Genomic DNA, 279,265 nt, shown 5'->3' with positions numbered 1-279,265 from the left:
TCTCTCCTAGGACCAGGCTAGATGCCCAAGCTAAGTCCCCTGGCAGCCTGGCCCTGGCACCCAAGGACGCATCCTAGAGGTGCAGCCTGCAAGGGCTGCTGGTGGGTGAGGGTTTTCAGTTGTGTGCTGGCCGCCTACCCCTACCCACCCTCCCAGCCTTGAGTATGGTCTCCAGGAGGGAGGGTGTGCCTGGCCCCAGGGGCCTAGCTGCTCAGGACACTCCTAGCTCTGAGCCTGACACAGTCCTCCTCTAGTGGACAGACGCTGGAAGCATTTCCATTCCACCCTGCAGGGGTAGGAAGGGATCCACAGCCTTGGATTTCTTCTGATGAACTGAAGAGTCACCTCCACTCCTGCCACTGTTCCTAAGGGCTGGGGCCTGTAGCTTGTGACATCACTCCAGGAACACAGCCATAGAGGGTGGGGAGGCAGGCCCTTCTCGGGGGCATGCAGGCCAAGTTCAAGCGGGGACCTCCCTGGAAGCCACCTGACAGCCCACTTACCCAAGCGTGGACAGAGGTACTGCCTACTCCTTCCTGCCCTCAGCTTGGACACCTCCCTGCCCAGCAGGCAGAAGAGGCCAGGCGTTGCCTACCTTCCCTGGTGTGGGTGGCCTTTCCCACCTTCTGGAAGATCCAGCCATGTGGAGTCGGGTTGGAGATGACCCAGCTCTGGCCTGCCCTGAGCCCACCAGCCTCAACCCCACTACCATCCTCTCTGAGTCCAGAGCTGTCTTAGGCAACTCCTGCTTCCATGGTTTCTTACAACAATGATTCCCAAATCCCTCTTTGCCCAGGGGGCAGTCCTGGGCAGTGCTCCCTGCTGGGGAGCCGTGGTGACAAAGAACAACCTCTCATTTTTGGCTGAGGAGGGGGAGTAGCAAGGGCCAGGGCCCTCTTAGGAAATTGGGTGCCGAATCCTCATGCCAGCCCCTGGGTTTGCACAGTTGAACATCTCAGTCCTCCACACCCAAGAGTTGCAAAGGCTGAATCCAGCCTTGGGACGCCTGGCCACTGAACACAGGTGCCAGCAGCATCCACCGAGCAGGCAGCTGCTGGTCAGGTGTCTGGATGCTACCAGCATGTCCACCACCACCGACAACTGTCAGGGCCTGCACTCACCTGGGGGTTCCTTGCAGGTAGTGCCAGCCTTGCCCATCCTGGGATGGGGATGCTGACTCTCCCTTCTTTTGGAGAAGTGGGGTCCAATGCCAACAAACCAGGCAGGGCCTTCTAGAGCTGACAGAGAGGGGAAACGTGTATGGCGCCACACTTCGCGAGACTTCAGATCACAGGCCGAGCTACTGGGATGCCACTCCAGTGGAGGTGGTCCTGGTATGCTGCCCATGTTCCTGCTTGTTACCCGAAGTTCAAAAGGCAGCTGGGAAGAGGAAAATGGAAAAGAAACACAAATGCTGGTGGTGCTGCTGGCTGACATCTGTCCACCTGGAACGGTTAGGCCAGCCTTCTGTCCTGTCTCCCTCCGTGGTCACTCCGTTAGAGTGAGGCCCAGCCCTGAGAGGCCCTGCTCACAATGACTGCACTGGCCTAGAAAGGCTACCACTGGGTGGCCCCATGACTTCTAGCCATGAGGGACCATGCTGAGGGCATGTTCCAACAAGCCACTAACAGCCAGCGCGGAAGTCCTCCCCACAGATCCTTGGGGGCCCCTGGATGGAACCTGGGATGTGGTCTTTTGGGGAGCCCTGCCACACCCTCCCAGTCCAGAGAGTAAATGGCTTCTCATTGGTTGGCGAGGAGATAGACACCAGCCAATCAGAGAGCAGTCTTCCTCCTTGCCAGCTCCCTGGTCATCAGGAAGGGAAAGTAGCCTCTGCAGACCCCTGTGTGACAACAGGGACCAGGGTGCTCAGAGACCTGTGTGCTCAGTGACCGCGTGTGGGCAGCCCATGAGTGTTTAGGCAGTAACTAGGCTGCAATTCAGATGATTAAAATGTTTGTTTTGGGGCCCAGCATGGTAGCCTAGTGGCTAAAGTCCTCACCTTGCATGCCTAGGATCCCATATGGTTCTTATCCCGGCTGTTCCACTTCCCATCCAGCTCCCTGCTTGTGGCCTGGGAAGGCAGTTCAAGGATGGCTCAAAGCCTTGGGACCCTGCACCCGTGTGTGAGACCCGGAAGAGGCTCCTGACTTTGGATCGGCTCAGCTCCAGAGTCGTCAGACAGAAGATCTTCCTCTCTGTCTCTCCTTCTGTCTATATCTGACTTTGCAATAACAATAAATCAATCTTTAAAAAAGAGAAAGATCTTCCATCCAATGATTCACTCCCCAAGTAGCTGCAATGGTTGGAGCTCAGCCCATCTAAAGCCAGGAGCTTCTTCCAGATCTCCCACGTGGGTACAGGGTCCCAAGGATTTGGGCCATCTGCTGCTGCTTTCCCAGGCCACAGGCAGGGAGCTGGATGGTGAGGAGCCTCAGTGTTTTCTGCCTTGTTTGCTTGGCTGGGGGGCTGTGTGAACTCCAGGCCTGACAGCCTATGTGACACGTCGTGACACCTGACAGGTCACATAGACAGCACTCCTCAGGATGGAAGCCCCTGGAGTGTTTTTTAGATAAGACTTGCTCACTACCCACCAGTTTGTGCTATTTGAAAGTTGGTTGCTTCAAATCCACCAATAGAAGCCTGCCAACTTGCTCTTTGTAAAAGTCAACAGTTAAACTGATCAATCATGACTGTGGAATTGGCCTGAAGTGTATGAAAATCCTGTGCTGTTCAAACCTGGCCCTTCTGATGCTGTGGCAGCAGTCACGGTGGTGGCTGGGTGATGGCTGAGAGCCTAGGCTAGTCTGAATAAACCACCTTTATGCATTTGCATCAGCTTGAGACTGCTGATAATTTTTTGGGATCTCAAAGTCTGGGTACAACAATGGGAAGCAGGGTTGCCAGGATTAGAACCAGCAGCCTTATGGGATCTGCATGCAAGGCAAGGACTTTAGCCCCTAGGTTACTGCGCCAGGCCCAGAAATTTTTTCTCTTTCTCTCTCCTCTGTATCTGCCTTACCAATAAAAATAAATAAATCTTAAACAAGCAAAAAAGCCCAAAGATAAAATGTTTGGGGCCAGCACTGTGGTGCAGCACACTGACCTTCCACGTGCAGCACCAACTTCCCATAGGGATGTTTGTCTCACTGCTCCACTTCCCATCCAGCTCCCTGCTAGTGGCCTGAGAAACCAGTCGAGGAGGGCTTAAAGCCTTGGGCACCTGCACCCATGTGGGAGACCCAAAATAGATTCCTAGCTCAGCTCCAGCCATTTTGCCATTTTAGGAGTAAACCAGCAGATGGAAGATCTTTCCCTCTCTCTCTCCTCCTTCTATAACTCTGCCATTCAAATAAAAACAAATAGATCTTCAAAAAAAATAAGGAGTTTGTCTTAACAATGAGTATGGTATGGGGCCCGGCGGCGTGGCCTAGCGGCTAAAGTCCTCGCCTTGAACGCGCCGGGATCCCATATGGGCACCGGTTCTAATCCCGGCAGCTCCGCTTCCCATCCAGCTCCCTGCTTGTGGCCTGGGAAAGCAGTTGAGGACGGCCCAAAGCTTTGGGACCCTGCACTCGTGTGGGAGACCCGGAAGAGGTTCCAGGTTCCCAGCATCGGCCGGTTGCGGCTCACTTGGGGAGTGAATCATTGGATGGAAGATCTTCCTCCCTGTCTCTCCTCCTCTCTGTATATCTGGCTGTAATAAAATGAAGAAATCTTAAAAAAAAAAAAAAAAAAAAAAAACAATGAGTATGGTGAGGTGCCAGGGCTGGCTTCTCAGAGGCAGGTTGTCCTTTGGGGGCCTCTGGACTAAGTAAGTCCCCAGGTGCGGCACCATACAGGGCATGTCCTGGCAATAGCGTGATCCCCTTAGCTGGTGCCAGCACGATCCTGGAGCTTTTGGAGATTCACGGGGAAAACTTCCACCTACTCAATGGAACACAGGCAGCAAGGTGGCCAGGCCTAAGTGTTTGCAACGGGAAGAGGGCGTGGGAGGGAAGGATGGGGTATGGAAGGAGAGGGGCGACAGGGATGAGGGAGAGTGCTGGGGGAGGGAATGCAGAGGGAGAGGAGGGGAAAACGAGGGAGGTAACGAGGGGCAGGGGGCGCAAAGGGGGGAGGAGACCTAGACGGTGGACGCGGAGGTTTGCGTGGTTGGGCTGCCCATGGGGGCCTGGGGGCCACCGGAATTTAGCACCTAGCGAGGCCGCCCAACCTTCAGGAAGTCGCCTGCCGTAACCAAGGCAACGGGAGGCGGAGCCGCAGCAGGCCGCCAGGCAACGGTGCTCTGTGGCCTTGAGTGGTTCTCGTCTGCGCTTCGCGCAAGGCCTCTGGACTCCGTGGGCTCCAGCTCGTGCCCTGCCGTCCACTCTGGGCGTCATCCTCTGTGCTTGCGCGTGGGCCCCCAAAGAGCGCGCTCTCACCTTGGCCTCTGTCCCGCGCTGAGGAGCCCCTCTGCTGTTTGTGGGCTCGGGAAGTGGGGCCGCCCCACACGGGGACAAGGCGCTGTCCCGCCTAAGCGCCAACTCCTCTCGGCTCGGCTCCTCTGGAGTCCGCGCGTGTCGGGGGCCTGAATTGTGGTGCCACCGACCTTGCCAGACCCGGCTAGTCCGGCCTCAGTATGGCCCTGGGGGTTAGGACGGAGGTCCCCAGACTCCGGATGGCTGCAGGGCTCTGCCGCTGGCTCCGGAGCCGCCCCCTACCCAGTGCTGGCGGGCCTCTGTACTGGCGTCCTGTCGGCCGCCCGCTGAGCCTCCGGGCACAGGAGACAGACCCAGCCATGGTTGGGATCTCACCTGGCCTTGTCCACCACGGCCGGCCGGGGATCAGGACTTCGCTGTTCACTGGCCCAAACAAAGACCCAGGCCTCGTAGCCCAGGCGTTTGCCGCGGGATGCGGGGGTGAGGCACGGGCCTGGAGATTTAGGGCTCCCTGAGAGCCTCCTTTCCGTGGCTGTCAGTCCCTTGCCCTGCAGTCTGCGCAGACCCCGCTGGGGGGGTGCCTTAAAGCTAAGGCCAGCCCACTGGGGGCGGGGGGAGTAGCTGTCAGGGCCGTGGCAGGCTCCTGACGTCACCCAGGGGGCGAATGGTGAAGGGGGAGTCACACAGAAAGTTCCCTGTGATCATAGCAACAGCCGCGCGCGCGCAAGCGTGCGTGTCTTCAGCTCACGGCTTCCAGTCCTGGGTTCCAACTGAACAGGACGCAGGCCTGGCCGATCGGGGCGCAGAGAGGCCACCTGACCCCACCACCCAGGCCCTGGCACACTGCAGGCAGCCACTGTGCAAAACCCGCCATTCCTAAAGGGGCATTTCTCACGTTAGAGGCCAGCTCCTGTGCACCTACCCAGCAGACCTGGGTGCTCGTCTCTCCCAGTGTGCTGCCCACCTGCCACTGATGCTCCCATGTGCCAAGAGAAAGCCCAGAGCACCTGGGGGGTGGGGGCTGGTGTCTCTACTCTCTGGGACTAGCACATACACAGTATCTGCCTTCTTTATTTATTATGTGTCCATTTGAAAAATGGGAGGCAGAACTTGAACTGTTGGTTCAGCACCAGAGGCCAGTACTAGCAGGGTGGGGGCTGGGCGCAGCCAGGAGCTTCATCCCACTGTGGTGGCTCCAGAGGGGGCACCACATGGGAGGTGAAGCGGCTGGAACCTAAGCAGCAGAGCCCTGGGCAGGGGCTTCACCCCGTGGTGCCCCACGCCTGCCTCAGCAAAATGACCTGAAAACCAGGACATGCTGGATGCCAGATGTCCACTGCGGCCCAGTGCCCAATATGGGCAGAAGGAAAAGCTAGTCAGACCCATGTCTGGGCCTGCTGCCCTCCGCAGGGGCTCAGAAATGGGGGAGGGAAGGGTGGCATCACGGGGCACCCATGCAGAGAGTGTGGGGAGCCATGCAGTTGGGTCAGGTGGCATGGGTGTGTGATGAGCACTGCTCCTCGGTTAGGAAGGCTACGAGGAGTTTCTGGCAGCGAGGCAAGGCCGGGCGGAATGTCTCTGGTCACCTCATTGCTGCCTCACCCCATTGTATGGACACTCAATTACCTCTCTGATGTCTCATAGAATTCTCCTGAGGGTGTTGTTGTTTTTCTGCCAATGTGAAGTGATTCCTGTAACTGGTATGACAACTCAAATTGATCAATCATGTTATGATAAAAACATCTTTAGCGACATAAGGCTCTGACACACAGCTAAAAGTATGCAATAGTACAATTGAGCCCACAATGTCTCCAAACATCCTGTTATGTGCCCACTTTTGTCCTGGAATTTGCCCTAGTATAAGTAATGTTTTCCTTAAGAAATGGCTTGATAATATCTCGGAACTGATGGCAATCATGGAGGTACAAAGAGTTTGTTTACCATGCGCCTCGAACTGTTACAACACATGATATGACGCATTCTAGTTTCTCACCACAGAAAGCAAAAGTATATGGGGCATCTTCTAAAGGGAAACAAATGTGAACCCCCTCAAAATGGCTTAAATCTCTATCTTATATTGGCACTTATGTTTAGGGAAAGAAATCAGTTTATAAAAACTTTTCTCTTATATTGGCACTTATATTTAGGGAAAGAAAACACTTTATATAGATAAAAACTTCTATCTTATACTGGCACTGATATTTAGGGAAAGAAAACAGTTTATAAGATAAAAGGAAGTTTCTTGTAAAGCCCTCTGTAGATTGGCTGAGCTGCCTTGATCCCTTTCATTGCCCTTTAACAAAAGAACAAAAAACAATTGAATCAGCACTAGGTGAAGGTGACGGTAATTAATGCATGACTTGATTATAAGATTTAGCAAAGAATCTATGTTACATGCTTTTATAAGATCCTTTCATTTATGATCTTTTAATTCTGTACTCTTAATATTTTAATCAATATTAGTTTGTGTTTAGTAAAATTGATTTTGAGTATAAAATTAATTTTGAGTATAAGTAAACTACTTCTCACTATGTAACTGCATGTGCTGCCAAACTGTGGAATTCCTGGCTTCAGCCAGGTCACTGCAGATTTCAATAAGTAATGGTTTGCCAAAAATGTTTTCTTTAAAGTAAATAATATTTTAGGATTTTTTTTGCATTTTCTTAACCATGATGTAAAAATGAAACGATTGGATATTGTGCAAAAGTTTGTGATGATTTGTGTATCAATAAAGAAGGCAACTTTTCTGAGTTGTCCATTATGAGCATCAAGCCATAGTGGTCCGTGTCTTATCTTTTCCTCTTATCTTTTCCTCTCGCCAATCCATGCATCCTTTGCAAGCTCTCAGTCAGCTAGAGCTGGTCTCCGGCAAGGGAGCACTGACATGCAATGAGGAGTGGTTTCCACTGGTGGCTTGGCCTAGGTGTGTCTGTTCTTGAGATGTGGTGAGGTCGTCCTTATGAAGAAAGAGAAGTACAAGTAGCTGGTGTTTGTTGGGGATCTGTGTCTTCCCAGCATCGCTCCAAGTGGCCACAATCCAGGTAGGTGTGGGGACTGGGCTTTAGGCTGGGCACCTGAGAAGGGCGATGTTATCAGCTGGCCTCTGCAGACAGCAGGTGTCCCAACCTCAAATGGCTCTCCACCACCCGCCTGCCCAGAGAAGCCACATTACTGGCTGCAGGGAGCCCTGAGTTCAACGGGGTGAAATGACGCTGGGGTGACATCTGAGGACGCCCTCAGAACAGACCCGGGCATTGCACAATTTGAGTTTTTTTTTTTTTTTCCTTTTAAGATTTATTTTACTTTTATTGGAAAGATAGAGTTGCATGTACCACAGAGAGAGATCTTCCATGCTCTGGCTCACTCCCAAATGATGAAAACAGCTGGAACCAGGCTCATCCAAAGCCAGGAGCTTCTTCTGGGTCTCCTACATGGGTGCAGAGGCCCAAGGACTTGGGTCATCCTCTGCTGTTCTCCCAGGCCACAAGCAGAACTGGATTGGAAATAGGGCAGTCAGGATTCAAACCAGTGCCCATATGGGATTGTGTGCTGCAGGTGGAGGCTTAGGCGGATATGCTACCATGGCAGCCCCAGAACCATCCTAAGTGACCTAAAGTTACAGAGTTAACACTCTGCCCTTTTATAAAATCCACAAAAGGGGCTCAGCGGCGTGGCCTAGCGGCTAAAGTCCTCGCCTTGCACGTGCCGGTATCCCATATGGGCGCCGGTTCTAATCCTAGCAGCTCCACTTCCCATCCAGCTCCCTGCTTGTGGCCTGGGAAAGCAGTTGAGGATGGCCCAAAGTCTTGGTACCCTGCACCCGTGTGGGAGACCTGGAAGAGGTTCCTGGTTCCCGGCTTCGGATTGGCGCAGAACCGGCTGTTGCACTCACTTGGGGAGTGAATAATTGGACGGAAGTTCTTCCTCTCTGTCTCTCCTGCTCTCTGTGTATCTGACTTTGTAATAAAAATAAATAAATCTTTTTAAAAAAATCCACAAAAGAATGGGCTTCGATTATAAGAAAAACAGTTTATTTGTAATTTATTTAATTTTCCTTAAAGACAATGGAGACAGATAGAGACACATCTCCCGGTCGTTGGCTCACTCCCCAAACAATAATTACAGCCGGGCTGGGCCAGGCCAAAGGCAGTGGCCAGGAACTCGGATGGCAGTGACAACAATCCTTGAACCATCACCTGCTGCCTACCAGGGTGTGTGTTAGCAGGCAGCTGGATCAGAAGTGGAGCAGCCAGGACTTGAGCCAGACACTGCAATGGGGGATGTGAGTTTCTCAACTGACATGTTAATTGTCCTAAAAAGTAAGAACATGGAACAAGAGAAAGAAGTAATAGTGACCTGAAAACTGGAAAATACTCTGGTAAATCTGAAGTGTGGTGGCCCAAAACGCAAGCGTGGCGATAGCAAAAACAGCACGAGTCATGGTTACGGTGCCTGATTGGGAAGATGGAGTCAGATCTGAACATATCCTGATGAATCCGCACCTCCTGGACCCGGTGCAGACAGGGCCAGAGCTTGGAGTCTCAGCTGCTTGCTTATTCTGACATGTTTTAAAAATGTTAGTTTCATGGGCCTGTATTGTGGCACATCATGTTAAACTGAGATCCACCCTGACCTCCCACGTGGATGTGGCTCTGGTCCTGGCTGCCCCAGCTTCGATCCAGCTTCCTGCTGGTGCTCCTGGGAAAGCAGCATAGGATGATCCTAGTCTTCAGCCCTGCACCGTGTGGGAGATCAGCTGGAATTCCTGGCTCCTGGCATCAGCCTAGCCTAGCCCTGGCCATTTCAGTTATGTGGAGAGTGAACCAGGGCATGGAAGATTTCTCTCTGTAACTCTGGCTTTCTGATAAATATTTAAAATATTAACTTACTATTGTATTCAATCGAATGCATATGTGAATAAGTAGAAAAGAGCTGAAATCGTACGAAGTGCAAGTCTACCTTCTAAACTGGGGAGGAAGAAGATGAAGAAAATGAAGCCAACTGAGGGACAAATACGAGAGCGGATGGCTGATGCTGCTTTCTGCAGTAAATATTACTACAGCTCTGCCACAGGACAGAGGTTTGTAGGGATTTCATGATCTGGCTACCATCCCAGTGTGAAAGACATGTCACACAGGTGCAGACCTGGGCAATCAAGAGCCAAGATTAGTGGAGACCCACAAGCCAGGTAAAAGCACCAACAGGTAAAGGGGATGAACATAATGTCCGCTGCGGGGACAGGCCTCATCAGCCGGAGACATCCCTGATGGCACGGAACCAAAGTTCAAAAACCAAGAACAGAACCTCAAATCCCCACAATCTTTCTAGAGTTCTCAGTACACCATCAGTTTCAAATAGGAAACCAGTGGTGCAGCATGAATGCATCTCCGAGATGGGCTGGCACACTGACCTCGACACCAGCAGTAAGTACTTGGTCAGACGGATTCTCAAGGAAATCCCCCAAACACCGAAGGAAGGATCCAAGTTTCATGGATCCTGACCAGGACTAGGCTGGAACAAGGGCACTTGGCACGTTTGGGAGCTGGAATGGAGCCCTAAGGGATAGGCATGAGACATGAGTGATGCAGAGCTCACCCCTGATTAGGGTTAAGGTTAGGATGTCCTACCCCATCCCAGCTGCTCTGCTCTTCTCTTTTTTAAATATTTCATTTGTCTTTATTGGAAAGTCAAATACACAGACAGGAGTAGAGACAGCGGGGAAGATCTTCCATCTGATGATTCACTCCCCAAGCGGCCACAACGGCTGCAGCCAAGCCGATCCAAAGCCAGGAGCCAGGAGCTTCTTCCAGGTCTCCCACGCAGGTGCAGGTTGCCAAGGCTTTGAGCCATCCTCTACAGCTTTCCCAGGCCAGAAGCAGGGAGCTGGATGGGAAGCAGAGCCGCCGGTATTAGAACCAGCCATTGCGGCCGCTTGGGGAGTGGATCATTGAAAGATCTTCCTCTCTGTCTCTCCTCCTGTCTGTATATCTGACTTTCCAATAAAAATAAATAAATATTTTTTAAAAACAGATTTTTTGAAGAGATGAAACAAAAAAAAAAAAATCAAAATCCATGAGATATGGTTTCCCCTGATCTTTGTTGGTGAGATATGTCTCCTGTAGGCAACAAATAGACTTTTTTTTTTTTAATCCAGTCTCTACCTCCTGTGATACCATGCTGAGGCTGCACTATTGTCTGTAAAACCTTTCTCCCAATTCTGGCTGGAGCAGGTCCCAGGGTTAGAGAGACACCACGTGTCCTATATAGCTAGGTTGTTGTTGTTGGTAATCTTGTAGGAACCTGTTGGATGTTAGGTCTGAGGGACACATGGGCCTATTTTGACCAGTATGATACTGCAGTCGGTATTGTTTTCCTGTGGGACCAGTGCAATGCACTGAGCCGAGTCACTCCTAGCTCAGCGCATGCGCAGCTCACTGTTCTCCCCTTCAGTCTTAAATTCTTTGCCACACCATATGAAATGGCACTTGATGTGCCACTACTAGAATTCTGCTGGCCATCAGGTCTGAGGGCTACTTGGACCTATCTTGGGTGGAACCTGTAGGATGCCACGTTGTTGCAGTTCACTGAGGCAGAAATGAGTTCACTCCCAGCTCAGTGTATGCTCAGTCCTAACCCATAGCCTTTGTTTCTCTAGGCAAAATGGTGCCTGATTCAGCTCTAGAGGGTCGACTGGGCTGTGAAATCCACCCTGTTTCCACACGGCCCATCTGGGACCTGCCACTCTGTCTCTGCTCCTAGTCAAATCAAACAGATCAGCAGGAGGGGCAGTTCTTTGGGTTCACCTCCAGAGCTCCCGGTAAATGTCCCTTCCCACCTTGTTGGTGGTGGAGTTCTGGCTGCTGCTATAACCCAGATGGCCACTCGCTGAATGCCGCTGGGGAATCAGTCACTGCAGCACCACACTGTTGTATCCACTGCTGTTCTGTGTCTGTCAGCCTCCAGGTACCCCTCTGCTATTGTTCTGTCTTCTGTTTCCTGGAATGTGCCCTCTCTGCCTTCACACTGGGTAATGTTTCTTCATCCATTTAAACGTGTCCTTACCCTATTCTGCCATCTTGATTTTCCTCGCTGCTGCCCGGTTCTGATCTGGCTCCTTGCTGACACACCCTGGGAGGCAGCAGGAAATGGCCCAGCTGCAGTGCCTGCCCCCAACATGGGATGCCTAGAGGGAGTTTCTGGTTCACGGCTTCCTCCTGACACCCCTCCAGCTAAGGGGGCATTTGTGGAATAAGCCAGAGCACAGAATATTGTTTCTCTTTACCTTTTTCTCACATTCTGTGTTTCAAACAGATGGGAATAAACATTTATTAAAAAGCTTATAAAAGCAAAGCTTTTAAAACACATATACAAAGAAACAAATAAGCAAACAAAACCCCACATCCTTCTAAATACTAGAGTCACAGAAAATTCACAACAGATTAAAGATATTTCAAATGAAGAAACAATGAAATACTGCTCACCAAAACTTGGAGCAAATGCAGTATTTGAAACAGATGTGTAACCTTAAATGCTTGTTTTAGAAAGAAGGGAGACTTGGGCCCGGCGGCGTGGCCTAGCGGCTAAAGTCCTCGCCTTGAAAGCCCCGGGATCCCATATGGACGCCGGTTCTAATCCCAGCAGCTCCACTTCCCATCCAGCTCCCTGCTTGTGGCCTGGGAAAGCAGTCGAGGACGGCCCAATGCATTGGGACATTGCACCCGCGTGGCAGACCCGGAGGAGGTTCCAGGTTCCAGGTTCCCGGCTTCGGATCGGCGCGCACCGGCCGTTGCGGCTCACTTGGGGAGTGAATCATCGGACGGAAAATCTTCCTCTCTGTCTCTCCTCCTCTCTGTATATCTGGCTGTAATAAAATGAGTAAATCTTTAAAAAAAAAAAAAAAAAAAAGAAGGGAGACTTTAAAAAGCAAAAACCTAATCCGTCATGGTTTGAAGAAACAGCATGAGCCCCAGGCAGCACCTAGGAGGACACAGTCTGTGTCACTGGTGGCTGACAGGCCCTGGGGAAGGCACGTGGCCTCAGCTACTGCAGAAACTGGAACCAACGGCTGGGGCTAAAATTAGACAAACCTCTGGACACACAGTGGAGAGAGGCCAGAAAGATAATGAGACGCAGCATCAGATGACAAAAGGTGATCTCGGAGAACACCCTGCCAATAAAGCCTCACATATAATTGGCAGTTTTACAGAAAAATGTGAATGAACCAAACAGACCCAGGAAGAGAGATGGCATTTCCACAGGCCTATACCAACTGGATCTGGTGACCCCTGCCCTCAGACACATACTGTCGGTTTTGATTGTTGCAGACACCAATTCCATTCCAGCCTGTGGGATGGGCTGTCTGTGTAGAATCACATTGACCAGTGAGAGGAAGGGAAGCAGCAGACCACAGGGAGCCCAGGTGGTGGACTGCAGGACCCTGGAGACACGCAGGGGACAGGTGGGGAAGACCCCCATTGGTGCAGAGCTGTGGGCATGTGCCAGCCCACGAGGGCATGATGTCAGGCTCTGGCAAGTAAGGGGAGCGATTCTGTGAGTCTAGCAAGCTTCTCCCCAGGCTCAGCATTGCTTGGAGCACGAGGGAAGGGCAGGGGCACCAAGGGGTCCACCCCACACTGGTGGTGGAGACGTGATCCCACCCTACCAGGGAAGATTTGAAATATGATGAAAGTACTCATCAATGGCAGCATTGGTAAATGCAGTTTCTCCAAAAGATCTTCAAAATCAATATCCCGGGCCTGGTGCAGTGGCCTAGTAGCTAAAATCTTCGCCTTGCATGCGCTGGGATACCATATGGGTGCTGGTTCTAAAACTGGCGACCCCGCTTCCCATCCAGCTCCCTGCTTGTGGCCTAGGAAAGCAGTCAAGGACGGCCCAAAGCCTTGGGACTCTGCACCTGCAGGGGAGACCTGGAAGAAGCTCCTGGCTCCTGGCTCCTGGCTTTGGATCAGCTCAACTTCAGCTGTTGCAGCCACTTGGGGAGTGAATCATTGGACGGAAGATCCGGAGTGTCTCCTCTCTGTATGTCTGACTTCCCAATAAAAATAAACAAAATCTTTTCTTTTCACATTTTACATTTTATTATTATTATTATCATTTTATGATACAGTTCCATAGGCTCCTGGTATTTCCCTTATCCCAGCCCCAATTCCCCCCCCGCACCTAGTTCCTCTATATCATTACTAAAGTATAGTTCTTCATACACAGTGATATGTCCATCATTGTGGGCATGGACAATGGCAGAGAGTCCAGCATCCTGTCAAGATATAGTGAACAGTTTAATTGTAAGTCCATCTTTGTCTGGAAGTAGAAATGATTACTACATTGTATCCTCACATCTGGATATGTTAGTCTCTATTTCACAGCTACTGTACATCTCCTCAAATGAAAAGTCATAATACAAGGTCAACAATAGAAAGAAAAATAAAAATTTACAATGCCATGAAGCTAAATAACATGTTACTAGATATGACAATCTTCATTACACAGCTACTATACATCCCCTTAAATGAAAAGCCACAAAACAAAATCAACATCAGGAAGAAAAAAGAAATTAACCATGAAGTTAAATAACATGCTACTAGATGACTAATGTGTAGCTGAACAAATGAAAATCAAGAACCTTCTTGCAAAAAATGATGCTACTGTATGATCTATGAGTCACTGAAGAATTTAATCAGAAAAAAGTGTTTTGAAGAGATGAAACTGGGCCTGGCGGCATGGCCTAGCGGCTAAAGTCCTCGCCTTGAAAGCCCCAGGATCCCACATGGGCGCCGGTTCTACTCCCGGCAGCTCCACTTCCCATCCAGCTCCCTGCTTGTGGCCTGGGAAAGCAGTTGAGGACGGCCCAATGCATTGGGACACTGCACTCACGTGGGCAGACCCGGAAGAGGTTCCAGGTTCCCGGCTTCAGATCGGCGCGCATCGGCCCGTTGCGGCTCACTTGGGGAGTGAATCATCGGACGGAAGATCTTCCTCTCTGTCTCTCCTCCTCTCTGTATATCTGGCTGTAATAAAATGAGTAAATCTTAAAAAAAAAAAAAAAAAAAAAAAGAGATGAAACTAACCGAAAACATCAAAACCCATGCGATATAGTTTCCGCTGATTTTTGTTGGTGAAATGTGTCTCTTCTAGACAACAAATAGATGGGTTTTGTTTTTCAATCCAGTCTACTAATCTACGATGTTTGATTGAGCTTAAGCCATTTACATTCAGGGTTAATATGTATGGGTGTTACTTTGGTCCTGTCATTTTAGGAATGGGTTGTTCATTGGTTTAGTCTTCTGTTGTCATTTTACTGGGATGTTCTTCCCATTTGCCTTTGGTTTTGTTGGGTGCTATTCCTCTTCTCTGTCAAGAGAACATCTTGAAGTATCATTTGTAGGGCAGATTTGGAAGAGGCAAATTCTTTTAATTTTTCTTTACTGTGGAAGAATTTTATAATTAAAAAAATCAACATCCCTCCTTGCAATGGGGAAGGCCAGAACTGCAGTGACCAAAATCACAGGTGAGGGAAGGCACCCTGTTGGCCCACAGCAGCCCCAGAGGTTCTAGGCTGCAGAGAAACTGGCGCTGCCCATCACATCCTGTGTGCCCATGATTTGTGATGTTGACATTTGCATTTGGTCTGCTTGGGGTCATCTCTAGTTTGCTACACAGCACAGCATACGGGCCTGAGACAGTCACCAAACTGTGCTGTCCAGGCAAGAAAGGAGTTCATCCGTGTCCAGCACAGATAAGACTTCCCCAAGGACTGTCAGTCCCAGTTGTTAGGGACATCAGGTTGTGATCGGAGGATTGGCCCCTGGAATGCCATATTGACAGACAATAAACTGCAGGGTCAAGGATCTTGCCTGTGGCTAACATGCTACTGTGTTGGGTTGACTGGGTCCACCCGAAGCCAGCAGTCCCTTCTGGGACTCACACATAGGTTTAGGGTCCCAAGGAGGCCACAGCAGGGAGCCGGATAGGAAGTGGAACAGCCAGGACCTGAACTGGTGCCCATGTGTGATCCAGCGGTAGTAAAGTGGAAGATTAGCCAATTGCACTGAAGTGGTGCCTTTCAAATAAATGAAATCTATCTTTTAAAAAAGAAAGAGAATCATATGTCTGGCAAAGGTCTATGGTCCAGAATATATGTTATGGCTATATATGTTAGAACACATATGCGTGTATATTTATACACATACACATGTATAACTCTTACTACTCAGAGCCCCGAGAATGTACTCAAGTAGTTGTGTAAAGAAGGCAAGCAGACCCAATGCCTGGGACTTGACCCCTTGGCACCGTCGCCACACGGTGAGAGATCCTGGCTGCCGGGAGGCCAGAGAGATTATTCCCCCATGGTGAGTATACCGTGAGGAAATCCTGGGACAGGATTAAGGTTTCTAGCCCCTTCCTGCAACCACCACTTAGTGGCAACAGGAAACTAGGGGGTGGGAGTTTGACCTTGGCGGCTCGGGCGACAGCAGCCCTCCGCAGTGGTGGCAACCGCTTGTGGAGAGTACCCAAGCCAGGTTGGCCCCAATGCTGGGGACTTGGCACAAGGACACGGTCGCCACATGGTGACTGAATCCTAAGCTTCATATGGTGCCATGCTCTGCCTGCTGGCCGCCTGGCAGCAAGCTCTGGGGTTTTTAGGGTATGTAATTGCTGCCTAGGGACACCCATGGATAAGGCCAGTGTGAGTGAAGGTGAGGGATGAATTCTGGGTGATTCCTGGTGATGGGGTCACAGAACTTGCTTGCAAGCCTGGTGACTGAGATCTGGTGGTTTGGAGGAGAGAGTCCATAAGTTCTATTTGGGTCACACTGATTCACCAGCCCAAAGGCGAATCCTGAGATGGGCTGTTGGTGTAGAGCATCACTGACTGCCACACACCAGACCACATGAAAGCTATGGATGGGGGCATGTCTGGCAGGGCTAGGTACCAGTACCTGACTGAGTGGCAGAACAGTGAAAAGGTCACACTTGGCAGGGTCAGGACACTAACCAACACATGAAAGAACCAGATCCGGGGGCAGATTTTCTGGGGGAAGTGTGGGCCCAACCCTGTGGAAACACAAATACCGCTGGTTAGCTCATGAGTTGGGGTGGTGATGGGCTGAGCTAGGTGTGACCATGGAACCTGCCATCACTAACGGGTAAAGGAACTGACAACAGTCTGGGCAGGTCAAGGCAGCAGCACCCAAATGTGCATCCTAAAACAGGATGTGGGGTGGACCGAGGTGCAGCTAGAAAAGGGCAGACCGGGCAGGGTCAAGCAAACTTCAACTAACAAGGGAAGAACAGAAATCAGGATGGAGCACAGGTCATACTGAACTAGGCTCTTAGACTGACTGGTCTGCATGAGCCAGGGACACTAGGTCACAGTATCGAAGGCAAAGGCTGAGACGGGTGAGGGGCTAAGCCAACTGGGTCAGAGCAACCACTGCCATGCTTGTGATCTAGGGCTGGGAACAGGCATGATTGGGGAGCTAAGAAGACACCCTAACTGGGTTGGGGTTCCTACTGGTGAATGCGGGGGCTGGAGTGGGGTCTGCGTTCTGGTCTGGACATGGCTGCAATCTCCCTTGGCACAAGTGTGGACTGGGACTGGATGCACCTAACCGGGCTAGACTCCAGCACCATCTGGTGCTCTGGAGGACCAGGGTAGATGTAGGACAGACTAGGCTAGGTCTCTGCCCCTACTGAGCCATGTGTGAGCCATGTCTGGGTATGGATGAGCTTTGGCTGGGCTGAAACATCCAACAGTAAGAACCAGACTTGGTTGAATGCCAGTTAAGAAAAGCCACTGTTCCTGCTAGGATAGGAGGTGGACTAAGTAGGGCTGGCTCATGGACCCACCAGTATCCACAAGATCTGACACAGGGAGAGGTTCTGATGGGGAAACCTGGGCAACTCCTCTGTCAGGACACAGTCCCCTCAGGTGAGTGCAAGAAACACAATAGAGAGCAATCCAGACCATTCCAGGGAAACATACCCACTGACATACATTTGGCATGGGTCGGGGGCAGACCAGGCTGAACCAGTTCACATCACCCACTGGCGAATCCGAGCACCAGAACAGAGTGTGGGTTGCGCCAGGTATGGTTGCAACACATACCAGTGCGCATAAAGGAATGCCAAGGTGAGATGAGCCGTAGCAGACGTGACCGCTGTGCCCAAACAGCACACATGAAAACCAGGGAGGGAGGGAGCAAAGCCAGTAGGGGGACTGTGGAGGGCTCCCCTGCTGGACAACCACTCCCACTGGAGAGCGTGAGTTGGGATGGGAGCAGACCAGACCAGGCAGGGCTACAACACCTGTGGGCCTCATGTGAGCTAGATCAGGAAAAGGCCAGGTTGTTCTGACTGGTGCAAGCATAAATTAAAGTGGGTTAGGGTTGGTTGGGCTTTGTTGCAGCATCAGCTGGCAGAGACTGGCACTGGGGGCTAATTCCGTCAAGTTAAACTTCAGAACCACCTAGAAAGTAGGTAATCCGGGAGTGGGAGTGGCCTAGGAGGGAAATAGTGGGTGCCTCCCTCTTGGGTTACCACTCCCACAGGGACAGGGGTGGCTAGAGAGAAAGGTACCTGCCAGTATGTGTGAGGGCTGGATAGTAGGGCAGGTTGGGTTGAACTAGGCTTCAATGCCCATTGACATGTATGAGAGCTAAATGGGATGTGGGACAGACTGAACAAGTCTGCGGTACATACTGGCAAGCATGGGAACCAGGGTAGGGGGCAGGCCTGGTGGGGGTTACAGGGAGTTGCCCCAACTAGGCTGCAGCTCCCACTGGTTTGCATGAAGGCCGAGTACGAAGTAGGCAGCATTGGACTGGACTGCAACACCCATCGGTTTGCGTGGAAGACAGGGCTGGAGACAGAACTGACCCAGCAATTGCAACCACCAGCTTAAGCTTAAGCTGACTGGGGTGACGGACTGTCGTGGACCCTGTACTGGCAAGCACACAAGTATCAGGTCTGGGATCACCTCAGATGAAGTTTCCTTGGAGATCCCTCCCACTGATCTGCTGATCTCAGAACACTAACTACGAAGAGACTATGTCAGCCAGTGGATTCTGAAGAGATTTCATTGCGCTTGGAGTGGTGAGATTGACAGCAATTCAGAACTACTGAACTATCAAAACTGCATGAGCAGGACCCTCAGAGCATACCCCGCGTCAGGAATCTGGAATGGCTGGGAGGCTGGATGGGGCTTCTCCCTTTATCTCTTCCCTGACCCAAATACAGAAAAAAATAACAAATATTAATGTGGAAACACTGGTCTTACCTACTTTCCTGTAACCCTTGACCCTTTGTGCCCTAATCAACTATGTAAAGATTACCAAAATAAGAGAAATAAAAAAAAAGCAAGCAGCAAAGGTGCTTAGTGTCATTGTTCACTAGGGACACTCAAGTCAGCGCCAGCCACACAGTGAGCCTGTGACAGATTCATCTTCAGTGCCATTTCACCACGTTCAGAGCTTTAGTGCTTCTAGTTTTCCTTTATAACCTAAGAGAGCATCAGTTTTTGAGACTGTTGCCATGTACTATGTATTGTATCAGATTTATGTGTGAATATGTGTTTGTAAGAATACATGTGTGGATGTGTGACTGCCCATCACCTCGCCTGGGTGTGGGCACTGCATGAGTTCCACTGGCCTGGTCACCTGACTTCTGTCACAAAGACAAACAAGAGGGACTTATTTATCCCCCCTCTGGAGGTGGGAGCCAGGGTCAAAGCAGGGCCACAGTGCTGGTAGGTCCAGTGTCCTCTGCGCTGACTTGGCTTCTCCTGGCAGCGTCTGCCCAAGGCGGGAAGGCAGTGAGTTCCGGTCCTCCAAACCATGGAGACACCGTGTCCTTAGGGTCAGGATTTCAGCACTGGAGCTTGGGGGATACAGCATTCTGAGCACAGCTTCAGCCCCAAGCCTAGACTCGTCTGCCCTGCTAGAGCTGCTGTACTCCAGGCAGAGCCAGGGCACTACTGCATGGCACCTGGGGGTTTACAGGATGGTCAGAGCTGGTGCAGCATGAGCTAGGGGCAGGCCAGGGACCAGGGTTCCTGGAGCAGTTTGGGGAGGCCGGAGAACAGGAGTTTAGGAGGCAAGACAGGAGGGGTGCCCAGCGGGGCACCATGAGGGGCAGTGCTGCTTCTAGGGGTATGTCCCTGGGTTTCCACTTAGCAGTCCTCAGAGGGGCAGAACCGGGTCCCACAGACCTCGCCCTCTTGTCCATCTCTCCTTCTCTGTCCATCTCTGTCCACCTTGAGCTGCTGGCTCTGGGGGCTGAAGCTCTGGGCTGAAGCAGCTCCTCAGCCATGCAGATGTGGCTTCCCTTTTGCTTGATGGCTCCTTCAGATTTACAAATGGAGTGGAGTGGTGCAAATGCATCTCAGGTACCCAAGGCCATTTTACAAATGTGGCAGCTTCCCTCCGGCCAGGGGTGCAAAGCTCTGGGCTGCCGGGCCTTCTCTGCTCCTCAGCTATGGTGCAGAAGGTGAGCAGAGTACAGCTTCCTCCCCAGGCCAGGTGCTTATTTGCCATGGCCCCGGCGAGGTTGGAGCCAACTGGGGTTCACTGAGCTGTGGGAGACTGACACCCCAAGCTAGCCGCACCAGAGATTATGGAGCTTTTCTGGGGACCTGCACTGCTGCCGCCTGGGAGCTCCATGAGGACCCTGCTGTGTCCCACCCATGGGGTGCTTTGGGATCCTGCTATCCTCTAGCCCACGGGAGACCCAGGCACCCAAGCACCCCCGCTGTCCCCATCCACGTGGGCTCCAGGACCCCGCTGTCCTCCACTCATGGGGTGCTTGAGGACACTGCTGTCCTCCACCCATGGGGTGCTCAGAGACCCCGCTGTCCTTGCCTGTGTGGAGGTGGGCTCAGAGGCCTGGGCCATGGGAGGGATGGATGTGCCAGATGGCTGGCAGCTGTTTCTGCTCCCCAGCAACCTTATCAGATGGTCTGCTCAGCCCTGCAGGGGTGTGTGTGTATGTCCCTGAGGACTGTGGGGGAGGTGTTCCCGTCTTTCCCAATGTCCTTGTGCTAGTGTCACAGGGCCACTTGATCCTTGCTGTACCATCTCCTGCCGAGGCTGGAGCCTGGTCCCCAGCTCCCCACTGGGAAGATACCCGCTGGAACACACAGGGTCTCCCCATGCTTGGCCTCACGGCTTCACCTTCCCGGACACTGAGGCCTCACCCTCCCGACACTGTACTCTGACGCTGCCATCCGCAGGACTGGGTCGTGGCCTCACCCCTCGAGGTCTCTGTCCCACTGAGTTGCTCAGTTCCCACCTGATAGTCCAGGTGCCCACCCAAGGGCAGGGCCCTGGTCATGTCCTCACTCAGTGACACTGACCTTCAGTTTGGATGTGTGTCCCCTTCTGTCAGCTCAGGACGGACACCACGGCACTAGGAAGGGCCATCTTCTACCCCATGTCCGGCCCAAGCGGCTCTGCTCACGGGGCTGTCCTCCCTTCCCTTGTTCCCCCATGAAGGCAGAGCTTGCACGGATTCGGCCCTGGGAAAGGGACAACAAAAGGGAGACAGTCCTGGCTGCTCCACTTCCGACCCAGCTCCTGAGGGTCTGAGGCGGCGGGGAGCCAGCACAGGGCCCGGCACCCAGGTGGACGCCTCGCTCGGCTCCCGGCTCGCAGGCGCCCGGCGGCCGCTGCCCGCCGCCAGGGGACGCTGCAGCCCCCGCTCCCGCCCCGCCCGCACTTCCGGTGTCGCCGCACCTCCCTTCCGGCAGCTAGCATGGCGGGGCCGCGGCCCTGGGAGGCGCTTGCGGGGCGGGCGGGACGCTTCCCGGCCCCGTGAGGCCAGCGGGACAGGTGAGCCCCTCTCCACGCCCGAGCGCCTGCTTGGGCTCCGCCGGCGTGCTTTCGTGGGACGTCCCGGCAGCCGTGCGCCCCGGGCAGCGGACACGCGTGGCCCCCTCCGCTCTGCACCGGTGCGTTCCCGGGCACTTGCGCCGGCTCTTGGTGTCCACCTTTGGCTGAAGCCATGCCCTGGCCCGCTGGGCAGCAGACCGGCCAGCCCGGGCTCCCACCTTGGTGCCACGGGAAGCCCTGCTCGCCGTGGCCGTCCCCTGCAGTGCAGTGGACTTGCTTCCTGGGTGCAGGGCGGACAGCCTCTGGCAGCCCCAGGTGGAGGGCCTGAATGGATGCCAGGGCGTGGTGGTGCTGGTGTGGGGAGCTGGAGAAGCTGTGACCAGCTTAGCCATGTGGGCTCGTGGTCGTTAGACCAAGCTAAGGGAGGGCAGCAAGTGCCCACTCTTGTGTTGGTACAAGTGTGTGGATGCTTGTGGGAAATGAAGCAGTTCCAGACTTCAGACAGCCCAGGCAGGGGCTGCTGTGGGGCTGCAGCACACTGGCCTTCGGCCCCAGCTCCTGTCCTTAGGCAGCTGTGTCAGAGGTCCCTGCCCTCCTGGGCTGCAGTCTGAGTGACACGGGTAGTACACGCCCAAGACTGCTAGTCTCGGCTGCCATGGCTGGTCCTGTCTCTTGGCCATTGTGGCTGTTTTAGTATTACAGCTGCCGTGGCTGGTTCCGATTTGGCCGTGTGCCTAGGGTGCAGGTGTTCCCCAACCTCCCTTCCAGTGCCATGGGTTTGCACCCAGGGAGCTGCCATGTTAAAGTGATTTTCTGGCGTTGGTGCTCCAAGGACCCTCCATAAACAAGTTCAGCTTCTCTTGGTGCTTGGCAGCTTTTGTGGTTTTCAGCATTTCCAGTTGTGGGGTTCGCTGTGGATGAGAGGCAGTGTCTGATGGCCTGATGGTGACCGAGGCTCTTCCCTGACCCTGCTGGCCCTTTGTGTGAGAACCAGCTGTTGAAGTGCTTTGTCCGCTGAATTGGGCTGTGTGTGGTTTTGCTTTCACTGTTGCTGTGTTACAGGAACTCTTCTATTCGGACAGCCAGATGTGCATCAGTTTTTCTTTTGCGAGTGTTTTCTCACACTCACAGAAGGGTTCGTGTCCAACATAGTCTCTGTCTGAGCTGGGCACCTGAGGTCCATCCCCTGTCTCTCTCTGAGAGATCACATTTGTGTCTGGGCCTCTGGTCCTTCGCCAGGTGTCTGTAGTCTGAGGTCAGGGAGCCTGTCCCCATGCTGGCCACAATCCCCTTGTCAAGGGCTTTGGCTGCAGTGTGAGGCATCCCCTGGTTTGCTGCACGATGGGACTGGTTGCTCCAGCCTGGTCTCTGAGGAGTTCTTACCTCAGCTCAAGCATTGGGGGTTTGATGGAATGTGACACTTCCACAGCTGTTTACTCTCACACCCCTTGCTTCGGCGCAGGTGTGTGTGTGTCTAGACGTACAAGTGTCAGAACTGCTTCCTGACCATCTGGGGCTAAGCAGGGGCTGCTCTCCGCACGGGGCCCACATGGGCGGGCCAAGGGGACCACCGTCCATGTGGGGCCAAGGAAGCTGCTGCCAGCATGGGACTGAGGGTTTACATGTCAGTGGGCAGATGTGGTCAAGCGTGGGCGGGCGCCTGTAAGCCATGCCCCACTGTTCCCTCCTGCCCTGCAGGCAGGGATGCGACGATGGATCTGCATGCTGCCACCCTCAGGCCCCGCAGGATCCAGAACCAGAATGTCATCCACCGCCTGGAGCGCCGGCGCATCAGCTCGGGGAAGGCAGGCACGCACTGGCACCAGGTGCGTGTGTTCCACCAGAACGTCTTCCCCAACTTCACGGTGGTCAACGTCGAGAAACCTCCCTGCTTCCTGCGGAAGTTCTCCCCTGATGGGCGCTACTTCATCGCCTTCTCCTCAGACCAGACCTCGCTGGAGATCTACGAGTACCAGGGCTGCCAGGCCGCACAGGACCTGCTGCAGGGCTACGGGGGTGAGGTCCTGTCCAACGGCAGCGACCAGCGCTCGGCCAGCGTGCGGGGCCGGCTCTTTGAGCGCTTCTTTGTCTTGCTGCACATCACCAACGTGGCTGCCAACGGTGAGCACCTGAACCGTGAGTGCAGTTTGTTCACTGATGACTGCCGCTGTGTCATCGTGGGCTCTGCTGCCTATCTGCCGGACGAGCCACACCCACCCTTCTATGAGGTGTACCGCAACAGCGAGTCAGTGACCCCCAACCCCCGGTCCCCACTGGAAGACTACTCGCTACACATTGTGGACCTGCACACAGGTCGGCTGTGTGACACACGCACACTCAAGTGTGACAAGGTGGTGCTGTCGCACAACCAGGGGCTGTACCTGTACAAGAACATCCTGGCCATCCTGTCGGTGCAGCAGCAGACCATCCACGTCTTCCAGGTCACGCCCGAGGGCACCTTCATGGATGTGCGCACCATAGGCCGCTTCTGCTACGAGGATGACTTGCTCACCGTGTCGGCCGTGTTCCCTGAGGTGCAGCGCGATGGGCAGACGGGCATGGCCAACCCCTTCCGGGACCCGTTCATCAACTCCCTCAAGCACCGCCTACTGGTGTACTTGTGGCGCCGGGCGGAGCAGGATGGCAGTGCTATGGCCAAGAGACGCTTCTTCCAGTATTTTGATCAGCTGCGGCAGCTGCGTATGTGGAAGATGCAGCTGCTGGATGAAGACCACCTTTTCATCAAGTACACAAGTGAGGATGTGGTGACCCTGCGTGTCACAGACCCCTCCCAGGTATCGATGCCAGGCCCTCCTGCACTAGCACTGTTTTTTTTTTTTTTTTTAAGTATTACCTTTATTGATAAGGCATATTTACAGAGAGAAGGAGAGAAAGAGAAAGGTCTTCTGTCTGCTGGTTCGCTCCCCAGGTGGCCGCAACTGCCAGAGCTGAATCCATCCAAAGCCAGGAGCTAGGAGTTTCTTCTGGGTCTCCCACATGGGCACAAGGTCCCAAGGCTTTGGGTCTTCCTCTACTGCCTTTCCAGGCCACAAGCAGGGAACTGGATGGGAGTGGAGCAGCCAAGACACAAACCAGTGCCCATATGGGATCCCAGCGCATGCAAGGTCAAGATTTGGCCACTGAGCCATTGTGCTGGGCCTCCATACCATCACTTAAAAACAAAAACAAAAAACTTATTTGAAAAGAAAAATTGTAGGGGCCGGTGCAATGGCTCCACTGACTAATCCTCTGCCCCCAAGTGCTGGGATCCCTTTTGGATTAGGGTAAGTTCACGTTCCGGCTGCTCTACTTCCCATTTAGCTCCCTGCTTGTGACCTGAGAAAGCAGTGCAGGACGGCCCAGGTCCTTAGGCCTCTGTACCTGTGTGGGAGACCAAGAAGAAGCTCCTGCTTCCTGTCTTTGGACCAGCTCAGCTCTGGCTATTGCAGCCATTTCTTTTTTTTTTTTTACCTCTCTCTTTTTTTTTAAGATTTATTTTTATTTTTATTGGAAAGTCAGATTTACAGAGTGAAGGAGAGACAGAAAGATCTTCCATCTGCTGGTTCATTCCCCAAGTAGCTGCAACAGCCAGAGCTGAGCCAATCCAAAGCCAGGAGCTTCTTCCATGTCTCCCATGTGGGTACAGGCTCCCAAGGATTGGGGCCGTCCCCGACTGCTTTTTCAGGCCACAGGCAGGAAGCTGGATGGGAAGCAGAGCTGCTGGGATATGAACCGGCATCCGTATAGGATCCCGGCTCATGCAAGGCAAGGACTTTAGCCAGTAGGCTACCGTACTGGGCCCAGATCTTTCTGTCTTTTCTTCTCTCTAAAATCTGCCTTTTTAATGAAAGTAAATCTTTTTTTTTTTTTTTTTTTTTTAATTAACAAGAAAGCAAAGTTGCAGAGAAGGAGAGACAGATATAGAGAAGGGAAAGAGAGACAAGGAAAGACAGAAGGAGAGATAAAGGGACAGAGAGGGAGTGAGGGAGAGCTTCTGCCTGCTGGTTCACTCCCCAAATTTCCACAACAGCCAAAGCTGGGTCTGGCCAAAGCCAGGAACTTGTCCCAGCTCTCTTCACGTGAATGCAAGGACCTAAGTACTTGGACCATCCTCTGCTGCTCTCTGCATGCATCAGCAGGAAGCTGGATGGGAAGTGAAGCAGCCGGGCCCAGAACCAGCACTGGTATGGGATGCCGGCATGACAGGTACCAGGCCTAGGAGCACTGTGTTGGGTGGTCTGCTAGGTCAGAATTGTGGCCTGTGTGTGTTCTTGGAGCAGTGGCCGAGTGACTGGTTCTGTATTGTTCTATGAAGCGTTTTCATGCTCTACTGGGGTCCAGGCATAGCCACCCAGGATTTCTGCATGTGTGGGCCCTGATCTGAGCTGAGACTGTCTACGGGTCCTGCTGTGGGAGCAAGGGGGCTGTGTATAGAGAAAGACCCAGGGAGGTGCTGCAGAGAGTGGTGCCAGCTGCTCCTTCTCCATGTGATGCAGGTTAGGTAGTCACGTGTGTGTGCATGGATGCAGACTGGGCTGAGCCCTGCATGTGAGGTGGTCACGTGTGTACGTGGACGCAGACTGGGCTGAGCCTTGAGCCTTGCATGTGAGGTGATCACATGTGTGTACGTGGACGCAGACTGGGCTGAGCCCTGAGCCTTGCATGTGAGGTGATCACATGTGTGTATGTGGACGCAGACTGGGCTGAGCCCTGAGCCCTGCATGTGAGGTGGTTACATGTGTGTGTGCATGGACGCAGACTGGGCTGAGCCCTTCATGTGAGGTGATCACATGTGTGTACGTGGACGCAGACTGGGCTGAGCCCTGCATGTGAGGTGGCCACACGTTGTTCATGGACGCACACTGAGGCTGCCCTGGATGTGAGGTGGCTAACGTGTGTGTTCATAGGCACAGCCTAGGTTGCACCCTAAATTCGCCTGTGTCCCAGGATGTTTTAGGAGTGGTGAGAAGGTTCCAGGAAGCTGGGTTTCTGCTCCCCAAACAAGCTAATTGGGGCTGCAGTGTTGGGGGCTGTGCAGCCAGGCTCCAGTTGGGGTATTCTGGGCATGTGCTGAGTGAGTTCCCCACCTTGCACTGACTAGCAAGGCTGACCTGCCTGCCCTGGACCACCCTCTGTGTCCCGGTTTCCTCCTGGTAGTACAGCCTGGCTCCCCACTGCCACACTGGTGGTCAGTGCTGACGGTGCCTGGGGCAGTGTCTGTCATCTTTGTCATCCGATGCTCAACTGTGAGGAGTGGACATTGTGAGTAAGTGGGGTTTATTCATGTTTTCTGGGTCAGTGGTGAGTTCAGACACTGCACTGATGCTGGGACTTGGGTTCCTGCCTTGGAGGACTCGTGGCCGGCTGCTGTTTTTCTTTTTTTTTTTTAAAGATTTATTTATTTTTATTACAAAGTCAGATATACAGAGAGGAGGAGAGATAGAGAGGAAGATCTTCTGTCCGATGATTCACTCCCCAAGTGACTGCAATGGCCAGTGCTGCGCTGATCCGAAGCCAGGAGCCAGGAACTTCTTCCAGGTTTCCCACGCGGGTGCAGGGTCCCAAGGAGTTGGGCCGTCCTGGACTGCTTTCCCAGGCCACAAGCAGGAAGCTGGATGGGAAGCAGAGCTGCCGGGATTAGAACCGGCGCCCATATAGAATCCTGGTGCGTTTAAGATGAAGAATTTAGCTGCTTGGCCACAGCACTGGGCCCCGACTGATGCATTGTGAACTACCCTGCAGGACTACCCATCTAACTGAGATGTGAGCAGGACTGTGGGACGTCTGAGGTGTGAGCAGGATGGTGAGGTGTCTGACTGAGGTGTGAGCAGGATGGCAGGGCACTTGAGGTGTGAGCAGGATGGCAGGGCACTTGAGGTGTGAGCAGGATGGTGGGGCATCTGACAGTTGTGAATGGGATGGTATCATGACTGAGGTGTGGATGCATCTGCTGCTTTCTGGAGTGAGCCAGCTGTCTGTCAGGCTGCTGCCCAAAGCGACTGCTGTTTCTGAAGGCTACAGTGGTTGTAGCTACTGGTGCCCCAGGGGCTCTCTCCTTCAGAACCCCTGCTCCACTTGCCTCCCTCACCCCTTTCCTGTGTAGCCTGTGGGTTCAGTGCCAAGTGCAGCCTCTGCAGGGTACAGAAGATGGGGAGAATGGGGGGTGGTCTCCAGAGAGTGTTGGTGCAGGTGTAAGCTCAGCCCCAGGAAAGGGGAATGCTGAGTGCCAGACGCCAGTGCTGGGCTTCCCTGACCAGTGGAGGGCAGCAGAGGCCTTGGTCCCCAGGAGCCATGCTCTGTCCTTAGTGTCTGAGGGCTTTGAGGTTCCTGTGTGGTAGCCACATGCACAGAGCAGGCTGGGGGAGGGGTTCTGTCCAGCAGCATCAGTACATGCTGGGCTTCAGGTGTCCTCTGCATGTTGGAGACACCAAGAGGAAAAGGAAACTCGTAGCCATGGGTGTGTGCTGGCAGCGTGGTGAATTCTAGGCAAGCTGGGGCCTCACTGTGCTGCCTTGCCCAGAGCCTGTGGAGCCATAGCTGGGGTCTTTGCTGGCCTTGGCCCCATCTGCCCCTGTGGGTGTGGCCCTGGCCCCTTCCCATTGCCTGCTGGGCATGGCTGTCCCAGCCACCCTCCCTTGCCCTTCACAGGCATCCTTCTTTGTGGTGTACAACATGGTGACCACGGAGGTCATTGCTGTGTTTGAGAACACGTCAGACGAGCTGCTGCAGCTGTTTGAGAACTTCTGCGACCTCTTCCGCAATGCCACCCTGCACAGCGAGGTCCAGTTCCCTTGCTCAGCTTCCAGCAACAACTTTGCGAGGCAGATCCAGCGCCGGTAAGCTGCTGTAGGTGGCCAGCTCAACTACCAGGAAAGGGTGGGCCACGGCAGTGGCCATTTTCTGCTCTGGGTCTGGCCACCCAGCTTTGGCTAGCTCTGGCCTTGGGGAATTCCCTGCCTTTCTTCTCCCCTGTGGTACGTGGGCTGCCCACTCAGGTGTTGAAGGAATGATGCAGGACTCAGGACAGAACTTATGGCTGAGCCTGGGGTGGAACACTGGCAGTGAGGGAAAATAATATGGGAGACATGAGCAGTTGGGATTGTTTTTCCCTGGGAGGCACTGTTCCTGTCTTCATTTTTCTAAAGATTTGCTTATTGGGACTGGTATTTTGTACAGTGGTCTTCAGCTTCCCCCTGTGTACCAGTGATGCCAGCATGGTGCTGGTTGGAATCCTGGCTGCTCCACTTGGAGCTCCTTGCTAGTGGTCTGGGAAAAGCTGGAGGATAAGCCTGAATGCTTGGGCTCTTGCACCTACATGGGAGCTCCAGATGGAGTTCCAAGCTCTTGGTGCAGCCCTGGCCATTGCAGCCATTTGCGGGGTAGACCCACAAGTGGAAGCTCTGTCTCCCTCGTGGGTGCTTTGCCACAGGTTCAAGGATACCATCGTAAATGCCAAGTACGGAGGACACACGGAGGCTGTGCGCCGGCTGCTGGGCCAGCTGCCCATCAGTGCCCAGTCCTACAGTGGCAGCCCTTACCTGGACCTGTCTCTGTTCAGTTATGATGACAAGTGGGTGTCTGTCATGGAGCGGCCCAAGACTTGTGGGGATCACCCCATCAGGTACGGCAGCTGGAGGTCCCCAACCTGTGATTCTGTGCAGGGGATTCTGTGCAGGGCTGCAGGGTGTCTTCTGTGTGCATCACTGCTGGGGGGGGTCCTTCTTTCTCTGCAAAGAGCTCGGAACCCCGGCTGTTCCTTGTGTGTGGGTGGGGCTGCCACTGCCTTCATCACGGAGATGCTAGTTTAAGGCTGATTTATTTGAAAGGAAAATTAAATACCTTCAATCCCCTAGGTCATTCACAAATGGCCGGGACTAGACCAGCTGAAGTACTTAGGCCACCCTCTGCTTGTTCCCCAGCTGTTAGCAGGAGCTGAATGGGATGTGGGGCAGCCAGGACTGGAACTGGCACCCGCAGAGCACACTGGTGCCACAGGCAGGAAGTATGAGAATCCAGGCACTTGGATCAGCCAAGGGTGGTTACCAGCCCGTGGCCATCTGGCTCCATCCATAATCACTGCCCTGGTGCTGGACTGCAGTCTGCCCATGCTGTTCCACTGGAGGGGATTTAGCACCAGTCACAGCCTGGGAGTGACAGCATCGAGTCAGCTACTGTGAAAGCCTTCCTTCTGAAGGGGGCTACGAGCTTTCTATGTTGGGTCTCTATTCTGGAGCCCTCCACACCCTCAGCACACCTCTTTGGTGTCATTCCTGCTGGACTGGCACTGAGCAGCTGGTCCCATATTTGAGGAAAAATGACATCCCCTAAACCTAACATGTTCAGATGGGTGTGGGGCAGTAGCATCCCATGGTGAAGGGCCCCCTGCCAGACTCCAGCTTCCTGCTGACATGCACCCAATGAGGCCCATGTGTTTGGTCCTTGCGGCCACTTGGACTGGTTGCAGGTGGCCCAGCTGGTGTGGGTCTGCTAGAGGGTGGGAGGTCTATGTGTCTCAGGAAAGGGACTCTGGCCTGGAGTGTCCCAGGCTGTGTGGGATCAGACGTGGGCAGCCCGTGAACACACAATGTGAACAAGTGGAGGTGTGCTTGGGTGTCACCCATGCATCTTCTGGGGCCTGCTTCTGTCAGCTGGTATCGTACTGGAGCTATCATAACTCTTAGTCCCCGTGTGGCTCCCTTCTGGAGCAGCCATGAGCTTGCGGCAGGGGCATGTGGAAGACTGGTGTGTGTTGAGCTGACCAGGTCCTCACCCCTGTGCCTCCTCTCTGTCTAGGTTCTATGCACGTGACTCTGGCCTGCTCAAGTTTGAGATCCAGGCAGGCCTGCTGGGCCGCCCTATCAGCCACACAGTGCGCCGCCTGGTGGCCTTCACCTTCCATCCCTTTGAGCCCTTTGCCATTTCCGTGCAGAGGACGAATGCAGAGTACGTCGTCAACTTCCACCTGCGGCACTGCTGCACCTAGGCACTGGGGCCGGGCCCCTGGGTTAGAGCCGCTTGCCTCTTCCCTGTGGGAGGTCCAGATCCAGTGGCACTTGCTGCTACAGGTCTTCACACCAAGAACAATAAAGCAGTCCTATTTTCTTACTTGAATGCCTCCAGGGGGTGGGGTTAATTCCTGGGAGTTCCCCGAGGGACTGAAAGCATGTGCAGGACCAGGCCAGAGTAGTGGATCCCAGGACAGGTAGGTGGCGAGTGCCAGCCAGGAGGGGTTGGGCGGGGTGAGTGGGCTCACTAAGACCCTGGAGGGGCATGATGACCTGCGCATGGGTAAACAGTGTATAGGTGCTGGGCCTCCCCTTCCCCCTAGCTTTTGGGGAGGGGGAAGGTCCTGCCTGCCCTGATTGCAGAGCCAAGGTGTGGCTGGTACTTGGGCAGCTCAGACAGGCAGAGCTGCAGACCCTGAGCACGTGCAGGGTATCTGCCACAGCCAGCCTTGAGCCCTAGGCATGGCCAGGGGTGCTGGGGCAGGCAGCCATGAGGGGAGAGGTCCAAGCTGTAAGGGGTGATGGTGACAAGCATGTCTGGCTGGAGCTGCTGTTTGCAATGGCGACTATGGGATCTGATGTACCTGGGCCTTCCATGGGGTGAGAGGGATATCACACAGGGTAGGGCCCAGGCTCTGTCCTGGAGTGAGCACCCCACTCCCATCCTCCCTACTGGGCAGAAGCAGCTCTGACACACATGCGAGGTTTTGCCCTGCTCCCCACGTACCTCTTCCTGCCCTTCCTGCCTGGGAGGCAGCACTCTCACACGGGAGAATGGGATGGAGTTCCCAGCATTAGAGGAGCAAGGTGCCAGATAAAGACCTTTCTCGAAGCCCGCTACCAGCAGAGCCTGGGTCTCCACCTGGCAAGCCACCACGGGGCGGGGGGGGGAGCTGCAGCGTGGACGGCAGCCCTTCCCTCCCCTGCTGTCCTTACATCCATGACTGCCCAGCCTACAGCTATGCCATCCCATGTCAGCACCCATACAATATCACATGGTGGTGGCCACACAGTGCTTTATTCTGAGGGGAGGGCTGAGGCCAGGCCACATTGCCCAACATGCCCATCTAGACTGCAGCCACTCACTGACTGCTCCCTGGAGTTGGCCTCCCTCACAGCCTCCTGGCCTTCTTGGGGCGGCAGCCGTTGTGCGGGATAGGGGTGTTATCTGTGATGGAGATCACTTCCAGGCCCCCCATGGTCAGCCCCTTGATGGCAGACTGCATGGAACAGAGCAAAGCAGAGATGAGGGTCAGCAAGGATACCATGTCTCCTCGGCAGGGAAGCTGGGAGCCCCAACTCTGTAATCCCACTCTGCTGCTTCCAGATGGCCCAGGCTGAAACCCCCTTTCCCATCACTAGCTGAAGAATAGCCTCCCGATAGCCTCCGTCACTCACCAGGCGCCCTGGCCCCAGGCCCTTCACCACCACGCGGACGTGTGTCACCCCCTTCCCTGAGGCTTTCTGAAAAGAAGTGTCCAGGGGTCACTGACACAGGACATGGCAGGACATGACACAGGACATGGCAGCAGGACATGGCGGGGCCACCATCTGCCTGCCACGGCTCAGCTCAGTCACCTCCTGACTTCTCAGCCAGGTGACAAGACAAGCTGAGCCTTGACACCCACCTGGAGAGTGCCCGAGTGCTCAGTGACATTCCTGTGATTCGGGAGGCAACTAGTTAGACTGGGGACTACACAGAAGCCACATGTGGCAGTGACACTGTTACAGTTCCTGTGTGCACTGTCATAGTCACAGTCTTCAGGGGTGGAGCCACAGTCCCTGTGCGTATTGTCACATCTGATGGTTGTTGGGGTCACAGCATGCACAAAGCACTGTGTGTGAAGACCACCATGGTCCCTGTATATATTGTCACATCTGATGGTTGTTGGGGGTCACAGCATGCACAAAGCACTGTGTGTGAAGACCAAGGTTTACCCCAGAAAACCAGTGGCCTCTGTTGGGAGTGTCTGTGAGGACTGTAGCAAGTGGCCAGGCAGGGCTTTGGTCCCTGAACTAGCCCCTCACCATCAAGGGTCTCTGAAGACTCCAGGCCAGGAGCGGCACAACTTCTAGAAAAGTGCTCCCCCACTTACATCCCCACAGCCCCCTGACCATGACTCCAACTCTGGCCTGGATGAACCAGCAGGTTTCTCGCTGAGGGATGAAGAAACCTAGACATAGGGCCCCATGAGGCCCCCAGTGCTGGGCAGCCAGCAGGACGGGGCTACTCACTGCCGCTGCAGCTATGGCTGCCGTCTGCGCGGCGACACCGGTGGCCTTCTTGGCATTCCGAAACCCCTCTGTGCCACAGGATGTGCGAGCGAGTGATTGGTTGGTGGCAGATACGACCTGGATCTGTGTGCTGAGGAGGGTAGGGGGCACATGGCTGTGACTGCTGTCCACAGAAGAGAGGACTAGCTGTACCCCTCGCAGCCTCTGAGCCCCATCTCAGCCCTGGGAGCCCACACCCACATGCCCTTCCTTCAGGGCCAGTCGCGGACACTTAATCAGACCACAGAGTACTAACTGCCCCCCCAGGGGACAGGGACCCAGTCAACTACCCAGCTTACTTGTTATAGGATGCCTTGATGTGTGCGATCGGGATCTCCTCAAATTTCTTTCCTGCCCACCTCAGGGAGCTCTCCTGCCCCGGAAGTGGGGGGTAGATGCTGCAAACGCAGGAACATGAGACACCATCACCGGTAGTTCACAGCCCGCAAACGGGTCAGTCTGCATGTCCACCACGGCGGGAAGACAGGCAGCAGACTCCTGGCCCTGTCCTGTTCCCCAAGCCTAGACACAGCCCTCTGCAAGGCAGGGTTAGGTGCGTGTCCCTCGCTGGACTAACCAGTCACAGGACGCCTGGGGTCACTCGGTCACAGCCACCCGGGGCATCCAGGCTGTGATCACAGGCCGAGTCCCACTCCACTCGGCACCTTCCCCTCTTTGTACTTATCCGAGAGCGGAGGGCAGTCCCTCCGCGGGCGCACGCCCGGGCGGCCTCCCGGGAGCCTCTCCCCGCAGCCCGCAGCCACGAGGCCGACGCGCCCTCCCACCTGAAGCCGCCGCGCCGCGCGGCCGCCTGCTCCGCTGCCTCCGGCGGGGGCGCATCGCACAGTCCCCGGGCCCCGGCCACGACCCTGCGAGAAGGAAGCAAAGCTCGGGAGGCCAAGCCCGACGGCTCCCGCGAGAGGGTCGAAGGCAAAGGGCCCGCCCACCTTACCCGGCCGCCCGGGGCCAAGGGCAAGAACGCAGCGCCCAGTACCCGGCGGCGCGCACTGCCTGCATGGCGCGCACCGACCCGTCGCTCCCGTCGCCGTCGTCGGCAACCCGGGGCCGGGGCCAACCAAGGAGCGCCCGGAGTGCGGAGCGGACAGTCCCTCTTCCTCCTCGCAAGGGACACCACGTGTTCCCGCTCGGACGCAGACGCTGCACGGAAACCGAGCTTTTGGTTCACGTGGGAATTTCTCCTCCGTCTATGTTACGACAGGTCCCCGACCACCCCTCCGCGCTGGAATGGTACGTTCCCTGGGTACCAAGCGGCCCTAGCGTGCCCTCCCGCGCTGCCTTGTGGGAACATGGGATTGGCTGAGGCCCCGCGGGTGCCGTGGCGCCTTGTGGGCGGGACGGAGTATGGCGGCGCCCGTGAGGCGGCTCCTGTTGCGGGGAGCGGGCGCCTGCAGGTGCCTCGAGCGGCCCTGGTCGTTCGACCTGGGCTCCCGTAGCCTCACGATTGCAGCCCCAGCTTTCGGGAGTGAGTCGCCATGGCGCCTCTTGGGCGCCGTGTGCCTGCAGCGGCCCCCGCTGGTCTCCAAGCCGCTGAGTCCGCTGCAGGAAGAGATGGCAGCCCTGCTGCGGCAGGTGCGCTCGTGAGCCTTGGCGGCGTGGCCTCCTCCGGGTGTCTGGGTGTCGCGGCCACGTCCCCACTCGGCTTGCGGGCGCGGTGCAGCCCGTTGCCGGCTCCTCAGAAGGCGGCAGGTCGCCCGTGGCGTGTGGGACCGTCAGCTCCCGCGGTCAGGGCCGGCGGTGCCCGTGGCCGCCGGCCCTGACCGCGGGGCGCTGTGTGGAGGAGCACTTTCCTGGGGAAGGGGTGAGGGAGGTGCGCGCTCGAGTCCAGGGACCCCTCTCTGTGCTGAGTGTCGCGCCCCGACGTGCTGGCAGCTGCAGCGTTTTCGTTGTGCTGTGTGGACGGATCCTGTCAAGGGTGCAACGGCGCTGCTTTTATTTAGTCAATCTGTAGGAAGTTAGAATATCCCACCTGTGGCAGGGACACAGCGAGGACGCCCTCTCCTGGGTCACTCCCTAAATGCCCGTGACAGATGGGGTTGGGTCAGGCTGAAGGCCAGCCCTGCATGGGCCATCGTCGTGGCCTTTGGGTTAGGGTTAGGCAGCCTTGCAGAGCTGCTGTCGCCGTCTCTGCGTTGTGGGGTCACTGTCCTGTTATGTTCCTAGATAGAGATAGAGAAGAGCCTGTACTCTGACCACGAGCTCCGTGTTTTGGACGAAGCCCAGCGGTTGGCCAAGAAGAGGGCAGATCTCCAGGAGGAAGAGGAGGAGGAAGAGAAGGGGGAGCCGGGGATAATCCTGGCGCAAGACCTGGAGGACACGTGGGAGCAGGCATTCCTGCGGTTCAGGCCTGGGGCCCGCACCACAGGCAAGTGGCATGGTCCCCCCTCTGCTTCTTGTACCTGCTTTGGTGTAATGCTCACGACTTATTTATCTGTATTTCTGCGTGTGTTTTCACCAACTTGAAAGGTAGAGTGCCAAAGAGTGCCTAATGAGCAGGTTGAGGATTGCAGCCACTAGGGCTGGGTCACGCCGGAGCCAGAGCCAAGAGCTCCATCAGGACCTCCACCATGGGTGGGCTATTCCTGCTGCCTCGCAGGGTACACCTGCAGGGAGCTGTCACAGCAGATGAACCAGGGCTCATCATGGCACCAGGATGCAGGGCACAGGTGTTGGCAGTGGTCCTGGCAGCTGGTATGCCATGGTGCCTGCCCCTCATGTGGTTTTGTACTTTCTGAGTTGACTTCTGCCTTGGGGCTGAAAGTAGAGATGTTAAGGCTTTCCCATTGGTTGCTGTATTTTAACTTCAGCCCTCCCAGAGTAGGCGTCGCTCTGGAATCCCGTTTCACAGGTGAAGGTGGAAGCATGGGCAGCAGGGCTGGTTACGTTTCACCTTGAGAGAGGTAGAGTGTGTGAGGCTGAGGTTGTGACTGTGCCTTGAGGACCCCAAAATTCAGGGTTCCCAGGCCTGCAGGATCACAGTCTGCTTGCCTTCTCTGATCCCATGCCGCTTACAGAGGCTGATGAGAAGAATGACCGAACGTCCCTGCATCGGAAGCTGGACAGGAGCCTGGTTCTGTTGGTCAGACAAGAGCTTGGTGGCCAGGATGTGTGGATGCTACCCCAGGCTGAATGGCAGCCTGGGGAGACCCTGCGAGGGACGGCTGAGCGGACCCTGGCTGCATTCTCAGGTGAAGTCTCTGCCTCCCTGTGACCTACAAGATTAGCTCAGGCTCTGCTAGATGATTGGTGTGAGGAGTCCGAGAATGGCCATCAGCTGGGGTGTAAAGAGTTACAGAAGTGTCAGAGAAACTCAGATGAGGGTGTCCTTACCTCCGATGAGGGTGTCTGTCTCAGGTGATGGTGTCTCTGTCTCAGGTGAGGGTGTCCTTACCTCAGGTGAGGGTGTCCCTGGCTCAGGTGAGGGTGTCTTTGTCTCAGGTGAGGGTGTCCTTGCTCAGGTGAGGGTGTCGTTGCTGTAGATTATTTTTTTTATTTTAGTATGGAAGAAGGAATTCATGTAGTGGTAAAGAATGGTCAATGCCTAATAGGTAGAGTATAGGAGCTGGTTTCCTCAGGTATCTCCCCCACTAGCAGTTTTTGGCATTTCCTTTTAGAGGTTTTCTCTGCAAGTGAAAGTATACACGTGTGTGTGCATACACATCTCCATTCTCCTTATCCTCATGCACACACTGCTGATCCTGTCTTCTCACATACACGTTCTCCTATGTCCTCATGCATGCATACACACTGCTTATCATCCTGTGTCTTCATAGGTGCAGACACGCGCACAGCTGGGTTAACCTGTTTTGGCACCAGCACCCTATTGGGGCATGTGTTTGTCACACACAGAGCTGGCCCTGTCAGGAACTGTCCATGGTTCTGATTTGTCCCAGACATGTGTGAGAGAAGTTCCCCTCCCTCCAGCAGCGCAAAGCCTAGTGGTAAACTTCGTTGCAGGTGTATGTTTCTGTCATTGGGAAGGGACCCAACATCTTTGGATGTATCTGTGGTCCTGTGTGAAAGCCCTTTTCAATGCTTGGCTCCTTTTCCTTCATTCCTTCCAGTTTTCCTGAACCTTAAGATCTTGTACTCTTGTTGGCTATGTTGAAACTACATTTCCTTGCTGTGATTTTATATCTCATTCTTTGTAGGAGGTGTTTCTAGACAAACCCACTGTTGACTTCTGCTGCTGCCTAGAAAGACCTCTTACGGTGGAATAGGGCTTGCCAGTCACTTCTTTGTAATGTTCTTGTGTTCTTTTACTGGAATTAAGTTAGGACAAGTTCAGAAGTGTTAATACCCCAGACATTCATCCAGCACGAACAAGTATCTAATGTTTATAGGACAGTATATGTTTCTATCCTTAATGCTGTGTCTGGTGTGATGTCACTGTGAGGGAGACCAGGGTGCAGTTCTGTCGGGGCTGTGTCCTATATGATGTCACTGTGAGGGGACCAGGGTGCAATTCTGTCCGGGCTGTGTCCTGTGTGATGTCAGATGAGGGGACCAGGGTGCAGTTCTGTCGGGGCTGTGTCCTGTGTGATGTCACCATGAGGAGGATTTTGGGTATTGGATTTCCGTTTGTCCCGTCTGTTCCTGGGTGCCACTGAATATTCTGTCTCACCCCATGTGCAGATAAGCTTTCTGGTGGTGGCTCTCCCTTGATGAGAGCTTGTAAGTGTTCTCTCCATCTGTCTGTCTCTCAGCTTTTTGTTGCCATTGCCTTTTGGAAGGTAAGCCTGGTATCCATTTTTCATCGGACACTGGGTGTTAATTTTGCTTCATGAAAGGTACAGAGATAGATCTCATCTGGTGATTGAGTCTCCCAATGCCTGTGACAGCGGCGCTGGGTGAGGCTAAAGCCAAGATCCAAGCCCCCAATCTGCCCATCCGTGTGGGTGCTGGTCCCCGAGTCCATCAGCCTCACCTGCTGCCTCCCAGGGTGCACTGCAGCAGGAAACTGTGTTGGAAGTGTAACCGGGACTTGAACCAGTGCTCTCCAGCATGGGTCGTGGGCCAGCTGGTGCCCAGCTTGTGCCCTGTTGTAAAGGCTGGTGAACTCTGCCTGCCCAACCAATGTCCTGGTCCTTCACCAGCAGGTGTGGTCCTGGGTTCTAGTGGGTGGAAGTGGACATGGTGGCCTGCGTTGCCTAGGCAGGGAGAAGTGGTCAGCCCCCTAGGCTGGTCAGATAAACAAGTGGTACTGCTTCCTTATCTGCTGATCCTCTTTTTCCTTTAGGGAACAACATGAGCACCAAATTCCTTGGAAACGCGCCGTGTGGACACTACAAGTTCAAGTTTCCACAGGCCATGCGGACAGAGAACAGCTTTGGGGCCAAAGTCTTCTTCTTCAAGGCCCTACTGTTGGCTGGAGACTTGAGTCCAGCTGTAGAGGAGACCTGCTATGCTTGGGTCAGCCTCGAGGAGCTGGGCGACTATCTGAGCCCGCGCTACCTGGCCCAGGTGAGGAAGTTCCTCCTGGATCTCTGACACATGGAGCTGCTTGTGGCAGTGCCCACCGGTTCAGGCTGGCCTCCCAGTGTCTGTGGCAGCTTATGGGTGGAGGCAGGAGGAAACCACTGGCTGCGCTGTGACACAATAAAGCCTCCTCAGCTGGTGCTGGTCTTGGCCAATTTGCCTTCAGAGGGGCTCTTGTCCACATTTCTGAGCTAATGGCCATGGGGAGCATGAAGTGAGTCTAGAAACTGCAGGTGCTGAGAGCAACTTGCCCCAGAAGCAGCCTCCAGCCTCCAGAGATTTCTACTCAACATGGGGCAGCCAGGTCCAGCCAAGGCAGTGCTCCTATCCCTCCTCCCCACCTCCCTGTTGTCACCCCCATGTTCTTGGGGTTCATGGGGATCCAGACTCCTGCAGCCTCGCCCATTCGGAACCCCCTGTGGCCGTGCTGCCTGTTGGCTGGTTCCAGGTCAGCGGGTGAGCTTGGGAGGAGGAGTTCCATGGAAGTATGTGGCGAGGCTGGGATCTGAGTCTAGAGCCGTTGCATTCTGGGTGGTAGACTTCTGTCTGGGCAGTGGGTGGCTGGGGAAGCCAGTGAGAATCTGAAGAAGTTGGGGTACAGAGGGTGGAGGCAGAGGGAGGACTGGGTGTAGGCCTTAGGGGCCTGTGTGCTCACTTGGGGGAGCTGGGAATGGCAGCAGGGAAGGCAGGAGGTAGCGTGGAGGAGTTCTGTGACATTTAGGCTTGTCATGCACATGGCTGTGTTCCTGATACACCCGAGCTCCTACGCTTGCTGACTGCTGAGCTTCATGGCCCGGCTCCACCCCCTTCTGACGAGGGTGGGAGGAGGGCGGAGACAGAGCCCTCAGCAGGGTAAGGGCACCTGTGGGCCCCAATCCCTGGCACCTGCCAGACCATGAGCTAAGGGTGCACAGGCTGGTGCACAGGGCCCTGGTGCCAGAAGGCAGTTGGGGCTTTAGGAGCAGGTTGGGGGATGAGGGGACAGACGGGATGCTGAAGTTGGGAGTGAGTCTCAAACCCCTGGTCACAGCCGTCCTGGGCATCCCAGGGACCCTGCCCTGCCAGTGGACCCTCATGGCTGATGGGGGCAGCACAGGCTCACCAGTGGTCAGGGCATCAATGAGACACCAAGACTGCTGATCTGTCCCCAAGGGGCAGCTGACCATAGGCCTACCAGACACTACACGTACCATGAGAAGACTGAGTCACGTCTGAGTGGCCTCGCCACCTCTACCCCAGGTGCCCTGCAGAGCAGGAACAGTCAGGGAGGGGCTTGCGCTGAGACCCCACTCCAAGCTCCTGTTTGTGTAGTGTCCAGATTTCGGCCCTTCCCTTCCCAGGCTCACAGCAGCCTGGTGCCAAAGGTGACCAAGTGGCAGGGTTTGCTTTCTAAAGACAGGTTTTTAAAAGAAGATTGATTTGTTTCTTTGAAACGAAGTGCATCAGAGAAAGATCTTTCAGCTGCTGGGCCTGACCCGGGCTGAAGTCAGGAGCCAGGAACTCCTTCATGGCCGCCCATGTGGGTGACAGGGCATTGGGGCGATCCTCTGATGCTGTCTCAGGCCATTGACAGGGAGTGGGATGGAAAGCCAAGTAGTTGAGACGGGAGTCAGCACTGATACAGGATGCTGGCGCGGTAGGCCATGGTTTAACCCTCTATGGCCCCTTTTGGTCTTAGGGGGGTTGGTGTCAGAAATCCTTGGTTAAGTTGGTCTGTTGGGCCTCAGCCTGTGCATGACTGAGGAGTGACAGTCTGGGATGCAGGCCCAAGTACTCCATGGGGCCTGGGGGACTGGCTCATCAGTTATGTAGGAGTTCGACTTCTTGGCTGTTGTCTACAGTGCTGATATCCCATGTGGGCACCAGTTTGCATCCACCTCCAATTCAGCTCCCTGCCAATGTGCCTGGCCCAAGTGCTCGGGCTTAATGCACCCATGTGGGAGACCCAGATGAAGCTTTTGGTATCCTCTCCATTGTGGTCATTTGGGGAGTGAACCAGTGTATGGAAGTGCTCTCTGTCTTTACAGTTCTGCCTTCCAAAATAATAAGTCGTTGAAAAAGAAATTTGACTTCTTAACATTCTGGAGCTGGTGACACTCCTGTGGGTAGAGAAGTCTCAATAAAACCAGTTTTAGGCACAACTTCCTTTGCCTCCCGCCCTTCTGAGTGGGACACAGTGGACCACCCTAGCGGGTACATACATGAGAAACACTTCTGTGCTCCTCTGTCTCACCCAGCGCAGCAGACATGTGTCCATGTGTCCCTGTCACTTGTGGTAAAGCCCTGCAAGCCTATCTGGTCACACAGCAGAGTTCTCAAATATGTGTCACATGTCACATATGTGTGTATTCTACACCACATGTTGCACACACATGTTCGTTATATACCACATGCTGCACATGTGTGTGCTCTGTCATTGGCTGCACATGTGTGCTCCTTACATGTCAGACTGCACATGTGTGCTCTGTTGGTTGCATAGCATGTTCCTTACATGTCAAGGCTGCACATGTGTGTTACATGCCACTGGCTGTGCATGTATGTGCTCTACGTCATTGGGTGCACACACGCTCTTCACATGTCACAGACTACAAATGTCTTACATGCCAGTGGCTACACATGTGTGCTCCTTACATGTCAGATTGTACATGTGCATTTCTTACATGCTAGACTGCACATGTGTGTGCTCTATGTCATTGGGTGCACATGCCTCTTACATGTCACAGACTGCACATGTGTTTTTACATGCCGGTGGCTGCACATGTGTGTGCTCTATGTAATTGGCTGCACAGCATGCTCCTTACACGTCAGATTGTACATGTGCATTTTTACATGCCACTGGCTGTGCATGTGTGCTCCTTACATGTTGAACTGTACATGTGTGCTTCCTACATGCCACTGGCTGCACGTGTGTGGTCCTGAGTGCATGCCACATTATCAGATCTATTCCTTGGCTTTGCAGTGCATGCATGTGTGCTGAGCTTTCTGCCTGCTGGGTCTGGCCCTGAAGGAGGCAGGCTGAGGTGGGTGCTGGCCCTTGCTGAGGTCATGGCTGCAGGGAGCGCTGCTCCCTTCCTCAGATCCTGGGGTGGGAGTGCATCCACCCTTGATGGTTTCTGCTTCACCATGAAACAGCTGGGTCCTCTATCTAGGTTTGCAATGTGCCTGGCTGTGACCTGAATTCTGGCGCCGTCCCCGCTGTTTCCCAGGCTGGGCTTCAGAAGCTGGACAAAAAGTGGCCCTGCAGCTTGCAAGAGATGAGTATCCTGACTTTGGGCCATTAACTCCTCCCCCGCTGGCATGTTTGCAGCTGGTTCCTTGTGCCGCCTGCCTTCTCTGACCTGGGCACCATCGCCTTACTGGACTGTGACTGACTGTGACTCAGTGTCTGCTGGGTGGGCAGCCCGCTGACAGCCCCCTCCCCTCTTGCACCCCAAGGATACAGCTGGGGAGTGGCTGAGCCCTCAGTGGCCTCAGTGACTTGTGTAGTGGATGCCAGGTAACTGCAGTGGTGCCCATGTGGCTCAGAAAGAGGAAGGCTGAGGGGAGCTCACCTGGGGGCACAGGAGGGACAGGGCCGAGTCCCCAAGCACGGGTTCCACCATCTGTACCTCAGCTATCACTCATGGAATCCCATTACCAGGGCTTCTTGGCTCTTGACCTGGTTGGTGCACCACCATGGCTTTGGTCTCAGCAGTGGAGAAAGCTGGACCCCAACTCTGGAGGGGAGCCGGAGTCAGGAAGCATCCTAGTCAGTACTTGCGGTGTTCACAGGGGGACGGCACACACAAACATATGGAAGCTGCCACAATGAAGGGCAGCATAGATGCTAAAGGACTGGGGGCTCAGGACAGTGATCCTGGGAGCAGGGCTGGCCAGGCTGCGGGCAGTAGATACTGTGGCAAGTCTGTTAAGGAAAGCCCTGTCTGTGCCCTGCAGGGAAGCTAAGGGCCTGGGCTTAGAACCCAGCCTATGAGGATGTTGGGTGCCCCAAAGATGCCTCGGGGTATTGGGAGCAGCCAGTGGAAGGCCCTGGGTGACTTCTGCCAGTAGCTCTCTTCCTCTCGTTCCTCCTCGGCTAAGTGCCCAGCTGGGGAACCCGTATCAGAGACTCCACTATTCTGACTCCCAGCCGGGGCACTGGCCACATGGGAGCCTGGGGGCCTGCTCCTGCCCTCTAGTACCGGGCTATGAGTGGCCAGCACAGTCCTGGTGGCAATCCCAGAGCTCTACTGAGGAGCAGGCTCATGTCTGCCCAAGCCTGAGGACAGCAGGCAGTGTACAGGAGGAATCTACCCTCTGGTCTCCCTGCTCAGGCTCTGGTTTTCCATCTCCAGGAGTGTTGGGAGGCTGACAGGGTGTTTGCCCTAGGGTTGGGGTGTATAGGGTTGCTTGTTTCCGGGCCCAGGGTGGGACGGGACTCTGCTCCGTCTTCTCACTGAGTAAGGCTGAGTGAGTCCTCTGGGCCCAGCAGGACGGGCAAGATTGGTGGCTGCTGTGACCCTGCTGGCAGGACACCCTTAGCCCCTGAGCAGGTGAGGCAGACATGGCCAGGCGCACAACCTTCTTCAGGGAAATGGAGCCTCAGGGTTGCTAAGCAGCCCTCATGAGGTGGATTTCCATGGAGAATCTAAGCCCAGAGGCTGGGATTGAGCTGTAGCGATATGGTGGTGGCCGGACCTGGAGGTGGCTGCTGTAAGGCCTTTGCCCATTCCCATGGTGTAGATGCTGCCAAGTGTGGAAGGGGTGAGGGCAGCTGGCTGTTCCATTGGCAATTGCAGTGAGCAGCTGCCTGGATATCTGCACTGTTCAGGGTATCTGGAGCCCTGGGCCTCCCTGAGGGATCCCCCTTCACTTGCTGAGTCTTGGTTCCCATAGGTGAACTGAACGACCCTGCCCTGCAGGCTAGACACCACCCACCACAGTCAGCAACTATGTGAAACCCGTCCTTGTGTGGTCTCCCAGCCAGGGCTTGGGGCCCCCGAGTAGGCATGGAGCTGGAGCAACAGGACACTCAGCTAGGTCACAGAGAAGACAGCTCATGGTTGCTGCAGGGATCACAGATGGGCAATGTTGGGACCCCCCAGGTCGGAGATCACAGATGTCTGCTTACCCTTGACTGCCTTCCTCTCCCGAGGCTGACTCACACACATGCTTCAGTGACCGAGTGCGTGTTGTGTCATGTCTGCCGGGGCTCCTGCAGGGTTCACTGTGGTACTAATGGTATATAGAGGTACATGTGTCTACACTGCACAAATGTATGTATATGCTCAGTGTACACATGCGTGTATGTAGATAGTACATATGTATTCGTAAGTCAGTATGCTCGTGTGCATGTATGTGGAATCAGTGTGTATGTTTTTTGTATGTTGTGTGTGTGTATTCACTGTGCCTGTGTGTTTGAATCTATCGTCAGTATGCACACGTGTGTATATTTGAGCAGTGTGTACAGGCTTGTATATAGACTAAGCATGTGGACTCATGCAGTGTACACACATGTGTATTTGTATCACAAACAGACATTGAGTGTGTGTGCACTCAGACACTGGGAGCCAGGAGTCTCACTGCTGGAGTGCCTGCTCTGAACCACTCTGGACTTCCTGCCAGGCCTCCTTTGTCCTGTCCAGGGCATGTGGAGGGCAGGTCAGATGGAGCTGGGCCACATTCAGTTCAGCACATTTCATTCCAACAGTTCTGCCTACTGCTAACAAAAGTCATGAATTTTTAAAAAGATTTTATTTATTTATCCAAAAGGCAAAAAGACACAGATCTTCCATCTGTTGATTGATTTCCCGAATGTCCAGACCAGTCAGGGCTGGGCCAGACCAGAGCCAGGAGCTGCTTCTGGGGCTTCCATGGGGGCACAGGAGCCCCAGCACTTGAACCAGCCTCCACTCTTTTCTGGGCGTATTAGCAGGGAGCTTAGCAGCAGTGGAGCAGCCGGGACATCCATAGATGCTCCAACGTGGAGATGGTGGCTTCAGAGGCTGCGTGACTGCCACACTCACAGTGTTGTGTTTGCCACCCCTTTTTCTGTGGGCAGTTAATGTCACTCAGATACAGCCCTGGGAGCATGATGACCAAGCCTGCTGCGTGTGTGTGCCCTGGTGCCCTGGGTTCTGCTACCTGCTAGGCTGACTGGGAGCGTAGAGCCTTGCAGCTGGTGCAGCCGTGGTGTTGGGCAGCCTCGTCCTGGGGCTCCTGGCCTCAGTCCCACCTGGGGTCCACACTAACGTTGTCTCAGTGTCAGCACCTGCCCCACTGCTCCCAGGAAGGAGGGTCTGTTCTGGGGGCTTCTTAGCACACACACTGAACCGTCCTCACTGCTTTGGTTAACAAATCACAAACGCATGGCTCATTCTTCACCCAGTAGATTGAAGAAACATGCAAGGCAGTTCTTAGGAATGTCTTTGTCACGTCACTGGAGGTTGTAGGGCGTGCTAGTGAGGCCCTTTATGGGACATGCCCTTTATTGGACATGCTGCTCTGTGAATTTTTGTTACCCTGTCTACAAAGGGGTGAAGGGTTTTTCTCCAGGTGAGAGTATCCATGCGAGGGGGCTCATGGCTCCCTGCAGGTACTGCTTCCCAGCCAAGAGGCAGCTGTTATACACTTGCTGTGGACCAGGTACTTCAGGAGTCTTTCCTTGGCATGAAGTGTGAGTGCGGGCTTCTCTGGGGTGCCCACCCCACAGTGGGCATGTGAAGGCAGCAGTTTTGCAGGTCAGGGTGAGCCAGTGTTGCCTGCTCTCCCAGTGTCCACACTCAGATTCTCTGGCTGTAGCCCCAGACCCTTTCCTCTGAGGGTCCCCCACCCCTGCCCTCAGCCCCAGGGGTCCAAGCTGGAGCTGAAGCTTGCTTGGTCAGTGTAGGTGCAGCTGGTTCAGGAACAGGCCTGGAACTCCCCTGAACTTTCCAGCCAGCGAGATTCAGCACTAGGACCCTTAGCATAGGGAAGCCAACTCACTCCTCACAGCAATGGTGTTGATGTGGGTGGGGCTGGGGCCACCAGGCCAGCTGGTCAGAATCCACACTCAGGGAACCTTCAGCCAGAGTCAGCTGAAGAGTGTTGGAATCTGTACCTCCATGGCTCCCAGGTGTGCCTCCAGACCCACCCTGGCGGTGCTGAGTTAGCTCCACTGGACGCCACAAAGACCAAGCAGAGCCAGCGTTTACCCAGCTTCCCTGGCCGTGCCAGCTCCTGCCATGTTGGCCTACCCATCAGCAGCTCAGCCCCTTGGCCAGTGAGTTTGGCTGTGACCTTCCCTCTCTTGGTCCCATCCCTACTTCTACAAGGCAGCCAATTGTCCCTGCCTCGCAGGAATTACCTGGAGCATGGGGCTGTGCTTACCTGAAGCCTGGCCTGGGTGTGAGGTAGCGGATGGGTTGGGACTGGACAGGTGCAGGAAGCCAGTTAGCACCTTGGGCTCCAGGCATCCGGGCTTGGTTCAGCTGCTGTAATCAGGGACAGGAAGTGGGGGAAGCAGCCAGGCAGTGGGATGGGCTTTGTGCCTTCCCTAGCTCCTGGGGGTCAGACGTTATGACCTAGGGCAGACCCACCTGTGAGGAGAAACTGACTCCTCTTCCCCAGAGCCTGCTGCAGAGGGCAGACTGTGTATCCCCCAGAACACACATGGCTGGGTCAGGTGGTGTGTGAGTGATGGGGCTTGTCAGAGTGTGCTGGGCACACAGGGCGGAATGAGGGGAGTCACTGCATTGCTTGGGCTCCCCACTGCCCCAGTCCATTCGCTGTTTGTCACAAGTCCACCCTGATACCCTCGTACATGGAACTCTCTGTCCCCAGTACCCTCTCTGGAAGGCAGCCTCTGCCACTGTTTCTGGCACTGCCTCCCAGAATCACCCACACAAGCATACGCATGCGTCTTTGATTCTTTTTAAACCCATGTTCCAGCATGGCGGGCACCCTTACCAGTCCCCGCCTTTCCCACATCCCGCCCAGGCCCGCTGCTGCCGGCTCCACATGAGAGGCTGTGTGGTGGTGAATGTGACGGGCGTGGAATCCAGCCAGCCCCCCTTAACGCCCACGGACCAGGCATGTGCAGCCACCCAAGTCTCCAGTGACACATGTCGTGTGTGTGCAGAGGTCCTCAGGATGGTCTTTGGGAGTGTAGGCTGCACGGGCAGTAAATACTGTGTGCATCTCCCTGAAGGCCGTGGGCTTTGAAATAGGGCAGGAACACGGCTGCTTCCTCATACTGCTGCCAGCAGGCTGCTATTAAATCTTGCCAACTTGGCCAAGAGAACTGCTAAAAATGGTATCTCATTTTCATTTGTAATTTTTTTGTGTGTGTAAGAAACTCATTTTATTTCAGGCGTCATGACAGATTAATGCTTTCCTCGTTTCTCTGTTGTATCGTCAACCTTGTCATTTCACAGATACTGTTTATGTGTGGTGGGAATCAGCCTTTTTTCTACCTGTGGTGCAGATACCTCAGTGCCTTACTCTTGTTTTTAAATTAATATTTGTTAATTCATTTGAAAGGCAGAGATACAGAGAGAGCAAACTTTATCTGCTGGTTCACTTCCCAAATGAATGCAATGGCTGGGGCTGGGCCAGGGTAAAGCCAGGAGCCTGAGTCTCCATCTGAGTCTCCCAAGAGGGCAGCAGGGACCCAAGCATGTGGGCCATTGCCTGTTGTAGTCTTAGGCCTTTAGGAGGGAGCTGTAGTGATAGTGGAGCAGTGAGAACGGGAGCACGTGCCCATGTAATGCCGCAAATCCCAAGCAGTGACTCTCCCCTCGTTATTATGTGTTGGCCTGGTACTTTTAGGATTAACCTTTTTTCATAGACAAATTTTGATTGTTTTAAAAAAAGATTTGTTTATTTTTATTGGAAAGTCAGATTTACAGAGTGAAGGAGAGACAAAGTTCACTCTCCAAGTACCTGCAATGGTCAGTGCTGAGTCAATCCAAAGCCGAAGCCAGGAGCTTCTTCCAGATCTCCTGTATGGGTGCAGAGCCCAAGGCTTTGGACTACCTTCTACAGCTTTCCCAGGCCACAAACAGGGAGCTGGATGGGAAGTGGAGCAGCAGGGATATGAACCGGCGCCCATATGGGATCCCAGGCGTGCAAAGTGAGGACTTTAGCCACTAGGCTACCATGCTGGGCACTAGACAAATTTTAAATTTTTATTAAGTTGGTAGGCAATCTACTGGGAATGGGAAGATTCTCTGGGCATTTCATGGCTTCACTTTATGCATTTGGATCTTTATTCCATCAAAAATTTATTGTATTTGGGGGTGGTGCCAGTATCCCACATGGGTGCAGGTTCATGTCCTGGATGTTCCACTTCCCATCCAGCTGCCTGCTTGTGGTCTGGGAAAGCAGTGGGGGATGGACTAAGTGCTTGGGCCCCTGAACCCACCCGGGAGACCCAGAAGCAGCTCCTGGTTCCTGGCTTCAGCTCAGCTCAGCTTTGCCCTAGCTGTTGTGGACATTTGTGGAGTGAACCAGCGGATGGAAGAATTCTCTGTCTCCCTCTCTGTCTCTCCTTTTCTCAGTAATTCTTTCAAATAAAAAATAAATATATCTTTTTTTAAAGATTTATTCATTTTATTACAAAGTCAGATATACAGAGAGGAGGAGAGACAGAGAGGAAGAGCCTCCGTCTGATGATTCACTCCCCAAGTGAGCTGCAACGGGCCGATGCACGCCGATCCGATGCCGGGACCAGGAACCTCTTCTGGGTCTCCCACGAGGGTGCAGGGTCCCAAAGCTTTGGGCCGTCCTCGACTGCTTTCCCAGGCCACAAGCAGGGAGCTGGATGGGAAGTGGAGCTGCCGGGTTTAGAACCGGCGCCCATATGGGATCCCGGGGCTTTCAAGGCGAGGACCTCAGCCGCTAGGCCACGCTGCCAGGCCCAAATATATCTTTTTTTAAAAGATATATTTATTTGTATTTTAAAGTCAGATATACAGAGAGGAGGAGAGATAGAGAGGAAGATCTTCCGTCCGATGATTCACTTCCCAAGTGAGTGCAACGGCCGGTGGTGCGCCGATCCAAAGCTAGGAGCCAGGAACTTCCTCTAAGCTGCCGGGATTAGAACCGGCGCCCATATAGGATCCCGGCATGTTCAAGGTGAGGACTTTAGCCCCTGGGCCACACTGCCGGGCCCAAAAAGAAATATATCTTTAAAAAAAGAAAGAATTTGGGCCCAGTACGGTGGCCCAGTGGCTAAGTCCTTGCCTTGCAAGTGCCAGGATCCCATATCCTGACTGCACCTCTTCCCATCCAGCTTCCTGCCTGTGACCTGGGAAAGCAGTAGAGGATGACCCAAAACCTTGCACCTGAGTGGGAGACCTAGAAGCATCTCCTGGCTCCTGGCATCAGATTGGTTCAGCTCTGGCTATTGTGGCCAATTGCGGAGTGAATCAGTAGATGGAAGATCTTTCTCTTGGTATCTCCTTTCTGTATATCTGCTTTTCCAATAAAAAAAAAAAATCTTAAAAAAAATATTCTCCTGGGGGTTGGTGTTGTGGCATAGTAGATTACTTATCCACCTGAGGTGCTGGCATCCCATGTGGGCCCCAGTTCAAGTCCTTGCTGCTCTACTTCCCATCCAGTTCCCTGATTATGGCCTGATGAAAGACACGGGTGAAGCTACAGCCTCCTAGCTGTAGACCAGCTCGGCTCCAGCTGTTGATGCCATCTGGGGAGTGAACCAGCGGATAGAAACTGGTTGGATGTGCCTCCCCCTCAGCTTCCTTCAGCCACCTCTGTGACTCTGGTCGGCAGAGGCAGCAACTTTCTGTGTGGGAATCCCCAGCTCCCCATGATGAATGCATGCTGTGCATTGCTGTTTGTTTTAAGGTTTGTTCTGGGAGCCACCTGGCTGAGCACCCTCTGGTGCTGCCAGCCGCATGGCACTGCCCTGTGAGGGCTGCAGAGCCATTGTCCCATCCCAGGTGTGCACTTCAGGCCAGCCCAGCAGCCCTACGTGGCCGCACCCCCCCCCCGGGCCATCTCAGTCCTCGTTTCCACTCTGGGCCCAGACAGGCCACCTCCACACTGGGGCCTGACCCTTCTATTTTGAGAGGGTCACTCGTGCCAAATAGCCAATCGAGTTAGGCTGCTGGTGTGGCAGATCGCTGTGCTTGGATGTACCTTCTTGTCCCCAAACCTACCAGGGCACCCCCAGCAGGAGGGCTGCCTGAAGGCTCAGAAACAGAAACCTGGCCCCACAGGGCACGCAGAGTTGTGACTGTTTTCAATGTTCATGTTTCTCAAACTGACAAGTGGCCCTTCTTCAACAAATGACCCTCATGCCCTGAAATGCCACATATCGTGGTACTCACAAGGCCATTGCAGGGTTTGTGAATTCTCTGTGCTTGGTTCCTGCAGGCCGCACGCTTCAGTGAGGCTGGCGGAGGACTGGCCGTTTGCAGTCTCACTGGGGAAAACTTCCAGGCCACATCTTCACCCTACACACACACACCCTGGCCAAGTCCCTACATCCACAGCACCACCCCACTCCCCACCCCTCTGCAATCTGCTCAGCCCCACTGTTCTGGTCTCTGACACCACAAGCACCCCTCACCAGCCTGGCTGCTCCCCAGTGCTGCCCCTGGACAGGGCATGACAGGGTAAAGCAGTAGCCACAACCTCCAGGTCCTGCCCCACTAGCAGAGCAGCTGGCAGCAATCCTGGCAGTGAAGGCTGCATGTGCTCACCTCAGCTGACGGCCCGGCCTCTGGGACAGCCGTCAGGGCCCCTGGGATCATCTTGGCCTGTCCACACCTTCTGTGGTGGTGGTAACAGCCATGTCCTCTCTCAGCCTTGCCCCCAACTTTGCTGTCACCTCCATAAGAAATTCTTTCTTAAAAAGATTTATTTTGTTGGAAAGGCAGACTTGGAGAAGGAGACAGAGACATGAACTGGCACCCATATGGGATCCTGGGTGTGCAAGGTGAGGATTTAGCCACTAGGCCAGCACGCTGGGCTCCAGGATAATACCTTGACAACTGACAGTTCTGTGCAGAATGATGTCATCTCCCACAGGGTCCTACCAACAGCCACAGGGGCTGGAAGACGTGGGTGGGGCCTGCGAGCAGCCTCCTGAGTTCTATGCTAGGGAAAGTCTTCAAGAGCAAAGGAGAGCTGACCTTTTGGTCAGAGGTCAGGCCTAGCACCTGTTCCAGGTAGTGTTCACTGGCTGCTGCTGTGGTCTGAGCCTTTAGCAGCTGTGTACATTTCAACAGGCTTTAGTTGATTGCTAAGCACTGTTTATGTAGGACTTGATTTTTAAGGGTGCAGTGGGTGAGCTGTGCTGTGCTTTGCTCTGTGTTGTGACCTAATAGCATTCCAAGCTACTCCACCAGCTATGCCCAGGGTCCTTGAGGACTGAAGCATATTGATGGCAGCTGGAGGCCGGGGCTCCGAGGGGGACACTAGCCAACACATGTGTTAGGGAAGCGTCCCTGAGAACTCAGTCCTGCAGGGTGGCTCACGCCGACCCCCCACAAGAACTTAGGCAATAACCACGGTAACCCAGCAAAGTCCTCAGACAGCAGAAGGGGCAGGGCAATGTGCCGGCCGGGTGCTACCGCATGGGCAAGGGCATGAGATGACCAGTCTCCCTCATGCTCACGGGGCGGACTATTCAGAGTATAGTCAGCATGCCAGGGAGAAACACAGGAACAGTGTTGCTACATCCCAGGGGGCTGGAGTCCAGCTGCAGGGACGCCCGAGAGCAACCAGTGTGACCATTCAAGGAGCTCAGCAGAGCAAAAAGATCAGAGTGGCTGCATTGCAGTCGGTGTCATGGATTACCATGGCCCTTGCCGGGCTCCAGGCAGACATGCTCCATATTCTTGAGGGCACCTGAGGACCAGGAGCCTTGCTGGTCTGCATCACCTTCTACGTGGGCTTGTCAAGGGGAAGGGACTGTGGCAGCACGGGGGTGCTAACCCCCGTGAAACCAGGGAGAGGAGTGCATGTGGGGTGTTGCCTCAGACCTGCTGAAAAAGCAGCTGAGCAGTGGCCACATGGGGGCAGGGCATGCCTGAGGGTCCATGCTGGCAGGAAGCTCAAACAATGCCAGTGGCACTGGGGAGCAGGAATGGGAGGGACACAGGGCTTCCCCGGACCCTGAGAAGAGGGTCTTGGCCTTCTTCCTGGGCTGGGCAGAGGGGATCCTGGGGCGCATATCTGATGGGTAAGAAGGTGCTGGCTGAGGCAGCTATGTCTCATGTCCTAGCGCCCTTCTGATCCCAGACCCTGGCCTGACTCCAGCTTCATTCTAGGGCCGGCCCTGGGAGGCAGCACCCATGGGTCAGATAACTGGGTTTCTGTCCCCAGCGTGGGAGACTTGGGTCGAGTTCCTGGTATATACTGGGGTAGTGGAGCAGCAGGTAGGTGTTCTCTTACTCACTCTCCACTTCTCGCATCTGGATCCTGGGTGGGGAGCAGTGTGGGCTCTGGAATAATGTGGGACAGTGTGGGCCCTGCAGCAGTGTGGGCCCTGGAACAGTGTGGACCCTGTAGCAGTGTGGGCCCTGGAACAGTGTGGGACAGTGTGGGCCCTGGAACAGTGTGGGACAGTGTGGGCCCTGCAGCAGTCTTGCTGGCTTACCCTCCATAGGAGAAAGTGGCTTGCCACCACACTGATATTAGCATGCACTTTGGTCAGACTGCAGATATGCAGGGCCCGCCGGTGCCCCTCTGCTGTAGGCATCCCTCTGTCGTATGCCTGCCATGCCAGCTGCGTTTAGGGCCTGGAAACACCAGTTGTGACTGTCCTCCAGGCGGGAGCCTGGACAGTGTCAGACACAGTCAGGTGTCCAGGCAGCTCCCACTGGGGACCCTGCCCTCAGCACAGCTTTCCAGGTGCAGGACCCCAGGGTGCCCTGGGTGAGGACAGCAGCTCCCACTGTGGCTGAGGCTGCAGCCAAACCAGGGTGTGTGAGGGCTCTGCTCTGGGCTGCACTGGGGAGAGGAACGCTGCTCCAGACTGGGGGTGGGGGGGCTCCACCTCCCGGCTGCACTCCAGGCCCCCAGGCGACTCTGTGCTCTACAGTTGCTGGCTGGTGAGATTTACAGGCATGCCTTCCTGCATGGCCCCCTGGGCTGCTAATGGACTTTCACCAAGCACTTAGCTGCTGCTCCGCTGATTCTTGGTTGATGTGGGCACGACATGCCTCCCGGGTGTCAGAGCTGATAATTTGGACGTTGGCCCCTGCCTGTCAGGCTAGAGCCCCGTAGGCTCCTGCATCCAGCTGCCTCCTGGCCCGGCCTGCACCGTGGTCCTTCAGTGCTGTGGGAGAAGCACAGAGCAGCCTGGATGGCCTGTGTTGGGGCTGAGGAAGCCCAGGGCTGTCCTGGGCTACACAGTTGCCCAGGGATCCTCCTGAAGGTCATGACCTCTGAGTCTCAGGCTATAGGGAGGAGCAGATGCTGGAGAAGACATCCAGGTACCTCTTGAGACTGCCCCAGGCTTACAGCCCAGGAGCTGGACACAGCTGGGAGTGTGTGCTGCTCCAGGCCTGGTCCAGCTGTCCTGGTCTAGCTTTGTCCAGTTCTGGCTGCCCTGACCTTGCTGCACCTGGTTGCAGCTACCTGGTTTAGCTCTATCCAGTTTCAGCTGCCCTTATCTAGCTCTGTCAGGTTCCAGATGCCCTGGTCTAAATCTAGCCAGTTCTGGATCCAACACAAGGTAGAACCATGGGCCCACTATTCTGGGAGCCTTAAGAGGCTCCCACTGGCCTCCCTCTGGTCCCTCACAGCTACTGCTGCATAGCTGAAACCCCCTCTACCTCTTTCCTGGGCCTGACACAGACCTGGCCGCTTTAGGTCCCGAGGACAGGGGCAGCACACAGAGTAGCTGGTGGTTTAAAAGTTGTGACTGTGCTGCCGGTTCCAGTGCATTCCGGACCCAGAATCAGTGCCAGTGCTGAGCAGGTGTTGCAGGGTAGACGGTGGGGTCCCCCTACATATCTGGAGGCCTCTCATCTTTGTTAGCCTCTCGGGTGAGGGATGGAGTGCTCTAGGTAGGAAGTTCAATAAGTGAATTTGATGAAGTTTACCTGGTATGCTGGATTTCCTTAGCTCAGTCTCTGCACATCTGTTCCAGAAGGGCAACAGCAGGTGAACAGGGTGTGAGGCTGTGAGGTTGATGGGAAGGCTGAAGCCAGGGGAGGGCTAATGGAGGACCTTGGCTGCCAAGGCGAGGTGTGAGGGAGGCATCTTGAGGGCTGTGATGGCGATTGGTAGGGTCAGTGGGGGCCCAGGATGGATGGAGGAGGCCATGGCAGAAGGGTGGAGCTCCTGGCAGAATAGTTCTTGCCCCTTGCTCTGTGCAGGGTGGCAGTGGGGCAGGGAGGAGAGCTGGGCTCCTGGGCTTGGTGGAGGGAGAAGCAGCACCCTCCCTTCGAGATCCTAAAGGGGGTAGAACTGGGGCTGAGGTGGTCTGGAGAAGGTTTCCCTGGGAGTGCTGCTCTGAGGGCCCCCTGTAAACTCCTTCCTCCCTGGCCTTGCCCTGCTAGCCTTGCCTGGAACAGGTACTGGGTCCCACTTGGGAAACCCTCACAGAGCTTGGATGCCCCCTGCACGTCTCTATGTTCTCGGCTGCCCATCCACTGGCATCTCTCCCAGCCTCCTCTTTCTGGGAAGGGGACTAATATTTTATGAGTCTTGGTGGACGCTGCCAGTGCCTGCTGCACTCCCAGGGCTGGCAGTTTCCCCCGAGGCAGTCCAGCCCAAACCAGCCTGCAGGGAACTCGGGAAAGCCCAGGGTGGGTTCCCTGGTCCCTCGCGCCATCAACCCTTTGCTCTTTTTCAGCTCTGTGGCCCCCATATGTGCAGGCAGGGCTGCTCCAGACCCAAGTTCACCAAATATGCCAGGGGTGGCCTTTCACTGTCCCAACCCAGTCACCTGACCTTTCCTGATCCAACCTCTGTGGGCAGAGCTGTGCTGTCCATCTTTGGTTAGCACTGCCTCCCCACCCCTCACCCTGGTAGAGAATCGTGGTGTGAATATCAGCAGAAATGTGGGCAGATTTGCTGGGGGCATGATTGACAGCAGTCCAAGAGGCAGGTGACGCCTGTAATTTCCAAACCCCAGCTGAGGACACAGCCTGAGACATTGCCGGTGGCACCTGGTGACTGAGCCAGCACCTCCCATGGTGTCTCCTCTGTGTTCTGCTTTGGTCTCCAGGGCTCCAGTCCAGTGACAGACACATGGAGCCATTGAGGGGAGGGCGACAAGGAGAATGAGGGCTTCAGCTGGTGAGGAGAAGCTCTGGCCACCTCCTGTCCATCCTGGAGGGTCTCCACGTTGCACAAGTCGTGCCCCTTTGCAGGGAGTGCCAGTGACACCGTGGTCAGGCTGAGTGCCTGCCATGTGCGTGTGTCTCTGTGTGTGCATGCACGTGCCTGTGAACATGCATGCGTGTGCACTCTGTATTTACCTCCACCTCCCATGCAGAAACCTCCTGTGGTTTTGACAGGGGGCTGGGTGGGGGGTGAGATGCTCAGGAATCTCAACCCCACACAACAAGCCTCTTGGGGGAAGCGGCCCCTGTCCTGGGTCTTGCTGCCAAAGGAGCCCCGGATTGGCACGCTGGCCATGTTGCAGGGGCTGAGGGGCAGTTTGCACGTGGGTAGTGCCCTTGAACATGTTCATTTTGCTTGTAATCAACCATAGCAACTGCAGTCTATGGGGCATGCACTGTGGGGTCTGGATTGGGGTTCCTGTGTCCCTATGCCCTCCCCTCAAGCTCGTGATGACACAGGAGGCTGTGACCTACGTGTGGTACCACCAGACACATTCCCTTTTTTCTTTAAAGATTTATTTATATTTATTTGAAGGCACAGTTAGAAAGAGAGCAAGAGATCTTCCCTTTGTTGATTCATTCCCCAGACACTGCAGCAGCTAAGCCTGCTCCAGGTCAAAGCTGGGAGCCAGGGGCTTCCTCTGGGTTTCCCATTTGATGCAGGAGCCAAGGCCTCAGGCCATCTACATTCTTTCCCCAGGCATACTAGCAGGGAGCTGATTTGGAAGTGGAACAGCCAGGACTGGAGCTGGCACCCTTATGGATGCCAGGTGATTGGCCTGATATGCCACGGTACTGGCCAAGTTATGATCCCACTCTAAAATATTTAAGGACACAGAAGACACAATTGAAAAATGCTGCTCACCTATCATCTCAGCTCCTAAAAAGAGCTATAGGAACCTGCTAATTGCCTGCTAATTGAAAGATAATTAGAACACAACAACCATGCATGAAATACTACAAAAGTGTTAAAATAACATACACATGCTGACAAGGAAAGATAACTATATGTAATAATTTAAAATTCACCAAGCTCATGGTGTTTTTGTTAAATACATGAGAGAAGTGTATTTCAATGTGTGTGTTTAAAGCCAAGTGTGTTCGGGCCCGGCGGCGTGGCCTAGCGGCTAAAGTCCTCTCCTTGAAAGCCCCGGGATCCCATATGGGCGCCGGTTCTAATCCAGGCAGCTCCACTTCCCATCCAGCTCCCTGCTTGTGGTATGGGAAAGCAGTCGAGGACGGCCCAAAGCTTTGGGACCCTGCACCCACGTGGGAGACCCGGAAGAGGTTCCTGGTTCCCGGCATCGGATCGGCGCAGCACCAGCCCGTTGCGGCTCACTTGGGGAGTGAAACATCGGATGGAAGATCTTCCTCTCTGTCTCTCCTTTCTGTATATCCGGCTTTCCAATAACAATAAAATCTTAAAAAAAAAAAAAAAGCCAAGAGTGTTCAATAGAGCAAAATCAAGACAGCCAGTGCTAGGGCTCTGTGGGTTGAGATGGTACCACATTCCTATCGGGTGATCGAGTCCTGGCTATTCCACTTTCTTCTTTTTTTTTTTTAAGATTTTATTTATTTTTATTGCAAAGTCAGATATGCAGAGTGAAGGAGAGACAGAGAGGAAGATCTTCCACTCCCCAAGTGGCCGCAATGACCAGAACTGTGCCGACCTGAAGCCATAAGCCTCTTCTGGGTCTCCCACATGGGTGCAGAATCCCAAGGCTTTGAGCCGTCCTCGACTGCTTTCCCACAAGCAGGGAGCTGGATGGGAAGTGGAGCAGCTGGGATATGAAGCAGCATCCATATGGGATCCCATCACATTCAAGGTGAGGACTTTAGTCACTAGGCCCACTGCTCCACTTTTGATCCAGGTCCCTGCTGATGCACCTGGGAAAGCAGTGGAGGAAGATCCGCCCCCAACATGGGAGGCCCAGATGAAGTTCCAGTCTCTTGGCTTCTTCCTGGCCCAGCCTTGGTTTCGTGACCATGTGGAGGATGTCAGTGGGTGGAGGATCTCTTTCTTCCTGCTTCTCTCTCTCCCTCTTTCCCTGCTTCCCTCCCTCCCTCTGTCCCTCTCGCTATGTGACTGTCTTTTTGGTAACAGCCACTCTGAATGTGGTGAAGTTGTTTTGGCTTGCTTTGCCCTGTGGCTGCTGACCTGGCCTGATGTGGCCAGACCTGCCACATGGCCAGAGCAGAATTTAGGTACTTGGGCTGCTTTCTGGCTGGCACATGTCTCAGCAGGAACTGGGCTGGCAGCAGAGCAGCCAGGACAGGAACTGGCTGTAGTGTGGGCATTAGGCTCTAAGGGCAGGGGCTGACCCGGCTGCACGACCTGGCCCCGTGTCCCGTTTCCTCGGCTGCTGAAAGTTTATGTTGTCTCTATTCTGCCTCTGCGCTGGTCATTGCTGTCTCCCTCCACTCCTTGGACTTGTCCTTGCTTTTGTAATTCCTTGTGTTGTTTGCCTGAAATCTGTTCTGATGTTGGCACTCATGGCTACAAGACTCCTGCTCGGTCCTACTTCCGCACACCCCAGGCTTGGTATATTGTGTTCCTCATTTGTTTAAGGAATGTTTACATTTCCCTTAGGATTTCTTCCGTGGTCACGTTGTTCTTTCGGGAGCATGTGTAGTCTTGGTGTGTTCATTTCACTATGCTCTGGTGTGACTTGGAGCTCACTGCATTTGCACACTTTGTGGTTTCTCCCAGGTGCTCTGTGTGCTGATGGCAAGCTGTGTACCTGGCAACTGAGGGAAGGAGCCCCCGGGAGTGTCTGTAGTCGGCCCTCGGCCCTCCATGTTCTCTGCTGACGTGTTCGTTGAGGAAAGGTGCTGTGGAGGTGAGGGAGGAGCCCCCGGGAGTGTTTGCTGTCAGCCCTCCATGATGTCAGCCCTCTGCTGATGTGTTCGTTGAGGATAGGTGCTGTGGAGGTGTCCGCTGTCTTTGTACCTGAGCCTGCCTCCAGCTTGGGATCGGGAAGAACCTGGCGTGGGTGCACCTGCACCATCCTTGCGTCCTCCTGTTGGGGGCGCCGACCCCACCCATGGGGGCGCTGTGGTCTTCCCTGCCCCAGGGCCTAGGTTTCCCATCCTTGTGCAGACAAGTTTGAGAAGCCCACATCCCTCTGTGAACCCCAGAGAAGGACTTGGAGGTTATGCCCTGCCTGGGTCTTCCCACCCTGACTCCTGTGTGTAGTGTGTGGGCCCTGGGCAGGCTGAGTGCTTGTTCTGGGTCAAGGAGAAGGATGAGGTCTCGATGGGTGCCCAGGACACTGTACCCTGAAGCTGGAGTCTGTGGGACGCTGGGAAGGCCACCGGAGAAGCCTGCCTGTCATACAGGGTTCTGGAACTGGGCTGAGCAGTGGAGTCCATGCAGTGCCCTGGAGGTCTGAGCAGTCTTGAGGGATGGGTGTGGTGAGGATCACAGAGTGTGGTCAGTTGGCTGAACAGGCTTTGTGTTTTGGAGCAGCCATGGGCAGTGGAAGTGACTGGGACAACCTTAAACATTCAGACTTCTTTGGGCCCAGTACAGTAGCCTAGTGGCTGAAGTCCTCACCTTGAATTCGCAGGGATCCCAAATGGGCACCGGTTCTAATCCTGGCATCCCTGTTTCCCATCCAGCTCCCTGCTTGTGGCCTGGGAAAGCAGTCCAGGACGGCCCAAAGCCTTGGGACCCTGCACCCGCGTGGGAGACCTGATAGAGGAAGTTCCTGGCTCTTGGCTTCAGATTGGCTCAGCTCTAGCCATTGCAGTCACTTGGGGAGTAAATCATCAGATGGAAGATGATCTTCCTCTCTGTCTCTCCTTCACTCTGTATATCCGACTTTGCAATACAAATAAATAAATCTTTTTTAAAAAGGTCGGACTTCTCCTGGCACCTGGGGTGCATCTGAGGCCACAAGCAGCCCTCACCTTCTCTGTCACCCAGCTCAGACCACAGTGGTCTTCCTCCACAGCTGGGGAGGAAGGCCCCGATGCCCCCTTTGTCCAGCAGGGTGAACACTAAGGGTAAGCTTTTTGTGGGGCAGGGCGTGGCTCCTCCAGGCTGCTCCCTGGGGCGTTTGCACTTGTGGCTCAGGAGGGGCTGGGCCTCTGCTGGGCCTGCACTCTGCCTGCTCCCTGTCCTGGCACTTGGTGCTGTCAGGTCTCCAAGTTCTCACTCCCGGCAGAAGGGCCCTGGGTGCTGATCGGTGTCAAATGGGGCATCAAACTTTAATCATCCTCTTAATGGAGCCTGGGCCCCAGGGGAGCTCGGCAGCCCTGCATTATGCTGCTTGCAAGGGCCAAGCTGAACTCGGTCACGGTGGTGGGAGGTGCTGTGGTTGTTTTACTGGGCCAGGCAGTGCCATTTGCCCTGGTGGCTGTCCACGCTGGCTTCCTCCATGTGGGAATGTGACCATGAGGTGGCCTGTCTGGTGTGATAGGGTCGGGAGTGGCCACTCACTGCCCTGTAGCCATGTGGCCAGGCCCTCCCTTTATGACCATGCTACCCTCTCCTTCCTGATCCCTCCCCTGCCCATGTTTTGACTGGGCGGCTGCTTTGTCTCTTTGGTCCTGAACTGGCTCTTGGCCTCTTGTCCTAGACATGTTTACACAGGCCTGAAGAGGACTGGCAGCCTTGGGTACTGCCTCTTGCTGTACTAGCTGGAGCCTGCCCCGAGGGGAGGCCTGAGTATTTGGGGATGGAGTGAGCAAGGCCCGTCAATGCTGATGCCAAACGCAGGCATGCGGGTGGCCTTGTGTCCAGAGATGCAGGACCCACTGGGAGCCATGGAGGGCACAGCAGTAAGGGGTGCTGGCGCCATGCCTGGGACACTGGCTGATTGCTGAGGAGTGACAGGTGGGGCTTGTGTGTTAACTTCATGGATATCCTTCCTGTCCTGTGTGTCCCCAGTTCTCAGAAGAGGGACTGCTCATGCCCAGCCTGAGGTGGGGTGCCAGGGATGATCTCTGCCTGGTAGGGACAGCTGACCCCACCCCGGCTTGTGGGCTCTTAAATTTGACAGACCAAGTCAAGGGAGAGATGGGCTTTGTTCCCAGGGCCTGGCCCCTTATGGGTAACCCTTGGCATTCTCATCATGGAAGAAAATAAGGGGTGGATGACTATGAAGCTGTCTCCATGCCACCCCAGTCACAGGAGTGAACAGAGCCAGGATCATTACCCTGATGGCTACTGCAGCCTGAAGATGCCCAGGACTCCCTTCCAGTCCCAGAATGTGAATCGCAAGTTGGGGTGCCAGATGGGGCACATCAGGGTCTGGGTTCCAGTCTCGGCAGAGCCAGGTACCCAGCAGGTGCTCGGGGACACGGCCATGGGGAACAGTGGTACCACAAATCAGGAGGTCCCCCTGCCCTCTGGCTGCCTGCGAGGTCACTGCAGGGACCTGACCACAGCGCCCATAAATGTCCCAGCTAAGTCAAAATTCAAAATTCAAAACCCAGATGAACCTTGGCTCTGCAGCCTCAGCCAAAAACAGTGGCCCTGAGCTAGGCCTGATCCAGTTCTCAGCAGGGCTGTCCCAGCTGGACAAAGCGTCCACAGAGGCCTTGGCCATGGGTCATCAAGACTACTCTGCCCACCACATCTAGAGCTCCCGGGCCCCGCTCAGCTAAGTCCTCTGTCCCAGCCCTTGGTGTTGTGGGGAGCTGGACTGAGGCCAAGAGAGTCATGGGAACCAGTAAGGTCTGCCCAGTGAGGACCTGGTGCCCTGACTTCTCTCACGCTCTGCAGCAGGATGGGTGGCAGGGTCTGGGAGGCTGAGTTGGGGCTGTGTATCCGGCTCCCTGTAGCCTATCCGCACCTGCTATTCTCACCTGGGGTTTGCACATGGCTGTCAACAAGCAGCTGCAGAAATCACAGGTTCACTGGGCATCCATCCTGGGTCCACCAAGGACTCAAAAGGATAAGTGGCTCCCAGGAGGAGCTCTGCCAACCTCTGCATCATGACACAGTGGGCTGGGGTCATGAGTCAGGGCCATGCAGGTCACAGGTCAGGGCCAGGCAGATCAAAGGTGAAGCCCATCTTGCCTCCAAGGACGTGAGACCCTGTCTGTTTGAGGGAGGGCAGGGAGTGCGCAGTGAGCTGTGCTTCCTCATAGGGTTGCCACAGGCCTAGGAGGAGGAGGTACAGTAAGATCACATGGTAGACGACAGGTGTCACTCAGGTTGCTGGGTCGTCCTGGGTTCCCTCTTCTGCAATTGGTAGGGCATGTGTGGACACAGGCATGGCCTTTCTGGCCTTTCTCCAGTGGCAGCTGAGAACATGGATGGCCCTGGATACCTGAGGTTCAGGGGCTGTGTGAGGGGCGCCTGCTGCTCACTCAGAGCCTACTGACAAGAGCTGCAAGTCTGGGACCCCAGACCATCCCCACAACCTGTGCCCTTCCCTGCCCAGGGTCACAAACACTGTCAGTTCCCACTGCCTTCCACAAGGGGTATCCATCTCCAGCCTGAGCTGATCCTGCCCATTTCCCTGTGCCCACCTTCAATGTGGGGAAAGGCGGGGAGGAGAACCCGGGGTGAGAAGGGTGCCACTCCAGGCTCAGCCCTGCCTTTCATGGCTGTGCTTGAACCCAGGGGACGTCCGTGTCATCATAGTCCTGGGCCCATACAGCCGTTCCCGGCCCCTACCTTGGAATTGAGCTTGTAGGTGCCCTGCAGGTCCCTGGGTGCACCCGGCACACTGGGCTGGGTTCTGTGCCATATCTGAACAGCACCTAGCAGAGGCTCACTGTCTGAGAGGAGAGGGGTATGGGGCCTGTGGGGTCTTTCCCAGGCTGCACTCACCCTGCTCCCCAGAGCAGCCTGGAAGAGGGAGGAGAATGAGGGGAGAGGAGGAGGGGGTGCAGCTCTCAAGCAGGGAATAGCATGTTAAAATGTCACTTGGAGTCCCTGAGCGAACACAGTGACAGTGACGCAGGCGGGAGGATTAGTCAGCGCTGGGGAGGAGGCAGCGAGTGGGGTGTGCGGGGGCAGGCAGCCCCGCTTGGTATTGTCTGCTCCTAGGCAACCCCAGGACTGGTGTCTTCCCCCTCAGTCAGACCCACGTCCCTAGGGATGGGAGGCCAGGGCCAGGGCCAGATGGCAGTGGGCAGCCCACAACCATACTCTACCTGGCCCTGCTGGCCCCCTCAGACTTGCTCCTCTAATACCGAGCATTTAGTAGGCACTTACTGTGTGCTAGACCCTCCAGTGGGAAGGGACCAGTGCAGGGGCTCAGCTCATCTGGGTCTGCTCCTGGCCAAGGTGCTTGGACCAGGTCCAGGGTCACAGGCCAAAGGCTGACCTTGTAGCTGGGCTCTGCTGAAATAAGCTGCACCATCACAGCTTGTCATGGCACATTATGGCATGTCATGGCAAACACATTGAAGCATGCCACAGCATATCACAGCATGCCTAGCATGTTATAACATATCACAGCATGTTGTAATGTGCCACAGTGTATCAGAGAATGTCATGGCATGTTGCAACATCACAGCATGCTACCACGTGTCACAGTGTATCATAGCATGTCAAGCATTTTACAACACATCATAGTGTGTCAGGGCATGTTGTATCAGTGGACTTGTCAGCAATGCAGATTCACAGGCCCCCTCAGCTGCAGCAGCCTCCAGGGCAGGGCCCAGGAATGTGGTCCTTAGGAGTCAAACGCCATTACACTGGGCTCCAGTTCTCGGGCCGGCCACTCCCTTGGTTTATGCATTTTCAGGGTCTGCCCAGTGGCTGATGCTTCCTGGGGGTAGAGGCGTTCTTTCTGTAAGGTCTGGGTCCTTTCCTTCAGAGACAGAGACAGAGAGAGAGAGAGAGAAGAGCTTCCTTTCATCCATTGGGCTATTTCCCCAATTCCCAGCAATAGCTGGGACCGAGCCAGCCAAAGCCAGGAGCCAGGCGTTCCATCTAGGGCTCCCATAAGGGTGGCTGGGACATGAACGCCTGAGCCAGCAAATGCTGCCTTCTGGTCCCTCCTTGGTGAGCTTCTCCCTCCCCAGAGGCCACTCCTGTAGGGACTAGGCACAGATCTCTTGTGGGATGCAGGTAGCTGAGCATCAGCAGGGAGTGGACTGCTTCCCGCCCTTGCTGCTCAGCACCTTGGTGCATCTGCCCACTCCTTCCAGCCCAGTCCTCCAGAGTCCCACCTTGCACTGCCTACCAGGTGAGGTGTTCTCACCACTGGACAAGGCTGCTTCTCCGAGAGGCCCCAGGAAAACTGGGATTTTCCTCATTGCCTTATGTTGGCATACGCAGGTGACCCTACAGTCAGATCCGACCCCCTGACCCTGGCCGGTACCTGCTCCTCTGGGTTGGCTGTGGCCACCCTCCCTGAGTTTCAGGCTTTAGGCCTGAGTGATTCCTGGCTCTTCCTGCCCTGGTCCTCAGGTGGACTTGTCTCTGGTATGTCTCCACCTACCTGGGCTTTGGCCCCTCCCATGTCTCCGCACACTTGGCATCAGCCCCTCCTCTGTCTCTGTCCCCTTCGGTCCTGACCCCTCCATGACTCTGCCCCCAGTACATACAGGGAGCATTGGGGTGCAGAGGGCCAGGCAGGTCACACTTGAGCTGCTGCCAGCAGATGAGGTGGCCTGATTGCACCTGCTCAGTGTTGTCACTGCCCCAGATGAGGCAGCAGAATCCAGGGCTCTCCACATCCCCAGGCCTGGCCCCGTTGCTCCTGTGGATCTCTGGACCAGGGATCCCCAGGACAGGACAGGGAGCAGCGTGTGGAGTGTGAACAGGGGCCGGGCTCTCCTACCCCTGAAAAATGAGCATGAGACCCCATTTTCACAGCCTCAGACCCAAGAGTATATGAACTGGGGATGTAAACCTATCCTGGATGGGAGGAACCTGTGGGGACCACTCTGCATCCAGCCCTCTGTGGCTTTGCTGCCTGGAGCTAGGGCTAGGTGAATCCTAAGCTGCTGCCAGCATGCTCCAGGGGCAGTTTCCTTTTTGATGCTGTCCCTGCCTGAGCACGCCACCCCCGGCCAACGTCTGCATCCTGGGCGCTTGCCTTCGAGCAGGGTCTGAGACCTGAGATCCTGCCCAGCTCTGTCAAGAGTGAGCACCCCAGAGGCCATGCTGAGGTGGGTCAGGCAGGGCAGGCTGTGCTGAGGCGGGTCAGATGGAGGAGGCTGTGCTGAGGCGGGTCCAATGAAGGAGGCTGTGCTGAGGCGGGTCAGATGGAGGAGGCTGTGCTGAGGTGGGTCCAATGAAGGAGGCTGTGCTGAGCTGGGTCAGATGGAGGAGGCTGTGCTGAGGCGGGTCCGATGGAGGAAGCTGTGCTGAGGTGGGTCAGATGAAGGAGGCTGTGCTGAGGTGGGTCAGATGAAGGAGGCTGTGCTGAGGCAGGTCAGGCAGAAGAGGCTGTGCTGAGGTGGGTCAGGCAGGGGAGGCTGTGCTGAGATGGGACAGATGGAGGAGGCTGTGCTGAGGTGGGTCAGGCAGGGGAGGCTGTGCTGAGATGGGACAGATGGAGGAGGCTGTGCTGAGGTGGGTCCAATGAAGGAGGCTGTGCTGAGGTGGGTCAGATGGAGGAGGCTGTGCTGAGGCGGGTCCAATGAAGGAGGCTGTGCTGAGGCGGGTCAGGCAGGGGAGGCTGTGCTGAGGTGGGTCAGATGGAGGAGGCTGTGCTGAGACAGATCAGGCAGGGGGAGCTGTGCTGAGGCAGGTCAGATGGAGGAGGCTGTGCTGAGGCGGGTCTGATGGAGGAGGCTGTGCTGAGCTGGGTCCATGGAGGAGGCTGTGCTGAGGTGGGTCAGATGGAGGAGGCTGTGCTGAGGCGGGTCAGATGGAGGAGGCTGTGCTGAGACAGATCAGGCAGGGGGTGCTGTGCTGAGGCAGGTCAGATGGAGGAGGCTGTCCTGAGGCGGGTCAGATGGAGGAGGCTGTCCTGAGGTGGGTCAGATGGAGGAGGCTGCGCTGAGGTGGGTCAGGCAGGGGAGGCTGTCCTGAGGTGGGTCAGATGGAGGAGGCTGAGCCGGGTGGGTCCGATGGAAAAGACTGTGCTGAGGCGGGTCAGATGGAGGAGGCTGTGCTGAGATGGGTCAGATGGAGGAGGCTGTGCTGAGGTGGGTCAGATGGAGGAGGCTGAGCCAGGTGGGTCCGATGGAAAAGACTGTGCTGAGGCGGGTCTGATGGAGGAGGCTGTGCTGAGATGGGTCAGATGGAGGAGGCTGTGCTGAGGTAGGTCAGATGGAGGAGGCTGAGCCGGGTGGGTCCGATGGAAAAGACTGTGCTGAGGCGGGTCAGATGGAGGAGGCTGTGCTGAGATGGGTCAGATGGAGGAGGCTGTGCTGAGGTGGGTCAGATGGAGGAGGCTGTGCTGAGGTGGGTTTTGTTGAGGAGGCCAATCCTAGGTAGGTCAGAATCACTAGGACAGCTCAGCTCCAGCCTTTGGTCTGATTGGCCAGGAGCAGCACGGTGGCCCCTCGGGTGTCACACCCTGCCCAAGACGCCAAACCCTCAGCCTGGATCAGATCTTCTGGGCCTCATTGGCTCTGGTTGTGTCTTGGTTTTAGGGCCTGTGACATTTCTATCTTTAGAGTACTGGCATTTTAAAAGCAGCTGAGTGTATTATATGTTTGCAGCTAGAGGGAGAACGGTACGGGTTCAGCACACCACTGCTACAAGCACTTCAGAACCACTGTCCCCAGCGTGGAGCCTCGTGGACGCATGAGAATCAGCTTGAAGGTGTTTGGAAGCAAGAGCATCTGGCAAGGCATTTGGTTGGATCTAGACTTCCGGCCCGCCCTGCGCTGTCAGTGATTCTTGGGGTACAGGTTCATGGCTACATTGACCACAGGGTCTTCTTGCTGCCGGGCATGGATACAGCTTGATGACCCTCATGAGGCCTGGTGAGGGGATTCAGGGGTTAGTGTCACCATTTCACAAATGCAGGTGCTGAGGCAGGGGTCTCTGTCTCTCGGCACTGGCCGTAGCAGAGCCGGTCCCTTCCTCAGCTGATGGGTAAGAGAGCTGCCAGGGTCCTCCCTGGGGTCGGCCTCTTGTCTGGTGCTTGGCCCTGTTGGGGGGCTCTGCCTGGCAGTGGGCTGTGGGGTGGCCCATGAGGCTGTGTGAGTGTGAGAGAGAGCAGGACAGGACAGCTCCTGGTTCTGCTTGGGGCTGCTGAGTAGACGGCAGACGGCGCCTGGGCCCCTTGCTACTGTGGCCATGCACCTTGCTGCTGTGTCTAGGGAGCACCAGCTTGCAGGATGATTTTGCTGAGAACTGGGGTTGACGGGTATGGCTGGATGAGGCTGTGATGGTAGAAGCTGGAGCTTGGTCTGGGACCTGGGATTTTTTTTAATTAAACTTTGGGGTGCGTCCTGTGTGCAGGTACATCTCTGTCCTGGCCGTGCATACCTGGCTCCCTCACTGAGCACCATCCACACGAGTTTCCCCTGTCCTTGCCGGCTGCCCACTTCATGGGGGTTCCTGGGAGACCATTTGCCCTAGGGGAGTGTCCTCTGTTCTGCTGTAGGACTGTCACCTAGATCCTGTGTGAGCCGTGGTCCAAGTAGGGGCGGGGACCACCTCGAGCCCTGTCATGGCTTGAGGAACTTGCTCTGGTGGCCAATGGACCCCAGACTTGTGAGCACTCAGTGAGCCTTCACCTGTCCGCTTTCCCTGGGTGCAGTAATTCCATGTGCCCTGGGGATCTAAGAGGGCAGGGGGCTGCAAGCTGCCGTCCTTCCTGCACGCGCTGGCTCCACTCTGAGACCCCAGGGGAGGATAGGTGCCAGCCCCAGAGCCCAGTTGTAGGATTCTCTTCCTGGGTGGACACCAGGCAGGGCCTGGTGGGACTCTGGGCTTCCAAGGCCTGTGGGTGCGCCAGGGCCAGCTCAGCTTACACACCTGCAGAGCCTGTAGCCCAAGTGTCTAGTGAGTCCCGTGAGCCCTGTGCCGAGTCCCCCCCTCAGGGACCCTGTGCCCTCTCCTTGCTGGCTGAGGATGAGGGGTCGTATAGGGCCAGGCCACTCACCCAGCGGTGGTCTTGGTCTTGGGTGGAGAGGTGTGGGCCCCCTCCTGGCAAGGGAGCCAGGCTGGGCGGAACCGGGGCCGACTTCAGAGCATAAGCAGTTGGCAGAGGCGCCCGATCCATAGCCGCCGGTGAGGTCATTTCCTGGAGAGGAGGAAGAGCAGCAGGGACCGCAGAGGGGGCCAGAGGGGTCGACTGAGCCCTCCCCGTCCCAGGCTGGCCCCTTCTCACTCCCAGTTCGTTGTCTCCCTGGAGTAGAGGCATCTGGGCTGGTGGAGGCAGAGAGGGCTGTCCCTGGGACCACTTAATGAGCCTGAATGAATTGCATTTGCCGTCTTTTAATGGGTTCTGGGAGTGTTTAATGCTGCCTGCGATCTTAACCAGCGGGAAGAAGCTTTGCGCTAATTGTCCCTGCCCCCCCAGGAGGGATCCAGGAACAGAGGCAGCAGCTCCCGGGCTGGTTGGTTGGCTAGGATTGGCTGGCAGGATGGGGGTGCTGGGCTGGCTTCCCGGGGTGGGGGAGGGTGGAGACTCCTACCTATCTCATTCTTGTTCCCAACCCTCTCCTCACTTGGGGTTACTGGTTTATTTAGGAGGGATGGTGGGAAGAACAGGGAGGGACAGAGGGAGGGAAAAGGAGGGAGAGAGAGAATCTTCCAACCACTGGTTTGTTCCCCAAATGCTTGCAACATCTGGGGCTGGGCCAGGCTGAAAGAGGGGGCCAAGAACTGTGTCTACAGGGTCTGCCCCCTGCATGAGCCATCACCATTGCCCCCCAGGGTGGGCATTAGCAGGAATCTTGACCAGGGCACGGGAGTGCTGTAACTGCTGGGTGATGGCCACCCCTTCCTGCCCACCCCCCCGCCCGCTCTGAGCCTTTCTCAGTTCTCAAGGCCCGGGTGGCATCATCGGCTTCACTGCACTAGCCTGAGCATGCAGCTGCGAGGGAGATGGTGACCCCTGACCCAGGCTGTTTCCTGAGCAGCTGTCCACAGAGGCTGGTTTCTGGGCTCAAACGTCTGAGTGACATGTCCCTGTCATGCCCTAAGACCCCAAAGAATGACCCCCCGAGAGGCAGGCACAGTTCAGAGGGCAGGGACTCTACCCGATCTCCACAGGAGGGACCTAGGACAGGCTGGGCTGTCCAGCTGTGTCCCAGTGGGGACAGCAGGGCAATGTCACATCTGCTCCCAGCTAGCCAGCCCTGAGCTTGTTCTGTGTCTTCTTGGCGGAGGTGGATGGTTATGGTCACTTGTCACTCAGCTTGGAGGGAAGCGGGCTCAGGCCGTGACAGGATCCAGCCACCAGTGCCCGTCTGCCTGCTTTAGCTGCTCTGGTCAGGGCTTCCCCGTCTTCGCCACTGGCCTGCACTTGGGATTGTGGAGAAAATGTCCTCATTGCTAGCTGGGCTTCTGGCCTGTAGGTGGTGCTGTTGGACCCCAGTTGTGGGTGGACAGTGGACCGGGCAGCCGTGGCCAGTCCCAGCCCAGCTCTGCTGTTGGTGCGAACTGAACCTGGATGCCACCTCAGTGCCCAAGATGTGCTCGGTGGGGCCAATCATACCACGCGGTACAGGGGCTGCCTGAGGCCGGCAGAGACCACTGATGGGTTTACACAGGCCTAGCAGACACAGAGCAGGAGGATCCCTGGTGCCTATAGGCTTGATGGGGGGAGGAGGGGACAGAGTGCAGGGTGCCCTGCTTGCAACTCAAGCCTCCAGCTTGAAGGTGTGTGTTCAGTTATAGAAGCTCACTCCAGTTGCATGCTTGAGGGGATAGGGCTTGCCAGACCACACGGAGGACGTGCCACCTGCCCCTACAGTCCTGCCAGGGTTGGAGGCGCAGCTCTAGGCATAAGGGGCTCGGTGGTGGGCAGGTGAGGGGGCCCCCACAGTGCCCACCATGAGGAGGGGATCCCCGGTCTGCTGGGCATTGCCCTGAGCCAAGGACAGGCAGTGTGGGCGCCCTCATAGGGCAGTGCCATTGCGGTGAGGTCCCAGTCATCCCCTCGCCCCTCTTCTGCCCTGCATGGTCAGTGTGCTTTCATGCTCTTGGGGGATGGGAGTGGGGCCTGAGGCTGCCTACATGGAGTTGTGGGGTTCTTACTGCTTCTGTCCTGGATGATGGGATCAGCGCAGAACACCCAGGGTCGTTGGGGAGGAAGAGAGCTTCCTGTGTCCACCCTGAGGAGAACACCCCTTCCCAGGGAAGGGCTGTTGGTCACTGAGGCAGGATGCCAAGCCCTAGGGCAGCCTGTGGTCTTCAAAAGGTCCCTCCTATCCCCATGAGGTCTGGGCACCTGGGAGCTGGTATGGGGCCTGGGGGCCTTCACGTCAGCTCTTGTGGCCATGTAGTTCACTCAAACATTGGCCCCGGTCTCAGACATGTGTGGCTGATGTCCACTCAGGATCCACGGAGCTGCATCGCCATTGGACGCTTCCTGCTCCCCCAACCCTGGCATGTGGGCCATGCCCCTTGAAAGCTGGATGCCTCCCCTGGGGGTTGGCACTGAACAAGTCACTGCCCATCTGTGAGCATGTGTTCACGGGGCTCCAGGTGCCAGGGAGTCCTGCCCTCTGAGGCCTCTGGCGACACCTTGAGTTGACTGAGCCCTAAAGAGGCCCCTGGAGAGGCACTTCAGGCTACAGAGGTTCCATGGGGTGAGCCTCCACCCAGCAGGACTGGGGGCCTTGCAAACAGAGACCTGGACGCACACAGGGCAGCCATGTCCTGCACACCTTGGCCTCCGACCTGCCGGCTCTGCCGTCCCAAGCACAGTCCGGTCCTAGGTGCTCCTGCTTGAGCGGCCTCATTGCTTGTGTTGCTCGGTCCTGCTCCATCTGTAAGTTGGGTGTCATGCATCTGCTGGGTGCCCTGGATAAAAGGAGACCCACAGGAGTGGGTGCCCATGTTGCAGCTGGTGCCAAGCCACAGATCCTCATGGGGGTCAATGGGGTTGGACACTTCACATGGAGTAGTATCGTCTTTGGCCCCAGCCAAGAACAGTGGCTGCTAGGGCCCAGTGAAGTGTGTGCCCAGGCTCTGCCACTGGGAACCCCTCAGCCCAGGGACTCCAGTGAGCCATGAACAGTTGGGGGCCGGTGTCCTGCCGAGGTTTGGAGCTACCTCCGCCCTGCGACCTCGCAGGTTCCTGTGACCATGAGCCACTCTCATACAGGGCTGGGGTGGGGTGCGTGGGGTCCTCCTAAAGGACAGAGTGAGGCTGTGTGTTCTCCTCTGGGCGCAGCATTGAAGTCTGACCTGACCCCCAGGGCAGGGCAGGCTCCTGCATAAGGCTGTGGTTTCCCATCAGCTGGGCCAGTTCCCTGCGGCCAGCACCATCCCCTCCGGTCACAGCCGCCCTGCACCTCTGAGCAGTGCCACCGCACGTATATTTATAAATGTGTGTGGTGCAGTGGGAGCTGTATTTATGGGGACAGCATCAATGTTCCAGCCGCAAGATCTGACCTACCTAGGGCAGACAGAGCAGTGAGAACTGGCTGGGGCGAGGTCTCTCTCCTAAGGGCGGCTCCCCCCACCCGCTGGCTCAGATCCCCTCCATGGCTGATGCGGGGGTTCTGGAGGAGGGATTTGCTGAGTGTCCAGGGGTCTCTTCATCAGGGCCAGGGCTTTCTTCTCAGTGCTGGGTGGCACCACTTGTGCGTGAGGTTGAGGTTTGCCATTCCCTCTGCTGGCACCCCTGAAGCTCCTGTCCCGCCTTCACCTGCCTGACCATGACAGGGTGTCTTCTCTGTCCAGCTGTTCTCCCGGGGGCTGGGGAGCCCATTTCAGACAATTCAGCATGTCTCTCCAACTGGGACAGTGCCCAGCCCAGGACCCATCATGGACAGGCCCCTTGCACTCTCTCCGTCCCTGAATTTCCATCTTCTGGGCCAGCGAGATGACCAGGCTCAGCTGGTTCCCTTGGCTCTGTGTCCAGAGGGGCTGGCAGCTGCCTGAGGGGCTGGTGTGGCTCCATGACCCTGTGACCCACGGATGCAGGGCTTGGTTAGGCTGGGCTAGATGGGCTAGGCTGGGCTAGGCTGGGCTGTGTCACAGTTGTGCGGTGTTCTGACCCCTCCAGGAGCGCCGTCATGACCCAGCCAGGAGTATGGAGTGATGATGGTGGGGAGATGAAGGAGAAAGCATAAAGCTTGATGGGGCTCAGGTAGATGAGCCCAGGTAGATGGTGGCAGGCAGGAGCCATCAGGAAGGGGCTGGGTGTTGCCAGGGTGTGCAGCCTCTCCAGGTGGGGTGGGGGAGCCTCAGCCCAGTTTAATTTTTTTTAGTCCATTTTAATTTAAAACAAATTTATTCACTTGAAAGGAGAGTGACAGAGAGAGAGACATGTCCCATCCACCGGCTCACTCCTCACATGGCCTGAGGCTGGGCAGGAGCTCTGTCCACATCTCCCACAGGGTGCAGAAACCGGAATTCCCGAGCAGTCACAGGCCCTCCCAGGCACGTCAGCTGGTGGTTTTGGGGAGAGGGTACAGCTCTTCCATGGGGCTCCCACGGGAGGCAGGTGTTACAGGTGCAGCTAAACCTGTGCCCCAGGGCTTGCCCTTCCCAGGCCCCCTGCAGAGAGGGAGACAGAGCTTCAGCCGGGTCCACGTGACCAGATATGGTCTCAGCTGGCTCTGCCTGAGTCCCAAAGCTGGCCAGGCTCCCAATGCCATGTGGTTCATCAGGGCCCATGTGGTGTAAAGCTGCTGTGGGCCCAGGCAAGGTGCGGAGGACTCCAACCTCAGAGTCGCCTCCCGATTCCCACAGCGTTGACCAGTGAGCGAGGAGACCCACACAGATGGGTTGAACACGCCTCCCCTTTTCCCTCTCGGGTTGTCAGTGTAGGTGACTGCTACCCTGCTGTCCCTCTATGAAGGAGGGGTCTGGAGCCCAGTGTAGAACTTCAGCCCTCAGGGGCTTCTGAGGGGCATCTGGCATCCCCTTCCCCACTGCAGATCCCAAAGGTCAGAGGTGGCAATGACCCTGGAATTAGGCAGCTGGAAATGCCAGACAGTTTACCTGCTGTCCTGCACTGCCTGCCAGAGTTGAGTGGCCAAGTTCCTAGGACTTGGGGAGAGTCCACCACGCATCTTCAGGACACAGCAGCTCCCTGTGAATCAGGGTAGCAGGTGGGCAGAGGGGACCCTGTGCCAGGGACATGTGAGGGGGGATCAGCAGGTGCTTCTGCCCAGGCAGCCAGGTCTGTATCTGCAGGGGTGGAAGCTGAGGGGTGTGGACATGGGTGTGAGGGTCAATAGCACAGGCCACTGCCCAGTGAGTCCAGGGGGTCAGGCCCAGCAGTGAGGGTCACAGCACAGCCAGGTGAGGGACAGTGCACCAAGTCAGGACCCAGTGCAGAGCTGGAGTCACACCTCAGAGCAGAGACAAGCAGGGGACGCTAAAGCTGGCACTATGACTCAGCTCAGGGACCTCCTAGACTCTGGGGCCCAGGGGTCAGGGTGGGAGAAGCTGCACTGAGACACAATTAGCCAACTGCAGAGAGACCCCTCGGGTGGCATGGGATGTGGGGGCAGGGCCCTGGGGCGGCACAAGATATAGGGCAGGGCCCTGGGGTGGCATGGTATGTGGGGTGCGGTGCCACTTGTTGTACTTCTATACCAGCCCCTCAGCCTGAAATATAGGAACTTGAGGGATGCAGATTCCTGGCTCTGGTCCCGTGACAGTGTGTGGACCTGGAATGTTCTAGAAGGGGGTTGTCACTCTGAGGGGTCTTTGGGGAGGGTCTGGTGACCTGGCAGAGCCTCCAATAGGGCACGAGCCCGGGATGCTTCTGGAGGCTGCTGTGAGGGGCTGGAGCAGGACTGGTGAGGGGAGGAAGGTTCATTGGCACCAGCTTGGCTACCAGGCGGGGCACCTGCTGGCTGCAAGGCAAGGAGGAGCAGGAGATCCAGAGGCCAGATGCCCCTGAGGACCCAGGCCCAGATGGGGAGATGTGTTTGTGGGCAGACCGGAGCCCTTTTGTTAAGCCAGCCCCGCGGCATCCACTTAGCAGAAATAGCTCTGGAGTGGAGGGGGGCCATGTCCACAGAGCCATTTGCTGTGGAGGTGTCAGAAATAAATCTCACCACTGGAGTCTGCAGCATCTGACGAGTGAATTATTCAGTCGGGCACTGCGCGCCCCGTGACCTCATTAGTAACCCTGAGGTGAGAGGGACGCATTAGCGCGACCGCCAAAGTGCTTTACCAAGAACTACGCAAACTCATAAAAACAGTGCACGTTAAACCAGGCTCGGCAGATAAACAGGCACCACTGAGGGATGTTGGGGCTGAGCTGGGACTCTGCAGTGGGCAGGCAGCTCACTGTCCTGCCCACTGGTGCCTGGCTGACCTGCCCTGCCTGCTGGTGCCTGGCTGGCCTGCTGGTACCCGGGAGCCTGCTTCCTGGTGCCTGGCTGGCCTGCCATACCCAATGGTGCCCAGCTGACCTGCCCTGCCCATGAACCTGCCCTGCCCATTGGTGCTCTGCTGGCCTGCCCTGCCTGCTGGTGCCTGGCTGACCTGCCCTGCCCATGAGCCTGCCCACTGGTGCCCATCTGGGCCTGCCCTGGTGGCTGGCGCTCAGGAGGCCTGCCTGTTGTGCATGTGTGGTATGTTCTCCTTGGAGTTTTGCCTGAGGAGCTGATGAGGGGTCTTGCTTGATGTGCTGTTCGACTCCGAGTTAGGGAGGCCTTGGCCTCTGCCCTCCATGACACCCCAGGGGCGACACGTGGAGGGGGAGCCCTGGCCTGGGGATTGGCTTCTACCCTTGCTTCCTAGAAGGTGGCCAGGAGGGTGAGGCTGGTGCTGGCTACAGTGCAGGTTTCTGCAGGTGTCAGGCTGCGGTCTGCTCTGGGGGCTGGACCCGATGGAGTGGGTTGGAGCAGGGGCTAGTGGCAGTGGTCCTTCTGGGCTGGCCTGGTCTTTGGGCAGTGGACCCTGCCACAAGGTCCATCACACCAAGGACAGTGCCCTCTCTACTGAGCTCAGGTGGGCTGGCAGCAGGACCTGAGTGAAAGTGGATGCATGCATGGGTGTCCCAGGCAGAACAGCCCTGTCCACCAGGGAGGTGCCTAAGCCAGGTCACGGGTGCCAACTGAAGGCTTCAGGATCCTTCTTACTCAAGTTGGGGGAGGCACGTGTGTATGCCAAGGGCACCTCCCTCTCCTTTGTTGGAGTTGGGGCTCCGGGCTGGAGTTCAAGGGTGTCCCAGGAGACGCCAGCCCCCCTGAGCGACTGGTATGTTTGCAGCAGTTGCAAATGGACGCTAAAAGGCTCTGTGGTTCACTGATGGCCGTGGTGCTGTCCAGCCCATTCTTCATCCCCTTCTTAGCAAGCCACAAGCCTTCGGCTGCCAGCCCTGTGGCTGCCCTCCCCAGCACTGGGTCCTAAACCCGCCTGCTCACCACCTCCCTGCTAAGAACTGGAGGCCTGGCCCAGGCCCTGGACTCTGGATGTCAGGCGAGGTTGAGCTGGCTCTGATCCTTTGATTCTTGCTTCCTGCCCACCAGTGGCGACAGGAGGGGCAGAACAGTAGGCAGTCCATGCAGGACCCCAAGGGCACGGGACCTGGGCTCTCTGGTCCTTTTCCACGAAGCCCAGCTGAACAGCTAGGCATGGGTGACCATGGAGGAGGGCACCCCTGCATGCTCATGGGTGCTCTGCACAGTAGGGAGTGGGGGCAGGGTAGCAGCAAAGGTGCCTCTGGCTCACAGGCGCCAGAGCCTTTCCTCTGGACATGGTGGACAGGCCTGGGCCACCAGGCCAGGGGGCAGTACCACAGGCCGTAGGGCCACTTGGAGCCACCTGAAACACATGGATCTGAGCAGAGATGTAGTTACCAGGCCCTGGTCGGGTGGTGGTGATAAGAATGTTCCAGAACGCACTATAGCTGTGGCTATGTTCTTCTGTGATTAGTCATGAATCACGCATCCTAATGGACAAACTGGACAGTGCGAGTGACTTCTTAGCACAGTAGGCAAGGCCACCCCTTGTCCCTACCCCTATTCTCCACTATCTTGGACCCAGAAGGAGCAGGGGCAGTGGCAATGCCCTAGCAGACACAAGGGGAGGGAGTGAAGTCCATGTGGGACTGTAGCAGGCCCTGGGCAGCAGGCAAGTGTGGTCCCAGTCGGGGGCAGGGGGCGCTCTGCCTGGCCCCTGGCCGTGTCAGGTGAGGCTTCTGTTCAGGTGTGCCCACATTCAGGTGTGGGAAGCAGCAAATTCATTTTGCTCACTTCCTGGGCCGTGTGGACAGTGGGGTCTGGAAGGAGGTGAGGGCTGGGGGCGCAGGACTTGCATGTTTAGGCACTTGTCCACTTGCTGCCAGTCTGCCGGGACGCATGTGGCCTTCTGGCCTGGAGGGGCAGGCATGCAGGTCACCCCAGCCCAGTCCCAGGATGGCCTCCTTGGGGAAACTGTGGCAGCAGATGTTCTGCCCTCCGGAACTCCCTCAGCAGCCACAGGGTGGTGCTGAGCCTGGGGATGCACAAATGAGCACAAGCTCCTCTGTGGAGACCCGGATGGACAGGTGGCCACAGTGCCCACACTGCTGTCCTTTCACTGTGTCTGGGGGCACTGAGGACATAGAAACACAGGGATGTGGGGTGGGATGGGGGTGGTTCCAGAACCCCAGCCACCACCCTTTGCACATTGAGGTATGCAGCCATGGGGTGTTCTGGAAACACTGGGTGGTAGAGCACTGCACACGGAGAGAGGCTTAGAGTGGCCAGGGAGCTGGGGCTCTGTCCTGAGTCTGAGTCCTTTTTCCTTCCTTGGAGCCACAAGTTTGTCCCATGAAAGAAGCCGTGGTCTGGGTCAGCCTCCTCACTGTGGAGTGTTTCCCGGTCACTCCTGGGAAGGTGTTGTGGGAGTTAGGGCTGTGGCTTCCACAGTGCATGGGTGGTCCCCCTCTCCACGTCTGGAACCCTATCCGCAGGGACCCCAGGTAAGGTGGGTCTGCTGGGACAGTGGAAATGCCCAGGCCTTCTCTTTCTCCACTGTGGCCTGCGTGTCTCCTGGGTGGTCCCCGGTCAGGGTCATGGAGCAGGCAGGCTCCAGCTGTGGGTGTGAGACTGGGGAGGGACCAGACTAGACCCATGTCAAGTTGTGATGGCCTTGAGGGACAGTCATGAGGAAATGGAGACCCTGCTACCTGCACTCTCCCAGCTCTGGGTGACTCTTGTTGCCAACTGGCCCAGCCCTTGTCAGACATGAGACTGAGGGGCTTGGGGACTGTGAGGGGCTTGGGGACTGTGAGGGACTCCTCTGGCCTTCTGAGCAGCTCTGGTGAGGATACGCCCATGGCCCCAGGCCAGCCTCAGGCTGGCCCAGCACCCCAGAGCTCCCTGGAATTGGTGCTATCAGTGGGTGGCTGGTTTCTCGCTGCCTTTGCCACCCTGCACACGGCAAACATAGTTCCTTATTTTTAAGACATAATAAATCTGCCTATTTATAGACTCACAAGGTTCCAGATGGGAGAGATTCCATTTTGCCAGGGATGAAGGGGTGGGGTACAGGGACAGGAACCATGCATCTGGACAGAACCCTGGGGTGGCCGCTTTCACCCCATGGCTTTCCAAAGTACCAGTGCCACCTGGCAGGTGCCCACAGCCGCCTGGGCTCCTGAGCAGCTGATCAGGCACATGGGCCTGGGGGAGCCCTGGCCTAGCCTCTGTCCCTACCTGGCTGGGTCAGAATCCCTGGGAGAGCCCAGCCCCCCAGGTAGGCTTCCCTCGGTACCCTCTGAACACCCACTGCCCTCCCCCACCTACAGGGAACCACTGTCTGAAATGTGACCCACCTGCCTCAGCCGCCAAGGGGGCTGCCTACACCCGCAGTGGGCATGGGTATGGAGGAAGCCCATCACGATTGCCTTCTTGTGGGCTGTGGACAGGCTGTGGGCTGTGGGCCATGGGTGGTGTAAGGTGGGCATGTGCTGTGGGTGCACCATGGGCCTGCGATGCAGTTTGTGGGTGGGCATAACTTCGTGTCTTCCTCACTCTGACTACCACCTCCTGTCAGCAGCCCTGCCCCCGTGTTTCCGCATGTGAGGACCCCGCCAGGGACAGCTGCGCCCAGGCCTGTCTGTGCCTGCTGGAGCCACCGTGTGCCAGGATGCACTGCCTGGTGCTAGCAACACCCCTGGCTGGCACTGCTGCCCCTTTGTCATAGAAGTCAGTGACCCCCTCCCCCATGTCCAGAGCCAGCCTGGGGACCCCGGATCTCTGTTGCTGTGCTCCCTTTTCGGAGGCCCTGGAAGAGGGAGGGGCCGAGCTGCGGACCCCACCCCAAGGGGATGGACTTCGCCTGGGACTCAGGTGCTATGGCCTGGTGCAGAACCCCCGCTCCCATCTTCCTCCCTTGCTCGGCTGTCTCGCCCAGGGAGGGCTGCCGCTGGGCTGGTCATCAAGACCGGCAGGTACTGGTCTGGGATGGGGCGGACAGGTGTGCATCCTGTGGCCAGCAAGTCCCCGTCCACCGCTAAGGGTAGGTGTGACCCCCCCTTGAGCCCATTCACCACCCCCAATGGGAGCAGTGACCCCTGAGCCCTCCACTCCCAAGGAGGCGGTGTGACCATTCCTGGGGCCACAGCGACCTCCCCCACAGGTTACGGCCTCTGCCTTGCCCCGGGGGGCGCTGTCCCTCTTTGCCAGCTGCCTCTGCCGGGCACTGCAGCGAGGCCCGACGCTGTCCAGAGCCAACGCAGCTCAGCCCGGCTCTTCCCGCGGAGGCCGGCAGGTGGTGCTCGTGGCCAGCAAGGGGCGGCGTGGGCTGTGCTCCCCGGACGCTGAGAGGCCCGTCCGAAGTGCACTCCCGCTGGACCTGGGAGTGGTTGGATGCAGCCTGCTCCTCTGATGTCTGGGCCTAGGCGTGGGGTTTGGGGTGGGGCTTGGCCTCCGGGTGTGCAGGGTTCAGACCTGCTTCCCTTTGGGGCTGACCCCCGAAAGTGGAAGGGGCTCAGTGGGTCCCTGTGGGGAGACCTGAAGCTGAGGCAACAGCTGGTGACCACTGGGGTGGGAGCAGATGGGCTGTGGCTACCTCGGGGTGGGGACAGTGGTGAGCTCTGTGCTAGGGGTGGCCCCACAGCAGGTACCAGAAGTCACAGGCCTGAGCTTCTGCAACTGTTGCCAATCCAGCCCCAGGGACTCTCCCCTGGGGCACAGCTCCTGGTCTCTGAAAGGCAAGCTGGCACGCAGGTTGGCAGAGAGGGTCTGGGCAGCAAGGCAAGGGGCCAGATGGACTCAGCTGGGTTGTGGGGGACATCATGGGAGGGTGGGCTTCAGCATCCCCCCACATTACCACCCCCATACAGGAAAAGCCCCTGCTGTGCCCCTCAGGGCAGAGACAGCCTGGGGCCTGGCTCTGTCTCTGAGGTGCTGCCCTCTCCTTGTCCTTGGCATGATGACCCCATGCACCTGACAGTCTTTGGGGAAGGCAGCAGCAAAGCTGCTGTGCTCTGCAGGATTGTGGGCATCTGGGGGTGACGTCACAGGAGCCTGGCTGCCGCTCAGCCAGGACCATGGATGCTGGCCCTGCCTGGCTGGGTGGCCTTGAGGACGTGGCTGTCTCGACCCTCCCTCCTGGTACCTGCTCCCCTCACCTGGGGGCAGGAGTCTCTGGACCTGGCTCAGAAGCTAAGTGGCCTCCTCTGCCTCCTGGGACACTGGTTGCAGCCAGTGCGCCCAGGACCTGCCTCATCAAGAACTGCTGCCCACCCGTGGCTGGGAGGATGCTGACCGTATCTGCTCAGGGCATCCGGGACCCCACCTACAGATACAGGGCATAGACATAGTCAGTCCCCTGCCCTCCTGGCACAGAGGGGGCAGGGCCTGGCATGGTCACAAGGCCTCATCTCGTGTCTCCCCAGGGGCAGCACCTGGGCACCTGGAACACTGCAGGGGGGCTGCTTGGTTGTCTCTCCCTGAGACACCGTGTACCAGGTCTCAGTGCCCCAAAATCCTGCCCAACCTTCTCCAGGGGCTTGTCTGGTGCCAGGGTGTCTCTGAACTCTAGTCCTGGGGTTGTCACTCTTCACTGTCAGTCCTCAGGTGATGCAGGAAGGGACAGCTGAGCTCTGAGGGTCACCCAACAGACACTGGCTGGACAAACCAATGGTGCCTTACAGGGGTGTCTCAGGGCAGGTGTGGGATACCACCCCACGTTCCCACTTCTGTCTGCCTGCCCAAGGCTGTCCCTTCCCCACTGCCACCTTTGTTGCTCATCCTGCCTCACTCCCTGGAGCTCCGGCTGGGCTTCCTGTTCCCTCGGTTCCCAGGCAGTGCAGCTGGTGCTTGGGCTGGGGAGGGGGCGGCAGACGCAGCCGAGCCTGGAGGAGGGGAACTGTCTTGTTCCAAAGGCAGATACAGCTCCACTTCCCCCTCTCTAGCACTGCCCCCAGCCCCCATGCTGGTGTCTCAGCAAGCATTGCTGCGCTGGTAGCTATGCACTGTGTGCTGGGCCTGGGGCCTCCAGGACCAGGGCAACAGGAACACGTGGGTCATTCCTTTCCAGGTGTTGCTGCTTCCGGGAACATGGTCCGGGGGCTTCTTGCAAGCACAGTGGGGCTTGGGGGGGGGGCTCAGATTCAGCCCATCCTGCATCTTGACTCTTTCATTGAGGCGGCTGCAAATGACAACCACATGCCACGCCTGGGGTGGGGCATGTTCAGGTGGGACTCTGCACCCTGAGGACTGGATGCCCTGTGAGTGGGTGCAAGCGGCTTCCTGGCAGGGGCCCTCGGGTGGCTGCTGGACGCCCACAGGGTTCCCTGAACAGCGACTTGCTGGGTCTGATGACCTGGGAGGTTCATGTGGAGAGAGAGGAGGCATGCAGAAAGCGGGCCTGGCCCCCTGCTCTGATGCTGAGGCAGAGACCTGGTCCTGAGCTGGAACTGAGCCAGAGGCTGGGGGCCAGGGCAGGGGTGGTACGATGAGAGTGCAGGGGGATGGTCAGGTTAGGGGGAGGTGTGACCAGGGGGCAGGGGTGGGGGGCCAGGGCAGGGGGAGGTGTGGCTGTGGTGCAGGTGGAGGGATTGTGTCAGAGGGAGGCGTGAAGGCAGAGCCAGAGCTGGTCCATGTCCACGCCCATGGCTGAGCAGAACGGTGGAATGAAGGAGCTGTGCGGGCCAGGGGAGGGGTGGGGTGTTGGTAGGGGAGAGGCTGGCACAGGGAGGGGAGGAGTGCTGGCAGAGGAGGGGCTGGAACAGGGAAGGGAGGGGGTGTTGGCAGTGGAGGGGCTGGCACAGGGTGGGGAGGAGGTGCTGGCAGGGGAGGAGCTGGCACATGGAGGGGAGGGGGTGCTGGCAGTGGAGGGGCTGGCACAGGGAGAGGATGGGTCTGGGCTCCCTGCGCTGGGATTGTCCAGGATGCTTGGTGTTGACTGGAGGCTGCTCTGGCCCCAGGGTGGTGTTCCCTGCCCTTATTTGGCGGTTCCTTCCCTTGGCCCCCCTGGGGAGGGACCTGGGGAGCAAGTGTGATTGTGGGGTGCAGGGTGGTCAGTCCCATGTGCCTCACATGGAGACACGTGGGTTCAGGCAGCAGAAGGGCTCCTTGAGTCACCCCCAAAGTGTGGGTGTCATCACTGGGCTGCCAGCAAGGCAGGCCTGGGGACTCCTTGCAGAATGGTCCACACGTCTGCCTCAATCCTTCCCTCTGCAGCTGTGTCCAGCTGATGGTGACTGTGGACCCTGCCCAGGGGTGTGAGACCCTCCAAGGGCTGAAATGTGCTCCAGTTCAGTCCAGGGATCTGCTGGGCTTCCAGGAGGGCCAACAGTGGTCAGTGGCCGGGAAAGCACAGGGGAAGTGCTGCCCTTGGCAGCGCATGGGGGAACTTGCAGGGGTCTGTGCTTGTCACCTGCCTCACCCTGGTAGTGAATTGGGCCTTGGGACTGGCTTAGGAAGGCTCCGGGACCTCCTGCTGGTCCTGGCCACACTGGCACTACCCACGACAGTCTGGGCGGGGAGCAACTCTGAGCTCACTTTGCAGGAGGAGAACCTGGACCTGTTGTCGAGCTGGACCAGGACAGGGAGCAGTGACTGAGGAGGTGGGTGCTGGTTTCCTATTGACCAAGGGGCTGAGTGGGACAGGCTGGCATGAGGGCACTACTCGGGGTCCTCTCTGGAGAGTCTGTATCATGTGACCTGGGGTCACCCTGGTGGGGCCCAGGAAACTCACTCCTCCCAGCGGATGGTGATAGGATCCTGAACAGGGATTCTAGGTCCACATGGTAGGCTGTGCAGGCCGTGGACCGAACTTCTGGGTAAAGCCATGCATCCCTGCGCCCCCTCAGGCCAGACTGCTCTGCCCACAGTGCAGGCCCTGGCCCTGGGTTGTTTGTGCCCAGAGGGACAAGTGGGCACACTTTGAGCAAGAGGCAAGCTTGGGGGTGGGGCCCGCTGGACGAGCTGTGGAGACCCATTTGTCCACCCATTGTCCTCAGGTCCTCAATCCGTGCAGGGACAGAGAAGGCTCTGGCCAGAGGGCCTCCTATGAGTCACCTGAGAGCTGCTTGGGTGGGCACTGGGGACTGCAGTCTACCCTGTCCCAAGCTGCCCATTTCACAGTTGTGAAAGCTGAGGCCCGGTCAGAAAGAAAATGTGCCTCACCCCCTCACAGTTGTCTTTTGCTTGGAAAGCCACCTTGTTGCTTTACGTCCACAAGCGGCAGCAGTGCCCACTTCACCACATTTCTACCTGGGTCCTGGGGTCCACACTGTAGCTCAGGTTAAACAGCTCTGTGTAATCCCAGCATCCCATATGGTTCATGTACTGGCTGCTCTACTTCCCACCCACACCCCTGCTAATGTGTCTGGGAAATCGGCCAAGGATGATCGCCCAGGTGCTAGGGCTCCTGTACCCATGTGGGAGACCTGGATGGAGCTTCTGGCTCCTGGCTTCCAGCTGGCACAGCCACAGCCACAGCCCTGGCCGTTGCGGCCATCTCAGGAGTGAACCAGTAGAAGGGAGATCTCGTTCTCCCTCTCTTTGTAACTCTTTCAAATAAATAATTAAAAAAAAAAGTTTATTTGTCCTGGCTCAGGGGTGCTTAAGACAGTGGGCGGGGCACCTGTTAGGCCAGGTTGGAAAGAAGCCAGTGTCCACCTCTGGCAACCATGGTACTGGGGGTCTCCCTGAGTGGGCAGCCTCAGTGTCCGTCATGCTGGGAGTTCTAACCCGATCCGGGAAAGGCTGCTCTGGCGGTAGGGAGGCTCCCAATGGGCAAGGACGCTGGGCACTGGCCGGGGGCCAGGGGAGCTGGAGTGGGAGGCCGCGCGGCCCCGCTCTCGGTCCCCTCCTGCTGGCGGGAGGGCCAAGTGCCAGTCCGGGGACGAGGCGGCGACGGCGACGGTGGAGTCTCGGGGCGAGCCGGGAGGCTGCCTTTTATAGGCATGCCCTCCCCTTTGTTCCTCCCTGCGCCTTCTCGGCCAAGTTCGCGCCCGCGGCAGGGCACTGGGGACGCCGGGCCCTGCCTGGCCCCGCCCCGCCCGGCAGTGGTGGGACCTGCGTGGGAATGCGGGCGGGGGTCGCTGCCCGACGCTGGCTGGGCCCCGCTCCCGCCTGCAGCGAAGGCCGAGCGAGCTCCCACCCGCCTCTCCTCGCGTCCGCCGCGGCGCTGGGGTCTCCGCGGCAAACGGCTCACACTTGGCGTCTTTACATTTTATTAAAAACACACAAATCCGTGGCAGGGCAGAGCCCGGGTCCCCACCCCGACAGGGTCGCAGCTCGCGTCCCCCGCTCTCCTCCCCGCTCGCGTAGAGCTGCACCTGCTCCGCGCCCCCGCCGGCAAGGGCGCCGCCAGCCAGGGGAGCGGGAGGTCCCGGAGACCGCGGCCAACCCCGCGCGCCCGGGAGGCCGGCTCTGCCGGTGCCGGCGGCGCTCGCCCAAAATGCCCCTTGCATCTCAATTTCCCCGCCGCCGCTCGGGCACGCACGCTGCCCGCGCCACCGCCCGCGCGCCCGGGGCCGAGCCCAAAGCCCCCTCCCGGGCGAGTCCTGCCCCGAGCCCCACCCCCTTTCTCTGCCAAGCCGGGTCCCTCGGAGCACCCCCACCCGCCGGTTCACTCAGCCCCAGGCCCCGGCGGCCGTGGGCTGCGCCCCCACCCGGACTCGGCCACGCTGCCCGGCGGCCTCGGCCACGCTCGCCCCACTTCCTCCCGCGGTCCGGATTGCAGCAGAGCCCAGCAGCGCCAGGGCCAGAAAGTGGGAAGGAGGGCGCCCCCCGGGGAGCGCGGCCAGCTCGCCGCCCCCTCCCGCCCTTCTCCGCGCAGAGCCCCCGCAACTTTCCCTTCCGCCTCAGTTTCCCCTGGCGGGCGGCGGCGGGCGAACGCGTGGCTGCGGTGCCGAGAGGGAGCTGCGAGCGGCGAGTGGGTGGGTGGGTGGGTGGGTGCGTGCGGAGGGAGGAGGAGAGGGCGGGCGGGAGAGGGTGTGGGCAGCGAGGGAGGGGGCGAGCCCGCTCTGCTGCCGCTCCCAGCCGGGCGGGGGGCGGGGAGGAGGCCGCGCGAGGGCGGGGAGGAGCGGGCCGAGGAAGACGCTCCGGCCGGCCGTGCGTCCCCGAGGCTCGGGCGCTCGCGCAGTTGTGCAGGCGCGCGCGAGCCCTCCGCGGCGGCGGCGGCGGCTGCGGCTCCGGCTGCGCCTTCCCGGTCCCGGCTCCGGCGAGCGCGCCGGCGCGGAGCGTGTGCCTGGCAGGTGTGTCCGCCGTGACTCTGCCCGGGAGGTGGGACTTGGTGACTTGAGCACCGTCGCCCCTCTCGGCTGCCTGGCCTCCCGCCGTCCGCGGCGACCTGAGAAGTCTCGGAGCCGCGGAGCGCGCCCCGCTCGCTCGCTCGCAGCCGGGCCCGCGGCCGGGGCGCCGCGCCGCCACCATGCCCGGCAGCCCGCGCCCCTAGGCGCTGCCCGGCTCGGCTCGCGGCGGCCGCGATGGTCTCGCGCGCCGAAGGACCTCGCGGCTGAGCGCCCGGCGTTCCCGAGGCAGGGCCCCCTCCCCTCCCCCGCGTCTTTGTCTCGTCCCCCGCTCTCCCCGCTCCGCACCCCACCCCCTCTCTTCTCCGCCACCTCTGTTTTAGAAGCAGCCACCGGAGATGGATGTCTCGCTCTGCCCAGCCAAGTGCAGCTTCTGGCGGATGTTTCTGCTGGGCAGCGTCTGGCTGGACTACGTGGGCTCGGCGCTGGCCTGCCCGGCCAACTGCGTCTGTAGCCGGACGGAGATCAATTGCCGGCGGCCAGACGACGGGAGTCTCTTCCCGCTGCTGGAGGGGCAGGATTCGGGCAGCAGTAACGGCAACACCAGCGCCAACATCACCGACATCTCCAGGAACATCACCTCCATGTAAGCCGGTCGCTGCCCCCCACCCCCGACAGCCCGCCCCGGCCCCGCGCCCGCCCCGGCCCTGCACCCGCCCCAGCTCGCCGCTGCCGGGGCGGGCGCGCGTCAGGCTCGCCCGGGCTCGGGAGATGCTGAGGCCGCGTCGTCTCCAGGTGGCTCGGGCCCTGGCGAGGCACGACCCGGGGTGCGCGCGTGCCTTTCCCCGGTGGGCACCCCCAGGGTCCCGGGTGTGCGGGGCGGGGGCCCAGCGCGCGGCCCCTCCAGCCGCATTCTAGGCCGGGGCTGCGAATGGGGTTCCCGGCCCCCGCGGCAGAGCAACAGTTTGGCCGCGCTCAAGTGGCATAAAGTGCCGAGCTCGGCGCCCGGCTGGGAGGGGGACAGATGGGGATGGCTGCGACCTGTTCTCTCTGGAGACGGCCCGCTCGGCCGCGAGGAGACAAGTTGGGAGCGGGCGGCGGAGGAGACCTCAGCGGTGTCCCAGCCGCCATGGGCACCCACCTCTGCTGCCCTCCCGCCCCCGCTCTCGCCAGCCCCATTTTGGGCATTGCTCAGAAGCCCGCCTGCCTTCGACGCTGCGGTCGCCTTCCTGCTGGGGCGCGGGTAACTGCCCGGGCAGTTCCGAGTCCGGGGCTAGAGGGCAGGAGTGGGCGTGCGTCTAGAGAAGGGGCTTCTCCCGGGGAGCGCGCCGATGGTTGATTCCAACTTGAACTCTGGCATTTGCCGGGCTCTGCCCCGTCTGGGACCGAGGCCTGCTTTTACTATGCTGGGGGCACTGACAGAGTGCGGGGCCTGCAGCGTCTGCCCACACCCCAGGTCGGACTACCCCTCCCGCCCTTGCCCTTCCATCCCCTGTGCCCTCGTGGCGAGCGTCCTCGCTGCCCCCCAAGCCTCGGGGATCCCGACATGGGTGGGCGGAAGCCAGGGATCCTGCCTCAGCAGTGGTGCTGGTTGTTCCTGGCCCCAGCAGCATGGCCGAGGAGCCGGCAGGGATGCAGTTCCTCCAGCCCTCCTGGCTTCATGGAGACCCTGCTGGCCTGTGCTGGGAGTCGGGCAGGAATGGAGAGGTGGGAGGTGTCCCTGGCCGCCGGCAGGGAACACTAGCTTGACCCGAATCTCAGCTCAGGCGGGACGCGAGGGGAGCCAGGAGAGCGGTGACACAGCCAGCTCAGCCTTGCTTCTCCCTGCAGACCACAGTGGCCGGGTCACCCGGGATGTGGGAGGGAGCACCTGGGTGAGGCACTCAGACTGGGACAGGGCCTGTATGGGGGCTGCAGGCTGGGCAGGGGGTTCTGGGGGAGGGAGGGGAGGCCTGGTGCCCTATCCTTCCCTCTGTTCCGGGACTGTGTGCCTTGAGACAGGCCAGGGAAGCTGGACGCCCCAGCCAGTCACACAGCTGTTCCTGGCCACCCAGAGGTGTCACTGCCCTGAAGATGATGGTTAGGGCTGGCTGGAGGAGTGGGTCCCTTTCACGGGCCACAGTGATGTTGGTGTCAGGGGGAACCAAGGGGGGTTGGCTTGGTGGACCTGTCTTGTTCTGGGGATTGTGCTCAGTTAAGCTGGGGGCTTTTGTCCCTCAGTCCTCTTGGGCCAGGGTGGTTCCCATCAGAGCTGTGTGCATGTTGTGGGTGTGGGTCAGAGGTGGAGATCGGATGACCCCTCCTGGTTCTTATTCTCCCCTGGGTCCTGTTATTGCTAGGCTGGTATTGACTGGATGGAGGGAGCCAGGGATAGGGGGTCTTACTCGCTGTGTCACCCTGAGGATTAGCGACTTGGCTGGGCACCAGTCCCTAGTGGGGCAGTCCCCACTTTTGCCAGAAATACCTGGCGCTGGGGTGGGGGCAGCAGGGACTGGACCTGTATACCTTGTTGCCCCTGGCTGGTCCTCCATTCACTTTGTGGTTGCCCCAAGATGAACCCTCCAAGGCAGGCAGCTGTTCTGGGGAGCAGCCTGGCCAGGGCCCCCACCTCCTTCCCTGCCTGCCTGCCTGGTTGCCAGTATCAGGAAGAACCAGCTGTCAGGAGCTGGGCCGAGGTATGGCCTTACCTGGCCCTGCTTGAGCCTGGCCCTTGGCCTCTTCCTGCTCCAGGCCGAGCAGTGGCCGCACCCAGCAGGGTCTATGGCAGCCACACCCAGGCAGGCTGTGACGTCACAAAGCGGGCAGCTGTGGCTGGTGAGGGGCTGTGAGCTCTGTTGAAGGCCAGTGGGGCCAAGGGGGCATCTCGGGCTGGGTGCTCCTGGAGCTGGTGGCCTCGGCTCATGGCACCCACGGACTTCTGAGTGGGTTACACCCTGAGCTTCCAGGCCCTGGAGCCCAGCGACTTCTGGACCCTTTGTTTTCCTGTTCTCCTGACAGCTTCTGGGGTCTGTGGAGACTGGGCTGCCTCCCTGCTTCTCATGCTAATCCTTAAGCTTTGGCCTCTCCCAAGGACAGCCAGCATCCCACAGGCTGTGAACTACTGGATCCTGGGGTGCCAGGGTTGGGGCTGGGTTGAGGGGTGGAGACAGATGTGGCAGAAGCTTCCAGGCGGCCTCCCTGAGTGTGGCAGGCCAACAGAAGTCGGGGGTCTGTCCTGACCGGGAACTGCCTGGTGTGGCTCCAAGGCCCCTCAGAGGCTGTGACTGCTTCCCCCCCGTACTGGGGCTGAAGTTCAGGTGCAGGGCAGGGGCAGGGCCTGGGACTGCTCCCCAGCGTGCCCTGCCCTACTGCTGCCTCCTGCTTAGCTCTGGCTTTCCGCAGGGCCTGGCTGGCTGTGGTCCTCCCCGGGGACAGCCCTGGTGTCTCCATTGCGCTTTGGAGTGGCTTCCACAGGGTCTCAGCCTGAGTCCAGCCCTGCCTGGGGCCTGCTGTGGTAAGGCTTTCAGCCTGGGAGCCATGATGGAGACTGCGGCCTTTCTGAGCCCTGGACTTCAGCAGTGGATCGAAGCCATAGGGCGGAGGCTTCTTCCTGCTGGGCCAAGGTCGGGCACATTGGGCACCTGCTTTGTGGTGGCAAAGACCCGAGCTGTTGTGGGAAGAGCCCAGGGTGTCCCGTGAGCCACGGCCTGTAGCCCATGGCCACTTCTCTTCGCTTCCCACCTCTGGGGAACGTGGGCCCTGTGGCTTGGTGTGGAGCCCACTGCCAGCTCAGATGCCTTCCTCAACACGATCGTGTGGGGTGTCCTGGCTGGTCCCGGAGACGCATGGCCCACACCGTGTTGCGGCTATGGCTCCCGGCCTGGGCTGGGTTGGGGAGGCCTTGGGAATGCTTGGTTCTGCACTGGGCCAGGGCTGGGGCCCAGCGTGCAGAGCCTGGAGGGTGGGCAGTTCCTGTTGGCTGCATGCATGGGGCAGATGCACACTGAACTCTGGACGTGAGCGAGGGGCCACAGCCCTGGGTAGCGTGCCCCATGAGCACATGGGCAGTAGATTGGGGATGCTGGTGTGTCAACCCCCTTTATGCTGTTGCAAAGCGGCTCAGTCCATGGGCCTGGGCAGGAGGTATGAGGTGGGGTCAGGTTGGCCAGGGGCATTGGTCCCATCAGGGCCTGCCAGGGGCTTGTCCTCTGTGGACACTAGAGACAGGGGTCCTGCACACACTTCCCTCCTGTTATTCTTGGGTTGCAGGCCTCAGCTGGGGTCCCGGGCACTCCTGGTGGCTGGCCGCCTGCTGCCCGCCCTGGCGTTGGCTCTGAGCCCATGTCGGAGACTGAGCCGCCCTCTGCCGTGCCTCCCCAGGGCAATTTCCAAATGCGGGGTCCCCAGAGGCAGCAAGAATGTGGGCTGGCAGCCCCAGCTGCCTGCAGCCTGCAACCCAGCCAGCAAGGAAGTGGCCTAGGAGGGTCCCCTGCCAGCCCTATTCCCCCTGGGCTGGGGGATTGGGCGGCGGGTGTGGGGGCCTCTGTCCTGGCCTCAGCTCCTCCCTCATCCCCCAGGCCTTCAGAGAGGTCACTGGACCTAGGTGCTAGTGAGTTGCCATTTCCTGTGCCTGGGAGGGGTTCTGCCTTCTCCTGGGTCATGGCATCTTTGTCTTGGATGACTGCCTCAAGGCAGCCGAAGTTGGAGCTTGGGCCTACACATGCCGGCACCTGGCCATGGCATGGCCTGAACGGAGGTCCTTGCTTGCGGATGACCACAGCCCTGTGGGACAAGTGGCTTTACTGACAGTGGAGTCCTGTGCACCAACTTGCTTAGCTCCATGGTCACTGGCACCTGTGCTGGGAGCTGCGGGGCCTCCCTGTGTGACTGGCACCTGTGGGTATGCGCACACACACACATGATAAAGTTGCTACTGTAGCCAGTCAGCATGGTAGAAGGCCCAGGGGTTTTTGTTTTGCAGCCCTCCAGTCCTTGAAGAAAGGCAGGTGGCACCTATGGCATGGGCTGGCCAGCAGTGCCGGGAGCACTACCCAGTGTGGTCCTTGTGGTGGGAGCACTGCTGTGTGTCGCCGTCCCCACCCCTTGCCCCATTCCCAACAACTTCTTGGAGGCAGTGTCCCAGCTGAGGCCTCCTCCCAGCCCTCCCTGACTGCCCCGTGGTGTCCTGGCCTGTGAGGACACAGTAGATGGTGGCTGGGTTGCAACCAGCTTTTGTCTGGATCGAGGTGTGGCAAGCAGGACAGTGACCTTGGCTGCCCCTGGCTAGAGAGAGCCCGGATGGGGAGCAGGGCGCTGGGTGGCTTCTTCTGGCTTGAGCCTGTGGCTGCAGAGCGAAGGGGGAGTCTGCCAGATGGGTATTCTGTGTCCAGTCTGTCTTGCAGGCTTGGTCCCCCCTTCCACCCCATCCCACCCCCACCCTCGCCTCCAGTGTCTGTGGTGGTCAGGAGGCTGTGGACAGGGGGTTGTTGTGTCTCTGGCCTCTTGGGCCTGGGTAGCCACTTTGGGGCGCCTCTCTCCAGCCTGAGCTTTGGTAGCTATGGGTAACTCTTGGGTCTGCATGACTGGGAGGCTGTGAGGGGATGAAGCTCACGACTTAGGGGCATCAGTATGCAAGTCTGAGAAGAAAGGGCTCAGATGTAGCTTGGCTGGACCCAGGTTCCAGGAGGATGGACCTGAGGCTGTAAAGGAGAAGCCACTGGGTCACGTCACCAGGGCGCTGTGGTGAGTCCAGGGCCAGGACTGTGTTCCTGGATGGCCTGGGCCTCGTGCCTGCCCTCTGCTGCTGCCGTCTCAGGGCCCAGGGGAAGGGAGCCCAGCCCTGAGGGCAGACCCAGGACCTCTCTCGGGTGTCCAGCTCTTGGACCTGTGGCATTGGGCCCTGCTGGCAGGTACAGGGCTGTGTGCTTCCCGCACCTGTGTGGGGACTCTGTGTCGTGGTGTGCTGTGTCTGGCCACCCACTGGCCACCAGAGGGCAGCACAAGCAGGCATCCCTGCAGGTGGCTCCCAAGCTGCTGGGGACTCCGGCTTCCCAGGGTTGACTGAGGCTGTGTTCTACTGGCCCTGCCTCCTGAGGCTCCCAGGGGGTGGCTGGGTGAGGGGTCACTGGCGGTGGCCAACTTCCCTTGGGCATCATGGGCAGAAGGAATTTGTACCTTGGCACAAGGCGATGGGAGGTTGAATGACAGAGCCTGCCCAGATGACCTTAGGCCCGAATGGGACCCAGGAAAAGTGACCAGGTGGGTTTCATGTTCCTCCAGCTGTTCATTGGCCACCAAAGCCTGGGATGTCTTTTCCTGTCCCTCTAATCGAGACTGGACAGTTCCTAGACCCTCAAGAGCTGCTTGTGAATACTCAGACATGGCACTGGCCATAGGTGGGCCGCTTGGTGCCTGCTGTCACCACCCCTGCTCCTTTTGTGTGCACTCAGAGCTGTCTCAGGTGTGGGGTGAAGGGGCCACGGGGCTCTTGGAGCCAGCAGATGTTGTTCTGGTGTACGCCCTGGTCCGTCCACTAGAGGGTGCCTTCCCCAACACAGCTGCAGGCCCTGGGCACAACACTCCTTGCCTCTATGGGGCTGTGGCTGCACCATGCTGTGCTCTGGTTCTGTCCAACAGTGGCTGATGGCTTTTTCAGACTGAAGTTTGTGACCCTGTCCCGGCCCAGAGATGAATGTAAAGGCAGGTTGAGGCCCTGGCCCTGCTAGCTGTGGCCATGGGCTGCTTGGTGCTGCGGACCTTCGGTTTTCCCACCTGAGAAATAGTGGCAGTGGAAACGGGACAGACGGGGGGCCTTATGGAGGTTCCAGCGACAGCCTGGGTGCAGCAGTCAAGTGGATGTGGACAGGATGGCAGGGATCCTCTGGACAGGAGGGGAGGCAATGCCTGGGGCAGGCGACTTTCTGACTGTCCCGGCTCTGCTCTGAGTCGGTCAGAAGCAAGCAGAGCACCTGCTGTCAGCCTCGGTTTCCTTGTCTGGAAACCCGGGCTGCCCAGGACCATCTGCACGGAGACCTGATTGGGGCCCACAGCAGGTGGTGGGCGTAGCTGAGGAGGCAGCAAAAGCAGGGATGGCACGTGTGGAAGACGGTGGAGGGCTGCTTTCCTGTCTGAGAAGGAAGGGGGACAGGGACAGAGTTGGCCTGGCTGAGGAGAGACCTAGGTGTGGGCGTGGGCAGCTCTCGAGTGCCAGCTGGTCTCTTAGTGCTGTTCTGATCTCACGATGCCTCCTGACCACTGATAGACCCCTTTGTCCACTGCAGCTGAGTGAATCTGTCAACCATGGCAGGGGATCTGGGACTAGCCCTGAGGGAAAATAGCCCAGGAGCCCAGGTGAAGGTGCTGGGGGAGCCTGTGAGCGGTCATGCAGTTCCGTGTTGCATGGCCGGAGGGCACTGGACTGTTACTGTGCAGGGTCAGGAGGGAGGGGGTGTGTGGATGTGGCCAGCACCTGTGAGGTGCTGCAGTGACAGGGCTGGGGATCGGGGTCAGGCTGCAGCCCAGCCACGGCCTTGGCCAGCACGTGTGAGGTCCTGCAGTGACAGGGCTGGGGATCGGGGTCAGGCTGTGGCCCAGCCACGGCCTTCCCTGGTTGCCATGCCTTCCCTGTTGCTTGTGATGTTGCCCAGAAGCGAGTTGCAGTTTCTCAGGTCTCATTTCCTTCACCTGCAAATAAGGTGTCATTGGAGGTGTTGTTGCTAGGATTAACTTCTGTGACGTGCGGAGGTGTCTAGAGCCTACGGGCACTGGGACTGGAGGAAGGACAAAGTGAGGCCACAGCTCAGGAGCCAAGTGCCAGGGGACTCCTGTTTCCCAGCATGGGCCCTGCCAGTCCAGGGGCAGCCGTAGCCCCTCAGGTGGTGGGGAAGGAGCTCAGGAAGTGTGTTCTGGTCTTGCCTGCACTGCTGCCTGAGTGGTACAGGCTGTGGGGATGATGGTGGGGATGATGGTGGTGGAGGTGGTGATGGTGATAATGGATAAGGTGATGATACTGATCGTGGTGGAGATGGTAGTGGGGATGATGGAGACGGTGATGGTGATAGTGTTGATGGCGGTGATGGAGTTAATGGTGATACTGGTGGTAGTGTTGGGGTGGTGGTGAGAGTGGTGAAGGTGGGACCCAAATGAGGCTGAATTGGGGTCTGGGGGTATTGGCTTTGGGGGCTGGTGGTGACTCTGAGGGTACTTGTGTGGTGATGGCTGCCATGGTGTTTCTTGGCCGAGACCAGGGCTACAGAATGTGTATGTGGCTGAGTCACTTCTGTGTCACCAGCTGGTCCCCATACCACTTGCTGCTGCCCTCTGGAGCTTCATGGAGGCAGCTGCTTGGGGGAACATGATAGATATGGTGGGTTGGAGCCTCAGCACATTGATGTGGGGCATATGGGGGCATGGCCAGCGTCTTCCCAGGGCCCAGGGCTCTGCTGCTTTACTTGAGTGCCCTCCACTGTGGTGTGTGGGGGCCAGCCTGCAAGGGGGGCCTGCTGGCAAAGGGTGCTGTGGGCTGGTCCAGGGGTCTCTGCAGTGCATGGGGTAGGAACCAGCTCTTTCATTGGTTCTTGATGTCCTGCCACCTCTCAAGTGGCCAGTGGATGTTGCGTGGGAAGCAGCCTGGGAGGGGTGTTAGAAGTGTGGGTTGGGAAGACCCCCAGCCGTGCCTGGGATCGGGGTGATGGCTGAGGGGCTGGGGTCTTGGCTGCAGCTTCCTTCTCCACTGGGAAGATCCCATGTCCTCTGGGGGCTCTAAAAGGGGCATGCCAGCAGTGTTGGAGGCTAGTTGGAGGATGTGGGGTGAAGCTGCCCCAGTGACCCGTGGGGTGCGTCTGGCTCCCAGGGGTGCAGAGGGTCCTGGCTTCTGTGGGCCACAGAGGAATGGCCTGCGTGGGCTCGTCTGGCCATTGTTCTAGTGACTGTGAGGTTGGTTGGTGGGAAGCACCCCGTGGGAAGCAGCTGTCCCAAGCCGTCTCTTGTCACCTTTTGCTGCTTTGGAGTTTATTTTGAAGGAGATGCCAGGAAGCCTGGGGTTGGGGGATGGATGGATGGATGGAGCAGGGGAGGGTAGGATGTCTGGACCAGGGTGGAATGAGTGGTGTCCGCCAGGTTGCTATGGCCCCGTGCTGGTGCAGCCAGGTCTGGCCCTGTGGGCACAAGGTGGGAGGGCTGCAAGCTCTGGGCCTGGGAGCATGTGGCCCCGAGTGGCCCTGGGTTCCTTGCACTTGGGCTTCAAGCCCTGCTCTCGGGGAGAGAAATGCAGCAGGTGTGTAGAGGGCAGAGGGAAACATTCCCACAGGAGGGCCTGGGTAGGCGGGAAAGCGGCTCCCCGAGGAGTAGATGGCCCAGCTTGTTGCCCAGTGCCTAGCTGTCCCTGCCCCACCAGCTGCCAGCCTGTGCTCCGACCCTAGCCTCCTCGGCTCCCTCTTCTCGCATACTTCCTGGCTGGGGTGGCATGCACCCCTGTGCTGGCACGCGGCCTGTGCCCTCACTCATGCGTGGCCTGTGGTGGAGCAGCAGGGTGCATCCAGGGAAGTTGATCATGGCCCCGTAGCTGTATGAGAGCCTTATTTGAACCGTACTCCATTCTCAGTGTAGCCCCCAGCCCCTCTTCCCTCGGTGCTGCTGTCCTCTTTTGCAACTGTGGAAACAGACATGGTGGCCTGCCCTGGGTCACGGTGTGGGTCATGTACCTCCTGCTCATCTGGCCTTTCTTCTCCTGCCTACTGCATGGACCCAGCTGGGGCTTAGGCCTCACACAAGTGACCCACATGGGGACTGGGGCAGGAGAGGGCCTGGGGACCCCGTGGAGTTTGGGGGTCCCCTGGAGTTTGGGGGTACAGTTCCCACATCTTCACAGCATGTCTTCCGTGTGCCGGCAGATGGGTTGGCCTCCATCCTGCTGGTGTTGCCAGGTGTGGGTCAGTGTTGGCAGTGTACCACCTGTCTCTGGCCACAGTTCTCTGGCTGGACACGCTGGTCTTTGGGGGCCCCATGCATGTGTGGGGAGGGGTAGCCAGGGCAGCTTGTGCACAGACATGGGGTGCTTGCTGTCAGGTGTATGTACACATGGGCCTGCAGTGGGATGCCCGTTGTAGCACAGACTGCTGGGGCCAGCTCTTGAGGCCGGAGAACCTGCTGTGTCCTCCCTGGGTGGAGGCTGACACTGCAGGCCAGTGGCACTGGGCAGGATGATAAGTTCCCTGATGGCGGCCCAGCAGCTGTCCTTGCCATCAGGGTGGTGGTGCAGGGCTTTCTGCCTGGGAGCTGCATGGTGGCCTCCTATCTTTGCCAGGCACAGGAGGCCAGTGCTTCCTCCACTGTTGCGTCCCTCTGTGCTGTGTAATCTGACCTCCCCCCCATGCATGGACTTGACCCTGACGTATGGTCACGGTGTCCGAGAGTTGGAAATGCACCTGGTTTTATCCTCTGGCCTCTCAGACTCAGGTTGGCTTTTCTCAGAAAGGATCTGGGAGCCAGAGGGGCAGCGTTATAGCATAGGGGGTTGTGTTACATGGACATCTGTGTGCACTCTGGAACTCTAGATCGAGTTCCAGTTTTCTTTGCTTCTGATGCTTCAGGGAGGGTTTAAGTGCATGGCCACTGAATCCACATGGGAGCTCCGGGTGGAACTCCAGGCTCCTGGCTACAGCCTGGCTGGGTCCTGGCTATTGGAAGGGAGAACGAACACATGGAAAATCTCTCTTTCTATTCCTCTTTTTCTGTCTCTGTCCCTTGCTCTGCCTGTCAAATAAATCAATAAATCTTTAAAAAAAAAACCCCAAGTGGCAGGCAGGTGATTCTGTTACTGCAGCTGAAATGTCTGATGCTTTTGGGTGAGGGCACAGGGAGAACACAGAGTGAGGGCGCAGGGTGAGGGCGCAGGGTGAGGACACAGGGTGAGGGCACAGGGAAAGCACAGAGTGAGGGCACAGGGTGAGGGCACAGGGTGAGGGCGCAGGGTGAGGGCGCAGGGTGAGGGCACAGGGTGAGGACACAGGGTGAGGACACAGGGTGAGGGCACAGGGAGAGCACAGAGTGAGGGCACAGGGTGAGGGCACAGGGTGAGGGCGCAGGGTGAGGGCGCAGGGTGAGGGCACAGGGTGAGGACACAGGGTGAGGGCACAGGGTGAGGGCACAGGGAGAGCACAGAGTGAGGGCACAGGGTGAGGGCACAGGGTGAGGGCGCAGGGTGAGGGCACAGGGAGGACACAGGGTGAGGGCACAGGGAGGGCGCAGGGTGAGGGCGTAGGGTGAGGGCACAGGGAGGGCACGGTGAGGGCGCAGGGTGAGGGCGCAGGGTGAGGGCACAGGGTGAGGGCGTAGGGTGAGGACACAGGGAGAGCACAGGGTGAGGGCACAGGGTGAGGGCACAGGGTGAGGGCGCAGGGTGAGGGCACAGGGAGGACACAGGGTGAGGGCACAGGGAGGGCGCAGGGTGAGGGCGTAGGGTGAGGGCACAGGGAGGGCACGGTGAGGGCGCAGGGTGAGGGCGCAGGGTGAGGGCACAGGGTGAGGGCGTAGGGTGAGGACACAGGGAGAGCACAGGGTGAGGGCACAGGGTGAGGGCACAGGGAGGGCGCAGGGTGAGGACACAGGGAGGGCATAGGGTGAGGACACAGGGAGGGCATAGGGTGAAGGCACAGGGAGGGCACAGGGGGAAGGCACAGGGTGAGGGCACAGGGTGAGGGCGCAGGGTGAGGGCACAGGGTGAGGGCACAGGGTGAGGGCGTAGGGTGAGGGCACAGGGTGAGGGCACAGGGTGAGGACACAGGGTGAGGGCACAGGGAGGACACAGGGAGGACACAGGGTGACGCAGAGTGAGGCACCAGCACTTTTGTATTTTGGAGTCTGCCCCAGCACGGTGTCCCTGAACCCGGCTCAGCCAGGTGTCCTCAGCTTGCACAGGTCCTCCTGAGTGCGGCACAGCCAGGCCTTGGCTTGGCCCCGGTCCCCTGTCTGGTCAGTGCCATTGTCCAGCTCGCTCCAAACCAGTTTCAGATGTCAGATTTGCCCACTTGCCTGGCCTTTGCTGCAAAGGACCCCCAATCTCAGTAGAACCAAATGGAAGTATGTGTGCCTCACAACATTTGCAGTTCTGGGATCTTTCATGGTCTGCCGTGGAGTGAGTCTGCACCACAGCCATGTGGGCAGAGTTCAGGTTAGAGGATGGGAGAGCCTGTCCACGGCCTGAGTGGGAAATGCGGTGTGCTTCCAAGCAGCCACCAGAGCCATTGTGGACCAAGCATTGGTGTTCCAATCCCAGCTACCCCAGAGCCAGTGTAGACGAGGCGGTGAGGTGTCAGGAGTCACTTGCTGTCTGTGCAGTGCTGTGTTAGGGTGTATGTTGATGACAACATGAAAATGGCTTCAGATCGTGGCCACGTGTGCATATTTGAGGTCACAGAGGCCGGCTGGGGGTGTTTTTGGTGGCTGGAGAGCAAGCAGGCCGCAGAGGCCAGGCTCCGCAGTGGGGGTGGGTGGGAGGGCAGCCCAGCCCAGCCCTGGCTTCTGTCCCCGTCAGCTTCCTGAATGCCTTCTCAGTGGTTGAGCCGTGGGTGCCCCAGAGGCAGTTGTTTGACTGCAGAAGGTGGTCCATGAGCTTGCAGCCTGGAGTTGGCATCGCAGAGCTCATCCATATGTGGCCATGTCGTGTGGCGCCTCGTGTGGAGGACGGAGGCCGAGACCTTGTTGTGGGGAGCCGTGTGGTCTGCCTCCTGGGGAATGCCGGCTGTTGTAGAGTTGGACACTTGTTCAGGCTGCGTTGGTGTGGCCATGTTCAGGCAGTGCCCCTGGTGCTGCCCGGGGCTCCCTCCCTGGTCTGTGTCAGCCTGGCCTGAGGCTGAGGAGGCTGAAGGGCGAAAGGCAAGCCTGGCTCAAGGTCTCTCAGCTGTGGGGGCCTGAGAGGAACCCAGGCCCCGAGGCAGGACTGGAGTTGGCGAGAGCAGACAGCTGGTGCCGTGGGGCTCCCGCGGGTGCTCCTGGCGCGTTCAGAGCCTTGTGTGATCCAGGGCGAGTTGGGCACCAGGGGCAGGGGTAACCACTGGCGGGCTGACACGTCGAGGGAAGAGGGGATGCATGGGGAGCCCGTGCTGGGTGGGAGCTGCAGGACCTCCTGGTCTTGAGTGTGGAGGAGACCTGGCTAGGTCCTGACCGTCACCCCTGTGAGGCTCTGGGCCTCGCAGGAGGAGGCCAGGCCCACCTGACAGGCCTGGGCCTGCTGCTGAGCTGTTTGTTTATTCAGATTTAATTACCACGTTTAAATATCAAAGAGTAAACAGCGAGAGTCTGGTGGGATTCAGTGTTTACCAGCAGGAGTTGGATTTATTTAATTATTTGTGCTTTCCTTGCCCAAGGAGTTCTGGGTAGGAGGCTGCCCTTCCCAGGATGGGCAGGGAGGCTGGGGGACGAGGGGCAGGGGAGCGGGCTGAGGAAGAGGCACTGAGCGGAGGGCTGTGCCCGAGGGAGGGCATGTCTGATTTATGTGAGGGCTGTGCAGCCCGCTTGGAGGTGGTGCAGCATAGGCTCCTAGGTGTCTGTTGGGAGGGGCAGGGTTGGTTCTAGTGTCTTGCGTGGGAGCCGCGTGTGGCTGCCGTGGCCATGGGGTGGAGAGGACCCAGCAGGCCACAGCCGGTGCCGGGGACCTATGCAGGAGGATCCCGCGCTGCAGCCTCCTGGCCAGAGGTGGCACTGGGGGTTATTTAGGGGCCAGGCATACCACAGTTTTAATTTTTTCTTTTTGCTCATTCAGGCTTTAGTTCCAGAGGAAAACAGCCTGGGGTGACTCCGAAATAGATTCTCTCTGCCCCATTAACTTATTCAGTGGTGTAATGGTCCTCTTCCCCTCAGCCTTGAAGCCGTCATTAAAGGCAAAGATTTATAAAAACAGAGACTGAGCCTTGGTCAAACTTCCCCTCTGAGCTGGGAAGGGTGGGCAGCCTGAGATTCGGGCTGCGCCACCAGGTTGCTGCAGCAGGGGGCGCTGCAGTTTGCCCAGAGTCACTGCAGGGCCTGGGTCAGCCCCCTGTGGTCCTCACCCGGCCCTGGGGCCTTTCTTGGCTACCATCAGCTCACAATCTGCTCTGGGTCACTTTACTGGAAATCAAGGCCCCAGGAGTGGCTCAGGAAGCAGCCAGCCCATCTGATGCCAGGTCCTTTGCAGCCAAGTGGTGGGAGGGCCAGCTGCCCAGACGGATGGGGGAACAAATGGCCAAAGGACAGGCAGGAAACTGCTGTGCAGAGGCTATGCTTGCCAAGTTCACGCAAATCTTGGTCAAAGCAGTGTGAATGCGTGAAGTCCAAGGAAGTGGGTTCTGTCCAGGACGCTGCAGTCTGCTCACTCCTGTTGGCAGGTGAATCTGGACACGGCCAGGGGGTGTGCAGGGTTTCAGAGAAGGTGCTGTGAGGTCTGCACATGGCCGTGTGTGTGAATGGCGTGCAGCCTGGGCTGTGCGGGCAAGGGGTGCTGTCCCCTAGGCACAGATGGGATCCAGAGAGGAGTGGATGGGGGCAGGCTCAGACCGCAGGAAACACTGGTATGCTAGCCAGCGGAGGAGGGAGGTAGAGCCCGGACTCCCAGAGGACTCAGCACCGGGCCTGGAGTTGTGGTTGCAGTCTCTGAGGGCTTCGAAGAGTTCACACAGCCTTGACAAGGGTTGTAGGTGTTTTTTGGATGGAAAACCTGAATCACTGAAAGTGGAAAATAGGAAAAGAAATAACTTGCAGCCCCAGCAACGGAAGAAAACAAAACAAAGCAAAGCAAGGCATGTTTGATGGAGTTGAGGGTTGGTCTAGAACCAGTGCACTGCGTTGGAGGAAAGATTTCTGGAAATTCTGTGGCCATGAGCACATAATGGGTGCAGAACAGGGCTGCGCCTCCTGCCCTGGCTGGAGCGCTTGGCAGCTGCAGTGGGCAGGAGCCTGGTTTCTGCTTCTCTTCCCCTGGGGCTCAGGTGGCCTGAACTCCATGTAGAGCAGAGCAGGGGCTTTCATGGCACACAGCGCTGTGACTGTCCCCATGGGCAGTGTGTGTCCAAAGTGTGAGTGACCCTGTAATGTGTGAAAATGAGTGTTCACAGTCTGTGTTCCCTTGGCCGTGTGTATGTCCACAGTGTGGGGGGGTGTGTGTGTCCCGCAGTCTATTGTGTTCCCTTGGCCGTGTGTGTGTGCGTGCGGGTGTGTGCTTGCACAGGTGTGTTGTGTCCTGACTCAGGGGAACCTGCAGATGTTCTTCATTGGGAGGAAGGGGAGAAGCAGAGCAGATGGAGCAGGTGGGAGGCAGATGTGGGACTCAGGTGGGGAGGGTGGAGCACAGACGTGTCCGAGCTGGTGCTGAGTGATGACAGCAGGGGCAGTTGGCATCCCCAGAACCCGGGCACGGAGGGAACAGGGCTGCTGGGAGCCAGGCAGCAGGCAAGCCAGCAATGGGCTGCAGTGAGGTGGCCTGTCCCTGTGGGGGCCTTCCTGTGAAAGTGTAGCAGCACAGGGAGCCAGCTGGGCAGGGTGGCACATGGCCGGGTTGGGCCAGGCCTGGGCAGGGCAGGGTGGGGTCGGGGCTGGGTGTTCCTTCTGCGCAGCCGGTGGCTAGCCTGCTCCGTGAATGTCTGGTCGAGTGTGCGGGGGCACTGGGCTTATCCTGTGAGAGCTTCAGTTGCCGAGTGCCCAGCCTGTTCAGGCCTTCTTGGCTTGGGCATCTCCTCCCTGGGCAGTTCTGTCGGTTTCCCAGGCCTCTGCTGTCCTCAGCCTTTGCTGTCGGGAGAAGCAGTGACGTTGGGCTTCTGGTGGAGCCTCAGGATTGGTGGTGCCAGGATAATTAGTAATAATGGGGAAATCACAGTCGTCACTAAGGTGCCCAAATGGCTTCTCAAGAGAGCACCCTGCTGCTCGGGGAGGGAGGCCCACTGGATTGGGGAACTGCATTTTGCAGAGTGCCAGTGCCCGCCTTCCTACATAGCCAGAGTCCCGGGCTGGGGGTCTCTGAGCCCCACAGGTTCCCTGTGTGAACTCCCAGGTACCCCTCATCTCCCTCCTGGCTGCGGGAGAACTTGCAGTGAGGCCAGTGCCATGCTGGAGCTGGCAACCTCTGCAGGCTGAGGGCAGCACCCCCTCGGCAGCTCTCAGCTCAACCAGGTGGGGAAACCAAGGCACGGAGGAGGGGTAATCTGCCCAGGGTTCCCCAGCACGTGTCATGCTGTGGGCAGAGCTCAAGGCAGTGCCTGGCGCCTCCGTTGCCAACCTCTCATCTCATGAGGCTTTGCTGCCTTGTGATCTGTGTGGGGTTTCTGAGCTGCAGAGCCCGTCCCTGCCATCAGCTCAATGAGAAAGCAGCTCTGCACTCCAAGCAGTCTACCGCTGCTGGTTGTGTCTCATGTGGGTGGGAGCTCTGTGTTACAAAGCTGGCCAGGGCAGGGGTCTAGTGCTGCCCCCAGGCCTTCCTGCAGGCCCAGTGTGGACTGTGCTGTTGACCAGAGTATTGGCTTCTGATGGTGGGGGGAGCACAGTGTGTGGCCCACGACCTTCTCTGTCTTGTCTTGGGGGCAGGGAGGCGTCAGACACAGCTGCCACCCACGCTCACGCCTGGTGGTGCAGGTCCTTGTGCCCTTGTGGGTGGCGCTCTGCATGCACAGCTGGCCAAGGGCATTCTGCTTGGCTGCACCGTGGAGGTCATCATCTGCTAGGGGCCATGCCAGCTGGGTCCTTGACATCTGCCAGCCCCAGCCCCTCCCCAGTCCGCAGTTCCAGTTGGAGAGTGAAGCAGACGGCTGCTCCTCTCCTGCCCACCCTCCTCCCAACCTCCACCTCCCCTCGTCCAGGCTGTGTCCTACCCCTCCTCTCAAGGCTTGGTGTGAATGTCAGGGACACCAAATGAGACAGCCAGCAACCCCAAAGGATCCATGGCTCTGCAGTGGCACAGTGGGGATACGTCCGCTGGCTACATCTGGCTGGCCTCAGTGTCCTCTCTGTTGTCCCTGGGGCCTGAATGCATCCCCCTGAGGTGTCCTGGGAGTCCCCATGCCTGTGCACAGATGTATGCGCAGCAGGAGTTGAAAGCAAGGAGCGCACTCCAGGACTTTCCTCTGCGTGGTGGAAGGGGCTCTGGGGTTAGGGCCACAATCTACCCTGCGCAGTCTGATCCCTGAGCTGCCACAGGGGAAGCCACTTGCCCCTCTGTGCTTTGGCCTCACACACTTGCTTGCTGTATGCCGAGCCTGGGGCTGAGCAGGCGTGCGGGGACACGGGGGCTGGAGTTTGTGTTGTGCAGTTTGCAGAGGGCCAAGCAGCTCTGTCAGGCTGCAGGGCCTGCAGGGCCTAGGCAGTTTGGCCTCTGGCTTTGCCTGTGAGCTGTGTAGGGCCCCCTGGCTGGCTCTCCCGGGCCACATCAGCCATGCTGGCAGGGTCACCTTGCACTGCTGGGGCCAGCCAGCCCCCTCATGGTTCTGTGTCGCTGTCCTGTTCTTTGTAATCCAGCCAGCCCCTTCTGTGTTCTCATGGGTCAGGACTTGGTGGGGGGCGGAGGGGACAGTCCTGGGGTCAGGCTGTCCTGGCCTCCTGAGCTGGCTGTCTTGGGAGTGTGTCTCACTCATGAAGCCAGCAGATGCCCACTGAGGGTGGGTGTGAAGTGAAGGAAAGTGGGTCTGTGGGCTGGTCCCTTTCCTGTTGATCACAGATGAAGCTGCCTGGAAGAGCCTCTGCCCAAGTGACACGCTGGTCTGAATGTCTTTAGACGCTTCCTTCATGGGCCTACTCTGTGACCACAGAGACTGGCTGAGGTTGTGACCATGTCACCCACACATTAGGCCCTGTGCCCATTCCCCAGGGTCTGTAACAGGTGTGGCTGCACCCCAGGGGCCAGCACAAACACTTTGGAGACTCAGGTGTAGCCAGTGTAGACCCCAGGGAGTGCTATCCAGGTCCTGGTCCTTCCGCTGCGGCCCTGGCCCTTCTGCTGCTTGTGTCTACCAACTGGGTCCTCTCAGAAACACAGATGGGAGCCTCATTTGCTTCCCCCAAGCCTTCCCTCCAGGCCCTGCATTGCCCTGACTTTGCTAAGGTCCCGTGAGCGACAGAGGCAGGGTTGGAGCAGGTTTGGCCCCAGAGCTGGCCCTGTTCCTCTGTGTGTGTGTGGGGGGTATTCTATGAGACCTCAGATGTCTGCAGAGGCTGTGGCCCCTGCTCCTGCTGCTGTTGAAGGCAGTGTTCCCATGTTATATGTGGAGTCAGCCAGCAGTGTCAGCAGTACCCCAGGAGGGCTTCTGGGGGTGCCCAGCCCCGGTCCTTGTTGAATCCTGTGTTAGATGGTGGTGTTGGTGGCTGCCTATGTGCTGACTTGGAGCAGGCCCCTGCCCAGTGCTTTGCCAAATGCTTCCTGTTCAAGTCCCATAACATGAAAAAGGAATTGTGTCCCCCAGGGAGGAGGGGTTGAGAGCGGGGACTCTGGGGGCCTAGAGCTGGGGGAGCAGCCGGTGAGCGCTCAGGCTGCGTGTGGCTCTCTGTGGTGGATGGTTAAGTGTTCACTGGGCGACCCTGCCTCTTTTGGGTTGGCAGCTGCTCCCGATACTAACTACAGTTCACGTGGCATGGGCCAGGTCCTGCTCCAGGCCCCATTCTAGAATTCTCTGGGCCTCTGCTGTTCTCATTGCTTATCCCCACATCCCCAGCTCTGCTGAGAACTGCCTGTTGACCTTGCTGCTTCTCCCTGCAGTGCCCTCTGGGCAGCAGGGGACATGGGCCAGGACTGCCGAGGAAGCAGGTGTGCGTAGCCCACGGTGTGGCTGCCTTGGGGCCTGACCCCTGACATGTGGTGATGTCCGTTTGGATCTGGGTTTTTTGGGGAGCTGTGCAGAGCTCAGGTGGGAGGTGAAGGGCCTGGGGCCTGTGAAGGCAGGGGTTTCCTGTGGAGCAGTAGGGCTGCTTGCCCAGCGCCCTCCTCGGCTGCCACTCAGAGCAGTGACCCCGTTCTCAGAGTCTGAAGCTCAGGAGAAGCCAGGCGTGCACAGGGTGCCCCGGCATGCACAGGGCTCCCTGCGTCTGTCTCTGCACAGAGCTGGGCTGATCCGAGCCCAGCAGGGAAGGGCTCTAACATCCCTGACATGGCCTGGGCGCTCGTAGTGTCTGCGGTGGGTGCTTCCCGGGCATCTGTGCAGAGTTCCCGTGGGCACAGCTGCTGAGGAGGGGTTCCAGTGCTCGCCCTGAGACTGGGCGGCGCAGGGGTGAGGGCAGTGCTGCGGGGTGGGGTTGGGCGATGTCGCCCACTTTAAGCAAGCTTGCTTGGTGGAGGAAGGTATGACCAAGGAACCGTTGCTGGCCACTTCCATGAATTCTGTTCACCTGACTTCATAGTGAGTTTTTGGAAATCGGTGTGCCTTGGCTGTATTTTCCTAGTTTTGCTCTACAAACTGAGTTTATTGAGTTACAGTCGTGTTATGGATGTAATGTAATTACCTACGTGTTCAGGATCTACTTAGGGTTGATTAACGGAAAAAAAACCTGCAGCATTTTTTCCCCCTCTGTGTTTTCCACAGCACTACAGCTATATACAGACTGCCATGCCAGGGGAGGAGCGTGTACAAGCGACCAGGCACAACTTACCTGGTTTCCCTCTTTTCCTCAGCAGCCAGGAAGCCTGTGGCCACGTCATTCCCGGCCAGCAGCTGCTGGGCATGCGCAGTCCCGCCCAGGGGGGCGTGTGTCCCTGTCTGTCAGCCGCGGGGCATGCGCTGTACGCTCCCAGGGCCACTTACCGTCCAGTCAGGGCCGGGCGCGCGGTGCTCGCGTGGGCTTGTGGTCCATGAGAGAAGAGAATCTCCCTGGGTCCGTTTTTGTGCAGATTTGTCTTTAATTCTGAGTGGATACCCAGAAGTATTGGGTGTGGATAGCAGGTCAGGTGGGTGTGGACCTGAAAGGAATGGGGGAAGGCCTGGAGCTCCATGGGCGCAGCCGACTGTGAAGGGTCCCCGTGGGCGCACTGTCCCTGGGACGTCCCTGCAGCAGGCTGTGAAGAGGCCCCTGTGGGTTGTTGGGGGGATGGACATGTTTGTGCCCTGGTGGAGGTGGTTTGTTTGGCAGAGGTGTTGCGGCCAGGCTGGCCTGGCTAGGGACTTCCTGTAGCCTGCCGGATGAGGCTGGCCCTGCCCACTCTTGTCGCAGCATGGAAGGAGACTGGGTGACTTGGAGGACCAAGGTCCTGGTCCTGCTCGGAGCAGACCTCTGGAATCTGACCTGGGGTGGCGGGGTGTGGCCACTGGGATGCATGGACTGGCAGTCAGGGGGAGGGCGCAGTTCTGTTTTTTTTTATTATTATTATATTTTTGACAATCTTTACATAGTTAATTAGGGTAAAAATGTTCAAGGGCTATAGGAAAGTGGGTAAGACTATTATTTCCATATTGTTTCTTTCATGTATCTGAGGGAGAAGCCCCACCCAGTTTCCCACCCACCCCAGGTCCCTGATGTGGGGCATGCTCCGAGACTCTTGTTCAAGTGGTTTTGATAGTTCACCACTTATGAATTGCCGCCAATCTTGCCACTCCAAGCACGATGAGGTCGTTGAAGAATCCACTGATTGACATAGTCCATCATAGAGTCTCCGTTTGCCCAGTTTTTCACTGCCAACATACAGCTGAGGTGGTTGATTGACTTGTTCTGTCTTCTGTCTTTTCATGGTTAGGGTGGTTCTGAGTCCAGCATTTCGATTGGGAAGATCCCCAAAGAAACTTTGTGTGAGGTGTTCCCAGACCAGATTCTTGTATGTTCTAGCAAGTACAGGGCCCGGCACAGTCCATCGCCCCGATTAGCTGGTGGTTGCAATTGCTGGGTTGGTTCTGTTTCTATCCTTGTCTTCCACTGGAACCAATGGGTGTTTGCAGTACAGCCTGGTTCTTCCCAGCACATACTGGGCCCTCACATAAACCAGTGGGAGCTGCAGCCTAACCGGAGCGACCCACAATAACCCCCACCAGGCCCGCCCCCTACCCTGGTTTGCCAGTATGTGTAGCAGACTAGTCCAGTCTGTCCCACATCCCCTTCTGCTCTCATACATGTCAATGGGTATTAAAGCTTAGTTCCATCTAACCAACTCAACTATCCAGCCCCCATGGATGCTGTTGGGTGTCTCTCTGTCTAACTACCCCAGCCCCTGTCCTAGTTTTTGTGCCCTCCCATGGGAGTGGTAACCCAAGAGAGAGGAGCCCACTGTTTCCTCCCAGGCCTCTCCCACTCCCAGATTATGCACTCTTCAGGTGGTTCTGTGGTTTGACTTGACAGAATTAGCCCCCAGTGTCAGCTTCTGCCAGCTGAAGCTGCGGCTAAGCCCAAACAACCCTCACCCACTCTAATTTTGTTTGCACCAGTAGGAATAATCAGACCAGCCTGGCTTTTCCCTGATCTAGTCCACATGAGGCGCACAGGTGTTGTGGCCCTGGTTAGTCTGGTCTGCCCCCATCCCAGCTCACGCTCTCCAGTGGGAGTGGCTGTCCAGCAAGGGAACGCCCTTGCTGAGCATCATCTGAACAGCTTAGGCCACAGCTGTGTCCCAGTAGCTGCGGTCCTTGCGGGGGGGTCTGTGCTGTCCCCACCTGGGCTTTGGGGCCCCATACTTCCAGCTCCTGTGGCTTCTGTGTGGCCATGTGGCATTCCCGCAGCTCTCAGCTGCTGTGGATCCCCACCAGATTCCCCACCCAGTTGAGAGGGGAACCTCTCCCCTACTGGACTGCTCCACGACTGGCTGAACAGCACCAATAGGTGGCTGGGGACTGCTGATGCATGCTTCTCTGGCTGACATGTGGTGGCAGCAGGCATTGCCTGGCATCCCAGACCCTGGTCCTGGCCAGCTTCTTGTCACCCTAAGAGTGGTTCTCAGCTGCAGGGACTGTGTCCAGTACCCCAGGGCATTCCTGAGACCATGGAGAGGACCCAGCCCTTTTCCCAACCATGCTACGCTTTCATCACTCTTCCCCCCACCTAGGATGAAGTTTACTTTTACAGCAGGTGTGGTCAGGACCACTAGTGCCTGCAAGTGCAATGGGACTATGACGATGCTGTGTGGGTGTGGTCTCTCGCAAGTATCTGCTCCTGTGAGCATGGCTTAGGATCCCAACGTGCTGAGAGGAACTGAACCGCATGGTGCCGCCAGGGACCATAACGTTTGGCTTGGCATCAGAATTTGTGAACACAAGCACTGTGCCACCAGCAGTGCTCTGGTCGCCAAGGCAGGGCCAAGTGGCCAGACCGTGGTGTGGATGGCCGAGGGAGGGAGGGATGTGCAGCCCAGGCCATGTGGAATAGGATGCCATGAGGTTTACAGGTTATTATTTCTGAGTTGATTATTTCTGGAAATTTTCATCTAAACAGTGTGGATCACAGTTGAGTGTGGATATTTGAGCCTGTAAGAAGCTGGCATGGCAGGCAGGGAAGGGGCAGGGGCAGCTGTGCGGGGTCTGGAGGCTCTGGGTCCATTGCCAGCACCTCTGTCCTGATTCCCCAGGTGAGGTCAGTGGGTTCTTCGCCTGCACAAGTCACCAAGAGGACCTGAGAGTGCCTCAGGACACCTTTTCTGCTACAGCCACCTAGGGCTCAGTACCCCCGGAGTCCCTGAATTTGCTGGGGGGCGGGACTGGGCCTGCTCTGCTCTGTCTAGGCCAAGGTGCAGCGCCCACTCGCTGAGGGACCGATGCTGCTTGGTTGAATTCAGGGCTCTTTGGGCTGTTGCACCTTATGGTCACCTGAAGGGCCTTTAAGACACAAATATGCAGGCTTCACCTCAGACCCATGAAGTGGTGGTGGTTTGTGGTGGCACAGGCGCTGGCGTTTCTAAAGAGACCCCCAGGAACTGTGTCTTGGAGCTGGTCTCGGTGGTGGCTGTAGTCCATTGCTTGCTGGTTACTGATGAGTGTGGTCCCCAAGCCCAGCTCCTGCTGCTGCTCGGTTTAGTTGGATAAATGTCTGCAGTGCCTACCCCTGCTGGCATTATACAGGCCTCCTGTGTCCCAGCAGCCATGCGGGGCCTGGGGCGGATGCCCAGACCTCCTTCTGGTCCAAATTTGCACATCCCAGGTACTTGGTTGTCTGTGTGCAGTTCCAGGCCACTGCCCCTCCCTGCCCCATTGGCCTTGACGCAGGAGAAGTAGCCTGACTGCCCAGTGTGTCTGGAAGCAAGTACAGGACTACAGTTCAGGTTAGGGTGGATGTGAGGACCCAGGTCCTGGGCCAAAGGGCAGACCCTCCCCATACCCAGTACCCACTTTGCTCTTCGGGAGTTGGTTCACTTGGCTCCGTGTGTCCAGGCAGAATTTAGGGATCACATTGAGGGTAGTGCCAGCAAGAAAGGGTGTTAAGGGGCAGTTGCTTATCTGGGAAGAGCCTCCCTCAGGGTCTGTTCTCTGGGCTGACCTTTGAGAAGACCCCAAACAAGGGCCTATGCTATGACACTGTTTGGCCCCCTGGTCAGTTGAATGGGGAAGCCATGTATATGTCTCCCGGAATGCTGCACGACTGAACAGGACCTGGGCTGTCTTTGAGACATGGCCGCAGGGGTGGCTGGGCTATGGACAGGAGGTCAGGAGGTTAGGGTGAGAGGGGCTGGGGCTCCGCTGCCAGGCTGTGTGGTGTTGTCCTGGGTCAGGTGTGTGGGGTCCCAGCTTTGCTGCCCCACTGAGCTGCCCTTGGATCAGCACTGCTGTGCTCTGGGCCTGCGGGTGGAGCCGCAGCTGGGGTGTGGTGGAGGAGACAGTCATGAGCTGCAGTAGTTCCTTGTTTGATCTGAGTGCTATACAGGAGGAATGCGAGGCCCTGTGGTGGCCCAGACTGTAGGCTGGAAACCTTATTCCCATTCCTGGAAGGATGGGGACCTCGGCAGGCACAGGCCCTGGCCGCCGTGGTGAGCAGGGCAGAGGTAGTGGCTGTGTTGAAGAATGTGGCCTTGTCAGACTGTTTCAAGAGGGCTCACAAGGTCCTGGGAGACAGGGTGGGTGGCCCTCCTATCTGCAACTGGGGCTAGGGGTCCTCTCAACTTCACATGGGTGTCCTTGTGCCTACCAGGGCAGGGCTTGGACAGGCTTCATCCTGGACAGCAGTCAGGGCTGAGGGAATGCTCCATTTAGCCGTGTGGCCCAGGGCCTGCCATTTGTTGGTTGGAACCAGGACAACCATCCTGAAATGAGAACGCCAACCTGGGGGGCAGCTTCTGTTCTCTCATCAAGACTGCATGTGGCTCCATCCCCTTCATGCTGGCCAACAAATCCTGCCAGAGCTCACGTCTTGAGAAGTCTGGGGCAGGTCAGGCAATGTGTGATTCCACAGAAGCTGTCCTGGCTGGTGAGCTCACTCCAGACCTTCCCTGTCTGGAGGAGGATCTCTGAGAGCAGGTGGCAGGTGAAGAGTCTGAGCGCTGAGCCCACGTCAGCCAGTCTAGGCGCCAGGTATTCCTTGCTGTTGGCCTAGTGCTTTCTTGACCTACAGATCTAAGTCCTGCGCCTCCAACCCGTGTTAAGCTCTGTGGTTTTCACAGCGTGGGCAGAGCCATGGGCGGAGGGGTATGGCAGGGCCCTGCTGGGGGTGCTGTGCTTAACCTCTCTCATTCTGGTGCCCATGAGAGTGCCCATTTCCCTAGACCGAGGATGGGATGGGAGGTGCAGCATGCTCTGTTGAGTCCATCAGAGTGGCACCCAGTGGGAGAGGGGTTTGTGCTGTCACTCTGGCTGTCCTGTCCTGCTGTGAGCAGCACTGCGGAGGGGGACAAGGGGTACCTATTCACAGCAGGCAGCATCATCCCAGAGACCACAGCTGGCTACTGAGCATGTGTGGGGTGAGTATGTGTGGGGTGGGCTGCCCCTGACTTCACACTGTGTTGAAACCTCTGAGTTCATTCAGGGAGGATTTTTAGCAACTTCTCTGTGCAGGCAGGGTTCAAAAAGACCTTCCTGTTTTACAAGTGGCTCCAGTGTAGGAGGAGCTGGGCCACTGTCCACGCCAGGAAGCGTGAGCAGTGTCAGAAGTGGGTGGATAAGAGTACGGTGGGACTGTGCAGTTGGGACCCACCTAGATTTCTGTGATGTGCTGTGGTTTTTCATGCTGTTTATTGCTGCTCCGGTGTTGCTGTCATCTAGTCCTTGGAAATAGGCAGGGCACTTTGCTAGTAGGAAGAGTAGTGAGGAAGCACTGCTGGAGGGTGAGAGAGCTCGGGCTGGATGGATGGCAGTGCCATCTGTTGGACAGCCACTGGGCAGCAGATCGGGAGGGAGCTTGGGTCTACACTTCAGCTCTGGAGATGGTCATTGGCCTTTTGGCACTGCGGTGCCATCATTGATAAGTAAGATGTGTTAGGGTTGTTGTGGAATTACAGTGAGGTTATGGGGGTAAATGCAGAGACTGATACCCCTGAGAGTCCCAATAGCATGGCTTCTCTCTCACGTGATGGCTACCAGATTCGAGTCCTGCAGTGAGAGACAGACTGGACAGGCAGTTGTGGTCTCCAGGCCCAGGAGCTGTTTGACAAACACTGTCTTAGTTTGGGAACCCCTAGAAACAGACCTGTTGAGAAATATACAAGGATAATTAGTTTACTTGAGAAAGAACTCCAAGAAACCTAAGTGGAGTTGTGAGGAACTAAGACAGGAAACCAGAAAGTGACTTACCAAGCCAGCAGCCGCCTTGGAGCAATTGGAGTTTAGTAGCAAGGAAAGGACTTGGAAAGAGGTGGCGAACTGGGATTCAGGGCTGTCCCAGCCAAGGGGGCCTGAAGGGACCTCGGCACGGGAAGCTGACTGGCGTCGTAAGGGCACTGATGGGGGTGCTGTGGCAGGGGTGTGGCATCTGCTCCACTGGCAGTTCTGGTTCCTTCCTTACCTTTACAGCTTGGGCTTTGGCAGTTCTGGGCTCTCACTTCTGAACCAGACATGGATCCTGGGCTCTGGCCCAGCCCTCTGGCAACGTGGGCATGAATGCCCTCAGCAGCACCACAGGCCAGGGTGAGGAGGTAGGCTGGAGGCAGACAGTGAGGCTTCCTAAGCAAGGAATTCATGTCAGGGATGGTCTGAGACCCAGCCGACCAAAGCACAGGCAAATCTGTTAGCCCAGAGGGTGCTTGCCCCTTGTCCAGAGGCCAGTCATGTTTGGAACACCTGCTTGCTGCTGGCTTCCTCAAGTTCTGCTTCAGATTACAGGCCTGTGAGCACTGCAGCCATTTCTAATTTCAAACTAGCCCAGCCCACAACTGGAGAGGACCCATTCTGCAATCGTGGAGGCCAAAGGAAAAGGCAGAAATGAGAAGTGGGGAAGAGGGGGAGCTGGAAGGTAATAGGACAGGTGGAGAAGGAGCTCCTGACCTTTCCTGGAGGGCCCCTATGGCAGCCACTGTGGATCGGAGGGGTCTCCTGCAGGTTCAGAGAAAGCCAGTCAAGGTATTTGGGAGCTAATACATGGACCCCTAACACACTTCAAAGGCAAGTAGGGCACAGGTGAATTTAAGCCTGGGTGCAGATCTTGTTGAGGAGAGAAAGAAAAAGGGGGAATGAGAGAGTGCAATTGAAGGTGCCTCCCACTCATCGCAAGCTGCTGTCCTGTGGAAGGGCTCCCTAGCCATTCCCCTCCCCGCACAGGTACTGATTTTGCCTGGTGAGCTGACCTAGTAAACTTGGTCATTCTAGCAGACAGGATAGTTTTATCAAGGAGGTAACCCTCCAGGGGGCTGTCCTGGCAAAGGTGTCTGAGCCCAGGACACCCCAGACATCTGCTGGCATCTTGCAGGCACAGGATATCGCTGGCATTAAGTCCCCCAGAGCAGTGGCCATAGCCCCCCTGGAGCTGGCAAGAACAGTCTCTCTCTCCCTCCTTGTGGCTTTTTACCCCACCTGGCTGTGCATGGAAGAGAGCTTGGCATTACAGATGTGACCTTGTACTCTGGCAGTGACTTGGGACAGCCTCATTACTTCTACAAGCCGGGGACTCTTTCCTCCTGGTGACCAACAGTGAGGATGCCAGGGTGCATCTTGAGGCGGAGTTGCAGTGAGAAAACCTGCCTCTTCAGAGGGGAAGGCACTGCCCTGGAAGTCTAGGCAGTGCACTTGAGCTTAATGCTCGCTTAACAATCCAGCTTCATAACTTCCACATTGAGCGAATTAAGCCCTGCATGCGGGCAGCTGTTAAACAAATGATAAGTGCTTTCGAACTCAGTAAAGGGTATCTGGGGCATCTCCCGTCATCCCAAGGGGGCTGCCCACATGAAGAGTGGCTCTGAGCCGTGAGTCACAGTGCCATGGCTCTGGCCCGAGCGACAGCCTACTCCGGCTCAGACTTTCTTCCAAGGCCCATCAGGGAAGGGAAAGACAGGACCTGCTTTGTACTGTCTCTGTTTTTGATCAAGGACCCCCTTTTCTCCTGATCAAGATGAAGGTGAAGTTATTTAGTAGGAACCAGGGGCTTCTTTTTAAAGATCTATTTTGTTTGAAATGCAGAATGTGGGAGCGGGAAGACACAGATACACACATGGAGAGAGGAATAGCTATCAGTCAGCTCTCTAGAAACAGCTTTCATTTGTTTGTGTATTTTCGAAATGGCCACGACTGCTGAGTCCAAGTTAGGCTGAAGCCAGGAGCCTGGAGCTCCATCTGAGTTTCTCATGTATGTAACAGGGCACAAACGCTGCAGGCATCACCTGCTACCTTCCCGAGCACATTACCGTGGAGCTGAAGGAGAAGCTGGGACTTGAATCAGTGTTCATATGAGATGCTAGAATTGTGGGTGGTGCCTTAACCCATTGTGCCACAGTGCTGCCCCCTCTCCCTGCCCCTTAAGGGTTTCTAATCAGTGGGGTGTGACTCTGCCTGTAGACAGGACAAGGTACTCTTCATGGGGCCTCCTGGTGTCACCCACCATGAATCTAGCTGCTTTATGCCTTGGTCCTGAGGCTGTGGTGTTTTCTAGCATGCTGTGGGCCACTGTTGAGCTGAGGGTTGCAGGGACAGGGAGACAGGCCATGTGTCCTCATGGGCCTTGTGTCTGCTAGGGAAGAGATGCAGTAAACAAAGAAGCATACGCTTGAAGTGACTGGAGACTCTGACAGAGGTTTAGCAGACGTCCAGAATAGGGTTCCCCTGCCTTGCTGCCGGGATATTTTGGGATTTGTTAATTCCTTACTGTGGGCTCACCTGTGCACTGTAGGATGTTTAGAACACCTTTGGCCCCTATTATTGATGCCAGTGGCACCTGAACAGTGACATCGGACATGTCTCCAGGCACTGCCAATGTCCCCTGGAGACACTGTCAGCCCCAGTGCTTGAGAACTGTTGGTCTGGGACTTGGTTACATAGAAAGTGTGTGTGTGGGGGGGGGGGGGGGCGGGGAGAGGGGGTTGGTTAGGCAAGTGGTGGTGCTGTGGCTCAACAGGCTGATCCTCTAACTTCAGGCACTGACATCCCATATGGATGCTGGTTCATATCTTGGCTACTTCACTTCCTATCCAGCTCCTTGTGTATGACCTTGTGTATGGGAAAGCAGCAGAAGATAGCCCAAGTGTTTGGGACCCAGAAGAGGCTCCTAGCTCCAGATCAGCTCAGCTCTGGCCGTTGCAGCCATTTGAAGAGTGAACCAGAAGATGAAAGATCTTTCCTTCTCTGTGTCTCCTTCTCTCTGTAAATCTGCCTTAAAAGCTGAAGGGATAAAGGGAAACCAGTGGCTGGTGTGCTGGGCAATGGCAAAGGCCGTGAGCAGAGAGAGGGAGCTTGATGTTTTGGGATAGGAAGAGACAGTGAAGCTGAAACCAAGGGAGGAAGAGAAGGGGCTGAGCTCCTGGCTGTGAGACCTCTCTGGCCTTGTGAAGTCTAAATTCCACCCCCAAAGTGTGAATGAAGGCAAAGCCTTTGGAGGTTGGTTGGCTTGCATTGGAGATGGGAGATGAAGTTTATGTTTCAGAAAGCTAATGTGCAAAGGGTGGGTCTCAATTGCACTGCTGTGGATCAGGGCTGCTCTCTTAAGGCAGCGGCCTCATGAGCCGCATGCGAGCTGTTACCGGGATGGACTTCCTCATGGGATGCACAGCCTAAGGGTGAGGAGAGAGAGTTGGAGTGATGGCTGTGCCATGGTCTGAGACATAGCAGGCTCAGCAGGTGGAAGCAAGGACTGGGATTATGTTTGCTCAGATCCTGCATTGTAGGGGCAGGTCTGGCTGGAAGACCGCATTGAGCACAGATGGGCTCAGATCTGAATGCCTGGGTGAGCTCACCTTGCCTTGGGGGAGAAAGTGGAATGATGAGCTTCAGGCTGAGACCTGGAGTCAGAGTGGGAGACCAGTGAGTAGACAGCATACATTCAAGAAGGCAAGAAGGAAAGGGCTGTGTGCAGGTAATGGGGCCATCTGGATACAGGGCCACTGCAGGTCAGGAGGCTCAAGAGGGAAGAATCTGTTGGTTTCCTAATGTGGTCTGTGCTGGTGTTCTCTTTAGTTTTTTTCTTTTTTAAAGATTTATTTATTTTTATTGGAAAGTCAGATATACAGAGAGGGAAAGACTGAGAGAAAGATCTGTGCGCTAATTCATTCCCCAAGTGGCCACAACGGTCAGAGTTGAGCTGATCCAAAGCCAGGAGCCAGGAACTTCTTCCAGGTCTCCCACGTGGGTGCAGGATCCCAAGGCTTCGGGACATCCAATACTGCTTTTTCAGCCCACAAGCAGGGAGCTGGATGAGAAGTGGGACTGCTGGAGCACGAACTGGTGTCCATATGGGATCCTGGGACGTGCAAGGTAAGGACTTCAGCCACTAGGCTACCATGCTGGGCCCCTGTGCTGGTGTTTTCACAGTGTGGTCTCAGTGCAGTGGTAGACACTCTGGGGGAGGCAGTGATGTGTGTGGAGGATAGGACCATCTTGTCCTGTTGCTGAGCCCTGTGCTAAGCTCCCCAAGGCCTGTCCACAGCTGTGCCCTGGGCCATCTCCATCTTCAAAGGCTGAGTGCCTAGGATGATGGGAGGTAGGTGTGGGCCATGCCAGCTCCGAGTTTGGGGTCTTCTCGAAGTAGGTCAGGCAGCATTGGTCTAGAGGCCTCATAGGTGTGTGGTCATCTGTGTGGCGACTCAGGCAGAGATTGAGGGCAGGAAAATCAGATACAGCCGAGGGACACACATGCACCCCAGTGAGCAGGACAGGGTGTGTTAGCTCTGCGTGTGGCAGAGTGTGGTAGCTCTGGCAGGAGGCTGTTGAAAGATGAGAATGGATAAGGATGTTTAGTGGGGCCTAGGCCCTGCTTGAGACCAGAGGTGGATGTTACCTAGAACACTGGTAGATAGTCTAGGTGGGGCTGTCATCTTCTGGAGGTTCTCCCAGAGCCTGAGGAGCTCCTCAGTGTACTGGGTGGGGCACACATAGATGGCATCTGGCTCCTAGAAGGTTGGTTTTTTCTTAGTGTGTTAGCACATGGCATCTGTGCACCAGGAGAGTGCAAGTGGACACAGACCTCTTGTCTGTGTCCTCAGCCTTAGAGTTGATCGGGGGCAGCTCTGGGGCTGCTGCCTGCCATCTGTTCACCACAGAATCCAAATGCTCTTCTAGCAGGTTCCAGAGACGGGCTGGCTGTTGTGGTCCTTGGTAACTGCTGCCTGTGGCAAGCTGTATCTCAAGTGTTGATAGGCCAGGTTACCAGCCCAGCACCAAGCCCTACAGGCATTGAGCCCCCCACCACAGCTGTGGAGCGGCCTGGACTTGGCAGCATGATCCAAGGCCACGCCCCCAGCTCCCTTGGTGCTGCAGGGAGTTTGTTTATGAGGCTGAGCACATTAGATATTGGGAAGTAGAGCTGTTGTCTGGATTGCCAGGCATAACACACCCTGATAACCAATTTCCTCAATGCCCTGCCAGGGTTCAGAGTCAAGTGCCTGGGAGTGTGAGTGTGTGTGTGTGTATGTGTGAGAGCATTAATGCACACATGGCAGTGTGTGTGTGAGCACTAATGCACACATGGCATAGTGTGTGTGTGTGTTTTGTGTGTGTGCGCCCTAATGGAGCCCAATGAGGATTTGTTAGGAAATGAAACTCCAGGCTGCTTTTGCCATGCACTTGCCTTGATCCTTCAGTGTGGCTCTCTTTGAGAACAGATCAGGTGCAAAGATGGGAGTGCTGGGCTGAGAGCACATGGCATAGTGTGCTCTCAAGGCGTATTGGCCTTGTTTTCCAAAACTCCTGTGCTGGGGAAAGGCAGCTCCCAGAGCAGTGACTGGAACCTGAGATTCCTGGTGGACCCTGCAAGCATGGCCTGCAAAGCAGGAAAACTTGTTACCAGAGCTCACAGCAAGAAAGCAAGAGTGATCATCTAACTGTGTGTGTTTTCATAGTTGTTAAAATCCCCATCAGATCCTAGTTTCTCTTCTTGACCATGGCAATGCACCATGGCCATGCACCAGGAGGCGGTTGACAGTGTCTATGAGGTGGCTCATGTGGGAGCTCTTGTGAGGCTCCAGGGGACACTGTGCACATAGTGAGCAGTAGAGGCTCTGAAAGTGAAGCCTACAGCCCACAACCAAAGAAGGAGCACGTGGATGGGTAGAAATGACATAGTGTGTCATGACACGGAATGAGCTTTGGGTTCCGAACTTGTGGAGCACCCAGCATACCACGGGGTTGGCAGTGGTATGGGGGACCAAGGACATTTGAAGGCACTGCTTCGCCTGCTACTTAAACAGCAAGGAGGTTGCTCATGCATTTGACAAAACAAGAAACACAAGACCAGTAAGGTGAAAATGCAGCCTTTGCATCTTGGGGTTACAGAAAGCAGCCCACCGCTGTGGTGAGTGAAGTGACAATGAGAGGCAGCAGTGGAAGTTGGATGGTGAGGCAGTGCCAGGCTTGCCGCATCTCAAGAACAGAGGGCTTGGAGCTCTCACCACCCTGTGTCCTGCCTGCTCCCACCATCCCCTGTGGAGACCTTTGCGCTCAGAGGGCCTCAATGGGCCCCAGTGGGCACTGTGATCCTCTGGGATCAGGTGGAGGTGGACGCACCAGAGCTGTGAAGTCTTCCATGCAGAGCAGCTGCCAGCCTTCAACACCAAAGCCTAGAGGTGGAAGCAGCTCCCTGTGACACGTTTTTAATGAAAATGTGAACCACACAGCCTTGCCAGTCTGATATTTAGATGCTTGTGGAGTGCCAGCTCATTGCCACACTGGCCCAAGCTGCATAGGAGGAGGAAGGAGGGCTCTGTATAGAAGTACACTCTGATCGAGTCTCACTGAAGACTGTTGTGCTCTCTGTGCGCTGTTGAGCTGTATTTCATCCATGTCACGTCTCCTTCCAAAATGGCTATGAAGCCACTCACTGGGGTTCTGGAACTGTGTGTCCCCGAGGGCTGTCCTGCCTCTGTCCGTTTCTCAGACTCCGCGGAGGCCCACTTGGTTCAGGTTTGGGGCCGCATTTCCTGTGGAAGGGCTGTGCTGTGTGTTGTGGGAGGCTGAGCATGCCCCGTCCCATCCCTGGACACCTGTGTGACTTTCCATTGTGACAGCTGGAAATATTTCTTGCACATGGGTAAATGTGTCTGGGATCAACTCATCTTTGAGAACCACGTATTGAGCTTGTATGTGGGGCGCATGTGTTGAGGGGGCAGGGGTAACAGACCTAACCATGTCCTTGTGCCTGAGCCATTCAAATGCCTTTTCTTGAGTTAGTGAAACTCAGCTCCTACCAGGAATGGGGGTCATGCTGCTAATCAGGCTAGTCCTGTGCACCTTGGGGTGCACACACTGGGGAGGGGTTGGGCTGAGAAGAGCAAAGACTGAGTGTAGTACTGGTTTGTAGCCCACCTGTGTCAGGCATGTCAAGGGCTCTGGGGGGCTTGGAAGAGGGGTTCTGAGTACATTATAGCCTGATGTATTCTGTAGCCTACCTGTATCCGGCACACGTGAGCTCCAGGTGGGACTGAGAAGAGGGGCTCCATATGGGGTTTGATGGACAGGTGCTTGCTGGGAGCTGATCTGCTGTGGATAGTGTGCTGTGCTGCACGTTGTCATCTACTCGGCGACTGTGGCCTGGGAGTGTGCAGAGTGACCTAGTGGCACATGGTTGCCAGTTTATTGCCCTTGTGGGGTTAGACCAAGGAAGCAGCCTTAGGCTGGGCGGTTCGCAGAGATTCTGAATCTGGAGCTCAGTGTGGGCTCACCGTCCCCGTCCCTGGCTGTTCCGCAGGATCCCATGAGGACATGCTGGGGAACAAGCCATCAGCCCTTGTCGTCACTGCATGGTTGGAAGTTCTTCCAGAGGCCCTGGCAGCCGCTATCCTGCTGCCTTCCTGGCTCCCGCTTGACTTGGTGGCAGATGGCAGAGCCACGGGTTTGGCAGAACCGGGCAGAGCTGTGCAGGACAGGTGGCTGCGTGCGCCGGCCGGAGCATGCCTGGGTAGCTCTGTCTGGAGTGGGCTGCCGCTTCTCTGTGCTGACACCTTGCGGGTCCTGTCCGGAAGGGTGGGGGCAGGGAGGGCAGTTCCTTAGCTCCGTGGGATAGCAGGGAGGGGTGAAGGGAGGGAGGGCAGTCCCCCTAGCCCCGTGGGATAGCAGCTGTGTGTGAATGGGCGTCTTTGACACAGCCTGCATGTTACAGAGCCCCGGGCATCAGTAGTCTGCCCATGAGTAGGCTCTGCAGACACAAACTCCCAGTTTCTTTGCTTTCTGCTGGAATTTGGCACTGGTTTATATCTGTTGATTATACAGCTTTACTTAACAGTGATTTATGTCTTTGATGGAAAATCCAACAAGCTGAATTGATGCCTACTTAATGCACGAGCTCCTTCAACTCCAGGTCTGGGGCACAGAAAGGGAGCAGTGCTAGTTCAGAGCTGCAGAGAATGCAGAAGGAGAGGCCAGAGGGGCTGGCAGCTGCCTGAAGGCTCTGGCTCCCAAATTTGTGCCACCCCGTGAGGTGTCTTGCTGCTTGCAGGGTCAGTACTGGGTTCACACCACTGCTTCTCCTGAGCCCTCTGACGGGGAGTGGCTGCTGGCATCAGCAGCCTGTACTGAAGCCCCGGTGTCATTGGTTTCCTCTTCAGGGGCAATGTCTGGGAAAGAAAGAGCCTGTCCTTCGGAAATCCTAAATAGGGGGAAGACGAGTCAGGAGAAGCAGGGAGGTAGAGTGGAATCTGTAGCCGGGGGTAGGGAGGGTACATACAATGCCACATGGCCATTAGTAAACCCACCAGGCAGCCTATCCCCCACAAGGATTCCACAGGAAGGTGGCGGGACTCCTGCCAACAAGAGGAGGGCCCCGGGCTCAGAAGTTTGACTATGATGAAAGGCCAGGCTTGCATTTGGCTGACCCTGGATCCCACTGAGGGGCCTCTCACTCCAGTGCTGACTGTCCTGCCTCTTTTCCCTGCAGATACATCGAGAACTGGCCCAGCTTGCACACGCTCAATGCTGTGGACATGGAACTCTACACTGGACTCCAGAAGCTGTGAGTGCCAGCCCGGGCATAGGGGTGTGGTCGTCATCTTGGGACCTCTGGTGGGGTTGGTACTGCACCCTTAAGGGTGGTATACATCTTAGCCCTGGGATCCCAGCAAGGCCAGGTAGTGGCTGCAGTCATGCCATGTACTGGGTGCTGCCTCTGCTGGTGCCTGTGAGGACCACAGGAGCCCCTGTGCTCACTCCTGAGGCAGGGTGGCTGCCAGTCCTCATTCAGGCCCTATGAGGCATGAGGTGTGGCCCAAGGCCCCCGGTCTGCTCTGTGCTTAGGCTCTTTTCTCCCTGTCCAGGACCATCCGGAACTCAGGCCTGAGGAGCATCCAACCTAGAGCCTTTGCCAAGAACCCTCACCTGCGCTACATGTGAGTGGACATGCCAGGGACATATGGATAGGAGGCTTGGGTGGGGCCATGGTACCCTGGGATGTAGACCACTGTGTGCCTGTGGCAAGGTCCTTGACTTCCTGCAATTTCAGTTCTGTCTTCACAGAGGGGCTTTGAGGCTTGGTGGTCAGAAGGAAGTGCAGGTGGCCAGGGAATTGATGACTCCAGGGTTGAGGGAGGGTTGGGAAAAGCCCCCCTCCTCTAGGACTGAGGAAGAATTGGGGATAGGCCCATCCTGAATCTAGGATTGGGGGATGGTTGGGACAGCCCCTCCCCCGACTCCAGGGTTGAGGAAGGGTTGGGGACAGGGCCCCCCGACTACAGAGTTGAGCAGGGTTGGGGACAGGGGACTCCTGACTCCAGGGTTGAGAACAGGTTGGGGACAGGGCTTCTCTGACTCCAGGGTTGAGAACAGGTTGGGGACAGGGCTTCTCTGACTCCAGGGTTGAGGCAGGGTTGGGGACAGGGGCCCTCCTTACTTCAGGGCTGGGGGAGGGCTGGGGAAGGGACCCCTGACTCCAGAGTTGAGGCAGGGCTGGGGAAGGGACCCCTGACTCCTGTATTGTTCTTTTTGCTGGTGACATTGCATGTTCCTGAGAATAAATGATGGGAAGATTGTTTGTGGTGCGAGCCCTTCTGGTTGTCCCAGAGTCTGGGTCTGTGGTGGGGCCGGGGAGCAAGGGGCAGGGTGGACTGAGCCCTGTCTCTAGTCAGATGTGGGCTCAGTGAAAGCCCGAGGAGATTGTGATAGCTATCCCAGGTCAGTCAACCTTGTTTGAGACAAGCTCACATCCGGAATCAGGAGGAAAAGTCGCCATCAGGGGACTCAGCTCCTGTCAGTGTCTTGCCTCCCTGTCTTCATCAGTCCTCTGCTGTGTCTCTGGACGGGCTTCCTTGGGGGTCAAACCTAGTGCTGGCTGTGGGCTGGGTTCAACAGAACAGCCATTTCCCAGGAGAGGGTGGACTGACGGTCAGGGGAGACCCTAGCCCAGTGAATCAGGCGTTGTTAGATGTCTTGCAGCTTTTCTTTGAGGGCAGTTGCCACTGATGGTGTCTACTGGACAGGCTCTTTTTTTTTTTTTTTTAAAGATTTTTGTTTTTATTGGAAAGTAAGGTATACAGAGGGACAGGCTCTAAAAAAGCAGAGACCCTGTGGGTGGGAACTCTTGTCCTGGGGGTGGGTGAGGCCTGGGCCTGGTGTGCTGCCAGTCTATCTCTGCCACTTGAAGACTTTGCTGATGCTGTGCTTGGGGAGGGCAGGGCAGCAAGCTGGCTGGAAACCTCGCAGGAAGATGTGAGACAGTGGTGTGGAGGGCAGGGGTGGTGGGGAAGGCGTGGTGCTCTGGCTCTGTCTTCTGCACCCAGCTTGTGTTGATGGCCAGGGTCTTGCAGTTGTGGTCAGCATGCTTCATGCTGGGTTTTCCTTCTCGCCCTGTGATCTGCAGCCTCTGTTCAGCTCTTCCCTGGTCTGCTTCAGGCCTCCGTGGTAGCGTCTCCTCTCATCACAGCTGTAGGCACCAGATGGTCCAGGTGTTTATTTTATAGGGAATTTTATTTGATTGTGAAACATCCACAGGAAAACAGCTTTTGCTACCTCAGCAGTCTCTTTTTTCATAGTAACTCGCACAAGGATTGCAAAACAACAGCCAATGGCAGAGCTGGGTGGTGGAGGCTGGTCCATGTGTCCCCTCCAGAGGCATGGGCGGGAAGCTGCTCCCACTGCTGCTGGTGTGTAGGGGCAGTGCCTGCTGCCTTCCCAGCGACACTGCCTGAGCTCTGGGGCCGGCAGCACACAGTGCAGCTTTCAGCTCCTGGATGGAGTTGGCCTTGGGGTCGTCTAAGGAAGCTGTCAGTGTGGGAGAAAGGCCTGCCCTCCAGGCTCTGGCAGAAGGCTGTGACCCACGGTCTGTATAGGGTGGTCCTGGGGTTAGGAGCATAACCCCAGGGAGAGTGGGACTGTTGGCTGCAGCAGCCCTGATGGTAGTTCTAGCCCCGGCTGCTGTAGGACACCTTGGGCAACCCTGGCCCCAGAAGGTGGCCAGGGAGGACTGCATCATCCATGTGCCCCAAATGGCCTGGTTCAGTGGGTATAAGAAAAAAACCAGGGTTAGGGACTTTGGCTGGTGCAGTGGGGCTGGTGAGATGAGTCAGGAAGACAAAGCACAGCTCTATTCATGTTTTCCATTTAGGAAGATGCATTTCCTACAGTTGCAGGACATGGCTGTTCTAGGACATGGCCAGTTCCTCTGGCCTCTCATAGCCTCTCCTCCTCCTATGCTCCAGGTGCGAACAGTTGCAAGGTCACCACTGACTGGCACTAACTGCCCGCCTGCTTGGTGGCTCCTTTCTTTTCAGGATCCTCATGGAGAAGTCTCCCTTCCTGTGGAAAAGGAAGCAGGAAGTGATGTCATGACTGGTCCCTGATCAGCTGTCTCCACCAGGGTGTGCCCACCCCTGTGTGGCTGAAGCAGCCCTCAGCCCCACGCAGGGTCCTTGGCGCTGAGTCCCTTCTCTTGCTTGCCCCAGTTTTCTTCACCCTACCTCTTGCTAAAAGTGAATAATGAGATGCAGGCATCAGGGAAACTCTTGTTGGAGAGATGGGATATTCTTTTTTCTTTGTTTTTGGATTTATTTTTATTTGAAAGGCAGAGTTACACAGAGAGAAAAGACAAAGAAACAGAGATCTTTTCCATTCACTGATCCACTCCCCAAATGAGTATGATGGCTGGAGGGCTGGAGCTAGGCTAGTCTGGAATCAGGAGCCTGGAGCTTCCTCTGAGTCTGCCACATGGGTGTGGGGTGAGCACTTGGACCACCCTCCACTGCCCTCCTGGATGAGAAGTGGAGCAGCTGCTACTAGAACTGGCACCCATAGGAGATGCTAGTGCTGCATGCAGTTGGAGTAACTTACTATGCCATGGTACCAGCTTCCTGGAATTTATTATTTTTTGAGTGTTTTCATTGTATTTGAAAGACAGAAACAAAGAGAGACAGAAAGAGAGAAACAGAGAGAGGTATCTTCTACCTTTTGGTTCATTCCACCCTGGTCACCCAGGTGGGTCATAGGGTCCCAGGTGCTTGAACCATCACTGCCGCATAGGAGCAGAAAGCTTGGGTAGAGCAGAGGAGCTTGCCCTGAGCCCAGTAGTGACTTCTGGCTACATTAGGCACCCTGCAGTTCCTCTCCTGGTATCTTGAGTTAGGGTTACATGTCATAAGGACAGGGCTTCTGACTTGGCAGTTGGCATAGCTGCTCTTGAGTTGGGCCGATGAGTGTAATGATGGCGTGTCCTGAGGCCAGGCATGGTGAAGAAATGACAGGTGTGGCGTGCTCAGCCTCTGCCTGGTGCCACAGGCCTGAGTCTCCAGGCCACAGCTGCTGTGGCAGTGGTGTTTGCTGTTATTGGTGGTAGAAGTGGGACCCAGGAGGGTTAAATGCTCGGTAGCTTTCTGACACTAATTTCTCTGGGACAACTGGATTTCTGTTCTTTGGAGGAGTCCGTGTCTTTGGTGACAGGCACTCTGATGTCCTCTGGTGTCTTCTTCCCTTGAACTGGGTGGATCAGCCAGTGGGTCTCTCTGTTCTCCCTGGTGGGTCTCTGTGAAGGGCTGGTCTCAGACAGCTGCTAGGCCATGGCAGTCAGGGAGCTCATAGTCTGCTTTCTGTCTGGTTGGGACCATCTCTACCAGCACGCTGGAACTTGCATGCTGCGTCAGCCTTCGGCGCCCTGCTCTGAGGCTGCTTCCCTCTGGCATGCAGGCTGGGTCCTTGCATGGAGAAACATGGAACGCTGTGTGCATGGTGCTGCTTCCCATGCACAGGCTGTGCCTGGGTGGGGGTCTGACAGGAGCCATGCCACAGCGGGCCTGTTTCACTCTGTCCGGTGGTCCTCCATAGAGGCTATGAGGCTTTACCCAGCACGTGGAGCGTTGCTGACACATGCTGGTATAGGGAGGAGGGAGAAGGTCTAGTGCCACCCACGGTGTTGTGCATGTTGAGGGTCTCCACCTTGTTGTCAACATGGAGTCACCTCGGGCTTTCAGATTTCCCCCTGTGGGCAGTGCTCCATTGGTGCCTGTCCATGTGAGGTGGTTGGCAGTGAGGGTCTGGGCTCATGGTTGAAACATTTATGAGTGACACGGGTCACTTGACTGTTTTGGATGAGGGACTGGGTGTCTTTTTATTTTTTAAATAATAAATTCACTTTATTTTGATGATGTTTACATATTTGAGAGAGATGCATGCCCATGTAGACCACCGATTAGGGTGGGGAGGGTCGATAAATGAAGAAAAATGGATGCGACAACTGCTTCCTGTCTCCCTTTTTCTTCCCGTATCTAGAGGAAGTGGGGTTGGGCTCCCAGCAGCCCAACCATACCATTGCCTGGGAACGGGGGACAGCCACTCAGTGTCATCCCAGGGCCCCAGTGTGGAGCATGTTCTGAGGGTACTGCTTAAGTGGTTGCAGTAGTTCTGAGATGCTGTTGGTTTTGTTGCTCCAAGGTTGAGGGAATCCTTCCAAGGTCCATTGCTAACATAGTTTTCCTTTTTTTTTCTTTAAAGATTTATTTATTTTTATTACAAAGTCATATATACAAAGAGAAGGAGAGACAGAGAGGAAGATCTTCTGTCCAATAATTCACTCCCCAAGTGACTGCAATGGCTGGTGCTGCGCCAGTTCAAAGCCAGGAACCAGGAACCTCTTCCAGGTCTCCCACGCGGCTGCCGCCCAGCAGCGGCGACACTAAAACGCCAAGTCATACTCTTGGGGGTCCGGGAAAAGCTGGCCACTGGACCCTTCACTGCCAAAAGCGGCTGTGTTTAAAACCTTATCTCCCCTCTGCTGTCCCCATTGGTCTAAGCTTTCCTCTGCCGCTTCTCCAGCCCTCTTTCCGCCACCCTTCCCATATTTCTTCCCGTACTTTCAGCTGCATTTTTCCGTTCTTGGCCCCGTCTCTCTGTCCTGCCTTTGCTGCTTCTGTCTGTATCCCTCTTTTCTACTTTCTCTCCAGCGCGCTTCCTCCCGCCTGTTCTTCTTCTCCCTTGTCCAGTATCCGCCAGTCCGTCTGTCCATCCCAGTCTCCTGTCCTTCGTCGTCCCCTTTCGTCCTAGACTTTTATATAGTTCTCCACCAATCACTTCTCCCCGTGGGTCCACTTGGTGCTATGTGATAGGCCAGTAATCACAGTGAAGTCATTAGCCTATCCCTGTGACTTCCTGTTTACCTGCTGGCGAGATCGACTCCGCCTCCTGGCCCTGGGCCAGCCGCCATCTTGCGGCAGCCCTTATCAATCCCGGAGCGGCTTCAGCACCGTGCTCCCCACAGTCTCCCAGGCAGGTACAGGGTCCCAAAGCTTTGGGCCATCCTCAACTGCTTTCCCAGGCCACAAGCAGGGAGCTGGATGGGAAGTGGAGCTGCCAGGGTCAGAACCGGCACCCATATAGGATCCCAGTGCTTTCAAGGCAAGGACTTTAGCCGCTAGGCCACACTGCCAGGCCTGCATAGTCTTGCTTAAAGTTTCGCTTCACCCAGGTATTTGCTGCCAAAGCTTGACTGGGAGAGTCGTCCAACTTGTTCCACCCTCCATCTGCAGGCCTCAGTGAACTGTTGTCATGTTCTCCATGAGCATCTGGGCATGCCATCCACTACACAGGACTTAGCAACTGAGGATACTCAGTTCTGATGCGTTCACTCCACAGTCAGACCACAGATCAATGGTTGGAGTTCTGAGTCCAGTGGTTCAATTTGGGAGTCCCCAAAGAAACCACCAGAGGTGATCCCAGACCTGACTTGTGTGTGTGCCAGCCAGTGTGGGGTCTAGCTCAATCCATCACCCACATCAGCCTATACACACACTGGTGGTTGCAATAACCTTGTCAGTTTTGACCCTAGACCCATCTCATATGCAAACTCCTGGATGCCATAGCCCGGCCTAACCCTGCCCACCACACACTTGGCTCTTGTGCACACCAGAAGGAACTGCAGTCTAGTCGGAGCAGCCCCCAGTGACCACTGTTAGGCCTTTCCCCAGCCCTGGTTCCTGTGTATGCCAGTATGTGTAGCAGACTGGTCCATCAGTCCCGCATCCCACTTGGTTCTTGTACAAATCAATGGGTGCCGCAGTGTAGTTCAGCCCAGCTAACTCCACTATCCAACCCACACTCATGCTGACAGGTGCTACTGCCTGATCATTCAGGCCCATCCCCAGTTCTGGTAGTCCAAAATAGGGGTGCCCTCAATTTCCCGGCTCGTTTCACTCCCAGCCCAGGATCTTGCACTTTCCAGGTGGTTCTACTGTCTAGCCTGACAGACTTGCCCCCAGTCCCAGCTCATGCTGGTGGGTATTGCAGCCTAACCCAGCCCAACCAGCCCTCATTCCGACCCTAATGTGAACTGGCTGGTATTGTGGCCTGACCTGACCTGTCCTGCACCCTGTCCTGGTTCTCACATCTGCCAGTGGGTGCCATGAACTGGCCCAGCCTAGCCCACCCTGAGACCTGACCCACACATATGCTGGCAGGTACTGTAACCTGATTTGATCTGGGCTGCTCCCAGCCTTGAATTTTGCAGTCACCTGCAGGGACTGTATCCTGACAGAGGAGTTCCCCAAGCTCTTTCATCAGGCCACCTCTCAGTTGCAGATCTTGCTCACACTGGTGGGTTCTTGGCCTACCTTTTGTGCCTGACAAGCCCACACCCACTGGCTCTTGCTGTTGGGTGCTACATCCTAGCTCTTCCTGGTCCACCCTCAGACCCAGTTCAGCAGGTGCAGAGACCTAGCCCAGAATGTCCTGCACCCACTATGGCCCTTGTGGGCACCAGTGGGTACTCACCCAGCTCAATCTGGCACACCCCAGACCCAGTACTCACCCATGCCAAAGGATACTGCAGCTGTGTCCAGCCCAGTTTGTTGCTTCCATTCTGGCTGTCACGCTCACTGGTAAGAACTATAGCCCAGCAAGGGTATTCCCTTAGCTCACTGACCAGGCCTGCTCCTAGCCACAGATCTTGCGTATTCTGGTGGTTTCTCTGACCCAGCCTGACATAGCCCATCATCCATCTTGGCCTTTGCCATCAGATGCTGCAGCCTGGCCTGGCCTGCACCAGTCCCAACTCTAGCTGGTGGGTGCTGTAGCCTAACTCTGCCCAACCTGCTCTCATCCCTGGCTTTCATTCAGAATAGTAAGTGTGATAGCCTAACTTAGCCCAGAATGGCCCACACCCCGTTCTGGCTCCCATACAAGCCAGTGTGCTATGGTTTGGCCTCGCCCTGCCCGGTCCTCCCCACTAGAGCCAACCCACACATCTGCCGACAAGTGGAGTAGCCCTGCCCAGCCTGATCAGCACCCAGCCTGTCATCACGTGCTCACTAGTGGGAGTGACAGCTCACCAGGGAAGTTCCCCAAGTTTCCCCAGCAGGTCCACTCCCAGACCCAGATCTCATGTGTGCCGGTGGGTGTTAGGTCCTTACCCAGCACAGTCTACCCTCCAGTGTTGGCCTTTGTATGTGCTGGTGGATGTTGCAGCTTGGCCCACCCCACACCCAGTTCTTGGGTATGCCTGCGGGTGCTACAGCCTGGATTAGCCTGGCCTGTTCCCAACCCCAGTACCCATGCGTGTTAGTGAGTTCCATGGTCATGCCTAATAGCCTATCACCATCTCAGCCCTCAGGCAAACAAGCAGATATGGCAGCACTACAATGGTGAGCCCACAGTCCCCCACAGAATCTGCTTCCACAGTCTGCGCTAGTTAGTATCATGGCACAGCCCAACATGATCCACATCCTGCCCCGACACTCACTGGCAGGTACTGTGGTTGAGCCCTGCCAGGCAGGCCTCCCAGCCGTGGCTTTTGTGTTACGCAGGTAGGTGGTGGTCAGTACCAACTAGCCCAGCTCAGGTCTCCCACATGGGAAGGTGTATTGGTTTGGCCCCAAAAGGTCCTCCTGTTTATTTTTCTCTAAATCACCCAGTCTCAGCTTCCTTGTTATTTATTTATTTATTTATTTATTTATTTATTTATTTTAAAAGATTTTATTATTATTATTGGAAAGCCGGATATACACAGAGGAGGAGAGACAGAGAGGAAGATCTTCCATCCAATGTTTCACTCCCCAAGTGAGCTGCAACGGGCTGGTACGTGCCAATCCGAAGCCAGGACCAGGAACCTCTTCCGGGTCTCCCACACGGGTGCAGGGTCCCAAAGCCTTGGGCTGTCCTCTCCTGCTTTCCCAGGCCACAAGCAGGGAGCTGGATGGGAAGTGGAGCTGCCGGGATTAGAACCAGCGCCCATATGGGATCCCGGGGCTTTCAAGGCGAGGACTTTAGCCGCTAGGCCACGCCGCCGGGCCCTCAGCTTCCTTGTTTACCTGCAAGTGCGGTAGCCTGGTTGGTGGACATCCCCCAGAAGTCACTTCTCTCCTGTCATGTTCTTCCTCAGCAGTCCTCCCTCCCACACATTCCCAGAGCAATCCACAGTCCCTCATCCTGTGAGCATGCAGATTCCAAATCCCTGCCCTCCAGTGTTGTGCTGTGCCCACTTGGGGCCTTGCTTGCCTACCCAGCGCCCATGCACATTTGTGCACAGGTCCTAAGACCCTGTCTGATGATATGCTAGCATCTGCCCATACACATCTTTGAAAAAGAAAAACTACAGGTAACTACACTGGCATACTGGTGTATTTAACACAAATGTGGCATTAGCCAGGCCTAGGAGCCTTCCAGCTGTTGGCTGCTATTACCGGTCACTTCTGGCATCACTCTTTTTCAGATTCGTTATTTGAGGGAGACAGGCAAGCTCCTATCCTCTGGCTCACTCCCTAAATATGGCAGCCATAGTGAGGCCAGACCAAAACCAGGAGCCTGGAACTCAATCCAGACCTCCCACCTGGGGGGAGGGGACCCAGGTCCTTGGGCTGGCACCTGTTGCTGCCAGGATAGACATAGGCAGGAAGCTGGGGTGTGGGGCAGAGCTGTCTGTCAAACCCAGGAACTCTGATGAGGGGGTGGTGCGGGTGCCTTAGCCAGGCCAGAGCCCTTCAGGTGTCTGCTGCCCTCAGGCCTGTGCTTGGATCAGCTGGCATGAGGAGCTGCAGTGTCCCTAGAGAGCTGTGTGCCACAGAGGCTTGTCCTGTCCATATGAGGAGTGCTGGGCTCAGAAGCCAGGACAGCAGCTTCTGATTTTTGATGAATCTGATCAAGTGATTAAAGCTGTTGACTTTTTCCTTATATGCACACACATATCCAAGGACACACAACACACACATCCATGCATATACACAGTCTACACACATCACACACATATGCACACACATCGCCGTGCCCTTGGGATTGAGAGGGGAAGTGCTGGAAATAAACTGACGTTGACTATAACAGTGGCTGCTCTGCTTCGTGGATGTCCTGAAGAGCTTTGAATTGTTTAACTGAGCAAGCTGTGTGTGCACACATGTGGATATGTGTGAATGCTGTGTGTACATGGGCATATGTGCATGTGTGTGTATGTGCCCATGTGGGTACGTGTGTGTGTCTGTCCTGTGCTTCTTAAGCCCATGGGGGCCCTGCTGCTGTGGTGGGGATGTGGGGTTTTACGTGGAGTCTGCTGTCTTAGCTGGGTCTTGCAAAGAAGGTGATGGGAGCAAAGCCACAGCTGACCTGTGGAAATGTTCTGTGCAAGGGAAATGAATGCTAGTTGTGTGGTTAAGAAGAAAATAGGGAAAGATAACCTGGGAACGAGGATGGCCGTGAGCAGAGCATGGAGCAGGTGGCTCTGGGCATCTTAGCTGTGCCCTCTTTCTCCTTTGCAACTTGGGAGGGGGGTGTCTCAGAACACAAGCTGCAGGGCTGCTGTGGTGGGGGCTCTTGGCCTCACTGATTTCACCAGCAAGTGGCTGGTGAGCAGGCATGGTTACTCATGTCTGCTGCATGGGGGCCAACGTCCTCCAGGGCCTCCCAGCACCAGGCTGGGGTGGGACAGGGTAGAGCTGCTGGAAGGCACAAATGGGGTGGGGCCAAAGATGGGCCCGAGCAGCTGGGCTTCCTGGAGGAGGTGTGGGGTCTCTCCACCTGCCATGCACAGTGGCTGCTGTCTCCCTTTGAACCTTCTCCCAGGACTGGACACACTCATGGTTCCCGGCCATCAAGTCTGCACACAAGGTGAATGGTGAAAGAATCCTTGAGGCGGCAGGGTGGGTTTTCACAGAGGTGAGGGCTGAGACGCTTGAGTCAAGCTCCTCAGACAGTGAGGAAGGGTCTTGTGCACATCTTTGTGTGTGTGCATGTGTAAGTGTGTGGGGCACACATCTGTGTGTGTACACAAGCACATAAGAGTGTGTGTGTGTGTGTCCAGGAGCATGTCTCCCTCTCTGTGTATAGAGGAATATATCTCTCTGTGTATAGAAGTACCTGAGTGTGTGTGTGTGTAGGAGCATGTGTATGTGTGTGTGTAGGAGCATGTGTGTGTGTGTGTGTGTGTATAGGAGCATGAGAGAGAGTGTGTGTGTGGGGGCTGTACAGGAGGCATCATCTGATTGCAGTGTGTAGTGGCCGCACCCTGCAGCCCTGGCTCTGTCCCTGCACTGGGCTGAGACCTTAACATGGCTGTGCAGCCCACTCAGTCTGTTTCTGAGAGTCTGGAGCGAGGCTGAGTTATAAATGGCTCAGTTGTGATCTCACAACATGTTGGGAAATGCTTCCTAGAAGGCAGGTTTGAGCTGACCCCGCTGGGCCATAGAGGGACAGGCCCAGAGGGAATCTGGGCTTGTGTTACCTGGGCCCTGGTTGTCACCCCGGGATGGGGGTGTTCCAGTGCAGGGCATTCCAAGGTTGTGACATCAGTACAATAACGGCCATCTGCAGACTTGGTCATTTATGGTCACAGCAGCAGGTAGATGTAGTGCTGTCTGTGCTTGACAGAGGGGAAAGTAAGGTGACCCTACAGCTCCACTGTGGTGCCTGATCCTTCCACCATAAGTTAGTTTGTGGCCAGCTTGGGTTGGCCTGTGCCCATGGGGGTCTCTAGGGGTCCTGTTCTGTGACTGGTGGCACCCCTTAGCTGCTAGCTGTGACTCAGGGGTGCCTCTTGTAGTTGGCCCCAAGGTGTTCCTTAAACAGGGCAGAGCCAGGACAGACTCCTGAAGAATCTGGCCACGTGAGTGTGGGGGGGTGCTGTGGACTGTGACATGACTTCAAGGGTGGGATGTCCTCATGGCATCTCCTGTGTGAGGTGCCCAGGTCCTAGTGCTGAGTGATCCTGCTGGCTCGTTTTGACGCCGAGTGGTTTCTGTGCTCACCATCTCTTGCTGGTGGGTCTTGGTCTGCACACAGATGCCACCTCTGAGGTCGACCAGGTCCCATCTGCTCACGTTCCACCCTGAGTGCTGGGCCGTCACTCTGCTGGCCCGTGGAGAGCTGTCCCTTGCTCCCCAGTGGGTAGGTGGTAAACATCCTTGCTGTTTGCTGACTCCTTGAGGTCATGCCCTCCTGCTCATTCTGACGCACCCTGGACACCAACATGGCTTAGCTAACATGTCTGGGCCTCATGGGCAGCTTGCTGCATGTTTGCAGTATTTCTCTCAGGATTCTTTGTCCAAACCAAAGCTCACCTCAAGCATTTGGTTTCCTAACATTCCCTGGACCCAGTTTCAGTTTTCTTAAGACCTTGTCAGCTTTGAGCCTGTGGCAGCTGCATGCATGTTGCTTCCAGGCCCTGGGAATTCTTTCTTCCCTTCCTGAAGGCTTCTTTACCCCCTGCTTGCTGGCCCCCTCTCCCATCCTTCTCATAAAGGAAAGTGAGCTCTCCTGTGGCCATTTTCTGCCCTGCCTCTTCCCTTAGCCAGTAGTAGTCCCGACTCATTCTCTTCTTCTCCCAGTCAATCTGCCAGTTCTCCTTCATCCCTGAGTTGACTTATCTTGGGTCTTGCTTTGGTATCCAGAGACCTCCACCTTGCTTGGGTGGTCTTACTGGTGGGTCAGCTGTTGGGGGTTACCCTGGGTTTCCCAGAATAGCTAAGCCGACGTCAGCCCTGGTTGAGAGAGGGTGCTTACAGGTCACCTGGTTACCCATTTGGGGTGCCCGTGTGGGACTTACATATGGGAAGGAGTGTCTGTCCCAGAGGTGTGCAAGCTCCTTTAGCCTGACAGGACCAGGTACCAACCCACATTTCCTCTGTGTAAACGGAGGGATGAATGCAGGTGAAAGGAGCTGAGGGCTGCACACCATGATCTGCTTTGCTCGCCTCTCACTTTGGACAGAGTTGTGTCTCCATGGCTTCTTGGGGGTCCTGGGGAGCAGCTCCACCTCTTGGGGACTCACTGAGGATTGAGGGGGCTCAGTGCCTGACATGCAGGTACATGTGTTAGGTGCTCAGTGACGGCACATCCTGTGTCTGGCAGTGTGCTGTAGCTGCGTCTGTGGTTCTGCAGATGGCAGCTGGTGTAGAGGGACTGTTGTGTGTCTGAGGGAGCACAGGCCAACAGTGTAATGCCTGCCCCTTGTCCTGGGACCCAACCTACAAAAGGGCCAGATCTTCCCTGGGGACATCTGCTCCCAGCAGGTCCCTCTGACTGGGGCAGCGGAGTGGCTGAGGTCTGAGCCATGGGAATGTGCTCATGGCTGCGTCTGTGGCTCTGATGATGGGGATGCCTTGGTGCCTCCTTGCACAAGACCACAGCATCTTCAGGAGTCCTGTGAGCTGCCTCTCCAGCCAGCCATCTGTGAGGTGTGGTGACATGCTGGGTTCCATCCTTTGTGTGTGGCTCTGATGCACCAGGGTGGGAGCCATACTCCTGTCTCAGTTCACATGGTATGTAGCCCCAGCCAAGTCCAGGCCACAACCCTACCCCTGCCTGGTGGTACCTCTGCCCAGCCCCACTACATGTCTCCTTGCTCCCCGCAAACCCACCGTGGCTATACTGAGAGGTTTATCTCTAGTCCTACCTGCTTTTGCTGCTTACTTGGGCTCTAGCTCATAGTCCAAACCCTATGGCACCCATTGAGCTGGCCCCGGTTGCAGGGCAGTGAGAAGTTGGCCTCCTGATACTTACAGAGTGTGTTGGCACCTCTCAGGACCACAGCACCTACTCTTCAGGGGAACTGGGGTCTGTCCTGCACACCCTTCCTACCACTTAGCCCTGGGATTTCCTTCCAGAGTGAAAGAAAAGGACATGTTGGTCCCCTGTCCCACATCTAGGAGCTCAGCTGTGCCCAGGGACAGGCACCCATTCTCCACAAATGGCTCTGGGGCCTCTGCCACTGTGCTCCTTGCTGACTGCGTGGTGAGCCCTTGCTTGCTGAGCCCTGTGAGGGTTGAAGGGGGGGCACAGTTTATGAGCCAGGTAGACAAGCTGAGCTCACCAGGAGATCTTGGCCAAGTGGAGTGGCTGTGTCATGTGTTGCTGGTCCCTGTGCAGACCTTTTCGTGTGAGGACCAGTCAGGCAGATGAGGCTGGAGCTGGCTGACATTTCCTGTGGGAACTGTGGCAATCAGTGAGCTCAACTTGTGCATCTGGAGTTTTCCAAGGTGCAATTGGGGTCCTTCTCACCACCAGTGTGCTCAGAACTGAGACTCGATCGGCTGAGATTTCCTGAGCACTTGCTTGGGCTGAGTGGAGGCTCAGATGTCAGGGACACATGCGAAGAGAAGGGCTGTGTTTGTGCCAGGATGCCTGCATCCAGTACGAAGCAGATGAGTATATTTAACATTTTATTTATTTTCATGGAAGACAGAGCATGAGCCTGCCAGCCATGGTCTGCTGGCCCACTGCTCAAATGACCACATAGTCCCGTGTGTGCAGGAGACTGGTCCGTTATCCAGGTCTCCCATGTGTGCAGGAGCTCAGGTGCCTCGCAAGGTATATGTTGGCAAAGGGCTGGCACTGGGAGCAGAGCTGGGTGTGGAACCAGGCCTGTGATGTGAGGTCCTCACCACCAGCCAGGTCCCCTGCTGTCATTGCTGGGCCCACTGAGGCTTGTGAGGCCAGGGCTGCAGCTGCTGGCATGCATAGGGCATGGTCCAGAGGCCTCCTGGCGTTCTTGGGAAATCTGGGCAGGGGGAGGCGGGCCCTGGGAGAGGATTAGGAGAGGACAGGAGCTCTCAGTCCAGAGCCGTGACTGCAATTTCCAGCGTTCCTGGTTACTTCCCTGGGATGAGTTTGCTGAACTGGCAGTATTAATTACTCTTGAAGGTCAACAGCGCTCTCTCAGATCCCCTTCTGTTCTATCGTGTAATCAGTTAATTAATTGGAAACATTTAGTGGTGTCTGCAGAGCGCGGAATGGGTGCCTTGTTTTGTTGCTGCTGCCCTGAGGTTTCCTTCCAAGCCTTTGGGGACTTCATCCTGGGACCCTGCTCCACAGTACAGGGGCTCTGGCCCCACTCTGATCAATGCATCCTGGTTGCAGGTCGGTGGCGCTGTGAATGGGCACTGGTGGGCACCCCTGTGCACAGCTGCCTTGGTCCTCGCAGTGTTGTGAGGATTGTGTCTCAGCGGGAGGTCAGGAGGCCTATGTCCTGTGTGGCCAGGGGAGGCCCATCCAGGGTCCATCCAGGGCTGCGTCTGGTTCAGAATCCCCCTGCAGGGGCAGGCGTCTGACCAGGAGCTGAGCCCTTCGCCTTTTCTCTGTTGGTTATGCCTTGTTTTGTGCTGCTGCAGGCACAGCGCCTCCTGGAGGCTTAATGGACCCATGGGGTGGGAAGCCATACCCTTGACCTGGATCACTGTGACTTGGCCACACCCAGCCCTAGGGTGGCACAGCTGGTGAAGGTGCCAGACTCCTTCCCTGCTGGGGGCCTGGTTTGTGGCTGCCGGCAGTGCTGGGGCTTTTGGCTGTTGGTTCTTGTGTCTTCCCCATGGACCCCAGTGTCAGCTGGCGGGTTTCTGTCATCCATGGCTGTAAGGCCAGGGGGGTGCAGTGGAAGCTGCCTGCATGTCTCTTTCAAAGACCAGGCTGCTAGGTTCCCCCAGAGAAGAGGGTGGGAAACATGTCAGAAAAGTCCTCTGTAAGAGCGATTGTGTCCTGGCATCTTGTCCTAGGGAGTGCTGGCATGGGCCCTGGGATCCAGTGCTGCTTCTGACAGGTGGCAGGGCCCAGAGCCCCTTCCGATAGCTCTGGCCTAGCGTGAGTCCCATAGGCACTGTATGTCATGATCTTCTCGTGCCCTGGTCTCCTTCTGGAGGGCCAGGCAACTGTGAGGGTGCTGGTGGTGCTGTGAGGGGGAGGTGAGTGCTGTTTCAATCCTGTGGCCACAGCCCCTCCTCTGGCACAGTGCCTGAAGCCATGCAGGGCTGGGGCGTGGTAGCTAATGAGTCGCCCCCATTCCCGGAGTCCCATAGGAGACCCTGGGATGACCTCAGAGGTTAGGATAATGTAGCTGAGGCTGGCAAGACACCTTCCTCAGGGAAGGTCTCCTGGGTCAGGGGTCAGGGCTGAGAGCCAGCATCACCAGTACCACCGGACAGTTCTCACACTGAGCCTCCCCAGCATCCTCTGCAGGCTGGGACCACCATGAGTTTCTGAGGCCTGAGAATGTGCATTTGTCACAAGTCCAGTGTAGCTGAGCTGCTGGTCTGGAGCCTGCGCTTGAACCTAGCCACCTGCTGACAGGTATGGCCTCCCAGGAGGAGGGTTGGGAGGCGAAACAGGTAGAGGCTCTGGCCTGGCTGTTTCTTCCTCATGTGTGGTGGCTGAGCTTTGGCCATCCCTGGGATCTTCTGGAACAGTCTGGCCTGGGCAAGAGAGGGCACTTAGGCCTCAGGCAGCTGCGGGCAGAGCTCCAGGGCAGACCTGAGAGCCACAACCCCTGCTGAGTCCTCAGGCTCTGGGCTCCGGTGGCCTCTCGGTTGGCACAGCTGTACATCTTGGATGGCTCCGATCTGTCCTCTGCCAGTCCCGACTCAGCCCTTGCCCTTGCCTGTGGGTAGTGCCTGCTTCTCTTCACCCCCACTCCTCTCACTTGCTTTCTGGTTCTAGTTCCTGTTATCCCCCAGGCCCACTGGGCTTGGAGTTCCCAGAAGCCTCTTCCTTGGAGGGGTGCCTGTGGGGAGGCATTTTCCTGACTAGGGGAGGGCCCTAGTTCCGGAGAAACCCCTCCATGTCTGTCTCTCTGAGGAGGGTTCTTGCAACACCTCTGGATAGCTCAGGGACCTGTTGTTGGGGCAGGCAGGGGTCTTTCCCCATAGGACCCACACACACTGGTGCTCTGTCCTGCAGCCAACCCCGGAGCAGGGCTTGGCCTCAGCACCCACCCAGCCATTTCCAAAGCAGGGCTTGGCCTCAGCACCCACCCAGCCATTCCCGGAGCAGGGCCCGGCCTCAGCACCCACCCAGTCATCCTCGGAGGAGCGCTCAGCCATAGCACCCACCCAGCCATCCCCGGAGCAGGGCCTGGCCTCAATACCCACTCGCTCATCCCTGGGGCAGGGTTTGGCTTCAGCATCCACTCAGCCATTCCTGGAGCAGGGCCAAGCCTCAGCACCCACCCAGTCATCTCGGAGCAGGGTCCGGCCTCAGCACCCACCCTGCCATCCCTGGAGCAGGGCCCGGCCTCAGCACCCACCCAGTCATCCTGGAGCGGGCCCAGCCTTAGCACCCACCCAGCCATCCCTGGAGCAGGCACCAGCCACGGTGCCCAGCTAGCTGTCTCTGGATGAAGGGCCAGCCTCAGAGCCTGCCTGTTTCCCTGTTAAAGGCCAAGAGCAGCTCTATGGCTGCCTGTCAGTGATGTCTGGAGTGCTCTAGGTTTCCTTCAACACAGAACAGACCTGAGGAGGGGCAGGTGCCTGGCCTTAACCCTCACGCCACTCCCTTTCCACCTGGAGCCCTGCTCTGCCTTTAGTCGGTGGCTGTGGGGTTTTTTGATTTCCCACGGTTGCTTTGTGACTCAACTGCTTGTGAGTGTGACTGGGAGTGAGGCCTGGGCCACACCAGCTGGTCCTCATTGCAGCTGGGTGCCTGGGCAGTAGGCTCTGCACCAGTCCTGGTCACTGCCCAGATGGGGATGTCCCTGGCTCCAGAGAAACCATGTGGGCTTCAGGGCAATTGACTTCCATCAAATTTGCCTGAGAAGACCTCCATGGAGATGTGCTTGACACTCAAGACCTGGTGGGAATGTCTTCTAAAATTCTGGAGGCCTTGTGTGGAGGCAGTGGACAATCTAGTGCAGGTCCTGGGAACCAACATAGGGCTGTCTAGAACATCTGCCTCCTGTCTTTAGACCTCGACAAGGCAGCAGTCACGTCACTGAGATCTGATTAGACAGAGTGGCGTCATTATTGTTCACTAACGAGCCACTCAGGGTAATTTAACTGAATAAAGATGCACAAATGGCTGCAGCCCCACCCCCTTTTACAGCAATGTAACTGAGAGAAGAGCAAATAAATCCAGGGTGTGGAAAGATATTTTTTTGGACTAGAGGAACCCTGGGCAGCTGCCCCTTTCCTCTGTCCCAGGCACAGGGGTATTCAGGGTTGACTCCAGTGCCAGGCAGGACTCAGGGTGAATGTACTTGGCATTTCCTGCCTTCCGGGCTCCTTGTGATGTGCATTGGTTTGCAGGGTGAGGGCTCAGGATGCACAGGTCACAGGGCTGAGATAGACAGAGGGCAGGAGTGGCACTGCAGCTCTGTGCTTCTTTGAGGGCTGCTGTGCCAGGGAGCTGCCCTTGTTGGTCACTCCTGCTCTCCTCCAGCAGTTTTAGGAACCCCTGTGGTGGGGCAGGGGTGGGTCCCCTAGAACATGGCCTGACTGTTTGCGTCCGCTGCAGTTCCCATGGTCAAGTCCTTGTCTCTGGTCTTTCCACACCTGAGCTGTGGAGAGAAGGTGGCCATCATGGGACACAGCTCTGTAGCACCCCAAAAATTGATGGAATTCAGAGAAGTGAGCTTCTGCCATGTGTGTGTCTTTCCACAGTGACCTGAATGGAAGGGAGTAGGATAGATGGATTGATGGGTGGAGGGTCTAAGGAAGGGAGAAAGACCTTCCAGAATGCTTCTTTTTTGGGAGACAGAGATAGGATTTCCACAGTGAAGGTTGCAGCCTATAGGCCACAGCCCTGGAGCCTGCATTTCTGTCAGCTGTGAGGATGCTCCAGGCCCTGGCTGCTGAGAGACTGGGGCAAGCAGCAGGGCAAAGCCCACAGGAAACCCCCCAGCAGGATTCATTGTTGGGCGGCAAGCAGGAGATAGTTGTGTACCTGGGTGTGGACATGTGAGTGGGGCTAGACTAGAAGTTGAGTGGGAGGCTCCCTAAAGCTGCTGGGCAAGGACAGAATGAAGGAGACAAGGGCCACGGCTCAGGGACTTTGTCATGGGGCAGCTGGCTTGGCTGTGAGGAGCTGAGAGCAGGTGCTCTGCTTGGCCTGGACCGCTTCAGGGAGCACCTATTTGGAGGGCATTAGGGTTCCCCATGATGGGGTGCATCCCCTTCCTGCTGTGGTTGGCCTGTCTACTGTCATGGGACTGGTCACCATGCACAGTGTTCACTGGCCATAGGGAGGGAGGTCCCTGTTCACAGTAGGCTGTGTGTAGTGTGCCTACTTGGCCCTGTTGATGGTTCAGGGCAGCATTTGGCCAGGTATGCTAGCTCCTGTTCCCCCAGGAACAAATGACCTCATTGTTACTATTTATTACCTCTGGACCCAGTACTATGATGAAGCCAGTTGGGTGTGAGGACCCAGTCATTATATGAAGGATCTAGTCGTGGTGCTGTGAGGACCCAGTCGTTGTATGAGGTGTTCAGTCACGGTGCTGTGAGAATCTACTCATGGTGTTGTGAGGACCCCCAGTCACAGTGCTATGAGAACCTACTCACGGTGTTGTGAGGACCCCCAGTCACGATGGTATGAGAACCTACTCACAGTGCTGTGAGGACCCCCAGTCATGGTGCTATGAGAACCTACTCATGGTGCTGTGAGGACCCAGTTAGTTTTCTTCTGGGCCCAGTCATGGTGTGAAGACAGCCAGTTGTGCTGAGAGGGAGCCAGTTGTTCAAGAGATAACTATGGTTGTGTTTGGGGTCTCAAAGGAAACAAGAGGAGGCAGTATCCAGAGCCTGACATAAGAAATGTATTTGATGCAACATCTCATAAAATCTTGCTCACCAAATTACCTCAGTGGTCAGGTGGACTGGCCATTGGCCTGTCAAGGAGTCTGAGTTGGCAGTAATGGTCTGTAAGGGAGGAGGCTGTCATGGGGCAGCGGTAGGTAGGTTCTCCATGGAACTCTAGCCACACAGGTCCGGGAGGCAGCACCTGAGAAAGGTGACAGGAACACCAGTGAGGCACAGGTAGAGGGACCTTTGAGGCAGTGATGCTGAGGGATGGTCAGGCATAGAGAAGGCTCTTGTCTCAGCTGAGGCCTCAGTGAGAGTGTCAATGACTGTGAGGCTGGAGGGGCAGCCTGCAGCTTCCCTGGTGCTCTCTGTGTCTGGTGAGTGCCGTGTGCAGCTGTACAGGTTTTGTCACTGCATCGTGCACTGAGGTGTGCAGCACAGTGAGTCTGGGAAGTGTAGCAGTCCCCATCAGAGGGTCCAGGCTGCTATTCTCCAGGTGGTGACCAGGCCTGTGAGCCCTTCCTGGGCACCCTGCCACACTCACTGGCACTTGCATGAAGCAGACGTGCTATTTCTTATTTTTCTTTTAAAGATTTTATTTTTAAAAATTTTTTATTACAAAGTCAGATATACAGAGAGGAGGAGAGACAGAGAGGAAGATCTTCCGTCCGATGATTCACTCCCCAAGTGAGCCGCAACGGGCCGGTGCGCGCCGATCCGAAGCCAGGAACCAGGAACCTCTTCCGGGTCTCCCATGTGGGTACAAGGTCCCAAAGCATTGGGCCGTCCTCAACTGCTTTCCCAGGCCACAAGCAGGGAGCTGGATGGGAAGTGGAGCTGCTGGGATTAGAACCGGCGGCCATATGGGATCCTGGTGCGTTCAAGGCGAGGACTTTGGCCGCTAGGCCACGCCGCCGGGCCCTATTTCTTATTTTTCATTTGCCCAGAATGTCTATTACTTTCTTTCTTTCAGAATCCAGTTTTCTCCTAATGTTTCTGCCCAGTGTGGCAAAGCCTACCTTTGTGAGTGAACTTTTCCTTTGGCCGCTCCCAGTCGTGGGCTCCCCAGAGCTGCTGCCAGGCCCCTGTCTGCTCCTCTCTGGAGAGGGAGCAGGCTTCAGGAAGGTTCTTGGCTGCCTGGGTCCCACCAGTGGATCCACGTCTCTTCTGGGCGTGTTCCCCAAGGTTGGGTGGACCCAGGGCCTCTGGCAGCTGCCGGCTCTCTGCTGGTGCCGCTCTGCTCATGCTGGGGACTTGGTTCAGGAGGTTCTAGAGGGGACTTATTGATGCCCACAGCTTCAACACCTGTAGTGGGGGCCCCTGGTTGGTAATCTCTTCTAACCTTGGCCTGGAGTGCCCTGCAGCCACCTGACCTGCTCTTTTCCATCTTAAGCTCCTGTTAAATGTGGCTTCCTCACTGGAGTCCTTCCATTCCTGAGAATAAAACCCAGGGTCCTTCCTCACCCGCCCAAGCAGGCTGTCTTGGTCTTGCCCTGGCATTGCTTCCTTCTCCCTTCCTGGCCCTCATCTTCTTGGGTGCGACACTGCTGCTGTGCAGTGGCCCCCTCAGTTCTCAGTTTCTCCTGGCCTGCAGTGAGCCGTGGCCTCTGGGATGGTCTCTTTCTGAGTGCTGCCTGCCTGGTCTTTGTGCTGTTTTGTTGCCACTGTTTTCCTTCTGCTTATTGCTGTGTAGCTAGGAAGTGAGTCTCCACGGGACCTCCCTCCTCGCCTCTGTTGTCTGCCCCCCATTCCTCAGCGCAGCCTATGTTTGTCTTGTCTTGGAATTCTCATCGTGTAGGTCCTCTAAATACAAGTGCATGTGTAGACCTGTGACACACAGTCACATGCCCACATGCAATTAGATGGCAGCCCGGCAGGTCTGGCATCACCGCCGGCAAGTGCCTCCTAGCTGGGGTGCTGCGGTGTCAGCAGCAGCCATTGACTTCCACGCATGGCTGGCAGAGGGACAGACACAAGAGTGTTTCTTCTGTCTCCTGTAGGTCCTAATGGAACAGATTCAGTATCATCGGGGAAGAGCAGGTGTGAGCACAGGGCTCATGTCTGGATGCTCAATGGTGTGTAGGGGTGGATCTGCCAGGAGGGATTTCAGGTGACTAGTGTGGGAGCTGTAGGTGCTGCTGGCTAGCAATATGTGAGTACTCTCTGTCCATCCAGAGGAGGCTGGCTCACACAGGCCCATTGGGCTGGTATGGGGGCGTGTATGGGACAGTGTGTTGTGGCTCAGAGTCCTTTCCAGACCTACCTGTAACCCCTGCCATCAACAGATCAGAGCTCCATGGCCATGGCCAGGTTTACCATCCAGTATGAGATACAGATCTGTTCTTTAACCTTGTCTGTCCCTCTTGCAGAAACCTGTCAAGTAACCGGCTCACCACTCTTTCATGGCAGCTCTTCCAGACGCTGAGTCTCCGGGAACTGTAAGTTGTGTTTGGAGAGCTGAGCAGGTGGCTCAGGGGCCATGGTGGGTAGAAGTGGGCTAGGGAAGTGCCAAGCAGTGGAGCCACCTGCAGGCTGGGCGAGCACCTGTGTGTGTCTGGGGGCGGGGTGCACACAGTGGGGCTCTTGGGCAGGAGGATAGTGCTTCCTGTTCAGTGAGAATGTCCCCTCCCTCTGCAGTGAAGGCCTGATTTCTGATGCTTTCTGGTCGTGTTGTGTTTCAGAAGTCAGGGCTTCCATCAGATCTGTATGTGGGGCGAGGGTGGGGTTGATGTTTATGACTGAGAAGAGCTTTTGCCATTCTGTGATCACTGGAGCATCTGGTGAAATGCCATTTATCTCACAAGAGATCAGGGAGGTTGGCTTGGGTGAGGACTGTGGGCCTGGGGGCTTCAATAGGGACTTGAACTCAGACCCTCAGACGTGGACCACATGCCTCATATACATGCAACTCCCATCCACCAATGTGGCTGGGGTGAGGGAGTTATGGAGGTTGAGTGTATGTTCGTCTGTGGGTGAACTGTGGCCTTACTGTGCTCCAGGACCAATCGCTCCACTGCACCGAGCCGGTCATTCTGCACAGACACTGCGCATGCTGGCAATGACCATCCCTGACCGGTCGACATGGGAGTCACCAGCTCTGGCTGTGAAAGGGCTGTTTTTGCTGTCCAGGGGAAAGAGGCTGAGGCTTGAGCTCACATGCACAGCCTGCAGATGGCTTCGCCACCTGCAGGGAGTCAGTACCTGAGGCTGTGCTGGGTGCTGGGCTCTCAGTGACCTGTCCCCACACTTGAAGACCTGAGCTTCTGCTTCAAACCCCACCAGCTAGGCGTGGGCATTTAGACAGCTGTGGGTGCTGGCTCTGTTCTCCTGGGAAGAACCCTGTGGTATCAGAGGCTCCAGGGCTAGGGTATGCCCTCCATCTACTGCTGCTTGGGAGTGGGGATCCCTGTGTAGATGGGGTGGGGCCAGGAGAACATGCTCTTGTTAAAGCACGGAGCACAGTGGGCTCTGCCACAGGCCGTCCTTGCTGTCCCTGTGGGTTCTTGTGCAGATGCATCCACCACGGTGCCCAGCGGTCACTGTATGTGGTGGTACTGTGTGCTAAGGTAGGAGTCATCATTGCCACTTACAGGGAGTATGGTGTCCAGTGTGGGAGCACCCTGTGACAAGTGTAGTGTGGCTGTGAGGTTGGGGCCTCCACACGCGACTGTCTCCAACCTAGGCACCTGCTCAGTAACAACATGTGGGAAGTTCATGTTGCCGTTCATTGTTTGGGTCCTGGGTCTCCGGGTCAGAGTCTCTTGTGGTCCTGTGGCTCCTGCCCACATCTGGAGGAGGCTGTGAGGAGACACAGGCCTGCTGCTGTGTGAGTTGCTGAGCAGACGCTGAGCTGAGGTCAGTGGTTGTTGTCTGGTGACCTGCGTGTCGATGTGAAGAGAAGTTCCGAATCTCCCAGGGGGCCATGGGATCCTGCATCTTTTTCCCAGGCGGGTGGCAGCGAGTGGGTGTGACTCAGTGAGGAAGGTGGTGTTGGTGCCGTCCTGTGGGGTGTCACGGTGCTGGCAGTGATTAAGCAGGATCAGGGAACACCACACTGCTTGCTTCTACTTTCTGGGGAAGAAGTGGATGTTGTGAGTGGGAAGCTTACCTGCTGGCTGCAGGGCCTGAGCCTTGGCTCTCAGCAGAGGCTGGATGGAAATCTAAACGACCATGTCTGGAGAGCAGAGGAAGGGTGGTGGGGTCTGGTACAGCCTCCTGATTAGTCCACATGGTGTCCTGTCCTGAGAGCCAGCTGCACGGTCAGACCGCTGCTGGGTCCAGGAAGAAGGAGGCCTGTCCCTGGAGGGGCGAGGGGCTGGAACTGTGGCAGCAGCATGGGGTCTCAGGCAGAAGTGTGACTTGTAGAGGTAAAGGGAGGCGGTCTCTGCTGTGCTCACCGGCCTCTGCCCTGGAGGACCCTCTGGGCAAGGCCTGACATCACCAGGCTCCTGCTTCAAGGACTGAGTGTCCACTACCTGCCCAGTGGGGTCCACACAGAAGGAAAAGCACATAGGAGCGCCTGCTGCATGCGTGGGCCTGCCTTATTCTCAAACTAATGCCATGACAAATAGGCCTTATGGCCAGTTGTTCCAGGGAGGCGTGTGAGGCTCAGCCAAGCTCAGCAGGCCAGATCACACAGTGAGAAGATAGCAGGATCCGTGAGGGGTGTGGGCGCATTGACATTACCGCTGCCCAGGTCTGCTGTTCCCACGCTGCTCGGTGATTTTGCCCTACCCCCAGAAGCCGTGCTCGGGAACAACTCCCTGGAGGGGACGCCCAGGAAGGACACAGACCAGCTGCCTCCTTTACCTGCGCAGGGGGAGGGGCTGGTCACCATCAAGCACTTGGACTGTGGCCTCCCTGCCCAGGTGCTCCTCTCATGGGGCGAGTACAAGGCAGTGCCAGGCTGGCTCTGCCGCAGTGCCTGGGTTGGGGGTCTGACCCGGCACTGGTGGTGCCTGGGTTGGGGGTCTGACCTGGTGCTGATAGTGCTCTCAGTAGTTTCTGGTCATGGTGAGACCATGTGTCTCCTTCATGACAGCCAACTGGAGCTGTCTTCCTGGAACCCAGAGGAGCTTTGGAAAGACTCTTACGGGAAGAACGGCATTGTGGGTTGTGAGACCTGTGATGAGGCGGGGGCAGTGCGGCAGGAGTCAGGAAACATAAGCCACAGCTAGAGCCCTTGGGCAAGGGTCCAAGGACATGGTGCAGTGGGCCCAGCTCCTCCAGTGGCCTGCACACACAGGTAGATGCCTTCTGGTGTAAGCTGCAGATTTCATTGACTTGGTGAAATGTTAACCATAGGCAGAGATGGGGGTGAGCTGAGCTGGCACTTTGCTCTGCCTGTCTGGGCCGTGAGCACGGAGAGCCCTGAGAAAAGTTGCTGCAGTTGGTTGTGGCTGCTGTATAGCCTTGTAATTCATGAAGCCTCAGCTGTGTGTTGTCACGACAGTTTCGTGCCAAGAGGTTGAACAGAGGTGAAAACAGCCTGGGGAGTGTGCGGCTTTGTGCGTGTTGCCAAGGACTGCCTTAAGGTACCACACACAAAAGGCTTCAGGTAACATGATGCTCTGCTCCCTGAACTCTGAAATCTGGGGCTGGCAGGCTGCCAGCAGGCTGTGCTCCTTCTGCAGTCTAAAGGGGGTCCTTCCTGCCATCCTTTCTGTCTCTGCCTCAGTCTGCTGGTCTGCAGCCCTGCCTTTGGTGCTGTGCCTGACCCTTTGGGAGTCCTTGGGTCTGTGACAGAGGGCTGCGCTCCCATCCACGCTGCCAGCCTCGCCATCCCAGCCTGGCCCTAGCACCAACGCCATGAGACTGGGAAGAGAAGCAGCATGGTGACAGCATGAGGGGTCTACCCTCCCAGCTTAGTCAGGGCCACAGCTGAGCAGCTGAGTGCCCAGGACCTGCCTGGCTGGGACTAGGTTAATTTGCAAGGGCCCCAGGGCCCACCATTGGGCGGTGGCCATTGTGGGCAAGGGCTGAGTATGGCTGGGGGGTGGTCCTGGTGGCTGCTGCTGTACTGTGACTGGTGGTCCCTGAGCCCTGGCTGAGGAGTGTCCTGGGTGTGTCCCCTGGCCCTCAGTGTGTGGGTGGGTGTTGCTCCAGGTGCTTTCCCTACAGCAAGGTCTGCATGGGGGAAACCCATCCCAGTTGTCTTGGTGTGTGACACAGGCACCGTGGGAAGGCAGCTTGTTCCTCATGGCCCCACAAGGGAAGGCCACCGTGGTCCCCTGTGAAGACCGCAGTGACTTCTGCTATTTCAGAATGCTGGAGGTAAGAGTAGGCGGCTGCATGGATTCCTCTGGTCCTGAGAAAGTGTGGGTGCTCTCACGGGGTTCAACCTTTTTGACTTCATGTGACCTGCCCAAGACCCCACTCCAGATTCAGTCCCTGTGGTGAGAACTTGCAAGGCTCCTCCCTCAGACACCTCCTCTGCATGCCTTTCCTGAGGGAGCCCATGCCCTGCTTTCTGACATGTGGTACTCCCCGTGTGAGGGTGCGGTGTTCTTTGTGTGAGCAGTGTGGCTGGTGTTGCCTGTTCCTTTCCTGCCTTGTCTAAGCTCTTCCTCATTTCTTGTCTGCCTGCTCCAGGCCAGTGCCTGCTGGACCCCCTCCCCTGTCCCTGGGGTCCCAGCTCTCCCTTCCACCTTGTCTGCCTGCTCCAGGCCAGTGACTGCTGGACCCCCTCCCCTGTCCCTGGGGTCCCAGCTCTTCCTTCCACCTTGTCTTACTCTTGCTTTCTCAACCTTGGCAGTGCTTCCCACTCTCAGTTTTCCCTAACCCTTTCCTTTCCTCCCACTACCCCAACCCCTAAGGCTGGTGCCTCACTCTCTCCTGGTGGTGTTGAGAGTCTCATTTCCCCAGGCCCCCAGCAGCTGGTTCCCCACGGAGCTCCAGGGTCAAGTTCTGTGAGGCTTGTAGTCTATCTGCTCTTCAGCTGCTCAGGTGCCATTGCAGTTCCTGCTTGCCTCTTGGTGCACACAGCCAGTTGGCGTTGTACTGGGCTGCGTGGTCTCACTTCTGATTCCATTAGATGTAGCCCACACACCAGAGTGGGCAGTCTTCCAGGGTTTTCTTAGGAGTTCATGGGCTGGAATCTGGGAACACCAGAGAGCCTTCTAGCCATGTGGCCACTGTGAATGAGTTAGAGAAGATGCCACATAAGGGACATAGCCTCACAAGAGGCCTGGGTTGTGTCACCCTCCCACACCATCCCTTTGGCCAGGAGCAACACACAGGCCATGTGACTGGACATGGAGGCCATGCTTGGGAAATGTCCTGATTGGTGTCCTGCCTCCAGGGCTCCTCCCCTCTGCCTCCCTGCACAGTATCACTGGGTGGCGTGTCCACCTTGTGGCCCCAGGATGAACCCCAGCCATCCTGCCCCATCTGGCTTATTTCCCAGGCTTCTTGGCACAGACCTTGCCCTGGCTGAGTCTCAGCCTGTTCTATGTGCACTGCCCTTGGCAGTAGCTCTCTGGTGCTGCCCCAAGGCTGTCTGCTAGCCCCTATGGTCAGGGCCTTGTATCCAATTACACCATAGTATCTTGTACAGGCCATGCTGAGGAGAGGGACATGAGGTTTGCTATGTGCAGAGAGCACCATGTACATGGTGTTGTGTGCAAAGAACCTTGCACACAGTGCTTGTTCAGGGATCACTATAGTAAAATGCTGTGTATAGTGAGTGGAGACAGCCTGGACACTGCAAATCTTACCTATGGTGTCCCAGGGTCTATAAAACCCTCTGCCAGGGCCTCACTTTCCATAAGCTGCTGCCTACATAACTGCCTTGAGTCCCCAGTTGTCAAACAGGTTGGGTCTCAAAGCCTTAAAGTCCAAGCAAGCTGAGTTAGGTGTCTGTGGTGTTGGGTGCTATCCCCATGGATGGAGCTGAGCTTGCATGGGAAGGTGTTGTGGTGCTAGGTGGTGTCCGTGTGGAGCTGAGCTTGCATGGGAAGGTGTTGTGGTGCTGGGGGATGTCAATGTGGAGCTGAGCTGCCATGGCAAGGTGTTGTGGTGCTGGGTGGTGTTCAGATGGAGCTGAGTCCTGTGGTTAGATGTCCTCGGTGTTGTGTGTTGTCACCGTGAATGGAGCTGAGCTCCCATGGGAAGATATCGTTGGTATTGTGGCTGTTCCCAGGAATGAAGGTGTCTTAGTGAAGATCCCAGGAAAGCTTGGAGCTGACAGACCTTGCATAGTCCTGGGTAGCTGGGACTGGACCTGTCCTGTCTGTGCTTGTGTGCAACCCAGAGTTCCAGCAGGTGCTCACTGAGGTTCTGGACTTCCTGAAGGCATGAGCTGGTCCCACGGTGGAAACAACTCACTACCTCTTCCACCAGAGAGACTCTTCTTTCATTCCATTTGGGAAGGCTTGTGTGCCAGGCCTGTTACGGCCTAACAGGTGGAGTGGGCCGAGTCTCAGGCTTCATAGGAGGTTGGGGAAGAGAGTCACAGACTGAAATCATCTTCAGGGTGATATCTTTTAAGGTGGCTGGTTTCCTATTCCAGAAGGGAGAATGTGGCAGGGCAAGGGGTTGGGCAGTGTGTGTGTGTGTGACTTTTTCCCAACCAGGGCAGTGTGGGCAAAGGTCCCAAGGCAGGAAAGGACTCTGTCAGCCCCACAGAACTTAGGCTGAGAGGGAAGCAGGGCCGTGCGGGCTCTAGATAGCCTTACTTGGGGTTCTCTGGAGAGTAGAAGCTGTGGGGGTCTGAGTGGCAGCCCACAGTGGGTGCAGGCTGGCTGAGTTATGAGGGAGGGTTTCCGTTTAAGCAAGTTATTGGTTTTGAAGCTATGGAGGTTGTTGGATTGAAAAATGTTCTGTGGCTTGTATGTGTTCTTGTAAGAGCTTTTCTGCAGCCCCTGGAGGGCAGGTGTCCTAAGGCTGCAGGCATCCTGGCTCAGGGCCCTTCCCTGTCCCGCCTGTAGGAGACTGGAGCAGAACTTCTTCAACTGCAGCTGCGACATCCGCTGGATGCAGCTATGGCAGGAGCAGGGTGAGGCACGACTCAACAGCCAGGACCTGTACTGTGTTGGTGCTGACGGCATGAAGCTACCGCTGTTCCGTATGAACATCAGCCAGTGTGGTGAGTGGAGCCACATGCCAGCAGGTGTGAGGGGAGAGTGGGTGTGGTAGGGGGACCTGATTGGTGTGAGGGGAGAGTCAGAGTGACAAAGGGAGCTGTGTGCCAGCGGGTGTGAGGGGAGAGTGGGTGTGGTGGGGGGAGCTGTGTGCCAGTGGGTATGAGGGGAGAGTGGGTGTGGTGAGTGGAGCCACATGCCAGCGGGTGTGAGAGGAGAGTGGGTGTGGTGGGGGGAGCTGTGTGCCCACTGGTATGAAGGGAGAGTGGGTGTGGTGAGTGGAGCCACGTGCCAGTGGGTATGAGGGGAGAATGGGTGTGGTGAGTGGAGCTGTGTGCCAGTGGGTGTGAGGGGAGAGTGGGTGTGGTGGGGGAGCTGTGTGCCAGTGGGTATGAGGGGAGAGTGGGTGTGGTGGGGAAACTGTGTGCCAGTGGGTATGAGGGGAGAGTGGGTGTGGTGAGTGGAGCCACATGCTGGCAGCCTCTGGTGGGGACCTGGTTTTGGGGCTGCACATTCCTTTCTTCAGGAGTGGCCAAGTCAGGTTCGGGTGCTTTCCAATCAGCTCCTTCTGGGCCTGGCCTGAGTGCAGCCCTCTGAGAGGCCTTGGGAAGCTGAGATTCCTTTAGCTCCTGAGGACCTCTGCCTTGACTCATGCCCCGCCTGGCCCTACATGGAGTTCTTGTGGTGTGGCTTTGTTCTGAGCTGAGCTCTGCCCTGCCCAGGGGAGTAGGACTGTGGTTTCCTGGGAGCTCAGGGCACTCCTTCGGATTTGCTGCTGGGAAGGTGGGCAGCGCTGCCAGAGTTATGCCCATGTGACAGCCTCTGTCTTTTCACCTGACCCACGCCAGACCTCCCTGAGATCAGCGTGAGCCATGTCAACCTGACCGTTCGTGAAGGGGACAATGCCGTGGTCACCTGCAACGGTTCTGGGTCCCCCCTGCCAGACGTGGACTGGATTGTTACTGGTCTGCAGTCCATCAACACCCACCAGGTAGGCACCGCAGACATGGTCTTTCGGGGTCTGGGGAGGGGCAGCTGAGGTTGTTGCAGGGGTACACGTGTGGGCTCATGTTCGCTGTGCTGCTGCCCGGCCATGCTGACCACACAAGGCCTCCGCAGTTTCTGAGCCATGGTGTCCGCGTCAGTGAAATAGGGACAGCTCTGCTTTTTATCTCCATGGCCTATGTGAGTGCTGCCTGTGCGTGGACCTGGGTCAGCATGTAGTGGCTCTTCCTGTGGGTACCAAGGGTATGGGTGTAGGTGGGCCTGCCTGGGGAAACTGACCATTGCTATCCCCTTGGGTCTCAGACAAACCTGAACTGGACCAATGTGCATGCCATCAACTTGACCCTGGTGAACGTGACCAGTGAGGACAATGGCTTCACACTGACCTGTATTGCTGAGAACGTGGTGGGCATGAGCAACGCCAGTGTGGCCCTCTCTGTCTATTGTGAGTGCTCACTGTGGCAGTGTGGCTCAGGGTGGCGACCAGGCGTGGGAGACAGGGAGGGAGCTGGGACAGAGGCCTGGCTCATCACTGGGCAGCAACCGCAAAGAGGAGATGGAGACTCATGGGCTGGTCCATCCTGCCCCCTAGGGACTCCAGCGCAGGTGGGTCCAGGATGCTGGGAGGAGCTGATGCCTGTCCCTTCTGGGTGTGGTTGGGGGGACCTGGACTGGGGGACGGGACTTTGCGTCCCAGTTCTGGCAGGCACTGGGGCTCTAGCTGCTTCTGTCCTTAGACCCCCCTCGTGTGGTGAGCCTGGAGGAGCCGGAGCTGCGCCTGGAGCACTGCATCGAGTTCGTGGTGCGTGGCAACCCCCCTCCCACGCTGCACTGGTTGCATAATGGGCAGCCGCTGCGGGAGTCCAAGATCATCCACGTGGACTACTACCAGGAGGGTGAGGTCTCTGAGGGCTGCCTACTTTTCAACAAGCCCACCCACTACAATAATGGCAACTACACCCTCATCGCTAAGAACCTGCTGGGCACTGCCAATCAGACCATCAATGGCCACTTCCTTAAGGAGCCCTTCCCAGGTGAGGCAACAGACGGCCCTTGGAGTGTAGGTGGGGCCTATGTTGGAGGACCCAGCCCCACGGGCCTGGTGTGTAGGGCTGGTGGACGGCCCCTTGTCCAGCACTTGCTATAAGAGGCTGCTCCAGCCAGTGCCCAGGGGCTGTGGGGAGATCCTAGGGGCTGCAGCAGTCTCCTGTCTGGGAAACCCAGACTTGTAGTGCTGCTCTGTTATATCTTGTGCCTTCAGGTTCTGTGTCCTTCTCTGGCTTGTGGGCTTCCTGTATGGGCCCCTGGAGAGTAGGTGGGGGTACTGCTGCCATCAGTCTCACTCCAGTGGGCAAGAGCTGGTGACTGAAGAGGCAGAGGGCTTGTGGACTTGGGTGGAGGGCAGGTAGTGGCCCCATCTGACCAGCACCTGTCTGACATGAGCCTAACGCTGGGGAGGAGAGGGCACCCGTAGTCTGTGAAGTCGGCTGCAGTGCCTGTTGCTGGCTCTGTGGTGGGCAGACATCTGTCCTTCTCTGGAGCACTCAAGGCAGCCAGCTGTGTGCAGAGGTTGGTTAGCTCCTGGCCCCAGAGGCCCAAGGTTATGGGGCTGGCTCAGGTGAGGGCATCAAAGTGGACGGTGTCACCGTGGCAGACAGGCCGCTTCTCCAAAGACCTAGGGATGTCCCACCAGGCCCTCGCAGCACTGCCCACTAAGGAGCAAGCCCTCGGCAACCCCCAGGACAGCGCTCGCTGACTGTGGTGATTCACGTTGGGGAGCATGAGAACTGACAGGACACACAGGTGTGCACACGCATGACGAAGAAGCCCTGTGTGCCAGCTCTAAGTGCTGGCACTGGCTGCCAAGGGACTTAATCTGGAGGCTCAAAGAGGGGCTAGGTCATAGGCTGTGTGACAGACCCACAGCAGGATTACGCTGCTCCTGTTGAGACTTCTGAGTTTTTTTTCTGGTGAGAATGCCCTGGAAGTGAGCGGCCCTCTCAGTGCTGTCCTGCCGCAGGGACAGGTGACTGTCTCTGCTCACCTGCCTGCTGCATCCCTGTGCTGCACAGGGATTGCTCCCCTCAGGAATGACTGACTCAGTGCATGAAAACATTTTCCTCATTGTTTGACCCATTGCTCAATTCCTGTGGGACCCTGGACGGGCTGGGCCAGGACTTCTTCCTGTTTCCAAATGAGAGGCAGAATTGCAGGCACTTGAGCTATTACCTGCTGCCTCCCGGGTATGCATTAGTGGGGGGGTTGGGCTTATGCCAGCCACTGCAGAGTCGGCCGCAAGTGTCCCAACAGCCAGGCCAGACCCCTGTCCAACCTGCATAGCTGCCTTGTTTCTGATTATTTGGACGTTGGTTGGTTGTTCTTGCCTCCTGGTCTTTGCTGCACTTGTCGAGGGCTCTCAGTTCTGCCACTCCTTCCCAGTCAGGGTTCTTCTGCACAGAGCATCTACATCCCACTGATGTGTCCAGTTGTTTCTTCTGTTTCATGGCAGGTAGCCCTCAGGGGCTGAGGGCCTGAGCTGCACAAGTTCACGTCTCACTGCTTGAAAGCTGTAGTCTGAGGTCACCGCAGGGGCAGGGCTGGGTTCTCCTGTTCCTGGCAGGCAGATGCTGGCTTCTCCTCTTGTCCTCACAGGATAGTCCCTTTGTGTTTCTGTGTTCAGATGTCCTCTGCTCTGGGACAGAAGTCGCACCAGGTTAGCAGTCATGCTTGGCCTCACCTTGGGTGTCTCCAGGTGTAGTGACCTTCTGAGCTCCTGGGCCATTTGGGGTCATGCATCCCTGGGGGATGGTCTGTGGCAGTTACTGTTCCCTTGCTCAGATTCTTTCACGTTGGCCTTAGGACCCTCTGGCTCAGCTCCAGTTGCCTTGACAGGTCCTCTTGAGCTGCATGCTGACCTCACAGGCAGCAGCTCCATGCCACAGCATTGGTCCTCTATACAGTGTTGGACACACCCTGTGGACTGCAGCCCGTTGGTGTGGACACCGGGGCCTGTTCCGTCTGCTTGTGCGTTGGACACACCCTGTGGACTGCAGCCCGTTGGTGTGGACACTGGGGCCTGTTCTGTCTGCTTGTGTGTTGGACACACCCTGTGGACTGCAGCCCATTGGTGTGGACACCGGGGCCTGTTCCATCTGCTTGTGTGTTGGACACACCCTGTGGACTGCAGCCCGTTGGTGTGGACACTGGGGCCTGTTCCATCTGCTTGTGTGTTGGCTCCCATTAGCCAGTCCCCTTCTGTCTCCCTTCTTCTGCCCTTATGTGCCTGTAGTAACCACTGCTCTAAGTTCAGATTCAATCTTTGTCTTAAAGCTTCCACGTATAGATAGCATATGTGGTATTTGTCTTCTGGTATCTGGCTTATTTTGCTTAACATAACGATCCATTAATTCTGTGAATGTCAAAATTTTGTTGTTTGATCACTAACACTCTGTAGCGTATGGATATATTTTTCTTATCTATTCAACCATTGATGGACACCCAGTCTGATCCCATATTTTGGCTGTTGTGAATTCCCCTGCCATGAAGCTGGAAGTACAGGCATTTCTTTCTCATGCTGACTTCAGTTTATCTAAATACACCCAGAATCGCATGGGAGGTGTGAGGTCCGTTTCCTGTCTTCTGTGGAGTCTCCAGATCATTCTCTACAATCGCTGTGCTGATCTGTACTTCCAGGAATAGTGTTTTGGGGCTCCTCTTTCTTCACATGCTCACAGCACTTGTCACTTTCTGTCTTTTTGAGTAGCTGCTGTGATTGGAGTGAGAGGATGTTGCGCTGTGGTTTTGATTTGCATGTCCCTGGCGGCCATTAGTCTGTTCACACCCTTTGCCTCTCTGAACTGATTGTGTCAGTTGGAGTTTCTGTTTTCCTTCAGTTCCTTGTGTATTGTGGACGTTAATCCTCTGTCAGATGAAACATTTGCAGGTGTCCTTTCACCCTGCTGATGGTCCCCTTTGTTGTGTAAAGCTTCTTGCCTTGACTTAGTTCCATTTCTGCAGTTTGGGTTTTGTTGCCAGTGCATTTGGGGTTGTTCCAGAACGCATGCTTGTGCCCATGTTGTGGGAGTGGTTCCAATTTTTCTCTGGCAGTTTTATGGTTTTAAGTCTAGCGTTTGAGTTTTCATAATTTTGAGTGAATTTGTATGCTAGATGAGACCTCAGTTTCCAGTTTCATGCTGTTTATGAATCTGCAGTCTTCCCACACCATTTATTAAAGAGACTGTCCTTTCTCCAGTGAGTGTTTTGACATCGTTGTCAAATGTGAGTTGATGCAGATGTATGGATTAACTTCTGGGGTGTCTGCCTGCTGGTTGGTGAGTCTGTTTTTGTGCCGGTGCCATGCTGTTTGGGTTCCTGGGTCTCTGTAGTGTGTCTTGCAACCTGATGGTATGATGCTTCTGACCTTTGTTGGTTGTTGCTGTGGCTGTCTAGGCTCTGATTTCCACATGGATGTTGGGATTTTTGTCCTTTAGTTCTTTGGAGACTGTCATTGATATTTTTATGGGGATTGTGTTGACTCTGTCAATGTCTTTGGGCAGTAGTGGACATTTTAATGATTTCAGTTCTCCCAGTCTATGAATGCATGAATTCTTTCCATTTTAAAAATATTTTACTTGTGTTTTGTAGTTGTCATGGTAGAACTGTTTCATTTCCTGGTTAAATGTATTCCGGAGTTTTCAATGGCTCTCCACACTTTTAGACCATACTGAGTGAGAGCAGTGAGACTCTTCACTCTTGTGTCTCCTCAGAGAAAATGCTTCTGGTGTCTCCCTGTTCATTGTGATGTTGGTTATGGGTTTTCCTCATTGTCTGTGTTGTGATGAGGACTGTGTAATCTGATCAGGGTGCCAATCACGAATGGGTGTCAGACTTTACTTAATGGCTTTTCTGCAGGTGTTGAGATGGTCACACATTCTGCTAATGTGGTTGATCACACTCACTGATCTGTGTGTGGTGAACCATCTCTGCATTCTGAGGGGAAATCCCACCTCTGATACGTTGGGTTTCATTTGCTATTTTTTAAAGATTTATTTATTTTTATTGGAAAGTCAGATTCACAGAGAGAAGGAGACACAAAGTGAAAGATCTGTCTTCTGATTCACTCCCCAAGTGACGGCACCACCAGAACTGAGCTGATCAGGAGCCAGGAACTTCTTCTGGGTTTTCTGCACTGATACAGGGTCCCAAGGCTTTCAGTTGTCCTCTATTGCTTTCTCAGGCCTGATTTACTGATATTTTGTTGAGAATATTTGTATCTAAGTTTGTCAGAGATACTGAGCTAATCAGTTTGTTGTCATGACCTTGCGTGGTTTCAGAATCAAGGTGGACTTGTAGAATGAGTTTGGCAGATTTCCTTCCCTTCCAGAATTTTTGGGATAGTTGGAGAATTAATGTCAGTTCTTGATTAAAAGTCTGGTTGAGGAACAGGCATCTGGAATAGCAATTCAGACTCTGGAGATCACTCCATCCTGTATAGGACTGCCTAGGTTGGACTCTGAACTCTGGCCTCTGAGTCTCACTTCGTGCTCACACATGCTCTGATAGATAGATCAGGTAGTTGGGTCCCTGCCCCCACGTGGCTGACTTGGGTTGAATTCCTGCCTCCTAGCCATGGCCTAGCCCAGCCTTGGCTGATGTGGATATTCGGAGAGAGAACTAGTGCTTGGGTGTATAACCATCTCTCTGTCTTCTCTGCCTTGCAAATATAAATAAATAAACAAACAAACAAATAGTTTGTTTTAATTCATGGTGGGCCTTCTGGCCCTTGGCTTTTTAAATTGGACTCCGATCTCGCTATTCATTATTGGTCTGTTTGGGTTTTCTTTGTGTTCATGCTGCAATTTCAGTAAGTTATAAGTACCCAGAAATACACCGTTTCTTATAGGTTTTCAAATTTGCTGGCCTGTTGTTCCTAATGACCCTTTTTCTTTGTGGCGTCAGTTGTGGTATCTCCCTTTTGTCTCCAACTTTTGAGTCTTCTCTCTTTTTATAGTTAGTCAAACTAAAGGTTTATCAATTCTAAGCTTTCAAAAATTCTAGCTCTTTATTTCATTGATAATTTTTTTGTTTTAGTTTTATTGATAAGTCAGGTATACAGAGAGGAGGAGAGACAGAGAGTAAGGTCTTCCATCTGTTGATTCACTCCCCAAGTGGCTGCAATGGTTGGACCTGAACCAATCTAAAGCTAGGAGTTTGTTCTGGGTCTCCCACATGGGTGCAGTGTCCCAAGGCTTTGGCCGTCCTTGACTGCCTTCCCAGGCCACAAGCAGGGAGCTGGATGGGAAGTGGGGCCGCAGGATTAGAACCCTAACTTTAACCCATATGGGATCCTGGCACATGCAAGGTGAGGATTTTAGCCACTAGGCTACTATGCTGGGCCCTTCATTGTTAGTTTATATTTAAATCTCTATTTCATTAATTTTTGCTTTGATTCTTCTTATTTATTTCCTTCCACTAATTTTGGGTTTGATTGTTCTAGATTCTTCAGATGCAGTGTTCTCTTTATTTGATATCTTCCCTTTTCTTAAACATTGATACTTACTGCCGTGAAGTTTTCCCTTGGAACTGCTTTTCTGTATCCTGTAACTGGAATGTATTGTGTTTCTATTTTCAAGGAAATTTTATATTGATTTCTTGGTTTCTTAAATGACTCATTGTTTATTCAGGACTGTATTGTTCAGTCTGCATGTGTTTGTATAACTTCTAGAGTTTCTTTTGTTGTTGACTTCTAGTTTTATTCCACTGTGGTCAAAGATATAACTTTGATATTTTGGAATTTGTTGAGACTTGTCTTGTGGTCTAACATGGAATTTCTTCTAGAGAATTTTCTGTGCACTGATGAATCAGGGAGGATGCTCCAAAGCTGTTAGGTCCGTGTGATCCACAGGGTAGTTTAACTCTGACTTCTGTCTGGGTGATCTGTCTATAAGTAACAGTTAGGTGTTGAGGTCCCCACTGTTGTATTGGAGCAGCTGTCTTCCTCTGTGTCCAACAGTGTTTTATGTAGCTGTGTGTCTTCCTGTAGGGCTGATCCCTTGTTCATTTCCTAGTGACCTTCCTTTGTCTCCATGTCTGTTTTATCTGAGGTAAGCATGGCTGCTCCTGCTCACTGCTGGTTTCTGTCTGTGTGGAATACCTTTTCACCCTGCTTCTGGTCTGTATGTGTCTTTACTGGAGAAGAGGGTTTCTTGCACCCTGTTGAATGACTTCTTGTATTCTGATGGAAGAATTTGTCCATTTACAGTCAATATTGTTATTGATAGGTAATGACTTGGTCATGATGTTCTAAAGGCAAGATGGTGGAATAGGGTGAAGACATGTTAAAAAGAATGGAGAAGAATTAGTGGGAGAGAAGCAGAGAGGGCGCAATCCCAGGTAGCAGGAGAGATACCTGGGGGCCTGTGGACATGGGGAAGCAGCAGGAATAGTGGACTAGTACTGGAACGAACAGACCCAAAGGTGATTGTAGCTCTGTCAGTAGACAGGTGGGAAGGAGAGACCACCAGAGGTGCAGGAGGTGAACCTAGCTATAGCTATGCAGGCCTCCCAGTTTTCTTAAAATCTTATTACCAGCCGAAACAGAGCAGTGGAGTTCTTGTGTATGGATGGGGAGTGAGGCTGTTGTTGGTATCTCCCCGCCCCCACCTTACCACAATGGGCAGCACATCAGGGGCCATTTGAGTGTGGTGACAAAGCCCCTGGGGGACAGCAGTGTCCCAAAAAGCCCACAGAGAAAACACATTTGGCTCTCCAAGGGTCTTCTGCACAAGCTGATAGTATGAACAGATTTTGCTGATCCATCCAGGAAAATAATACCGACTTGGCATCTTGTGGGTTCCATATAAAATAAATACGGGTTGCCCCCTGACCTAGCTGCTAGCAGGTTCTGACAAGCAGAGAAAAAAACCGTGTGACCCATGAAGTGAGTCCAGAGCACAGTACTGGTACCACTGACAGACCTGTGACTCACTTTAACACACAGCTTGTGTCTCCTCAATCCTGGGTGCTGCTGGAACCATGGACAGTAGGAAGGCCAGCAGACAATGGCATGGCCATACACATGATCACAGGGGCAGAGAAAGGTTCCCTGGGTGCTACTGGCAGCAGCATTTGCTGCATCAGCACAGCATGGGAGCCTGAGGCTGAAACTCACAGAGGGAGTGATGAGTGTGCCACAGCAAAACCAGGCACTGAATGAGAACAGTGAAGTCCACTTGCAGATCTGTGGACGTCACAGCTTAAAGGTAAAATTGCCAGAGGAGAAGGACCCGCTCATCTGAATTGCATTGTTCAAGGGCAGAATAAGAGGCACAGGCACCATGAAGAATCAAAAGACTATTTCAATCATAGAATTAGACAATAAAGACATTGAGGAAGTTCCAGATAAAGAATTAAAGAAATCATTATAAAGCTCTTTAAAAACAGTGAGAAGTAGGTACTAGAGTTCAAGGAATTTAAGGGGTATGCTGCACAGGAAATAGCAGCATTGAAAAAATCAAGCTGAAATACTAGAAATGAAGAATACAATAGAGCAAATTGAAAATACCACAGAAAGTCTCAATAATAGAATGAGGCAGAGGAAAGAATTTCAAGCTAGAAGATACCATATACAAAAATGCCCAAACAACCAGACATATGGAAAAGGAACTGAAAAGCTATAAAAAAAATTCAAAAGTTAAGTGACACCATCAAAAAGCCAAACATAATGGTAATAGGAGTTCCTGAAGGGACAGAAAAGAGAAGCTAAATTGAAAGATGTATTCAATGAAGTAATAAAAGATAACTTCTCAAACACAGGGAAAGAAAAAGGGAACCAAACCGAATAAACTTGACCAGAAGTGATCCTTGCCATGGCACATCATAATCAAGCTCTCTTTGGTTAAGGCAAAGATGAGATATTTTAATATGCCTGTGAGAAACATCAGATATCTTACAGAGGAATACTAATCTGACTCACAGCTGTGTTCTCAGAGAAAAAACCTACAAGTCAGAAGAAAACAGAGTGATATATTCCAGATCCTAAGAGAAAAAAAACACGTCATCCCAGGATAACAACCCAGTAAAGCATTCTTTTGTATTTGAAAATGAAATAGAAAACTTCCAAAGCAAACAAGAATTGAAAGACTTTGCCTCTACCAGACCAGCCCAACAAAGGTTGTTTAAAGATGTACTAGACAGAAGAAAGAAAGACACCTACTAAATACAGATGCAGAAGTGGAGAACAGCTCAATAAAACCACAAAAGAAGCCAAAATCAAATAATAAAAAACCCAATGCTTAAATAAAAGGGCCAAATTACTACATATCGAAATTAACCCAGAAATCAAATGGCTAAAATCATCAATCAAAAGTCATAGATTAGTGGACAGAATGAAAAAACAGAGCCCATCTATCTGTTACCTAGAAGAAACACGTTTCACCAACAAGGATACATGAAACTGAAGGTGAAAAGATGGAAAAGGATATCCCAGGCCAATGGAAAGGAGAAATGAACTGGTTCAACATGGAAAGCATTAAAAAAAAATGAAGGAAGACACCATATAGTTATTAAGGGATCCATTCAGCAAGAGGAAATACCAATAATAAAAGTATATGTACCAAACTCCAGCACACTTAGCTACATGAAACAAATATTAATGGATTTAAAGGGAGATCTAGACTCCAGTCCAGTGGTAGTATGGGACCTTGGAGGCTGTCCTCTTCAACAAATGCTGTTGGGATAACTGGATATCCACTTACAGAAGTAAGAAACAAGATGGCTACCTTTCACCCGTATACAAAAACCAGCTCTAAATGGATCAGGGATCTAAATCTGCACCCAGGAACCATCAAACTATTAGAGGAAAACATAGGAAGCACTCTACAAGATATAGGCATAGGCAAAGACTTCTTAGAAACGTCACCAAAAACACAGTCAAAGCCACAATGGACAAATGGGACTACATCAAATGAAGAGGCTTCTGTACAGCAAAGGAATTGATCAACAAACCAAAGAGGCAATCAACAGAATGGGAGAAAATCTTCACACACTGTGTAACAAACAGTGGACTAATAGCCAGGATTTATAAAGAGCTTCAGAAACTCAATGGCAGCAAAATAAATAGCCCTGTGAAGAAATGGGCAAAGGAAATGAACAGGCGTTTTTCAAAAGAATAAAATCAAATGTGTAACAGACATATGAAAAATGCTCAGGCTCCCTAGCTATCTGGGAAATGCAAATAAAGACTGTATTGGGGTTCCACCTAGCTGCAGTGAGAAAAGCCTGCATTCAGACATGCACTAACAACACCTGCTGGCGTGGATGTGGGGAAGAGGTTCCCTACTGCTCCGCTGTTGGTAGAGGTATAGATTAATGCAGCTGCTATGAAAGTCAGTATGGGGAGTGTTTAGACAATTGAAAATGGATGTACCATATGACCCAGCTCTGCCACTCCTGGGAATATAACCAAATGAAGTGAAATCGATATGAGAGAGCAATCTGTACCCCCAAATTTACAGCACAATCCACATTAGTGAGGACAGGGAAGCAACTCAGATGCCTGTCAAAAGAGGAATGTATCAGCTGTGGTGCATCTACCCCATGGAATACTACTCAGCTATTAAGAAGAATGGAATTCCATTGGTTGCAACAAAATGCTCCTAACTAGAGACCATTATGCTCAGTGAAATAATCCAGTTCCAAAAGGACAAATACTCTGTGTTCTTTTTGATACAAGGTAACATTCATGCAAAATAGCAAATAAATAGATACATGGGTAAACAAATAGATACATACATAAACAAGTACATATGTAGAAACATATACATATACACACACGTATATATGTATGTATATATGCACACACACACACATCTAGAGGAACTGTGTAATGAAGATTAGCATATCAGGAAGTGATGATACTTTACAGTATGCATCTCTACTCTCAGGCCCTGTCTTCATTCTTTTAAAAAATATTTCCCCCCATCTGACTGGGATATTTCAAGAAGCCTGACTTCAGGCCAGACATTTGTTGCATGATCTGGTCCATTATTAAACCTTCCTACAGAAATATTTGATGTATTGAGCTCTTCATTTCCAAGACCTCCCTGTATGTATGATGTGCAGATTCCAGAGGCATGACTGAGCAGAATCAGGTGCACATATTGATCCTGGGGAGTGTGGTCTTGAGGCCATCACTGCCTTTCCAAGCAGGACCCAGAAAGCCCCTCTGCCCCCTCTTTACCTGACTTGTGCTCTGGGCCTGAAAGAGGGCTGGCTATGGGCAGTTGGGTGAGTCTGGGTCAGCCTCCTTTGTACTGAAACTAATTCCCAGGTAGGTCCCGCCCCTTAAACTGTGTCTTGTTGCTGTTGCACCTGTAGGACCTGTAGCCTGACTCTGGTGCAGCGAGGGGATGTACCAAGGGCCTGGGAACAGGGACCGGGTGAGGGGGAGTGTTAGAACAACACCATGTGTGTCTCTTCTGGACTTTTGCTGCCCTTGTTAAATGTCTCCATCTTCTTCTTCTTCTTTTTTTTTTCCAGAGAGCACAGATATCTTTGACTTAGGTAAGTCCTCCTTCACTGTTGCTCTAAGGTAACTGTTGACTCACACACCCTCTGCTGGCGCAGGTCACCTGCCCATGGTGGCAGAGTGTGGGAGATGTGAGTGAGGGAGACATACACACGTCCAGGCCAGCTCTGAGCCCCTCTGTGGGGAAGGTTGTCCCAGACCTAGTTTTGTCAGAAGCTTTTGAGTTTTAGCCATGCTGTTGGCTGGCAGGTTCCCTCAAAAGGGGCTGTGGGATTTCCTGTGCCCCAACACACACCCCTCTATTGTCCCCATTGTTCTTTCAGACAGAGCAGGGGCCTCTCGTCTGTTTAATTTCTCCATCGTGGCAGGAGCCCAGCACCCCTCCAGGGCCCAGGTGGAGGTGGGTGTGCCAGGTGTCCTGACAGCACAAGTGAGGGTGACTTGGGGTCAGGGTCCACGGTCTGCAGGGAGACGTGCACCTTTTCCTTCCCTGTGGAAGGCAGGCGTGATGGCACCAGTGGCTGCCATGTTTGGCACTGTTGGATGTATCATTTGCAGTCAGTTTTCTCATTGACAGTCGTGGAGGACTTGTGAGGTCAGAATGTCCTTTTAGAGAATTCTGCACTGGGGCCATTTCTTGCCCAAGCAGGTGGTTTTGTGTGGTGTGTCAGTCGAGGCACGGCTCCGTTTGGACGTGGCTGGGCTTGACTCAGTTTTCCACTGAAGTCATGTTTCCTTCTGCAGTCATGTGGGAGTGTGGGGTGTCTGTGGGGCAGGATGTGCTGCAGAGTAGTCTCCACCAGGAGCATGCTTGTGTCACAGCTGGGCAGTTCCAGGTCTTTGTGTTATTCTGTCTCATAGCCAGTGTACTTAGGCCATGGGGGTCGTGTCCCTGGTTGGGACAGGTGTGAGTGGATATCCTTGCTCCACCTGCAGCCTGCTCTTGGCTTGGCCAGGATCTGATCTCTAAGACCTGGAGACCCGGCAGAGGCTGGGTCGCCAGGTGGTTCTGGGGCCTGGGCATAGGGAGAGTCCTAGGCTTTGAGCTGACAGCCTCTTCCTGTATTTTTGGGTTTTAGTTGCTGCTGACGTGAGCCCCACACCTCCCATCACTGTGACCCATAAGCCAGAGGAAGATACTTTCGGGGTGAGTGCTCCATGGTTGGGGGGTGGGGAAAGCTCACGGTTACTCTGAGTTCCTGTGTCTCCAAACCTTGCCTTACTTGGGACCTCGGCTATGTGGTAGAGAAAAGCAGTGGTGAGCATGTGCCTTTCAGCCTGGGAGCCTTCCCCTTGTGCTGGGAGCAGTTCACTGCTTCCAGAAGGCTGAGGGTTCTCTAAGCCCGAGGGTCCAGGGAGCGCATGTGGTAAGATTCTAGCAGGTCAGCAGCCTGGAGGGGTCTGGCCCTGGGGAACATTTGCTCTGCAGCGTGTAGGGTGCAGGGCATCTCAGGGCTTACTGGCTGGACCCCTGCTATCTCAGGGCCAGAGGTTTCTCTGAGGTTCAGTTCTCTAAGATTCCCAGGGATGGGACTGTGGGACTTAGGGCCTCAGTGTGGAAATTGCTGGGAAACTAGAATAGGACAAAGGCTGTCCTGGGCCTTGGGGGCACAGAATATGACTGTGACACTCTGGGCACTGTCTTGGTGTTGTGTCAGGAAAGTGCTCAGGAGCATGGCTAAGAGAGGTGCTTTGATGGGGTGTGTACTCTGCTTCTGTGCTGCTTGGGCTCAGTGACTGCCCCTGACTGTCCTCCTGGGCCCCTGGCAGGTATCCATCGCCGTGGGACTGGCTGCCTTCGCTTGTGTCTTGCTGGTGGTCCTGTTCGTCATGATCAACAAGTACGGGCGGAGGTCCAAGTTTGGAATGAAAGGTGAGGTGGGATTTTCATGGCCGAGGGTGCTGTTGGGAGGCCATGGCTCTGCAGTCCTTCCCTCCTCACCCTTTAGGGTCTGGCTGGCATGACTGGAGACTCCTGTCTGGTCTCTGCATCTGTGGTCCACATACTTGGATACTGGGGAGGGGAGTGGGATTTGAGGGCCGGTAGTGAGGTTCTGAGTTTCTCCTCCCTGCTGTGGTATTGTCCCGGGGGCTGTGGAGCTGTATGGCTAAACCATAGCTCTGGAGCTGCTGTGTGGAAGCAGCTCTGCATGCTGCTCTGTGCAGCACCCAGAATGGCTGCCAAGAGCACTTTGGATCCCCGGCATTGGAGCTCATGGCGGTGTAGGGTTGTGGGTTTGTCCAGTAGGGGTAGGGGATTGGCATGAACAGGGTTAACAGGGATTCAGCATCCACCTGTTCTGGGCCAGTGGGTGCAGCCAAGTGGCTGGGGGCATGGGTGCCAACCCAAAGAATTTGAAGACAAGTTCCCGGCTTACACAGGAGGGATTGAGGAGCTGCCTCAGGGTGGCCGTTCCTGGTGAGATACTGGGATCTAAAAGCGCGGAATTTGCAGGCATGAGATGCTGTCTTCTGGGGTTCCTGATGTAGCTCAGGGACTGAAGGGACATACACCAATGACATTTCCAGGTCCAGTGGCCCTCTGAACTTCTGAGCAGATGGCCATGGCTTAGTGTTTCAGACATTGATGGGAAGCCCAGCCATGGAGTGGGGCAGGGGAGAGATGGGGCAGGGCAGCCTGACTTCCCAGGAGCCACTCTCTGACTTGGTAGAGCTAACAGATCACAGTAAGCTGACCCTTATTTCTGGAGTCTTCTGGAGTGTTTGAGCAGAGGAATAGATTCAGGCAGATTATGAAGAGTGGACATGATCTTAGTGACTTGAGGTCAGACGTGCTTGGACGCTTTCTCTGGAGGGGTCCTGTCGGGGCCTGGAAGGCTCAGGAGGGGAGCTGACTCTGACTCCTGGCTGTGGGATGGGCACTGTCCCATCTGAGGGGTTATTCCTGCTTCCACAGAGAAGACCCCAGGGTCTGGCACTAGCAGCTGAGACCTGGACGTGTCCAGGTGTACATTTTTCCACTCTGTCTTCCTGTTTCCAGAGTGGTGTGTTCCCAAGTCAGAAGGGTCAGGCCACACCTTAGGTGCCTCTCTTCAGCTGTTCTGAGCCTCCTCCTGCATCTAACGCTGTTCCTAAGCTGGATTGGGGCATGTCAACGTCTGCTGGCATCAGGCCAGGGTTAGAGACAGGACAGCTGTGCTGAGAATCAAGCCAGTACCTCTGGCTTTCAGGAAACAGCAGGCATGTGCACATCCCATGGGTACATGCCAGTGCTAGGGCACCCGCTTCTTCTCATGTACGTATCTTAGCTCTGGAGTTCCAAGCCAGTCTTGATGACACTTAGCAGTGTTGGCTGCAGCTTAGTCATTCCACCTGTTCAGCTTCCATGTGAGACTGATTCTGTCTGCCTCACAAGGCTCACGGGGTTCTAGGGTCACCATTCCTGTCTGCTCTCCTGAGACCCATTTGCCCCGCATAGCTTGTGGCCAGCACACCGTGTGCAGTGCCCAGTGTGTCTGCGCACTGTTGTTCTGCTCCTACAGTCCCGCTGCTGGACCAGTGGCTACGCCCACATGGCCCAGTGTGGGTGTGGCTTCACAGCATGCAATGATGCTCCTTGAACTTTCTTAGGGGTCTTAGGTCCAGCAGGCCCCCAAACCACCAAGGGGTGAGACGGACATTGCTCTTCCACAGCAGTTAGTGGCGGAGGTCCGTTTGTTTGAGAGAAGTCACAAGCTTATATAGGAGAAGGGGGCAGGCAGGAGGGTGGTCCTGACAGCACAGCAACATTGTGACTGGCTAACAGATATGTCTATCTCTTCTGGAACCTTCAATGAAGTTAAAAGTCAGGAAGCACAGGAAATTGTATCTCAGGGCAGACTGGTTAAACCAGGGTGAATGTAACATTAGACTTCCTAGAGTTGTTTATAAAGGAAGTCCTAGCAGAGTAGGGAAGAGAGACTGGGATGCATACCATTGTTCTTGCTGCATGCCCAGTGAACAGGCCATGCTGGGTCTGTTAGCCAGGGGGACGGTATGCCATGTGCCCATAGCCTCCCATATGGGCTAGGCAGGTGGAGATTCAGGGGCGATCTCGCTCAGAACTTAGATGTTCATTATAGGAAAAGCAGGGACTGCTTGGCGTGCCTGTGGAAGCCGAGACTGCCTGGGCTGGGGAGTTTCTTGGTAGCACATGTTGTCTCCTGTGGGGGCCTGGAGACTGTATGTGTGGTAGGGCCTGTTCTTGTGGACTTTTCTCCTTTCAGGGAGTGAGAAGCTCAGGGAAGCACAGGGATTGGGGTGGCCCCACAGGGAGCCTTTGCGGTTGTCTAGCTCTGTGTTTGCCTTTGTGGCTCAGCCCTTGGAGGACAGGAAACAGGACTCAGTGTCCTGGCCCAGCCTCTGCCCCTGTGTCTCTGTGCTCTGTGCCCCGGGCCCTCTCCCTACATCCACACAAGCAACCACCGGCTACCCAAGGGCAGTTTGAGTCAGTGCACCACTTACCTCTGTGAGTTTGAGCACACGTGTGGCTCCTGCGGACAGGCAGGCAAGTGCATCCATGTCCATTACAGTTCCCGCTGCTCTGTTGCTTTGTTGCCTAGGGAGCCTGCTGGTGTCCTGGTTGTTGGGCAGTCCCACAGGGGTGTGTGCAGGGTTCTTCTGGACACTGCCATACAGGAAATGGCTAGAGATGTATCATCTCAGACCCTTCCGGGGCTGCCATCCTGCTGACCAGCTGACCAGTGGCTGCCTTGGGATGGACTGTGTTAGACACAGCTCATCTTGGCATTGCAGAGGCTGCAGGCAAGGCCGGGAGCACAGAGCAGATTGCTCCTGCTCCTGGCGAAGTCCTTGCTGGGTGTGTCAAGGCTGTCGGGATGCATATCCTGGGCACTGGCCAGTCAGCTGGCCCCTGGGCAGGCCTTCCTTCTGGTGGGCAGGTCACAGGTGGCAGGGGGCTTAGAGGTGGGTATTGGGACACAAGCCTGTGGAAATCTTGGCTTGTGTATAGGGGATCTCAGTGTTTGCCAAGTTCATCCCCATAAAATATTGCCATATTGGGCATTAGACAGACAGGATGGTAATCTGTTATCTGCATCTGTGTTGAGAAGTGAAGAAGCTGAGGCTTGGTTAGGTGGAGTGGATCTGGAGCTCCCTGCCTGGCAACAATAGTGTAGCTGGTGCCCCTGAACACCTGTGGATATCTCCTGCTTGCCTGCTGCATGGGACAAGCTCCACAGTGTACCCACAGTGTACCCATGGTGTACCTGGTGCCCCTGAACACCTGTGGATATGTCTTGCTTGCCTGCTGCATGGGGCAAGCTCCACAGTATAACCTGTACCCCGAGTGCCTGTGGATAGGTCCTGCTTGCCTGCTGCGTGGGGCAAGCTCCACAGTGTACCCTGTGCCCTTGAACACCTGCATCTCGGGACAGTGGTTGGGAGGATGATGTTGGTATGTGTACAGCTGTGGCACACCCTGCAATGCTCATGGGAAGTGTGTACAGTGAGTACCCAGTGGGGAGGGGCCAGCTTGCAGATCTCATGTAGCCATGGAGATTGCCGTGTTCTTCATGACCACCTGCCTGGTAGGGGTGTTGGCTAGTGCAGGACCAAATGCCCGAGAGCCAGTCTCAAGCTCCTGCTCTCACTGGGTGAGCAAGACACCAGGCTGCGGTGGTTGCAGTACCCGGGCTCATGGGCCTGTGTCCACATTGCACAGATGAGGGGATGAGAGCCAGAGACAGGCACTGACTGCCTTCCCACTTGGGTGCGCTGGGCTGGGCGGTCGGGGACAGGGATGACATGGGGCAGTTGAGGAGCTGCTTCCCATGCTCTGAGCAGCTGCTGAGGGCTGTGAAGTGGCTGGGTGTGTGGGTGTCTGTCCAACACTGCTGGGCCCGGGGCACGTGCTCGCTGTGCAGTCTCAGATACTTAAACCAATGTGACCACCTCCTTGCCTGCGACTGAGTCCTCCTAGTAGGTCATGGGATCAGGCCAGCCCAGCTTTGCAGGGATCTGAGGCTGCTGTCCTGTTGAAGTTGTTTTGCTGTCCCTGTGGCTGAGTTTACGTGGGGATGTCATTTCTGCCTTCTTTCCCCCACCCCAGCGCAGGGAGCTATAGTCTCACCAGGTCGGAGCTCTCACCTGGACCTGGGCACAGGGTGGGACTTGGGGCAGGGAGTGTGAGGGGTGGGGGCCAGAGGAAGCCAGTCCTGCACTTTGGATGCCACTGACTAGAGCAGCATCTTCTGCCTAGAGAAATCCTCGTGTGGCTACTGTTGGGGGAGGCCTGGACCCCTGGGGCCCCTCGGGCAGGGCAGGACCCTTCTCTGCGGTGTGGTGGCTTCCTGACTCGCTGCAAACATGCTCACTCTCTGCTTGCCTTGCCCTCTCTTGAGTTCTACCATCTCCTTCTCCCCTGTGGTGTGCAGGGTGGGAAGGTGTCCCTGGGCCTGCCTGGCAGAGAGGAGCTCTGGCAGGATCTCAGGGTGGAGCTGGCGCCATGTCCTCTGCTGTCATCCCCTCCTGGTATTCTCCTGACAGACTCCCATGCGCTCCCCTCTCCTAAAGTCCTTGTCTCAGAGCTCCCCAGCATGAAGCCAGGTCTAATTACGTAGGTTCAGGTCCTGGAAGATCCTGAGGCAGGGCATAGAGTCCCTGAGCTGAGCAGCGGGGTCCAGCATGTGCACCTCAGGGCTTCGCCAAGGTGGCATGGAGGCAGCTGTCCTAGGACTTGCCTGTGTGCCCATGTGCCAAGGGGCTGGGTCAGGGCTGTATTCTCAGTAATGTCCTCATGCCTCGGGCTCTCGTGCTCGGTCTGAAGGCCCTGGAGGTGGCGCCTGATGGAAGATGCCTTTCTCAGGAAATACCTCTTGGCTGCGTGTGGCAGTCCCCGCAGCTGTTTGCAGGGCTCGGAAGGTTTGGGCAAGGACACAACAAGTCCTTCCCTTGCTTCCTTTAGGTAGCTCGTGGGGTGTGCTGGAGTTGCCTGCCTTTGCGCTGCTGTAAGAGTGGCCTGTTTCTCACAGTCATTTATGCCAAACAAAGGAGTATCAGAAAACAAATTAGAAAATGGGATTTTTAAATGTACTCTTAAAATAACTCTGGAACTTCACGATGATTTGTCTATTAGGAGTCCTGACACTTCTGCTCTCCAAACCCACGACCCCCACTCTGTGCAGTGCAGCCTGGTGCAGACCAGGGTGGGGGCTGATGCCCACCTGCACCCTGAATGCTTCCTGCCCAGCCGGTTCTCACTCCATGGGTGACAGGACCTGTTTCTTCCCAGAGTGCCTTTTCCCTCTGCACCTTATCTGGGATGTCCAGGACTTCTGGGAGCTTCATTCCTTCTCTGGGGATGAGCAGGAGCTTTGCCCAATGAGAGGCTGCCATGTTCCCTGCCACAGTATCTCTAGTGTGCTGCATCTGTGGTGTCCATGCTGTGCTGTGTCCACAGTGTACCATGTCCACCGATGTTCCATGTCCACAGGTGTGCCATGTCTGTGGTATTCCATGTCCATGGTGTTCCATGTTTATGGTATTCCGTGTCTGTGGTGTGCTGTGTCCATGGTGTACCCTGTCTGTGGTGTGCCGTGTCCATGGTGTACCCTGTCTGTGGTGTGCAGTGTCCACGGTGCTGTGCTGTGTCTGTGGAATGTCATGTATGTGGTGTGCAGTGTCCGTGGTGTGCCACGTCCATGGAGTGCCATGTCTGTGGTGTGCCGCATCCATGGTTTTCTCTGTCCACGGTGTGCTGTATCTGCGGTGTGCCGTGGCTGTTGAGTGCCATGTCTGTGGTGTGCAGTGTTCATGGTATGCCGTGTCTGTGGTGTGCTGTGTCTGTGGTATGCTGTGTCCATGGTTTCCTTGTTCTTTGAGCTCTGTCGAGTCTGTAGGCTGTGCAGGAGCAGAGAAGAGAAGCCATGGGTCAAGCAGGAGACAGGTTTCTGGACTGGGAAAGAAGAATTTCAGGCAGAAATCAGCTGCCCGCAAGCCAACCCTGCAAGTGCTAGGTAAGCTGGACAGGGTGTGGGGAGAGACACACTGAAGGATGAAGAGCAACATCCCAGCAACCAGACACCTCTGCCACCCATCTTGGACAAAACCCACCTTGGAAGGAGTCTGGATCTCGGGGGAGGGTCTGGCTCCAGTCCTTTCTGGGTCAGTGGCACCCTCTGTTTACGCCGTGTGCTTAGAGTGCGGCCTGCAAGGTGGTGCTACCTCTTCTTACTTTTTTCCTGGCCTGATGCCACCCACCAGGGAGGGTTGCTGGCATCTTCCTGACAGACCCTGGGCCTAGTGTTCCAGAGGGGGTGCACTTCCCAGCGGTGATGACGGAGACCCCAGAGCCAGGCTGGTGGTTGTGAGCCCAGCTGGGCTCCCAGCGTGTAGACCTGGGCCAGTGCACATCCTGCTCGTTTGTTCTGGACGGTGACGAGGGTAGCATGCTGAAGTGCTTCCTCCTGGGAGAGGGGCTGCGATCTGAGGTGAGCATGTGAGGAGCAGTTGTTTTCACCTCTTGTCCTGCCGGGGAACGAGAAGCACAGCCGTGACTGTTGACCGAGTGCCTGTTGTCTGGCACGATGGCTGCCAGGTAGGGTGTTCCCGGGTGACCACTGAAGGTGTCCTGCAACTAAGAGTGGACCCCTCTCGGGAGCACCTCTTCCTGCTTTTGCAATCCTGCAGAGGGTTTCACAGCTCTCCAAAATGAACTGCACCTAGGATTGTTTGAATCAGGCACGGGGACTTCAAGCTCCTTGGTGTGTGTAGCCTGTGACTAAGGCCCAGGCTGTGGCCTAAAGCCGTGTGCCTCCATGTGTCTGTAACCCCAGGCCAGAGTGCAGGCTGCAGATCTGCTGTGCCTACACCTGGGGCTTGTCAGGCACTTGCATGCCTGGGTTGCCCCTTGCTCCTGCCCCATGTGAGACCCTGCCTGTGGGGTCCACTCACACTCTATGGGTCTTGGCACACTAAGGGAGGGCAACTATGGGAGAGTGGATGAGGATGTGGCAAGCACATAACACTGGGGGGCTCAGGGTCTGTTGTAGGGTCAGTGCATCAGGGGTAATGGTCCCCGTTGTTGGCCTCAGCTCTAGGGAAAGCTGGAGGTGGCTGGGTCCCATTACTGTCTGCTTCAGAGATGGCCACAGCAGGAGAGCCTGTTTATCCCAGCAGTCCCCTGCCCTCATATAGGCATAGTCAGGAGCTGGGACTTCTGTGCTTGGGACAAAGTCATTGCTGCTGGAGTGCAGCCTCCCAGAATCAGTAGCAGCTCCACTGTCGAGTCTCCCCCAGGGCCACAGGCACAGGGATGGGGTCATTCCCTCAGGGCCACAGGCACAGGGATGGGGTCACCACAGCTCCACTGCCGAGTCTCCCCCAGGGCCACAGGCACAGGGATGGGGTCATTCCCTCAGGGCCACAGGCACAGGGATGGGGTCATTCCCTCAGGGCCACAGGCACAGGGATGGGGTCACCACAGCTCCACTGTCGAGTCTCCCCCAGGGCCACAGGCACAGGGATGGGGTCATTCCCTCAGGGCCACAGGCACAGGGATGGGGTCACCACAGCTCCACTGTCGAGTCTCCCCCAGGGCCACAGGCACAGGGATGGGGTCATTCCCTCAGGGCCACAGGCACAGGGATGGGGTCACCACAGCTCCACTGTCGAGTCTCCCCCAGGGCCACAGGCACAGGGATGGGAGTGCAGTGGCTTGGCAGTGAGCCTGGGAGGCTAGGACTGTTCTTCCACAAGGATGAAGCCACTTGTGTTCTTGTGGTCCACTCTCCAGGTGCATCAGTATAGGCCATAAGAATGACTATTTCTGTTCTGTTAAAGGATATTTCCTTTATGTACTTTTTCCCCCAGTATTATTTTTAACTTGAATTAATATTTAATGGATTATATACAGTTTTTTAAAAGGATTTACTTATTTATGTTTTTATTGGAAAGTCAGATATGTACAGAGAGTGGGGGCGGCAGAGAGGAAGATCTTACGTCTGCTAGTTTTATTCTTCAAGTTGGCACTATGGCCAGAGCTGAGCCAGTCTGAAGCCAGGAGCCTCTTCCGGGTCTTCCACATGGGTGTAGGGTCCCAAGGCCTTTCGCAGGCCACAAGCAGGGAGCTGGATGGGAAGTGGGGCTGCCGGGATGCGAACTGGCGCCCCCATGGGATCCTGGCGTGTGCAAGGCAAGGGTTTAAGCCTCTAACACAATGACTTCTCTCTTCCTTTTCCCCTTCATCCTCCCTTCCTATCCTCCTTCCCACATTTTCTCACTCTTTTTTTAACCTTTGAAATAAAATGCTCTGGAGTTAAACCACAGTAAAAGGCTTAATACCTTACCAAATAACAAATTGGACAAGTTAAAGGCAAAAAATGCATCAATTTAGTGGGAATACAGACAGTGGCTAGTTAAATGGAAGAATGACCATTTTACCCATATGTAATAAGGTATAAAGTAATTATAGATCATAACAGTTACAGTATTACACCAAGTATAGCATTCCTTTTTTATTTACTTTTTTCTACTTTATTTGTAATTTTATGATACAATTTCATAGGCTCTGGGATTTTCCCGATTCCCTCCCCAAATTCCCTCCCTCCAACTGATTTCCTGCATGTTATTACAATGCTATAGTACTTCCTAAGCAGTCATAAGTCCATCATTCTGCAATTTAAGTATGTCTTGACATTGCTGGTACAGACAATGGCAGACATTCTAGTATCCTATGGTCAAGATATAGCCAACCATTTTATTGGGAGCCCATGTTTGATTTGGATATGATAGCCTCTCTTACACCATTACTATACATTCCCTTAAATGAGAAGCTATGAAATAAAAATCAACAACAGGAATAAAAAGATTTACAGCACCATGGAGTTAAGTAACATACTACTGAATAACCAATGTGTTGATGAAGAGATGAAAAAGGAAACAAAATCTTTTTGGAGAAAATAATGCTACTATGTGATCTATGAGTCAGTGAAGAATTTAATTAGAAAAAAGAAAGAAATGCAAATTAAAAACAATATCCAAACCTTTCTTTCACTTGCTGATTTACTCACCCAATGGCCCCAACAGTGGGGTGACAGCCAAGAGATTCATCTGGTCTTTGTGTGGGTGCAGGGACCAAGGTCCTTGGGCTACTTTTTGCTGCTTTTCCAGGCCATTAGAGGGAAGTTGGATCAGAAGTGGAGTGGCCAGGACTTGAATTAGTGCTCATATGGGGTGCTGGCACTGCAGATGGAGGCTTATTTTGCTGTGCCTCAATGTAGGTCATGTTTGTTTATTTGAAGAGACAGATTTTTCCATGTACTGGTTTATTTCCCCCAATGCCGGAAATGTCCAGGACTATCCAGGCTGACCCTGACCCAGGACCCCATCTGGGTTTCCCACGTGGTGGCCTTGCTGCCTCCGAGCTGCATTATCAGGAAGCTGGGTTGGAAGCAGTTCCTTGGTGTGTTCCCACCCCCTGCCCTGAGTGATCTACTGAGGGAAGAGCGTACAGGGCAAGAACCCAGAGAATCACACAGTCACCCTGACCAGCTGCTGCCTGGGCCACCTCCGTTAGAGGGTCCTGGGTTTCCTGTCAGAGGCAGACACACACACACATGTGTACAGATGCGCACACAGGAACATGTACATGCACACAGATGTACACACATGCATAAAGATGCACATGTGTAGAGACATGCACACACATGCATAAAGGCACACCTGCACTGCAGACAGACATGTGCACAGATGCATAAACACATACATACAGACACGTACACACACATGGACACATGAATTACAGACATGTACACACGGACACAGACATGCTCACATGTGCACACACATGCACGTGCACATGCACAAGCTCGTGCCATGCTCTGCTCTGCCCCATTACTTCTGTGACAGTCTGTCTTGGATTATATCAGCATGCAGAGATCTGCTGAGTCTGTTTTCATTGGTTGATTCCGAGAATGGTATTTTAGAGCAGTATTTGTGGACATGTGGAAAAGTTTACTGGAAAGACAGGAAACAGCTTCTCTACTCTGGCTCTGTGCTGTGGGGTAAGAGGAGACACTTCCATATGCACCCTCGTGCACTTGGGCTGAGCTGCCGTGGTCTTAGTGGCAGTGGTCCTTGGTGGTGGGTCTGATGCTCTGCTCTTGGTGTCCCCTTCCCTGGTATCTGAGTTGTCTGCTGTGTCTAAGAAACAGCACAGAGCAGACCCAGGTCTGTAAGGACAGTGCATCCAGTGTCCCATCACTCCCTGCCCAGAGGCCATACACCCTCTCGTGGGAACAGCTTTGGGCTGCTGTGACATGGTCTTGCCTGGCAGTGTATCCCCAAGCCCTGCTTTGCAGGTATGGGTGTGGGGAGGCCGCTGGCCCCAACTCCTGAGTTTGGTGCTGTGGTGTTGAGTGCTAGGCACTCTCAGTGCTTCTAGTGCTCACCAAGCTCTGAGGTGGCTTAGGAGGGCCAGAGGTACCCATATGAGACTGTGGGACATGTGGTCATGCCTCTTGGTTACTGTTGCTTGGTGTCACTGAGAGTCTGGGAAGCAGGAATTTTGCTGTGGTGCCAGGCAGCCATAGCTTAATTAGAAGGGGGAGAGTGCCAGCCACCTGCTCCTTGACCCTCCCTTCCCTGAGTGAGAGTGGCTAGCAGGTAGGCCCCTTGTCCTGGTGGTCTCCCAATTGTGGCTGACTGGGACTTCAAGACAGCAGTGACCAAGCCAGAGGCCCCTTCTCAAGTGTGCCCATGTTCTGGCTACTGCTTGTTGCGCTAATGTTGAGCAGAGTGGAGCTGGTGTTCGTGGGGACTTGGGAGCCGTGGCTATTGTCTGGGCTGGCAGTACCAAGAAACAGAGGACTGAGATGAGGGTGTGTCCTCTGCCCCACTGGTCGTGCAATCTCCCTCCAAGTGCCCTTTGGTCCAGATGGTCCGTGATGGTCCTTCCTGGTTGCTCAGAGGATGAAGATGCCTGGAGTCATGGATGGCCCTTACTCATCCTCCCTTTAGCTGGAACCTGTTGAGACATCAGTCCCTTGAGGGAGCCAGGACTGGAGAATTTCAGGGCAACGACTGGCAAGTCCCACCAGCTCAGCCCCAGTGTGACTAACAGAGGCAGAAGAAGGGCTCACAGCTGGGAAGTGACCCAGACTGAAGCTGCTGAGGACGACTCTGTGGGAGTCTGGACACTGAGACAACACAGCGGAAGTGGTAGCTGTGACCTTCATCTCTGGAAAGGTGACCATGGAGAGCCACGAGCCAGGGAGATGTGTTCTTGGGCTGTAGTGGGGAGACCAAGACCCTCCTGAGAAAATGCACACCTTCCTCAGAAATGGGAGAGTGGGCTGCAGCAGAAAGTCAGGGAATGCCTTCTGCTTTGCCTTTAGTTTGTTTCTTTATAGATTTCTTTATGTATTTGAAAGAGCTGCAGAGAAATGGAGAGGGAGATATGTCACCTGCTGGCTCACTATCCAGATGACTGCAGTGGCCAGGTGGAAGCCAGGAGCCAGGACCTTCCTCTGAGTCTCCCAGGTGGGTGCAGAGGCCCAAGCACCTGGACCACCTTTGGCTGCTTTCCCCAGGTGCATTAGTAGGGAGCTGGATAGAAAGTGGAGCATGGGCCCGGTGCGATAGCATAGTGGTTAAAGTCCTCACCTTGCACGCTCCGGGATCCTATATGGGCGCCGATTCTAATCCCGGTGGCTCTGCTTCCCATCCAGCTCTCTACTTCTGGCCTGGGAAAGCAGTCAAGGATGGCCCAAAGTCATATGGGCGCTGGTTCTAATCCCGGTGGCCCTGCTTCCCATCCAGCTCCCTGCTTCTGGCCTGGGAAAGCAGTCGAGGATGGCCCAAAGCCTTGGGATCCTGCACCCGCATGGGAGTCTTGGAAGAAGCTCCTGGCTCCTGGCTTTGATTGGCTCAGCTCCAGCTGTCGTGGCCACTTGGGGAGTGAACCATTGGATGGAAGATCTTCCCCTCTGTCTCTTCTCCTCTCTGTATATCTGCCTTTCCAATAAAAAAAAAAAGAAAAGAAAAGAAAGTGGAGCAGCCAGAAGAGGAGCCAGCATCTTCCTGGGCAGTGATCGTCTACACCACAGTGCCGGCCCACGTGTCTTTTCCTTATACCCAGTTCACGTGGTGAATCAGAGCAGTCTGGACAGTGATGTTCTGCACGGGTCATCCATTGGCAGGCTGTTCTTCAGCAACCCATGGACCAGAGCCCAGATGACACAGTGTTGGCTGGGGCTGCTACAACCTTCTGTATGTGGCCCTATGATGTCTTTCACTTAAGTAGGGGCTCTGTTTTGAGGAGATGGTGGTGTATTTGCATAATCCTGCTTCCCTTACTTTCCTGTGGAAGACCTTGGTCTGGACACTGAACACTGATGCCCCTTGAATGTTGCTGCACCCAGGACTGCTGTCCCCGGAGTTTTGCTTAGTGTGGAGGAGTGACAGGGCTGTGGGAGTTTTATATGAAAAGCCACTTCTGTCTTTGAGCAATCTGAGGTCTTTTTCTTCAGCTCACGGGCAAAATTGGAGCTAGGTGGTTTCATCTGTAAGGTGACTATACTCAGCTTTCCCAAACCCAAATAGGGTATCTGTCCATTTGTTCTATTTGCTATCCTTCCATCATTTCTGTCTCCATCTATCCATCAGTCTGTCCTTCTACCCACCCACCCACCCATCTATCCATCCATCCATTCATTAATCCATCCATCCATCCATCCATCCATCCATCTATCCATCCATTCGTCCCTCTCTTGTGCCTGTGTTTGAGTTTTTTAAGGCATGGGTGCAGGCAATAGTGAGGACTGGCAGGTATAAAATGTGTAGGACAGGCCTGTAGTCTGGAAACATAGGCAGGGATTGGTGTTGTGATCTTGAGGCAGAATCCCTCTTCCTGGAAGAGCTGTGTGGTGCTCTCTTGAGCTGATTGGATCAAGCCCATTCACCGTATTGAGGGTGATCCTTCTCTAAGTCACTGTCCATGTGTACCACCCCTATGAAACACCTGCACAGTGACTCTGGATTAGAACTTGGTAAAGGGGTATGTGACTGGTTAAGGTGCTGCATGGGACAGCATACTGTTGCCTACCCCCTCAGCCTCAGTGTTCCTCATCTCCATATGGGTTGCAAGTTCTGCCACATGATGTGGTGCCGAGGAGAGAGTGCGGACAATGCTTGGCTTTGGGCCAGCAGGTATGGAATTGTTGGGTAGCTATGAGCTTTCATCCTGTCAGCAAATGCCATGGAGGGCACACCAAGGACTGTCAAGTGGCCCTGCAAGCTGTGACAGGGTGGTGTGGCCTTGAGTCACAGGCCTTGGGGCCAGGGATTCTGGATGGCAACCTTGGGACATAGCTGGTCATCCCTGTGTGGTCATGGGTAGCCCTGCCATTGCCTGGCTTTCTGCTGTTCTCTATAGACGTCTCTGTGTGTGGGGCGGGCATTTTGCATAACTGAATGGAGATGCTCACTTTCTGGACACCTCTTTGTAGAGGTCCCTTATGTGGGATGCTGCCCAGCACCGCATCATGCTGTTCCCTCAGCACCTCCTCTCTGGGCTGTGGGCTGTGCAGGCTGAAGCAGGGCAGGGCCTTATGAGAGGCTTGCCTGCTCTAACTTTCACAGCCCACTCCTGAAGTCAAGGGTTTCCATACTGGCATAGGGGTACTGGTGGGCAGCTTCCTGTGAGGGGTCCCTGCGATGTGGTACCCTTGGTTCATGCCTTTCCTGTCTGTGGTCCCTCCTGGGCATATTGGTCTGTTCTGCTGGCTAATTCCACCTGCTCGCAGGCTGCTCAGTGGCTGAGGCTTGCTTAATCCACAGAAGATAGGGCGACTCCCCGCAGGCTCCCAGCTTTTTACTTTGCTGCTTTTTGATTGTTGGTCTCCTGGCAGGAACCTGGGGGGAGCAGACGTGGGCTTATCAGCCATTTCTGCCTCTGTTACAGGCATTTATGGGAAAGGCACAGCTCTATGGGCAGGTCTTTGGAGCAGAGCCTGATGGCTCTCTTCTTTCTGCCTCTTGCCTCCCTTTCCAGACTCCATGTCCTGGGGGTGTTCATGTGGGGCCCAGAGCAGGGGCTGGAGCTAGTGGCAGGAAGTACAATGTTGAGAGGTTTTTATTCTCAGCACCAGAATGAGACTCAGAGTGCACAGGTCCTATTTCATGCTACACTTGATCTTAGCCAAAAGGCCGAGAAGCGATCCTACTTCATGCTGTGTCTGCCCACTGCTGCCTCACGTTCAGCTTCCAGCTGCAGAACCCCATAGAGCAGAGCAGCTGCTTGCTGTTCCTGCCAGCTCTCATCCCTCCCTGGGATCTGTGGACTTTTTGCTTAAAGATCAATTTGCTTGATTTTTTTTATACATTTATTTTTATTGGAAAGTCGGACACACAAGGAGTAGGAGAGACAGAGAGGAAGATCTTCTGTCTGTTGATTCACTCCCCAAGTGTCTGCAATGGCCAGAGCTGAGCCAGTCTGAAGCCAGGAACCTCTTCCAGGTCTCTCATGTGGGTGCAGGTTCCCAAAGCTTTGGGCTATCCTTGACTGCTTTCCCAGGCCAGAAGCAGGGAGCTAGATGGCAAGCAGGACTGCCAGGATATGAACCAACGCCCATATGGGATCCTGTTGCATGCAAGGCGAAGACTTCAACTGCTAGGCCCAGTTTTCTTGACTTTTAATTTGATGTATTTGAATGGTAAATGACAGAGCAGGAGACACACATGCTCTTACAAGGGAGGAAGGGAAGAGGAGAGAGGGAGATCTTCCATTCACTGATTCACTCCCCAGATGGCCACAATAATCAGGTCTGGCCCAGGTTGAAATTTGGAATGGAGTTCTGTCAAGGTCTCCCATGTGGGTAGTGGGGCCCCCAGGTCACAGTCCCTTGATCACTAGTTCTCACCCTGTGTCATTCGAATCAGCAGTTCTCACGGGTGAGTCACTCTCCCTTGACTCGCCAGTCTCACCTGTGAGTCACTCTCCCTCAAGTCACTAGTTTTCACCCTGAGTCAGTGTCTCAAATTTCCAGTTCTCACCTGTGAGTCCATGTTGCTTGAATTGCCAGTTCTCACCTGTGAGTCCATGTCTGTTGAACCTGGAGATGGCAGGTGTGTGTTGGTGCTCTTCTGCTGTTGTGTTCTCTGTTGCTGTCCCTTTAGCAGGGCTGGGCAGGACATTTGAGCTGTGTACACAGCCTTAGGTTTTCTAGTAGGTGTGTCATGGAAGTCTGAGCAGCAGGTGAAGTTGGCCTAATACACCCATGTGTTTAACCCAACACACCATCCTGCTCTGTGGTGCCAGGAGCCCACCCTTGGCTGTGAGTGTGTAGCACTGTGGACTCTGCGTTCTGCTGGGAAGTCTGTAAAGCTCATTCCCATGTTTCCATTTTTAGTTTAGAAGGCCAGTAACTATGGATGTAAGGTCATTTATCTGGGATGTTATTCCAGGAAGCATAAAGAGTGGGCATGGGGAATGGGCAGAGAGGAGGAAAGAAAGGCATGGCTTGAACTGATTCATGCCATGGGCAGCTGGGCCGACCCATCTTGGACTGTCTGGAACCTGAGGCGGACACCACTTGCTTCTCTGTGAAGATAGAGGGCATAGAATAGCCACCTGAAGATCCCCTCTTATGTTGTTGAACTGTGGGCTGTTCCCGGGGTGTCAGCTTTCCGTAGCTGTGGTGGTTCTTGCTTGGGGGTGCTGAGCGTAATCCCCTTAGTTTTGGAGGAAGCCACAGGCAGACAAGAGGCTCAGACCATCCAGGGGGAGTTGGAGTGAGCCTTCCACAGTCGCTTCCATAGGAAGGCACATGGACTAGGGTGAGTGGGGTTCATCAGCTTTCCCTCTGAGTCTGTGTCTCCTCATATGGGGCATGGCCAGCCCTGTTCCTTCGTGTTAACTCCATCTGCAGGCCAGCACATAAGCAGCAGGTGACAGGTGATTGATGAAGGAGGTCACAGGTCGTGGACTTCGTCTACCTCGTTTGGGGATGGAGGGGATGAGGTTCTGTCCTGGCATGTGCTCAGTGCTCACTCGAGTTTATGCCTTGTCGTGGAGCAGCACAGAGCAGACAGCCGCGGGCCCCTGTGTGTTCCGAGGAGGGCTTGCCAGGGTCACATCCTGACATGATCCTCCTGAATGCACTGTTTATTAGCGAGAGAAGATGATTTCCTGATAGGAAGTCAAGTGAACTCAGGCCTGCTCTAACCAGACATGCAGTGCTCATGGAAGGGGAGATGAGGTGTGGGATGAAACCTGAGGAGGCAGGTGCCTGTCAGCAGCACTCTGAGGTCACAGGCACCAGGTTTGCACCCCGGTTGGTCTCTAGTCCTTCTTCTGAGTGGACTTGGGAGAAGCCGGGACACCCAACTTCAAGTACACCTCAAGTTGTGCTTGAGCCTCATGGGCACATGTTGCCAGTGTTCCTTCAGATCTGGCACAGGCATTGCCAGTGCACCTTCAGACCCACATTTGCTCTTGAAGACTCCCCTCCTGCTTGGGGGAGCTAGGCGCTGTTGTCCCAGTTTTCTGTGGGCTCCAAACTTGGGTTAGTTCATTTTAGCTTTGACGTTTACATTGGAGACTTGGTGTTGGTCTGCCATGCCTGGGTGGGATGCAGACTTGTCTGGACAGAGCTGGGACTGTAGGAAGCTTGATCCCCTCCTGCTGATGCTGTGTGTGTTCCAGAAGTGGCTGGAAGTGGTCATGGACACCTACTGTAGGTAAGAACCCTCTGGGAAGTCTCCATGGCTGAAGTTGAGGCTGGCAGCTCTGGACAGAAGCCATGCAGCATAGCACGCTGCAGCCTAGTCCTGGGCTCCTGGTGAGCAGTGAGTGAGGCCCTATCACTTCTGCTGAGTCAATGCCTGCACATGCAGGTGCGACCTTAACGGCATCCTTACTGGGGTGTAGGGAGGGGGGCTCACTGACTTCTATAATGTGTCGCTTGACACTCAGCAACCATGGGTGAGCGTGAACATGGCCATTGTCCTGGGGAGTTGAAGGTCAGCACTGCTACAAGGTGCCGTATGGGCCAGTCCAGATGCTGCCATCTGGAAAGAGTGTGGCTCCCAAGGGCGGCTGCGCTGGAACCACTGCTCACCTGAGGGTGCAGGCATCACTGCCTCAGCAGCTGTTGCATTTCTCCAGGAAACCTACAGTGAGCATTTAGATGGTCATCCTGTCACTAGCCAGAGAGAGCAGAGCCATGCACTGCCCCTTGTCTTGGTGATCTCCAGGCCGTAGGCTGTGTGTGGGACAGGCAGCACGGTGTCAGTACTTGCACATCACTTTCAAAATTTAGGTGCTGATGCACAGCCTACGCCTACCCTTCCCTGTGCTGCTGAGTGATATCAGGACACTGTACCATTCTCCTTCCCTAGGACACTGTGTCTTCCTTCCTTAGGATACTGTCCTCCTTCCCCAGGACACTGACCTCCTTCCCTAGGACACTGTCCTCATTCCCCAGGACACTGTACTCCTTCCCCAGGACACTGTCCTCCTACCCTAGGACACTGTCTTCCTTCCCCAGGACACTGTGCTCCTTCCCTAGGACACGGTGCTCCTTCCCTAGGACACTGTGCTTCTTCCCTAGGACACTGTGCTCCTTCCCCAGGACAAGGTCCTTCTTCCCCAGGACAAGGTCCTCCTTCCCCAGGACACTGTGCTCCTTCCCCAGGACACTGTCCTCCTTCCCTAGGACACTGTCCTCCTTCCCCAGGACACTGTCCTCCTTCCCCAGGACACTGTGCCGTCCTCCTTCCCTAGGACACTGTCCTTCTTCCCCAGGACAAGGTCCTCCTTCCTTAGGACACTGTTCTCCTTCCCCAGGACACTGTACCATCGTCCTTCCCTAGGACACTGTCCTCCTTCCCTAGGACACTGTCCTCCTTCCCCAGGACACTATGCTCCTTCCCCAGGACACTGTGCTCCTTCCCCAGGACACTGTCTTCCTTCCCTAGGACACTGTCCTCCTTCCCCAGGACAAGGTCCTCCTTCCCCAGACACTGTGCTCCTTCCCCAGGACAATGTGCTCCTTCCCTAGGACACTGTGCTCCTTCCCCAGGACAAGGTCCTCCTTCCCCAGGACACTGTGCTTCTTCCCTAGGACAATATGCTCCTTCCCTAGGACACTGTCCTCCTTCCCCAGGACACTGTCCTCCTTCCCCAGGACACTATGCTCCTTCCCCAGGACACTGTGCTCCTTCCCCAGGACACTGTCGTCCTTGCACAGGACACTGTGCTCCTTCCCCAGGACACTGTCCTCCTTCCCCAGGACACTGTCCTCCTTCCCTAGTACACTGTGCTCCTTCCCCAGGACACTGTGCTCCTTCCCCAGGACACTGTGCTCCTTTCCCAGGACACCTTCTTCCTTCCCCAGGACACTGTACCATCCTCCTTCCCCAGGACACTTTGCTCCTTCCCCAGGACACTGTCCTCCTTCCCTAGGACACTGTCCTCCTTCCCTAGGACACTGTGCTCCTTCCCCAGGGCAGCGTTGTGTTCCTGCCTTCTCTCCTGTCCTCCCTGTACATTCTGTTCCTCACCCATTGAGCCTATCCACTAGGAGGAAAAAGCAATCCCAGCTGATGCTGAACTGTGATCCCTGAAACACCAAATCCAGCCTCTAGCCTGGAGCTGAGGCACATAGGATCCAGGTAACTGCAAGAGCCTCCAGGTGTTGGAGGTGTCATAGCCCTGGGCCCACATGGCAGGGTGGCTCCTCAGGTACCAGGTGACTCCCCGCTGGCTTTGTGGTTGGGGAATCTTTTTTTTTTTTTTTTTTTTTTTTAACATTTTTAAGGCACTACGTTTTTTTAAATTATTTTTTAATAATCTTACTTAGTTGATTAGGGAACAAAGTGTCAAGGGCTACAGGGTGAAAGTGGGTAATACCATTGTTTCCACATCAATATCATTTTACCCTGTATCTGGGGTCAGGGAAAAAAGCAAAGGGAAAAGCCCCACCCAACCTCCCACCCATCCCAGATCCCCAACGGGAGGCGCGCTCTAAGGGTCCTGCTCATACAGTTTTGATAGTTCATCAGTTCTGGACTGCTGCCAATCTCTCAGTTCCAATCGCAATGAACCCTATTCAGAATCCACTGGCTGACAGTCTCTTCATGGTTGGGGTTCTGAGATCAGCAGTTCAGTTGGAGGGATCTCCAAAGAAAGTTCATCTGAAATGATCCCAGCCCTGATTCTTGCACGAGTTTGCTAGTACAGAGTCCGACACCGTCCGTCACACCTATCAGCTTATGCTCATGCTGGTCGTTGGGATTGCTGGGTTCGTTCTGTTTCTAGCCCTGTCTTCCTCGTGAACCAACGGGTGTTGTAGTACAGTTCGATCCTGCCCACTTCATACTCGGTTCTCACGCAAACCGTTTGGAGCTGCAGCCTAGTTGGGGCGACTCCCCATAACCCCCACCAGTTCTGCCCCCTACCCTGGTTCCCATGCTTGCCAGTACGCACCGCAGGCTTGTCAAGTCTGTCCCACATCCTGTTTAGCTCTCGCACGTGTTGATGGGCATTGAAGCCCAGCTCAACCGAACCAACCTGCTATCCAGCCCACACACCTACTGGCAGGTGCCCTTCTGTACAGCCACCCCTGCCCCTGTCCTGGTGTCCGTGCTGTCCAATGAGAGTGGTAGCCCTGAAGGAGGTGCCCACTATTTCCCTTCTAGGCCACACTCACTCCCAGATTATGCACTCTCCAGGTAGTTCTGGCATTTGACTTGGCAGAATTAGCTCCTAGTGCCAGCCTCTGCCAGCTAGTACTGCGGCTAGCCCAACCAACCCTCACCCACTCTAGTTTTTGCTTGCACCAGTCGGAACAATCAGCCCACCGTGGCCCTTCCCTTATCTAGCCCACATGAGGCCCACAGGTGTAACAGCCCTGCCTATTCTGATCTGCCCCCATCCCGACTCACGCTTTCCAATGGAAGTAGTTGTCCAGCAGGGGAGCTCACATTCCCCTGTCAGCTTTGCCTCCTCCCCCTGATTATCACATGTGCTGTTTGGGCGCTGCAACCACATTTGGTACGGCTCATCTCACCTTGGCATTCCTTATTGTGTATTAGTATGTGTTGCAACCGAACCTGGCTCGACCCATACTCTGTTCTGGCACTCGGACTCACCAGCAGGTGATATGAACAGGTTCAGCCTGGTCTGCCCCCAATCCATGCCATGTGTATACCAGTGGGATAATTTCCATAGCCTGTTCTGGGCTGTTTCCTATTGTGCTTCTTGCGCTAACCTGCAGGGACTGTGTCCTGCCAGAGGAGTTGCCCAGGCTCCTCCATCAGAAACTCTCCCAGTGCCAGTTTCACGCATACCAGTGGGTCCATGAGCCATCCCTGTTCAGTTCACCTCCTGTCCTAGCAGGAACAGTGGTGTTTCCTGACTGTCCTTCAACCCAATCTGGTTCTTATTGTTGGATGTTTCAAGCCAGCCATGGCTCTTCCATACCCCCATACAGCTTACACATGGTCCAGTAAGGGCTGAGACCTAGCCTAGTCTGTCATACATTTCCCCTGGTCCTGCAGAGCACCAGATGGTGTTGGAGTCTGGCCCACTTGGTGCTTCCAGTCCCAGTCCACACTTGTGCCAAGTGGGATTACACTCGTATCCTGATCAGAATGCAGCCCCATTTACAGCCCATGTGCTCATTGGTGGGAAACTCAACCCAGCTAGAGTGTGGTTGGGAAATCTTTATGGGAGAGGAGCTGGAAGATCCAGGCTGCGCAGAATCAGCGTCCAGGGGTGGTGCCCAGGATTGCCTGCCTTTGACCTGGTCCTGCTCTGACTGATGGTGATGGATAGTTTCCTGCTAGAAGGATGTGAGTTGCTTCCTTTTGCAAACCTGACTCTCACATCCATCAGGCATGATTCCTGCTACTTTTACTGGCTTTCATTCCTCCGTGTTTCCTTGATAAGACGAGAAAGGCAGAGGAGCCTGTTGGCATTCTGGGGACTGGCCTGATCTTGGGACACTTGTCAGGAACCCCAAGGAGTAGAAGACCCTGAGAGCCCCACCTAGGGGTGCTTATTGCTGCCCTATCAACAGGTACAGGTCAGGGATATGGGATCCCCTCTTTTGTGCTCATGGCTCATATGCCTGGCTTGGTCTCAACCAGGTCTCAACCATGGGCCCCAGACTGCCAACTGAGCATGGCACCATTAGGCTTGCGCCTCAGCCCAGAATCCCAAGCTTCTCACCCAGCCGTTAGTGATCCATGGTCAGCTGAGCAGTTGGCAGTGAGGGGAGGTGACATGTTTGCCATTGCTGGTAACCTTCACCCACTGAAAGGTCCTGAACTCCAAGGCCCCTGTTTAGGCCTTTGTTTATGAGAGTCTAACTGCCTCCCCCTGCTCTTAGCAGGAGGAGTAGAGCTGAGGCAGTGAGCCCACTCCAGCGTGGCCTGGCCGAGCTCCCAGAGCCGAGGCTAGCAGCCAGAAGGATCGGCTCCTGTGCCATGAGCCCTGGCTTTTCCCTGGAACCTGGATCAGGCACAGGGATAGAGCTGGCTGAGTGCTTTCAGGGTGGGCATCTTTGTCAGCTGCCTGAGTCAGCCCCTGAGCAGTTGGCAGTGGAGGTGATTCAGCAGGGCCAGGGCGTCTGGGAAGGGCAGGCAGCAAAAGGCCTTGGACAGGGAATTTGGTGGGACTGTGGGGTGTCCATGACTGTGGGTGGCCACCTGAGGAGGGGGAGGAGAACAGATGCAGTCAGTGGTTTGGAAGCCACTGGCAGGCAGAGGCTGAGATCGGTCACTGGTGGTTTCCAGAGAAGCAGCTCTGCTGGGGCTGCGGAGTGATTTCCTGAGGGACGTTCTGAGCAGAGCACATGCTCCCCTTCATTCTGTAGGTGTTTGTGCAAGAGAATGCTTATCAGTAAGGCCCCCTTCTTCCTCCTGCCAATCCTGTGGCAATTTTGAGCATCCTCTGGGTACCAGGTATGAGTTTGCAGAGAATGGAGCAGTCCTGGCCTCCTGAAGTTTGCCTTTAGGGCAGGGGTGATGGGGTACCTACGGGAAGGTGTGTCCTTCAGGGTACTGGTCAGCACAGAGGTGGCTGGCTGGACATGATGAGGGTGCGGACTAGAGGGGTAGGGAGTTCTTCTCCACTCCTGAGGAAGGGCAGTGGTCAAGAACATGTGCCTCGCAGTTGCTTAAGGAAGAGTCCACCAGTTCAGAACTGGGTTGCCTCTGGGGTGGGGTTGACAGTGTGAACACTGTCCAGCTGGGCAGTTGGTCAGTCTGTCTGCAGTGGGCATGGATGTCCACTGCTGAGAGGGCTGTAGAGCTATGCCAGGTACTGGTCTTCAGGGATTTTGCTTTTCCTGGTAGAAGTGGATGTTGCATTGTTCTGTTCCATGGCCCTGCAATGGTCCAGGTGCTCGTGTTGTCTCCCTTACAGTGGTGTATCTGTGGGGAGGGTCCTTGCCACTCGCACCGTGCATGGTCAGCACTTCTTGTTTAAAGCCAGAGGAAGGCAAGATTGTGTAGAAGTTTCAGAAATAACAAAAGTTGAAGAAGAGCGTGAGAATGCTGTGCTTTGCTGTCACCCAGACAGCAAACTCTGATCTGGTCCTTATGCCCTCACTTGGAAGTAATGTTGGACAGCTCCACGCCTGTCCCCTTCCTTCCAGAGACTCACCTGTGTTCTGCCAGGAGCTGTTCCACACATGAGGGGAGAGACAATAAACAGAATGTCAGAAAGCCTGCCCCAGGGCCACTGTGGCTGTCAGGCTGTGGAGAAGTGGCTGAGATAAACTGGAGGGACTGCAGTGCCAGGGGAATCTGGGTCCACACTCCGCTCCTTTATGACACACCTGAGGCAGTATCTGACGCAGAAAAGAGGTTTGAACCGTCTGCTAGGCTCTGAAAAAGACCTTATGGGAGAGGCTTCACAGCAGAGGGAGGGGGCAGCTGGTCCCAGACATGAGCCAGGGAGAGACAGGGGTCCCAGAGAACACATTAACTCCTTCCATGGGGGGGTGGTGACCTGGGGACCTCCCCCAGCCGTTTGTCCTGAAAGTACCTTCACCTTTGAGAGAAATTAGATTTATTTGAAAGACAGAGACAGGGATCTACCATTTGGTAGTTCACCCTGAAGTGCCCATAGCAGCCAGTGTGAGGCCGGGCCAGGGGCAGGAGCCAGAGGTCTCCATGTAGCCGGCAAGGACCATGTGCTTGAGCTGCCCCTCAGGATGCACGTGAACAGAAGCTGGGATTGAGGCAGAACTGTGTCATGACACTGTAGGCATAGACAATGGTAGAAAGTCCAGATCATATTGTCAAGATATACTTAGCAGTTTCATTGAGAGCCCTCCTTTTATTTGGGTGTATAGATGCATACTGCAATATATTGTCACTTCTTGGTATGTTAGTTTCCATTATATAGCTCCTCTAGATGAATATATAGATATTTACCTGTTTATCTGTTGGTCTTGTATTTTGCATGAGAGTTGCCTTATATTAGAGAGAACATTGCTATTTGTCCTTGAGGGACTGGTTTATTTCACTGGGCATAATGGGCTCTAGTTGGAACCATTTAGTTGCAAATGGTGTTATTTTATTCTTTTTAGTGGCTGCGTAGTATTCCATGGAGTGGATTCACCACAGTTTCTTTATCCATTCCTCTTTTGATGGATTGTTTCCATGTCTTTGTTATTTCAGATTGTGCTGCTTAAATTTAGGGGTGCAGTCACTTTCTCATATGCAGTCTCATTTCCTTCAGATATATTCCAAGAAGTGGGATAGTAGGGTCATTTTCAATCGTCTTAGCACTCTGCGTACTGACTTTCATGGTGGATGCACTAGCCTATGCTCCCAATGACGGTGAATTGGATAACTTTCTCCCCAGGTCCATGCCAGCAGGTGTTGTTAGTACACGTCTGAATGCAGGCTTTTCTCACTGCAGCTAGGTGGAACCCCAATGCAGTCTTTATTTGCATTTCCCAGATAGCTAGGGAGCCTGAGCATTTTTCATGTCTATTACACATATGATTTTATTCTTTTGAAAAATGCCTGTTCATTTCCTTTGCCCATTTCTTCACAGGGCTATTTGTTTTGCTGCCATTGAGTTTCTGAAGCTCTTTATAAATCCTGGCTATTAGTCCACTGTTTGTTACACAGTGTGTTAAGATTTTCTCCCATTCTGTTGATTGCCTCTTTGGTTTGTTGATCAATTCCTTTGCTGTACAGAAGCCTCTTCATTTGATGTAGTCCCATTTGTCCATTGTGGCTTTGACTGTGTTTTTGGTGACGTTTCTAAGAAGTCTTTGCCTATGCCTATATCTTGTAGAGTGCTTCCTATGTTTTCCTCTAATAGTTTGATGGTTCCTGGGTGCAGATTTAGATCCCTGATCCATTTAGAGCTGGTTTTTGTATACGGGTGAAAGGTAGCCATCTTGTTTCTTACTTCTGTAAGTGGATATCCAGTTATCCCAACAGCATTTGTTGAAGAGGACAACCTTTTTCACTGGGTTATTTTCAGTTCTCTTGTTGAAGATCAGTTGGCTGTCCATGTGTGGGTTCCCTTCTGGTGTTTTTATTCTGTTCCATTGATCTCTGTTTCTGTACCAGTACCAGGCTATTTTTATGTTACTGCCCTATAGTATGTCTTGAGGTCTGGAATTGTGATTCGTCCAACTTTATTTTTGTTTCTTCAGGATAGCTTTGCATGTTTGTGTGGCCTTGTGTTTCCAGATGAATTTTTTAAATTGTCTTTTCTGTTTCTGAGAATGTTGTTGGGATTTTGATTGGGATTGCACTGAATCTGTGTATTACTTTTGGTAACATGGACCATCATGGGCATTTTCAAAGCTCTTGGTTATTAGATTGTCTGGCATGTGAAGAGCTGGAGTCTAGGAAAGTCCAGTGTGCAGTCTGCTGTGGCAGGGGTGTGTCAGGTGCACCACAGCAGGGCACCCGAGCTGTCTCTTGGTTCACAGGCAGCTCATGTGGCCCTGCTGGGGTGTCCTTGGTGATGATGGTGATGGCTGAGGGCAGGAAACAGCCAGATTTGTGTCTTAAGCTACCCAGAGCCAGGCTCTGCACATATGCAGCTTCCCGCTGGATATGTGGGGCTGCACTTGTCCCAGGCACCTCTGAGAGTTGATGTGAGTGGAGTTAAGAAATTTCCAAAATTACATGTTTCCATGCACTGTTTGACGACCAACATATTGGTTGATTTCAAGATTGCTTGTCCCATACAAGTTAATCTTTTAATTCCATTTTCTACAAATTTTTAAAAATGGGCTTGCATGTGGTTCCGTCCTGCATATGGTGACGCCAAGGCTCCGAGGTCAGCAGCTCAGAGGTGTAGAATTCCGGCTGTGAGCAGGTGGCACTGTCCACCTGAGAGGTGCTCGGCTTGCCCTGCCGTGTCTCCGGGGCATAGTGCCTTCCCGGGGTCGGGGTGTCCAGGGAAGCAGGGCCTGTGGACTTGGCTTGACCCTCTGAGGGCTCCAGCTCCAGTTCCTTTTCTCTTGGCATAGTATAGCTTCCTGTTTTGAAGAAAAAAAATGGGGTTTTATGAGACTAGGCAGAGGGACTTGGACAAGAGACAGATTTTATATTGATGAATTTAATAGGAGTGAATCTGAGATATACAGATCAAGTTGCCCCTGTAACCTCAGGGTCTTCCGAGCCTGGGAGCAGTGCCTGTCCAGTACTGTGTCTGTGGGGTCTGGAATGGAGTCCCCACTACTAAGTTGCTGGGGAGCTTTGCCTGCCTCTCCTCCCAGAGATTGGGAGGTTGTCACTGGCTGTGGGGCCACTCTGCAGCCTCATTCTTGTCATTCCCCATTGGATCGCTTCCTGCATGGCTGTGCCTCCAAATGGGTTCAACATTGGAACCCCCACCCGGATACTGGCTGTGGGCAACAATGGTGCCGCCCAGGGCTGGGGCTCCCTTGCCCTCCTGTTGGGCCTCTGCTGCAGCTCTGGGTGGCAGTATCCAGTGGGCAGCAGGGGACTGTGGTGGACACAGGGCAGAGATTGTAACATTTGTTCTGGGGCTTTGTGTGGGCCTCCCTCGGGGCCCACATAGGACACCCTCAGGGGGTCCTTGACTCTTCCATACTGATGGCCTATGGAACAGGGAGCCTGTGTAGAACACCCCAGGGGGCTCTGTGTGGGACACCGCAGGGGGCTCTGTGTGGGACACCCCAGGGGCTCTGTGTGGGACACTCCAGTGGCTCTATGTGGAAAACCCAGGGGGCTCTGTGTGGGACTCCCTGGGGCCTATGTAGGACACCCTAACTGTTCCATACTGATGGCAGCAAAGTTGGGCCCTGAGCAGAGGTTACTGCCTGCACAGTCTTCACTTCTTTGCCTTCCCCAGCACCCAAGAACTTGGCATGTTAGGGCTGAGGAGGGGAACTGGTCTTTCTACTTGGGACATGGTCAGTTCTACTTGGGACATGGTCAGTGGTGGAGAAATGTAGCCTGGGCAGGTTGGGGCGCCTGCTAATTCCAAGGCCCACTCCAAGGTCATCCCACTCCATCCCACCCCACCCCACCCCATCCTGTCTGCTGTCTTGGACCTGGGCTCCAGTCTCCAGTCCTTGGATCCAGGCCCCAAGGCTCTCTGCTTTGGTTCTTGGGTTCGTGTCGTGTGTGGGAGGCCTGAACCTGAGCCGGGCCAGGCATGCTTGACTGCAAGATGTGAGCAAGTTCTGGAAGATAGTTTTGTTTTCTAGCCCGAGTGGCTGCACTTTGCAAGTTGGTGCCAGAAGTGAGCTGCACACACCCTGGCTGATTGGTCCCAGTCTCCCTTGGGGCAGGGCTCGACCCTCGGGCCCAGCACTGAGTCTGTGGGTTAGAGCTTCCCTTCTTGAGGAAGGGCTGGGTGGACTTGACTGATGAGTCCACTGCTGCCAGTCTGCTGTGTGTCTACCCTTTTCCTGCAGGGAGATGCCTGATCTTGCCCTGTGTTTCCCCTAGCTACTGTAGGACCCCCACCCCCCGGAATGAGGCCAGGCCCTAGCTCTGGATCTCTTCTCTGTGTTCCTCAACAGTCTAAAGCCTCTGGCAGAGCTGGTCATGGCCATGCTAGGTCAAACCTCCCAGCCTTGCATGCCCACGTTTACTCCTTGGCCATTGGTGGCTTAGGAGCGCCCATCCTTGTAAACTGCATTTGAGATGTGACATACTGGAAAAAAATCAGTGTGAGGAAGAGAAATAGGCAGAACTGAACAAGTAATATGGGCTAATAAACAAATGGAAATTTGTTCAGCTTCAGCAGGGATCACAGAAACACTAATGTAATTGTTCAGAAGATTCTGTTTTTCTTGAGAGGTTGGCAAGCCTTCAGATGTGTGCTGGGCTGTGCAGGAAGGGCCCTTGTGCTCTGTACAATGGCTCTGTGCCACCTTTCTGGAGGGATGCTGGGCAGAGCTTTTCAGAAGCCTTAGAAACAAATGTTTTCTTACCAAGTCCACACTTGGGGTTTCTCCCACCCCAAGGCTCACGCCCAGGGTTGTACCTGGAAGTGCTTCTGCAGTTGGCTGCAGGTACCTGCACTGTGGTGTCTGTGGTTGGGCTGTAGGTTTCTGCAGTGTGTTGATGGCAGTTGAGCTGTAGATGCCTGCAGTGGGTGTGGTGTCAGCAGTTGGACTGTAGGTGTGTGCAGTGTGGTGTCTGTAGTTGGGCTGTAGGTGTCTACAGTGTGGTGTCTGTAGTTGGGCTGTAGGTGTCTACAGTGTGTTGAAGGCAGTTGGGCTGTAGGTGTCTGCAGTGTGGTGTCTGTAGTTGGGCTGTAGGTGTCTACAGTGTGTTGAAGGCAGTTGGGCTGTAGGTGTCTACAGTGTGTTGAAGGCAGTTGGGCTGTAGGTGTCTACAGTGTGTTGAAGGCAGTTGGGCTGTAGCTGTCTGCAGTGGGTGTGGTGTCAGCAGTTGGGCTGTAGCTGTCTGCAGTGGGTGTGGTGTCAGCAGTTGGGCTGTAGGTGTCTGCAGTGTGGTGTCTGTAGTTAGGCTGTAGGTGTCTGCAGTGTGGTGTCTGTAGTTGGGCTGTAGGTGTCTACAGTGTGTTGAAGGCAGTTGGGCTGTAGGTGTCTACAGTGTGTTGAAGACAGTTGGGCTGTAGGTGTCTACAGTGTGTTGAAGGCAGTTGGGCTGTAGCTGTCTGCAGTGCAGTGTTGGCAGTGCTTTTGTCAGCAGTAGGTATCTTCATTGTGGTGTCTGACAGTCACAGTTCCATAGAATGGCCTGGGAGATGGGTCTGCTGAATAGTAACCCACCTGCTGGGCAGGAGGGTCAGGCTGAGTCCGTGGGTTCCATGTGCTCTCTAGGTGACATCAAAAAAAGCTCAGACAGATGCACAGCAAAGCGCTGCCAGCAGAAACTCAGCCTTTGAGCTGGTAGGCAGTGGGGCTGGGCGAAGGGGAAGTGGGATGGTGGTCCTTCTTGCTTCCTTAGGTTCACACAAACCCACCCTTTCAGGTTAGGTGGTTTCCAGCTTGCAGTTTAGGGATGCACTCATGAATAAATTTTTCTTAGGGTTTTGTCGACTTTTATCCATTTGTTTACGAGGAATTCTTCTGCTATGTGTGTGTGAACACTGATTAAAAACAAACCGAATGCCTTTTGTGGTTTTTACTGGAGTACGCTTGCTCCAAGTCACATTTGCTGAGAGCAGCAGCCATCACTGTCCAGGGACTGCCCTGGTGCCCCGCAGGGTCCCAGTAACACTAAGTGGCAGAAACAGCTCTGGGAACCTGCTTCTCCCCAGGTCCTGTGCATCTGTCTGTCCCCAAGTCTTCTGAGAGCATGTGTCCCCATGTCCCCTGCTTCAGCTGGGCCCTTGTCACAGCTTTCTTTCTTGCCTCACCTCTAATATCAGTTCTGATTTGCCTTCAGGTGGTGTCCTGAGTCTGGCCATTTCCACCTGGGACCTGGTTCTTGTTGCCATCTCCTCTTGCTCTGCTCCTGTGTTAGTTTCCTGGGTCCCTAACCTGGGATACATCACAGGTCTCTCGCCTCTCCATTTTGGGGACCCATCTCACTGGCAGAAGGCCAGTCTGACCTCTACTGTCCTTGAGACATGCCAAGAGTGTCTTCCCCTGGGACCTGGGGCCTATGACATCACTGCACATTGTATGGTTTCTGACCTGAGGCAGTATTTTGTCATCAGAACACTTGTCATGATCCTCTGCTATTGGAGCCAAGTGCCTCTGAGCCTGTGGGTGTAAAGTTGTGAGGAACTACAATCCAGACCCCAACTCTTGGAGGTTCTAGTCATGTTTAAGAGTCCCTGGTGGGGACCCTGGGGTGAACATGAGGTGGGGGACCCACGGGCATTGTCCCGTTTTCTCCTCACTTGGTTCCAACAACCACCAGATGGAAAACCAGTGCTAAGTGCTCTGTCACTTACTTGAGGCCACACCATGCTGTGACACTAGGCGTGCCTTCTGAAAGTCTGCAGTATTCTAAATGAGATCTTTGTATCATGGCAAATTTCTTTAGTTTGGCGATCGAGTGTGGTTGTCCTAGGAAGAGACCTTTTTTCTCCATTTTTTTTCTTTTACTGGCAAAGCTACAGGAAAGAACTGCTGCCGTGATCATTTACCAGCAAGAAGATGCTGGTTGGGAGACCTAACTGGGTGGGGGCCCTGGGTTGGGGAGTCTGGCTGGAGGATGCTGCGGCTAGGGACCTGGCTAGAAGATTCCGAGTAGGGGGCCTGGCTGGAGTTTTTGCTACTCTGTGTCACCACCAAAGCTTGCCTGGGACTCTGCCGCCTCCTCTGCTGAACTTCAAGTCTTGTCAGTGGTTGGATCAGCCTGGCTCACATGAGGCCTCAGTGGCCCTTATCTGTACTTGCTAGTACAGCAACCTCTGGCCACTAATGCTTATGCTTGGCAGCCCTGCTGTGACCACATGGGGTAAAGGGTTTCTGTATTGGACCATTGTGAGCTCTTCTCTCACTGCATGTGTCCTAGGGATTGGGCTGGGGCAGAGGTGAGAGGTCTGGACCACCGTGTGTGGTTTTGAGTGGAATATAGGTGACCCTCAGTGATCCAGCCAGCCGTGGAGCAAACACAGTGAAAACAGTTGTGCCTGCATGGAACACACACAGACTTGTCACTGCTACACATGCAGCACAGGGTGGCAGCTGTTTGTGTGCCTAGTTTTGTGAGGGTAGGACCTGTAGTGACCATTGAGCATGCACGTGTGCCAGACATGTGGCTTGTGCTGCCCAGGGCAGCCACATCTTCCCATTAGGAGCAACTGGGATGAGCCTGTGGTCACCAGTGTTTCTCTTCCCTTCAATTTCCACTTGGTGTATTTACCTGTAGCCACACACCTTCCTGTTTGTCAACCCAGGTTGCTTTTGGAGTAGATGATAGCAGAAAGAAAAAGGGAACCAAGTCATTGGAGACTGCGTCTTTCTCTGGCTTCTTTGGGTGTGTGGAGGGGCAGCCCACGTGCATTGACTGGGCCTTGAGCTCTGGATTCCAGTTCTCACCTTCTCCCCCTGGCCTCTAGCCAGCTTTAGGAGTCCGACTGTTTACTTCTCATGGGGATGTTTAATGAGGGGCAGACCTGTCATCTAGATGGGTATGACCAGGGTGTCTGCTGGGGACTCACTGGGAGGCACAGCTCTCCTGGACAGCAACAGGAAGTGAAACCTTGAGCAACCAAACTGACTCAATGCCTAGGAGCCTCATGGGCTTTTTGGGCTCACACTGAGCCACGTGAGGCTTTTTGCACTAGCCTGGGCCTTGTGGAGCTTGTTGCACCCACACTGGGTCACATGGGGCTTGCTGGGCCCACTCTGAGCCATGTGGGACTTGTTGCACCCAGGCTATGCCTTGTAGAACTTGTTGCACCCACACTGGGTCACTTGGGGCTTGTTGCACCCGCACTGGGCTGACTGACACTGGTGATTTATAGCCGAACCTAGGAACCTCTGGTGTGTCTGCAGCAGAGTTGGCTCTCGTGTCTGCAGAGTGTGGGGTCAAGGCTTTGCCCCTCTGTTTCCCCAGGTGGCAAATGATACAAGGGGCCCAAGGTGTTTGAGAGGAAGCAGCCTGTCTGGCTCCAGACTGGCCTGTCCCTGAGGCCTTTGGTCCCTGGTCTGGCTAAGATCATCACCCCTCACCAGCTCACCGTGTCCTCTCAGGGCCAAACTGTGCATGGGCTGTGCTGTGAAAAGCATGAGCTATTTGTGGGTGCTCTGAGCTATGGTGGCCTCATTACAAGGAAATGGTGACAGGGTGCATGTCCCCTACCATGTGATAGCTCAGGAATCATGTCTTTTGCTGTGTGAGCACTTGGGGTGCATCTTCCCTGTGTCACAGACTTTGGGACACATCCTCTGCCTCTATCAGAATTCCTGCTGCTGCTGTGTAGGCCACCGTACCTTCTGTAGGTGAGAGAGACCCAAGGGGCACTGTTCCAGGGGAATTAGGCCCATCAGGCCTTGCAGGGTGTGCCAAGAAACAGCCGTGGAAATGTGGGAAAGGCTGTCCACTCTGCCCCAACGACATGCTGGGGTGAATGCCCAGAGTTGGCCGCCTGCATCTCTCTCTTCTCCAGGCTCAAGACAGGAAGGCCCAGAGTGGGGCAGCCATGTGCAGCCGCTTGGCCAGCAGGCAAAGCCTCCTGCCACCTGGTCTGGGGACAGGGACCATATGGGCTTCCCAGGGCTCCACCTTGTTTACTGTGAGCTGGAAGCCCTGTGACCTGGAAGCAGCATGAACACGAGTTTGCCCCAGTGATGGACAGTCATGCAGGACAGGGCCAGGAAGCCATGATGGAGATGAAACCCTGGCAGGGAGCTGAGCTCTTTGCTGCGACAGCCAGGCCTTTTGTGAGGGGCCAAGAGCTAAGGTGACCTCCAGCTTCTTTCACAGTGGGTAGAGCAAAGGGTAGAGAGGTTTGGCTCCTTGAGTAGCCACAAAGCTGCACCCCCAAATAGGTAGTGTGTTCCTGTGATGGCTGGGCCACACACTCCTCAGGCTGAGGTGTGTACTAACTGTTACTGCTGATTTAGGCCTTGCTTCCCACCCACATCAGTGAGTGGTGATTTTGTGGTGGTCCATAGTGAGTGGGGTGGGCAGTGATACAGAAGAGGAGTGGGACAAGGGTGTCAGCAGCAGGCACCCAAGCCCTGGCTTTGGCCTGACCTTGGGCTCTTTAATTCTCCTTCTGCCCTTGTTGGTTTGAGCCCCTGCAGTGCAGAGGCCCTGGGAGGTGTGCTCAGGCATGCTGTAGGCATTTGGTGGTCAGAGGCACCTAGCTGGGGCCCACTATGCCAGGGAGTTTCCTGGGGTGCCTGTGTATTCACCTCCTGATCCCGGTTTCCCAGACAGGCTTGCTTGTTGGTGTGCATTGTGCCTATGTCTAAGGAGCTTGGAGTTTCCTCTCTGAAGCACTGATATGTGAAGGCCTGGCCTTCCCTGGCCTCCATAGGAAAGAAAAACAGGACAGGGGTCTCTGAACACTTGGGACCCTGGCTGGAGAAGGAGGGGAACAATGTGCAGGGAAAATACCTGCCTTGCTGCATGTGGGGGAGACACAGGACGGGGTGTATGGGACATGGGACATGAGGAGTACATGGGGGAGACACAGAACATGGGGGAGACATGGGATGGGGGATATGGGACATGAGAGAGACATGGAACACGGGACATGGGACATGGGACATGAAGGACACATGGGGGAGACACAGAACACAGGGAAGACATGAGATGTGAACATGGGGGAGACAGAACATGGCAGAGACATGGAACGGTGGACATGGGACAAGGGGAGACACAAGACAGGATTAGGACATGGGAGAGACACGGGATGGGTGACATGGGACATGAGAGGTACATGGGGGAGACACAAAACATGGGGGAAACATTGGGCAGGGGACATGGGACGTGAGGAGGCGCAGGGCACAGAGATGAGGGACACAGGGAAAACTTGGAACATGGGAGAGATGTGGGGCATGGGACATGTGCAGAACACAGGGCGTTGGCAGCTGCCAGGTGCTAGTACTGCTCCCAGCATACTTCTCTGGGCATGGACCACACCAAGTGTCTGCATCCATGGGTCTGTCTCATGGCTTGATCTGCTGGGGACTGCATTAGGAGCCAGCACCTGTGACTGAGCTGCACAGGGGATGACACGTCTCTAACCGTGATTCTTGGGAGGGCTTGCGTCCCATACTGGGATTAGCATGCTGCCACTGAGGGCTGTCATGTGACAGTGGAGGAGGCGCCTGAGTAATATGCAGACACTTCTCAGTCTACTCTAGGGCCTGAGGGTCAGACCTGGCAAGTGTGAGGGTGTATCCCATCTATACCAGGGCCTGAGGGTCAGCATTGGGGAGTGTGTGGGAGTATCCTGTCTACACCAGGGCTGAGGGTCAGGACTAGGGAGTGTGTGGATTCTGGGACCTAGGCACCTGAGTTTCCTGTCTTCCTCTCCCACTATTAGGTAGGACTGGGGCTCAGTGTGGCACCTACCCCTGGGTGCGGAGGTGGATAGAGCCTGGCCCTGGCATCTGTGGAGACAGTAAATCCTCCCAAGCTCCTGCCCCCGGCCACTTCTCAGAGGGTTGTGGAACAGGGTCCTGAGTTCTGCCTGATGTCAGCCCTGACCTGGGTTCACTGCCTGCCAGTTACTAGAGGATCCAGGGGAACCACAGTGGACAGCAGCGACACCAGCTGTCTGGGGTGGGTGGCCACCTCCCTTGCTGTCTGTCTGGTCCTGCCTATGAGGCTGCATCTGGCTTAAATGCTGTTCCCTATCTAGTTCCCACCGGGAGGTGGCTTGCAGACAGCTCGGGTCCTGGCAGCTGTGAGGCTCGGTCAGCTCAGACCTGCCTCTGCCCCTCTTGCCACCAATGCCAGGCCAGGTACAAGGGGAATTGATTCATCTCCTTCATCTTTACCACAGGCATACCTAATGACTTATTGATTTTCTATCAGTGAAGGAAGATGCTCACTTATTGGCAAGCAAGTGGTTACCTGATGCCAGGTTTGAAAGTCACTTGACAGGACACTCTGTTTTTGAAATATTAAAAGGAGTATTTAACATAAAATCAATGAGGGGACATAGGCAGACGGAAGTGGGTGAGCAGATGAGATACCTCCATTTTTTTTTTAAGATTTATTATTGTTAGAAAGCCGGATATACAGAGAGGAGGAGAGACAGAGAGGAAGATCTTCCCTCCGATGTTTCACTCCCCAAGTGAGCCGCGACGGGCCGGTGCGCGCCGATCCAAAGCCGGGAACCAGGAACCTCTTCCAGGTCTCCCACACAGGTGCAGGGTCCCAAAGCTTTGGGCTGTCCTCAACTGCTTTCCCAGGCCACAAGCAGGGAGCTGGATGGGAAGTGGAGCTGCCGGGATTAGAACCAGTGCCCATATGGGATCCCGGTGCGTTCAAGGCGAGGACTTTAGCCGCTAGGCCATGCCGCCGGGCCCACCTCCATTTTTTTTTTTAAAGATTTATTTACTTTTATTACAAAGTCAGATATACAAAGAGGAAGAGAGACAGAGAGGAAGATCTTCCGTCCAATGATTCACTCCCCAAGTGAACCACAACGGCCGGTGCTGCACCAATCTGAAGCCAGAAACCAGGAACCTCTTCCGGGTCTCCCACGCGAGTGCAGGGTCCCAAAGCTTTGGGCCATCCTCGACTGCTTTCCAGGCCACAAGCAGGGAGCTGGATGGGAAGTGGAGCAGCTGGGATCAGAACCGGCGTCCATATGGGATCCCGGTGTGTTCAAGGCGAGGACTTTAGCCGCTAGCCATGCCGCCGGGCCCCTTCCATTGTTTTTTTTCTTCTGAAGGTTACATAAAAGTTAGGAGAGGAGAGAGAGACATCATGGGCTACCCTGAAAGTATCACAGAGCTCATGGGGATGTGGCCTGTGTTCCTAGAGTACACTGTGGGCCATGGCTGTGGTCCCAGCTGAGGAGGGACTTCCTGTTGAGGATGCTGTGGACCATACCTGGGCTCCAGGCTCAGGAGGGACTTCCTGGGTGTTGGCCAAGCTGTCATCTCTTCCTCGGTGAGCTTCTCACTCTGCCTCTTTCTGACCCATGCTTATGCTGCTGTAGGCCCCGGTCCCTCGATCTAAGCCTCAGCCTCTCAACTCCCAGTGAAGGACAGAGCTTGTGTCCGATGGGGTTGAGGGGCGTGCCCGTGACGCAGACATGGATGGAAAGTGCTTTGCTCAGGCCTGGCAGATGTGCCCTGTCACCCGATGGAGTCATTTGGCTGCTGTGGTCTCACTCTCCTTGTTTACTATTGCAATGGACCAGGCTCACGGGCACTCACACAGTGCAGTGTGGCCACCAGGGGAAGGCTGTGCTGGCTAGTGTGGGCAAGCCTGGCCCTCCCCTGAGGGCACAGGTGCTGCACCATCCTGTGCATGGGGGTGTCGGCACCCTGTGTGGAATGTGCTCATCTGCTCACAGTGCTGAGCTGCAGGTGTGTGCAGGGCTGGTCCCTCCTGAAGCCCCACTTGGCTCCTCATTGCCATCGTTCCCTGTCCTCGGGTGCTGCCCCTTTTGTGTCTGTGTCCTGCCCTCGGGGGCCAGAGCTGCCCTGCTGACCTCTTGTCTCACAGCCCTGGAGGCTATGGAGAAGCTTCTGTTGGTGGATTCACAGCTTTCCTGGTCATGTTCCTGCGCTGTGCCAGCTGAGATGCTCTGGGCTGCCTCCCCGCGGACCCACAGGAGCTCCCAGGAGCTGTGTGCTGGCCTGGAGGGGAGTGGGGCCGTGCCAGGAAAGGCTGCTGGGTGTCTCTATCTGGGGTTTGAGGGCACAGGGAGGAAAAACGAGATATGTAGTGTGTATATTGCTTAGCCAGGGCAATCCCAGTCTAGGCCATGGAAGGATCTCCTCGTGTTCCCAGTGTGCCTACCCTCCTGGCAGACATGCCCCCATAAGCTGCAATCTTGGCACCTGGTGGCCAGCAATGATGGCTTAGGTAGGTTCTGTTCTCAGATTTACCTGAGGGAGTTGCCAGGCTGTGGGGGTGGGTGTTCCTCAGAGCCCTGGGCCCTCTCTGCTCTCTCCCACCCCCCTGAAGGTCTTCCCTGTTGGCTGCAGCAGGGCTGGGTGAGTGTGTCTTCCCCGGGACTGGGGGCCTGAGAGCGCTCACCCCTGCCCGCCCCTCCTTTCCCTCTCAAGCCCAGCGGCTGCAGTCCCTCCGGAGCAGGAGCCTGCATCAGGCCCTTTGCGTGGCTGAGGGCAGTGTTGCTGGGCTCACTGGAGCTGGGATTTGGGGAAGAAAGACTGAGAAAGGGCAGAGCTTGGCTGTTCAGGGAAGAGGCAGAAAGTTGTTCGTGTGCTGCCAGTCTTGGTGACACCTGATGTTGTAGTGAGCTCCCCACTGCAGCCCTCCTGGTGCCCCAAATTTGGGCATTGTATTTTTGGGTGGGCAGATGGAGAACCTGAGGGAGAAATTGCCTGAGGGTCTACCTAGCCACATACAGAGATTCTGGGGCCCAGTTTTCTGTTTGGCATGCTGTGGCTCCTCTGGCTAGGTTGGCCTCATCAGGCCTTCCCAGCCATCTGCTCTGGCTGGAGGTGAGCTTTGCCTGTGACATCAGCTGATTGCCTGCACTTGCGCTGTCAGGGCCGGCAGCTTTCCCGGCACATGGAGAGGCCGAGGTGAGAAGGATGCAGCCCTCTCCCCAGAGGGAGTGTAGAGGCTGTGGCGAGGTTGGGTGCCTCCCGCAGCCATGCCCTGGCCTTGGAGCCCTTGGTTTCACCCTTAGTCAGGACTCATCTCTTGTTCCTGATGTCCCAAATACAATGCCACTGCTGAGCGAGGGGCTGCCAGCATAGAGACACTCTGCCCTCTGGGGCTTCAGGGTATGGGTAGTGCGTCTTCAAACCCCATGAAGCATGTGGGGGTCAGTGGAAGGTGAGAGCAGGGGAACAGCTCACTTCTGTAGAAGTGCAGTCTCTGGCTGGAACAGATTTCTCTCCAGCCCCAAGCCTGAATTGGGCCCCAGGTGGTGTGCTCATCCTCTGCCTACCCCGGGGAGAGATGCCAGTGTCTCTGGAGAAGCCATGTTCCTCTCTGCTGCCCAGGTCTGTGACTGTTGTTATTTACAGCTGCCACTCTGTGAAGAGACATGCCTTTTGCCCTGAGTTCCTCTTACACCTTCTCTGCCCAGCGAGCAAAGCTGTGTGCTCACAGTATATCCACGGGAGGGTCAGCACTCAGGCCAGCCCTTCCCTCCCTGGCCTGGCCAGGGACATCTGCAGGACACCTGCAGGGCACAGCACCAGGGCTTGTTCTCCCTGCTTTGTCTCTGGCCTTCACCTGCTCGTTGCACCTTCTTGTGCTGACTGCATGCATGAAGGGTCTGATGGAAGCCCCTTGCAGTCCTAAGGCTCACCCTGTGGCTGAGTGTCCCTGTTCCTTTTATTTTTTTTATTATTATTTTTTAAAGATTTTATTGTTATTGGAAAGCCGGATATACAGAGAGGAGGAGAGACAGAGAGGAAGATCTTCCATCCGATGTTTCACTCCCCAAGTGAGCCGCAACGGGCCGGTACGCGCCAATCCGATGCCGGGACCAGGAACCTCTTCTGGGTCTCCCATGTTGGGTGCAGGGTCCCAAAGCTTTGGGACGTCCTCGACTGCTTTCCCAGGCCACAAGCAGGGAGCTGGATGGGAAGTGGAGCTGCCGGGATTAGAACCGGCGCCCATATGGGATCCCGGTGCGTTCAAGGCGAGGACTTTAGCCGCTAGGCCATGCCGCCGGGCCCCCCTGTTCCTTTTAGCTCCTGTCCTACTGGTCTGCTAAGTGAAGTCAGAGCAGGGAGGTGCCTGGGCACCAGGTGGCTGTCTTTCCCATGCTGGCTGCTCACATGATGTTGGGCTTGGGTGGGGTTGATACCTGGCACACTTTGCCGGGGGGCTGGGGAGAGGCAGCGAGTGTTGGGGATCCTGTGACGCTGTTTGTAGGCAGCAGTACTGTGATGGGGAAGATGCTAATGACCTCAATGCTTTTGGCAGTTACTGGATTCATGTGTACTATATTTCAAGGAAATATCACATGTGGTTGTTGTTATAAATTGTTATAAATGTAGTATTGGGACCTGAGCTGGAACTCAGTTCAAAACTGGGACATACGTCTCCTTCTAGAACTGCCCTGACTACAACATGTTGGCTGGACGTGGTAGTGAACACCGTATGTTCTGTCTGTCTGCTCCTCCCCCTTTAATTCTTTAAGTGGCACAGATCTGCTTTAATCTGCTTCCTGTGGAGAGGAGGCGGGCTGCAAGAAGCTGCTGGCACCGAGTTGTGTGCTCCCTCACAGGATGCCCAGGCTCTGTGGCTCTTCCTGCTGCTTGCAGGTCATGTCCACTGCCAGACCTAAGCTCAGCCCTTGCCTTGTGGCTGTCACAGCCTGAGCACAGGAGCCTTTATACCTTGAGGCCAAGCATGACCCTGCTCCCTTCTAGATGCATCACTGCATGATGCTGGCTGAGCACTATGCCTCCGTAAGCATCACTCACCTGATGCTGAGAGAGGTGATTAGTGTCTGCATTGTGGAACCAGGAATCAGTGGGAAGATATGCCCAAGAGCATGATGCTTGACCCATGGGAATCCTCCTCATTGCGTGCTGTTGCTGTTGCTGTTGTGGGTGCTGAAACTTTTCTCAGAACTAGGACCTGCCTCAGGGGAACTGAGCTTCTGAGTGTCTGGCCTGGTTATAGGGAACCAGGGGTGCTCAGCTCACTCCCTGGCTCTGCTCATTTTAGCTGAACTGAATGCTGTGGTGGACCTCTCCTCATGTGGACAGGAAGCCCAGGTGCGTGGCTCCTTGTATGGACAGGAAGCCCAGGTACATGGGTCTTTGTGTGGCCACGAAGCCCAGGTGCATGGGTCCTTGTGTGGCCAGGAAGTCCAGGTGCGTGGCTGCTCGTGTGGTCAGGAGACCCAGGTGCATGGCTGCTCATGTGAACAGGAAACCCAGGTGCATGGGTCCTTGTGTGGCCAGGAAGCCCAGGTGCGTGGCTGCTCATGTGGCCAGGAAGCCCTGGCAGACCTCTCCTCATGTGGCCAGAAAGCTGTGGTGCATGGCTCCTCATGTGGCGAGGAAGTCCTGGTGCGTGGTTCCTCATGTGGACAGGAAGCCGTGACATGCAGCTGCTCGTGTGGCCAAGAAGCCCTGGTGGACCTCTCTTCATGTGGCCAAAAAGCTGTGGTGCACAGCTCATGTGGACAGGAAGCCATGGTGCATGGCTCATGTGGACAGGAAGCCCTTGTGCATGGCTCCTCACATGGCCTGGAACACTTCTCCAGCTGCCCTGCTCTGTGGTAGCCCATGTGACTGACTGTGTTGGAAGCTAGGGCAGGGGACCTTCTTTGTAGGGCAGGGGGCCTTCCTTGTAGGTAGGATGCAGGTGGTGGCAGCAGAACTAATGGGAGAGAAGCTTGTTTGGGGCCAAATCAAGCTTGTGTTACATCCAGTTGCTAATGTCCTTGTTCTGTGCTTTGCTCTGGGTCTTTTGGGGGCTAAGCGCCTGCTTGAAGTCCAAATAGATGGTGCAGGCTTTGCTGTTGTTGCTTGTCACCCTGGAGAGGGCTGTGGTAGTGGGACCAGTGATGTTACTGCAGTGGTGTGGGTCTTGTTCCCTCTGGTGGTAGGGCCAGAATTTTCTATCCACTGGCGCAGGGAGGGCTGCGGTGGCCTTCCTCTCAGCCTCCCATGGTGCCAGATGTTTTTTCAAATCTGTGTCTTGGCAGAGGGTAGGAGTAGTGCTCAGCAGATTGCTAAGGACACTGGGTTCTGGAGCCTGCCTTTGCTGTGGCTGCCACGCCTTCTGCCCCCTCCACAATTGTGTCAGAATCGCACAGCGGAGACTCATTAGCCCCACTGTGGATTGTGCACGAGTGGGGGCTGTCAGAACAGTCACAGCCCCCTACCAGGCAGTGGTCCAGTGGGGGCTTTGAGGCGCTTTTCCAGTTGTGAGCATGGGGAGGCTCCTGCTGCAGCTCCTGCCCCTGGCTTCTGGCCTTACTGTGTGCGAGGTCAGCTCAGGGAGGGCAGCGGGCACCGAGGGCCGGTCCTGTAGATTGTGAGGGCGTGTGTGGCTGAGATTTGTCAGCAGATTCCCAGACCCTGGAGTCACTGCGACAGGAGCAGCTGCTGAGGAGCCAGCAGAGCCTGGCTGACATGGAGGGCAGGAGCCTTTTCAGCCGTGGGACTTTTATCTTTTAGAGGTTACTTTATTTACTTGAAAGGCAGAGTTAGAGGGAGAAACTGAAGCAACAGTTCTGTGTGTGCTTGGGTGAGTTCCAGCCTCTCTGAGATGTTTCTGACCTTCCCACGTACGTGCCACGCTGGTCCTGCCCCGCCTCACTGCAGGGCATGCTGGTGTGTGGGTCCCTGCCTTGTGCACTCACGCTGGTGTGGAACGGTTACACATGAGAGTTCACTCCCTCATGCACTTAGCCGCTGCTGCTCTGAGTGTTGCAGGTGTTAGGAACCATCCCTCCAGGACACTGCGCTGTCATGGGCCATGTCCCTGCTACCTGCCCAAAGAGGGCTGGCATCTGTAGGCCTCGCTCCTGTGTCTCAGGACACACTTGCTGTTTACATCACAGACCCTGCTCTGAGGTCAGAGGTGGGAGGCATTGGTGCTTTGGGGACATTGGGATGCCATCATTAATGGCCAAATTGGAATAAGATGCTGCTGCTTAGAAAGCTGATTGGCACATTCCTGAGTGAGCAGGCTGCTGTGTGGTGTGCAGCCCCGGGCCTCTTTCCCTCTAGGTACCCTCTGCTTTTGTCACCTGCTCTTGGGTGGCAGAGGATGGTGTCATCAGAGAGGTGAGGTTTTGGGAGGAACTGCAGGCTTTGAGAGTTGGAATATTGGGCAGGGGTATGGGTATCATGGGGGAGGGAGGGGATTGCGTTAGGTCCTGAGTGTGAGGTCTGCCAGGTCCTGGACACATGGTGGTGGCTGGCATCAGACACCTGTGTTCACTCAGGTGGACGAGCAAGGAGACCCTGCCTCTGCCTTGGGAGACTCCTGAATCAAACCAGGAGTGGACTGCTGAGAATTCTGCACAGAGCTCTGGAGAACAGCACACGTGCTCCCTTGTGTTGTTTATGAGTTGTGCTAAAGAGAGCTGCAGCAGAACCCTGTGGGATGACTGCACGTGGGGATCAGGAGCTGCAGCCTCCGACCCTCCACTGAGAAGCGGCTTCTAGAGGCGGCCCTGAGCCTCTGACTGGCTGTCTGTAGGGCCGGGCGTGGCAGCACACACTGATGGGATGGCTGTTAACCATGCATGACAGAGGGCCTCTCTCCCGGTTCACTCCCTGGTTGGGCCAGGCTGTTGCTGGGAACCCAGAACCCCATCCTGCCCTCCCGTGTGGCTGCCCTTGTTGCCTTCCAGGAGGTGTTAGCAGGGAGCTGGCTTAGAAGCAGAGCAGCCCAGAGTGGAACTGGTGTCCTGCTACAGGATGCACTTGCATACTGCAGTTCTTGGCCAATTACACTTTCAACAAGCAGTGATGTTGTGGGATGAGAAAATGCAGGAAAGCCTGGGCCAATGCCTGGGGCTTAGGGGGTTTTCCCAGACAGCACTGGCCTTTTCTGGGCGTACAAATATATACATGCGTGTGTCCTGTGTGAACACTTGTGTAGTATCTGTCGTTCATTCAGTCTGCCTTACTCACCTGCTGAAAGATGTGGACTGGCAGCTGAAGAGGAAGACTTAAGGGCTACTGTTGGGTCACTGGAGGTCAGCCATGCCTTGGGTCAGGCTGGAGATGTGGGGAGTGTGAGAAGGGTCTGAGTGGGGACCCCTGAGCTCCTTGCCTTGCAGAGCCCACCTGAGGGCACCCGGCTGTGTCCCTGTTAAAGATTCCTGGGGAGACTCTGGACTGGACCTCCGCTCTCGTGCCAGGCCATGTGCAAGGGCCCACGAGAAGGCAGCAGCTCCTGGCAAGGCTGATGCGCCTGGTGGCTGGGCTTGGCCCTGCCCCTCGGGCTTGCTGTCCATGCATTTGATGTAGATTAGCTGCTTAGGTCTGTGTGCAGATCTGCTGATTGTTAATGTGCTGGCTGACCCCTTAACACAGGCGTGTTGTTCTTAAGTGGACATTAGAAAACCATATCTCTATCCGTAGTGAGGCCTGGTGAGGTTTGTAGCAAACGTGACTGTTGAACAGTCGTAAAACCGCACCCCTGCCCTCGCACCACTCACTCTCAGCCTTCCAAGCCAGCCGCCAGGATCAGTGAAGCCTAGGCACATGGGGTGCTCCGACTTCCTGAGGGGTGCAGATGCTGAAGACGTTACCATCATAACTGCTGTGTCTGTCCCTCACGCACAGAGGACAGGAAGTGCCCGCACCCCTCAGGCCTTAGAACTCAGCCTCCTCCAATGCCTGTGCTGCCCTAAACATGGGCAGTGCCTCGTTCCCCTGCCATGTAGGCACTGTGCTTGAAATGTGGGGAGCAGAGAGGAAGTAGCCACCCTGGCCCTACACAGTGACCCTCTCAGCATGCCAGGGTCATGCTGGGTTAGAATCCAGGATCCTGGCTGTTGTTCTGATGACCTTGGATCCTGCGAGGAAGGACTTGGGTTTCTTCCATCCCATGTGGGAGATCCAGACAGAGGTGGGTGATCTCAGAGTCCTCAGCCTCTGAAGGTACTCCAATTCCCTGTGGTCTCCTTGGCAGTTGAGATGTAGTCCTTGGTTCCCGTGCAGGTAGTGCTTGGTGAGGATCTGGGAGTCTTCAGGGTTGGGATACAAACCTCCTGTCCACCTGCTCCACTCTGGGGTCCCCCCTGCTTTGTGCATATGACCTTCTGTTAAGAGCTTGTCAGGATCACTCTTGATTCCCCCTATATGTCTTTGTGGTTTTACTGTTGTCTAATGCTGATTCGAGTCTGTTGTCTGTAAGTTGCCTGTTATGTTCTTGATAGGTTATACTTCACGTCATCCTCACACATTCTAGGGAGATGGAAGATTTCTCTGCTCTCTCTGCCCCAATACTGAGTAGCCTAGGGTCTTCAAAGTATATTAGGTAAAGTATATTAGGTATCTTTGATATAGATCATAAGCAATCTGACTCACATTGATTGTTCGTTCTTCGGTTACATCACAATATCTTATTGCATGAGATACAGGCTGTTTGGGGTTGGAATAATATTACAGTTTACAGGTACCATTTTTCAGATTGACATCATTTCATCTGAAATTAAGGCAAACATGTGGTATCTAACCTTTTGGGATTGGCTCATTTCCCTTAGCATAATGATTTCCAGTTGGGCCCACTTGGCCACAAAGAACTGCATTTTGTTTTTTTTTAATAGCTGAGTAGTATTCCGTGGGGTAAATAAACCATAGCTTTCTTATCCAGTCTTCTGTTGATGGGCATTTCGGTTGCTTCCAAGTTTTTGCAATTATTGACTGTGCTGCTGTGAACATGGGAGTGCATTTAGGTTTCTCGTGTAGCAGGTGTTTTGGATACTGTTTTTGATGTTATGTTATGGCTTTTAATTGGTCGGAACGATATTCTGCCAGCTGTGCCTTCAGACCAGAGTAGGTCTCCCCAAGAAACTGTTGATTTTATCTGGACAGCAAGATGCTGGACTCTATGCATGGCACATGTTTGCAGTGAAAAAAACAAGACTGGATTTGAACTGTAATACTGCAATAAGGTGGAGCAATCCACCATTGGGGGAGGGCACGGGGAGGGGATGGGGGAACATCAGAGCCTATGAAACGATGTTATAAAATGAAATGCAATAAAAATATATTAAAAAAGGATCTTAAGCATCTAAAAAAATAAAAAAATAAATAAATACAGCCAAAAAAAAAAAGTCTACCTTGAAACCATCCAGCACCACCCAGTGGTGTCCATTCCTTTTCCCCATCACTGTCTGGGCTCAGCTATCTGTTGCTTGTTCAGCACAGGGAACGTGGAGTGAGTGATGGGCACGGAGATGGCAGTGATTTCTCAGGTCGAGCCTAGAGCAGCATGGCCTCCATGGTACCTCCCTGATGTTTTCAAATGCTCCCAGGGTGAGGCTAAACTATAGGAGACATGAGTACCTGCCCTGGGCTGGCACTGATCGTAGGGTGCAGGGCCTGGAGTGGAACTAAGATGTGGCAAGGCAAGAGCTGTGACCTCTTCTGCAGGCATGAAGCAACTGCCTGTTGTGTTGTAATTGTTGGGATATGTGTGGCTGGAAGGTGCTGTTTGCCTTCAGGGTGGCTGCATGTTCTGGTCACAGCAGAGCAATGTCCTGGAGGAGGCTGGGCTTGCTCTCCCTCCTGGCCACTCATTGTCCTGGTGCCTGCGAACTCCTGGTCGCCCCTGGTTGCCCCTGGTTGCCCCTGGTTGCCCCTGACAGCTCGTGCCCGGAGTTTGGCTCTCAGGCTCTGGGCAGATGTTGGATACTGTGCTCCCAAAGGGATCCAGTTCCCTTACAAGTGGTTGAGGTGGGCAGGAGACTGGCAGATCCACGGACCATACATGGACACCACACAGACTGCATGGGGCATGTGTAACCTACAACATTCTGGAGGCTTGTGCAGCCATTTCTCTCCTGTAAGCAGATACTGGGCTCCATCCAGGGGTGTTCCTGAGCAGGAGGCAGGTAAGGGGAGCCAGGGGTTAGAATCCACCCAGCCCTGCCAGCCTGATGGACAACGGCATGGTTCCCAGCTGCCGAGTGCAGATTCTGGGCTGTAAGAACCACCAGGCATGGATGTCACCTCTGGTTCATGCCAGAGGCTGGGTGGGAACTTAAGCCCGAGAAGGTGGTGGATGTGCTGGAAACCATTTGCCAATGACTGTTGAGAAATGGACTCTTCACACCAGGCCCTTCCCTGAGTGAGCCTCGCGTTGGGCTTCTCTGAGCAAGTAGGTGCTCATGGATTCCACTTTGGCTCCTGAGAAGGCATGAGACTCTTCCCCAGGACTTCGCCGGTGTTTGCTCCAGGTTCTCAGACTTGTTTCCTGAACCCAACACTTAGTTGGTTGGTCTTGTCCTGATGTCAGAGAAGTACAGGGGGCCCTGGATTGATCTTCTGTCTAGGGTCTGGGTGTGTGTGGCCAGCTCTGGCTCTGAGGCTGGGCTACAGGCCCATGGGCGCTGAGGCAGACTGGGGCTCACCCTGTGGCCCAGACTTGCAGAAACTTGCTGACAATACTGGGCTTTTTAAGGCATCACGGGTGGTCACTGAACACCTTCTGGCCACCCAAAGTAGCGTTGTTCACTGCTGAGCATAGGAAATGACTGCAGCACTGTGGCTCAGACGTACCAGCCTTGTGCACCCAGTGTCGACTGTGCCTGCCTGGGCTCAGATGCTCCCCAGGGAGAGGGACACGGCCATGGCAGTGTGGTCTCAAACTGCCCATCCTCACCTGGCTTCCCAAGGAAGTGGCAGGAATTGCCTGACCTCTGCTGGTCCATGAGGCATCTGTCCTCCTAGGTGCCTGGTAACACTTGATTGGCAGGAGCCATGGCCCCAAGGGTTGTCTGACAGGTGGGACTGCCCCACCTGTAGCACCTCTTCAGGGGTTGCACCATGCTGAAAGAAGACACATGGGTCATGGCCCTGGGAGCTCATGATGTTTGGGATAAATGCTGGGGCATGACTGCTGCAAGTTGTCTTAGATGAGGTGGTCCAGCCATGTGTCCCCGGGCAGGGCCATCCAGTGCCTGGGAATGGATGTGCCCCTTCTCACAGCAAGCTGTGTGTGTGTGAAGGAAACTTGGCATGTGCTACACAGCAGTATGGTGGGAGAGAAAGCATTGGAGGCTGGAGTGTGGCTCCAACATGTGCTGTCTAGGTGACCTTGGGGAATCTGCACTGTGTGAGGAAGGTTTCCAGCTGATGAAAGGAGAATGCCGTGGCCCTCAGGTGTGGTGAGACAAGGACTAGCACCCAGCTGGGCATTTGCATATGACAGGATCTGATAAATGCTGCCTTTCCCTGTCTCTCTTACTGCTGTTAACCTCAGGGGTCTTTTGGGCATAGGAGGAGTCCAGTGCCCACTGTCAGATCAGGTCACAGCTGCCTCTTGGTAGGACCATGTTTCCAAGGGGTGTGAATGCTAAGCTGGAGGTAGAGGAGCAGGGGGATTGTATTTACTTATTTATTGTTAGTAAGACCAATATGGAGGGACTGTTTACCTCAGGGGATGAGGAGAGAGGAACTAAGATCTCTCATCCATGGTTCACTCTTCAAATACTTACCAGGCCAAAGCTTGTGGCAGGAAGCGCCATTTAGGTCTGCCCTGTGGGTGGCAGAGGCCTGCTGCTGCTTGCGAGGGTCTGCAGCAACAGGATGCTAGGTGTTGAGCTGGGACCCAAACCCAGACCCTCCTATGGGCACCAGATGGCCACAGGAGGGACTGTGGGCACAAGGGCGGGGCGTGAGTCCCTCTGACCTGCGCGGGGTGAATGTGGTCCATACAACTCGTGGAGGCTACTGCCTCCTGCACTCCTCCTACCTTCTACACCTCTGGTGCTGAGGTGTCTTCCTGCAGTGGCTGGGGGCTTCTGCAGGACTTCCCCCTAGCCTACTGGCCTGCATCTGTTGGTCCCTGGCAGCCCTCAGCCTTGCAACTGGGACCCCTGTGCCCAGGCTCTACTTGGCCTGTGCAGCTGGAGCCTTCACTGAGCTTTGCTTCTCCAGGAGCCGAGTTCCCATTTGGAGTTGGCCGTTTCTGAGAACCCGAGCCACTGTGGCCTCTGTATCCTTGTTTCTCTTGCATAGTAGTGGGGAGTGAAGGAGAAGGTTCTTGGATGCCACTGGGGCCTGGGATCTCCTTTTCCAGTATATCTGCTGGGGTGGGATCTGGAGCCCGACATGGTCTGACTGTGGAAGAGAGCAGTGTGAGCAGAGAGCAGAAAGCCCCTGGCTGGGAAGCTGCTTGCACGTTGGATGTGGCTCCCCAGGTCACCCAGTCTGCTGTGATGCCCGATGGCATTCCTTGTGTGGTTGGATTGTGGTCTGCTATGTGCTTACACAGGTCCTTGGTCTGCCCAGCTGTTCTCAGCAGTGCCACATGCACGTGAAAGATGGCCTTGTCTTACAGATGCCAGTCAGTGTCCTCTACTGGGTTCCCGTGAGAGGGACAGCTGGGTCACATGAGGATTGGTCTATTCATCTGTCTTAGGCAGTTTTTGCTAGGTGTTGTGCCTAGGATTGTATCTGTGATTTCTTTCTTCGTAAGGTTATTATTGATATATAAAAATGATAACATTTTGTGTAAATGTTTTATTCTACAACTTTATAGAAATTTAAGTTCGGGTTTTTGGTGGCGTCTTCAGATTTTTCTCTACAGAATTATAGCTTCAGAAAAGGGTAATTTGACTTCCTCCCTTTCTTGTCAAAAGTCGTTTTCTTTTTTTTTTTATCTTGCCTCATTTTCCTGGCTAAGATTTCACTTTTGAAGGAGAATGGTATGAGTGGACATCTGTCTGATTCCAGGGCTTGGAGGGAACTTCAGCTTGGCGTGGGCTCTGGTCTGGCATAGCCTGCATTGTGCTGAGGGGTGAGCCTGAGTTTTCGTTAGAATAAAAGTGGAATTTTATTGACGTGCCTGTCTGTATCTGTTGAGGCAGTCGTATGACCTTTAGTCTCCGTTTGTTGATGTTCTCCATCAAGTTTATCGATTTATACATATTGAACATCCTTGTATCCCTGGAATAAGTCCTGGTAATCATGGCAAATGATCTTTGGGACATGCTCTTGGATTTGATTTGCTAGTGTTTTGTGGAGCATTTCTACATCTGTGTTCATCAGGAATATTGGTGTTTGTGTGGTCTGGGGACAGTTAGCCTGGTGGAATGAATTTGGGAGCATTCCCTCCCTCTCAGGGGCTCTTGCATTAGTCTGAGAGCAGTGTGGGTGGAATGCAGCCATGCAGCCCTCAGGTCCTGGCCTTTAGTGATGACCGGGGCTGGTCCACTCATGTCCAGACACTTACCATTTATAGTAGTCCGTAATGATGCTGATGTTTCTGCAGTATCGGTCTTAGTCTCTTGTAATTTCTCATTTTTTTCTTTTTCTTGGTTAGTCCAGCTAAAGATTGGCCCATTTTACATGAAATTTCAAAAAAGCATTCATTTCATTGATCTGTTGTGTTTTTTGTCTACTTTGTTTCTGTGATGTGTGTCATTTTTATCCTTTTACTAATTTAGGTTTAGTTTAGTGCTGCTTTCCTGCGTTTTGGGGATGCATCATTTGGTTGTGTATTTGAAATGTATTTTTGATAAATATTTATTTATTTACTTATTTGAAAGGCAGCGTTACAGAGAGGGAAGGGGACACACACATGCACGTCTTTCATTCATTGTCATTCCCCAAATGGCCACAATATCTGGAGCTGAGCTGGTCTAAAACCGGGAACCTGGGGCTTCATCCAGGTCTCCCACATGCACAGGGACCTAAGATTTGGATCAGGCACATTAGTCAGGAGCTGGGTCAGAACTGTGATTCGAGTTGTTATCCATGTGGGACGCTGACTTGCTGTGCCACAGCGCTGGCCCTGAAATCTGTTTCTATTGCTGTAAACTTTTCATGATGCTTTTGCTTTACCCACAAGTATTGATATGCTGGATTTCCATTATTATTATTACTATTATTATCATTTTTAAAGAAATCTTAAAAGTTTGTCACTTAGAAACATGTTGTTTAGTTTCTGTATTTTTGTCTGATATTTGTTGTTGATTTGTGCTTTTATTTTTGTTGTGATCAGAAAAGATGCATGTCTGATTTTGGTGTTTCTAGTTTATGGTGTGTCCTTCCTAGAGGAAGTTCCAGTGTCAATGGGGAAGTGTGCCCTGCAGCTCTGGAAGCATTCACTTAACACAAGTTTTTTGTCTGGGCAATCCGTTGTTGATGAAAATGGTGTGCTGAAGTTCCCCAGCGGTACTGTATTGTAACCTGGCCCTTCTTTAGCTCCAATGATGTTTGTGATGTAAAGTTGGGTGCCCTAGCACTGAGTGGGCACACACTGCACCCTCTTGTTGAGTAAACCCCCTGATCATGCTGCAGTGACTTTCCTTGTTGGGGTTCTGTCTTGAGGTTTGTTGGTCTAAACAGCCCTCCTTGCTCTGGCTCCCTCCTTCTGCTCGGCCAGTGTCGGCCTAGCCTGCTTTAATGGATCGGTCCAGTCTGGGTGTTTTGATTGGTGTATCCAGGGCTCATGGGGCAGGAAAGGCTCTTCCTGGGGTAGATGTTCCTTGTGTCTGTGGTGAGTTCATGCTGGTTTCACCTTGATTATCTCTCTCTCTGCTGCATAGCTGCTTTTTTGGGGTTCCCGTGACATTCTCTGTCTTCTGCTTCTGTGTGTTTAGCTCCCTGAACTGTCTTTTTTGAGACTCGTGTTGTGACAACTGTAGTGATTTTGGCTTGATTCCTTCATCCCAGGGATCATACACTTTGCTTCATGTAGGATTCTTGGTTACTTCTTTCTGTTACAACCTAGAACATGCCACTGTTCCCTCCAACCGGGTAATGCTTCCAATGATAAATCTGTTGTTCTACTGTGTCCCTTCACTGCCGGGGAGCACTGTCCTTGGAGGCCTCCTAGATCCCTCTGCATAGGCCCTGCTTTGTTCTAAAGAGATTTGTTTTATTTATTTGAAAGGCAGAGTTATAGGTTGGGGGTGCTAGAGGGGAAGAGGGAGATCTTCTATCCAGCAGTTCACTTCCTAAACGGCTGCAGTGGATGGAACTGGGCCAAGCCACATCCAGGAGCATCCTGCAGCTCTCTCCTGTGCCCAAGCACCTGGGCCATCCTTGGCTGCTTTGCCAGGTACCTTAACAGGGAGTAGCTAGGACTTGAACTGGCCCCCATGCGGGATGCTGATGCTGCAGGTAGTGGCTTAACGTGATCTATTGCAGCTCCAGCCTATGTATGGCCCTTTTGGCAGCTTATCTGCTTGAGTAGTGTGAGGGCTTTTCTAAGGAGTTATGTTGTGTCTGGGAGAGTCACACGTCCATGATGTTGGGGTGTTACCCAAGACATGTGGTCTTGGGGATCGCTCATATGCTGAACTACCACCGTGCTCCTGTGTTCCTTCTATGGGCAGATCTGGCAGTGTCAGTAGGGTTGGTGGGGCTGAGCACGGTGCTCTAAAAGTCTCCTGCTGGAGTGAAGCTGTTCACCACACTGCAATAGGCAGTAGCAACGCAGCCAGGTGGTGGTGGCCTGTGGAACAGACTTGGGACAGGTGCAGACCCAGGGGGCTGAGCTCCCTGTGGACATGGGAGGCCTGGTAACAGGGCCCACTGGGGTGGCTCACTCTCATGTGGGGATCTGAAGGCCGTGTGCACAGCCTGGGTTGGCAGTCACAGTCAGCTCTGGGATGTCAGTTGGACCCCCAGGGTGCTGCTGACATCCATGGCAGAGGAGGCTTTGATGTGAGGCCCTGGTGGGCCTTGATTTTTATTTCTAACCTGTTGATACTGCATGAGCAAAAGTTTGTTTAAACATTGGTTATTTTGAACTAATCTGGTTTTGGGAGGGTGTGAAAATTTGTGTCATTTTTTATTTGTTTGGTAGCTGTTTGCATACTTAGGGTAATTTTCAAGGGAGAAAATTCAGGAATGGCTCTGAATTCAGAATCTAAAGTATCTTGGGATGCTAACCACTGTGTTCTTGCAGACAGTTGGGCGGGAAAGCAGCAAGGTGTCCGTGGGCAGGACTGAGTGGTAGGAGTGATCTCGCTGTGTGCTGTGTCTCCTGGCCCGTGCAGGTCCTGTAGCTGTCATCAGTGGTGAGGAGGACTCAGCCAGCCCCTTGCACCACATCAACCATGGCATCACCACACCCTCGTCGTTGGACGCAGGGCCGGATACAGTGGTCATCGGCATGGCCCGCATCCCGGTCATCGAGAACCCTCAGTACTTCCGCCAGGGGCACAGCTGCCACAAGCCAGACACATGTAAGTCTTGGGATAGGTACTGCCCTAGGGGGAGGGGTGTAGCCACAGACCTTGTGGGCGGACTGATACCTGCCAGCCCCGCATCTCTGAGACCCTCCTGGTTTGTCTCAGAACCCGGAGACCAGCAGGCAAGCAGAGTCACAAGGAAGAGCCAGGGAAGGGTTATAGGTCCGTCTTGGGCTCCTCATCACCTAGCTCCTTGGGACCTGGAAGGCAGGGGTACCACAAAAAGTCCAGTCCCACCGTAGAGCTGGCCTGTCCACTCCCTCCCAGAACCTCCACACAATCTTTGGGACAGCCTTGGAGTGGAAGGTTGTCCTGGCTGCCCCTGGGGGTCACAGCTTTGCTTGTGGCTTGGGGGCTGGCACCAGGAGGCTTCACCTCTGCAGATCGCAGGACTCAGGGCCCACTGTCTCCCCTCCATCCTGGTGGCCCCTGGCCCTTGACTTCTGGCTACTGTACTTGCCAAATCCCCTCTCAGCTCCAGGAGCCCCGGGGGCTTCCATCTAGCAGGGCCCTGCTTGCTTGTCTGCTCAAGGACACCAGTGCCTGCCCTGCCTTGTCCCTGCTGTGACCAAGCCCACTGTCCCCCCTCCCTGCCATTCCCCTCTGCCAATGCCTCTCTCACTACCCTTGTCATGCCCCTGTTGTGCCCCTCCCATTTCCCCTGCTCCTCCACTGCTTCCCACCACCCCACTGCCCTTCCTTCTGCCATGGCCGCCCCCCCACCATACCCCTCTCACTATACCTGCCCACCCTTGACGTGCCTTCCTATTACCTCTGCCTCTCTCATCCTCTTTCACTTTCCCCGCTCATTCACTGCTCCCTCTCTCCCCACCAGCCCACCACTCCTCATCTCCCTTGCCTTGCCTCAGGATGTGACTGCTCCAGGAGAACTTAGAGGCCCCTGGCTTCAGGGAGCTGGGCACTGGGTGGGACCACTAGGTTTGGGCAATGCCTTGTGGACAGACAGGAATGCTGAAGTTCCAGGGCCTGTGTGCTGCCCACCTCCCCCCCCAACCCCCCAGGACCTGTATGCTGCCCATCTCCCCCCCAGCCCTGCAGGGCCCGGCTTCCCAAGTGTTGTGTTTGTGGCTCAGCTGATCCCGTGCTGGCCCAGGAAGGGCTGTACACTGACCTGGCCCAGCCCTGGGCTGAACCCTAGCTGCTGTAGCTCTTCAAAGCCTTGCTGTGCCTCTGGTTTCTCTTTTGGGAAGGGGGACATTTTTCTGTTGCTTCCCATCTCTGGTTCTGCCCTTCAGGGAAGGCTGTCCCAGTGGGAGGGGCTGGATCAGGTCAGCATGGTCCCCTCCCCACCTCCTGCAACTTGGGGTACATCAGCTGTTTCCTGACAGGGACTGGAGAGCTACGTGACTGTCCCAGGCTGGCAGTGGGACACAGCACAAGGAGTGGTTGTGCTGTGGCTCCTTCCAGGCTTGGCGTTGCTGAGTTCTAGCCACCCTTGGGAGGTGAGTGACATGGCCAACACTGAAGGCATGGGGTCACTGGGTTTGGCTCACCTCCCAGTGCCAGCCCTCCATGACTCCCTTGGGGAGTGGTGGCCAGTGGGTGGAGACAGCAGTATTCTGGTGAGCATGCTGTGGCAGTTGAGGAACCTGCCCCCGGGACACATCCTTGGTTGTGAGCTGACGCTGTCAGGGTGAGTCCAGCCACAAGCATGCTGGCAGAATGATGGGGCAAGGGCCTTTATGGGGCTTCAAACAAGGCCAGGTTTTTCCTTTGGAATTGAGAGAGCGAAGTGTTCACCCTGTGGTGTCCCTGAGACCCCTAGGCAGCTTCTCTCTCTGCTCATTTCAGACTGGACATGGGGTGGACCTGCAGGAACATGGGTGACCAGGACTGCAGCTCCTGGCTGAGGTGCTTTCTTTCCACATGTGTGCTTGTCACCACTGCTGGCTGCACTGCCCTTCACTTCCTGTCTGCCTGAGAGCTGGCCTAGGCCACCAGGCTGCTCAGAGGACTCCTCCCTCTTCCCCCGACCCCATGTCCCCACAGTGCCTTGTGTTGGGCATGGTCATTGTTTTGATGTGTGTAGCCTTCTTAGGGCTCAGAAACAGCTAAGCAATGATATGCTGCCAGGTGGCAGGTGCAGGGCTTATGGTCCAGTGCAGACTGAGGGCCAGGAGCCTCAGGTCGAGGGGTTCTGAGCTTGTGGGTGAAGTCTTGGCCATCGTAGTGGTGGGATGTCTGACCCGTGAAGTCGTATGGTCCAGCCCTGCTGAGGGAACTGCAGGAGGGACTTGACATTCAACATGGCTGCAGCAGCTAATTTCTCAGCTGATGTGGGTGATGCCCATCAATACCCACATGGCCATTGGCAGAAAGAGTTACATCCCTGGTCCACATGGGTCACTGAGAGGTCGGAGGTGTCTGTGCCAGGGTTGGGTCCTCGGGTTCTGAGTCACTCTGGGCCAGATGCTGGCTGTCTGGGTTATCCCACTACCTGGGGACCTTGTTGGGCCCTCAGGCCAGGGGAGGCTGCTGGCAGCAGGAGGCCCTGGGCTCCTGGCTGGCTGACATTTCATTGCAGAGAAAGCAGAAGCTGTGGGAGGACACCTGTATCCCTGTTGCCACATTCTTAATGTCTGCCTCTGCCTTCATTCCCGGCCGTCCCATGTCTGTGGTAGGCTTGGGAACAGGGCAGCTCCAGTCCAGGTGGGCTCTTGTGGGCCTGGGCACGGGGCAGCTCCAGTCCAGGTGAGCTCTTGTGGGCCTGGGCACGGGGCAGCTCCAGTTCAGGGAGGTTCCTGTGGGCCTGGGCACGGGGCAGCTCCAGTCCAGGTGGGCTCTTGTGGGCCTGGGCATGGGGCAGCTCCAGTCCAGGTGGGATCTTGTGGGCCTGGGCACTGGGCAGCTCCAGTTCAGGGAGGTTCCTGTGGGCCTGGGCACGGGGCAGCTCCAATCCAGGTGGGCTCCTGTGGACCTGGGCACTGGGCAGCTCCAATCCAGGTGGGCTCCTATGGGCCTGGGCACAGGGCAGCTCCAATCCAGGTGGGCTCCTCTTCTGCCTTCCCCCAGGGGTGTTACCATGTCCCTCTTGCCTGCAGCCCCTCCTGGTACCCCTGGCCCTGCCATTGCTGGCTGCATGTACACCAGTCCCTTTGGCCTGTGTGTTTATAGAGGGCCTGTACCCATTCAGGCTCTGGACACCCATGGTTGAAGGCTGGAGGGCACCCTGCTGCTCAGGGCCAGCTTGCCATTCTGTGCAATAATTGTGTGTGCCCTCCCCACTCCTTGGCCGTCCTTTGACCCTGGCCCATACATGACGGCAGTGTGACCCCCACCTGTGCGACCTGGGGTGGGGTCATCCTTGAATGCCACTGTAAAGGACTTGAGCATGGTGTCCTGTGCCCCACTCTGAGTGGCACTGCTGTGGTGGACTTGCTTGCCTTGATAAAATGCTCAGCGAGGGCCAGGGCCAACCAGCACTGCAGATGGATTGGAGTCTGTGGCCTGGGCCCTCCTAGAGGCCCTGGACCATGTTTGCATTTTGTCTTTGCTTGTTGAGTGCTGGGAAGGAGGGGCTGCTGGTTATTATAGATGAGGAAAATGAGGCTTGGCAAGCCACAGTACAATGTCCCAGAGGCCATAGCCTGGGGGTCGTGTACACTCACTGGTTCCAGCCCCACATGCCCTACTGCTCCCACCATGCCCTGTTCAACTCACCTGACGTGCACCACCCGCCATGGCAGCTGCTGTCCTTGCTATCCCTAGAGCTGTGACTGTGGGCACTGGTCTTGCCGTCCCTGGAGCTGTGACTGTGGGCACTGGCCTTGCCGTCCCGGGAGCTGTGACTGTGGGCGATGTCCTTGCCGTCCCTAGAGCTGTGACTGTGGGCACTGGCCTTGCCGTCCCGGGAGCTGTGACTGTGGGCGATGTCCTTGCCGTCCCTAGAGCTGTGACTGTGGGCACTGTCCTTGCTGTCCCTAGAGCTGTGACTGTGGGCGCTGTCCTTGCTGTCCCTGGAGCTGTGACTGTGGGCGCTGTCCTTGCTGTTCCTGGAGCTGTGACTTTGGGCAATGTCCTTGCCGTTCCTGGAGCTGTGACTGTGGGCGCTGTCCTTGCCGTCCCTTGAGCTGTGACTGTGGGCGATGTCCTTGCTATCCCTGGAGCTGTGACTGTGGGCACTGGCCTTGCCATCCCTGGAGCTGTGGCTGTGGACGCTGTCCTTGCTGTCCCTGGAGCTGTGACTGTGGGCGATGTCCTTTGCTGTCCCTTGAGCTGTGACTGTGGGCACTGGCCTTGCCATCCCTGGAGCTGTGACTGTGGGCGCTGTCCTTGCCGTCCCTGGAGCTGTGACTGTGGGCGCTGTCCTTGCCATCCCTGGAGCTGTGACTGTGGGCACTGGCCTTGCCATCCCTGGAGCTGTGACTGTGGGCGATGTCCTTGCCGTTCCTGGAGTTGTGACTGTGGGCGCTGTCCTTGCTATCCCTGGAGCTGTGACTGTGGGCACTGTCCTTGCCATCCCTGGAGCTGTGACTGTGGGCGCTGTCCTTGCTGTCCCTGGAGCTGTGACTGTGGGCGCTGTCCTTGCTGTTCCTGGAGCTGTGACTGTGGGCAATGTCCTTGCCATCCCTGGAGCTGTGACTGTGGGCGCTGTCCTTACCGTCCCTTGAGCTGTGACTGTGGGCGATGTCCTTGCTATCCCTGGAGCTGTGACTGTGGGCAATGGCCTTGCCATCCCTGGAGCTGTGGCTGTGGACGCTGTCCTTGCTGTCCCTGGAGCTGTGACTGTGGGCGATGTCCTTTGCTGTCCCTGGAGCTGTGACTGTGGGCACTGGCCTTGCCATCCCTGGAGCTGTGACTGTGGGCGCTGTCCTTGCCGTCCCGGGAGCTGTGACTGTGGGCGCTGTCCTTGCCATCCCTGGAGCTGTGACTGTGGGCACTGGCCTTGCTATCCCTGGAGCTGTGACTGTGGGCACTGGCCTTGCTATCCCTGGAGCTGTGACTGTGGGCGCTGTCCTTGCCATCCCTGGAGCTGTGACTGTGGGCGCTGTCCTTGCCGTCCCTGGAGCTGTGACTGTGGGCGCTGTCCTTGCCGTCCCTTGAGCTGTGACTGTGGGCGCTGTCCTTGCCGTCCCTGGAGCTGTGACTGTGGGCGCTGTCCTTGCCGTCCCTGGAGCTGTGACTGTGGGCGCTGTCCTTGCCGTCCCTGGAGCTGTGACTGTGGGCGCTGTCCTTGCTGTCCCTGGAGCTGTGACTGTGGGCGCTGTCCTTTGCTGTCCCTGGAGCTGATACTGCTGCTGGCCTTGCTGTCCCTGGGGCTTTGTTCTGGCATACCTGCAGCCTTCCCAGCTGGCTGCTCCATGTATGTCTGTTTCCCCTTTGACTCCTCTAGTCTCCACAGTTTTCTTCACTAGCACTACTAGGGTGGGTGTATGCAATCTGTGCTTGTCAATGGTGAGGAGCATCCTGTATTTTATTGTGACCAGGAACCACCACAGAGTGGCTTTGACCTACCTTGCTACCTCCTAGTTCAGAGGCCAGGGGCTGGCAGGGTCATGACTTCTGAAACCTGTAGGGGATCCCTGACCTGTCTCCTGCCTGCTTCTGTTGGTATGAGGCGCCCTGTTGCTCCAGGCCACATCACATAGCCCCCACCTTCCCATGCCATACAGGCACATCAGAGAGTTCACTGAGAAGCAGGACCTAGGAAATCCAGTGTGGGGTTTTCATGATGTGTACCTCCCATGATTTCTGGGCATCCTGGAGTTAGCATCTCCTGGAATAGCTGGGGGCCTCACTGGGCAGGACAGAGTTGTTTACCTGTGCTCCTGTTAGTCCTGAAAGTTCCAGAGGCTTCCTCGCCACTGTGGATGTGAGGGGACAGGACACTACTTGCCTCTGACCTATAATGGGTTCCTTCCCATCCTGCCTGCTGTGAATGAGGTAGCATGGAGTGCCATGAGCAGGTCGGTAGTGGTGCTTCTCACTGCAGCGCTGTGAGCCAGGGGCAGTGAAAGCAATGGTGGTGGCTGTGAGGGCATGTTGACGGCTGTGGGGATGTGGTGATGGCCATGGGGACGAGGTGACAGCTGTGGGGGATGTGATGGCTGTGGGGGGCGTATGACAGCTGTAGAGGACATGGTGACAGCTGTGGGGGACATGGTGACAGCTGTGAGGGACGTGGTGACAGCTGTGGGGGATATGGTGACAGCTGTGAGGGCTGTGGTGACAGCTGTGGGGGACATGGTGATAGCTGTGAGGGCTGTGGTGACAGCTGTGGGGGACGTGGTGACAGCTGTGAGGGCTGTGGCGACGGCTGTGAGGGATGTGGTGACAGCTGTGAGGGCTGTGGTGACAGCTGTGGGGGACATGGTGACAGCTGTGGGGGACGTGGTGACGGCTGTGGGGGACGTGGTGACGGCTGTGGGGGACATGGTGACGGCTGTGAGGGCTGTGGTGACAGCTGTGAGGGCTGTGGCGACGGCTGTGAGGGATGTGGTGACAGCTGTGAGGGGACGTGGTGACAGCTGTGAGGACTGTGGTGACAGCTGTGAGGGCTGTGGTGACAGCTGTGGGGGACATGGTGACAGCTGTGGGGGACATGGTGACACCTGTGGGGGACGTGGTGATGGCTGTGGGGGACATGGTGACGGCTGTGAGGGCTGTGGTGACAGCTGTGGGGGACATGGTGACAGCTGTGAGGGCTGTGGCGACAGCTGTGGGGGACATGGTGACAGCTGTGAGGGCTGTGGCGACAGCTGTGGGGGACATGGTGACAGCTGTGAGGGCTGTGGCGACAGCTGTGGGGGACGTGGTGACAGCTGTGAGGGCTGTGGCGACGGCTGTGAGGGATGTGGTGACAGCTGTGAGGGCTGTGGTGACAGCTGTGGGGGACATGGTGACAGCTGTGAGGGGACGTGGTGACAGCTGTGAGGACTGTGGTGACAGCTGTGAGGGCTGTGGTGACAGCTGTGGGGGACGTGGTGACAGCTGTGAGGGCTGTGGCGACGGCTGTGAGGGATGTGGTGACAGCTGTGAGGGCTGTGGCGACAGCTGTGAGGGATGCGGTGATGGCTGTTGAGGGCTGTGGTGATGGATGTGGGGGATGCAGTGATGGATGTGGGGGACGTGGTGACAGCTGTGGGGGGTGTGGTGATGGCTGTGGGGGATGTGACAGCTGTGGGGAATGTAGTGATGGATGTGGGGGACGTCGTGGCAGCTTTGGGGATGTGGTGACGCCTGTGAGGGATGTGGTGATGGCTGTGGGGTACATGGTGACAGCTGTGGGGCCATGAGGATGACTGTGGGTATATGGTACAGTTGTGATGGCTGTGATGATGTGATGGCTGTGGGGATGTGGTGATGGCTATGGGAGGCATGGTGACGGCTGTGGGGGATGTGGTACAGTTGTAGTGTGAATTGGGGGTGTATTACAGTTGTGATGGCTTGAGGGTGTGGTGATGGTTGTTGTGACAGCCGTGGGGAGCATGGTGACTATGTTCTCTGTCAATGCGCCATGGTTTTCTTGGGCAGGTGTGAGTGTCATTCACTCCAGCATCCCTTCTCTCCCTAGGCAGCTGTCCCTGAGTACCTGCTCCTGAAGGGAGTTATTGGTGATCCCATGTGAGGGGAAAGAGAAGTGTTCAGGGGGTGGGGGTGTTTCTGACTGGTGGGTCCCTGCTGCAGTGTCTGCCCTGACCCTAAGGAACATGTGTTGTGTGTCAGGCACAGTGTGCTCCAAGAAGGCAGGAGCTACACTGCCTCTTGTCATGTGCAGCCCCTTTGTGCAGACCGAGTGGAGTGCAAGCCCCCTGCCTTCTCCCCTCCTGTGCCTGTGCCCCAGCAGGGCTTCCACGTCCTCTCCACCGGTTGTCCTGCCCGAGGGCCTATCCCTGACATGGCTGGGGTCCCGGGGTAGGACCTGGTGGGGTCTGGGGAGGGATGTTTGGACCCCAGTTCCACAAGTTTTGCTTCTGCCTGTGTTATAATTTGCCAGCCAGATGACTGTTGCTGTGAATATACCCTTGGGCGAGCTTTCCTCTCAGGGAAGCCTGCCAACAGGCCCCGAGGTCATCGAGGGTGAGTGACGCTGTTCTTTGGCCACAGATCCACTGGAGACAAACGGGTGAGGGATGTCCGTTTATCCAGCACAAATTCCAGGGTTTTAAAGGTTAAGGAAGGGGAGGGCAGGAGGGCATATTCCGGTATTCCCCCTCCCCCTGCCCAAAAATGTCAGTGTAATTGGCTGAAAGGTATGTCTGTTCCCCTTGATCCTCCAATCATGTCAGAGCTCATGTTCCACACACAGAGCTGGAAGCTGTTCCTCAGGTCATAGACAGGTAAGCTGTGGGCCTAGCTCACCAGGTAGCAGGCAGAGACCCACAGTAACCCTGACAGTGAGCAGCCCCCTGGGAGAACCCACCCTGATGGTAACCACACCCTCGTGGGTGTTGTGTGAACTTGGAATGGCCCTGCAGAGCACATGACTGCATGAGTTGGCTGGACCATGTCCTGCTAAGGAAGCTCCCTGAGCCCCTGGGAGCTGCATGTCTGCTTCAGACCCAGGGCTTTGGGAGGTGGGAGAGGCGGAGAGTCCAGAGAGGGAGGACAGTTGGCAGACTCACAGAGGGCAACGCTGTGAACTCGGAGTGCATGAAACAATACACCAGGTACCTGCTGTGGTCTGGGCTCTGGGAGCAGCTGGTGTTAAACTGGTGAGCTGTCTCGTGCAGGTGGAGGTGGGGCATGGTGAGCTGTCTCCTGCAGGTGGAGGTGGGTGATGGTGAGCTGTCTCCTGCAGGTGGAGGTTAGGATGGTGAGCTGTCTCGTGCAGGTGGAGGTGGGGCATGGTGAGCTGTTTCGTGCAGGTGGAGGTGGGTGATGGTGAGCTGTCTCGTGCAGGTGGAGGTGGGTGATGGTGAGCTGTCTCGTGCAGGTGGAGGTGGGTGATGGTGAGCTGTCTCGTGCAGGTGGAGGTGGGTGATGGTGAGCTGTCTCCTGCAGGTGGAGGTTAGGATGGTGAGCTGTCTCCTGCAGGTGGAGGTTAGGATGGTGAGCTGTCTCGTGCAGGTGGAGGTGGGTGATGGTGAGCTGTCTCCTGCAGGTGGAGGTTAGGATGGTGAGCTGTCTCCTGCAGGTGGATATGGGGAGGTGGTGAGCCGTCTCATACTTGGAGCTGGGTTGCTGGCGAGCCATCTCCTCCTGCAGGTGGACAGTGTGGGGACTGGTGAGCTGTCTCCTCATACAGCTGCATGTGGGGGGACTGGCGAGCGTTCTCCTCCTGCAGCTGGTATTGGGGCGATGCTCTCACTTCACTGCTCTGCAGAACTGCCTGAGGTTAGGGTGGAAGTGGTGCTGCAGGAGAGCATTGTGGTGGGAGCTGAAGTCCTAAGAGCAATTGGCCGGTTGAGTCATGCTCAGTTAATCTGGACAATTGATTTGAACACGTGCTGGGGATTTGTGGGGATCTATTCCTTAGAGCTGTAACTCCCAGGTGTTGAGGCCTTGGCTGCCCGTGATGTCAGCATGGTGGGCAGGAAGTTGAGGGTGGAACCTCCTGTTTGCCAGCCTGGGCTGAGTGACAGGCTGTGCTGAGTCTGGTTCTGCCTCCAGAGCTTCCCCTGGACTATGCTTGGGGTGGCTGCCACAGGCGCTCCTGGGTTCCCTTCTGCTTTCCACTGTGTCCGTGGGTCCTGAACTGTGTGAGGAGGGGATCTGTGAGGCCCCCCATTGTTCCAGCTCCCCTGTGCTCTGTCAGAGCTACAGTCTGAATCAGAAACAAGGGGTGCTTATAGGTGAGTCTCCCAGGGGCCACGTGGAGATGCTGGGGTCTCTTCCAGGGGTGTCTGTCTGGAAGGCCATGGCCGTTCTCCTGGGGTGCCCTTCCAGGAAGGGACGGGGTAGAGCCGAGCCTGGAAGGAAAGGGAGAAGACTGCATTTGCTGACAGAGCAGCCCTGGCCCACATCCTGAGCTGTGCTGGTTCTCGGGGGTTGAGAAGGAAGCTGAGGTGTTGGGCTGTGCCCCCGCCTCATTTTCATTGAGGGGGTGTGAATGGTGAGAGGTGCTGAGTGACAGGTCTCTGCCCTGCTGAGCAGGCTACTGTGGCCCCTCCACGCCTCAGCTACCCCACTCCTTCCTCTGGCTTAGCCAAGGGGCCCACCTGCCCCAGGACAGCGTCCAGGAGAGGGAGGTGAATGGCCTCAGGGTCGTTCATGGAGCAGCTGGAAGTCAGAGTCCTTGGCAGTTTGTGGTGTCTCCCCACATTCCATTGTCAATGGCCGTCTTGGCTGTGCTGTACCTCTCTGTACCTCTCAAGAAGACAACTGAGCAGACTGTAGGCTCCGGTCTCCCAAGGGTTAACTCCACAGCTTAGCTTGTTTCTCAAAGGGTAACAGGATGGGCAATCTTGGCCTGATACATCTAGCCACTGGCTTAACCCCAAGTTCCTGCTTCCTATTTGTCAAGTTATGTCCCCGAGGGATTGGATAAATACTGGGAGGAGCTCCAGGGATTTAGGGTGGCCACTTGAGGATTGGATAAACACTGGGAGGAGCTAGGCAGAGTATAAAAGGCAGCCTGGAGTTTCAATAAAGATCATTCGCATTTGGCATTCTCCTTACAAGAATGGTGCACCGCGTGTTGTCTTTTTTGTAACCCTAGTCCCTCCTCTCGGCAACGCGGGCATTGCCAACACAGACAAGCGAGCAGGTGCCTCGTGACCCATGGCCTAGGTATGGGCCAGGCTACCGGGCACATAGGCGTCCCTCAGCATCCACGGGGGCCCACAGAGGGAACACTTCTCATATAATATGCAGAGTTTGTAGTCACCTGCATGTCCTCCTGTGAACCAAGGTCACCTCTGGCTACAATATCTGCCACAGTGCACATGCTGCCGAGGGGTGCTGACAAGGGCAAGATGGGTTCCAAATGGCTGTCACCTTTACCTCCCACCCCGGGAGTCCCAAGGCAGGTGGGGTCTATGCGGTGGTATTCTGAGTGTAGTTTCAAAATGTCAGTTTGTCATTTAACAACAAGCCACAGACCTTTGTTTTAAGATGAGTTTATCTGAAAAGCCGAGTGACAAGATTAAGTGCGAGCAAGCGAGCCCATCTGTACGTTGGTTCAGGTCCCAAAGGCTGCCTGGGCTGCAGCTGGGCCAGGTTGAGAAGCCAGAAACCCAGAACCTCATCTGGGGCTCCCAGACAAGTGCAGGGACCCAAGCACCTGGGCCGTCTGCTGCTGCTCTCTGGGCATTCACAGGAGCTGGATGGGAACTGAAGGAGCAAGGGCTCAAATTGGCACTCAGCATGAGAGCCAGGCATTGGAGAGGTGTTTGATGGGCTGCACTGTGAGGCAGGCTGCAGGGCACGTGTTCTTAAAGGTCACGTGCAACCTGGCTGCATGTACATTGTACTGCTGGGGGTTGGCAGTCAAAGGCAACTCCTGGTCCCCCTCTCAGCACCTACTGCAGTGCAGACCTGTGTGGGAGGAGGAAGAGCAGACTCGGGCACAGAACTCTGAACTGCAGGATGATGGTCAAGGTTAAGGGAGCAGGGGTGGAAGGCTGTGTCTTGGGATGTGAGAGACACCACTCCAGTGGGACAGATCTGACACAGATTGGGGGTTTCTATCTTATGTGGAAGGGCTCACAGATGCCATAGCTAAAGGGCTGGTAGTGTGCTTGCCTTCCTGGGAGGCCTTGGACGCCCCTGGCAGCCCCAGGCTGCTGTGGCAGGAGCTGGGGGCAGAGGGCTCAGGGTCAGCAAGGGGATGGAGAAGCCGACAGGGAGCAGGAGTCGTGAGCTGGCTCCCGGAGATCTACTGTCCTGTCACTCATCATTTTGGTCCCCCAGACCCCCCATGCAGGTTAGGGTTAGGTTGGCTGGCACCTGAGCCCACAACTCTCCTGCCACACCTGAGTTTACTTCTCAGTGTTTTTCATTTTACAACTTTTTAATTTATTTACTTTTTCTAGTTGGAAGTGTGAAGGGGTGGGGAGAGGGAGAAGGATGTTCACATGTCTGCATGAGTGCCAGGTCCCACATGGATGTCAGGGTCTTTACTGCTTGGGCTGTCACTGCCACCTGTCAGCTCCTGGAGTTGGGGGTCGACCCAGGCCCTCCGCTGTGGGATGCAGAACTGACTGTGCTCTATAGGCACAGTGCAGAGGGGAAGTGCAGGCTGGGTCCTGTGCAGAGCCTGCCCCGGTGCAACAGTGAGTGCATGGCTGGACCCCAGGAACGTCTCATTCCCCCAGCTCTAGTGAGCCTGTTTTTGCTGTGTTGAAAGCAGTAGTCCAAGGTAAAGGTCTTGCCAGTCTTGGTTTGTAACCAGAGCAGAGTCAGCTGCGATGCAGCCCCTGCCTGTGATTGTTCCACTGCAGGACTGGCTGGTCAGAGCCTGTGCTGACCTCAGCACCTTGCAGTTAGCTTCCCTGCGGGCACAGAAGTCTACACCTGAGAGGAGGCAAGTTGACACAGGGACTCATCTGTCCACCTGAAGGTGGGAAATGAGGGCAGGACACGAGAACATGTCATGATAGCCACACAGACTAACAGCCTGGGTCTGCAAGAGGGGCTGGGGCCGGACCGCCTGAGTGGCAATGCAGGCTTTTCATTTTTCCTGTAGAGGTGGATTTTGTCTGAGCCATTCAACAAGGAGCAGCTGACAAAAGTGGCCCAACTCAGAGATAGCAATTGGTACAGAAATTGGTTTTACTGTCTTTGGGGAATTGTGCAGCAGAACCCGGAGGCATCTCGCCAGATGCGGCTTGTTCTGCACGTGGCAACACCTGAGCAATGGCTGGTTCTCTGTGCAGGGATTCTTTGATTTTCAGGGACTCCCAAGGGCATAGCCATTTATCAGGGGGAGCCTGGTGAGACTCAGAGTGACCCCTCGACATCTCCTCCTGCTGTTCGCTAGGAGCTGTCCTTGCTGTTGACGGAGTGTTGCTGGACACAGGCAGGTCTGGGCAGCAGGTGGGGCAAGGGAGAAGCATGGTTTGTTTCTGTGGCTAGCTCAGTCGGTAGAGCATGAGACTCTTAATCTCAGGGTCGTGGGTTCGAGCCCCACGTTGGGCGCCAATTTGTCCTGTCCAGCAGGACAGTCAACGGGGTCGCAGCCACCGAGGAGAGAATGAAGGGACAAGAGACACGAAGAATGGACAGCAAGACAGTAGGTCTGATCAAGCTGTCAGTTTATTGATTTCAACTGAGGGTTTTTATATTCTTCAGTAACTAAGGCTCAGGGAAAGAGAAACTGGGACACAGGCCATGGTCTCAAGACCGATTGTTCTTGAGCAACCACCATATCAACAATAGTAACCAGCATATCAACAATAGCATAGGTAATCAGTAACAAGATGTTAGTAAGTACAGCATAAATCACATTCTGAAATAGTTGCTAGAAACAATTGAAGCTAAGCGTGTGATTAGTTTCATAACTTCTTTCCCAAGCATCTAGCCAACCGGGGGTTTTCCACTGTCCCATAGGTCTGTATTCAAAATGGCTTCAGTGTGGCTGTAGTACATGGCTCCTGACATTTCTGCACAGCCTGAGTTTAGGTGGACACTCAGACAACAGAGAGCTGGTGTCTGGTGCATCACTGTCACTGTGCTTACCCTTGGTGGATCTGAGGGTGTCCCCACATGACTGTGGTTCCTGCAGCTGCTGCTTCCCAGCAGTGAAAGTGTAGACGGTCTCGACTAGCACGTGAGCACAGGATATGGCAGCCTGAGTGCTGCCCATGACACCTGTTCTGTGTGGTGCCATTGGAGTGTGGGTAGCATCTGGTAAGATGGTCGCTTCCACCGTGTGCGTGTTCCTGGGTTGCCGGGAAGGTAACATCTGCTGAGTTCTGCTGGTCGGACAGTGCAGTCATGTCCTGATGTGGATGTGTGGAGGACCCTGGTGACAGTGATATGACACAGAGGCCCAGCCCCCATTCTTACCTCTGTCCCCCAGCCCGAGACCTGTGCCAATCTCAGCTCCTCCAAGGGCAACTCTGTGAACTTGTGTGGGAGGTTGTGGCCTTGGGATGGGGTGCAGGCATATGGTAGGAGCAGCAGGGAGGAGTAGGATATGGGTGCCTCCCACTGCATGAGATTCGTGAGGGTGCTGGCACCCTTGGTATGTCCCAGTTCTTTCTTCACATTAGAACTGCTAGCCCAGACGCTGACTGGAATGGCCATTTGGGAGCTGTTGTGGGAGCTGTGGCTGGCAGGTGTGGGCACTTGGTAATGCGGTGTGTGCTTGCTTGGGTTCCAGGGACTGTGTGCAGGTATCGGAGTTGCCACTCTGGGCTGGCCATGGAGCCCAGCTTCCCTGGGTCATCTCTGTGTGTCTGGTGAGGTGGGATCCCTGGGAGGCCTGGGTCGTGGGGTCTTGGAGTCGTGAGAGGACATGTTGTTTGGGAGTAACTTGACTCTGGCTGCTCACCATATCCTCCCCTGTTGATGTGTTGAGGTCACCTCTGCTAGGGGGCAGGGTGGGGGTGGCCACTGGGTTGCTCTGATGTCGTCTGTTCATCACAGCTTCAGGTTGAGATGGGTCTCCACTTGGCATTCGGTGTCTGCGGATGTGCATTGGTGACTCTGACACTTTACCCCTTTGCAAGGGCAAAGGGTGATCTTTCTGAAACATAGCTGGTTCCTATGGATTTGGTTGTTTCAGATACTCTGTAAATGCACTTCCTGATCGATGTGTAAGCATTGTATTCTCCAAGCCCTGTGTGGATGCTTCTGGCTTATTCTCAGCTGTCATTCCTCCTGGCATTCTGTGTTCACACTTGGAAGATTTCTGTGGGCAGATGCTCAAGGTGAGTAGAGGTTGCAGGTGATAGGAGGCAGGAACAGAGGCCTGTGGACTGTTCCTGGAGAGCTGTGGACTGAAGATGCAGGAAGACTGGCCAGGAAAGCTGTGGAGGGGTCGCTGGGATGATGGCAGGGCCAGCAGTGGGGATTCTGGGCTGAGTTTGCAGGCCAGGTCCCAGGCTGCTTCCAGTGATGGGTGATGACAGGCATAGTTCAGACCCACTGCTCCCGAGGGGTTCTGGGATGATGGCAGGGCCAGCAGTGGGGATTCTGGGCTGAGTTTGCAGGCCAGGTCCCAGGCTGCTTCCAGTGATGGGTGATGACAGGCATAGTTCAGACCCACTGCTCCCGAGGGGCTCTGGGATGATGGCAGGGCCAGCAGTGGGGATTCTGGGCTGAGTTTGCAGGCCAGATCCCAGGCTGCTTCCAGCCAGGGGTGGTTGCAGGTGTGGATCAGACCCACTGCTTCTGGGCTTGTTTGCTGAGCTGCAATTTGTGCATGTTTTGAGAGTGTGTGAATCCCAGCAACCCTGGAGGTCAGGGCTGGTCTGCTCCCAGGTGTGTGGGTTCTGCTGCTGGACTTGGGGTGCATAAACATGTGATGTGTGTTCTTGGACATTAAGGCCTCACAAGGCTCTTGTTAACTAGAGGCATAAGGTTTGCAGTAATTAATACACAGTGGTCTCCCCATGTTATGATTGACAACATCAGCCATCTTCCTGTTCAGCTCCCTCTCGCCCTCTCTGCTAAAACACATGCAGAGGGAACTGCTTGTGTGCTTTGTAGTTTTTCTACTTTTCCCAGGATGTCCACTTCTTGCTTGGGGCAAAACCTCAAGGGTAAACCGATGTGAGGGTAGAGGCTCCAAACTAGCCTGTGCTGTGGAGGCAGAGGGATCATGGTGCCCTGAGGGGGAGGGCCTTGCGACAGTATGTGGCAGGGGCCAGAGCAGAGGGATAGGGACCACTCGGCTAGTGAGGAGCTGGGCTCTGGAAACCTGGGCTAGAGCGGCAGATGGGCCCCAGATTGATGGGATGTAGTGGGCATGGTCACAGTCAGAGGGAGAGGCCAGAGTCCAGGAGATATGGGGAGAGGAACTCATGGCCTTTGTCTTCTGTACTTGGAGCCAACACACGTGGCTGCTCCCTGGAGGTTTCTTTAACTTCCCATGTCATGTGGGAGGCAGATGGGCAGGGTCTAGGAAAGTCCTTGGACACTGTACTATGTGAGGACTGGAGTGCCAATTTGGATGCCATTTCTTGTAAACTTCTGTAATGCCCTCACGGGTTAGTCTGGAAGGTTCTGGATGGCCTGCAGTATGCTCAGGCCTGCTGGACCCAGAGGGGTTTTGGGTAACACTGGAGATGCCCACGTCCCAGGGGCAGATTGGGCCTGGGACTGCAGCCCCCACTCAGCACCCACGCTGGGTTCTGCAGGAAGGTGTCTGGTCTCTTGCCTGTAGTGGGTGCTGGCAAGGTGACTGAGAACAGACACCAATATGGCGCCTGGTCCCAGGCAGCCTGTGTAGACTGGAGGTGAGATTTTGTTTGGCTTCTGCAGAGCATTCTGTTTAAGAAGATCACCTCTGGAGACGTGGACAGTTCACGTGGCATGTTTAATAAGATCGCCTCTGGTATGGAGACGTGGACGGTTCACGTGGCCCTCAGCGGTTCCAGTTCCTTTTGGCATGTGGAAGCAGCCAGATCCTGCTAAAGTTCCTTTTCCTCCTTGTCTTCACCTGGCCCCTCCCTCATAGACCTGCCTAAGTCCCCCCCACCCCCGAACGATTTATTTGTTAGGCAGAGAGAAGGGCAGACACAGGAAGGGAGCAAGGGTGAGGCCGAGAGAGCCGCCATCCACAGCTCACTTCCCGGATGTCTGCACTGGCCAGGGCTGCGTCAAGGCTGTGAGATGGGAATTCAGTTCAGTCCTCCCTCTGAGTGGTGGGGGCCTGGCTTTTTGAGCCTCCAGCTATGGCCCCCCTGCATTAGCATGACTTGAGCCCAGTGCTCTGCCATGGCATGTGGGTGCCCAGGGGCCACCCCCTTCAGGAAAGAAGAATGGGGTTGTGTGCTAGGGCTCTGCCCGCAGGAGAGGCTGTTCACAGTGCATGCTGCCACCATCCTCGTCACAAATAATCCCCGTGTTTTTCTCCTACATCACTGAGGCTGAGGCTTCTCCCAAGTGGCAGCAACAGGCCAGAGGCCTGAAAACAAAGCTAGCAAGGTCTCCTTCAGCCGAGGGAAACCCTCTTCTCCATTCTGCTTTGGCTTCTTATCTGGCCCCCAGGAGGGGCTGGTGTGTGACATCCAGGGAGCTGAGCTGGCTAAGGGGCTTGGGGGCTCCCAGCAGGCCTTGGGTTGAGGGGCCGCTGTGCTCCTACAGGTGGAGCTCATGGCTGCCTTGCCTGAGGACCTCAGGCAGCAGTGATTGTTGAAGTGGGCCCCGGGTGATATGTGGGTGACTGTTGGGGTCCCCCCTCATGATGACTCCTCAGCCCCCCTGGAGCTGTGAGTGCTGGGAGCTTCACATGAAAAGGGACAAGGGACGAAGCCGCCTGCTGTAGCCCCAAAAGGTCACGAGGGAGGCGTCCAGCGGTGCCGTGGACACCAGCTTGCCTCAGAATTCATGTGAGGTTGCCTGGGGTCTTTGAGAAGCACTGCACCTTGCAGCTAGGGAGCCTGGTCTGAGCAAGCTCCTGCTCAAGGCAGATGCTAACAGCTGAGGACGCAGAAGCCTGAGTGACCAGGGAGCCAGTGGGCTGCTGGCACAGCTGGCGTCGGAAGAATCAGGACCACTCCCTTTCTTGTTTGCTGGAACTTCCCTCTTGAGACCCCACATGTAGAGCTGGCCTGGCCCTGCCACCCCTCTCCCTCTCTGCACTGTGGGGCTCAGGGCCCTGCCCTTGCCTTCGCTGGATCTTTCTTCAGGGAAGATCGCCCCCCTCTTCTGAGAAGGAGCCCAATTCTGGCATGGGGCACTGGTACCCCTGGATCTTGTGCATCGTATAGGGGACTTCCTGGCAGATTCTCTCCACCAGAGACTGGGGGAATTAGTGAAGGATGGTTGCCTGGCATCCAAGGACTCCAGAAACACAGTGTCCCTGGAAAGGAGACCACAGGCTTCCTTGCCCCCTCCTGCTTTACAGATGAGCTACTGAGGCTGCCCGCTGCCTGGGTTGCCCTTGGCTTAGTTTGAATGTCTGCAGCAAGCTGGGGACAGGGCTGAGGTGGGGCTAAAGTAGGACTGAGGTTGTGGTGAGGCAGGCTGGATGTAGGACTGAGGTGGAGTGAGATAGGGTGAGGCAGGCTGGAGGTAAAGGTGAACCTGGGCTGAGGCATGGCTGAGGCAGTTGAGGCTGTGGTGAGGCAGGAATGAAGTGTGTTGAGGCTGGGCTGAGGCTGGGCTGAGGCAGGTTGAGGCTGTGGTGAGGCAGGAATGAGGTGTGTGGAGGCTGTGCTGAGGCAGGGCTGAAGTGGGTTGAGGCTGTGGTGAGGCAGGAATGAAGTGTGTTGAGGCAGGGCTGAGGCAGGGCTGAAGTGGGTTGAGGCTGTGGTGAGGCAGGAATGAGGTGTGGTGAGGCTGTGCTGAGGCAGGGCTTAGGCAGGTTGAGGCTGTGGTGAGGCAGGAATGAGGTGTGTGGAGGCTGGGCTGAGGCATGGCTGAGGCAGGTTGAGGCTGTGGTGAGGCAGGAATGACGTGTGTGGAGGCTGTGCTGAGGCATGGCTGAGGCAGGTTGAGGCTGGGCTGAGGCAGGAATGAGGTGTGGTGAGGCTGTGCTGAGGCAGGGCTGAAGTGGGTTGAGGCTGTGGTGAGGCAGGAATGAAGTGTGTGGAGGCTGGGCTGAGGCTGGGCTGAGGCAGGTTGAGGCTGTGGTGAGGCAGGAATGAGGTGTGTGGAGGCTGCGCTGAGGCAGGGCTGAGGCAGGTTGAGGCTGTGGTGAGGCAGGAATGAGGTGTGTGGAGGCTGTGCTGAGGCAGGGCTGAAGTGGGTTGGGGCTGTGGTGAGGCAGGAATGAGGTGTGTGGAGGCAGGGCTGAGGCAGGGCTGAAGTGGGTTGGGGCTGGGCTGAGGTGGGGGTAAAGTAGAGGTGAGGCAGGGCTGAAGTAGGTTGAGGCTGGAGGTAGAGGTGAAGCCGACTGAGGCAGGCTTCTCCTGTGCACAGCTGCCATGTTGCTCAGAGCAAGTGATCTGGGAAGCTGTTACAGAACATGCTTCTTCCACCGAGGTCTTTTCCGCACCCTTCCAGGCGTCAAGGGTATGCTCTCTCCAGAGTGGTCTGCCCACCCTCGGGCAGCTCTGCTGGCAGATACCGAGGAATCGGGCCTCTATTGTCCTGCTCTGTGGCCCTCATCATTGTGCCCAAAGCCTTCCTGAGGACTGTGTGAGGCCAACAGGAGGACAGTGAGCAGACTTGGGTGTCTGAAGCAGTGTGCTGGGCACAGCTGCTATTTTGGCCGTCCCTGTGCCATCCCAGACACCTCCACATGCAAGGCAGTCCCTAGTGCGTTCATAGCTAGCCTCTGGGAACCCCCAGTGGCCCCTCTGTGGCTCTGGCTGGCCCAGGGGGCACAAGGACTCCATGCGTCTGTCCTCTCTGAGCAGATGCTCCTGGGGTGGTGTCAGTCACTTTCTGTGCTCTGCGAGCACCAGGAGCTTTACGAAATTGTGTGATGCCTTGTTCTGCATCCACATGTAGGAGCTTGTCTGTCATCTGCTGGGTGTACATGGTGTGTGGCTCCAGCCCTGTGCCTCTGCATGCTTCCCTCCACTGTGTGCTTGTACATGTATGTGCCAGAATCCTAGCTGTGCATCTGAATGTCTCCCTCCATGGATGTGTGTGTGTGTGTGTGTGTGTGTGTGTGCCCAAGTCAGCTGCATGTCTTCATGTGTGTGCCAAGGTCAGCTGCATGCTTGTCCGTGTGTGCATGTACGTTGGTCCAGCTGGGTGTCTGCACGTGTCTTGCAGGCATGTCCCTTTGTCTGTGCTCATGTGTGCTTTCTGGGGGTCTCAGTGTTTCATCTGAGGATTCTGTGGCCTTTGTTCACATGAGGAAGATGCTCCCCACCTCATTCCCAGTGAAGCCTCGTGCTGGGAGGTGGCAGAGCTGCTGCCTGTGGCATGGAGGCTGATGGCAGGTTTGGTGCCATGTCCCGTGACCTGCAGCTGTTTCCATAGACCTCTGCTCACACTCCTGGCAGGCAGAGCACAGCACCTGGTACTTTGGGAGAAAGTGTTTGCCTGCTCACCTCAAGCACCCTGGGTGGACACTGGACCTGTGGAGTGTCAGCTGCTGTGCGGGCTCTGTGCTCTTCTTGGAGCAGGCTAGCAGAGTTTGGGACAAGCCAAAGAAGCAAGAAAGGTCATGGGAAAAGTGTTCTTTATCCAAATCCCAGTGACGGCTTTGTTTGGTAAATGGCAGATTTTTATTTGCTTACTTCCAGTCAGAGGTTGTTTGACGGTAGGTGCTATGGATTTAAATACCTTGAGGGTCACAGGTCCTACAAAGGGGATGAAGAGGGGCTGCTGTGAGGTCTGCAGGTCCCACAGATGCGGCACACATCCCTCCTGGGCAGGCGTGGGCCCTCAGCACATGCAGAACAAGAGCCCTTTTGCGGACCTTGGAGCTTCTGCTGGAAAACAGAGGCCATCCTCTTTACACCCTGTGACTGTCCACTGCTGACAATGGCACAGAGGAGCAATTGAGGTGAAGGGAGATGCAGTGGCAGATGATGGTGGTCCTCTGGCTCATGGTGGTCAGTCAGGCAGGTTCCTGAGCCCAGCTGAGGTTCTGAGTGGAGGGTACATTGGGGGAACACACAGATGTCAGACATACTGGGCTGCATAACAGCTGAAACAGGCCACGTGACCTCCTGGGCTGACCAGCATTATGATTCATCCCTGAGACATCACTCACTCAACACCATCACTCACCACTCAGTCCTCACTCAGTGACCACTCAGTCATCTCCGAGAAATCACTCAGTCATCATCATTTGATCAGCTCTCAGGTTATGTGGGCTGGAGAGTGAAATGAATGCTTTGTGGATCAGTGTAGAGCAGAGACATGTTTTAAGTAGGGTCAGTTCCTCTTCCTACTTGCAGACCAAATCCCTGAAGGTTTTGGGGCCATCAGCCTGAGAAGCATAACCATCCCCGGTGTGATATGACACCTCCTGGACCTCTGTACCATTGTGTCCTAGGTGACTGAAGGCCAAGCTTGTAAGGGGCCATCATGTGCTCTGGCTGCCCTCTTGTGTGTGAGCTGTGACTTCAAGCTGGCTCGTGTTTATCCCTGTTGGAGGGCTGAGTCTAAGAGCTTTTGATTGAGATGAACTTTCCTGTTAACACTGCCTTGATCATGTCCCATAAGTTTTGATATGTTGTGTTGATGCCTTCAATTGTTTCAAACAATTTTTTAACTTCGTCTTGATCTCTCTAACCCATTGCTCATTTAGTAGCGTATTTTTCGGTCTCCAGGTATTTGCATGTATTCCTGGGTGTTTTGACTTACTGGTGTCTAGTTGCACTCCATGATGGTCTGGGAAGATGCATGGTGTAATGTCGCTTTTTAAAAATTTGCTGAGGTTTGTTTTGTGGCCTATAACATGGTCAGTCCTGGAGAACGTTTCATGTACTGATGAAAAGCAAGTGTATTCTCTGTAGGGTGAAAGGTTGGGTAGATATCAATTAAGTCCACTTGCTCTAGTATTTGGATGAGTTCTGTTGTTTTCTTGCGGAATTTCAGTCTCATCAATCTGCCCATTGATGTTAATGGGGTATTAAGGTCCCTTACTGCTATTGTATTGGAGTCTACTTCTCCCTTTAAGTCCATTAGTATTTGTTTCATGTAGCTAGGTGCCCTGGCATTTCGTGTGTATACATTTATTATGATGATCTCTTCTTGCTGGATGGATCCTTTGATCATTATATGGTGTCCTTCATATATTTTAATGTTTTTCATGTCAGAATCTATACTGTCTGGATATAAGAATGGCCATGACAGCTCGTTTTTTCCCTATACATTAGCTGGGACTATCTCTTTCCATCCTTTCGCTTTCAATTTCCGCTGATCTTTGTTGGTGAGATGTGTCTCCTGTAGGCAACAGATAGATGGCTTTTCTGTTTTGATCTAGCCCACTAACCTATGACATTTGATTGATGCGTTTAAAACCATTTACATTCAGGCTTAATATGGATAGGTGGTAGTTTGGTCCTATAGACCTGTGGGTGACTTAACTTAGAAACCTGCCATAAGGAGAAGAATTTGCTAACCAGAGGTGCAATGACCAAGAGCAAAAGAAGAGACAAAGGCACAATGAGTGTTACTGAAGATTTCCCTGCAGAGGAACAAAAGCCTCTGCCAACCTCAGATTTAGCTGAGGAAGACATCAAGAAAATGGGGGATAAAGAATTCAGAAAACTTGTTACAAAGCTTCTTATCAACAATGAGAAACACATATGGGAAGTCCAGGAATTTGAGGAGTATGTCACACAGGAAATAAGGCACTGAAACAAAATCAAGATTAATTATTAGAAATGAAGGACAGAGTGGAACAAATTAAAAATACAGTGGAAGGCCTCAACAACAGAATGAATGAGGTGGAAGGAAGAATCTCAGAATTGGAAGATATTTCTTGCCACAAGATTTAAGAGACACTATTAAAAGGCCAAATATAAGAGTTATGGGAGTTCCAGAAGTTGCAGAAAGAGAAGCTGAGTTTAAAGTTGTATTCAATGAAATAATAAATGAAAACTTCCCTAATATGGAGGAAGAATTGGGAAACAACATACAGGAGGGGCACAGAACTCCCAATAGGGTTAACTAAAAGCAGTCTTCACCATGACACATGATAATCAAGCTCTCTTCAGCCAAACACAAGGAAAAGCTTCTTAAATGTGCATGTGAAAAAAACCAATTGATCAACAGTGGAACACCAATCAGACTCACAGCTGATCTCTCACAGGAAACTCTACAGGCCAGAAGAGAATAGAGTGACATATTTCAGACTCTAAAAGGAAAAAAATTGTCAGGCCAGAATAATGTACCCAGCAAAGCTTTCTTTTGTATTTGAAAATGAAATAAAATTCTTCCATAGCAAAGAAAAGCTCAAGGAATTTGCCTCTTCCAAACTTGCCCTGCTTAAAGATGTTCTCTTGACAGAAAAGGAATAGCACCTACCCAAACCGAAGGTGGATGTGGAGAGCATCCCAGCAGAACAGCTAAGTGTAAAAGCTTTTAAATTTGGCCTCCAACCCTCCCCACGCACCTGCTAGACTCACTCCCCTCAGCCTTCCCAGAATTTCTTTGTCTGTCTTGCCCTGTGGAAGACCTTCAATTTGTGCAGGGAAATCCAGTGTTCTTTCCCCAGAAACTGTTTGGATAATATGTTCCTTGTGTTGTGGCCAAGGTAGCTTGTTTTGCGGTTTCCAGCTGTCTTCATTCTCCTAACGCTGCCAGGGTTGGGTTTTCCTTTGCCTTCCCTTGACTCTTCTTGTGCTCCTTTCGTCACCAAAAGGACTGTGCATGTCTGGGGGTCATGCTGTACTTCACTCTTTCTGTTTTCTTGTTTTCTTGCCTGCAAGAGTGTGGGATCATCTGAAAAGCAGAGGGAATTTTGTGTGCTGCCTTGGAGTCAGGGGTGGCAGTCCGGTGCCCTGTGGAGGGTGGGTTGGTGACCAGGGAGGAAACATGTAAACGTACACGGAGCTGAGTCAGAGGATCCCTGAGAGGAGACATCCAGTGTCTGTCCCTCTAAGCCGAAGACTGCGTGGCTGAGAGCTGGTCTCCAAGAGACTCTGCCCAGCCTCCCTTAGTGGGCTGTAACTGTCCATCTTCATGGAGAACTGTCTGCCACGTGGCCGTGGGATGTAGTCTTTGGGAAGACTCTGAGTCTGTCCTTGCAGGTGTTCCCATACCACTGTGCTTGTCTGCTCCCAGAGACTTCCGCCAGCTTTGCCCTTGGCTGGTAGAGAAACTACTATTTCTCCTCCTGTCATATTGGTGTAACAACAAGTGGTTCCCTGAGGGACATTCATTCCACAGCCCTGCTTCCCAGAGGAGGAACTGCAGTGGGTCAGTTGTGCTCCTGCCACAGGTGTCCCACCTCAGCTCTGCCTCATGCTCATTGTGTAAACTTGGGCAGCTCACTTAACTGGTCTGTGCAGGGTTTTCTCACTAGCAATGCTAATATTGTTGCAATATGTGTCTAAAACCTAGCAGGTGCTCAGAACTGTTCACAGTGAGACCTTGAAGCTGTCCGGGAAAGATTTTCTCTGCAGAGTTCAAAGCGTGCTAGCTGATGGTTAACCTTGGGGCATTGGATCTGTGTGAAGGCCCTGTACATTTTCATCCACAAAACCACAGGTTCACAGCTTTGCTTTGAAGCTTGGATGTGGCTGCTTCCCCACCGCCCTCTTCATTTCAGTCCCCTGTTAGATGGAGTGCCTTCTGCGCGTGCTGCACATCCCTTGTTTTCAGAAGATAAGTGCATGCCTCCACGTGGTTGCCCCATTGAAGAATCAGCCAGTCAGTTTGAGGTTCTTACTCACCTCACTCCATCCTACCCTCAGCGCCTCTGCTCTGTGATTATGGGATGGGGTTGAGCACTCAGGTGTGGGTGCCTCGCATCTGATGGAGTCAGGGCCTTCTCCCCATAAACCCTCCCAAGTGGTTGGGGCTCTCTAGATGTCTGACCTGAGCCTCTTGACTGGGGAGTGTTGGTGTGAGGTGGGCTATTGATTCTGCCTCCAGACCAATGCTTAAAGGAATTGAAGCTGTATTTGGCCAGAATTTGTATGTGAGTAATCATGGCAGACACTTGTCATTGGAAATGCTGTGTTACAAGTACATCTGTGCTTGTATGGGTTGTTACTGAAAGGAGGGGCGCTGGCACCTGCTATGCCTGGTTATGCCTTGGGGAGGTAATGTTGGATGTAAATCTCCTGTGCAGTGAGTCCTGCAATGCTGCTTGTCCAGGACAGGAGTATTCCTGTAAGTCAGGGGGCTAGAGGGCATTCTAAAAAGATGAGTTTGAGTGACTCCTGGTAAGGCTTATGTATTTGCTTGTGTGTGAAGGAGGATGAAGCAACATTGAGGACCTGCATAGTTGTACATTGGTGAGCATTCTTGAAACTACAGGCTTGTCCAGTTTGAAGGGTTGACTCTTGAGCCTGTAAGTAGGAGCTGCCCCATACCACAAGTGCATCAGGCTCACCCGTAATTGCTGCACCAGCAGTGTGGCTCTTGGGGAAGGGGCACGTGAGGCCCAGAACAAGCCTCCTCAGGCAGTGTTGCTTCCCCTGGGAGGTGTAATTAGCAGGTGGCTGCCAGGCGCCTGCTCCTGCAATTTCTGAGCTGCCCTCACTAGCACAATGGCAGCTGGTGCTTCTCTCATCTCAGCTCTGGTCATCTGTGCAAGTCTGATTCCTAGCAGCTGACTCCCTGGCTGTGCTGTAGGAAGGGGCTGCTGGCAGCGATTTCTGTGAATTGAGAGTAGGAATTCATGTCTCATCAGGAATTTCCTCTGCAGCGGCCAGTGCATATTTTGGCCGTGGCACAGTGTGGCACACACAGCCACTACCCACAGCTCTGGTGTGCATGGGCTCCTGGAGGGACAGTACATCCTGGCCTTGCTGGTGGCACTTGGCATTGAGGAATTTCGGGCCACGTGGTGGTGGGGGTGCTCGCCTCAATCACAGGCCGCTGCTCTAGAGTAAACCCCTCCTGCTGACAGTGGCTCTCAGTGGCAAGGCTGCCTCTAGGGTGTTCGCCGAGACTGCAGTCTTAGTGGCTGTGTGAAGGGAGGCTTAGAGTGGAGTCAAGGGTGCTGCCAAACATGCTGCAGAGCCCAGGCTGGGCCCACAGCTGGGAGGTATCTGGGCTAAGGGCCGTGGGGCTGAGGTTGGGAAGTCTTGTCCTGGCTGTCAAAGACGACGGCTCCTGCTCTTCCTCGAGTTAAGCTCACCATGTCTTTGTAAGGGAGAAAGCATAATTGCCTCTGTTTTACAGACCTGGTTGCTGGCTGCTTCCCTTGTCTCTCCCCTACCCTGCCCCTGATCCATGCTCCTTTCCCTATGTTGTAGTTGTGTCTCCCTTCTTGCAGCACCATGGGTGGAGTGTGAGCTGGCAGCAAATTGAAGGGGGCCTTGAGTCCATGCTTACTGGTGTCCACGATGGTGTCTATCCCAGGCAGGCTTGTGCTCCGTGGTCTCAGCAGCAAGGTCTTTCAGGGCCTGCCAGACAGAGAGCTTCTGGCACACTGGTTTTAGTCTCTGGAGAGACCCAGGTAGCCAGGTGGTCCAGTCAGTATTCTCTGTGTATCTGTGTCTGCTAATCCCAGGAGGGCCCACAAAGAGGGGCTGTTTGGATGTTGGCCTTTTTTCTTTTCCCCTTCATTATCTTCTGTAATCGTCAGGATTTGGAAGCAGAAAGGCAGCCTCTGTGTGTTACATTACTAGATGTTTTGGACTGTGATGTGTCCCTGTTAGTGGTCACCTACTCTAAGATAACCTGTACACAGCTGGTGTGACCTGGGAGTCTGGCTTTGTGGGATGCAGCTCGTATGGTGACAGCTTAAATGGTGCGACCAACAGGTTCTCTCTGCTCCAGCTGGGGCTAGAGGACTCCACTTCTGGTGACACATGTCAGGCTGGGGGCTGGAGGCATTGCTGTGTGGGTGATGGTGGTGTTCCTTCCATCCTCATGGGATTATTATGAGGTCAACATCATCACTGAGAGTCCTTGAAGGTAGAAACTCTAGCTACAAGGTCATCTGGTGCTGCCATTCAGGTCACCCACATGTCATATGGCCTGGGAAATGGAGAGCCCTACTGGCTGTGTAATCCCTGGGAATCAGCAGATGTAGGGGCTCTGGGGACTGGCATGAGAAGCTATTGAGTCATGTACTGGACCTCAGTGAGTGATTATTTCCCACCTGCTAAGTAGGGGGCTGCAACCAGTGAGGAGGTATGGGCTGAGATGCCGGGCACCATGTACAGCTCCGTGCCCAGGCCGATGGAGGCGTGGGTTGAGATGCCGGGCACTGTGTGCAGCTCCGTGCCCAGGCCTGTGGAGTGTGGGTTGAGATGCCATTTACCGTGTGCAGCTCCATGCCTAGGCTGATGGAGGTGCAAGCTGGTCCTGGATGTGGTTTTAGACAATCTGCTCAAGTGACAGATTTCACTGTACTGAGTTCATTTCCTGTAGTTTCAAGTAATAGGAAAAGTGAGGCAGAAATTCAGAATCACAGGAAGTGGATTTGAAGCAGTGACTGAAGGATTTGATGGGGATTGGATAAAGAAAGTCAAAAGATACATGTTTGGAATAGTGAGGACACATAGACAACCAGACACATCAGATGTGGAAAGCTCAGTGTGACAGGAGTCAGAGGCAGTGGTGGGGTGAGGATGGGTGGCAGCCAGCACAGAAGGGCTCGCTGAAGCCCAGTACGGCAGCTGCACATGCATGTCTGGCTTCCGAGGAGGTGGCAGATCGGTAGGTGCATGTGTTAGTGACACAATGTGATTGCAGTGACGTAGGCTGTTACCTCAAGGATTGGAATTCTGACGCAGAAATAAAGAAATGATTGGGCTGTGGTGCCCAGAGCCAAACAGGGGACCCTGGATGAGGGGAAGGGCCTGAGAAGAGGATGAGAGAGCTGGGGATGGCGTCCAGCAGTGGTTGAGGCGGGGGGTGGGCCATGCCTGCAGCACCTGTCCCAGGGGACCCTGGATGAGGAGAAGGGCCTGAGGAAAGGGATGGCATCCAGCAGCGGGTTGGGGAAAGGGATTGCGCTTGTTCATGACTGAAGAACGGTGTCATAAAGATGTTGATTCTCTCCCAAATCTGTAAATTCCACTAAGAACCCCATGGGGGGTTTCCGAAGGCTCTTGTTTGATAAGCTAATCCTGTAATTTATGTGAGGGAATGAAGGACCAAGAATGGCCAAGGTATTTTAAAAAGAAGATTGGAGAGATTTGCCCCAGTAGACAGAAGACTTGTTACTAAGTTACAGTTCCTGAGACTGTGGAGGGTGTGCAGGCCCCTGTGGCCCAGCTGCTTTTTTAGCACTCAGAGGAGGATGGGTGGGTGCAGGCACACATACACATGCATGCACACACTTGCTTTCACACACATGCACACTGGCTCACATAAATGCTCTCACATGCAAAAACACATGCACACACAGGCTCACACATAGACATGCACCCACATATGCTCGCACATGCTAGCACACATGCTTGCAAACAGGCTCACACACATGTACCCACACATGCTCTCACATGCTAAACACATGCATGCACACATATAGACACACTCACACGTGCTCTCTCATGCTAACGCACATGCTCACACACACCAGGCTCACACAGACATGCACCCACACATGCTCTCACATGCTAACACACAATAGGCTCACTGTGCCTCGTCTACTCTGTCAAAACTTCAACATTAAGAGCAGAGTGATGCCCTTGCCATACACTGGTCACAAAAGGGATTGGAACTGGTTGAAATCTTGGAGTGGGCTCTTGTTTCTGACACCTGTTTTTTTCTAATGCAACCGTAAGTATGCAGGAAGCTATGACAGCAGTTGAGCATTCTTCTGTCCCTGAAAGGGAGAGTGGATTGAGGGGGGCGCAGGACCAGGTAGGAGTGGTAGCAGAGTTGGCAAAGTGAGCAGCTTACCCCTGTCTGAGCCTGTGGCCTCCCCTTACTCTGACCAGTTGTCATGCCCCAGTGTTGCCAGAAAGAAGTTAGAAATGAAAGTATCTTATATGTGAAATCTTTCAGGCTTTAAATGTCAACATCTAAGTAGGAAAAAAAATGCATGTCATTTATGCTTAAACAAAAAGGTCGAGTCATATCCTTGGCCACACATGGCCTGTGGGTCAGGTAGGCTCAGGAGATGGGGCTGCAGGGATAGTCATGGCCATGTTCAAGGGACCGTGGGGACTCACTCCATGGTGGCTGCCTCCCTGAGAGCTTTCTGCCTCCCCAGGGTGGACCCTGTGACAGGAGGAGCCGTCTTCCTCTGGAGCCCTTTTCTGTCTCCTTGGTTTAGGCTCTGGCCCACTGATGGCAGTGGGGAGAGAGATGGGGTGCCCCATACCCAGCCTGGTCTTAGGGAGGATGGAGCCGGGTAATGGGCTCAGCCGTTCATGGTACCTGGGATGGAAATGTGGCACAGCTTGTCAGGATTTGAAGCCTCTGCCTTATTTTTCATGTTCTCCGTGGAGGTGCTGGGTTCTCTGTGTTCCACGTTCTCCGTGGAGGTGCTGGGTTCTCCGTGTTCCACGTTCTCCGTGGAGGTGCTGGGTTCTCCGTGTTCCACGTTCTCCGTGGAGGTGCTGGGCTCTCCGTGTTCCACGTTCTCCGTGGAGGTGCTGGGTTCTCCGTGTTCCACGTTCTCCGTGGAGGTGCTGGGTTCTCCGTGTTCTACGTTCTCCGTGGAGGTGCTGGGTTCTCTGTGTTCCACGTTCTCTGTGGAGGTGCTGGGCTCTCTGTGTTCCACGTTCTCCGTGGAGGTGCTGGGTTCTCCGTGTTCCACGTTCTCTGTGGAGGTGCTGGGCTCTCTGTGTTCCATATTCTCTGTGGAAGTGCTGGGCTCTTCATGTTCTATGTTCTCTGTGGAGGTGCTGGCCTCTCCGTGTTCCATATTCTCTGTGGAGGTGCTGGGCTCTCCATGTTCTATGTTCTCCATGGAGGTGCTGGGTTCTCCGTGTTCCACATTCTCCATGGAGGTGCTGGGCTGTCTGTTTCACGTTCTCCGTGGAGGTGCTGGGCTCTCCCAGGTGTGGATTGTGGATAGTTTTCACACGAATGGCTGCCATCTGTGTGGGCTCCTGTGGCTGAGATCGCCTTGTCCTGTGAGCGTGGTGTGGGCTTCCAGAGGAGATGTGGTCAGGCTGTAGATAGAATTGGGATTCCGAGGAGGCTGCTGCCTGTCTCAGACTGGGACAGAGCTGGACTGGGACTCAGGGAAGCTGCTGCTGGGGAGAGGAGGTTTGGGCCAGGGCCAGGGCACATCAAGGGCACTGGCTTTTGACCATCCATCTGGAATGTGCTCCTGCTGCAGTGTCCACCATCCTGCTCTGGGCGTGCAGCCCTGGAGCCACCCCATATCCTGACCCTGGCTTCTGGCACAGGGGGTCTGGGGTCTCTGGCCCAGATGGACCTGGGCAGCCAGGGCCATTGACTGTGTTTAGGAGTTTCTGTTCCCACTGTTGGTTGAGTCAGCAGTATGAACCTGGCAGTGAGGTTCATGGGAACATGGGCTCCAGGCTGCACATTGCTAGGGGCCTCCTCTGCTTCTCATGTCTGTTTGCATCTTGGAAAAGATGCTACCCACAGCTCTCACCCCTGTGCCAGTGGCTGTTAGTGAAGCCCTTGAGCCCTTGCACCAGGACCCCACACAGAGCACAAGGCCCTGGCAGGGCAGCCCAAGTGCCAGTCACAGTGACATGGGGACCTGTGTGGGCAGAGGAGGTGATGTGGGGGACCTGGTATTTGGCCTCATGCTGAGGCCACATCAGAGCCGTGTCCTAGCAATAGCCGATGGCAGAGCTCAAGTGGACAAGGATGGGGATGTGGGGGCCAAGGCAGAGGAATAGAGTGCAGGCAGGGGTGGGGCGCCAGGCACTGGTGATGGAGGCTCTGACCAGGCAGAGGAGAGGATAATGTGGGTCTTTTGAGGAAATCGGACCTGTTGGAAGGTCTGGGCTTCTGATATACACAGCCTGGGCAGCAGCCTGCTCTGAAAAGCTGGCTGCAGACTCCTCTCAGAGCTACCCTGTGAGGTGCCCTGCCACTCCCCACAGCTTAGGACTCCAGCCCTGGGGACGAGGATGCCAGCACCTCTGGCTGGTTCTCAGGTTTCCTGTGCCCTGAGCTTTGCCTTCCCAGAGAGCCCCCTCCCCGTTTCCCTGCTGCTCAGGAGGTGTGAGAACAAGGGCGGAGAGGGGCTGGAGAGGAGCCTTCTGTGCTGCTGGCAATGTCTGCTCAGAGAGACTTCCAACTCCCCTGGGACAAGGCTCCTGTTCACAGAGGCAGCCCCAGGGACCTTGGCTGGGCCCCAGGAGGGCTGGTGTGGCCTTTCATGGCTCCATGACAGCTATGTGGCCGCCAGAGGAGGCTTCCTGCCCAGGAGCCTGGTAGGCTCTGCCATGCTCCAGGGCACCCATGGCTTTTGATGTTCCCATGCCTTACACTCTGACATGGGCGAGGATAGGTTAAAAGAGCAGCCTACTGTGTTGGACAAACTGGTATTCTGTGGGACATAAGCCAGGAAGAGGGTCCCGGGTCCTGAGGCCAAACTCCCAGCTCACCAGCATTAACCTCCTTGCCCAGAGGGTCTCATGTTGGCAGTGTGGGGCACGTGGCTGGACCTAGGTAGGGGTGGGCCACCTCTGGGCTATGGGGAGCCATTCTTTCCTGGTCCCAACCTATCCAGGGCAGTGACCGCTGTGGCTACCCAGAGGATGGTGGTTCTAAACCTTGTGCTGAGGCAGGCTGGGTGCCCTGCAGGAGAGTGGTGGAGGTAGCAGTCAGGCACCTGACCTCTGTCCTGGCATCCTGCACTTAAGAACAGTGTGCCCGGCGTGTCTGCACTTGGGGTCAATGCTGGCCATTAACTGCCCGTGTCTGCCTCTTCTGCCAGGGGTCTTTTCAAACATAGACAATCATGGGATGTTAAGCTTGAAGGACACTAGAGACCACCTAGTCCCCTCCGCCCACTACCCGTATGACGAGCCCGAGGTCCACAGTGGGGATGTGTCTTACCCCAGTTCACATGGTGAGTCGCCCTGCTTCGACGTCTCTGTGCTCAGTAAAGACCCTTCCCCCTGCTAGCTCTACCTCCATGTATCTGCAGGGGCCAGGGCTTGGGGACCAGCCTTAGGTGTCTTCCAGTGAAGAAGCTTCAGAGGGCCTGGTGAGGAGCACAGGCAGGACAGAGAGGAACCGCAGTGCCCCCAAGCTTCTCCTGGCCTCCAGGGCTGGGTCTTCCTCTGCCTTCCCCTCAGGTCACCTCCTCTGGGGTCAGCACAGGAAACAGTTGGAATTGCTCTGATGCTGATCTGGCAGAACACACAGTATCCTGGCAGGGAGGCTCCTTCTGTCTGCACCAACATGCCAGTCCAGCCCTGCTTGGACCTCAGTTGGCCTGGGCAGGAGGGGCAAGTCTCAGTGCCCTGGATTCTGTCTCAGTACCCTTCCCAAGCATGCCAGGGCCCAGCAGTGTCCTCCAAAGGCTGAACAGAGAGTCACAAGGAAGTGGACTGGGTGGTTTACACACACATCATGCTTATAGTGTCAACATGTACACACACATACACAGTGCTAACACTCTGTGTGTAAGTGTGCATTCACACACAGCACACACAGATACAGTGCACACACAGTGCTAGCATGCATCCGTGCAAATGTGCATTCACACAGACATATACACAGTGCACACACAGTGCTAACGTGTGTGTCAGTGCACCTGCACACACAGCGCACACAGCACATGCAGGGCAAAGTGTGTGCAGAGAGACAGATTCACACATGCATGCACACAGACCCACATAATAAATATAATACAGAGCACACACAAAATGCAACATGTGCATCCAGCACACCTACACACACATGCATAAATGAGCATCCTACAGATGCACACATGCACACAGGCATATAGAAAAATACAGCAGGAATAATGCTATACATTGCAGCAGACGCATCCTGCATAAAGCATGGCACACAGCAATATTACATATACAATACAAACGTGCACATAGACACATGCATGCATACATTCACATGTATCAACAGAGAGCACATACTGCACTGTGTCATCTGGTATGCATGCACACGCAGACATGCAACACACATGCCACACAACACCCATGCATATAACACAACAGACATGCATCCTACAAGAGCACACATGTACACATGCATGTAGTGAAGTACATAAATGCATATACAATACACACAGTTCAGCATGTGTCCTCACAGAAACACATGCTCATACATGGTGTAGCACAATGTACATGCAGATGTATTTATAGCACAGGGTTGTATGCATATGTACACATAGCACCAAACACACACTGCATGCATATAAACACCCGTGATTCAACATGTGCATCCTAAGGAGAAACAGATGCACACTCAGTGATGTGCATGCACACTGCATGCATGGGGATACCCATGATGCACTGTGTACATCCTACAGAGTTGCACACCCAGTGACATGCACACACACTGCATGCACACACACATCTGTGATGCGATGTGTACATTTTATAGGAACACAGATACACACCCAGTGACATCCACACACTGCATGAACTCAAGCATACATCAGAGACATATGAAGCCAACATCAACATCCCCTGGCACACATTTAAGCACACAGTACATGTGAACATGCGTACACAGGTACCCAGTGTGCACACCTTGCAGTCATAAACATACAGTGCACAAATGAGTGTGCAATAACACTCTACGTACATGTGTGTATATACATGCCCAGCATGCTCTGTGCAGTCTCTTCTCTCTGGAGCAGACTCTCTCTGCTACTTGTGGCCAGTGGGAGCTAGAGCTCCAGTAGGGCAGTCCACATGAGGGGAAGCATCAGCTCTACTGTGAGGTGTGGGGTTGGGGACGCCAGGTCAGCATCCCTCCTGTGAGGAGTGGGGATGGGGAGTGGAGCAGGTCAATGCCTTCTCCTGGCTCCTGCTGAGCTATGAAACGTTACAGAGGTTCAGCAGAAGGCCTTGTAGGATGGAGGGATGTGGAGTGTCCCTGGGCTCAGCTGTGGTCATGATGAGTGGGTTTAGCTCCCAGTGTGTGGGTGCCCCGTACCCCTGAGGAACGTGAGGGAAGCCCCCTCCCCAGATAGATCTCTCAGTTCCAGACCCAGACCTGTGCCGATGGGGCCCCCGTCTCATACCTGTGCCCTGGGGCTCAGCGTGGGTCCTGCCCTAGGCTCTGGCCACACAGGTCCAGTGACCCCGCCCCTTCCCACTGATGGGCAGGCTTTGCATGTCCAGTGTGTGTCTGTGTCTGTGCCCTTCCCCTTGAGCCCCTTTCTGTTTCCCCTCCTCATTTAGTTCTTGGGATTTTGGTTTTACTTTGTTTTGTTTTTTGTTTTTTTTCTGTTTTTCTGTTTTTTTTCTTTTTGTTTTTTGTAGGTTTCAGAGAAATTATGTTGAACCCAATAAGCCTTCCCGGACATCCGAAGCCTCTTAACCGTGGCCTCTGTGCTGAGGGTGTCAGTGTTTATTTCAGCCAAGGACGCCATGGCTTTTAGACTCCCGCTGAGCCTCCTTGCCCCGCTGCCAGCTGGGTAGGCCAGGCCCTCAGGGACGCTGCGGGCCGCTGGTGCCCAGAGCAGCACGCAGGGCCACCTTGGTCACCACCATGCTCCCACTGGCCGGCCTGCACACAGCTCCTGCCACGTCTCTAGAGCCAATAAAGAGAGTTCAAACCCTGTGCGCCGGGAGCCATCCTTTCCACACACTAGCTGCCCTCGCTTTCTGAACCACCCACTGCCATGAGAGAGCCTGCCAAGCCCAGCCGTGCCGCAGCCTCTCTTCCTTGCGGCTTGGATGCATGGGGTCTCATGGCTCGCCCGGGAGGACAGTTCGTCGCCCTGCAGCCTGCAGGGGAAGAGTCATGGAGAACACGGCATGGAGGTGGAGACGGCGCGGTCGGAGGAGGGCTTGGAAGGCAGCGTGGATGCCTTCACTTGGTGGTCATGGGTGTGTGCGTAGACCAGGCTGTGCCTGCCGCCTCTTCCCTCTGGAATGGCTCGCTGGCCATGTGATTAGAACACTTCTGGGAAACAGACTGAGCCCTGGACTTGCAGTCCTACCCACTGCTGCTGCCAAGGCCTTGCCAGCCACCAAGGAGCATAGAGGGCCCTGGGCACTGGGTCCTCCCCAAGGAGTGGCCAGGATAGGCTCTCCCCACATCCACTCCATTTTGTCCCTGAGAGTCCAAGAGCCTGGTGGAATTGTCATTTCAAGGTCAAGATGGACTGAGGGGAAGAGCCGTGGAGCTTGGTCACCCCAACCCCTGCCTGCTTCTGGCTGAGCTGCTTCCTGTGTTGGTCTTGCGCATGTCCCTCTATGGTCAGCTGCTCCCCAGAGGGAAGTTGGGTCCTGTTTCCAGCCTGACCCGCTGGGGAGAGGCAGAGGACGGCAGATGTGCAGGGCTCCAGACTCTGTTTCCTGGCACAAGGCTGGATGACCTCTGGAGTGGGCCAGCCTCCTGTGGCTGTGACTGGGGCAGGGGCTCCCACAGGTGCTCTTGGGACACAATGGTGGAGGCTTGGGGTGGGGTCGGTCAGTGGGATGAGCCCGGGCCTCTGCCGAGTTTTGTGGGGAGTCAGGGTCTCAGGGCAGTTGGCCTTCTGGTCCTGTCTCAGTGAGGTCTGTACACGGGCAGTGCAGTGTTGGTCAGTGTCTGGAGGAGCTCCCAGGCTCCTGAATCCTGGAGTGTTGCCACCAGTGCCACAGAGTGTGTGTGTGCCCCTCCTCCTGCCGCATCCTGGCCTGGGACCCCCTGGGCGGCTGTGGTTCGTACCTCATTTCCAGCCTTCTTGGCTCCGCCCACAGGCACCCTTCCCTCTGCTGTCTCTTCACCTCGTGCTGTGGGCCTTGTGTTTCCACAAGGACATGTAGGAGTGTCCGTGTATAGTTTCTTAATAAAACTTTATTTTCTAATGAGGTGACTGATGAGGCCTCTCATTGGGAGGATTTCAGAGAATACTGAATACAGATATTGCCACTGCCTTTTCCCCTGTCTCAGGCTGCTGGGCTGGACCAGGGCTGGGCCCAGATCGATGAGAATGCCCTGCCTTGCTGGGTGGGCATCAGTGTGATACACAGGAGCAGGGTGCAGACAGTGGTGGGTCCTGAGGCCCCAGAGGCCGAGCTGTTTGGTTGTCTGAGTGGCCATGGCTTGTGGAGACTTTTTCTTTGGAACTGATGAGCAAGGAAGTCCAGAGATGTGGGTCCTTCATCTTTGTGCACCCAGAAGCCATGGGAGCCCTACTTGAGGGAAGGTCTGGAACATGTGACCTCACTAAAGAACCATGGCTGTGACTCACAGGTAACACACGTGCTTAGGTGGGCTCCTTAGGTCTGTCAGCCTATTTCCCCCCCACCCCCGAGTCCCCTATCTGTGTCACCTAGGCCTTCCTTTGGGAGAGGCCCAGTGACAGGCTCCAGGTAGCAGGTGGGGTGTACTGGACAATGGGCTGGGGATAGGCTTTGAGTGGGTCATGGCCCCTCTGGGCCTTTCCAGGCCTGGCAGCTCTGGTCTATTCAGGAGCAGAAGTAGCATAGGTGCCTCGAGGAGTTGATGGGGAGCTGTATGGGCAAGGTCAGTGCTGGTCTGTTCCCCTATTTCATCTCCCACCTAGAGGGGGGACTCCCAACCTTGAGAGTGCCCTAAGTGGGGGCGTCCAACTCTGCTCCTATCTGCTGGGTGGTGCTGGGGGACGGGACTGGCCTTGGAACCGGAGCTGGGGGGTTTCCTAGGGGAGCATTTGTGTTTGCTTCAGGAGAGATTGGGGATTTGCTTTGGATGGATGCATAGCACCTGCTGATGCATGAGGGAGCCAGTGATGGATTGACCAGGCCCCCAAGAAGTGGACAGGTGGGGGTGCTCTTGGGCGTGGCAGGACACAAGGAAAGTGTGGGCTCATAGGTCAGAGAGTCAAGGAACTCTTGTCTAGTGGCTTCTGTTTGCTTCTGCACAATGGTGAGCTTTTTGTTGTCCGGAGGGCCTGGGATGGGGCTGTGGCTGTTACCAGGGCAGGATCTGGGGAGCATGTGCAGGAGGACACAGCTGAAAATGGCCAGTGCAGCCTCCTCTCCAGGCCTCTGAGGCTCACCATTTGCAGCTCTGTGTCAGACCACCCAGCATTTGCCTCGCTGGCTCCAGGGCAGCAGGACCAGCACTGTGCAGCCATGCAGTGCTAACCGCACCAGGAAGAACACTCTACACTGTTCGCAGGGAGGGCCCTGGGCACCTGGCAGACCAGCAGCATCCTGCCCTCGAGTCTGACTCTTCTCAGGCTTAAGGGCACCTTCGGGTCTTGTGTGGCACATCTGAGACTCCTGGCAATGCAGTCCACCCCTTAGCCCACCTGCCCAGGGGCAGCTCTTCTAGGGTGGGGGTGAGCAAAGTTTCTGAGGCTCAGCTGCATGGTCACTGCACTGACTCTCCTGAGTGAGCCTGGGAGGCTCTGTGCTTTTACTGGAGTCCACAGCATGGTCCAGGGCTGGTTGCTGGGCCCCTAGGAGAAGGGAGGAGCATGAGGGACAACCTCACCATGGAGGAGCATGAGGGATGACCACGTCCAGCTCAGAGGAGGAGCATGAGGGATGACCACGTCCGGCTCAGAGGAGGAGGGATGACCACGTCCAGCTCAGAGGAGGAGCGTGAGGGATGACCACGTCCGGCTCAGAGGAGGAGGAGGAGGGATGACCACGTCCAGCTCAGAGGAGGAGCGTGAGGGATGACCATGTCCAGCTCAGAGGAGGAGGAGGAGGGATGACCATGTCTGACTCAGAGGAGGAGGAGGGATGACCACGTCCGGCTCAGAGGAGGAGGAGGAGGGATGACCACGTCCAGCTCAGAGGAGGAGGAGGAGGGATGACCACGTCCGGCTCAGAGGAGCGTGAGGGATGACCACGTCCGACTCAGAGGAGGAGGAGGGATGACCACGTCCGGCTCAGAGGAGGAGGAGGGATGACCACGTCCGGCTCAGAGGAGGAGGAGGGATGACCACGTCCGGCTCAGAGGAGGAGTGTGAGGGATGACCACGTCCGGCTCAGAGGAGGAGGAGGGATGACCACGTCCGGCTCAGAGGAGGAGCGTGAGGGATGACCATGTCCGGTTCAGAGGAGGAGCGTGAGGGATGACCATGTCCGGCTCAGAGGAGGAGCGTGAGGGATGACCATGTCCGGCTCAGAGGAGGAGGAGGAGGGATGACCACGTCCAGCTCAGAGGAGGAGCGTGAGGGATGACCACGTCCGACTCAGAGGAGGAGGAGGGATGACCACGTCCAGCTCAGAGGAGGAGCGTGAGGGATGACCATGTCCGACTCAGAGGAGGAGGAGGGATGACCACGTCCAGCTCAGAGGAGGAGCGTGAGGGATGACCACGTCCAGCTCAGAGGAGGAGGAGGAGGGATGACCACGTCCAGCTCAGAGGAGGAGAAGGAGGGATGACCACGTCCGGCTCAGAGGAGCGTGAGGGATGACTGTGACCAGTACAGGAGAACGTTGTATTGGGCCAGCCCCTGGCTAGAAAGATGCCGTCACTCACCTGCCTATGTTGCACAGATGGAACTGTAGGGCCAGGGCTGACTTCAGGGGCTCTGGCCACTCTGCCGTCCACTAGAAGCCTGATTCTGCCTGGGAGGGCTGCAGTCCCGGGAGAGGGCACAGGTCTCAGGGTCCTCAGGGCCCCTCAGGTCTTCCTGCCCTCTTCCCGCCCTAGGATCCCTGGTGCCTACAGGGTGGCTGTCCTAAGACTCAAGGCCCATCACCTGGTTCAGACTTTCTGGTTGGTAACATGGCAGGGAGTTGGAGCTGGACCTCGCCCTCCCCACTAGCCTGGAGATTCTCTATCCACCCTGGGCCGAGCAGCTCCCATGGATGACAGGAGGGTAGACTGTGCTGTCTGGCCCACCTTCACTGGGACCAAACCAGTGCCTCTGGATGGGAACAGCCCCCCAGTTCACACACAGGCTTCTATGACAAGCAACTGGGGAGGGGTTGATGCCACAGGACACCGCAAGTGCCAGCAGGGCAGAGCATAGAGCAGTGGCCCCTGGCTGCCTGGGACTCCTGGAGGAAACTGACAATGCTGCCTGCACACACGGTGTTCTAGCCTCTTACAGCCATTTTGTAGTGCCAATAAGCCCTTAACCCCACAGCCAGCGCCAGTCTTGGGTCAAGGGTCATGAGACCGATGACCTGGTGTATTTCTTGGGGATGTCCTGCTGCAAGGGCAGGAGGGGTCTCTGCAGGCTGGCAGGGCCCATGGAATAGTGAGGGAGTTAGGCTCATGAGTGGATTTAATCAAATTTGGAGGCTGAAAAATTTGGAACCTAGGACCCACAAGGCCCCTTGCCTGCAGCCTCAGCTGAACCCCATGGAACCCCTTGCTGTGGCCTCAGCTGAACCCCACGGAACCCCTTGCTGTGGCCTCAGCTGAACCCCACGGAACCCCTTGCTGTGGCCTCAGCTGAACCCCACGGAACCCCTTGCTGTGGCCTCAGCTGAACCCCACGGAACCCCTTGCTGTGGCCTCAGCTGAACCCCACGGAACCCCTTGCTGTGGCCTCAGCTGAACCCCACGGAACCCCTTGCTGTGGCCTCAGCTGAACCCCACGGAACCCCTTGCTGTGGCCTCAGCTGAACCCCACGGAACCCCTTGCTATGGCCTCAGCTGAACCTCACGAGACCCCTTGCCTGTGACCTCAGCTGAACCCATGGGACCCCTCGCCTGTGGTCTCAGCTGAACCCATGAGACCCCTTGTCTTCAGCCTCAGTCAGACCCCACAAGGCCCCTCATCTTCAGCCTCAGCCAGACTCGATGAGGCCCCTTGTCTTCAGCCTCAGCTGAACTCAGGAGGCCCCTTCTCTTCAGCCTCAGCCAGACTCCACGAGGCCCCTCGTCTTCAGCCTCAGCCAGACCCCACAAGGCCCCTTGCCTGCTGCCTCAGCCAGACCCCACAAGGCCCCTCACCTGTTGCCTCGGACAAGCAGCTTCTGAGATGAAGACAGGACAGGCCCTAACCCTGTGAACTGTTTGTCCCTTGCCAGAAGCCTCAGCACACCCTGCAGGAGCAGGACCACCCCAGGGGCAGCCTGGAAACTCGCTGCTTGGCCTCTGGGCTGCGGACAAAGCACCAAGTCTGTTTCAGTGTGATCACCCATCGACTGTGACAAATGTGCGGGGGGGGTGTTGTACAGGAGCTGCTCTTGAGCCCCTTCTTGGCTGTGGGGGCTTCTGAGTGCTCATCCCGAGTCTTTGGCTTCAGAGGGAGCAACACTCGGCACTGGCCAGGACATAGTTGCTCTTGGCCACTGCTGGAGACAGCAGGGAACCTCTGCAAAAAGTACGTTCAGAGGACATATGTCCTGGGAAAATTTGGGTCTCTAGTCCGTGTCTCCAACTGGTGGGAGTCTTGACAGCAGCCACCATCATAGCCCAGCAGCTCTGAGCACAGGGCTGGCCTGAGTGTGACCCGTGTGGCCGTCTGGTCAGACTCCCAGGTCCATGGTGGGACCCATCCTCTGGTGAAGCCATGGTGATGCGTGAAGCAACAGAACCACGTCCTCCCACTCCAGGTGTTGGACTGCAAGGCCCTCGGGTACCCTGAGTCCCCTCACCTGGGAAGACAGTTTGCCAGAGGGTTGTGGTCAGGAGAGAGGCCAGTGGCTGGCATCTCAGGCAGCAGACCTCACGGCTGTGGGTACAGAAGAACATGGATGGTACAGCACCTGCGAGCTCGGGGCTTCAGCAGGATGCTGGCCACCCCTGCACTGGGGCTCGTGCATCCCAGTCTAGGCAGAATCTGGGTAAGTCATCTGCTCACTGTCCCTGAGCAGCTGGCAGTGCCCCATCCCATGGCCCACAGCCACAGCTGCTTTACGAGGGACCGCCTTTGGGCTCTTGGGAGGACAGGCAAAGCATAGCTGCCACCAGGGCCTGGGGAGGAGGCTGGTGCTGGGGGTTGCAGGCCCTGCCTGTGCAGCTGGACAGGCCACATGGGAGATGCAGGCAAGGCTTCCTGATTTTGATGTGGAGCGGGCAGCTCTGCCTGGCAAACAGTCTGAAATGTCAGAGAATAAATGTTAGGGCTGGAGGGGTCTTCTCCAGGGAGTTGCCTGCTGGCTGGGAAAGGAGGGAGGGACACAGCAGGCTCCCTCACATGAAGATTCCGGCTCACTTTTGTGATATTTAAGAAAAAAGAGAACTCTGAACTATTTATAGGCCAGAAAACAGAGGTGGGCTGTGGAGAGGGGCCCTTTCTGGTGGGTGGTCTGTCTCCTCCTTAAGGTACCCGTCACTATCGCCCATCACCAATGTGGGTGGGGGAAGCAACTCCAGGCCAGGACCATGGCACAGAGCAGGGACCCTGGGGCCACTTCCATTGTGAACAGGGGCGACTTGCGGGTGACTCTGTGGCCAGGCCAGAGACTGTGGTCCTGACCCCTGCCAGGCCCTCAAAGCTGCGTGTGGTGCAGGATGATGTGCGGGAGACCCAGGCTGGCTGCCCTGGATAGAGGCCATGTCATGCAGCACTGGACCTCTGCTCCTACCTCGACGACTTGAGCGTGATGGGAGTGAACATGGTCCCTTCCCATCTGGGCTTTTCTCAGTCCTTCCTGTTGGGACGCTGCAGTGTCTGTTTAGGTGTAGAGCTCTTGAGGATGGAGGCTGGCCTCCACAGGGAAGCAGGGGACTCTGTGTAGCCCCCAGAATGCCCTGCCACAGGGGTCCAGGGTGGGGACAAAATTGTTACCCCTATTGCAGGTCCCTCACAGCCTTGGGAGTAGGGGCTGCCTGAGCTGGGCGCTCAGCAGAACAAGCTGTGAGGGGGCAGCGGGTGCTGCTGGCTCCTGTTTCTCATGCAGCCATCCTGGGGGCTCTTCAAACGATGATAGTGCTGGCCCCTTCTGCATGGCAAGGCTTCAAGGGGAAGGGTGGCCACTCCCCCCTGGGATGGCTTTGTCCGGTTTGGGCAGTTAGAGCTTCCCTCAATCCCACAACACTAAGATGTTGTCAGTGCCCTGCGATCCTGGACAGCCATGTCTCCCCACTTCTCAGGCTCCCTGCCAGCTGCCAGGAGTCCCAGAGTCGCAAGAAGTGGCCGTCCGAGGCCTGTGTTCACCCTGTCTCCAGACAACCTCTTCCTTCCCCGCAGGCCTGCACACCTTGGGGCACATGCAGGTCCGCTCACCCTGCTCTTGCAGGGGAGGGCGCCACAGGTATGTGCCTGCAGAGCCCTAGGGTTGGCTCAGGCACTGCTCTGGGGAATGGAATTACAGGGTGATAGGGGGTGTGCCATGGCTCACTGACCCAGGAGCTCTGGTAGAGGTCATGGCCAGTCTTACACTGTGGGGAATGGGCTTTGTCCTGGGCCCTTCAGTTGTGGGGTGGGCCTAGTGCTCACATCCTGCCTGGCCGGTGCGGGAAGTGACAGGGAGGGTGGCTTAGGGCCAGACTTGAACACCCCGTTTTCTCCTGGTCCTGGGACGTCTGACCCCACTGCCACGTAGTAAAGCTCCGCATGCTTTCAGCCACTTGGGCCGCCTGGCCTCGGTGGATGTCTGTCCTGCAGGGCTGTGGGCCTGCCCTCTTGAGGTTGCCATGGAGACCAAGGGCCAGGTCTCCACAGGGTTGGTTGATGTTTATGTGGATCATGGAGTCCTGGGTGCTAGGGCTGGCTGTGTGCAGGCAGAGGGCTCTGTACCCCCACAGCTGTGGATACCTGGGAAGAAGTCATCTGTGACAAAGAGGAAGACCCCAGAGACACCACACGAGTAGCTGTGTTTATTTTATTTTTTTTTAAAGATTTATTTTTTTTTTATTACAAAGTCAGATATACTGAGAGGAAGAGAGATAGAGAGGAAGTGGAGCCGCCGGGATTAGAACCAGCAGCCATATGGGATCAAGGCGTGGACCTTAGCCACTAGGCCACGCTGCCGAGCCCGAGTAGCTGTGTTTATGACTACAAAGGTGATTTATGGTTGTGGGAGGCTATTGGGCGTAAGATCAGGGATCTCATGGACACGTAAGGTGCACCATCCGTTCCTCAGGGATGGCAGTGTCACATCTCAGTGTTCTGCCTCTGAGTCTGTGTTGTTCCTCATTTGACTACCTGGCAGTCATGCCACTCTGTGGTCGTGTGCACAAGTTGCCACGTGGCTTTGTTTCTGTGGTTTCTGTTCGCAGTTGAAAATCTGTGCGAATGACACTTTGACTAAGCAAACACATACAAACATATAACACAGGTATGCACACAAAGATACACAAGAACACACATGTCTACAGGTTCACAGGTGCTCCTCTGACAGCACACACTTGTGCCAGTGCAGGCCCCACACATGGAAGTTCCTCTACAGAAAGCCCTTGGCATGACGTGTCAGGCAGGGTGCCCCTGGCAAGGTGGACTTTGTCCAGTGGTTGCCTGGGGCTGTAGTTGGGACTGGCTGGGTTCAGGGGAAAGGAAGGAGCCCTTAAAGTGGAATAAGCTGATGTCTGGATAGATTTCCTGGAGACTGTTGCGGTGAGCCTGAAAGTGGGTGAGCTTGTGGTATGCATATAAGATAGCATTTGTGGTATGTCACTGAATCATTACCTAGGCATTGCTGGCAGACTCCCACCTGTCTATGGGGAGCCAATGTTTCCTCAGCCACCCTGTTGCCACCATGCAGAGTGGTCAGCTTGGCTTGGGTTCCTAGTCTCCTGCATTCTGCACTGATATACTCATGTTATCCATGTGTGCTAAGGAAGTGTGGCAAATCTCACTGCAACACTAGCATGGGGATGGCTGGTGGCTCCATTCTGTGTCATCCAGCGCAGCCAAGCACCCTTCCCACAGGAGGCACATCTGAGGACACGTGGGGCTCCCATGGCCCAGTAAACAGGTCCACTGTGTGATTTTGTTGATGTCTTCTTTGACCCACTTGATAGTGAGACAGAGATCTTCCCTCCCCTGTTCACTCCCCAAATCCCTACTGGAGCGGGGTCAAGTGAAAACCAGGAGCTTCTTCCGGGTCTGTCCTGTGTGTGCAGGGACCCAAGCACTCAGCTCTCCTCTGCAGTGCTCCCAGTGCGTCCGCAGGGAGTGGGATGGGAAGCAGCCATGGGACTCTATCCTAGCACTCTTAACATGGGATGCTAGGGTATGTGCAGTGGCTGAATCTGCTGCCACTCCTCCTTGGGTGGGCGGCCTTGTGGGATCACACACAGAGAGGTATGACCAGAGCTAGAAGTGTCCAGTCAATCTGTCGGCCTGAGCTGCAGGAGAGAGGTCAGCCTGCTGGAGTGAACTCACTGGAGCACAAGGGGAAGCAGGCATCTCCTGGGGGCATCACTCAGAGGGCCACACATTCTCTCTGGCAAAGTGGAGCCATTGTGGCTTCCACATACCCCATGTTGCTCAACATGAACCCTGGTGCCCTTGTGGGGTTAGCGTGGAAGGCACATTCCGTTTTCTGAGCAGTGTGCTCATGTCTGTGGACAGTAGAGATGCAGACCAGTACTAGGTAAAGGATCACGGGCTGGGGACAACAGGGAGGGAGGAGGAAGCTGGACAAGGAAGGAGCACCGAGTTGAAGCTGATGAGTGAGCTAGGCTTGTGTCACTTCCAACAGCCCCAACAAGCTGCCGCTGTGGTTGCCACGGTGCCACGTGGATGTCAGGGCTCCCGAGATGCCAGCCTAGAGATGGTTAGGGCATGAGTGGCATTCCATGTGAGGCTTTCGGGCATCCTCCTGGTGTCTAGGGCTTTGGAGTCATGGCAGAGCACTCGACCTTGCTGATGCCCTATTCCTGCTAGAGGCCATAGCTGGTGCCTAATGAGTGCGGAAGGCTGGACTGACAGGAAGCCTAGCGCCTTCATTGACTTGCTGGCGCCCATTGCCCACTCAGTCCCTGTGGGTGGGCCCATGTTCCTGCAGGGGCCTGTTGGTCCCAGACAAGCTCAGCAGTCAGGCCTGCTCCTGAACCACTTCAGAACTGGCTTGGCCCAGATCCTGCTGCAACAGCAGGCTCAGGCATTGCAGGCACCCCCAGGAAGTGATCTTCATTTAGAACTGATCAGCTAAGACCTTGGGATGGAGCCCTGGAGTGTCCAGGGGAGAGGCCAGCAGGGCTTCTGCCCCTGCTGTTGCACGGCCTTTCAGTGGCAGCTACAGGTTGAATAAGCATGCATGCTAACTGCTGTCCACTGGCCTGGCCAGGAGTCCAGGGCGACTGTATCCTGGTCCCAGATTCACAGGCCCAGGAGCCACAGTTGGCATTGAGCTAGGCTTGTGTGTGCCACTTCTGACCAGAACCTGAATGAAGTGCATGGGAGAGGTCTGGTGCACTGTGAAGGAACTGAGAGAAGGAAGGGGATTTCACCTCAGGAGGCACTCGTGCCTCAGCTGCCCCAGTGGGTGGGAAGTGGCTTGTGCTATAGTGGAGCTGAGAACTGAGCCTGTCTGCATCCCAGTGGATGGTTGATGGGAAAACTGCAGCCAGCTGGTGGGTGGGTTTGTCGGCCTTGGAGAAGAGATCCAAGGATCAGCCATGAAAGGGAGGTTGACTAGCCTGGATAGGGCATGCATCTGTTCACTGCTCCAGGGGAGCTGGTTGGGGGTGTGGGGGTAGAGCCTGGGCACCGCCTGTGCTTACAGGCACTCTGTGTGGCAGCGTGGCTGATGATGCCTCTTGGGGCTGTAGTGTCACACCTTGCGGGGGACTCAGGAGGGTGGGATCCATGCCAGGAGGCCTGTCAGAGGCCTCTGTGACTGCTCCCTCCCATTCTTTGGAGGAGGCCCTGAGCCCCTGAGGAGGCTCCCAGTCTCAGCTCACTGGTCAGAGCTATCCCCAGAGGCTTGGCTTTCAGCTGAGCTGGCCTTCTGCTGAGTTCCTGGGCCAGCACAGGGCCTATGGCCATGGGAGCCCAAGGAGTCAGGATAGCGTACCATGTGCTCTTCCATCACAACTGTCACTGAACACCACAGAATGCCACAGGGCTGCTGGCTTCTGGGAGCCAGCACTCCTGAGCTGAAGCCCATGGGCCCACAGCACCCACTCCACAGACATGCTGAGGCAGCTTCGCACAACACATGCTCATGTGTGCACACAGAGAAACACACACCCAATGCACACATGATCATACACACATGTACTCACATAACATATTAACATATGTGCACACATGGAGGCACAACCCAATGTACATATGCTCATATCATACACATGTGCTGACACAGGCATGGTGGGGTCCCCAGAGGAGAGTGGCTGCCAGGGACATGCAGTGGTGTGTGAAGCACAAAGGGGTATGGGTACTCCCATATCTGGCACTGGCCTCTTCCATGAGCCCCAGGTGTATGCCACTCTCTGGAGGCAGGCCTGCTGTCATGGGCCTATGCCAACCTGGTATAAACCCTTGAGGCTGATGCCCTGGAGGCCCCATCTTCATACCTTGGTGGCCACCCAAGGCTGTCCAGGTGCTCCCAGAAGTACACAGACCCTGGCAATGGGGAGGGCCACTCCCCTTTCCCAATTTCCTGGCTGTGTGACCGCCTAGAAAGGTGTTGTGGGTCAGTCAAAGGTGGGGTGGGGTGAATGGCTTTCTGCAGGGAGGCAGATCTGGGCAAACCCACCAGCTACTTCCCTGTGGTCTGCCCTCACCCAGGGTTGGCGTGGCTGGGACACGGTGGGATTAGAGAGCTTGAGGACCAGAGTGGGAGGTGAGGGAGGGTTCTGGTACATGGGGTGAGTCTGTCCCAAGGAGGGGACCCTCTGCAGACATGCGGGGGGCCTTCAGAGTCAGGCAGGAGCTGTGCAAATTGCCAGGTCAGAGAGGGAGGCCTGACACTGCTGGAGAGGCAGGAAATGCCCTCAGTGGGCTATAGTACCTGAGAGAGCTTCTACTGGCCTCCCCACAGCAGCCTGTGTAGCCGGCACACGGGAAGGGCCGGCACATATGGGAGCCCTGGACAACCCACCAGAGCCATGCGCAGTCCTGGGCCTTAGGGCCCTCCAGGTTTAGCCCACGTCTAGCCCGCGGCTCTGGGGCCTTGCTCCCTTAAGGGTTTTGCTCTTGACCGTGATTGTTGTAGGCCTAAAGGCCCCCAGCAATGATGACCACTTGTAGGATGGACATTTTGGTCCCTTTGGAGCAGGGACTGGTGTGCTAAAATGCCCGCTGTTTGTGTTCTGTGGAACAGCCGGGCCTCTGTAGAAGGAGGTTTTTTTGAGAGCTGGACCTTGGAGTCCCAGATGTCCCCCTATACCTGCCACACTTTCCTCCTGCTGGTGACCCAGGAGGTCTTCCTATGGCCTGGGCCTGGCACCCCACCCCTATGTCCTGACGTCTGGGTCAACCAGCTGGGTGGTAAGGAGAGATTGGTGCCTATTGCTCCCAGGGGATCCATCATTCTGGCATATGGGTCAGATGGCCTCACCACAGGCAGTGCCCAGCAACCCCCAGTGAGCTAAAAATAAGCACGGCTGGGACTCAGCCAGATGCCTGGAGCCAGAGCCCAGCCGCCTGTCTGTCCCCACTGTCCTTCCCCTCCTGTCTGTTCCTCCCACTGGGGCTCAGCACAGGGTGGGCTGGCATGGGCACCTCAGCCCTGCTGGGCATGTGGGGGTATCCACATGGGCAGGACTGTGTGCTGTTGCCTGGCCCTTTGCTTCCCCTTCCTCCTCTGCTTGACCTGTGGGCAGCGGACACCATCTGTCATGTCCAGGACAGTGTGTAGGAACTGAGCCTCTGAGCTCAGCTCCTGGGTACCCAGGGGTCATGTGCGCAGGTGGCCGTAGCCATTCCTGAGGCCCTGCTGTGGACGAGGGCAGGATTCCAGGAAGTGTTTGCCCGGGACTTCCAGGACTGGAATGTGGGCAGGAAGGAGGCATGGAATGCCCACATGGAAATCCCAGGGGCTGGGGACACCCATGTGGAACTCCCAGGGGGTTGGGATGCCTACATAGAACCCCCCGGGGGCATGGGGACGCCCATGTGGAACCCAGGGAGGCAGGTTGGGATGCCCACACAAGACCTCTGAGGGTAAGAACCTTCACATGCTGCCCGTTTCTCTGGAGCTCACAGGCCCTATGGTTCTTGCTGCCCTGGCAGTGGGGAGGGGAGTTCCTCAGACAGGGCCCAGACTAGGCGGCACTGTCCTCCTCTGGCCTCTCCTGGAGCTGAGGGTGGGAGACTCTGAGGGAAGTGGGGCAGCCCCAGAGCGTGTACCTGGGCCTTCACTGGAGAGGGTTCCTCCCCTATTCAGTCAGCTCTGTCTGAGCCTGGCACCACGTCCTGGTGACAACCTGTCAGCCAACACTGTGCCCTTAACTGCATTATCCCACTGACCAGCTGAGGTCACCTCAAGGAAGGGCTCATGGATTCCAGGAAAGCAGGGGGCCCTGGAGGGGCATGGGAGAGGTGCAACCAGAGTCTGAATGCTGTGCCCTGCAACTGTGGTGACCACCGGGATCCCTCATGATAGCATTGGCTCCTATGCCTGCACTGCCACCAGTGTCCCCAGCCAGGGGCACGCATGGAAAGGCTGGGGCTGCTGGGGTCTGAGGCTCAGCCTGTAGGGTGAGATCAGAAGTCTGGGCAAGGAGGGGCAGCCCCAGCCTGTCTTCCCTGTGTGGGCATTGGGGTCCTTCCTCCCCTCCCTGGGTGGGGTCCTCCTTCCATGGTGTGGGCTCAGCCCCAGGAACTCCACTCTGCACTCTTGTCCTCCACTTCCGGCCCAGGCGCTGAGCCCAGCCAGGGCAGGGGCTGACCTGCTGCCCCGTGTCCCCGCAGATGTCCAGCACATCAAGAGGAGGGACATTGTGCTGAAGCGGGAGCTGGGCGAGGGCGCCTTCGGCAAGGTTTTCCTGGCCGAGTGCTACAACCTCAGCCCCACCAAGGACAAGATGCTGGTAGCAGTGAAGGTGAGCCGTGGTGTGGGTGGGGTATGGGCAGGAGGGGGCACTCCAACAGTGCGAGCATGCCCGACCTGGTGGTTACCACACGCCCAGCTTCCCACACTGGTTTGGATGCTCGTGGATTCTGTTCACTCATGGTGCCCTTGGCTGCTGCCCACAGATGGTCCAGTGCTTCCCACAACCACCTGGTAGGGGGATCCGGAACCTTCTAGAGGTCAGAGGCTCCACCCTCTGTCCCCATCTTCTGCACAGACTTTTGGGACAGGAGTAGGTTCAGCATGAACCATTCCCTCAGGCGGCCTCTTAGGGTGCCCAGGGAGCTGAGATGACTGGGGCCACTGGCCAGTGCTGGCTGTCCCTTCCTGCAGACATCTGTCAGAGGGGACGGGCCTGGTGACCCTGGCATCCCCTGATGGGAAGAAAGGCTGGGTGCACCACTCTAGCAGTGAGGGCCACTGCTCCTGCCCTCCCAGGCCCTGAAGGACCCCACATTGGCTGCCCGGAAGGACTTCCAGCGGGAGGCAGAGCTGCTCACCAACTTGCAGCACGAGCACATCGTCAAGTTCTATGGTGTCTGTGGCGATGGTGACCCGCTCATCATGGTCTTCGAGTACATGAAGCATGGTGACCTGAACAAATTCCTCAGGTGAGCTGGGTAGGCCCAGGACGTCCAGGACAAAGCTGCTTCTGGTGAAGCTTGAAGGTTCCCCTGCACCCCCCACTAGGAAATGAGGCCACTCCAGGAGCCCCAAGGGCCTGGAGGGAGTCGTGGCAGCCCCAGGGCCGGGGCCCTGCTGGGGAGTGATGGCTAGCCCAGCCCGGAGGTTCTGCACATGCAGTAAGGGCATCCTTGCTGTGGGGTCCTCAGAGTTCTGGTGGGAATCCAGGTATGTCCCCCAAATCAGGCACCCTCCGCTGGGTTCAAGGGCTCATCCTGTCCCCTGCCTAACCCAGATGTCTCCAGTAGGTTGGAGAGGCCTGCTGGGCAATTAGGCCTACAGCTGACCCATATGAGAGGAAGCAGGTGGGATGGGATTGGGGAGGCAGCCGGGGGATGAGAGGGGAGACAAGCTAAGAACGGACATGAAGCAGAGCAGAACCTCAGAACCAAAGAACCAAGGGTGGATAGCAGGGTCAGTGTGGACGCTCCTGCAGCACAGGGTCAGTGTGGACACTCCTGCAGGATGGAGTCAGTGTGGACACTCCTGCAGGATGGAGTCAGTGTGGACACTCCTGCAGCACGGGGTCAGTGTGGACACTCCTGCAGGATGGAGTCAGTGTGGACACTCCTGCAGCACAGGGTCAGTGTGGACACTCCTGCCCCACAGGGCCAGTGTGGACACTCCTGCAGGATGGAGTCAGTGTGGACACTCCTGCAGCACAGGGTCAGTATGGACACTCCTGCAGCACAGGGTCAGTGTGGACACTCCTACAGGATGGAGTCAGTGTGGACGCTCCTGCAGGATGGAGTCAGTGTGGACGCTCCTGCAGGATGGAGTCAGTGTGGACGCTCCTGCAGCACAGGGTCAGTGTGGACGCTCCTGCAGCACAGGGTCAGTGTGGACGCTCCTGCAGGATGGAGTCAGTGTGGACACTCCTGCAGGATGGAGTCAGTGTGGACACTCCTGCAGGATGGAGTCAGTGTGGACGCTCCTGCAGGATGGAGTCAGTGTGGACGCTCCTGCAGGATGGAGTCAGTGTGGACGCTCCTGCAGGATGGAGTCAGTGTGGACGCTCCTGCAGGATGGAGTCAGTGTGGACGCTCCTGCAGGATGGAGTCAGTGTGGACGCTCCTGCAGGATGGAGTCAGTGTGGACGCTCCTGCAGGATGGAGTCAGTGTGGACATTCCTGCACGATGGAGTCAGTGTGGACACTCCTGCAGGATGGAGTCAGTGTGGACACTCCTGCAGGATGGAGTCAGTGTGGACGCTCCTGCAGGATGGAGTCAGTGTGGACACTCCTGCAGCACAGGGTCAGTGTGGACGCCCCTGCAGGATGGAGTCAGTGTGGACGCTCCTGCAGGATGGAGTCAGTGTGGACACTCCTGCAGCATTCTCCACAACTCTGCTCCTGGTTTTGCCTCTTCAGCTGGTGCTGTCAGATGGGCTGGTGGGTTCCCAGCAGCTGCGTGAGGGGCGTGTGTATTTCCCTCTTCTTTGTGAGCTCCTGTAACAGATATGCATCCTCTGGTGCTGGTGAATGTGATGTTTACCAATCACTTTCAGTGGACACTGAAGGACCTGTTTCCTCAGGCTGCTCTTCCTGCAACCTCTTGGGGAAGGAAGGCCTGGCCCTGTCTGCTCTCAGGGTTCCTGGAGCACTGACAGGCCCGTGCAGCAACTCAGGTGCTAGGATGCCAAATCTGGGGCTTGGTGTTGGATGTGGGGTTTTCCAGGTCTGTATGCCTATGCTGTCAGGAGCTTAGCTCATCCCTGAGCATGGAGCATGGACTCCCATGTCCACTGCTGACCACCTGAAACTGATGGGAAATGCACACGAGTGAGTTCCGCCCATCAGTCAGGTTGCTGGGGCTGGGCTGGACCTACTGCACAGGCCCTAGGAGTGTTCCTTCCTGCCCTCCTGCTGACCCCAAGGCTGTTGACCTGGTGACTCTGCCCATGTCACAGCATGGAGGAGGAGGATCAGTGTTGCTACCACCCTCTCCCTGGGAGATCCGGCCTGTGCCTGGTGAGGTTCATGTGGCCACCTGCTTGTTGTTTTATCTTGTTGGGGTCTGGGCTGCAGTTTTGCCCTCATTTAGTCATTTCAGGTGAATTCACCTGGCTTGTGTCCTTCTCATGGGGACCTCCAAAAGGACATGGCAGGGCCCACAGTCCTTCCCCCGGAGTGGCTAAACCTCTGTCCTGCTCCTTCCCTTTCCCCTCGAAGGGCCCATGGTCCGGACGCAATGATCCTCGTGGATGGGCAGCCGCGCCAGGCCAAGGGCGAGCTAGGGCTCTCACAGATGCTGCACATTGCCAGCCAGATTGCCTCTGGCATGGTGTACCTGGCCTCGCAGCACTTTGTGCACCGTGACCTGGCCACGAGGAACTGCCTGGTGGGGGCCAACCTGCTGGTGAAGATTGGTGACTTTGGCATGTCTCGGGACGTATATAGTACAGACTACTACAGGGTAAGTGGCCTTCCAACCCTATGACTGGGTTATGGGATGAGTGCCTTGCTTGTCTGTCATCGTCCATGGACCCTGTCCCTTGGTGCACATGATGCACACGCTTGCCCGAGCATGCACTTGGCAGCTCTCAGCCACCCCAATCCTAACATGTAACATGTGTGTTTACTATTCTGTTGGGGGCCCTACCCCTTTCTGCGCACGCATTTAACTGGGCTGTCTCTGAGCATTGTCCTCTCATCCACATTGTGTGCTAACTCTTCATGCAAACAGGTGCACGCTGGACTGGCCCAGTAAAGGATGACGTCCTAATGTCTCCCAGCCCAGTTCCCATCCAGACTCACCAAAGATGCTGTCTCCCTCATATGATCTCTTGGCCAAAGGGAGACCCCAGATATGAGTCACACAGCAGGTGCTAGTGCAAGGAGAAAATGGGGAGGGGTATGGAAGGCATGATCACACAGGAGAGGAGAGGTGTGGCCAGAGCCATGGCAGGAGCAGGTGTGACCAGAATCCTGTGGCAAGGCAAATGTGGCCAGAGCCGCCATGGCCGGGCAGGTGTGGCCAGAATCCTGTGGCAGGGGCAGGTGTGGCCAGAGCCCCCATGGCCGGGCAGGTGTGGCCAGAATCCTGTGGCAGGGGCAGGTGTGGTCAGAGCCCCCATGGGAGGGCATGTGTGGTCAGAGGCCCCATGGGAGGGCATGTGTGGACAGAGCCCCAATGGGAGGGCATGTGTGGTCAGAGCCCCCATGGCAGGGGCATCTGTGGTCAGAGCCCCCATGGCAGGGCATGTGTGGTGATAGTCCCTGTGGCAGGGCATGTGTGGTGATAGCCCCCATGGTTAGGGGCATGTGTGGTGAGAGCCCCATGGCAGGGAGGGCATGTGTGGACAGAGCCCTTGTGGCAGTGCAGGTGTGGTCAGAGCCCCCATGGCAGGGCAGGTGTGGCCAGAGTCCGTGTGGGAGGGCAGGTGTGGTATAGTGTCTCAGTTAGGGAGCAGATGGAAAGAGCAGACCAGCAGGTGTGGACAGCCCAGTGGGTGTGGATAGCCCAGCATGTGTGAACAGCTCAGCATGTGTAGACAGCCCAACAGGTGTGGTAGCCCAGCAGGTGTAGACAGCCTGACAGGTATGGAAAGCCCAGTAGATGTGGACAGCCCAGGAGGCGTGGACAGCCCAACAGGTGTGGACAGCCCAACAGGTGTGGACAGCCCAACAGGTGTGGTAGCCCAGCAGGTGTAGACAGTCCAGCAGGTGTGGACAGCCCAAAAGGTGTGGACAGCCCAGCAGGTGTGGACAGCCCAGTAGTTGTGGACAGCCCAACAGGTGTGGTAGCCCAGCAGGTGTAGACAGCCCAGCAGGTGTGGACAGCCCAGCAGTTAGAGAAGGCAGGCTCAAGACAGGTCTGTGTGCTGCCTTCTCATGGAGCAGATCTACTGACTTGGGGACCACTGGATTCTTCTGCCCTGTAGCTAGGCATAATAAGAGAGGGCATGACCCCTTCTCCTGCATGGACGGCTCTGGGGAGGCTATGGTTCTGGGTCCCCTAGGCCTGGGGTGAAAAGTTCAGCGCAAGTGCAGCTGCTGAGGTATGAGTATTGAATGCAGCCACAATGCCTGCAGGAGGGCCAGGAGGCAGTGGGACTCAATGCAGCCATGGTGCCTGCAGGAGGGCCGGGAGGTGGTGGGACTCAATGCAGCCATGGTGCCTGCAGGAGGGCCGGGAAGTGGTGGGACTCAATGCAGCCATGGTGCCTGCAGGAGGGCCGGGAGGTGGTGGGACTCAATGCAGCCATGGTGCCTGCAAGAGGGCCGGGAGGTGGTGGGACTCAATGCAGCCGGGTGCCTGCAGGAGGGCCGGGAGGTGGTGGGACTCCAGGTTTGGTTTTGGGGGCTGAGTCTGGCTCCTAGCAGTTGTGTAGGGAGGGACATGGGGCAGACATGCATTCTGTCAGCCAACTGTGAGATACTGTGTATGCCCCATAGGACCCTGTCCCCAGGTTCCAGATTAGGGGAGATGTCCACACCTGCTGGGCTGTCTGCACCTGCTGGGCTGTCTACACCTAGTGGGTTGTCTACACCTGCTGGGCTGTCTATACCTACTGGCTTGTATGCACTTGCTGGGTTGTCCACACCTACACACCTACGGGGCTGTCTACACCTGCTGGGCTGTCCATACCTGCTAGGCTGTCCACAACTATTGGGGTCCCTGCTCACAGGCCTCAGCACTGGCCCGGGGTGGTCCAGCCTGGGACTCACCCTGGAAACTGTTGGTCTCTAGACTCACAAGCCTCAAACTCTTCTTTCTTGAAAGAATCACGCAGAGCTTCATACCCTGGTACAGTGTAAGTTGCCTCTTAGCTAGTTGCAAATTATGCCATTCCCAGAATATTATAAATATTGACATTCCTGTTATGCATCAAATGAACTTTAAATGCCAGAACCCTTCTACGTGCGCCCATTAGACAGGCAAACACATCTTCAGAGAGCACTTTCTGTAGGCAGTTCCGCTTTGGTTTGTTGCCCCACTAGGTTTTATTGTCTGTCATATACTTGATGCATGAAAGCCTTTTACGTCCTTGCCATCTGGACTTGCAGTGACAAATGTGTGCGATGGTGGGAAGTCAGGTGTTGATTTCCAGTGAGCGTCATCCCCACGGAGGAGGGGTTTAGACTCCGTACTGTCAGGAGGAGTGGGAGCTATGCTGGTGGGCGCCAGACCACATGTAACACCAGGGAATACCCCACAGATTGTGGGGACGGGGGGAGATGCAGGCACAAGTTTCAAGTCACCACAGGAGTCAAGTGATATGACCTCAGATGGAGCTGCCCACTGGAACCCAGGCTGCTGGGGATATGGCCTCAGCACCTAGGCATCCATTTTCCTGGAAGGGGAGGGGCTGATGGCCCCACCCTGCATGGCTGCAAACACAGGGACCCAGAGGCCTGGTCACCTCACAGACAGACGGAGGGGACGTGGTGACCCAGAGGCCCGGTCACCTCACAGACAGGAGGGGATGCGGGGTCCCAGAGGCCTGGTCACCTCACAGACAGACAGGAGGGGATGTGGGGTCCCAGAGACCTGGTCACCTCACAGACAGATGGGAGACACATGGGGACCCATAGGCCTGGTCACCTCACAGACAGACAGGAGGGGATGCAGGGTCCCAGAGGCCTGGTCACCTCACAGACAGATGGGAGGGACATGGGGACCCAGAGGCCTGGTCACCTCACAGACAGATGGGAGGGACTTGGGAACCCAGAGGCCTGGTCACCTCACAGACAGACAGGAGGGGATGCGGGGTCCCAGAGGCCTGGTCACCTCACAGACAGACAGGAGGGGATGCGGGGTCCCAGAGGCCTGGTCACCTCACAGACAGATGGGAGACACATGGGGACCCATAGGCCTGGTCACCTCACAGATAGACGGGAGGGGACATGGTGACTCAAGAGGCCTGGTCACCTCACGGACAGATGGGAGACACATGGGGACCCAGAGGCCTGGTCACCTCACAGACAGATGTGAGATGGACGCTCTGTGTCCCACAGTCACCTCCTAGAGGGGATAGCCCCAGTGTGCACTGTGAGCCCATGTCCTTCCTGGTAAGTTTGTGTTGGTGGAGCTCCCAGAACCACTTGTGTCCTTGTGCCTATGGCAGATCAGACTCCCGCTGGACGCTTGGCCGACCTGTGCTCTCAGTAGGGCACACTGCCCCTGCTGCTGGAACCCGTGCAGGAAGCTGTTCTGCCATGGTTGCTGCAGGGCCTGATCTCCTGTTCACCACTGCAGTTGCCTGAGCCTGTGTCGGTCGATTGACTCGTGTGAACCTGACGTGTGTCGGCCCTAGACACCATGCACAGAGAACTGGTGGTTTATGTTTTTGGTCTGGGCACTTCCTGAAGCATATGTGGTCAGAGAAGTGAACTCTGCCAGTGGCCATTCACCGTTGCTTGGTGCCCTCAGCTGTTTGTGGCCATGGTCACTCACTGTCCTAGGGCAGCTATGACACGTATGTGGTGCTGTGTATATCAGTGTAGGGGTGCACTTGCCTGGGAAGGACAGAGGTGATGGATTTTACAGCACTGATCTTCCCTTAATACATCCTGCCTGCATTTGACATGAAGGCCCAAGAACCTTCTGACTCCTGCAAGCTTGTCCTAGATTCCTGGAAGGGAAGTGCTGGGCTCAGTATCAGCCAGTCCTTGTAGTTCCCGCCTCAGACCCCTCGACTCTGGGTCTGGTCCATTTTCTGATTGTCCCCAAAGGACTCCAAGGCAGTTTCCTTTCTATCCTAGCACCATTTCTCATGCACCTGCAGCCGCGTGTGGCTGTGCTGGGTCCACGTGCACCACTGCGTGCGTCCACCTGAACCCCCATGCTAACCCCATATCTGTGTCCAGGTCCATGGCTGTATGTCCAACTATACCCCTGACCCTATCTGTGTGTCCATAGCAATGTGTACACGTGTCACCCCTCACCCTGTCCATGTGTCACTGTCCCGCTCCCTCCCTCACCTGTCCCTGTGACTGTGTCCCCTCCCTCCCTCACCTGTCCCTGTGACTGTGTCCCCTCCCTCCCTCACCTGTCCCTGTGACTGTGTCCCCTCCCTCCCTCACCTGTCCCTGTGACTGTGTCCCCTCTGTCCCTCACCTGTCCCTGTGACTGTGTCCCCTCCCTCCCTCAACTGTCCCTGTGACTGTGTCCCCTCCGTCCCTCACCTGTCCCTGTGTCACTGTCCCCTCCCTCCCTCACTTGTCCCTGTGACTGTGTCCCTTCCCTCCCTCACCTGTCCCTGTGTCACTGTCCCCTCCCTCCCTCACCTGTCCCTGTGTCACAGTCCCCCTCCCTCCCTCACCTGTCCCTGTGTCACTGTCCCCTCCCTCCCTCACCTGTCCCTGTGTCACAGTCCCCTCCCTCCCTCACCTGTCCCTGTGTCACTGTCCCCTCCCTCCCTCACCTGTCCCTGTGTCACTGTCCCCTCCCTCCCTCACCTGTCCCTGTGACTGTGTCACCTCCCTCCCTCACCTGTCCCTGTGTCACTGTCCCCTCCCTCCCTCACCTGTCCCTGTGTCACTGTCCCCTCCCTCCCTCACCTGTCCCTGTGTCACTGTCCCCTCCCTTCCTCACCTGTCCCTGTGTCACTGTCCCCTCCCTCCCTCACCTGTCCCTGTGTCACTGTCCCGCTCCCTTACCTGTCCCTGTGTCACTGTCCCCTCCCTCCCTCACCTGTCCCTGTGACTGTGTCACCTCCCTCCCTCAACTGTCCCTGTGTCACTGTCCCCTCCCTTCCTCACCTGTCCCTGTGTCACTCTCTCCCTCCCTCACCTGTCCCTGTGACTGTGTCCCCTCTCTCCCTCACCTATCCCTGTGTCACTGTCCCCCTCCCTCCCTCACCTGTCCCTGTGACTGTGTCCCCTCCCTCCCTCAACTGTCCCTGTGTCACTGTCCCCTCCCTCCCTCACCTGTCCCTGTGACTGTGTCCCCTCTCTCCCTCACCTGTCCCTGTGTCACTGTCCACCTCCCTCCCTCACCTATCCCTGTGTCACTGTCCCCCTCCCTCCCTCACCTGTCCCTGTGACTGTGTCCCCTCCCTCCCTCACCTGTCCCTGTGTCACTGTCCCCTCCCTCACCTGTCCCTGTGACTGTGTCCCCTCTCTCCCTCACCTATCCCTGTGTCACTGTCCCCCTCCCTCCCTCACCTATCCCTGTGTCCCTGTCCCCCTCCCTCCCTCACCTGTCCCTGTGTCACTGTCCCGCTCCCTCCCTCACCTGTCCCTGTGACTATGTCCCCTCCCTCCCTCACCTATCCCTGTGTCACTGTCCCCCTCCCTCACCTGTCCCTGTAAACTGTCCCCTCCCTCACCTGTCCCTGTGTCACTGTCCACCTCCCTCCCTCACCTGTCCCTGTGACTGTGTCCCCTCCCTCCCTCACCTGTCCCTGTGTCACTGTCCCCCTCCCTCCCTCACCTGTCCCTGTGACTGTGTCCCCTCCCTCCCTCACCTGTCCCTGTGTCACTGTCCCCCTCCCTCCCTCACCTGTCCCTGTGTCACTGTCCCCTCCCTCCCTCACCTGCCCCTGCGTCACTGTTCCCCTCCCTTACCTGTCCCTGTGACTGTGTCCTCTCCCTCCCTCACCTATCCCTGTGTCACTGTCCCGCTCCCTCCCTCACCTGTCCCTGTGTCACTGTCCCCTCCCTCCCTCACCTGTCCCTGTGATTGTGTCCTCTCCCTCCCTCACCTGTCCCTGTGTCACTGTCCCCTCCCTTCCTCACCTGCCCCTGTGTCACTGTCCCCCTCCCTTACCTGTCCCTGTGACTGTGTCCTCTCCCTCCCTCACCTATCCCTGTGTCACTGTCCCGCTCCCTCCCTCACCTGTCCCTGTGTCACTGTCCCGCTCCCTCCCTCACCTGTCCCTGTGACTGTGTCCCCTCCCTCCCTCACCTGTCCCTGTGTCACTGTCCCCTCCCTCCCTCACCTGTCCCTGTGACTGTGTCCCCTCCCTCCCTCACCTGTCCCTGTGTCACTGTCCCCCTCCCTCCCTCACCTGTCCCTGTGTCACTGTCCCCTCCCTCCCTCACCTATCCCTGTGTCACTGTCCCCCTCCCTCCCTCACCTGTCCCTGTGTCACTGTGTCCTCTCCCTCCCTCACCTGTCCCTGTGACTGTGTCCCCTCCCTCCCTCACCTATGCCTGTGTCACTGTCCCCCTTCCTCCCTCACCTGTCCCAGTGTCACTGTCCCCCTCCCTCCCTCACCTGTCCCTGTGACTGTGTCCCCTCCCTCCCTCACCTATCCCTGTGTCACTGTCCCCCTCCCTCACCTGTCTCTGTGTCACTGTCCCCCTCCCTCCCTCACCTGTCCCTGTGACTGTGTCCGCTCCCTCCCTCACCTATCCCTGTGTCACTGTCCCCCTCCCTCCCTCACCTGTCCCTGTGTCACTGTCCCCTCCCTCCCTCACCTGCCCCTGCGTCACTGTCCCCCTCCCTTACCTGTCCCTGTGACTGTGTCCCCTCCCTCACCTATCCCTGAGTCACTGTCCCCCTCCCTCCCTCACCTGTCCCTGTGTCACTGTCCCCTCCCTCCCTCACCTGTCCCTGTGACTGTGTCACCTCCCTCCCTCACCTGTCGCTGTGTCACTGTCCCCTCCCTCCCTCACCTGTCCCTGTGTCACTGTCCCCTCCTTCCCTCACCTGTCCCTGTGTCACTGTCTTCTCCCTCACCTATCCCTGTGTCACTGTCCCCCTCCCTCACCTGTCCCTATGTCACTGTCCCCTCCCTCCCTCACCTGTCCCTGTGTCACTGTCCCCCTCCCTTACCTGTCCCTGTGACTGTGTCCCCTCCCTCCCTCACCTATCCCTGTGTCACTGTCCCCCTCCCTCCTCACCTATCCCTGTGTCACTGTCCCCTCCCTCCCTCACCTGTCCCTGTGTCACTGTCCCCTCCCTCCCTCACCTGTCCCTGTGGCTGCACTGCTCTCATCTTTCCCCCAGAATGCTGTGTGCTGTGTGATGTGGATGTACCCTGTGCTGCTGCGTTGATTGCAGCTGTGTGTTTGTGCTTATTCACCCATTTCCATGTGGCAGCTTTGGGATTGCAAGTAGCTGGCATTGGGATCATGTCTTTGGCAAGGCCTCTTTCCCCTGAGGCTCTGCAAGTGCTTTTCTAGGCTTTCTGCTAATACAATTATTATTTTGTTTTTATGTTTAGCTCTTTAATCCATCTGGGAATGATTTTTGTATATGGTGTGAGGTAGGTATCCAAGAGGCTTTTTTTTTTCTTTTGGTTATTTGTTGTCCCACCGCTCGGGTACTAACTCCTTGTCTTTTATACTAACTGCCAATATTTACATGTGACTGCCATAGGGCCGGGTGCTCGCTGGGTGGTTATGTTGCTGCTGGACAGAGTGAACCCCTGTGACTCAGCCTCAGAGTTATTCCACTGGACACACTCAGGGCTCATCCTGCCATTAGGTTTTCATGGAGGTTGTGTTGGACAAGTAGATGGATGTGAGGGACGCATTAGGAATTCCTGACCTGCAGGCTTTCTTTTCTTGGAAATGGCATTTATTTTGCATTCCAGACATTTGGATGTTTCCTTCAGATACAGTAGACATATGTGTATATATAAAATATATATTGTATTTTCTAGCACTTTAATCAAAATATAGTCTTCATTTCACACCAACACTCATATCCAAAAGTTGCAAGCATTTGAGTCACTGTTACATGAGGGCTCCATGTCCTTGAGCTGGCGTGGTCGTGTGTTTGGGGACACATGTTGGGCACCAGCAGGCTCGGACTGTCCACACGGAGGATGGTTGGCCTAAAGGGGAATGCACACAGGGCACTGGTGGGCTCAGGCTATTGTCATAGCAGGATGGTGGGCCTAAAGGGGACACACACAGGGCACCGGTGGGCTCAGGCTGTCGTCACAGCAGGATGGTGGGCCTAAAGGGGACTCACACAGGGCACCGGTGGGCTCAGGCTGTCGTCACAGCAGGATGGTGGGCCTAAAGGGGATGCACACAGGGGCACCAGCAGGTTCGGGCTGTCCTCACAGGTGAATGGTGGGAGTGTTCTCCGAATGTTGCAAAGGTCCTACCCTCAGTGAGTCAGACTCAGCTTTCGCTTCCCCAGGTAGCAGTGTCTTTTCTGATTTTAGGTGTTTTATAAGGTATATCTCACACAGTGTAGACCACATACCTATCTCACGCAGTGTAGACTAGTCTGAAGCAATGTGTGTTGCACATCTCTGTGCCCCTGGACCTGATGGCCTGTGCTAAATGTGATGATGTCATCTCAGCCCTTGCAGTCACCCCAAGGGGTTTGGGTAAGACATTGATAGTTTTTCTTTGGAGAGACACAAGTGGCCCCTCAGTGAGCTTCCCAAGAGCCCTGTCTCATGTGCTCATGTGGGTTTCTGTGCAGTTTAACTTGCTTATGGGTTGATGTTCTTGATTTACTGCACTTTCGTCACTGGCCTCTGATTCCCATATGCCCGGGCTGCCTCTGAGGGCTGCTGGCCCCAACCCAGCCCATCTATCCTAACCCTGCCGCTCTGGGGACTGCTGGCCCCGACCCCCCCATCTCTCCTGACCCTAACCCTGTAGGGACTGCTGGCCCCGACCCCCCCATCTCTCCTGACCCTAACCCTCTGGGGACTGCTGGCCCCGATCTGGCTCATCTCTCCTGACCCTATGGGGGCTGCTAGCCCCAACCTGGCCCATCTCTCTTGACCCTATGGGGGCTGCTGGCCCTGACTTGGCCTGTCTGTCCTGACCCTATGGGGGCTGCTAGCCCCGATCTGGCCCGTCTCTCCTGACCCTATGGGGGCTGCTGGCATGGCCTGGCCCGTCTCTCCTGACCCTATGGGGGCTGCTGGCCCTGACTTGGCCTGTCTGTCCTGACCCTATGGGGGCTGCTGGCCCTGAGCTGGCCCATCTCTCTTGACCCTATGGGGGCTGCTGGCATGGCCTGGCCCGTCTCTCCTGACCCTATGGGGGCTGCTGGCCCTGAGCTGGCCCATCTCTCCCCTCTTGTGCAGCTTGGCTCAGTTTTATGCCCATTGTGCTGTGTCACATTCTTTCTTATTCTTTATATTTGCTTTGAAATTCTCAGTTACATTTGATCTGAATCCCTATGACATTTGACACAATGCTTAAGTATTGATTAACTATAACTTCAACCGCAGTTCACTGTGTGCCCGAGTAGGAATTTATTCATTACTACAGAAATATCTTTAAATTTAATCTTGTTTATTTTTTCTCAGTTGGCTTCTTTTTTGTTGGCTGTAGAATCTTAAAACATTCTTTTGTTAATTTTTTGCATTAACTGATGTTAATGCAGAAAATATTTCTCAATTTTGGGGGGATTATTTTTTCTCTTAGTTTGAGATCTTTGGGGCTGAACTAATGATTCTGATGTGAGAATTTTTCAGGCACTATGGTAGCAGTGTGTGCCCTGTGACCATTTGCAATAGAGGCACACATGGTCGTGATGCTCGTGCCAAGCATTGAAGCTCATCCCTGTGCTTGTCAAATGTCTTTTTATCAGTGTCTTCTTGAGCCTACAGTCTGTGAAGAGGGTTTCAGTTCCCAGGTGACTGTCCTTTGTCATGTTCATTTGATTGTAACTGGTGTCCATGTGTGTCCCCTCTATATACATAGTAACTTCATGAATTGTTGTGGCCATACTTGGAAGACTTTTCCAGGTCTGCATGGGACATTACATATGAGATGAGGGGCATCAGCCCCACCCAGCCCTAGGCATTCTGAGCTCCCATTCAGTGTGGGACAAGTCTGCACACACTGAGAGACAAGAAGAAAGACATGGCAGTCTGAGTGGATGCTAGCTGTAGTTCAGGTCCCTTGTGGAGTCCAGCCACCGGACAGCCTGCCCTGGGAGGCAGCAATGGTGGCTCACAGGATTGGGTCCTACTGCACATGGTGGAGCCTGCAGAGTGAGTTTAGACTCCCAGCTTATGTCAGACCCAACCCTGGCTGCTATATGTGTGTCTGGAGTGGAGGGGCTTCTCTCATTCTGCCTCTCTGTCTGTCCAAAGAAGTAAGGTGGCAAGAACGGATGTCAGAGACATAACAACTGCACTGTACACACATGCTCCTGTCACTGTACACACATGCTCCTCTCACTGTGCACACACGCTCCTCTCACTGTACACACATGCTCCTCTCACTGTGCACACACGCTCCTCTCACTGTGCACACACGCTCCTGTCACTGTGCACACACACGCTCCTCTCACTGTGCACACATGCTCCTCTCACTGTGCACACATGCTCCTGTCACTGTACACACACATGCTCCTGTCACTGTACACACATGCTCCTGTCACTGTACACACATGCTCCTGTCACTGTACACACATGCTCCTGTCGCTGTACACACATGCTCCTGTCACTGTACACACATGCTCCTGTCACTGTGCACACACGCTCCTGTCACTGTGCACACACGCTCCTCTCACTGTGCACACATGCTCCTCTCACTGTGCACACATGCTCCTGTCACTGTACACACACATGCTCCTGTCACTGTACACACACATGCTCCTGTCACTGTACACACATGCTCCTCTCACTGTACACACACATGCTCCTGTCACTTGAACACACATGCTCCTCTCACTGTGCACACACATGCTCCTGTCACTGTGAACACACATGTCCTGTCACTGTACACACATGCTCCTGTCACTGTACACACATGCTCCTGTCACTGTACACACATGCTCCTGTCGCTGTACACACATGCTCCTGTCACTGTGCACACACGCTCCTCTCACTGTGCACACACGCTCCTGTCACTGTGCACACACGCTCCTCTCACTGTGCACACACGCTCCTCTCACTGTACACACATGCTCCTCTCACTGTGCACACACGCTCCTCTCATTGTGCACACATGCTCCTCTCACTGTGCACACACATGCTCCTGTCACTGTGCACACACGCTCCTCTCACTGTACACACATGCTCCTCTCACTGTGCACACATGCTCCTCTCACTGTGCACACATGCTCCTGTCACTGTACACACATGCTCCTCTCACTGTACACACATGCTCCTGTCACTGTACACACATGCTCCTGTCACTGTACACACATGCTCCTCTCAGTGTGCACACATGCTCCTGTCACTGTACACACACATGCTCCTGTCACTTGAACACACATGCTCCTGTCACTGTGCACACACATGCTCCTGTCACTGTGAACACACATGTCCTGTCACTGTACACACATGCTCCTGTCACTGTACACACACGCTCCTCTCACTGTGCACACATGCTCCTCTCACTGTACACACACATGCTCCTCTCACTGTACACACATGCTCCTGTCACTGTACACACATGCTCCTGTCACTGTACACACACGCTCCTCTCACTGTGCACACATGCTCCTGTCACTGTACACACACATGCTCCTGTCACTTGAACACACATGCTCCTGTCACTGTGCACACACATGCTCCTGTCACTGTGAACACACATGTCCTGTCACTGTACACACATGCTCCTGTCACTGTACACACATGCTCCTGTCGCTGTACACACATGCTCCTGTCACTGTACACACATGCTCCTCTCACTGTACACACACGCTCCTCTCACTGTGCACACATGCTCCTCTCACTGTGCACACACATGCTCCTGTCACTGTGCACACACGCTCCTGTCACTGTGCACACACGCTCCTCTCACTGTACACACACGCTCCTCTCACTGTGCACACATGCTCCTCTCACTGTGCACACATGCTCCTGTCACTGTACACACACATGCTCCTGTCACTGTACACACACATGCTCCTCTCACTGTGCACACATGCTCCTCTCACTGTACACACACATGCTCCTGTCACTTGAACACACATGCTCCTCTCACTGTGCACACACATGCTCCTGTCACTGTGAACACACATGTCCTGTCACTGTACACACATGCTCCTGTCACTGTACACACATGCTCCTGTCACTGTACACACATGCTCCTGTCGCTGTACACACATGCTCCTGTCACTGTGCACACACGCTCCTCTCACTGTGCACACACGCTCCTGTCACTGTGCACACACGCTCCTCTCACTGTGCACACACGCTCCTCTCACTGTGCACACACGCTCCTGTCACTGTACACACACATGCTCCTGTCACTGTACACACACGCTCCTGTCACTGTACACACATGCTCCTCTCACTGTACACACACATGCTCCTGTCACTGTGAACACACATGCTCCTGTCACTGTGAACACACATGCTCCTCTCACTGTGCACACACATGCTCCTGTCACTGTACACACATGCTCCTCTCACTGTACACACACATGCTCCTGTCACTGTGAACACACATGCTCCTGTCACTGTACACACATGCTCCTGTCACTGTGAACACACATGTCCTGTCACTGTACACACATGCTCCTGTCACTGTACACACATGCTCCTGTCACTGTGCACACATGCTCCTGTCGCTGTACACACATGCTCCTGTCACTGTACACACACGCTCCTCATTCTTAGCAATCTCTGTCTTCCAACTCCTTTTCCCTCCTTTGGCCTTCTGTGACGAGCACACTTTCCCTCTTGGTATTTGGTTGTATGACCATTGTTCTGACAGAAACTCATCTTCTCTTCGCAGTCATTCCAGTGTACTGAATCTGGGGCTGAGGTTACTGTAGATGCACAACCATCCATTTAGCCTCTTATGGGGTCTTGGCCCACTCCTTTTTCCTCCGTGAGGGTTGGGCTCGATCATATCCCTTCCTTGGTCTCCTAAGTAGGGGGTGGCCTGAAAGCTGTGAGCCAGGTCTGGTATGAGGAGCAGTGCAGTCCTGTCCTTCGGGATGAGGACCTTGGTATCTTCATGACCTCACAAGAAACCTTTGTCAGTTGGAGCAGCAGCCACTGCATTTCTGGGGTGTCTGCATGGTTGTGGGGTGTGGGCTCTGCTCGGCTTCTGTTCGTCTATGTCATCACACCTGGCAGAGACCCCACAGCCCCATCCTTCCCTGCTCCAGGTGGATGAGGCTGATACCTCTGCCTGTGTGAGGATAGAGCTGTCCATCTGTATGTGGGCAGATATCCCACTCTGTAGCTGAGCTCTGCCAAACACTGGCTCCTGGGCTGGGCAAGGGGGAGCCCTTGGACTCCTTTGCTTAACCTGCCCTCCTCTCCTGTCCACCACTGTCTCCTGTGGGCCTCCATCCATGTGGTTACTTGTGTTCCCCCCACTCCTAGAGCCCCTCGTGCCCAGTGCTGAGTGCCGAGTGCCAAGTTTAGGTAGAGGTCACAGCCCTGCCTCTGTGGGGCATGCCCTTGGGAATAGCCACCTGACCCTCCCACAGCCAGAGTGTGACTCACATCTGGGGCTTCTTGCTATTTGCTGGGGCCCCCAGGGCCTCCTTGAGACTGCATTTACTGCATCCCAGTCCTGAGGAAGTATCTTCCCTGTGCTATCCCTCCTACGGCCATTGTGGGCTGTGGGTCTGGACATCAGTGTTTCCTCATGCCCTTTGTGGCTGTGCTTGTAACATAGTCACGGCTGCGGCATCTATACACATGGTGCCTGTCTCTGCCTGCCAGGTGGGAGGACACACTATGCTCCCCATCCGTTGGATGCCGCGTGAGAGCATCATGTACCGCAAGTTCACAACGGAGAGTGACGTCTGGAGCTTCGGGGTGATCCTCTGGGAGATCTTCACCTACGGGAAGCAGCCCTGGTTCCAGCTCTCCAACATGGAGGTGGGCACCGGCTGGGGCAAGACTCTGGCACATCCCTGGGATTGGAGCAGGGGTGAATTCTGGGGGTGCTGTGGGTGGGCATAGATGAGTGTGGGCTGTATGGAGGGGTATGGGTGGGCATGGTCTCTGTGGGAGCCATGGATGGGCATGGGTGGGTATGAGCTGCACGGGGCTGTGTGAGAACATGGAGGGGCACAGGTGGATGTAGGCTGCATGGGGGCCATGGGTGAGCATGTGATGTATGGGGGATATGGGTGAGCATGGGGGGGCGTGGGCTGTGTGGGGGCCATGGATGGACATGGGGGGGTGTGGGCTGTGTGAGGGCCATGGATGGGCATAGGTGGACGTGGGCTGTATGGGGGCCATTGGTGAGCATAGGTGGGCAAGGGCTGTGTGAGGGCAATGAATTGGCAGTCCTATTTTGTTCTGTTCTCCTCACCTCAGTGATTTCTAAGGGTTGGGAAAGAGGCACCTTGGTCCTAACACTGGACATTCACCTGATGGCCTCTGCTAGCACAGAACCCACTTGTTATCGCTTCCTCAGAACCAAGACACAACCTGGGCTCTGCGCACTCACACATGCATGCACACACATGCTGTCAGATGCACACACATGTGTGTGCTCTCACATGTGCACACAATGCCATCATGTGTACACACATGTATTCACGCACACTTGCGCATCTGAACACGGCTCCATGCTGCATGGTGGCCCTGGACTGTGGGTGTGTTTGTGCTGAGCAAAGCTTGTCTCTCAGGGGTGCCTGAGACAGCACAGGCTCAAGGTCAGGCTCCTGGCAGCAGCCAAGTGTCTCTGGGCAAGCTGACCACCTAGGTGCTCACAGAGCCAGACACTCCATCATGCTGTGGTGTGAACTTCAACCTTTGCCCCTTTCTCTTGAAGGAGGCAGGGGAGGGCAGAATAGGGCTCCAAGGCATACAGGGTGGGGGCAGCATGGGCCCCCAGGAGGTGTGCAGGCAATGACTGCGCCGTGCCCTCTGCAGGTCATCGAGTGCATCACGCAGGGCCGTGTGCTGGAGCGTCCGCGCGCCTGCCCTAAGGAGGTGTATGACGTGATGCTGGGCTGCTGGCAGCAGGAGCCACAGCAGAGGCTGAGCATCAAGGAAATCCACAAAATCCTGCTGGCGTTGGGCAAGGCCACCCCTGTCTACCTGGACATCCTGGGCTAGCCGGCCCGCGACTGCCTCCACGGGTCCCCGCCCCTTCCCGAAGCCAACATCTTCATATAAACTCAAGTGCCTGCTACACATAAAACGCAGTAAAGATGAACGGGAGCCTGGAAGCTGGTCTGGTGGCTCCGCACACAGCTCCCTCTCACGTCTGCCAGAGCTGTGGCATGGGAGCGGGGCCAGCACCGCTTGCCACCACAGGGGCTGAGAGACGGCCACTGCTGGGCCAAGGGCTGCTGCCCCTGTGTGTGCCGAGGGAGGGCTCACTCTCCTCCTGCTGCCTCCTTCCCCCACTCTGCCTCTCCATGTCGGATGATTTTCTAACTTGCCCCTCTGGAAAGTAAGACCTTGATGCTGTGGGCATCAGATGTGGCACCCACGGGATTTTGAGCAAGCACTGCTACTCTAGGACATGGGGGCATGCACCTGGCCTGCAGGACACCCGAACAGGACACGGGACACAGTCAAGGCTGTAAGACCTGTGGGCACACATCAGGCCTGCAGGATACAGGGCACAAGTCAGGGCTGTAAGACCCACAGGCACACATCAGGGCTGCAGGACATGGGACACAAGTCAGGGCTGTAAGACCCACAGGTACACATCAGGGTTTCAGGACATGGGACACAGGACTGTAAGACCCACAGGCACACATCAGGCCTGCAGGACATGGGACACAAGTCAGGGCTGTAAGACCCACAGGCACACATCAGGCCTGCAGGACATGGGACACAAGTCAGGGCTGTAAGACCCACAGGCACACATCAGGCAATCAGGGCACGGGACACAGTCAGGACTGTAAGTCCTGCGGGCATAGATCAGGCCTGCAGGACACGGGGCACAATCAGGGTTGTAAGACCCAGAGGCACACATCAGGCAATCAGAGCACAGGGAACAAGTTGGTGTGGG

The 279,265-nt window shown here is 55.6% G+C and overlaps 4 protein-coding genes across 10 annotated transcripts; 3 read left to right on the top strand and 1 right to left on the bottom strand.

The window, feature by feature from the left end:
• Positions 1 to 21,245: 21,245 nt before the first annotated feature.
• Positions 21,246 to 30,370, top strand: DET1 (DET1 partner of COP1 E3 ubiquitin ligase). The gene is made up of 5 exons (XM_004593174.4): positions 21,246 to 21,384; positions 22,964 to 24,060; positions 27,914 to 28,101; positions 28,695 to 28,886; positions 30,059 to 30,370. Exons 2-5 carry the CDS (start codon positions 22,978 to 22,980, stop codon positions 30,246 to 30,248), a joined length of 1,653 nt encoding a protein of 550 aa, XP_004593231.1. The 5' UTR covers positions 21,246 to 21,384; positions 22,964 to 22,977; the 3' UTR covers positions 30,249 to 30,370.
• Positions 30,371 to 31,269: 899 nt separating this feature from the next.
• Positions 31,270 to 33,796, bottom strand: MRPS11 (mitochondrial ribosomal protein S11). Of its 2 annotated transcripts, XM_004593200.3 has the most exons (6): positions 33,497 to 33,796; positions 33,330 to 33,413; positions 32,844 to 32,942; positions 32,506 to 32,635; positions 31,669 to 31,734; positions 31,270 to 31,490 (listed from the first exon to the last, which is right to left on the bottom strand). In XM_004593200.3, exons 1-6 carry the CDS (start codon positions 33,559 to 33,561, stop codon positions 31,383 to 31,385), a joined length of 552 nt encoding a protein of 183 aa, XP_004593257.1. In that variant the 5' UTR covers positions 33,562 to 33,796; the 3' UTR covers positions 31,270 to 31,382. The 2 variants fall into 2 exon arrangements, with proteins under 2 accessions (XP_004593257.1, XP_058522603.1); XM_058666620.1 differs by lacking the exon at positions 31,669 to 31,734.
• Positions 33,797 to 33,891: 95 nt separating this feature from the next.
• On the top strand, positions 33,892 to 38,180 carry MRPL46 (mitochondrial ribosomal protein L46). Its single transcript, XM_004593173.4, has 4 exons — positions 33,892 to 34,134; positions 34,726 to 34,927; positions 35,577 to 35,750; positions 37,802 to 38,180. Exons 1-4 carry the CDS (start codon positions 33,907 to 33,909, stop codon positions 38,050 to 38,052), a joined length of 855 nt encoding a protein of 284 aa, XP_004593230.2. The 5' UTR covers positions 33,892 to 33,906; the 3' UTR covers positions 38,053 to 38,180.
• Positions 38,181 to 82,826: 44,646 nt separating this feature from the next.
• Positions 82,827 to 278,891, top strand: NTRK3 (neurotrophic receptor tyrosine kinase 3). Of its 6 annotated transcripts, XM_058666613.1 has the most exons (19): positions 82,827 to 82,987; positions 83,365 to 83,627; positions 117,311 to 117,385; positions 117,687 to 117,758; positions 139,193 to 139,261; positions 145,751 to 145,908; positions 146,752 to 146,894; positions 147,212 to 147,353; positions 147,646 to 147,942; positions 158,447 to 158,470; positions 159,515 to 159,582; positions 160,206 to 160,308; positions 211,129 to 211,317; positions 259,652 to 259,782; positions 260,250 to 260,422; positions 262,667 to 262,910; positions 270,613 to 270,654; positions 277,009 to 277,167; positions 278,173 to 278,891. In XM_058666613.1, the coding sequence occupies exons 2-19, from the start codon at positions 83,380 to 83,382 to the stop codon at positions 278,356 to 278,358; spliced, it is 2,523 nt and encodes an 840-aa protein (XP_058522596.1). In that variant the 5' UTR covers positions 82,827 to 82,987; positions 83,365 to 83,379; the 3' UTR covers positions 278,359 to 278,891. The 6 variants fall into 6 exon arrangements, with proteins under 6 accessions (XP_058522596.1, XP_058522597.1, XP_058522600.1 ...); XM_058666614.1 differs by lacking the exon at positions 270,613 to 270,654 and having other exon boundaries at positions 278,173 to 278,890; XM_058666615.1 differs by lacking the exons at positions 82,827 to 82,987; positions 83,365 to 83,627 and adding an exon at positions 90,617 to 90,745 and having other exon boundaries at positions 278,173 to 278,890.
• Positions 278,892 to 279,265: the final 374 nt, after the last annotated feature.

Source organism: Ochotona princeps, chromosome 6, assembly GCF_030435755.1.
Source record: "Ochotona princeps isolate mOchPri1 chromosome 6, mOchPri1.hap1, whole genome shotgun sequence".
Lineage (NCBI taxonomy): Eukaryota > Metazoa > Chordata > Mammalia > Lagomorpha > Ochotonidae > Ochotona > Ochotona princeps.
This window is presented reverse-complemented; position numbering and strand designations above follow the sequence as displayed.

Coding starts and splice junctions, on each gene's coding strand:
- DET1 (XM_004593174.4), top strand. CDS start 22,978: ATGGATCTGCATGCTGCCACCCTCAGGCCCCGCAGGATCCAGAACCAG. Junction 24,061..27,913: donor GTGTCACAGACCCCTCCCAG/GTATCGATGCCA, acceptor TGCCCTTCACAG/GCATCCTTCTTTGTGGTGTA. Junction 28,102..28,694: donor GCGAGGCAGATCCAGCGCCG/GTAAGCTGCTGT, acceptor GCTTTGCCACAG/GTTCAAGGATACCATCGTAA.
- MRPS11 (XM_004593200.3), bottom strand. CDS start 33,561: ATGCAGGCAGTGCGCGCCGCCGGGTACTGGGCGCTGCGTTCTTGCCCT. Junction 31,735..32,505: donor CAGCCATAGCTGCAGCGGCA/GTGAGTAGCCCC, acceptor ACTTCTTTTCAG/AAAGCCTCAGGGAAGGGGGT. Junction 31,491..31,668: donor GCCTGGGGCCAGGGCGCCTG/GTGAGTGACGGA, acceptor TGTTCCATGCAG/TCTGCCATCAAGGGGCTGAC.
- NTRK3 (XM_058666613.1), top strand. CDS start 83,380: ATGGATGTCTCGCTCTGCCCAGCCAAGTGCAGCTTCTGGCGGATGTTT. Junction 260,423..262,666: donor GACCTGAACAAATTCCTCAG/GTGAGCTGGGTA, acceptor TTCCCCTCGAAG/GGCCCATGGTCCGGACGCAA. Junction 262,911..270,612: donor ATAGTACAGACTACTACAGG/GTAAGTGGCCTT, acceptor TTTTATGTTTAG/CTCTTTAATCCATCTGGGAA.
- MRPL46 (XM_004593173.4), top strand. CDS start 33,907: ATGGCGGCGCCCGTGAGGCGGCTCCTGTTGCGGGGAGCGGGCGCCTGC. Junction 34,135..34,725: donor TGGCAGCCCTGCTGCGGCAG/GTGCGCTCGTGA, acceptor TTATGTTCCTAG/ATAGAGATAGAGAAGAGCCT. Junction 35,751..37,801: donor GACCCTGGCTGCATTCTCAG/GTGAAGTCTCTG, acceptor TTTTTCCTTTAG/GGAACAACATGAGCACCAAA.